Source organism: Nycticebus coucang, chromosome 12 (assembly GCF_027406575.1).
Source record: "Nycticebus coucang isolate mNycCou1 chromosome 12, mNycCou1.pri, whole genome shotgun sequence".
Classification (NCBI taxonomy): Eukaryota; Metazoa; Chordata; class Mammalia; order Primates; family Lorisidae; genus Nycticebus; species Nycticebus coucang.
Genome location: NC_069791.1, coordinates 48703858 through 48992215, shown reverse-complemented (window position 1 = coordinate 48992215; position 288358 = coordinate 48703858). Strand labels below are relative to the sequence as shown.

The 288358-nt window shown below is 36.4% G+C and overlaps 9 protein-coding genes and 1 non-coding gene across 19 annotated transcripts in view; 3 read left to right on the top strand and 7 right to left on the bottom strand.

The window, feature by feature from the left end:
• Positions 1-5053: 5053 nt before the first annotated feature.
• Positions 5054-11735, bottom strand: LOC128561945 (NKG2-A/NKG2-B type II integral membrane protein-like). Its single transcript, XM_053556600.1, has 7 exons — positions 11602-11735; positions 9728-9959; positions 9263-9361; positions 8711-8764; positions 8177-8328; positions 6473-6573; positions 5054-5461 (listed from the first exon to the last, which is right to left on the bottom strand). Exons 2-7 carry the CDS (start codon positions 9912-9914, stop codon positions 5350-5352), a joined length of 705 nt encoding a protein of 234 aa, XP_053412575.1. The 5' UTR covers positions 9915-9959; positions 11602-11735; the 3' UTR covers positions 5054-5349.
• Positions 11736-33810: 22075 nt separating this feature from the next.
• LOC128561944 (NKG2-E type II integral membrane protein-like) lies at positions 33811-41476 on the top strand. The gene is made up of 8 exons (XM_053556599.1): positions 33811-33916; positions 35445-35663; positions 36358-36462; positions 36590-36643; positions 37145-37296; positions 38866-38966; positions 39510-39628; positions 40528-41476. Exons 2-7 carry the CDS (start codon positions 35477-35479, stop codon positions 39544-39546), a joined length of 636 nt encoding a protein of 211 aa, XP_053412574.1. The 5' UTR covers positions 33811-33916; positions 35445-35476; the 3' UTR covers positions 39547-39628; positions 40528-41476.
• A 16996-nt stretch (positions 41477-58472) lies between these two features.
• On the top strand, positions 58473-64983 carry LOC128562318 (NKG2-A/NKG2-B type II integral membrane protein-like). Its single transcript, XM_053557166.1, has 7 exons — positions 58473-58588; positions 60199-60431; positions 61039-61134; positions 61884-61928; positions 62545-62696; positions 63776-63876; positions 64836-64983. The coding sequence occupies exons 2-7, from the start codon at positions 60245-60247 to the stop codon at positions 64942-64944; spliced, it is 690 nt and encodes a 229-aa protein (XP_053413141.1). The 5' UTR covers positions 58473-58588; positions 60199-60244; the 3' UTR covers positions 64945-64983.
• Positions 64984-91685: 26702 nt separating this feature from the next.
• Positions 91686-101991, bottom strand: LOC128562112 (C-type lectin domain family 9 member A-like). Its single transcript, XM_053556729.1, has 8 exons — positions 101871-101991; positions 101377-101496; positions 100119-100217; positions 98916-99035; positions 97248-97319; positions 96371-96522; positions 95003-95109; positions 91686-93461 (listed from the first exon to the last, which is right to left on the bottom strand). Exons 1-8 carry the CDS (start codon positions 101902-101904, stop codon positions 93317-93319), a joined length of 849 nt encoding a protein of 282 aa, XP_053412704.1. The 5' UTR covers positions 101905-101991; the 3' UTR covers positions 91686-93316.
• Positions 101992-116253: 14262 nt separating this feature from the next.
• Positions 116254-124318, top strand: LOC128562113 (natural killer cells antigen CD94-like). The gene is made up of 6 exons (XM_053556730.1): positions 116254-116344; positions 117620-117715; positions 120400-120513; positions 121167-121318; positions 123099-123205; positions 123736-124318. Exons 1-6 carry the CDS (start codon positions 116275-116277, stop codon positions 123902-123904), a joined length of 708 nt encoding a protein of 235 aa, XP_053412705.1. The 5' UTR covers positions 116254-116274; the 3' UTR covers positions 123905-124318.
• Positions 124319-146033: 21715 nt separating this feature from the next.
• LOC128561803 (killer cell lectin-like receptor 2) lies at positions 146034-211534 on the bottom strand. 4 transcript variants are annotated; one of them, XR_008373343.1, is made up of 10 exons: positions 211472-211533; positions 209176-209353; positions 207077-207157; positions 205887-206129; positions 203760-204013; positions 202194-202303; positions 194696-194797; positions 148988-149084; positions 148663-148746; positions 146034-146058 (listed from the first exon to the last, which is right to left on the bottom strand). XR_008373343.1 is itself a non-coding variant. In XM_053556400.1 (7 exons), the coding sequence occupies exons 2-7, from the start codon at positions 209288-209290 to the stop codon at positions 198562-198564; spliced, it is 972 nt and encodes a 323-aa protein (XP_053412375.1). In that variant the 5' UTR covers positions 209291-209349; positions 211472-211534; the 3' UTR covers positions 198274-198561. The 4 variants fall into 4 exon arrangements, 3 of the variants coding, with proteins under 3 accessions (XP_053412375.1, XP_053412374.1, XP_053412376.1); XM_053556400.1 differs by lacking the exons at positions 146034-146058; positions 148663-148746; positions 148988-149084; positions 194696-194797 and adding an exon at positions 198274-198730 and having other exon boundaries at positions 209176-209349; positions 211472-211534; XM_053556399.1 differs by lacking the exons at positions 146034-146058; positions 148663-148746; positions 148988-149084; positions 194696-194797 and adding an exon at positions 198274-198730.
• A 6143-nt stretch (positions 211535-217677) lies between these two features.
• On the bottom strand, positions 217678-224753 carry MAGOHB (mago homolog B, exon junction complex subunit). 2 transcript variants are annotated; one of them, XM_053555927.1, is made up of 5 exons: positions 224596-224753; positions 222380-222438; positions 221577-221687; positions 219617-219699; positions 217678-218038 (listed from the first exon to the last, which is right to left on the bottom strand). In XM_053555927.1, exons 1-5 carry the CDS (start codon positions 224687-224689, stop codon positions 217939-217941), a joined length of 447 nt encoding a protein of 148 aa, XP_053411902.1. In that variant the 5' UTR covers positions 224690-224753; the 3' UTR covers positions 217678-217938. The 2 variants fall into 2 exon arrangements, with proteins under 2 accessions (XP_053411902.1, XP_053411903.1); XM_053555928.1 differs by lacking the exon at positions 224596-224753 and adding an exon at positions 224313-224330.
• A 2736-nt stretch (positions 224754-227489) lies between these two features.
• STYK1 (serine/threonine/tyrosine kinase 1) lies at positions 227490-267485 on the bottom strand. 4 transcript variants are annotated; one of them, XM_053557659.1, is made up of 12 exons: positions 267128-267227; positions 260188-260332; positions 243251-243295; positions 242466-242614; positions 241851-241988; positions 239253-239519; positions 238387-238568; positions 236692-236775; positions 234388-234596; positions 232395-232435; positions 231670-231766; positions 227490-230273 (listed from the first exon to the last, which is right to left on the bottom strand). In XM_053557659.1, exons 4-12 carry the CDS (start codon positions 242527-242529, stop codon positions 230069-230071), a joined length of 1287 nt encoding a protein of 428 aa, XP_053413634.1. In that variant the 5' UTR covers positions 242530-242614; positions 243251-243295; positions 260188-260332; positions 267128-267227; the 3' UTR covers positions 227490-230068. The 4 variants fall into 4 exon arrangements, with proteins under 4 accessions (XP_053413634.1, XP_053413632.1, XP_053413631.1 ...); XM_053557657.1 differs by lacking the exons at positions 243251-243295; positions 267128-267227 and adding an exon at positions 267356-267485; XM_053557656.1 differs by lacking the exon at positions 243251-243295.
• Positions 257898-258061, bottom strand: LOC128563029 (U1 spliceosomal RNA). Its single transcript, XR_008373702.1, has one exon. It is a non-coding gene; the product is annotated as a U1 spliceosomal RNA (small nuclear RNA).
• Positions 267486-281357: 13872 nt separating the features above from the next.
• The window catches only part of YBX3 (Y-box binding protein 3), a 23729-nt gene continuing 16728 nt past the window's right edge, over positions 281358-288358 (bottom strand). For 2 of the 3 annotated variants that reach the window (XM_053555764.1, XM_053555766.1), the window contains 4 exons: positions 286353-286450; positions 284707-284878; positions 284115-284214; positions 281358-281927 (listed from right to left, as the gene is read on the bottom strand). In XM_053555764.1, the coding sequence (XP_053411739.1) occupies positions 284149-284214; positions 284707-284878; positions 286353-286450 (336 nt within the window). In that variant the 3' untranslated portion in view covers positions 281358-281927; positions 284115-284148. The remainder of the gene's footprint in view (positions 281928-284114; positions 284215-284706; positions 284879-286352; positions 286451-288358) is intronic. The other variant, XM_053555765.1, reaches the window with a different exon arrangement.

The window sequence follows — 288358 nt, the reverse complement described above, 5'->3', positions numbered from 1 at the left end:
ACTTATGCAAATTAGCAATAAAGGGAAAAAACTGTTAAAATTGGGCCAAAGACATGAAGAGAATCTTCTCAAAAGAAGAAAGACAAATGGCCAATAAATGTATAAAAAAATGATAAGTGTCATTAATCATTAGGAAAATGCAAATTAAAAAACACAATGAGATAATACCTTAGTCCATAGAATGGCTTTTATTAAAAAGTGAAAAACAATACATGCTGACATAAATGCAGGGAGAACATAATACTTATACACTATTAATGATGTGGTAAATGTATGGAAAGCTGGAGATAACTCAAAGAAACTAAAAGTTGATGTACCATTCAATCCAGAATCTCATTATTGTGCACTTAACAAAAAGAATAGAAGATTTTTCATAAGAAAGACACTTGCACTGAATGTTTATTGAAGCAAAATTAACAATTGCAAGAGTGCAAAGCAAACCCAAGGGCCTATCAATTTATGAGCAGATTAATAAAATGTGACATATGTATACCATGGAGTACTACTCAGTCACAAAAAAAAAGATGAATTAATACCTTCTGCAGCAATCTGAATGGAACCGGAGACCATTTTCCTAAATGAAGTATCTCAAGAATGGTTAAAGAAACACCACATGTAGTTGATACTAAATTGGAACTAATAACCACACATGTACACAGAGTAAAGTAAAACTCAGTGAAAATCCACCAGGAGGGAAGAGGAAGTAGAGGAGAAAGAAAAACCTACCTAATTTGGTACAGTGAATACTATTTGGATGATGGGCACACCTAAAGCCAGGACTCAAGCATTATACGAGCAATCCATTTTACCTAAAACATTTGTACCCACTTAATATTTTGATGTTTTAAAAAAGAAGATAGACAAATGACTAAGAAATATGTGAAAAATACCAAATACCATTAATTCTCAGAGAAATGCAAATTAAAACTACAAGGAGATACCACCAAATCTTTGTCACTGTGGCAGCCTGGGTTCCCCCAACCATTGCAGAGTCTTCAGTAAGGGCAGCTGACACAAGAAAAGACTCAGATCTATTTATCTCAGATGAAATAACTGATGGGAGACTGTGAGAGGCGTAAATTATAGCCAGTAGCATCTAGCAAGTGCAACCTCAGCCCATTCTCTCAAAGGTATACTTATTCAGTCAAAAACCATAAATCATGTTGATAATGTAAAGCACAAAGTGAATTTTACTTATTCAAAGCACAGTGCCCAGAGTAATTATCAACAGAAGAGAAACGAAAGGAAATCATGCAAGCAAATCATGTGATTACAACATGCACTTTACAAATTGTGGGTAATCTTTAACTTGCCTAAATTGCTTTGGAGATTCCCCTGGATACCTGGGCAGGACTCAGGCAATAGTGATCTTCACTTGCCAAGCATTCCTTTCTCAGCCACTTGATGTCAATCAGGCCATTTGCAGCACCTGAAGGGGCAGGGTTCTGGACTCTGGTCAAACAGGACTGACAGAATGCTAGCCCAGAGCCACTGAGTACCAGACTTCCTGTGTAAATCACCAAGTACTGCTAACCTCAAGTGTGATGTGTGAGCACTTATGAAGTATGAGGAACCTGGACTCTGGTCAACGACCCTCCAGAAATGCCTGTCCTAAACTACACTACAAACCTAACTCCCACATGTCACGATGGCCTTTATTCAAAAGTAAAAATAGTTATAGAAGCATGCAGAAGATAGGATGCTTATACATACCTGGTGGGACTGTAAATAGTATAAACTCTACAGAAAACAGTATGGAGATTCCCCAAATAAATAAATATAAAGAGAAGTTATTTTATAAAAAGGCGTATGCACTCAAATGTTTATTGCAGCACAATTCACAATTGCAAAGATGTGGAATCAACCTAAGTGCCTATCAATTCATTTCTGCATACAAAAATACTATTATTCTAAGTGAAGTATCTTAGAAATGGAAACCCAAACACTGTGTGTTCTCATTAATCATTCAAAACCATGGATGGGGAAGGGTGAGAGGCTGAAGAAAGGACATGCCTGTGGAGTGCGATGAATATTATACTGGTTACAGTCACACCAAAAGGCCTGACTCAAGCATGATACAAGGTATCCAGATAACAAAAACATTTGTACCTCCTTAATAATTTCATTTTTTAATTTTAAACATTAAAAAATCAGAAAATATATACTGTGCAACAAAATGAAGTAAAAAACTGGTTAATGTAGTGTCATTATGTAAGGCAAAAGTAATTATTGGGAATGCAGTTTAATAATGATTATTTTTCAAAAGTTATATTCCTTTAAAATATATATGTACCTAATAATACTATTTCAACATAAAACTTAGAAGAAGTGAATGAATAAATAATCACCATGTAATAAACAATTCTGACTCACTGTTTGTTAGACAGGTACAACAGTGAGCTTGTAGAAGGATTTAAACTAGATAATTAATCATTACAAACATGCACTATGGGCACGCACACACACACACACACACACTCTATACTCATACAGAACACTTACATTTGTAAGTTTTCATGGAAAATTTTCCAAAATATACTTGATCTCATAATTCCAAGCAAGCTAATATGAAATACAGTACTGTGCTCCCAATATAGTGCCGCTAGCTACTTGGCCAGTGGACACGTGTAATATAGCCTTTCACATTCAATTATAATTAATTTAAAATAAATAACACTTAAAACTAGTTCCTCTATCACACCACCGCATTAGAACAAACATGTAGAACATTTTAAGCTTTGCAGAAAATATTCTAATTACAGTCTATTTAAATGGAAGTCTGTAACTAAACATTTTTAAATCTACATGATTTTTAATTGTCAAATTACTAAAGAAAGAGAGGGAAGGAGGGAGGAGTGTGGGGGAAGGGAAGAGCAGAGAGAGGGAAGGAGGAGGGGCATGAGGGGTCACGGTGTGTGACACACCTTTTAGGGGTGGGACACAGTTATAAAAGGGACTTCACCTAACAAATGCAATCAGTGTAAACTGGTTCTTTGTACCCTCAATGAATCCTCAACAATAAAAAAGAAAAAGAAAGAAAGAGGCAAAAAGTTAAGACAATGTACAGTCACCATTTCCATTATATGAATTATGAGTAAAGTACAGCAAAGTTCTTTCTTGTGAAAAATCGATTGCCTTAAATACATATACTATAAAAACTAAATTCACAAATGGAATTATCTGAACATGCATAATTTTTTTTTTTTTTTTTTTTTTTGCAGTTTTTGGCTGTGGCCCTGTTTGAACCCACAACCTCTGGATACGGGGCTGGTGCCCTACTCTTTTGAGCCACCGGCACCACCCCATAAAAAATTTTTTTAAGTTGAAATTACATTAAGTCAAGTGGAAGTGAAATAGAAGAAAGGAAATAACAAATAGTATAAAATAATAAGACACAATTAATAGAGAGGGTCAAGAAAACCAGTGATATTTTCATTGAAAACACTTAATAAAATGGATAAAAGATGAATTATTTAAGAAAGTACCTGATAAGGCACAATATAAATATAAATATAATGTAATATTTTTATAAATATAAAAAATATTTATAAATATTTTATTTATAAATTAATTGTGGGTATATATTTTGGATATTACAGATAAAAGCAAGTAATGATTCTTCTTATAAATATAATTTACTATACTTTTGAAATAAAAATTCCTAAAAATTCCTAAATTCCACAAATGACCAAAATATAGTAATAAAAGATAACCTGAGTAAGCAATACATGTACTAAACAAATTGAGTTTGTTAAACAAGCATTCCTATAAATATAGTCTACACACTCATGTCACATCACTAATGAGTAACATTTTAAAATGAAACTCTTACACAAAGGCTTCTAGGACATCAAAAAAGAAATGCTTCCCACCATAGTCTCAATACCAAGAACTTTCAATTGTATAGCAATGAATAAAAGCATAATACAATCTCCCTGTGAGCATGAATGAAGAAATAAGTCTTACTTCTAATATAATATATGCACTGATCTTTTTAAAAGGATTAAAAAGATCCCAGAATACAGATTCCCAGGAAAGGATTCCGTATTCTTATAATACAGAATAACCAGGATGAGTTTATCTCAGAAACACAAGACTGGTTTAACATTTAAAAGAAATAAAAATAATATAGCTTTTACACATTATACATAGAAAACAAATATAAATGCTGCAAAATGGTAAAAATACAACATTGATTCAATGCAAAATATATTAGAAAATGGAAATATAAATTACTGAAATATGAGAAAGTTATGATAAAAAAATTTAAATGATTGAAGTGTTGAAATATTCTCATCAAAAACAGGAAATAATACATGTATAATATACATAGAACCATCATTGTACTTTCTGCTCATCATTGAAAATAATTTTTTTGTTGTTTTTTTCCTCCTTTTTCTTTTTTTGAGACAGAGTCTCACTTTGTCACTCTGGATAGAGTGCTGCAGCTTTAAAAATATTATGGCACCAGGGGAAAAAGTGTGATTATAACAGATAAAAATAGTAGTTTACATCAAAAATCCAGAAAACTCTACACTTGAATTCTAGGATTTAATACACAAAACCAATGAAGTAACTGTATATAAGATCAACATGCAAACCTCAATTGTATTTCTATTTACAGCAACAAAATAAAGAAAATTTTAAAATAAGGATGCTATTTACAAAAGCATAAATGTGAAATAGCTATATTTCTACATGACTTCAATACCAAAAATACAAAATATGACAGAGAGAAATTAAAGAAAACCTAATAGATTCCCGGAAATAGCACAATATTGCTTTGAAAAGTCAACTTTATAAAGAGGCAGTATTTAAATATGACAGCCCCAAACATAATCCCAGGAGAGTTACTTTCAAATATTTTTTATTGAGATGTCATGAAGACTGTATTCATTTAATCCAGTTGGGTATACAAATATGTAAACTTTTAGTACATTTGCAGAATTGCAAAAAAAAAAATCACCTCTGAAGGTCGCAAAATTTTCCTCACCCCAAAAGGAAAAATGTAATTTATGGTCACATCTTATTCCAGTCTCCCCTTAGCCTTTAGCAACCACTATTTCACTTTCTCTATGGGTTTTCCTAGTCTTGCTATTTCACATAAACAGACGCTCATAACATGCAACTTTAACAAGGTGACATTCCACACACGCAATGTTTAGCAAAAGAGCCAGACACAAAGGAGATGATATCCTGTTCTTCGTGGTGTGTGTATTATACTGCAAATATTTTTTAATCTTTTCATTTATAAACAAATAATTCATGTTGAATTATTCAATAACTATATTATTTCCATTTCACAAAATATAAAATTGTACAGCAAATCCAAACTCAGGTGCTTTCCTTCTAAAGCTTGTGCTTACAGACATAAAATTTTGAAGTTCCACATCCGTCTGATCGAAGTCTACGTGAATGTAACTCAGCACAGTTACGTTTACCAGGGTTTTTTCCAACTATTCTGCAAAGGAGAAAAATACATATTTCTGTCATACTTTACGGGAACGATCCATGAAATTAGAGCATTTTCCATATAATTTAAGAAAAAAAAATTATGAATACAATTAATAACATTTCAATGCAATGTTAGAAAGAGTTGCTACTATGAAAACTGAACACAGTAGTCTCCCATATCCATAGGAGATGTGCTTCAAGGCCACCAGTAGATACCTGAAACCACCTATTTTACTGAATTGTACCATGTACTATGTTTATTCTATACATATATACATGTATGATAGTGTTTTATTTATAAATTAGGTGCTGCCGGGCATGGCTCATGCCTGTAACCCTCACACTTGGGAGGCTAAGGTGGGTGGATTGCCTGAGCACATGGCTTCAAGACCATCCTGAGCCAGAGCTAGACCTCATCTCTAAAATTAGCTGGGCGTTGTGGTGGGCGCCTGAGGTCCCAGCAGCTTGGGAGGCTGAGACATGAGGATCACTTGAGCCCAAGAGTTTGAGGTTGCCGTGACCTATGCCACGGCATACTACCAAGGGTGACAAAGTGAGACTTTGTCTCAAAAAATATATATATATATATATGTGTATGTATGTATATATAAATTAGGCACAGGAAAGGATTAAAAACAACTAATAGAACAAAACAACATTCCAGCATCACTAATCTTTGCCTTTGGGTGATTATTAAGTAAAATAGGAGGTACTTGCATGAAAGCACGGCAATATTACTACAACTGGTCTGCTCAACGGAAGAACGATGTGAAATTTCATCCTGCTACTTACTCAGAACAGTGAGCTCATAAAATGATTTTTTTTCTAGAATTTTCATTTCAAAATATTTTGACCATGTTTGACTACATTTACCTCAAACTACAGAAAATGAAACCATCAATAAGGGAAGAATACTATGGTCCATTCTGTAATTCAATTTAAAATTACTTATATCAGTCTTCTATTTTTCTCCTGTTTGTAATTTTCCTACTATATAGCACCAATAAAGAAAACTTACTTCAGTATGAAAGTTGAGCCATTGATTGACACCCACGGATGACCACTACTCTGACGAAAGACTCCAATCCATGACCAAAGTGACAGGGAGTCCAGAAATTTCTACAGGATCATAAATGTTCTATATTTATATAATTATTAAAGATTTTACCAATTTTTAAAAGTGCAAATATGTGTTCTTTCATTAGATCTACAATTGTCAAAACAAAATTAATATTTTAAGTGATATTGAAGTTGAAAACCACTTTATATATTACTAAAAACTTTCACAAATGTGTGTAATTTTAGCTTAAAATGAACTCTTAAAGACTTACACTTAGTACTTTCATTATTCTTCTTACATTTATTTTGAAAATTACAACCCATGTAATTTAATAGGAACCCATGTTGCAAAACAAATATAGCATGAATTAAAATAAATTTCCAGACTCTGCACATAAATTTCTCCTGATGCTAATATTAACTCAATGTATATTTCTACTATGTTTCTTTGAGTTTAGGGTTTTGAAGGGAATTGAAAGGGCTGCCATTAAGGAAATAAGAGACATAGAAGCCAAAAATACAGGTTGGTGCACAGCACACCATTCTTTAACTAAGTAAGCCCCCACTGTTGTCTGTTCTGGTGTTGGTGGAACACCTATGGCTCCCAAACCGGTGCTACTCTCTACTAAATACACCTGTGAACTTTGAAATTTATGAAAGACTCAGGCAAAGGAGTCTTTGAAAGGAGGAAAGAAAAGGTGGAATGGTTTGAGATCCCAGGATCAAAGGTCAACAAAGTGTCTTGGCATCTTAAGTTCCCTACCCAACAGAAGAATGTGCCCCTGGCCTGCTGTTTCCCAGCAACCAGCCCAGCAATGAAATGCGCCTTACCCGGTGCCTCAGTGAGCTAAGCTCATTTCTGGAAGGGAGGTCTACCAGGAGACCCTTCACAATAAAAAGCTAGAGGAAGAGCTTCTGCTCTGCCACCAAGAGACACCAGGGTAGGTGTAGTCGAAGGGAGCAACAAATGAATCCCATGACCACAAGTTCCCCATCCAGGAATCCTCTGTGTCCTTGGGGGCAGGAGACTCACATCCCCTGTCCAGACACACCAGGTAGAATGGATTTTAAAATGTTCTATGTGCATAATACTGTAGTGAAAGTTAACAAACTACAGTCACTGCATTACACAGGGTAGTGAAGTGCATGAACATCACACAGGGTAAAGGAGACAGGAAAGTGCATACTGTCACTATGAAAATTCAAAACTGGTAAAGTTTGTAATGTTAACATTCAGGACAGTGGTTTGAGAAGGAGGGAGAAGTGATGAGATCGTTCACAAGAGCAGGGCTACTGGGGCTAGAAACCCCTATTTTGGTATCTGATGTGTATGATGTGTAGGATCTGAGTCCATTCACTTTAGGATAAATTTGCCCATTCATGGTGTGTTTATATGCAGTACAATTAAATTGCAAAATTTAATTTAGAATAAAAGCATTTATAGAAGCATCACTTTTCATGAGTAGCAAGAATTGGTAATATTTAAATATACATTAGATTATAAATAGAAATAAACAGTGCCTGGTGAAGTCACACAACAGAATAATGTACAGACCTGTAAATAATTAATCTAAAATATGTACAAGAGTATGATGACTTCTATAAATATACTAGTGACTGAAATAAACTTCTACTAAAATCTTTAAAATGTTTAACATCTTACCATTTCTTCTTCATCATCTACATAAAGCAGAGTGGAGTTCTTAGAAGCACAGGCCATCGAACTCTCATTCCAAGTTTTTAATTCCTTACCAGTGTAATAACAATTGCTGGAATATGTGAACCACTCCTCTGGACAATGACCACACTGATATGCTGAGGAAAAATTATGAATTACTTTCTAGAAACAATATGCCTCTCATCCCCGAATCATATTATTGTAAAAAAAAAACACATCAAACAAAAATCCACCCTTCTAATGTCTGAAAAACCACTGACAAAACTACTTTTCTTGGAAAATCAAAATTATTTAACTGTTTCCAAATGGTAGCAGTAGCATTTGAATTAAATAGCAAAAAGAGGGTGTAGTGATCTCAAATTAGTATTTATACCTATTATTGAAGATAAGAGAATGCCCCCTTACTACCTTTATCTCTGGATATTTATTGTTCATTATTTTATTACCCTTAAAAATATTTATGATCATTTTTGCACAGCCAACGATCAAAACAAAATATAAAATGACTAATATCAGTACCTTTCTGAGTTCCTACAGTCTCCGAAGAATTGCTCTGCCTCTGGGCTATTGTAGCTAGAAAAATTAGAGTAATCCTTATTAAAAACTAGCATCTAAGTAAGTCACAATAATTTTAGTGTTTGAAATATGCTATATCACTTAAATATATCTGTGGTAAAATTGATTATAGCCAGAAAAAAAAAATAAAGTTAAAGATGGTTTGAAGAGAAAAATCTTTTCAAAGCCTATAAAACCAAATTACCACTTCTGTGTACTTCATATATTGTAATACTGGAATTATTTGATTTAACCACTTTCAAAAATTAATTTCTCTTTCTCAGTAAACTTTTCAGACTTCTAAAATATATTTGTGTTCTAAAATTTTAATATGTACATATAATTAAAAGCAAAAACTTTCTACAATTACTCTTCTTTATTTATACTTTTGGAAAATTCTGAATAATCATTCCTCATTTAGTCCAAAACATGCTTTAAAATGAGAATTCTATGGCTTGATCTTATGAAGTGTTAAGAGGTACTTTCAACAATTCTTCCAAAACAAAACTTACTTACAGGGAATGACAAGTCTGTTTACCACAATGAACAACAGCAAGACAAAAGAGATGATTCCCAGGATCCCAGCAATGAGCTTCTCTGGAGGGAATGGTAAACCTGCGGGGAGAGAAACGGAAACACTGAGACAGGAGAGATGGAGGCAGTCTGTTAGAATACGTACAAGAGACTCCAGATACCCAGAGAATCACCAAACCCACACCTACCACAGGAATCTTCCTCTGAGGATATACCACTGCATTCTCAGTAAATGTCGTGCCCCATGAGTTGTTGGACAAAGACTACAGATTTCAACAACATGTGAGTAAAATTGTCTGCCTATTATATCATATTAAAATATACATGTCAACTTAGAACTCTGATCTTTATGAATAAAACTAGATGAGCATGCTCTGCTCTTTCTCCACACCCCTGGAAACTGTCCATCCTGTAACAGTTACATGGAAGAGCTCTTAAGAGCTTTACCTTTGCAGTGGTAAGCTTTGCCATCCCCTTGAAAATCCTGAGCTGCTCTTTGAAGGTTTAATTCCACATAGGTTATTTCTTGTTCACATTCTGAAACGGGGCTTTTAGTGCACTTAGGTTTCCTTTGCTGCTTCTTTGGGGTTTGAACCTGATTTATATCAGCGTAGATCACTCTTTGGTTATCCATTCCTGCAGCTGTGAGATATCAGGACTGTGCTTTACGATACCTGGTCTTAAGAAAGTAATAAATGGTTTAGATAAGGACAAGATCCCTAGTGCAGTCAGAAAGGATGAGGCAGAGAGTGGATATTGGTTTACATTTTGCATTGAAGAATCTAAAGTTCTCACTCTAATTCCTTTAAAGCTTACCCCATTGTCTTAAAATAAAATATTTTTTAGAAAACTGTCTACATTTTTCAAAACATTGCTGTTGGAATAATGAAAAGCAAAAGTAGCAAATAATAAAGAATTCCATAAATGTATACATATTTTTAAAAGTCTGATTTAAAAGTCTCACACATTTTTACATTAATACAATACCTGTATCAAAAATTTTAATGTTATATTAAAAAATACATGCACTGATTGAAAATTGAATTTTGAAAGGCTATAATGGTTAAAGACTGAGTGATCTTAAAATGATCTTAATAGAAAAGCTGGCATGTCTTTTAGCCTGTGAACTAAATTACTTTTATTTTGTACTTTACACTTCTTTATTTAAATGGACTCAGTGTTATTAAGTGGTCTTTCTTTGAATAACAGAAGGGTTTCGAGAAATCATTAACTTAAACAGTATTAGAAACACTACAAAATATCTTTAAGTCTTGTTTACAGAAGATTTGGCAATTAATTTTATTGCTAAAGTTAAAAACATAAAATTATAAATAAAAAAATGTAAACCATCTATGGAAGAACACTTTTATTTCAAACTTCCAGAAAGTAATTATTAGTCAGTGTCAATAAAGGCCACATTAGTGGTTTGAGTATTTTCTTTAATTCATATAATGTAATGTAATAATTTAGTCACTGGGCTCTGGAGTCCCTGAGATCTAGAATTAATTTTGGCTTTGCAATTCACACAAAGTGGCCTTGAAAAGTTACTTAGCATCTAAAAACCTGACCTCTTAATCTAAAATGTGAATAAGATCCTACAAAATGTAATGTATGAAAATATCTACCACTCAAACCGGTATCTGGAGTTCTCTATAAAATTAGTTATTTTATTCATAATTGTTATTTTATTGTTTCTGATTCATGGCCGTAAACACATGGAAAATAAATCATTACACAAATTGCTTATATCGGCATGGAAAATATTTCATTTTCCTGCAATATTTGATTAATTTTTTAAAGTCTTTTACTTGTAGATAACTAAGTTCAGCATTTCATGTAATTTACCTTATCCTTATTTTCATTAAAAATAAAAAGTACTTTCATTTAATAAAAGAAAGAACACTTGTATTGAGGAATTATGTTTGACTTTCATTATTATGTATTTCCTTTCAATAATCTCTTACAGTGGGCAAGCTAAATATAAATTATGTTATTATTCAATGTCAAACAATGTAGTGATGGCTAATTCAAAGTTAACTGTTTACTGTGATGATGTTAAGGGGTATCCCTTAAATTATGTTTACTAACTAACCCACATATATGTCTTGATGATGTCTCCACAGGCAACAATCTGCAAACTTGGGAAAACTTCCAAAATTTTCCATATTTTAAATTTTTTATCTGAATTATTCAAATAAGGAAATTGGTTTCTACTCTGATTTTATTGCATATTAATTGCCTCAGATGTATCACACCTGGTACTTGGAATATTGTACTAAATGAGGAAGGCCAGTTGAGAGACAGAGGGTAGCAGCACATACCTTCCACATCCATAAGGTCACACATCCGTTAGTGCAGAGCCCACGTTGCTCTCAGAGAAAGGCCCAAGGCAGCTGAGAAATAAAAGATGAAATGTAAAGGCATCAGTTCTGGACAAGAACAAACAATGCCTGTGATCTTCACAGAGTGCCCTGCAGAGGCTCAGAGTGCCGCAAGAGTGGAAAAAGTAGATTTCTCATCATTGTGTCACTGAAGGTCTGCACAGGAAATTCTCACATACGGGCTAATTTGAAATCAGTTTATCTCATCAGACACCTCCCCAAACAGGAGACACTGGGCTCTTACTGTAAGGACAAAGTAGAATTCTAAAGTGTGTCCTTTAGTTTGTCCATTGTAAGTGACTCTGGGAAGCTGTGTTCATATTCTACAAGATATGGTGAATATGATGAAACAACTTCATCAGCCATGAGGGTCACTTTTTTTCACTTTTTTTTCTCAATCACAAATATGCCAACTTAAGCTTTAAGTGTGCCTCAGATGGCTAAGACTCCCTTGTAGACTAGGTTGTTAAAACTTAACATTGTATCTCTTTTCATGTTCTTGTCATGTCACTTCCATTAAGATGGAAAAAACTCAAAACCTCATAGTAACATTATCAACAGATAGTTACTGATATTGGTCATTAATTATTTGAGAAATTACTATAGTTTCAATTCATTATATATGTCCCAAAATCCATCATTGCCAACTTTATCTTCATTTCTCTGCCTTAATTGCTGCATTTTTCATTTAATTTTATTTTTTAAATATGACAAAAATAAATGTTTCTAAGAAAAATAAAACATTACTCAATTTTTAAATACATCAACAGGCCAGAGTATAAAATTATTAAATACCTATTAATTATAGGGTTCATTGATTCATTCTCTAGCATGACTAATTATCTCTCTTTTACTAGGACTATTTGATGTGAGTAAAGACTAAGTCAAACTAAGTGGGGGGAGGGAAGTAATTTCAAAATATGAGGCTGGTTGAAAAGTATCTAGCCACATACTATGAAAGATAGTATTAACAATGGCTGGATACTTTGTAGACCTTGTGTTTCCCCTACTTAAAAAATAGGACATTTAATATATATAGACTTGCTTTATCCTGATCTGAAAAACAAGACAAGGATACCACACAAAAGGAAACTACTGACCAATATCTACAATGAATATTGGTGTAAACATACCCCCCCCCAAAAAAACTAGAAAATAGAATTCAATGGCATATTTAAAGAATAATACACCATGACCTACTGGGATTTATTTCTGAAACACCAGGACATTACGATATATGAAAGTCAGTAAATGCAATGCACCCTTAATAAAATAAAAGATAAAACTACATGATTATCTCAAGTAATGTAGAAAAAAGCATTGAAAAAAATTCAGAACTCTTTTGATATACAGAATAAAGAATGTGAATGTGGAGAAGAGACAGATTCAAAGATATTGGACTTGAAAATTAAAGTGACTCCCCCTCAACCCAGGAATGGATTGGCAAGCTGTGGTATATGTAGACCATGGAACACCATTCAGCCATTTTTAGAAAATGGAGATTTTGCAGCATTTGTATTAACCTGGATGGAGGTGGAACACATTATTCTTAGTGAAGCACCACAGGAATGGAGAAGCATGAATCCTATGTATTCAAATTTTATATGAGGACAATTAATGACAATTAATGACATGGTGGGGGGCTGGGGAAAGGGGAGAACAGACAGAAAGAGAAGGAGGGAGGGAGTGGGGGAAAGGAAAAGAAAAAAAAGAAAATAGTACTTCTCCCATAAATTGGATTTAATTTTTACCAAAGTACATTATTTGAACAATAATTTTTAATTCAACTTGTTAATACATTGTTTAAGATATTACATCCTCATTGATAAGTGAAATATGTTTGCAATTTCCCTTTATAATAATATATTTTTTCCAATTTTAATATCAGGTATATCCAGATGAAGTAGAATGAATTTGAAGTATTTCTTCTCTTCTATAAGATTTGGTATAATCTGTTTTTTTTTTAATTATCTTCTATTTTTATTTATAAATATTAGTTGGGTTTTTTTGAGACTTTGGGGGAAAAAGATACATTTGGGTGACAGTGTGTACTTCATGGTATTTCTTATGGTTTCCTGAGGGCTCTATTTTCTCTCTTCTGTGTTCTTGACCAAGATTTATTCAGATAAGGACATAAGTGAATATGAGAATCCTGTATGTTTGGGGTATTAATGTATTATTTTCTCATGACAGAATACTAAAGAAATATATCTGATAAAATATTAGAAATTAAAAAAAAAATTGAAGTGACTTACCCACAAGCCAAAGAATGCTACAGCAGGGGTTGGAAGAAACAAGGACAGGATTCTCCCCTAGACCTTCTGAAAGGAGTATGATCATTACGAACCTTCATTTCAGTCCAGTGATAATTTATTTTGTACTTCCAACTATCAGAATCATGAAAGAATAATCTATCATACTCCCAGAGTGTCATGGACCATGAGGTAATTCTCAGAAAAAAGACTGGCTCACTTGCCTGGGACAAGTTAGGATGATAGAAAAAAATCTTGATCTGGTTTGCAGATAGATCTGTACAAATTACTGACTCTGTTTCCAGATGTTCCTCTGCTGTGCTAGAGATGACCTTGCAAGAAAGTGGGGGGAAAAAAGTAAAAGTGAAGCCAGTGGCCAGAACTCCAAGCAGCCCATCTGATTTTCACTGTGTTTAATGCCAGGGTCTAATAGGTTGCAAGCTAATCAGTCTGTGTAAAATGGCATTAAGTTGACTAAACTTCTCAGAATAAGAAAAAAAAAAGTATAAATATTTATATCCTACACAAATATCCAGCGGAGTATATGCACTGCAAGAAGAAAAAGAATAATCAAGCGACAGGATGACCATGCAGTCTTTTGGAGTCTGCCATGGAACAAGAGTTTGCTGACTCTTTTGAAGTCTGCAAGGGAACAAGATGGTGACTTTCACTGTCGTTAGAAAAAGGTTTTATTATATAAAAGCATAAAATTTCAAATCTAAGAGGCTGTTTTTTTTTTTTTAAACATGAACATTATAAAACATCAGCAAAGGACTAGGTTAAAGGGGGACTTACATACCAATGATTCAAGCCAAATATAGCTGTGGTGTAACACAAAAGTAGAAGTGACTACAGTTGTACCAATTCTTTCTCAGTATCTATCTTCAGAGGATGAGAATTCAGTTTCACACAGGTAGCATGGGTTTTTGGCCAGGGTTTGGCTTGTTTGCAAAGGTGATTGCAACTACTTCCAAATCCAATCTAATTATTTCAAACAAGACTCACAGGCTTATTGTAGAAAAATGTAAGCATACTAGGTAAACCTACTATCTAGGTTGAAATAAAGCTTATTTTATGACTGAAACAATCTATTATTAGATGAATTCTTTCATAAAATAGGGGAAAACTCATCCTGTTCAGGAATTAAAAATATAATCTATATTTAAAAATAACCAGGTATCTCTAAATCTGCCTGCCTACCATCTTCTTTTTAACCTAACCAGAGCATATTCCCTTCTACACACACACACAAACATATGTACAGAGGCACACACATATTGAATATCTGTATTTATGAGAAAATACCAATAAGCAACTAAAAAGGAAGAAGGAAGATAAACAAGTATTCACAAAGTCCAATAAAAATATGAAATCTTGACTTAGAAATTCATAAGTGAAAATTAAAATAATGAAACAATTTTTAGTTATGACAACACTAAATATTTTAAATGGTTGATAACCTTTCAAATTGGCAAATTAACGTTCATAGAAAATTACTTTCCATTTTAAATAATTTCTCCTGTGTGAGTTCTAAGAACATATTCAAAGTTATGCAGTATGGGGGTTTGTCTTCTTTTACTTTTCTCTAATGGATATATTGGAGAAACAAAACAAAGAGATTAACAACAAAAATAATCATGATTAAGAAATACAGTGACGCAGGAGAAGGTGGCGCCACAACCTGCCCCCTTAGCCCTGGCGGTGTTGATGCTCCTGGGGCTGGAGGAACCAGCTTAATGGAAGGGCTAGATACCTGCTGGCGGGAGACCCTGGCGCCTGCTGTCTCTTCCACCTGCACTTCTGGCTGGTCAATTTCATGTAAGTTTCCAAGGCCTGAGAATTCACTGGATAGCTGGCTTCAACTGAGGAAGACCCATGCCCTAAAAGTCAACAATGAGTTCTGCAAAACAACCCCCTGCAACTATATAAACCCCTGAGCAGAGAGCCGGGAGACAGACCTCCAAGAGGGAACAGGAGAGCTTGTTCCCGTCCTGGCTTTTCTCTGCTAGGAGGTTTGGTTTTTTGTAGTTGTTGTAATTTTTGTTTCTGTGAATAAATCCTGACTTACCACTGATCCTGTGGTCCATCCATTCGTTCTTCGAATAACGGAGAGCAAGAACCTGAAACTCCAGTAAATTAAAATTATTTATTTAGGCAGCGCCTGTGGCTCAGTGAGTAGGGCGCCGGCCCCATATGCCGAGGGTGGCGGGTTCAAACCCAGCCCCAGCCAAGCTGCAACAAAAAAATAGCCAGGCCTTGTGGCAGGCGCCTGTAGTCCCAGCTGCTCGGGAGGCTGAGGCAAGAGAATCGCTTTAGCCCAATAGTTGGAGGTTGCTGTGAGCCGTGTGACACCACGGCACTCTACCAAGGGCGGTACAGTGAGACTCTTGTCTCTACAAAAAAAAAAAAAAAAGTTATTTATTTAATTTCACAAATATTCTTAATATGTACAATAAAACAATGGATTGTGATATTCTGTGTCTGATTTGTTATATGTGGATGGAGTTTCAAATGGTTTGTATTAGTTTCTATTTTATTAAAAATTAAAGCCTATGTCAAAAGCTTCTAAAAGGTAAAATTTTAGATGTTTAAAAATATTTAACGATAACTAAATTTGTATCTAACACCTTTTCTATATACATAATTAATTCCAAAGAGTTAATTTCCAAGAAAAAGTTAAAACAAAATATGAAAAGAATTAAGGATTTTTATATTTTTAGAATTATTTTTTGAAAGTGGCCAATTCATAAATCCACCAGTACATATGTTGGCTAATTTAATGTCATGGTGGAATCATCATTTTTTGCAGTCCAATTATTTAGGTGATTAAATTCTTTTTGTAACAGAGGATGAATGAAAATTACCATTGTTATCAAGAATGCAAAACAGAATTAGCCTGGTGATTGAATCACATGGGAAACCAATTCAAAATTGCAACATTACATTTCAGTTAGACCAAAATGTTAACTTTAAACAATAGGACAATGAAGGAGCTAAAAGAAAGTACAGGTAAATAATTACAACTTTCTAACTACACACAGATGAGGAAAAGTTTAGGTTGAACTCTAGATATATCATTATCATTGATACTAAAAATAATTTTACCACCATGTTGTATATAAGCATGTTAAATAACTTCGTTTCATCACTAATCAAAGAAATAAAAACAAAAATATTTATATTTTACCTATAAAATCAGTAAATATTAAGTAAAATGTAATTATATCTAAAAACAAAATTTTACTTATAAGTAAATATTTGAAAACCAAATGTAATTGCACATATTTGGACAATGTTTAGGGAAGGAAACCAGCCATCATTCACAGAAGCTTCTCCTAATCTATGACTCTGCACCACTTTACTGGATAGAAATTTTAAATATGTATTAAAATCCAAAACATGTATGAACCTACTGCTCTCACAGTTCAAGATGGTGAAAAAATAATTCTGTTTTAAATAGATTGATTTGGAAAAAGATACTAGATAGTGGGAAAAATAAAACAAGAAGATATCAGAATCTCCCCGCAAAAGCAGAAGGAATAGCTGGAATCAAGCCTCATGTCCCATTTATAAAAGGGTATCTCATATTTTTAAAGAAATTGCTTTCTCTCTACGCAATGATTAAGTATATTCTGGATTGAGAGTTGAAAGTCATTTCTGTAATAACATTTGAAAGAAGCAAATAAGTGAGAGCAATTATACTCACCTAATTGAAAAAATAATTGAAAATCTCATAGAAGAATCCTAATTGTAAAACACTTAAAATTATTTCAGAAGATTAATTTATTGCAGAGATGAATATCTGAGAACCTACAGGAGAAAATTTTAGAAAATCTAGTAATGACATAAAATACCTTGTGAGAGTCTGTGAAAAACTACAAAGGAAGCTCTCACGTAATTGCTGATTTGTAGTTTTTCTTCTCCACAAAATACCTATCAGGGCTGAAAGTGTTGCCTTGACTTTTGGTACTTTGAAATATATTTCACAAATCATAGGTATTTCAACTGAAAATGAGAAGGATATTAAATTTACATATTGCGTAATGAGAACCTCCCAATATTAAGCCTGAGGCTTTAAAGAAAAAAGAAAATGAACAAAATTGGGTGTTGTATTAAAGATTACATAGAAAAACATAGAAAAGCATGTTGCTTTCTTAGAATAGAAATTATATTTTTAGCCTTACTAGTAAATTATAAGTAATAATTCTTACCGGTAACCTATATCAGAACCCACTGTATGGTGTTTCCGTTTTGTTTAGTATAGCATAATGTAGTCTAATGTAGTCTGGTTGACACAGTAATAAATTGTATAATTTATATAATTTGAGAGACTTCACTGGACATCAGCTTGTGAGTAGTAAGGAAACTTCCTTATGATCTAATATAAACTTCTGATGACTCAGAACCTTACTACTGACTTCGTTCTCCTCTAGCCTCTTCACTTATTTTTCTTATAAATCAAGTTTATTGTCCCATTGCAGTTCATTTCCCCTCTTCTCATTGTTGTAGTGAACACCCAGAAGCCTCTCCATTCATCAGGTGACCAAACCTTCCCCCCATCATGTCCCTCCCCCAGATCCCTGCCCCCTGGCTGCTCAGTCTCTGCCTCCCACCTCAGATCTTTTCCACTCTGCCTTGGCCAATCACTCCTACAGGAAACCTAGGTCTTTGTCACAAACTTTAAGGTAGTTTTTACTTTTCTTTGAAAAATACTAAGAAAAATACATAATGGAAACAAACACTAAAAACAATGGATTTGGCTAGAAAAAAAATTTGTTACTAATATAAAGTCAAGTATAAGAACACATAGAGATCAGTAAGGAAAGACTGGCTGGGCGAGGCGGCTCACTGTAATCCTAGCACCCTGGGAGGCCAAGGTTGGTGGATTGCTTGAGCTTATGAGCCTGAGCAAGAATGAAACGCCTATCTCTACAAAAAAAAAAAAAAGAAAGAAAATTGGCTGGTCTTTGTGGCTGGCGCATGTAGTCTCAGCTACAGGACTGTCCCAGCTAGTGGAGGCTAAGCAAGAGGATCATTTGAGCCCAGGAGTTTAAGGTTGCTGTAGCTATGATGCTAGGACACTCTACCCAGGGTGACAGAGTGAGCTTCTGTATGAAAAAAATAGTGATAAATAAATAAATAAGAAAAGACAACCTTCATCTCTTCACCAGTGGGCAAAAAGAGTGAAGAAATGTGAAATATGAATAAAAAATCACAAATCAATTAAAAATGTGAAAAAAATGCTATTCTTACTTTTAGCAAGTGAGTAAATTAAATTAAAAAAATTGAAGATTATTCTTTTAGACTATCACCTTGGTAAAGTTAATGCCCATTTATATAAAAAGAAAAAGACCCATGCTAAGTTTGGCAAATGTGTTTTACTGATTATTTACAAAGATTTGGGGTATACTAGTCTGTAGATTTTGTTCTATATCTCAATCTCTTATATTAAATGCTGAAGTAATACTTCAGGGGAGTTAATATATATAAGAAGCTTTTGAGATGTGACTGACTGATCTCCATCAAAAGGGGAAGGCTTAGTATATTATGTGTTACATGCTAGAAAATATTATAGTCTTTAAAAGCAGAAAAGATAATGTACATACAATGACATTGAGCAAATTTAAATATTTATATTCTTAAGAAAGCGTCATTTGTTTGACAATATACTTCATTTTGTGTTAGTGAGAGAGATGTGATCAAGTTTATGGGGGAAAATCCTTCATTTATTAAAATCTTTAAAATAAGAAAAATGTATATCCTGCATAATATAATTTTATAATATTTAATATATACAATATGTTTGTTATATGTAACACAGGATGAAGTCTGATAGCAATAGCATCGATTTCACCTGCAAGGTTAATTAGGAATCTTTCCTATTAAAGACATCTCTGGTTCAGTGTTTATTCTGTATTAGTTATTATTTTTTATTTTAAAATGCCATTTGATTTATAATTTTTGTATACTACATAAATTATTTTACCCTGATTTTATAACATATAAATTATTATAGCCTACTGAGATGGTTAATTTTAGGTGATAACCTGCATGAACTGGAACATCTAGAAACCTGATAAAGCCTTGTTAGGGGTGTGTCTATGAGAGCATTTCCAGAGGAGTTTAGTGTGTGAGTCTGAGTGGACCAGGTGTGGAGAACTACCTTTATTGTGGATGGGCACCATCCAGTCTACCAGGGCCCAGACACAACGAAAACAGAGTAAGGCAAATGTGTCCGTCGTCCCTCTCCTGGAGCTGGGATGCTCTCCTCCTTCCTTGAACATTGGAATGCGGGCTCTACAGGACTTTGGACTCCAGGACTTACTCCAGCTCCACTCCAGTTCGCAGGACTTTGGCCTTGAACTGAGAATTATCCCATCAGCTTTCCTGTTCCTTTCCTTTCTTTTTCTTTTCTTTTGTTTTGAGACAGAATCTCACTTTGTGCCCTCAGTAGGGTGCCATCGTGTCACAGCTCACAACAACCTCAAACTCTTGGGCTCAAATGAATCTCTTGCTTCAGCCTCTCAAGTACTGGGACTACAAGCATCTGACACAACGCCCAGTTATTTTTAGAGATGGGGTCTGGCTCTTTTTCAGGCTGGTCTTGAACTGGTGAGCTCAGGCAATCCACCTGCCTCGGCCTCCCAGAGTGCTAGGATTATAGGTGTGAGCCACGGAGCCTGGCCTTAGCTTTCCTGTTTCTAAGGCCTTGGGACTTGGACTCAACGACACTACCAGCCTCCCAGGGTCTCCATCTTGCAAATGGCCTGCCCTGGGACTTTTCGGTCTTCAAAAATGCCTTAAAAAATTCCCCTAACAAGCCCTCTCATATACAGTGTTTCTACAAACAATATACAGAGGCTGCCAAAAATGTTTATACACATTTCATGCAAGGAAAAAAAGCTGCATTAAAATTGTAATACTTGGGAGGTGCCTGTGGCTCAGTCGGTAAGGCGCCAGCCCCATATACCGAGGGTGGCGGGTTCAAACCCGGCCCCGGCCAAACTGCAATCAAAAAATAGCCGGGCGTTGTGGCGGGCGCCTGTAGTCCCAGCTACTCGGGAGGCTGAGGCAAGAGAATCGCTTAAGCCCAGGAGTTGGAGGTTGCTGTGAGCTGTATGATGCCATGGCACTCTACCAAGGGCCATAAAGTGAAACTCTCTCTACAAAAAAAAATAAAAATATAAATAATAAAATAATAAAAAAATAAATAAAATTGTAATACTCAAACCATGTTTGACTTCTGCAATTATAAAAGAAACAAGATGCAATATACAAGATAACAAATGTTATCAGTATAATCCGAGTACCATGATTGTAATACAGTTTTTCCTTGCATAAAATCCATAGACATTTTTTTGGTACCCTCTGTATCTATCCTGTTGCTTCTGTATCTCTGGAGAACCCTAACTAGTGCCCTCACTTATGTCTGTATTGTCAAAGTTTAACAGTAGCAGATTCAAATATGTTTTCAAAAACAAATTATGAATGGAGATTTCAAATACGAAATTTCTGAACCTTGTAGTATCTTATACATATTCAACAGCTCCCTCTATACCAGAATATCATGATTATGTACATTAATATTCTTTATAAATAGGATATTTTATTTTAAAATAGAATGGTTTTTAGAGATGTTTATTATTATTTTACTTTTATAAACAAAGGCTGTACATAATAAATGCATACCACTTGATCACTACCCCCTGTCATGAACCTATTCATTACCTCTCAAAGTGGCTTAACTGCCCTATTTTTATTTATTGTTATTACTTTTTCTGATTAAAAACACGTAACATAAGGCTTATCCACTTAGAAAGTTTTTAACACCAAATACAGTATTGTAAATTGTAAGCACTTGCTTTACAATAGATATCTGGGACCAATTAATCTTATATAAAAGAAATTTTGCACCCTTTGACTAAAAACTCCCTGTCTTTACTCCTCCTAGTTCCTGTCAACCACCCTCCCACTGGCTGTTTCTAGAAGTTTGACTGTTGTAAATTTATCGTGGAAATGGTATCCTGCCATGGTTTTCCTTCTTGCCTCTAGCTTATTACACATAGCGTAATGTCCTCTGGGTTCTTCTACTTGTTTGTAAAGGTCAGGATTTATGTTTTATTATCGCTGAATAAATAATACTGGACTGCAGGTAAAGACCATCTTTTCTTTATCCATTCTTCCATCAGTTGTTTCCAGATCTTAGCTACTGTGAATAATGCTGCAATGAGCATAGGAGTGCAGGTCTCTTTGAGATCTTGATTTCAGTTCCTTTAGAACTAAAGGAGGACTTTAGTCTGATGAAATGATAGTTGTATATTTAGTTTTTCAAGAATCTCCACTCTGTTTTTCATTCCAGAAGCTTCACGAATTTACATTCACTCCTAAAAAAGTTTACAAGTGCTTTTTTTTTTTTCACCACATCCTTGCCAACATTTGTTGTCATATTTTTTTTTTTGAGGTTGTTTGGGCGTGGGGAATATTTTAATAATAGACCACCTAGCATTGTGACATTGCCATGTAATGACCTTTTTATTTTTGTGATTGTTATTGCCTTAAAGTCTGTTTTGTCTGATATAAATGTAGCCATCTTTGCTCTCTTTTGGTTGATATTTGCATGGAATACCTTTTTCAACCCTTTCACTTTCAACATATGTGTGTCAAATCTAAAGTGCCTCTCTTGTAGATATCATGTAGTTGAATCTTTTTGTTTTACTTTATTCTTTCGGCCATTCAGTGTATAATCTATTTACATTTAAAATAACTATTGATAGTTAAGGACTTACTATAGCCATTCTGCTCATTGTTCAGGGGTATTATTACTCTTTTTGTATTTCTGTGTTCCTCTCTTTCTGTCCTGCTGACTTTTTGTCATTTGATGATTGGTACTAATATGTTTTGATTATATTTTCTGTTTTTGGTATGTGTTTACCATAGGTTTCCCCTGGCTTTTTAATGAGACTAAATAAAAGTTATTGTAATAACAGTGTATTTAGACCTGATAACATCTAGACATCAATTTCATACAAATCTCTACATTTTAGTCCCCTCTCCAATTTTATTGTATTGACTTAGAAATTACTTTGGGTTTATTTATTTATTTATTTATTTATTTTTGGCATCTCTTAACTAATTTTTCACATTATAGTTATTCTTAATACTTTTTTCTTATATTTATAATAGCTGCTTTAAATTCCTTGACTGTGTCCTGGTGCGATGGCTCACACCTGTAATCCTAGCACTCTGGGAGCCTGAGGCTAGTGTACCGCTTGACCTCAGGAGTTTGAAATCAGCCTGAGCAAGACCAAGACCCTGTCTCTATTGAAAATAGAAACACTATCCAGGCATGGCACATGCCTGTAGTCCCAAGTACTTGGGAAGCTGAGGCAGGAGTATCCCTTGAGGCCAAGAGTTTGAGGCTGCTATGTGCTACAGTGATGCCATGGCACTCTACCCCGGGTGACAGAGTGAGACTCTGTCTCAACAACAATCATATTAATAATAATTTAGATTATGATATTAGGTATAACATGTTTTAGAAACTCTGTTTTCTGTGATGTTCCTCTCTAAATAATGATTTTTCTTCTAATCTCAGTTCACATGACTGGACACAAACTCCAGATTCTCCACTGACCTGGGCAGCCATTGAAGTCCCACTCACTTCTTTCAGCTTCCAGGGTCCCTCCCCAAACCCTTTTCACTGGAGCTCCTCTGCACACTTGCAGTCATGTACTTAGAGAAGAAGTTGAATAGATTTAATTAGCATATTTGGGGGCTAACCCCTTCCATGACATTTTCCTATTCCAAATTACCTCCCTAAATTTCTATTTTTTCTTTCAAGCTCAGAGGCACTGACTCCTTAGCTAATAAACTTACAGATTTCTACCACCCAAACTTCTAAGTATCAAGGAGAACTCTCAGACAAACATCTGAAAACTTGAAAATCCTCCAGTTTTAGTCTAACGAGTATTTCTAATATGAGTTTTTCTTTAGTATTTTAATTGATTTATCTAATTTTTGTTATGGGAGAGTGCTTGAATGGTAAATTACTTCATTTTTACCTTGAAGAGAAAGTTCTTCCAAACAATTTTGTCACAAATGTTATATTAATATATTAACTAATTCAACAGAATAGATAACATAAATTATGTTCTAAAATTATATAACAAACATTCTAATACTTATCTTAATTATGAAAAGTGAACTTAGTAAAGATTAATAAAGATTTAAAGTGAAAGTGATACTGAAAGTTACTAAAATGTGGGATCTTTATTGGAAGAAGCTTGTAGCTATACAGGAGTCCTCTAACTTTTTAAACAGGGGGCCAGTTCACTGTCCCTCAAACAATTGGAGGGCCGGAATATAGTTTAAAAAAAAAAACCTATAAACAAATTCCTGTGCACACTGTACATATCTTATTTTAAAGTAAAAAAACAAAACGGGAACAAATACAATCACACCGTCTCGTGTGGCCCACGGGCTGCAGTTTGAGGACCCCTGCTTTAGAAGAACAGCTTTTATAATAATAGGTGAGTAAAAATGGAAAATGAAAGGATTATTGCATTTATTTGTACTTTTCGGTTTGGTTCTTATAAATTTTTGGTCCAACTTTTGTTGTTTTAGGATATTTAAGTGTTGTATTACATTTTTCTTGTTTTCATGGCTGTTTTTAGGGGAGATTTTTATGACCTAAAACATTTGATTCCCATTTTCTATGTTCTTTTCTGTGCAGCATATAGATGAAAAAATGTTTCTGTGGACTGTGACAGCTGAAGCCCTTTGTTGGATTCCTGTGTCAGGAGGGTCCTCTTCTGTCAAGACAGTGTAATGCAGCCTCTTAAGTGGATGGACTTTGAAGAGAGGAGGCAAGGGGTTTTTTGGTGGGTGTATGTGGGTGTGTTTTAAATATCATTTTGTTTAAGACTACCCTAACACCCTCCCTCATACACAACACACATTTCTTTTTCCATTGCAAATGTGCTGCTTCTTTGCCTTTTACCCTCTTTCCCCGAGAAGTGTTGTTTTTCCAAGACTGACTCATAGAGTCTAGAACTGATTTTTGAGTCTTTCATCTCTACTCAGAAATCTGATCTATTGGGACTCTTTTGTGGAATTTTAACTATTAGTGTGGTCTTCCTTTTCCAAAACCCTAGAACTCTTTGAATAGTGATGGTATCTAGATAAGTCCACTACAAATTGGTTACTATCTTTCTGTTTACAAGTATAGTATTTTGAATTTTTAATATTCTCTGACCCGTATTCATGAAAAAGGCATGAATTTGTGTGTGTGTGTGTGTGTGTGTTTTTTTTTGCATTTTATTGGTGTTAATTTTAAAGCTATTTGAGAAGATTTCAGTTTAGGAAACTGCCATTATCCCTCTTTATACCAATTTTATTTAAATGAGTTTCTAAGTATTCCAGAACTCTGCTGTCTACTTGTTTCTAAAATTATGAGGGAGTAACTTTTCCTGCTCTGACTTTCCTTATTCTCGGCCTACGTTGCCATAAAAGAATGACAATAATAAAAAGGCAGAATGTTAAAAACCCGACTCCTTAAGCACTCACAGCTGCTCTCAGAAATCCCATGTTGGGACATGGAGGCAGTCATCGGCTGGCTCTTTAATAAGGACTCTGCTGTAAAGTTGGCTTGCTTGGCAGTGTGGTCTTTGTGGAAGTCCCTGGGCACAACAATTTTATCGTGAAATCCAGGAGGGTTAATTGCATCGTTAAGGAGGCATTTTATAACAGCAAAGATAGAGAATTGCAGTTATCCAAGAGAATTTTAGATTAATTGATTATCAAAGCAAAAATGGAGTGATACATGGATCAACCAAAGGCTTTTCTAACTGGTTTATCTGAACATGCATCTTTTCTTTGATACTGCAACATACCCTTCACTGCTTGATGTTTTTCACTAGCACTTATGATCACTTAGTATGTATATAATTTACTCATTCAATGTCCATGTTCTTTCTGCTATGTCATTCATGTCACCAATGACTTTTCTTTGTTTTTTCCTCTTTGGATCCTTGTAGACATGTGCTTGGCATGAAAGAGAAACCCCATACGTATTTGGTGAATTAATAATTCACCAAAAAATTTTGTTTTTAACACAATGTAAACATGTTTTAATTGACTCTAAGAATGTTTATTACAACCCCGGGCCCCATACAACTATATATACCCCTTGAAAAAAGCCTGGAGAGAGACAGACAGACAGACGGAGAGCTTTTCTCTCCCAACTTGGGTTTTCTCTCTCTGTCAGGAGCTCTGGCGTTTCTGTATTCTTTTCTGTAAATTAATAAAAGTAAAACAAAATAAAAATCTCAAGTAAAAAGGTTGTGAGAAAGAAATATAGTCAGCACAGTTAGGACATTGTAAGCTGTGTCTGTGTAATATTACTATGTAAGCTTTTCCCTTCTCTAAGAGTTTAACAGTTTCAGGTTTTTTAAAACTTTATTTTGGTAAGAGCTGTGCCACACCCCGCGATCAGTGCCCACCCAGACCTCCAGAAGAGCTGCGCCATGATGCAAAATCGATGCCCGCCAAGACCTCTGTAAGAGCTGTGCCGCAACCCGTGATCAGTGCCCACCAGGACCTCCGCAAGACCTGTGCTGCAACCCTTGACCGGCGCCCGCTCAGACCTCCGTAAGAGCAGCACTGTGACCCGAGATTGCCGTGACCTGTGACCTGTGCCCACTGGGCCTCCAAACGCCCTGACCAAGAACTCCTAGAGCCACGCAACCCCACGTCCTCCCTCCCGAACCCTCCCTGCTTCCACACTGGCCCACTCATCTGGCCAGGGACTCTGGTAGCCGCGTGCCCACAGGAAACCTACTTGCCACTGCATGGAGCCCTTCTCCTGGCCGGAGACAGCTGGAACCTTGGGACCTCTATGCCAAAGTCACTGGGAATCAGGCACTTCCAGAACCATGTGCACTACCCCCCTCCCTGTTGCTGGATCTGGGTATGTCACATTCCAGAGCTGCTCCCACAACCAGAACTCCCTGGCTGGTCCAACCCCAGAGGAGCTACACAGGGTCATTCCCTACAAAAATCCAGCAACAATAGAGTGATACCACTGGGGTCTAATCTTGAAGAGACAAATCCCCAACTCTAAGGATGGACAAAGGCAACAGTGAAAAACAATCATGAGGAGAAATCAATGGAAATACTCTGGCAATATGAATAATCAGAATAGATCAACTCCCCCAAGGATAAATGGGGCAGGCACAACACAAGATCCCATGCACAAGCAAATAGCTGAGATGTCAGAAATCGAATTCAGAATCTGGATAGCAATAAGATTGAATTAGAATTCCAAGCAGTAACCCAAAAGATGTCTTAAGAATTCAATGAATTCAAAGACTAAATGACCAAAGATTTTGACACATTGAGACAAGATGTTGCAGCCCTCAAAGATCTGAGAAATACAGTAGAATCCCCCAGTAACAGAATGGAGCAAGCAGAAGAAAGGATTTCTGACATGGAAGACAAAGCTTTCAAACACTGCCAAACTCTCAAAGAGGCAAAAACAAATCACTCTCTCAGAGTGCTCTGGGATAATTCGAAGAAAACCGATATTCATCTTATAGGGATACCCAAAAGCAATGAAGTAGCTTCACAAGGCACAGAGTCTCTTCTTCATGAGATTATGAAAGAGAACTTTCTAGATATGTCAAGAGATTCTGAAATTCAGATAGCAGATAGTTTCAGAACTCCAGCATGACTCAACCCACATAAGACATCCCCCAGACACATCATAATCAATTTCACTAAGGTTAATATGAAGGAGAAAATTCTGAAAGCAGCCAGATGAAAGAAAGCCATTACCTACAAGAGGAAGAATATCAGAATAACTGCAGATCTCTCTCTGCTGAAACCTTTCAAGCTAGAGGAGGATGGTCATCAACTTTTAATCTCCTAAAACAAAATAACTTTCAACCCAGGATTCTGTACCCAGCTAAACTGATTTTCACTTATGATGGAAAAATTAAATACTCTAATGACATTCACATGTTGAAGAAATTTGCTATAACTAAACCAGCTCTCCAGGATATTCTCAGACCTATCCTCCATAAAGACCAACATAATCCTCCACCACAAAAGTAAACCCACCCAGAAAATTTTGATAAAATTCCAACTTTCACAGTCGCAAAAGGATTCAAAAAGTCCACTGGACTCTAAAAAGCCTTATCAATATACTCAATTAATGTGAATTGTTTAAATTGTCCTCTAGAGAGGCACAGGTTGGCTGACTGGATACAAAAACTTAAGCCAGATATCTGCTGCATACAAGAATTGCATCTTATATTAAAAGACAAATATAGACCACATACTAGGCCACAAATCTAACCTCAGCAAATTTTGAAAAATAGAAATTATTCCTTGTATCTTCTCAGACCATCATGAAATAAAAGTTAAACTCAATAACAACAGCACCTGCATACCCATACAAAAACATGGAAGCTAAGCAGCCTTATGCTGAAGGATAGATGGGTTATAGAGGAGATTAAGAAGGAAATCACCAAATTTTTGGAACAAAAGAACAATCAAGACACAAATTACCAGAACCTCTGGGATACTGCAAAGGCAGTCCTAAGAGGGAAATTTATAGCACTGCAAGCCTTCCTCAAGAAAATGGAAAGAGAAGAAGTTAATAACTTAATGGGACATCTCAAGCAACTGGAGAAGAAAGAACACTCCAACCCTAAACCCAGCAGAAGATAAGAAATAACTAAAATCAGAGCAGAATTAAATGAAATTGACAACAAAAGAATTATACAACAGATCAATAAATCCAAAAGATGCTTTTTGAAAAGCTCAATAAAATAGATAAACCTTTGGCCAACCTAACCAGGAATAAAAGACTAAAATCTCTAATTTCATCAGAGATTAAATTATTAATAACAACAGACCCCTCAGAAATTCAAAAAATCCTTAATGAATATAACAAGAAACTTTACTCTCAGAAATATGAAAATCTGAAAGAAATCAACCAATACCTGGAAGTACGCCACCTACCAAGACTTAGCCAGAATGAAGTGGAAATGTTGAACAGGCCTATTTCAAGTTCTGAAATAGCATCAACTATACAAAATCTCCCTAAAAAGAAAAGCCCAGGAGCATGTGGCTTTACGTCAGAATTCTACTAAACCTTTAAGAACTAGTACTTATATTACTAAACCTCTTCCAAAATATAGAAAAGGAAGGAATATTCAAAACATTCTATGAAGGAAACATCACCTTGATCCCTAAACCAGGGAAACACACAACAAGAAAAGAAAATTATAGACCAATATCACTAATGAATATTGATGCTAAAATACTCAATAAGATCCTAACAAACAGAATCCAACAACACATCAAAAAAATTATACATCATGACCAAGTGGGATTTATCCCAGGGTCTCAAGGCTGGTTCAATATACATAAATCTAAAAATTTAATTCAGCACATAAACAAACTAAAAAATAAAGACCATATGATTCTCTCAATTGACGCAGAAAAAGCTTTTAATAATATCTAGCATCCCTTCATGATCAGAACACTTAACAAAATCGGTATAGAAGGGACATTTCTTAAACTAATAGAGGCTATCTACAGCAAACCCAGAGCCAATATCATAGTGAATGGAGTTAAATTGAAATCATTTCCACTTAGATCAGGAACCAGGCAAGATTGCCCATTGTCTCCATTGCTCTTTAACATTGTAATGGAAGTTTTAGGCATTGCAATTAGGTAAGAAAAAGCAATCAAGGGTATCCACATAGGGTCAGAAGAGATCAAACTTTCACTCTTTGCAGATGATATGATTGTATATCTGGAAAACACTAGGGATTCTACTACAAAACTTTTAGAAGTGATCAAGGAATACACCAATGTCTCAAGCTACAAAATCAACACCCATAAATCTGTAGACTTTATATATACCAGCAATAACCAAGTTGAAAAAACAGTCAAGGACTCTATTCCTGTCAGAGTAGTGCCAAAGAAGATGAAGTATCTGGGAGTATACCTAACAAAGGACTTGAAAGATCTCTATAAAGAGAACTATGACACTTTAAGAAAAGAAATAGCTGAGGATGTTAACGAATGGAAAAACATACCATGCTCATGGCTGGGAAGAATCAACATTGTTAAAATGTCTATAATACCCAATGCAATATATAATTTTAATGCAATTCCTATCAAAACTCCATTGTCATATTTAAAAGATCTTGAAAAAATAATACTTCATTTTATATGGAATCAGAAAAACCTCGAATAGCCAAAACATTACTTAGCAATAAAAACACAGCAGGAGGAATCACGCTACCTGCTGAGACTGTACTATAAATCGATAGTGATCAAAACAGCATGGTACTGGTACAAAAGCAGAGAAATAGATGTCTGGAACAGAATAGAGAACCAAGAGATGAGTCCACCTACCTACCATTATTTGATCTTTGACAAGCCAATTAAAAACATTCAGTGGTGAAAAGATTCCCTATTTAACAAATGGTGCTGGGTGAACTGGCTGGCGATCTGTAAAAGACTGAAACTGGACCCACATTTTTCACCATTAACTAAGATAGACTCTCACTGGATAAAAGATTTAAACTTAAGACATGAAGTTATAAAAATACTTGAAGAAAGTGTAGGGAAACTCTTGAAGGAATTGGCCTGGGTGAATATTTTATGAGGACGACTCCCCAGGCAAATGAAGTAGTATCAAAAATACATTACTGGGACCTGATCAAACTAAAAAGCTTCTGCACAGCCAAGAACATAATAAGTAAAGCAAGCAGACAGCCCTCAGAATGAGAGAAAATATTTGCAGGTTATACCTCCGATAAAGGTTTAATAACCAGAATGCACAAAGAAGTCAAACGTATTAGCAAGAAAAGAACATGTGACCCCATCTCAGGGTGGGAAAGGGACTTGAAGAGAAACTTCTCTAAAGAAGATAGATGCACGATCTACAAACACATGAAAAAAAGCTCATCGTCCTTAATCATCAGAGAAATGCAAATCAAAACTACTTTGAGATATCACCTAACCCCAGTAAGAGTAGCCCACATAACAAAATCCCAAAACCAGAGATGTTGGCATGGATGTGGAGGAAAGGGCACATTCTACACTGCTGCTGGGAATGTACACTAATATGTTCCTTTTGGAAGGATGTTTGGAGAACACTTAGAGATCTAAAAATAGACCTGCCATTTGATCCTATATCCTTTACTAGGTATATACCCAGAAGACCAAAATTCACAATATAACAAAGACATCTGTACCAGAATGTTTATTGCAGCCCAATTCATAATTGCTAAATCATGGAAGAAGCCCAAGTACCTATCGACCCACGAATGGACTAGCAAATTGTGGAACATGTATACCATGGAATATTATACAGCCTTAAAGAAAGATGGAGACTTTACCTCTTTCATGTTTACATGGATGGAGCTGGAACATATTCTTCTTAGCCAAGTATCTCAGGAATGGAAGAAAAAGTATCCAATGTACTCAGCCCTACTATGAAGCTAATTTATAGCTGTCACATGAATGCTATAATGCAACTATAGCACAAGAATACGGGGAAAGGGCCAAGGGAGGGGAAGAGAGGGTGGATGTTAGGGTGGAGGGAGGGTAATGGGTGGGATCAAACCTATGGTGCATCTTAGAATGGGTACAGGCGAAACTTACTAAATGCAGAATACAAATGTCTACATACAATAACTAAGAAAATGCTATGAAGGCTACATTGAACAGTTTGATGAGAATATTTCAGATTGTATATGAAACCAGCACATTGTACCCCTTGATTGCACTAATGTATACAGCTATGATTTAACAATAAAAATAAATAAATAAAAACTAAAAAAAAAAGAATTATTGAAATTGAATTCATTTTGTCATCATATTAAAAGAATTATTTCTCTTAATATTGACTTCCAGTTTACCAGAGCTCTTAGGACACTAGTTTTCATAATTATTAGAAATAGTCACAGGAACACATATTTAGGTTTTATTATATTTATGTGCATATGTATTTATATCAGATAAGTCAATTCTAGCTACTTCTAATATTTTAAGTAATTTTTGTTATCTTTATGTGCCTTTGTATAAGCCTAGACTCTCTGCTAAGGTTAAATGTTAGAACAGTAAAACACCATATTATTACACGTAAGAAAAGACTCAACATAGTCATTCACTTATATACCATAATGGCGTGTGAGAGTATATAATACGTAATTATATATATTATAATGGAGTTGAAAACTTCCTATCTCCTTACAACATACTAATTATGTCACAATGCAATATTCAGGTATCTGTGGTGATGTTGCTATATACAAAATTACCGTGCTGACGGTCACATAAAAGTATACATACACTATGTACAGTGCACACTACGGGATAATAATAAAAACAACTATGTTCCTTCAGACTGGTATATGTGTTTATGACACTATATTTATTATCATTAATTAATAGGGCATTCTGTCTACTTATAAAACAGAGTAAACTGTCAAAAAAACACAGGGAGATATTTCAGGAGATGTCCCAGAAGAATGCATTGTTGTCATGGGAGATGGCAGTTCCATACACGGTGTTGGCCTGAGGACGTTCCATGGGACTAGACGTGGAGGTGGAAGGCAGTGAGACCCATCATTCTGACTCTGTGTAACCTAGGCTAGTGTGTTTTTGTTTGTCTAGTTTTTAACAAAAAAATTTAAAAGTAGAAAAATGTTTATAGAATAGGGATATAAAGAACATATATTTGTACAGTTGTACAATATGTTTGTGTTTTAAGCTAATTATTATTACAAAGCATCAAAAACTTTGAACAATCAAAACCTTTTTTTTCCTTTTTTTATTATTAAATCATAGCTGTGTACATTAATGCAATTGTGGGGTACAATGTGCTGGTTTTGTATACAATTTGAAATATTTTCATCTAACTGGTTAAGATAGCCTTCACGATATTTTCTTATTGTGTTAAGACATTTATATTCTACATTTAGTAAATTTCACATGTACCCTTGTAAGATGCACCATAGGTGTGATCCCACCAGTTACCCTCCCTTCACCAGCCCCCCTCTCCCCTCCCCTCCCTCTCCCCTTTCCCCATATTCTGGGGCTATAAATCAAAAAGCTTTTGAAATAAAAAGTTGTGTTAAACTAAGATTAACTTATTACTGCAGAAAGAACAATCTTTTTATAAATTTAGTGTAGTTGATGTTTGCAGTGTCTATAAAGACTGTAACAGTACATGGTAATCTTCCAGACCTTCACAGCACTCACTATTCACTCACTGACTCACCCAGTGAGACTTCTGTTCATGCAAGCTCCATTCATTATAAATGCCCTGCACAGGTATAGCAGTTTTTATCTGTTATGCCATATTTTTGCTGGCCTTTTTATGTTTAAATATGTATAACACATAAATACATGTATTAATTAAACATTGTGTTACAATTTGTAATGCTATTCAGAATCGTGGCATGTATCCCTGCCCCCCAGTGACACATGTATATATAAAGTTATGTACTTGAAAGTATCAAGTGGATGTTGGTAGAAATAATAGACATCAGTACCTCGAATTTAAAAAGAAGACATTAGTTCATATTATATTATTTGGAGTTTTAATGAGGATATTGCTTTAGTTCTATAATGTGACTGATAGAAAGAATTATTAATTCAGTTATTGAAAATTTAAAAAGTAAAAATCATTTCCACAGGCACTTGAAAATGGTCAAACTATATTACACCAGGACAAATTAAATGTCGCCCGTAGTTGGAGGTGTGTGATGAGATAAAGTGATTTGAGAATAGCCCAAGGCTGAGGATTTCCTGTTCAAACTTGGAGTGACACATTGATTAGAAACCCTCCTTCTTTACTCTTGCATCACTCTGAGGCTTCTCAGGGCACTCTGTGAAGATCACAGCTATTTCTTCTTTCTTACTAAGAGTAACCAGGTCTCTCCGCTGAAGGATGCAGGGCGTTCTGGTTACAGAAGGTATGTGTTGATGGTTTTTGTCTTGCAGCCCTTTTCACTTAGGGGGGAATTATAAACACTAGATGTGTTTCAGTCGAGATAAAATTAATATAGAATGATATCAGAGTAGAACACTGGTGTTTGTACTTAAATAATTCAGGGTGCCAAAGAAGCCTAAAGTATAAAATATGCCAGAGGATTTCCTAAAGTATTCAAATTATTGCCTGTAGAGAATTAGTCAAGATCTCACACACGATAGCATTGCTAATCAGTATTACTTACAGTAATATCCACAACAATTGGAGCAATTAATTTTGGATTTTTTGATCACAATGGGTACAATAATATTTTCTATTTAGCTCTGCCTTTAAAAGCAAATGTTTAAAATAAATATTTCAAATTATGGATGTCAAATATAGTTTCTCATTTATGATTTTCGATTGAATGTCGGCAGTTTTACTTTTAGCAGAAATAAACGTGAGATAACTAGGATAATCAAACCATAAACTGCTATTAAACCATAAATTGCTATTTTAGCAATTGAAAGACTTAAAAATGAGCAAAACATTGCAACAAAAATATGTCCCTCAGTGATAGAGAAGACTCCTACTTAATGAATTCTTTTACATGAACTAATGTGAATCAGATATGATAATATAACCATGGTATCATAGTTGAAATATGAAACATTTTTGAGGTGTTAACCTGCCACATGCATGTAAAGTGTTTTACATACATTATATCTTATAAATTATTTTTTCCATTAGAGACTAGTAAACTAGGTTTCTAGACACTAAGTAACCTTTTGAAGGTCACACATTATAATTTTCAATGGCAATAATTCTTATGTTATCTGAAATACTATTACTCATGTTTACACATTGAAAGTGACCCTTAGGATATTAATACCATACAATCTTTCTGAACTTTTGAACGTATAAATCAGTAATTGGAAGTATTTAGTGTAGAAAGTTACTATATGGTCTAATATTATTTCTCCTCCATCCAAACACACTGATTGTTTATTGATTAATGCATTTTAAAATAAGTGCCTTATTATTTCCAATACTAATTTTTAATTTTTAACACATATATTCTAATGGTGTTAAAATATATCTGTAGAATCCAATGTTATATTAATGAAGACATTTTGACTTATGAACGTCTGTTCCACACTAATTTATTGTTTTTATGGTTCTAACTAATAATATATGTCCAGTGTAAAATATGTTTTGTAAATTTACCTGTTCAATTATAAGAATTTTATTTATAGCTTTAAGGAAATTAGCATCAGACTTTAACATTGTAATACAGTTACTTTGACTACACCATAGAACATTGTATTAAATAAATCAGTTATTAAATGCGGTGAATGCTATGTTAACCAGTTTGATGAAAATATTTCAAATTGTATATAAAACCAGTACATTGTACCCTATGATTGCACTAATGTACACAGCTATAATTTAATTAGAAAAAAGGTTAGTTGCAATATAGAAAAAATCAATAAATATATCAGTTATTAACTTCTTAATTGTGCTTCTCATAGAGCACAGTCTCTGATACCACACAGCTGCAGGGATGAAAGACCAAAGAGTCACCTTCTCAAGACTGAATCTGGCCAAGGACACTAAGTGGCATCAAACAAAACCTAGGGGTGGGAAAAACTCCGTTTCAGTGACTGAACAAGAAATAACCCACGAGGAATTAAACCTTCAAAATGCTACTCTGAATCTCCAAGGGGAAGACATGCCGGGCTCCCACACATGTAAGCATTTAATAGATCTTCAGTATAGCTGTCCTGGGATGTACAGATGGGGGAAGAGGTGTGAGAAAGATGAGGGTTTGTTTTTTGGTTTGTTTGTTTGTTTGTTTGTTTGAGACAGAGTGTTCCTCTCTGCCCTGAGTAGAGTTCCTGGCTTTCTACATAGCAACCTCAAACTCTTGGGCTCAAGCAATCCCCTTGCCTCAGCCTCACAAGTAGCTGGGACTACACGGGTGTGCTACCATGCCCTAGTTTTTCTGTTTCTAGTAGAGATGGGGTCTCACTTTGCTCAGACAGGACTCAACCTCCTGAGCTTAGGCAATCCGCCTGCCTCAGCCCCCCAGAGTGCTGGGAGTTAAGCGTGAGCCATCATTTCTAGCCCAGTGAGGGATGTTTTTCATTGTAAGGATCAGAGCTCAAAGTTTGGATATAATTTCTAATATGAAGCCGGAAGACTAATTTTATTCATGCATTGTTAAATTTGTAGGCCTTGATTTCAACAAATCATGGAGTATTATACTTAAGATAACGCAACAGTATATTTTAAGAGAAAGATTCCTATGGTAGAAGTGGGTTTAGCAACAAGAGCTTATTCTTTTGATTCCCTGTACATGTAATGTAGGTTGTCTTCTCTGTAAACCCTCTAAACCACTGTCTCCACCTTCCCTCCTCAGTGTCTCTGTCTCTCTCCCTGCAGTCTTACCGTTACCTCCAGACAGGCACCAGCTCACGGCTGAGATCCTGGGAGTCATCTGCATTGTCCTGCTGGCCTCTGTGTTAAAAATGATAGCTTTTAGTCCCTGTAAGTGTATTTATGTAAGATTATAATAGAACTTTTCACTTTAATGACTAAAAGTGCCTCTAACCATTTCATAGGAGGTGAAATATTATATTTAGATATTAATTAGTTAAAACTTTATATTTTCCAGTTATATTAAAACAGGAGCAGAATAGTTCCTTCATGGATGTCAGAACTGAGAAAGGTACTGATATTAGTCATGTTTTATTTTGTCTCAGTCTTTGGGTTTGCACAACTTATAATCAATATTTTTGGCAGAAAAAAAACATTGGGCAATAAACATTCATAAATAAAGATTACAGGAGGGTATTCCCTTTTCTTTAAAAGAAAGTAGAAATACTCATTGAAAGTCACTATACCTCCTTCCTGTTTTACTCAAATTACTAATGTCATCATATGATAACAGTTAAATAATTTTGCTTTCTTAGAAAATATGGTTTTGTTCAGTGATTTTTTATACATGTACTGGGTGCATTTCTGTTTGATGTTTTCCTTTATGTGGCAGTATAATTATGGGATGAGAGGAGGAGCCTCAGGTCCATGTGTGTGTGGTTTTTCTTTTATAATTACCAATCTCTGAGAATGCAAAGAAACATACATATGTTGTATATTGAAAATATGTAAATTAATATTCATTTAAAAAATTTATATTGTTTCCAGAAAGTAATTCATAGTTTTTCTTCAGGATATCCTTGTGGTCGTTGTCCAGAGGAGTGGTTCACATATTCCAGCAATTGTTATTACACTAGTAAGGAATTAAGACCTTGGAATGAGAGTTTGATGGCCTGTGCTTCTAAGAACTCCACTCTGCTTTATGTAGACAATGAAGAAGAAATGGTAAGATGTTAAACATTTTAAAGATTTTAGTAGAAGCTTATTTCAGTCACTAGTATATTTATAGAAGTCATCATACTCTTGTACATATTTTAGATTAATTATTTAAGGTCTGTACACTGTTCTGTTGTGTGTCTTCACCAGGCACTGTTTATTTCTATTCATAAGCTAATGTATATTTAAGTATTACCAATTCTTGCTACTCATGGAAAGTGATGCTTCTATAAATGCTTTTATTTTAAATTAAATTTTGCAGTTTAATTGTACTGTATATAAACACACCAGGAATGGGTAAATTTATCCTACAGTGAATGGACTCAGATCCTACACATCATACACATCAGATACCAAAATAGGGGTTTCTAGCCCCAGTAGCCCTGCTCGTGTGAATGATCTCATCCCTTCTCCCTCCTTCTCAAACCACTGCCCTGAATGTTAACATTACAAACTTTACCAGTTTTGAATTTTCATAAGTGACAGTATGAACTTTCCTGTCTGTCTCCTTTACCCTGTGTGATGTTCGTGCACTTCACCCATATTAATGCAGTGACTGTAGTTTGTTAACTTTCACTACAGTATTATGCACATAGAACATTTTAAAATCCATTCTATTTGATGTGTCTGCATGGGGGATGTGAGTCTCACGTCTTCAGGGACACAGAGCCTTCTTGGATGGGGAACTTGTGGTCATGGGATTCATTTGTTGGTCCCTTCAACTACACCTACCCTGGTGTCTCTTGGTGGCAGAGCAGAAGCTCTTCCTCTAGCTTCTTATTGTGAGGGGGTCTCCTGCTAGATATCCCTTCCAGAAATGAGCTTAGCTCACTGAGGCACATTTCATTGTCAAGCTGGGTTCTGGGAAACTGCAGGCCGGGGTCACTTTCTTCTGTTGGGTAGGGAACTTAAGATGCCCAGATACTTTGTTGATCCTTGATCGTGGGGTCTCAAACCATTCCACCTTCTATTTCTTCCTTTCAAAGACTCCTTTTCTTGAGTCTTTCATCAATTTCAGAATTTGTAGTGGTATTTAGTAAAGAGTAGCACCTGTTTGGGAGCCACTGGTGTTCCACCTACACCAAAACAGACAACAGTGGGGGCTTACTTAGTTAAAGAATGGTGTGCTGTGCACCAACCAGTATTTTTGGCTTCTATGTCTCTTAATTCCTTAATGGCAGCCCTTTCAATTCCCTTCAAAACCCTAAACTAAAAGAAACATAGTAGAAATATACATTGAGTTAATATTAGCATCAGGAGAAATTTATGTACAGAGTCTGGAAATTTATTATAATTCATGCTATATTTGTTTTGCAACATGGGTTTCTATTAAATTACATGGGTTGTAATTTTAAAAATAAATATAAGAAGAAAAATGAGTTCATTTTAAGCCAGAATTACACACATTTGTGAAAGTTTTTAGTAATATATAAAGTGGTTTTCAACTTTAATATTGCTTCAAATATTAATTTTGTTTTGACAATTGTAGATCTAATGAAAGAACACAGTACTTGCACATTTAAAAATTGGCAAAATCTTTAATAATTATTTAAATGAACAATATTTATTTTGCTATAGCAATTTCTGGACTCCTTGTCACTTTGGTCATGGATTGGAGTCTTTCGTCAGAGCAGTGATCATCCATGGGTGTCAAGAAATGGCTCAACTTTCAAACTTAAGTAAGTTTTTTGTTTTTTATTTTTTTGTAGAGACAGTGTTTCACTTTATAGCCCTCGGTAGAGTGCCTTGGCGTCACACGGCTCACAGCAACCTCCAACTCCTGGGCCTTGGCGATTCTCCTGCCTCAGCCTCCCGAGTAGCTGGGACTACAGGCGCCCGCCACAACGCCCGGCTATTTTTTTGTTGCAGTTTGGCCGGGGCGGGGCTTGAACCCGCCACCCTCAGTATATGGGGCCGGCGCCCTGCTCACTGAGCCACAGGCACCGTCCAAGTAAGTTTTTTTTTAATGGTGCTATTTAGTAGGAAAATTATAAACAGAAGAAAAACAGAAGACTGATATAAGTAAGTTTAAATTGAATTACAGATATGAAGAAGATGTTGGAAGTTAGGGAAATGTTGATGTAAATATTAAAGAATGGACCACAGTAGGCTCCCCTTACCGATGGTTTCATTTTTTATAGTTTGAGGTAAATGTAGTCAACCATGGTCAGAATGTTTTGAAATGAAAATTTGAGAAAAAAACTTTTTTTTTTTTTTTGCAGTTTTTGGCCGGGGCTGGGTTTGAACCCATACCTCTGACATATGGGGCCGGCACCCTACTCCTTTGAGCCACAGATGCTGCCCCCGAGAAAAAAAAATTTTATCAGCTCACTTGTTTTGAGTAAGTAGCAGGATGAAATTTCACATGAGTCCACTCTGTCTTGCCTTGGCCCTGAACCATCTGTTTGACCAGCAGATCTGCACTCTAGAGGTGACCCACGTTATCAATCACGTAGAAGCCCTCTGGGGAGCAGACCAGTTGTAATAATATTGCAGTACTTGCATTCAAGCACCTCCTATTTTACTTAGTAATCACCCAAAGGCAAAAAGTAGTGATGCTGGCGTGTTGTTGTACTTAGTCTTAGTTGTTTTCAGTCCCTTCTTGTACCTAATTTGTGTGTGTGTGTGTATATACATATATATATATATTTTTTTTTTTTTTTTTTTTTGGAGACAGAGTCTCACTTTGTCACCCTTGGCAGAGTGCCATGGCATTATAGCTCATAGCAACCTCAAACTCTTGGGCTCATGTGACTCTCTTGCCTCAGCCTCCCGAGTAGCTGGGTCTATAGGTGCCTGCCACAATTCCCAGCTATTTTTAGAGATAAGGTCTAGCTCTGGCTCAGGCTGGTCTTGAACCCATGAGCTCAAGCAGTCCATGGGCCTGGGCCTCCCAAATGTGGCGATTACTGGCATGAGCCACCTTGCCTAGCAGTACCTAATTTATAAATAAAACTTTATCACAGGTGTGTATGTGTATAGAATAAAGATAGATAGTATACGGTAGAATTCAGTAAAATGGGTGGTTTCAGGAATCTACTGGTGACCTTGAAGCACATCCTCTATAGATATGGGAGACTATTTTGTTCAGTTTTCATAATAGCAACTCTTACTAACATTGCATTGAAATGTCATTAATTGTAGTCATAAAATTATTTTCTTAAATTGCATGGAAAATGCTCTCATTTCATGGATTGTCCCATAAAGTATGACAGAAATACATATTTTTATCCATTGCAGAATAGTTGAAAAAAACCGTGGTAAACGTAACTGTGCTGTACTAACCTCACTTAGACTTCAATCAGATGAATGTGGATCTCCAAAGATTTATACCTGTAAGCAGAAGCTTTAGAAGGAAAGCACCTGAGTTTGGATTCGGCTCTGCAATTTTATAATTTGTGAAATGGAAATAATATTTTTATTGAATAAATCAACATAAATTTTTATTTGTTTATAAATGAAAAGATTAAAAAATGTTTGCAGTATAACACACACCACAAAGAACAGGATATCATCACTTTTGTGTCTGGCTCTTTTTGCTGAGCATTGCGTGTGCGGCATGTCACCTTGTTAAAGTTACATGTTATGTGCGTCTGTTTATATAAAATATCAAGAATAGGCAAACCCATAGAGAAAGTGGAGTAGTGGTTGCCGAAAGCTAAGGGGAGAATGGAATAAGATGCGACCATAAATTACATTTTTTCATTTTGGAGTGATGAAAATTTTGCAACCTTCAGAGGTGATTTTAGTTATGAATCTGCAAATATACTAAAAGTTTATGTATCTGTATACCTAAATGGATCAAATGTATACATGACATTTGCATAAAAAATATTTGAAAACAACTCTCCTGGGATTATGTTTGGGGCTGTCACATTTAAATATTCTGCCTCTTTTTGAAGTTGACTTTCCCAAGTAATATCGTGCTATATCTGAAAATCTATCAGGTTTTCTTTGATTTCTCTCTGTCATATTTTGTATTTTTTGTATTGAAGTTATGTATAAATATAGCTATTTTCCATTTATGCTTTTGTAAACAGCATCCTTATTTTAAAATTTTCTTTATTTTGTTGTAGAAATATAACTGAGGTTTGCATGTTGATCTTATATCCAGTTACTTCATTGATTTTGTGTATTAAATCCTGTAATTCAGGTATAGAGTTTTCTGAATTTTTGATGTAAACTACTATTTTATCTGTTATAATCACACTATTTTCCCCTGGTGCCATAAAAAAGTGAGACACTTTCTCAAAAAAAGAAAAGTTAAAAAAATAATTTATTTTCAATGATGAAGACAAAGTACAATAATGGTTCTATGCATATTATACATGTATTATTTCCTGTTTTTGATGAGAAGATTTCAACATTTCAATCATATTTTAAAAATTTTTTATCATAACTTTCTCATAGTTCAGTAATATTACAATATTCCCATTTTTATAATATATTTTGCATTAAATCAATGTATTTTTACAGAATTTTAAATTAAATTTGTTTTCTCTATATAATGTGTACAAGTTATATTACTTTTATTCCTTGTAAATGTTAAACCAGTCTTGTGTTTCTGAGGTAAATTCGTCCTGGTTTTTCAGTATCATCACTTTAAAAAGATCAGTGCATATATTTTAATAGAAGTAAGATTTATTTCTTCATCCATGCTCACTGAGAGATTGTATTATGCTTTTATTCATTGCTATGCACTTGAAAGTTCTTGCTACTGAGACCATACTGGGAAGCGCTTATTTTTTGATGCCCTGCAAGCCTTTGTGTAAGAGTTTTATTATGAAATGTTATTCATTAGTGATGTGATATGAGTTTGTAGAATATATTTATAGGAATGTTTGTTTAACAAAGTCAATTTGTTTAGTACATATCGTGCTTACTCAGGTATCTTTTATTACTACATTTTGGTCATTCGTGTATTTTGGGAATTTTTATTTCAAACAAATATTAAATTGTATTTATAAGATGGATCATTCCTTGTTTTTTATCTGTGTATCCAAAAGATATATCTACAATTAATCTAGAAATAAAATATTTGTGCCTCATCAGGTACTTTCTTAAATAATTAATCTTTTATCAATTTTATTAAGTATTTTCAATAAAAATATCATTGGCTTTGTTGACCCTCTAATTGTGTCTTATGATTTTATACTATGTGTTGTTTTCTTTCTTCTATTTCACTTCACCTTAACTAAATGTAATTTCAACTTAAAAAAATTTGTATGCATGCTCAGATAATTCCATTCCTGAATTTAGATTTTATAGCATATGAATTTAAGGCAATCGATTTTTCACAAGAAACTTGTTCTACTTTACTCATAATTCATATAATAGAAATGGTGACTGTACATTGTCTTAATTTTTTGCCTCTTTCTTTAATAATATATGAGAATTAAAAGTCATATAGACTTCCATTTAAATAAACTATAATAAGAGGATTTACTGTGAAGCTGAAAATGTTCTACATGTTTCTTCTAATGTGGTGGTGGGATAGAGGAACTGATTTTAAGTGTTAGTTATTTTTCATTAATTATTATTGAAAATGAAAGGCTGTATTACACATGTCCACTGGCCAAGCAGTTAGTAGTACTATATTGGGAGCACAGTACTGTATTTCATATTAACTTGCTTGGAATTATGAGATTATAGAATATTCTTGGAAAGCTTTCCATGAGAACTTAAAAAAGGTGAGTATTTAGTACTAGGGTAGTGTGAGAGTGTGCATTTTATAATGGTTAATTATTTAGTTTAAATCTTCCTATATGCTCTTTGTTGTACCTATGTAATAAACAGTGAATCAGAATTGTTTATTACATGGTGATTATTTATTCATTTACTTCTTTTGAGTTCTATGTTGAAATAGTATTATTAGGTACATACATTTTTTAAAAGAATGTAACTAATGGTTTGAAAAATAAATCATTATTAAATTGCATTTCCAATAATTATTTTTGCCATACTACATTAACCCCAGCAGCTTTCTACTTTATTTTGTTGTACAGTGTGTATTTTCCTTTTTCTTTTAATTTTTAAAATTAAAAAAGTCAAATTATTAAGGAGGTACAAATGTTTTTGTTACCTGGACTCCTTGGTTGAGTCTGGCCTTTTGGTGTGCCTGGAACCAGAATAATATTCATTGCACTCCACAGGCATGTGTTTTTTCTTCAGTCTTCCACTCTTCCCCATTCCTGGTTTTGAATGATTAATGAGAACACACAGTGTTTGGTTTCTATTTCTAAAATACTTAGAATAATAGTCTCCAGTCCATGTAGGCGGGTGGAAAAGACATTATTTCATTCACTTTTATAACTGCATAGTCATCCATGGTATATATTCAATTTACCATATTTTCTTTATGAACAAATGAATTGATAGGCACTTAGGTTGATTCCACATCTTTGCAATTGTGCATTGTGCTGCAATAAACATTTGAGTGTATGTGGTTTTTATAAAACGACTTCTCTTTACATTTATTTATTTGGGGAATCTCCATACTGTTTTCTATAGAGTTTATACTTATTTGCAGTCCCACTATGTTTAAGCATCCTGTTCTCTGCATGCATGCCAGCATCTATCACTTTTTAAAACTTTTGAATAATGGCCATTGTGACATGTGGAAGTTAGGTTTACAGTGTAGTTTAGCCCAGGCATTTCTGGAGAACTTATTGACCAGAATCCAGGTTCCTCAAACCCCATAGGTTCTGACACATCTCACTGAAGACTAGGGATAGCCTGGTGGTTTACACAGGACGTTTGGCACTGGGCAGCTCTAGGCTAGCATTCCTTAGGTCCTGTTTGACCAGAGTCCAGAACCCTGCCCCTCCAAGTGCCACAAATGGCTTGATTGATATTTTGTGGCTGAGAAGGGAATGCTTATTAGCAACTAAAAATGACTATGCGTAAGTCTTGCCCAGGTATACATGGGAATCACAGAAGTGAGTTAGGCAAGTTAAAGTTTACCCACCAAGTTGCAAAGCGTATGTTGTAATCACATGATGTGCTTGCATGATTTCCCTCCTTTTGTTTCTCTTTCAGACGGTTAATGTTTACTTAGGACACTGTGCTTTGAATAACTTAAATATAACTTTATGCTTTATGTTGTCAGTGTGATTTATGGTTTTGGACTGAGTAAAGAGAACTTTCAGACAATGTGCCAAGGCTGCACTTGCTAGATGCTACCAACTATGCTATATGCCTCTCACAGGCTCCCATCTTTTATTTCACCTGAGCTAACTGAGTCTGAGTCTTTTCTCACAGTGACTGCCCTCAGTGCAGATTCCCAGCAATGATTGTGGGGACCTGGGTCACCACAGTGACAGGGATTTGGGGGTATCACCTTATAGTTTTAATTTGCATCTCTCTGTGGATTAATGGTGTTGGACGTTGGACGTTTTTCACATATTTCTTAGCCATTTGTCTGTCTTCTTTTTTGAAACATCAAAATGGGTATAAACGTTTTAGGCGAAATGGATTGTTCTTATAATGTTTCAGTCCTGTTTCTAGGTGTGCACATCATCCAAATAGCATTCACTGTACCAAAATAGGTAGGTTTTCTGTTTCCTCCTGCTTTCCTCCCAGTGGATTTTCACTGAGGTTTACTTTCCTTTGTGTACATGTGTGGTTATCAGTTCCAATTTAATAGCAAGTACTTGTTGTGTTTGTTTTACCATTCTTGAGATACTTCACTTAGGAAAATGGAACTTTCTGCAGTTCCCATTCAGATTGTTGCAAAAGGTATTAATTCATCTTTTTTGCAACTGAGTATTCATGCAATTCCACGTATACATATGTCACATTTTATTAATCTGCCCATAAATTGATAGGCACTTGGCTTCATACCACACCCTTGCAATTGTTAATTGTGCTACAATAAACATTCAAGTGGAAGTGTCTTTCTGATGAAAAATCTTCTTTTCTTTTTGGTAAATACACAATAGTGATATTCTGAATTGAATGGTACATCAACTTTTAGTTTCTTTGGGCTATCTCTGTACAGTTTTCCATAGATTTGCCACCCCACCAGTGTGTATAAGTACTATGTTCTCTCTGTATCTATGTCAGCATGTATTGTTTGTTGACTTTTTAATAACACCTTCTATGGACTAAGGTATAATCTTATTGTGTTTTTAATTTGCATTTCCCTGATGATTAATGACATTGACCGTTTTTTATATGATTATTGGCCATTTGTCTTTCCTCTTTTGAGAAGCTTCTCTCCATGTCTTTGTCCCAATTTGAACAGTTTTTTTCCTTTATTGCTAATTTGTATAAGTTCTCTATAAATTCTGAATATTAAGTATGTATCATATAGGTAGCTTGTGAACATTTTTCACCTTGATAACAGAGCCAGAAAAAGATAGAACATCAAAGAAAACTATAGACATTTCTCATAAACATGGATACAAAAACCTCAATAAAATACTAGCAAACTGAATTCAACAGAACATCAAAAGAAAAAAAAAATTCCACCAGAATGAAGTGGACTTCTTTCCAAGGAAACAGAACAATCAAGATATGTAAACAAATAAATGTGATTCACCACATAAACAGAAACAAAAATGGAGACGATTAGATTACCTTAAAAGATGTGGAAAAAGTATTCAACAAAATTCACATCCTTTTCATGATAAAAACCCACAACAAACTAGGCAAACTTGGAAAAACTTGAAAGCATTCCTCCTAAGAAACGGAACATGACAAGGATGCCCACTCTTACAATTTCTATTCAACAGAGTGCTTGAGTCCTAGCCAGAGTAGTCAGGGTCGAGAAGGAAATTAAGAGTTTCCAAATCAGGAAAAAGGATATCTAACTATCAGTCTTTCCTGATGATATGATGTTATATGTAGAAAATCCCATAGAATCCATGTAGAGTTTGCTGTAGTGTTACCAGAAATTCTTTCTGTAGTAGATCTTTGGTCTCAGACATTTGAAGAATGAACCCACAGACCACAGAGATTAATGATAGCATAGGATTTATTAAATGGAATGAACTAGAAGAAAGGAAAGGCACCAGAGCCTCTGGAAGAGGTGAGGAGGCCCAAGTTGGAAACCACCTCATTGGGTCTTTCATCTAGGAGCTCAATACCATTTGCAGAATTACACTAAGTTAGGATGTGACAGACTTCAATGTTGATTAGCAACTAAATGAGGGTATTAACAAATGAATGTAATTCCTCTGGCTCTGGAAAAAAGTGACAAGGAGTATTCAGAGAGTCCCCTTGGAGAGAAAAAGTCTGTTTGTTCAGACCTGGAAATGAGGATCCTTGTGCAGCCTTAATTGGGAGAACTCTGCATGGGTAATGGGTAAATAAGTTCAGCAAAGTATCACAATACAAAATCAATGTACATAAATTAGTATAATTCCTATACACTAATAATAGTCAAGAGTTAAATTGAAGACTCAATGTCACTCACAATAGCTACAAAAAAGTACCAAGAATATACTTAAACAACAGGTAAAAGATCTCAACAAAGAGAACTATGGAAGCCTGAGGAAAAAAAAATCAGAGGATATAAACAAATCCCCGTTTGTTTCCAGACCCCGTTTCCAGGTCTGGAAAAATATATCATGCTCATGAATAGGAGGAAACAATATTTTTAGATGGCCGTACTACCCAAAGTTATGTACAAATTCAATGACATTCCCATCAAATTACCAACATCATAACAAATTTAGAGAAGATAATCCTACACTTCATTTGGAACCAGAGAAGAGTCTGAATAGACTAAGCAATCTTAAGAAAAAAGAACAAATCTGGATACATTACATTACCAGACTTCAAAATATACAACAAGGTTATAGTAACCACAACAGCATGGCATTTGTACCAAATAGAGACAAAGAACAATGCAACAGAAAACCCAGATATAAAACCATTTACCTACAACCAACTGATATTTGACAAGGCAAAAAAACAACATACAATGGGGAAAAGATACCTTATACAATAAACAGTGGTGGGAAAATTGGAGAGCCATTCACAAAGGAGTGAAACAGGACTACTACCTCTCACTACTCACAAAAATTAATTCAAGATAGATACAAGACTTAGATCCAAGAAATGAAATTATAAAAATTCTAGAGGATAATGTAGAAAAAACTTTTCTAGATATGCACCTAGGGAAAAATATTATGACCAAGACCCCAATGATAATCATGTCAACAATAAATATTAATAAATGTGATTTTTTAATTTTCTTTTGAAAAACCTCTGATGGGATTATTTGTTTTTTTTTTTCTTTTTGAATTTCTTGAATATTTTGTGTAGATTCCATGTATTAGCCCTCTTTCATAAATATGCTTGGGAAATATTTTCTCCCATTCTGTAGGTTATCTATTCACTTTGGTAATTATTTCCTTTGCTGGGAAGCACCTTTTTTAATTGATTATTTCCCATTTATTTATTTTATTGCTAGTATTTCATTGAGGATTTTTGTATCTGTGTTTATAAGAGATATTGTCAGGGTGAGGGTAAACAGATGGCAGGAAAGAGTGGAGAACAGGAACTGAATTGTACCCAGGAACTAAGTAGAAGCTTTGAACTGTTCCCTGGTGGGAACCCACACAGTATGGAGCTCCTAGAGACCTTTACCTACATAAGGCTCATTATCATCTAATTAGCACAGCATAAGTGGAGTTTTCATGAAGGGTATGAGAAGAGGCTTGTGCACTAAGGCAACTTTTATGTAACCTAAACTCGATATAACCTGTTAAGTAATTCATTATATAAACCCAATGTGTCAGTCACTCCAAAGGCACGAAATAGCAACCAATCCTGCAATAAGAGAGGCAGGACAAACTATGGAGCACATAAAAGACAGTGTGTGCTCAGACTTCAGAGCCTTTCTCCATCCAAGGCGCATGAATGTCATGTGTGTGATTGCTCTGTATCTGTGATCACTCTGTCATGGGCTCAGTTCAGTACCGGTGCTCATTCTTGGCACTGAGAACTGAGGGAACAGGAAACACCACACAGACCTAACATTTGATGCCCAAACTTGGGAGCTGCTACTGACTTTGGGAACCCCTTTTAGCTCAAATAAAGTAAGATGACAAAGTGATGTGAGTTTGTTAGTGGCATTTTTGTGTGTTGGAGGCTGCTTTGTGTATCCATTGGAGGCTGCTTGACAGTGTGACAAAGTAGCATTGTCTTCTATTTCACCTTCTCCTGTTTCAGAACCTCTGCTTCTGTCCCCTATCTCCCCCCTCAGAGTGGTAGATAAATTACAAGCTTCTATACATGACACAGCTACTCTGATCAAGTCTTTCCTCACTCCTTTTCTGGGGCTTCCCTGTCACCCTTGCTCCTACTGGAAAAAGCTCTAATATGTATGGTACACATCTGTTTTGCTTTGCTCTACCTTTTCTCTGCTAGCCTTTGTGCTATCTCAGCTACACCAGCCTTACTTAACATTGCAAGATTTGGCCACCATGCCTTGTTGATTTTCTTAGAGAAAAAGGGAGAGTGGGAACCTTGTCCTTATTACTTCTCTGCCAGACTTACAGGGACTTCTGTAAACCCTAACAGAAAGCCTGTCAGGATTGGGATGGTAGTAGACCTCATAGGGGACTCCCAGCTGGGATGCCTCCTAAGTAACTAGAATGAATAAGCTAATGGATCCAAAAGAAAAAATGGCTTATTTTCTTTTGTGTCTCATGACTAGAATTTTTAGTAAAAAAATTCAATCTGTGTTTGTGTTTTTTGAAAGAAGTACCAAACTGGGGAGTTGTAGTAATGATTTGAGGCAATGCTCATATTATTATTATTATTTTCTTTCTCCTCTTTCCTTCCTCAATTGTTTGCAGAGATTGAGTACATCAGGCTATCTAAGCGTTGTTTTTTTTTTAATTTATCTTGTTTTAATGTGCTTTGCTTTTTGCTAAGTTGTATGGTTGGATCTTCTCCTATCTTCCATTTTTACATTCATCATTCTGTAGTTTTTCTTTTTTTTTTTTTTTGGTTGCAGAATTTTAGCTTAAATTATTCTCTCACCCTAGTACACTTCTCTGCATTCTCTCAGTTGATAGAGACTCTTCTACTCATCTAATCTCTCCCACATAAAGTGCTTTGGCATCAGCTATGATACTCCCCTCAGCCTGTTTCTTGATTTTTCTTTCTCTTTTTCTTGGATTGTTGCCTTTATTCTTTCTTTTTTTTAAATCCCTTTTCCCTCCCTCTCCTTAACATGATTCGATGGTATGTTTAAATTTCCTTTGTCTATGCTTACATATATATTTTTCTTTTCTTTCCGTTCTTTTTCCACTCTTTCTTTGCTGAGGGTGGGTGTGACAAAGCGGTGGTCTGGCAGGTAGACCACAGCAGTAACCTGGCTCAAAGAGGCCAAAAGAATTTTCTACTCTTGACCCCAGGAAGAATGTAGTAGGATGATCATGCTGCAAAACTTTTCGACTTTTCTTCCTTTCTTTTTTTTTCTTTTTTTTTTCCTTATTCAATTTTGCCTTCTAGTTCTTTGTGTTTGTTCTTTTTCTTCTCTTCCTGTTTTTTGGCAGAGGAAGAGTCTGGATGTGGACAGACAAGTAAGGAATGCCAAATTTTGAGGAAATAACCCAGCTCAGATTTTCACCCTTCAGCTATAGACATGGCCTTAGCACTGTGCTGAACAATAACATCTCTTCTATCACTCTCAACCTCTCTTCTTGTCCTCCATCTCACCTGTTCTTCTGTTAGTCCCCCTTCTTCCCCCACTTTTGTCTTTCTTTTGATTTCCTCCTAACTCTTCCCCCTTTTAATTTTTTTCTCTTCTTCTTTTTCTCCTTTCCTCTTACTTCTCTTTGCTTGCTGTAACCCTTTTCCACCTTCTGACCTTCTGATCCCATACCAAGTGGTCTCTTCCTCACCTAAACTCTTTGACAAAGTAACTTGAATCAAAAAAGGAAGTGAGAAGAAAAGAGGTGCACAATGAAGTGAACAAGAAGAAAGCAAACATGAGGAGGAACCAAAAGAAAAATTCAGGTACCATGAATAACCAAATTAGAGAAACTACTCCAAGGGACCACAAAACAATTTTTTAAAGAAGACTCCTCCTATAAAGAATTAATGGATTTAACAGAAAAGGGGTTTAAAATATGGATGATTAAGACAATAAAGGGATTGGAAAGGAAAATGGAAAGACCGAACCTAAAGTCTGATGAGAGATTTGTAGAATATAGAAAAGATATAGATGACCTTAAAGAAATGAAGGAAACATTCAGGAAATATAAAGAAGCAGTAGAAAGTATCAAAAATAGATTAGCCCATGGAGAAAAAAGAATATCAGAGTTACAGGATAAAGTCTTTGAGTTAAAATGGGTAGTAACACAGTCAGAAAAGAAGAGAGAGAAAGCAGTGTAGGCGCTTAGAGAACTAAGAAATGCCATGAAGCATTCAAACGTACAGATAATAGGAATCCCTGAAGGGGGAGAAGATTGTCCCAAAGGTATGAAAGCTCTCCCTACTGTAGACTATCATAAATGAAAACTTCCCAAGATTTACTAAAGATCCTGACACACTCCTTTCACAAGGGTACTGAACCCTGGGTCATCTCAGCTCTAACAGAACCTCTCTGGGACACACTGTAATGAACCTGTCCAGAGTCAAGATGAAGGAGAAAATCTTGCAAGCAGCTAGGAATAAGCACCAACTGACCTACAAGAGCAGAACCATTAGATGGACAGCTGACTTTTCAACTGAAACTTTCCAAGCCAAGAGAGCATGGTCATCCAACTTCAACATCCTTAAACAAAATAATTTTCATCCTAGAATCCTATATCCTGCCAAACTTAGCTTCAAAATTGATGGAGAAATCAAATTGTTTGCAGATTATACAACTGAGGAAATTCATCACAATAAGACCAGCTCTACAGGAAATACTTAGACCTATTCTCAATACCGAACACCACAATAAACCACCACCAAAGTAACCATCTAGAAGCCAGAGGTCAGAATTTACCTTCCACAATGGCACAAAGGATTAACTACACAACAAACTACCTCACAATAAGATGAACAGAATTCTACCACAACTATTGTTACTTTCAGTAAATGTCAATGGATTCCCCACTGGAGAATGACATAGGCTGTAAAGAGGCACAGGCTGTCTGATTGGATGAAAAAAAACAAGCCATCCATATACTGTCTCCAGGAGACACACCTAGCCCTAAAGGACAAATCAAGATTCAGGGTTAAGGGATGAAAAACAGTGTATCCAACAAATGGAAATGAGAAGAAAGGAGGGGTTGCAATCTTACTCTCAGGTACAATCAGATTCAAAGCTACTTTAGTCAAGAAAGACAAAGATGGACACTTCATACTTGTCAAAGGAACAATACAATAAGAAGAGATCTCAATACTAAACATTTACACACCTAAACTAAATGCTCCCAGATTTATTAAACAGACCATGGGGAGGTCTGAGCAATATGATATCCCACCTAAATAGTCGGGGACTTCAACACCTCTCTGACAGAACTGGACAGATCCTCTAAACTGATACTAAACAAGGATACAAAGGACTTAAACGTGACCCTAAATAAAATGGGATTAATAGACATATTATCCTAGACATACCATATTAATAGACATACCATCCTAAACTAAAAGAATATTTTTTTCTCATCATCTCATAGCACATACTCCCAAATAAATCACGTCCTAGGATACAAATCAAACCTCAGCAAAATTAAAGGAATAGAAATTATACCATCTCTCTTTTCAGACCATAAGGCCAAAACAGTGAAGCTCAATTCCAACAAAATTGTTCACCCCCACACAGTCTTGGCAACTAGACAATCTTATGCTGATTGATAGTTTGGTTCAGGAAGAGATTAAAGAGGAAATTGTTAATTTCATCTTTAAACAACAACAATGAAGACAAAAATTCTCAATAAATCCTAGCAAATAGGTTATAGCTTATTATTTAAAAAGTCATATAACATGATGAAGTATGATTCATCCCAGGGATGCAAAGTTGGTTCAACATATGCAAAACCACAAGCATAATTCACCATATCAACGGGAACAAAAGCAAAGACTATATGATCCTCTGAGTAGAAGCAGAAGAAGTATTCGATAAAATACAACATCCTTTCCTAATTAGAATGCTGAAGTATATAGGCTTTAGTGGCACATTCTTTAAACGGATCGAAGCCATCTATGACAAACCCACAGCTAATATTATACTGAATGGAGTAAAACTGAAAGCTTTTCTACTCAGGACTGGAACAAGACAAGGGTGTCCTCTATCACCGCTACTATTCAACATAGTGCTGGAAGTTCAAGCCAATACAATCAGGCAAGAGAAGGAAATTAAAGGCATCCAAATGGGGGGCAGAAGAAGTGAAACTCTCCCTCTTTGCTGATGATACGATCTTATACTTACTAAACCCCAAAGACTCAACCACAACACTCCTGGAAGTGATCCAAAAATACAGTAACATCTCAGGATATAAAATCAATATCTAGAAATCAGTTGGCTTTGTGTATGCCAAGAACAGCCAAGAATAGAAGGAAATCAAGGACACGATACCTGTCTCAGTAGCTCCAAAGAAAATTAAATACCTAAGAATACACTTCACAAAAGAGGTGAAGGACTTTTGTAAGAAAAACAATGAACCTAAGAAAAGAAATAGCAGAAGATATTAACAATTGGAAGAACATACCATGCTCATGGCTGGGAAGAATCAACATTGTTAAGATGTATGTACTTCCCAAAGCAATCTACAGATTCAATGCTATCCCTATTAAAATACCAACATCATACTTCAAGACTTGGAAAAAATAATTCTTCATTTTGTATGGAACCAGAAAAACCCCCGTGTAGCCAAGGCAATTCTTAGTAATAAAAACAGAGCAGGGGGCATCAGCTTACCAGACTTTAAGCTGTATTAAAAGGCCATAGTGACCAAAACAGCATAGTATTGGCACAAAAATAGACATAGACATTGGAACTAAATGGAAAAACAGGAGATGAAACAAACATCTTACAGCCACCTAATCTTTGATAAATCAAACAAGAAAATACATTGGGGGAAAGGATCCCTGTTCAATAAGTGGTGCTGGGAGAATTAGATATCTACATGTAAAAGACTGAAACTGGACCCGCACATTTCTTCACTCACAAAAACTGATTCAAAATGGTTAAAAACCCTACACCTAAGGCATAAAACAATTAAAATCCTCAAAGAAAGTATGGGGGGCGGTGCCTGTGGCTCAAGGAGTAGAGCACCGGTCCCACATGCCGGAAGTGGCGGGTTCAAACCTAGCCCCGGCCAAAAACCAAAAAAAAAAAAAAAAAAAAGATTAATAAATTCAGTGTTTAAAAAAATGTTTAAAAAAAAAAAAAAAGAAAGTATGGGGAAAACACTGGAAGCTATCAGCCTGGGGAAGGACTTTATTAGGAAGACTTCCTAGGCAATTGCAACAACAACAAAAATAAACAAGTGGGACTTGATGAAACTGAAAAGCTTCTGTACAGTTAAGGTGACAACAACCAAAGCAAACAGACAATCTACACATTGGAAAACAATATTTGCATATTTTGAATCAGACCAAAGCTTGATAACTAGGATCTACAGAGAACTCAAATTAATAAACATAAAAAGAGCCAACAATCCCTCAGATCACTGGGCAAGAGAGATGAATAGAACCTTCTCTAAAGAAGACAGATAAATGGCTAGCAAACATGAAAAAATACTCATCATCCCTAATTATTAGAGAACTGCAAGTCAAAACAACCCTGAGATACCATCTAAACCAGTGAGAGTGGCCCACATCACAAAGTCTCAAAACTGCAGATGCTGGCATGGATGTGGAGAGAAGGGAACACTTTTACACTGCTGGTGGGACTGCAAACTAATACAACCATTTTGGAAGGAAGTGTGAAGAACCCTCAAAGAACTCAAGCTAGACCTCCCATTTGATCCTGCAATCCCATTACTGGGCATCTACCCAGAAGGAAAACAATCCTTTTATCATAAGAACACTTGCACTACAGTTTATTCCAGCTCAATTTACAATCGCCAAAATGTGGAAACAGCCTAAATGCCCACCAACCCAGGAATGGATTAAAAAGTGTGGTATATGTATACCATGGAATACTATTCAGCCATTAAAAAAGATGGAGACTTTACATCTTTTGAATTAACCAGGATGGATATGGAACACATTATTCTTAATAAAGCATCACAAGAATAGAGAAACAAGAATCCTATGTACTCAATTCTGATATGAGGACAATTAATAACCTCATACACAGTGGGGGGTTGGGGATGGGGAGAGCTAAGAAAGGGAAGGAGGCAGGGGGTGTGGTACAAGGGGTATGGTTCACCTTTGGGGGACAGGACACAATTACAGGAGGGTTCTTATCTAACAAGAGCAATCAATGTAACCTGGTTCTCTGTACCCTCAATGAATCCTCAACAATAAAAAATAATGATAATAAGGACCAATTTTGGGTATTGTTGGTATTGTGAGAACAGCTAGGTCTTCTGAGGTATTGGCAAAGTGTTCATTTATTTACCTTTAGGGTATTACTAGAGTGAATGTCTGGTTTTTATAGGCTATAGAATAATGATTTGGATAAATATAAATAAAATAGATGTCTGTAAAGGACAATTTAAAGTTTCTAGCTTCTTAGATTTTTTGCTGAGGTTTACAATTAGGGATGGAAATTGTAATCGATGTACGTGGTTCATTATATCGGGTATGTAGATGTGTAGTGTGCATTGTGAAAGAGGCACAAAATGTCTTCTTATTGAGAAAATATAGATATAATGTTTTTCTAATTCAGAGATTATTTTAAAGTTTATTAGAAGTAAGGTATTGGAAGAAGAAGGCAAGATAAAAGGCACGTAATGTGTGGAAATGAGATATAAAAAGTCTATGAGGTTTTTTTTTGGTAAATGATTAATCAGAGAGGAATGGTTTTGTGTGAGAAAGAAAACAGTAAGCAGAAGAGAGATCAAGATGTGAAAAAAGATATAAAGATGGATTTTTGATAAGGAAAATAAAAAGAAAAGAATAATATTGCATAGAAAAGAACTTGTCTGGACGACTTTTTGTCCTAAAGTAACTGCTGGTTTAAAGGAAGGAAAATTTGGGATAAAAACAGGAAGTCTAAGTTTGCTATTGACGGTCTATGTAAATTCAGAGAATGTTTGTCAAAGAGATTTACAAAAAACTTTGTATTAAAGGTGCAGCTACTAAGTTACTGTCTGTAAAAAAGGGGGAATCTCAACATCTTCTCATGCCGAATCAGTAGGGAGCCTTTGTACTGTATTTACGAGGATAGGATAGATTGCAAGGCCATTTAAGATATGAGAGCTGAATGCTGTGGGGTGGCATTGAGGGACAAATGAAAACCAGGTTTGCAAAGACAAGGATAGACAGGGATGACGAGCATGTGCTTGGATCCAGTAAGGGTGAGTCATGCTGTCTCCAGACCCTGAAATCCAGTCACTGTTTCAGAGGGAGCTATGGGTCAGGAAGCTTCAGCCATGTGAGATGGTACATATCTCCACAGGACATCTTTCACTATCTGTGGTTGGGACACCTTCTTGGGTCACACTAAATTCTCACTGTTGATAGGAAACAAGCCTATGTAGACACACTGGGCCAATGCAAGGAGGCCAGCCTGCTGGAACAGGGGACCCCTGTCCCAACAGATAGTCTATCCCTCTTTTTTTCTCAAAGAAAAGCTTTGGATATGGAGCTTCAATTCCCACAAATTCGCTCCTAGAATGCTACTGAAAAACTAGAAAGCCTTTGACCTTGTCAGCCTTTCAAAATGTATACTCCTACAGCCCGGCCTCAACATGAACGATGGATAAAGAATCCTGGCCCATGAACGGGAGTCTTAACCACAACACGATTTTACAGTTAGACCTCTTTTGTAGAGAGGAGAGAAAGTAGTCAGAGGTTCCCTACAATCAGACTTTTATTTATCTGAGGTAAAAGATTAACTAATACATTTGTAAGATGCCCAACAGAGTGAGAGTTAATGCTATTAATAGTTAAATGCATCTTCTACATGAGTCTGAAAGAGGAAGACCTTAATGGCATGTACACTTTCTGGGTTTCTGGGGATATATTATGGAGGAACATGCAGAGTCATAGAAAGATGTTCTCACATAAGATTGCTTTAATCTTTCTTTAAACATTCAACAAAACTATGTAACATCAGAAATAGTGAAATAATGAAGTCTAAGTAGCAGATAGATGCGTACTGTAAGTGTGGCATCTTCTGGTCAAGACTGAAAAAGCAAGAGAAGATCCACGTGTATCCGTAAGAGGAACCCCCCTTAGGTGATTTGGAGAGTGTTTCTGTTACTCGCCAACTAAAATAAGTGCTGGACAGTGATTAAATTGTCCTTACAATTTTGTGTGTGTGTTTTGCAGCAACGAAAGGATAAATATCTGTTTCAATTTGGATATTTATATACAAATGAGGTGTGATTTCAGCAATGGTATAAGAAGAGATTCCTTACTGCCTTCAACACTGGCTTTACTTTTGCTTTTTTTTTTTTTTTCCCTCTTTCTTACAAGGTCATCTCTAGCACAGCAGAGGAACATCTGGAAACAGAGTCAGTAATTTGTACAGATCTACAAACCAGTTCAAGATTTTTTCTAACTTGTTCTAGGCAAGTGAGCCAGTCTTGTCTCTGAGAGTTACCCCAGGGTCCATGACACCCTGGGAGTATGATATATTATTCTTTTACAATTCTGATGGTTGGAAGTCAAAAATAAATATCACTAGACTGAAGTGAAGGTGTCCTAATGCCATACTCCTTTCAGAAGGTCTAGAGGAGAATCCGATGCCTGGTGGCTGTAGCATTTTTTGGCTTGTGGGTGAGTCACTTTAATTTTCAAGTCGAATATCTTTGAATCTCTCTCTTCTCCATCTTCACATTCTTTATTCCGTATATCATAAAAGACTTTTCATTATTTTTTCAAGTTTTTATACATTACTTGAGATAATCATGTAGTTTTTATCTTTCATTTTATTAAGGGTGCATTGCATTAACTGAGTTTCATATATCTCAATGTCGTGGTATTTCAGAAATAAATCCCACTAGGTATGGGGTATTATTCTTTAAATATACTATTGAATTCTATTTTCTAGTATTTTGGGGGGATGTTTACACCAACATTCTTTACAGATGTTGGTCCGTAGTTTCCTTGAATGTAGTATCCTTGTCTTGTTTTTGAGATCAGGGTAAAGCTATTCTACATATGTTAAATGTCCTACTTTTTAAGTAGAGAAAATACAAGGCAAACCAGGATAGCATCCAGCCTTTATTAACACTATGTTTCAAAGTATGTGGCTAGATACTTTTCAAATAGCCCTCATAATTTGAAATTACATCCCTCCCCCACTTAGTTTGACTTAGGTTTTAATCACTTAACAGCAGACAGTCCTATTAAAATAGAGAGAATTAGTCATGCTAGAAAATGAATCAATGAACACTATAATGAATAGTTATTAATAATTTTATACTCTGGCCTGCTGATGTATTTAAAAATTGAGTAATGTTTTATTTTTGGCAGAAACATTTTTGTCATATTTTAAAATAAAATTAAATGAAAATGGAGGAACTAAGGCAGAGAAATGACAATGATAAGATTGGCAATGATGGATTTTTATGTCATCTACAATAAATCGAGTAATTTCTCAGAATAATTAATGAAAAATATCACTAATTATCTGTTGATAATGTTACTATGAGTTTTAGGGTTTTTTCCATCTTAATAGAACATGACAAGAACATGAAAAAAGATATAATGTTAAGATTTAGCAAACTAGTATAAAAGGGAGTCTTAGCTATTTAAGCACACTTAAAGCTAAGTTGGCATATTTCTCACGGAAATGAAAAAGTGACCCAGATGGGTGGTGAAGTCGTTTCCCCCACATCGTGTAGAATTATGAACACAGCTTCTCAGAGTCACTTACAACGGACAAACTAAATGACACACTTTAGAATTCTGCTTTGTCCTTGCAGTAAGCGCCCAGTGTCTCCTGTTTTGGGAGGTATCTGATGAGATAAACTGATTTCAAATTAGCCCATATGTGAGAATTTCCTGTGCAGACCTTCAGTGACGCAATGATGAGAAATCTACTTTTTCCACTCTTGAAGCACTCTGAGCCTCTGCAGGGCACTCTGTGAAGATCACAGACATTGTTTGTTCTTGTCCAGAATTGATGCCTTTACATTTCACCTTTTATTTCTCAGCTGCCTTGGGCCTTTCCTGAGAGCAACGTGAGCTCTGCACTAACGGATGCGTGACCTTATGGATGTGGAAGGTATGTGCTGCTACCCTCTGTCTCTCAACTGGCCTTCCTCATTTAGTGGAAGATTCCAAATACTAGGGGTGATGCATCTGAGGAAATTAATATGCAATAAAATCAGAGTAGAAACCAATTTTCTTATTTGAATGATTCAGGTTAAAGATCTATAATATGAAACATATTGGAGGATTTCCCAAGTTTGCAGATCGCTGCCTCTGGAGACATGGTCAACACATATATGTGGCTTGGTTAGCAAACATAATTTAAGGGAATCCCCTAAACATTATCACAGTGAGCCATTAACTGCAAATTAGCCATCATTTCATTGTTTGACACTGAATAATAACATAATTTATACTTAGCTTGCCCACCATAAAAGATTATTAAAAGGGAATACATTATTGATGAAAGCTGAACATAATTCCTCACACACTTGTATTAAAAGAAAGAACATTTTATTTTTAATTAAAATAAGGATAATGTAAATTACATAAAATGCTGAACTTACTTAATATATAATCGAAAGACATGAAAAACATTAATCAGATATTGCAGAAAAATGCACCAAACTGATATAAGCAATTTGTGTAATGATTATTTTCCATGGTTTTACTGCCATGAATCAGAAACAATAAAATAGCAATTGTGAATAAAATAACTAGTTTTATAGAGAACTCTAGGTATCAGCTTGAGTGGTAGGTATTTTCGTACATTACATTTTGTATGCTCTTATTTGCATTTTAGATTAAGAGGTCAGGTTTTTAGATGCTAAGTAACTTTTTCAAGGTCACTTTGTGTGAATTGCAAAGCCAAAATTAATTCTTATGGACTCTAGAGACCATTGACTAAAGTATTATATTACATTATATAAATTACAGAAAATAATCAAATCACTAATGTGGCCTTTGTTGACACTGACTAACATAATAACTTTCTGGAAGTTTGAAATAAAAGTGTTCTTCCATAGACGGCATACATTTCTTATTTATACTTTTATACTTTTATTTGTTAACAATAAAATTAATTGCCAAATCATCTGTAAATAACAATTAATGATTTTTTGTAGCATTTCTAATACTATTTAAGTTAATGATTTCTCAAAACCCTTCTGTTATTCAAAGAAAGACCACTTAATAACGCCGAGTCCATTTTAATAAACAAGTATAAAGTACAAAACAAAAGTGATTTAGTGCACAGGCTAAAAGACATGTCAATTTTCCTATTCCCCATTTTAAGATCACTCAGTCTTTAACCATTATAGCCTTTCAAAATTTGATTTTCAATCAGTACTGTTGCATTTAAATGCAACATTTTAATTTTTGATACGGTTATTTTTTAATGTAAACATGTATCTTTCAATCAGACTTTTAAAAACATATATATGTTTATGGAGTTCTTTATTACTTGCTACTTTTGCTTTTCATTATTCTAACAGCAATGTTTTGAACAATGTAGAAAATCTTATAAAAATATTTTATTTTAAGACAGTTGGGTAAGCTTTAAGGAAATTAGAGTGAGAACTTAGAATGTTCAATGCAAAATGAGAACCAATACCTACTCTCCACCTCACCCTTTCCGACTGCACTCAGGTTCTTGTCATTAGATAAACCATTTACTATCTTAAGACCAGGTATCATAGAGCACAGTCCCTGACATCCCACAGCTGCAAAGATGGATAACCAAAGAGTGATCTACGCTGATATAAATCAGGCTCAAACCCCAAAGAAGCAACAAAGGAAACCTAAGTGCACTAAAAGCCCCTTTTCAAAATGTGAACAAGAAATAACGTATGCGGAATTAAACCTTCAAAGAGCAGCTCAGGATTTTCAAGGGGATGGCAAAGCTTACCACTGCAAAGGTAAAGCTCTTTTTTTTCTTTTTCCTTTTTTTTTTTTTTTTGTTGAGACAGTCTCATTATGTCGCCCACAGTAGAGTACTCTGGCATCACAGTTCACAGCAACCTCAAACTCTTGGGCTTAAGTCATTCTCTCGCCTCAGCCTCCCGAGTAGCTGAGATTATAGGCAGCTATTTTCTGGTGGCGGTTGTCATTTAGGAGGCCCAGGCCAGGCTCAAATCCACCGTCTTGGTGTATGCGGCCAGCCCCCTAAGCTCTTAATAGCTCCTCAATATAACTGTTCCAGGATGGGCAGTCGTAGTGCAGGGATGTGGGGAAAGAGCAGGCAGTGCTCACATAGTTTTAATCATGAAGATCAGAGTCGTTCTAATTTGACATATGTATTTTAATATGAAATAGGCAAATTTTACTCACATGTTGTTGAAATCTGTAGTCTTTTCCCAACAACTCATGGGGCACGACATTTACTGAGAATGCAGTGCTGTATTCTCAGAGGAAGATTCCTGTGGTAGGTGTGGGTTTGGTGATTCTCTGGGTATGCGGGGTCTCTTATATGTATTCTAACTGTCTCCTTCTCTCCTTTCTCAATGATTCCATTTCTCCCCACAGGTTTACCATTCCCTCCAGAGAAGCTCATTGCTGGGATCCTGGGAATCATCTCTCTTGTCTTACTGTTCACTGTGGTAACCAGTCTTGTCATTGCCTGTAAGTATGTTTTGTTTTGGAAGAATTTTGAAAGTACCTCTAAACATTGCATAAGATCAAGCCATAGAATTCTCATTTTAAAGTATGTTTTAGACTAAATGAGAAAGGATTATTCAGAATTTTACTAAAAGAGTAATTGTAAAAAGTCTTTGCTTTTAAATATATGTATATATTAAAATTTCATGGCGAGTGCCTGGACCTCAGTGGTTAGGGTGCCAGCCTCATGCTCCGTAGCTGATGGGTTTGAACCCACCAGGGCCTGCTAAACAATAAACAAACAAACAAAAATAGCCAGGTGTTTTGGCAGGCACCTGTAGTCCCAACTACTAGGGAGGCTGAGGCAAGAGGATGGCTTAGCCCAAGTCTTGGAGGTTGCTGTAAGCTATGACACCACTGCACTCTACTGACAGTGACAGGGGGAGACTTTGTCTCAAAAAAAAAAAATTCATAGCACAGACAAATTTTAGGAGTCTGAAATGCTTACTGAGAAATAGGAATTAACTTTTAAAAGTGGTTAAATCAAATAATTCCAGTATTACAATATATGAAGTACACAGAACTGGTAATTTGGTTTGGTAGGCTCTGAAAAGATTTTTTCCCCTCAAACCTTCTTTAACTTCATTTACTTTTTAAGGCTAAAATCAGTTTTATCACAGATAATACTAAGTAATATACCATATTTCAAAGACAAAAATTAATGTGACTTTTTAGATACTAATTTTTAATAAGGATTACTTAAACTTTTCTAGCACAGAAGCAGAGCAATTCTTCGCAGAACATAGGAACTCAGAAAGGTAACGATATTAGTCATTTTACATTTTATTTTGATCTTTAGCTGTACAAAAATGATAATAGATATTTTTTAAGGGTGATAAACTATTGAAGAATAAATATCCAGAGAAAACATAATGGGGGGCATTCTCTTATCTTCAATAATTAGTATAAATACTTATTTGAAATCACTACCCCCTCTTTTTGCTATTTGACACAAATTTCTACTGGTACCATTCGGAAACAGTTAAATCACTTTGATTTTCCAAGAAAAGTAGTTTCATCAGTGATTTTTTTTGGACATTGGAAGGGTGGAATTTTGTTTAATGTGTTGATTTTTATGACAATATGATTAGGGGATGAGAGGCTGATGCTTTTCTATGCATATGTTTGATTGCTTTTCTTTAAAATATTAATTAGTCTATGAGGATACAAAAACATGTACACATATTTTTTTACCTTTGAAATTGTGTAAACTAATCATCATTTAAGAAATTCATATTGTGGAGATGGTAAATTTTCCTCAGCATATCAATGTGGTCACACACACTGATGGGGTGGCAAATCTATGGAAAACTGTACAGAGATAGCTTTTACAGAAAGTACTTTTACAGAAAGTAATTCATAGTTTTTCTTTAGGATATCCTTGTGGTCATTGTCCAGAGGAGTGGTTCACATATTCCAACCATTGTTATTACACTGGTAAGGAACTAAAAACTTGGACTGAGAGTTCGATGGCCTGTGCTTCTAAGAACTCCACTCTGCTTTATGTAGATGATGAAGAAGAAAGGGTAAGATGTTAAATGTTTCAAACATTTTAGTAGAAGCTTATTTCAGTCAATATTCTATTTGTAGAATTCATCATATTCTTGTACATATTTTAGATTAATTATTTACAGGTCTGTACATTATTCTGTGTGTGACTTCACCATTGTTTATTTCTATTCATAAGCTAATGTGTATTTAAGTATTACCTATTCTTGTTGCTCATGGAAAACGAAGCTTCTATAAATGCTTTTATTCTAAATTAAATTTTGTAATTTAATGTACAAAGTATAAACACATCGTGAATGTGCAAATTTATCACAGAATGAATGGATGCCTACAATACACATCAGAAAATCAAATAGGAGTTTCTAGCCCCAGTAGCCCTGCTTGTATGAATGAGCTCATCCCTTCTCCTCCCTCCTTCTCAAACCACCGTCCTGAATTTCGATATTACAAACTTTACCAGTTTTTGAATTTTCATATGTGACAATACTCACTTTCCTGTCTGTCTCCTTTTATCCTTTGTGATACTCCTGCACTTCACCCCTAGTGATGCAGTCAGCTTAGTTTGTTAAGCTTCACTACAGTTTTATCCACATGCCCTCAGGGACACAGAGGCTTCCCACATGGAACACAAACCAGTATTTTTGGCTTCTATGTCTCTTATTTCCTTAATGGCAGTCCTTCCCATTCCTTTCAAAATGCCAACTCTGAGAAACATAGTAGAAATATACTTTGAGTTTATATTAGCATCAGGAGAAATGTATGTAGTGTCTGGACATGTATTTAAATTCCTGCTATATTAGTTTTGCCAATATGAGTTCCTATTAAATTACATGGATCATAATTTTCAAAACTAATGTAAGAAGAAGAATGAAATGACTAAGTATTAAACGTTGAAGAGTTCATTTTAAGCCAAAGTTACACATGCTTGTGAAAGCTTTTACTAATATATAAAGCAGTTTTCAACTTTAATATTGTTTAAAATATTAATTTTATTTTGACAATTATAGATCCAGTTAAAGAACACGGTATTTGCCCTTTTAAACATTTGTAAAATCTTCAATAATTATTTAAATATAGAATATTTATGTTTCTGTAGAAATTTCTGGGCTCGCTGTCATTTTGGTCATGGATTGGAGTCTTTCGTCAGAGGAGTGGTCGTCCATGGGTGTCAATAGATGGCTCAACTTTCAAACTTAAGTAAGTTATTTTCAATGGTGCTATCTAGTAGAAAAACAATAAAATGTGAAGAACAACAGAAGACTAATATAAGTTTAAGTTGAATTATAGGCATTTAGAAGATGTTGAAATTTAGGGAAATGTTGACATAAATATTAAAGAATGGACCACAGTAGTCTCCCCTTATCAATGGTTTCACTTTCTGTAGTTTGAGGTAAATGTAGTCAACTATGCTCAGAATATTTTGAAATGAAAATCTGAGAAAAAAGCATTTTATGAGCTCACTGTTCTGAGTAAGTAGCAGTATGAAATTTCACGTTGGTCCACTCTGTCTTGCCTGGGGCCTGAACCATCTGTTTGACCAGCAGATCTACACTCTAGAGGTGACCCACCTATCAATCACATAGAGGCCCTCTGGGGAGCAGACCAGTTGTAATAATAGCGCAGTGCTCACATTCAAGCACCTCCTATTTTACTTAATAATCACCCAAAGGCAAAGAGTAGAAGAGTAGTGATGCTGGCGTGTTGTTGTACTTCCTCTTAGTTGATTTCAATCCCTTCTTGTACTATACATATATAGTAAACATTTGTAACATATATAGTACAAGAAGGGATTGAAATATATATATATGTTTGTTGTACTTACTGTTTTGTTCTATTAGTTGTTTTTAATTGCTTTTATACATAATTTCTAATAAAATATTATCACAGGTGTGTTTATGTATAGAGTAAACACAGTATATAGTAGAGTTCAGTATAATAGGTGGTTTTAGGAATCTACTGGTGGTCTTGAAGCACATCCCCTATAGATATGGGGGATTACTGTGTTGTCTTCCTAATAGCCAACTCTTACTAACATTGCATTGAAAACTCATAATTGTATTCATAAAATTCTTTTCTTAAATTACATGGAAAATGCTCTTGTTTCATGGATTGTCCCCATAAAATATGACAGAAATATGTATTTTTCTTCATTGCAGCATAGTAGAAACAGAACCTGGTGAACTTAATTGTGCTTTCCTACTCAATAAACTTCAATCAGATGTATGTGGATCTTCAAAAAGTTATATCTGTAAGCACAAGCTTTAGAAGTAAAACACACGAGTTTGGATTTGCTTATGCAGTTTTTTTTTTGGCAGTTTTTGGCCAGGGCTGGGTTTGAACCCACCACCTCTGCTATATGGGGCTGGCACCCTACTCCGTTGAGCCATGGGCACCACCCTCAGCTATGCAGTTTTATATTGTGTGAAATGTAAATAATATTTTTATTGAATAAGTCAAAATGAATTGTTGTTTATAAATAAAAATATTAAAAAAGTATTTGTAGTAGTGTATAAATGTGTTAACACAATAACTAAGTAAACGAGCTGAGGTATATATTAACCAGTGTGATGTAAGCATTCCTAATTCTACATGAAATCAGCACATTGTATCCCATAAAAGCATTAATGTATACCTGATCTATGTGTTTATGATTTAATAAAAAAAATTTGCAGTATAATACACACACAACCAAAAACAGGATATCATTTCTTTTATGTGGGGTCTGGCTCTTTTGCTAAACATTGCATGTGTGGCATGTCACCTTTTAAAAGTTGCATGTTGTGTGCATCAGTTTATATGAAACACCAAGAATGGAAAACCCATAGAGAAAGCGGAATAATGGTTGCCAAAGGCTAAGGGAGATTGGAATAGGATGTGACCACAAATGACTACATTTTTTCATTTGGGGGTAATGAACATTTTATAACCTTCCGAGGTGATTTTTGTTGTAAATCTGCAAATATACTAAAAGTTTACTTATTTTTATACTTAAATGGATGGAAAGTATACAATCTATATGACATCTCTATAAAAAATATTTGAAAATAACTCTCCTGGAATTGTTTGGGTCTGTCCTACTTAAATATTCTGCCTCTTTATAAAGTTGACTTCTCCGAGCAATACCATGCTATGTCTGGCAATCTATTAGGTTTTCTTTAATTTTTCTCTGTCATATTTTGTATTTTTGATTTTGAAGTCATTTAGAAATACAGTTATTTCATGTATATGCTTTTGTAAATAGCATCCTTATTTTAAAATTTTCTTTAATTATTTTGTTGCTGTAAATAAAAACACAGGTTAGGTTTGCATGTTGATCTTATATTCAGTTACTTCATTCATTTTGTGTATTAATCCTACAATTCAAGTAGAGAATTTTCTGGATTTTTGTTGTAAATATTATTTTATCTGTAATAATCATATTTGTTTCCCAGGTGTCATAATTTTTTTAAAATTTATTTTCAGTGAAGAAGAGAATGTATAATAATGGTTCTGTGCATATGATATGTATTATTTCCTATTTTTGATGAAAAGATTTCAATATTTCAATCATATTTAAGAAGTTTTTATCATAACTGTCTCATATTTCAGTAATTTTATAATCTCAATTTTCTAATATCTTTTGCTTTGAATAAATGTTGCACTTTTACTATTTTTGCAGCTTTTGAAACTACCTATATTTTCTCTGTATTGTTTGTATAAGTTATATTACTTTTAAATGTTAAATCAGTCTTGTGTTTCTGAGATAAACTCATCCTGGTTAGTCTGTATTACCTCTCTAAAAATATCAGAGCATATATTATATTAGAAGTGAGATTTATTTCTTCATCCATGTTCACAGGCAGATTGTATTATGCTTTTATTCATTGCTATGTGCTTGAACATTCTTGCTATCAAGCCTACATTGGGAAGCATTTCTTTTTGAATACCATGGAAGCCTTTGTATAAGAGTTTTATTTTGAAATATTATTATTCACTAGTGAGTGAGATGATCTGAGTTTGTAGCATATATTTGGAGGAATGTTTACACAACAAACTCTATTTATTTAGTTCATGTAGATTTACTCAGTTATCTGTTTTCTTAACTATAATTTGGTCAATTTGTCTATTTTAGGAATGTTTTATTTAAAATGGATATTAAATTATGTTTATAAATGGATCATTACTTCTTTTTCATCTGTAATATCCAAAAGATATTCCCACAAACAATCTAGAAATAAAACATTTGTGTCTTATCAGGTACTTTCTTAAATAATGTTTTTATCAATTTTTTAATGCACTTTCAGTGAAAATGCAATTGGCTTTGTTGATCCTGGTTAATTGTGTGGTATGATTTAATACTCTTTGTTATTTTTTTCTTCTACTTTACTTATACTTAATTTAAAGTAATTTCAACTTTACAGTTTTTTTTGATGCATGTTCAGATAATTCTGTTTCTGAATTTAGTTTTTATAGCATCTAAATTTAAGGCAATCAATTTTTCACAAGAAAGAAATTTACTCTATTTTATTTATTCATATAACTGAAATGGCTACTATACATTGTTTTAATTTCTTTGCCTCTTATTTTCTTTAGTAATATATGACAATCAAAATCATGTAGATTTTTTAATTTTTGTTATACACTTCTATTTAAATAAACTGTAATTAGAGTATTTATTGTGAAGCTTAAAATAGTCTATATGTTTCTTCTAATGTTGTGGTCTGATAGAAGAACTGGTTTTAAGTTCTATTTATTTTTCATTAATTATTTTTGAAAGTGACAGTCTAAATTACACGTGTCCACTGGCCAACCAGCTAGTGGCAGTGTATTTGGAGCATAGTACTATATTTCATATTAACTTGCTTGGAATTATGAAGTTACAGAATATTCTTGGAAAATTTTCCATGAAAACTTAAAAATGTGAATATTCTGTATTAGTGTAGTGTGTTTGTGCACATGCATGTTTGTAATGGTTATTTGTCTAGTTTTAATCTTTCTACTAAAAATAGAAAAACTATCCAGGCATGGCACATACCTGTTGTCCCAAGTACTTGGGAAGCTGAGGCAGGAGGATCCCTTGAGCCCAAGAATTTGGGTTACTGTGTGCTACAATGATGCTACGGCACTCCACCCAGGGTGACAGAGTGAGACTCTGTAATAATAATAATAAAGCTCTGTTTTCTGCAATGTTCCCCTCTAATTGATAAATTTTCTTCTAAACTCACTTCACATGACTGGACACAAACTTCAGATTCTCCACTGAGCTGGGAAACCATTGAAATCCCACTCAGTTCTTTCAGCTTCCAGAGTCATCCCCTCCCAAACCTTTTCACTGGGGCTTCTCTGCACACTTGTAGTCATGTGCTTAGAGAAGACGTTGAATGTATTTTATTAGCATATTTGGCGGCTAACCCCTTCCATAACACTTTTTTGTTCCAAATTACCTTCCTAAATTTCTGCTTTTTTCAATTTCAGATGCACTGACTCCTCAGCTAATAAACTTGCAGATTTCTACACCCAAACTCCTAAGTATTAAGGAGAACTCTCAGACAAAAATCTGAAAACTTGAAAATCTTCCAGTTTTAGTCTGACTGGTATTTCTGATGCGAGTTTTTCTTTAGTGTTTTACTTGATTTATCTAATTTTTATCATGAGTGTGCTTGAGTTGCAAGTTGCTCCTTTTATACTTTGAAGTACAAATGTTTGGAAAGTTCTTCATACAATATTTCACAAATTTGAATATATTAACTACTCCCCAGAGTAGATAACATCAATTATATTCCAAAAATTATATTACAAACATTTTAACAGTTATCTTGATTATGAAAAGTGAACTTATTAAAGATTAATAAAGTAAAATTGGTACTGAAAGTAACTAAAATAGAGAATATTTCCAGGGAGAAGCTTGTAGCTATAAAATGTATTCTTTAGGAGAAAATTTTTATAATAATAGGTGAGTAAAAATGGAGAATAAAAGAATTATTGCATTTATTTGTACATTGCAGTTTGGTTCTTGTTAATTTTTGGTCAATTAATGTAAGGGTCAAACAACCAGGATACAATGTTTGTATTTGTTAGGTAAAATCCCTCTTGTAGTTGTGTCCTGAACCCAAGAGGTGTTCCAGATACCCTTACATTGTGCCCATTAAGTAGGAAGATACCAATGTTCCTCTTTTCTCCCCTTTTTCTCCTCTGTCATTCATCCTCCCCCCAACTTAAATTGAATAAAGTTTTTCTCTTATGTGTGTGCATATTAAATTGCCTGCTGGTTTCATATTAGTATTACGTACATTGGATAATTGCTTTTCCATTCTCCTAATACTTTGCTAAGAAGAAAGTGTTCCAACTCCATCCAGGTTAATACAAAAGATGTAAAGTATTGATGTCTAGATGTTATCAGGTCAAAATTGACCATTATTATAAGAAGTTTTATTTAGCCTTTTTAAAAAGCAAAGGGAAAACTTATAATAAACACATACCAAAAAAATATAATCAAAGTATATCTTTACCAATCATGAAATCACAAAGAAGACAGCAGGACAGAAAGAGAGGAACCAAGAAATATACAAAGAGCAACAAAACCCCTCAACAATTAGCAGAATCACTGTAGTTACTTTAAAAGTAAATGGATTATACCCACTCATCAAAAGACATCGGATGACTGAAAGAATAAAGTAAAACAAAAAAGATTCAACTACATGATATCTACAGGATAGGCACTTTAGATTGAATGACACACATATGTTGTAAGTGAAAGGGTTGACAAAGTTATTTCATGCAAATATCAACCAAAAGAGAGCAAGGATGGTTATATTTATATCAGACAAAGTAGACTTTAAGTCAATCACAGTCACAAAAATAAAGAAGGTCATTACATAGTAATAAAATGTTCAATTAATCAGGATGATATAACAACTATAAATTCATGTGCACCCAACATTAGAACACTTAAATATATAAAACAAACATTGACAGATACAAAGGAAGAAATAGATCAAATTACAATCATAGCAGGAGACTTCAACATCCCACTTTCAACAATAGATAGATGAACTAGACAGAAAATGAATAGGGAAACAAAGACTTAACACTATGTAACAAATGGACCGAAGAGACATGCATAGAATCTTCTCCCAATGGTAGCGAAACACTTATGCTTCTGAAGTGCAGATGTGGCATTTTCTAAGATAAATCACATGCTGGGTCACAAAAGAAGTCTTAATAAAATTAAGAAGATTGAAATCATTTCGATATCTTTTATGACAATAATAGGATGAAACTAGAATTCAATTAAAAAAAGGAAAATGAAAAAATTCACAAACACATGGAAATTAGACATCATACTGTGGAATAAACACTGGGAAAGAGGAAGTCAAAAGGGAACTCAGAGAATATTTCCAAATAATAAAGCACAATATGTCAAAACTTATGGGATACAGGCAGATCAGTACTAGGAGGGAACTGTGTAGCCCTAAATGAAGCAAGAAAAAAATTCACATAAACAGGTAAACATTACACAAAAGTAAGTAAAAAAGCAGAAAAAACTTAAGCTAAAAGTTAGGTAAAGTAAAGAAATAAGATTAAGATAGAAATAAATGAAATAGAGGTGAGAAAACAACAGGGAAAAAACACTGACAAAACTGAGCTGGTTCTGCCAGTTCAATCTCTCTCAAAATCCTAATGCCCTTTTTACAGAAATAGAAAATATATCTACAAAGATACTAAATAGCCAAAGTAATTTTGAGCAAGAATTACAAAGCTGGAGGCATCGTATTTTCTGATTTGAAAATATATTACAAAGCTAGAATAATGGAAATAGTTTGATACAGGATTAAGACATATGGACTAATGGAACAGTAGAAAGCCCAGGAAAAAGTACACATTTCTGGTCAACTTATCCTCAATGACAGTGCCAAGAGTATACAATTAGGAAAAAATGTAAAGCCTCTTTAATAAATGGTGATGGGAAAGCTGGATACCCACATGCAAAAGAACAGAATAGAATTGGATAATCATCTAAAGTCCTCCTTTAGTTCTAAAGGAACTAAAATCAAGATCTGAAAGAGACCTGCACTCCTATGCTCATTGCAGCATTATTCACAGTAGCTAAGATCTGGAAACAATTGAGGGAAGAATGGATAAAGAAACCATGGTCTTTACCTGCAGTCCAGTACTATTTATTCATCCATAACAAACACAAATCCTGTCCTTTGCAAACAAGTAGGTGAACCTAGAGGTCATCATGCTATGTGTAATAAGCTAGAGGCAGAAGGACAAATACTGCAGGATACCATTTCCATGATGAATTTACAACAAACTTACAGAAGCAGCAAGTGGGAGGGTGGTTGACAGGGACTAGGAGGAGTGAAAACAGGGAACTTTTAGTCAAAGTGTACAAAGTTTCTTTTATACAGATTAATAGGTCCCAGAAATCTACTGTAAAGCATAGTGCTTATACTTTAGAATACTGTATTTGATGTTAAAAAGTTACTAAGAGGGTTAGCCTTATTTTAAATGTTTTTCATCAGAAAAAGTAATAATAATAAAAACAAGGCCATTAAGCCACTTTGAGAGGTGATGGTTATGTTTGTGACAGGTTGTAGTGATCAATTTGTATGCTTTTAACATGTACAGCTTTTGTTTATAAAAATAAAATAATAATAATAATAATGATACTTAAAACCCCTAAAAACCCATTTTGACTATTTAAAAACAAAGTATCTTTGTTGTAAAGGATATTAATTTACATAATCATGATATTCTGACATAGAGGGAACTATAAATGGGGATGGGGAATGTCTCATGTTAGATATTTTTAAAAACTTGAATTTATTAAACTTGTAAAAAATGCTACAAGGTTCAGAACTTTCATATTTGAAATCTCTATTCATAATAGAGAATTTTGAAAACATGTTTTTGAAAACATGTTTGAAAACATGTTTGAATCCTTTACTGTTATATTTTGACAACACAGACATAAGTGAATGCACTACTTAAGGTTCTCCAGACATACAGAAGCAACAGGATATATACAGAGGGTGCCAAAAAATTTATACGTACTTTAAGCAAGGAACAAACTGTATTGTAATTGTAATACTCAGCATATATTGATAACATTTGTTGTCTTGTATATTGTATCTTGTATCTCTTATAATTGCAGAAGTCAAACATGACTTGAGTATTACAATTTTAATACAGCATTTTTCCTTGCTTAAAATGTGTATTAAAATTTTTGGCACCCTCTGTATAGTGCATGTAGAATTACTGTATATGAAAGAGGGCCTGTAAGGGGAATTTTTACAGGCAATTATGAAGACTGAAAAGTCCCAGGCCAGGCCATTTGCAAGATGGAGACCCTGGGTGGCAGGTAGTGTGGTTCAGTCCAAGTCACAAAGCCTTAGAAACTGGAAAGCTAAGGCCAGGCTCAGTGGCTCATGCCTATAATCCCAGCACTCAGGGAGGCCCAGGAGGGTGGACTTCCTGAGTTCCCAAGTTCAAGACCCAGTTTGAGGAAGAGTGAGACCCTATCTCTAAAAATAACAGACGTTGTGGCAGGCGCCTGTAGTCCCAGCTAGTGGAGAGTCTGAGGCAAGAGATTCACTTGAGCCCAAGAAATTGAGGTTGCTGTCACTTGAGCTGAGACGTGATACACTCTACCCAGGGTGACGAAGTGAGATTCTTTCAGAAAGAAAGAAAGAAAGAGAGAGAGAGAGAGAGAGAGAGAGAGAGAGAGAGAGAGAGAGAGAGAGAGAGAGACAGAAAGAAAGAAAGAAAGAAAGAAAGAAAGAAAGAAAGAAAGAAAGAAAGAAAGAAAGAAAGAAAGAAAGAAAGAAAGAAAGAAAGAAAGAAAGAAAGAAAGAAAGAAAGAAAGAAAATAACTGATGGAGTAACTCTCAGTCCAACGCCAAAGGCCTGAGAACTGGAGTGGAGCTGGAGTAAGTCCGGGAGTCCAAAGCCTATAGAGCCTGGCATTCCAATGTCCAAGGGAGGAGGAGAGCATCCCAGCTCCAGGAGAGGGATGGACACATTTGCCTTTTTCTCTTTTCGTTGTGCCTTGGCTCTGGTAGACTGGATGGTGCCCACCCACAAAAAGGGCAGATCTCCCCACCTGGTCCAATGAGACTCATGCACTAAACTCCTCTGAAAATGTTCTCACAGACACACCCCAAACAAGGCTTCATCAGGTTTCTAGACGCTCCACTTCATGCAGATTAACGCCTAAAATTAACCATCTCAGTAGGCTATAATAATTTATATGTTATAAAATTAGGCTACAGTAATTTGTATAAGTTACAAATAATGGTATAATAATTAAAATCATTTATAAAAATTATAAAGGGGCATATTAAAATCAATAATAATAACTAATACAGAATAAACACTGAACCAGAGATGCCTTTAATAGGAAAGATTCCTAATTAGCCTTGCAGGTAGAAATCAAGGCTATTATTATTAGACTTCATCCTGTGTTACATATAACAAACATATTGTATATATTAAATATTATAAAATTAAATTATGCAGGATATACATTTTTGTTATTTTAAAGGTTTTATTAAATGAAAGATTTTTCCCCATAAACTTGATCTTATCTATCTCACTAACACAGAATGAAACATATTGTGAAAAAGATTATGCTTTCTTAAGAATATAAATATTTAAATTTGCTCAATGTCATTGCATGTACATTATCTTTTCTGCTTTTAATGATTATAATATTTTCTAGCATGTAACACATGATATAGTAAGCCTCCCCCTTTTGATGGAGATCAGTCAGTCACATCTCAAAAGCTTCTGATATATTTTAACTCTCCTGAAGCATTACTTCAGTATTTAGTATAAGAGACTGAAGTATAGAACAAATCTACAGACGTATACACCCCAAATCTTTGTAAATAACCACTAAAACACATTTGCCAAACTTAGTATGGGTCTTATATAGATGTTCATTAACAATATCATGGTCAAAAAAATTAATCTTCAGTTCTTAAAATTTAATTTGCTCACTTATTATCAGTAAGAATTAGCATTTTTTCCCTTTTTAATTGATTTGAGATTTTTTTGTTCATATATCACAGTTTTGCCCATTGGTGAAGGGGTGAACATTGTCAGTATTTATTTATTATTTATTTTTGAGACAGAATCTCACTCTGTCATCCTGGGTAGAGTGCCCTAGGATCATAGCTATAGCAACCTCAAACTCATGGGCTCAAAATATCCTCTTGCTTCAGCCTCCCCTAACTGGGACAGTCCTCCTGTAGGTGGGACTATAGGCACCAGCCACAAGGACCTGCTATTTTTTTTCTTTTTTTGTAGAGATGGCAGTCTCACTCTTGCTCAGGCTTCTGAGCTCAAACAATTCACCCACCTTGGTCTCCCAGGGTGCTTGGATTCTAGGCATGAGCCACCACACCCAGCCAGTCTTTCCTTATTGATCTTTATGTGTTCTTATATTTGACTTTATACTAGTAACACATTTTTTTCTGACCAAATACATTGTTTTTAGTGTTAGTTTCCACTATGTATTTTTCTTAGTATTTGTCAAAGAAAAGTAAAATATACCTTAATGTTCGTGACAAAAATGGAGGTTTCCTATGGCAGTGATTGGCCAAGGCAGAGTGGAAAGGTGGGAGGCAGAGACTGAGGAGCCAGGGGGCAGGGGGCAGGAGCCGGTGTGAGTGACAGTGATGGAGGGAAGGTTTGTGGTTCGCAGTCTTTGATGAATGGAGAGGCTTCTGGGTGTCCACTGCAACAATGAGCAGAGGGAAAATGAACTGCAATGGAACAATAAAGTTAATCTATAAGAAAAATAAGTGGGGGGAGGTGGAGCAAGATGGCGGCCGAGTAATACCTTCCTTGCATCTGGGCACCGTGAGTCTGGGGAGATAGGACTCCAGGCATCTCTGGCTGCTGGGATCTGCCTATCATCACCCCTGAGAGGATACAGGGAGTCAGCGAGAGACTTCTGGACCCCAAGAGGAGGACTAAAACAGTGGAAATCGGCAAGTGGCCGTGTGTGTTCAATCCATCTAAACCCGTCCACAACTGTAAGTTCAGTAGCAGCGAGACTGCAAACCAGAAAGGCCTTACCTGTGAACTGTTTTGGTGTCTTTGGACTTGGCACTCAGTTGAACTGCCTTGGGGAGAGCCTGAGCGGGAGTGCCGCGAACTTTGACCATTGTCTAGGGCCCCAGTCTGAGCCTCTGAGCCAGACGGAGCTAATAGTGTTTGGCTGTAGGTCACAGGGAGCCATTGTGAGCGATCTGCCCCGGCAAGCTCTGCCCTCAGGGTCGCAGAGCTAGAATTGGGTGGGAGCTGGTAACCCAGCGACGAAGTAGCCTAAGGGCGGGGTCTGAGCCGTCTTGCAGCCCTAACCCTCAGGGGCAGAGTGAGACCAGTTTTGGCACACTGGGTAAGTGGATAGCCACTTCAGCAGTGATTCCAGTGACAAGCACTTTCCTGGGAAAGCTTCTGCTCAGCAAGTGAACAAGTTCAAAGTGCCTTTTAAGTGGGCTGAAGAGAGATTTAGGGTGTCTACCTACTGGGGTTTGAGAAATCAGCACCCTCCAGTCATATCAGAACTGTGATTAACATCTCATACCCCAGAAGACCACATGTTGCCCAGACAATATTCAATAACATATACATACTGCTTAGTTTTGGGTTGTGTTTTTTTTTTTTTGGTTTGGTTGTTTTTTTAGTTTATTTTGATGTTCTTGATGTTGTTTTGTTTTTTAAGTTCAACCTTTTCCATACAGATCCTTTATCTTTCTCAATTTTTCTAGTTTAATTATAATTTCCCATTGCTCCCTTTTTCAATAATTAGAACTTCCTTTTTACTAGTGTTTCTACTGCTATTATTTGGTTTTCCACCCAATTTTATCCCCGTAAAGTTTTCTGTTTGCTTGTTTTGGTTTGATTTATAGCATTTTTGTCTTTCCTCTCTACTTGGTGGAGGTGGGGTACTGTGTCTGATCAGGTTAGCAAAGAGCTGCTGACCTCAAGGGAACCACCCAACTGGGCACCCCCAGAAGGTGGGTTTTTTTAAGGTTGTGTCAAAGTACCCTACTGTACACCTACATTGTTCTGTCTCCCTCTTTCTGTGCCTCTCTTCTTTTTGTCAATATTCCTTTTACCCACCCCCTCTCCTTTCTCTATTTTTCTTTTTTTTCTTATCACTTGGTCCTCCTTTCTTTCATCCCTTTTTTGCTCTTCAACCTTCTTACCCCTCTGGTCCTGTAACCCTTAGTCCACAGGCACGAGAACTTAAAGAGCAAGAGGAAGTAAAAGGAAAATTAGGGCAATGAAACAGATAAAATAAACCACTCATGAGGAAGAATCAGCAGAAAACTCCAGGCAACATGAAGAACCAGTCCAGAACAACCCCGCCAAGGGACCATGAGGTAGCTACTGCAGATGATTCCACCTATGAAGAAATGCTAGGAATGACAGGGAATTTAGAATGCACATGTTGAAAACAATGAAAGAAATGATGGAAACAATGAAGGAAACTGCTAATAAAGTGGAAAATAACCAAAAGGAAATCCAAGAACAGAATCAAATAAGAGATGAACGATATGAAGAATATAAAAAGGATATAGCAGAGCTGAAGGAACTGAAACAGTCAATTAGGGAACTTAAAGATGCAATGGAATGTATCAGCAACAAGTTAGACCATGCAGAAGAAAGAATTTCAGAGGTAGAAGACAAAGTTCTTGAGATAACTCAGATAGTAAAAGAGGCAGAAAAGAAGAGAGAGAAAGCAGAACGTTCACTGTCAGAATTATGGGACTTTATGAAGCGTTCCAACATACGAGTTCTAGGAATTCCAGAAGGGGAAGAAGAATGCCCCAGAGGAATGGAAGCCATACTAGAGAATATTATAAAAGAAAATTTCCCAAATATCACCAAAGATTCTGACACACTGCTTTCAGAGGGATATCGGACCCCAGGTCACCTCAACTCTAACCGAGCTTTTCCAAGACACATTGTGATGAAACTGTCCAAAGTCAAGACCAAAGAAAAGATTCTGCAAGCTGGCAGGAGTAAGCGCCAGTTGACCTACAGGGGCAAATCCATCAGAGAGACCACAGACTTCTCTAATAAAACTTTCCAAGCCAGAAGACAATGGTCATCTACCTTTAATCTACTTAAACAGAACAATTTCCAGCCCAGAATTCTGTACCCTGCTAAGCTAAGCTTCAAAATTGACGGAGAAATCAAATCATTTACGGATATATAAACATTGAGGAAATTCGCCACAACAAGACCAGCTCTACAGGAATTACTTCAACCTGTTCTGCACACTGACCACCACAATGGATCAGCAGCAAAGTAAGAACTCAGAAATTAAAGGACAGAACCTAACCTCCACACTGATGCAAAAGATAAAACTAAGCAATGGACTCTCACCAAATAAGACGAATAGAATACTACCACACTTATCAATTATCTCAATAAATGTTAATGGCTTGAATTCCCCACTGAAGAGACATAGATTGGCTGACTGGATTAAAAAACACAAGCCATCCATTTGTTGTCTGCAAGAAACACACCTGGCTTCAAAAGACAGGAGCTTCAAATTAAAGCTCCGAGTCAAGGGTTGGAAGATAATTTTTCAGGCAAATGGAATTCAGAAGAAAAGAGGAGTTGCAATCTTATTTTCAGATACATGTGGATTTAAAGCAACTAAAGTCAAAAAGGACAAAGATGGTCACTTTATATTGGTCAAGGAAAAAATACAACAAGAAGACATTTCAATTCTAAATATTTATGCACCCAATTTAAATGCTCCCAGATTCTTGAAACAGACCTTACTCAGTCTGAGCAATATGATATCTGATAATACCATCATAACAGGGGATTTTAACACTCCTCTTACAGAGCTGGACAGATCCTCTAAACAGAAATTAAACAAAGATATAAGAGATTTAAATGAGACCCTAGAACAACGGTGCTTGATAGATGCATATAGAACACTCCATCCCAAAGATAAAGAATATACATTCTTCTCATCACCCCATGGAACATTCTCCAAAATTGATCATATCCTGGGACACAAAACAAATATCAACAGAATCAAAAGAATTGAAATTTTACCTTGTATCTTCTCAGACCATAAGGCACTAAAGGTGGAACTCAACTCTAACAAAAATGCTCGACCCCACCCAAAGGCATGGAAATTAAACAATCTTCTGTTGAATAACAGATGGGTGAAGGAAGAAATAAAACAGGAAATCATTAACTTCCTTGAGCATAACAACAATGAAGACACAAGCTACCAAAACCTGTGGGATACTGCAAAAGCAGTTTTGAGAGGAAAATTCATCGCTTTAGATGCCTACATTTGAAAAACAGAAAAAGAGCACATCAACAATCTCACAAGAGATCTTATGGAATTGGAAAAAGAAGAACAATCTAAGCCTAAACTCAGTAGAAGAAAAGAAATATCCAAAATCAAATCAGAGATCAATGAAATTGAAAACAAAAGAATCATTCAGAAAATTAATGAAACAAGGAGCTGTTTTTTTGGAAAAATATATAAAATAGATAAACCATTGGCCAGACTAATGAGGAATAGAAAAGTAAAATCTCTAGTAACCTCAATCAGAAATGATAAAGGGGAAATAACAACTGATCCCACAGAGATACAAGAGATCATCTCTGAATACTACCAGAAACTCTATGCCCCGAAATTTGACAATGTGAAGGAAATGGATCAATATTTGGAATCACACCTTCTCCCTAGACTTAGCCAGGAAGAAATAGAGCCCCTGGACAGACCAATTTCAAGCACTGAGATCAAAGAAACAATAAAAAAATCTTCCAACCAAAAAAAGCCAGATGGCTTCACACCAGAATTCCATCAAACCTTCAAGGAAGAGCTTATTTCTGTACTGCAGAAATTATTCCAAAGAATTGAGGAAGAAAGAATCTTCCCCAACACATTCTATGAAGCAAACATCACCCCGATACCAAAACCAGGAAAAGACCCAAACAGAAAGGAGAATTTCAGACCGATCTCACTCACGAATATAGATGCAAAAATTCTCAACAAAATCCTAGCCAATATATTACAGCTTATCATCAAAAAAGTCATTCATCATGATCAAGTAGGCTTCATCCCAGGGATGCAAGGCTGGTTTAACATACGCAAGTGCATAAATGTTATCCACCATATTAACAGAGGCAAAAATAAAGATCACATGATCCTCTCAATAGATGCAGAAAAAGCATTTGATAAAATCCAGCATCCTTTTCTAATTAGAACACTGAAGAGTATAGGCATAGGTGGCACATTTCTGTTTTGTTGTTTTTTTTTTTTGTAGAGACAGAGTCTCACTTTATGGCCCTCGGTAGGGTGCCATGGCATCACACAGCTCACAGCAACCTCCAACTCCTGGGCTTACGCGATTCTCTTGCCTCAGCCTCCCGAGTAGCTGGGACTACAGGCGCCCAACACAACGCCCAGCTATTTTTTGGTTGCAGTTCAGCTGGGGCCGGGTTTGAACCCGCCACGCTCAGTATATGGGGCCAGCGCCTTACCGACTGAGCCACAGGCGCCACCCAGGTGGTACATTTCTAAAACTGATTGAAGCTATCTATGACAAACCCACAGCTAACATTTTACTGAAAGGAGTAAAACTGAAAGCTTTTCCTCTTAGAACTGGAACCAGACAAGGTTGTCCTCTGTCACCTTTATTATTCAACATAGTGCTGGAAGTTCTAGCCAATACAATTAGGCAAGACAAGGAAATAAAGAGAATCCACATGGGAGCAGAGGAGGTCAAACTCTCCCTCTTTGCTGACGACATGATCTTATACTTAGAGAACCCCAAAGACTCAACCACAAGACTCCTAGAAGTCATCAAAAAAACAGTAATGTTTCAGGATATAAAATCAATGTCCACAAGTCAGTAGTCTTTGTATACACCAATAACAGTCAAGATGAGAAGCTAATTAAGGACACAACTCCCTTCACCATAGTTTCAAAGAAAATGAAATACCTAGGAATATACCTAACGAAGGAGGTGAAGGACCTCTATAAAGAAAACTATGAAATCCTCAGAAAGGAAATAGCAGAGGGTATTAACAAATGGAAGAACATACCATGCTCATGGACGGGAAGAATCAACATTGTTAAAATGTCTATACTTCCCAAAGCCATCTACCTATTCAATGCCATTCCTATCAAAATACCAACATCATACTTTGAAGATTTGGAGAAAATGATTCTGCATTTTGTATGGAACCAGAAAAAAACCCGTATAGCTAAGGCAGTTCTTAGTAATAAAAATAAAGCTGGGGGCATCAGCATACCAGATTTTAGTCTGTACTACAAAGCCATAGTGCTGAAGACAGCATGGTACTGGCACAAAAACAGAGACATAGACACTTGGAATAAAATTGAAAACCAAGAAATGAAACTAACATCTTACAACCACCTAATCTTTGATAAACCAAACAAGAACATACCTTGGGGGAAAGACTCCCTATTCAATAAATGGTGTTGGGAGAACTGGATGTCTACATGTAAAAGACTGAAACTGGATCCACACCTTTCCCCACTCACAAAAATTGATTCAAGATGGATAAAGGACTTAAATTTAAGGCATGAAACAATAAAAATCCTCAAAGAAAGCATAGGAAAAACACTGGAAGATATTGGCCTGGGGAAAGACTTCATGAAGAAGACTGCCATGGCAATTGCAACAACGACAAAAATAAACAAATGGGACTTCATTAAACTGAAAAGCTTCTGTACAGCTAAGGAGACAACAACCAAAGCAAAGAGACAACCTACACAATGGGAAAGGATATTTGCATATTTTCAATCAGACAAAAGCTTGATAACTAGGATCTACACAGAACTCAAATTAATCCACATGAAAAAAGCCAACAAACCCATATATCAATGGGCAAGAGACATGAATAGAACCTTCTCTAAAGATGACAGACGAATGGCTAACAAACACATGAAAAAATGTTCATCATCTCTATATATTAGAGAAATGCAAATCAAAACAACCCTGAAATATCATCTAACCCCAGTGAGAATGACCCACATCACAAAATCTCAAAACTGCAGATGCTGGCATGGATGTGGAGAGAAGGGAACACTTTTACACTGCTGGTGGGACTGCAAACTAAACAACCTTTCTGGAAGGAAGTATGGAGAAACCTCAAAGCACTCAAGTTAGACCTCCCATTTGATCCTGCAATCCCATTACTGGGCATCTACCCAGAAGGAAAGAAATCCTTTTATCATAAGGACACTTGTACTAGACTGTTTATTGCAGCTCAATTTATAATCGCCAAAATGTGGAAACAGCCTAAATGCCCACCAACCCAGGAATGGATTAACAAGCTGTGGTATATGTATACCATGGAATACTATTCAGCTATTAAAAAAAAATGGAGACTTTACATCCTTCGTATTAACCTGGATGGAAGTGGAAGACATTATTCTTAGTAACGCATCACAAGAATGGAGAAGCATGAATCCTATGTACTCAATTTTGATATGAGGACAATTAATGTCAATTAAGGTTATGGGGGGGAGGGAAAGCAGAAAGAGGGACGGAGGGAGAGGGGTGGGGCCTTGGTGTGTGTCACACTTTATGGGGGCAAGACATGATTGCAAGAGGGACTTTACCTAACAATTGCAATCAGTGTAACCTGGCTTATTGTACCCTCAATGAATCCCCAACAATAAAAAAAAAAAAAAAAAACACTACTGGGATCTAATCAAACTAAAAAGCTTCTGCACAGAAAAGAACTTAGTAAGTAAAGCAAGCAGACAGCCCTCAGAATTGGAGAAAATATTTGCAGGTTATACCTCTGATAAAGGTCTAATAACAAGAATCCACAGAGAACTCAAACCATTTGCAAGAAAAGAACACGTGATCCCATCTCAGGGTGGGCAAGGGACTTGAAAAGAAACTTCACTAAACACATGAAAAAAAGCTCATCATCCTTAATCATCAGAGAAATGCAAATCAAACTACTTTGAGATATCACCTAACTCCAGTAAGAGTAGCCCACATAACAAAATCTCAAAACCAGAGATGTTGGCGTGAATGTAGAGGAAAGGGCACACTTCTACCCTGCTGGTGGGAATGCACGCTAATACATTCCTTCTGGAAGGATGTTTGGAGAATACTTAGAAATCTCAAAATAGACCTGCCATTCCATCCTATAATTCCTTTACTAGGTTTATACCCAGAAGTCCAAAAATCACAATATAACAAAGACATCTGTACCAGAATGTTTATTGCAGCCCAATTCATAATTGCTAAGTCATGGAAGAAGCCCAAGTGCCCATCGACCCAGGAATGGACTAGCAAATTGTAGTACATGTATACCATGGAATATTATGCAGCCTTAAGGAAAGGTGGAGACTTTACCTCTTTCATGTTTACATGGATGGAGCTGGAACATATTCTTCTTAGCCAAGTATCTCAGGAATGGAAGAAAAAGTATCCAATGTACTCAGCCCTACTATGAAGCTAATTTATAGCTTTCATATGAAGGCTATAACCCAACTAAAGCACAAGAATATGGGGAAAGGGCCAAGGGAGGGGAAGGGAGGTGCGAGGTTAGGGTGGAGGGAAAGTAATGAGTGGGGTCACATGTTCAGTGCATCTTAGAATGGGTACAGGTGAAACCTACTAAATGCAGAATACAAATGTCTACATACAATAACTAAGAAAATGCCATGAATGCTACATTGAACAGTTTGATGAGAATATTTCAGATTGTATATGAAACCAGCACATGTACCCCTTGATTGTATTAATGTACACAGCTGTGATCTAACAATAAAAAAAATAAAGAAATAAAAATAAAAATTTTTCATCAAAAACAAAACAGAAATAAGCCAAAAAATAGTGATGACCACATAATAAACCTTCTATCATGAAAAAAAAACAAAAAAACTTTACTTGATTTTTAGTTGTTTTTGTGCATTGTGCATATTTTTCTGCTTTTGAACATGGAATTTTTTGAACACCTTTTGTCAGAGACTATCCTTTCCCCATTGTGTATTCTTGGCCCTCTTCTCGAGAACCATTTAAAGTGTGGGTTTATTTTTGAGTTTTCTATTCCATTCCTTTGATCTGTACGTCTCTTTTAATGCCAGTACTATCCTGTTCTAATGACTATACCTTTGTAATAATATTTTGAAATCATGGAGTGTGATGCCTCTGGCTTTGTTCTTCTTTGTAAAGGTTGTTTGGATGTTTGGGGTCTTTTTTGGTTCCACGTTAGCTTTAGGGATTGTTTTTTCCTAATTCTGTATAAACTTCCATTGTGATTTTTATAAGGGTTGCTTTGAAACTTTCAATAAATTTGGGTAATATGGATATTTTAACAACATGAAATCTTCACAGAAGCATTTACATAGAAACAAAATTAAACAAGTGGAACCACACCATGTGGTCTGTACATCCATCCTTTTCTCTCGTGAAAATGTATTGTCTTTTCTCTGTGCTTGGGTTGCTGTCCTGGGATGCTAACCAATGAAATATGGTGCGATCCATCCCTCATGATTTCTCACTCTGAGATATGAAACACCTGCAGCTTCTACTCTCACCTACTTGGAATTTCTCCTTGTTGAAATTCAGCCAGAAAACTCTGAAACTAGGAAGGAAAAAATTGGTTATCAGTTTCCTGATTATTTCCTAAAGCAATTAATACAACTAGCACAGTAATCTTAGTTTAGGAGTTTATTACATAGAAATGATAAGATGGAATTTAAGGACATGGTTGAGGAAATAACAATACTAAGAAATTAAGCAGGTTATATAGATAACAGGAACTGCTAACTGGTAATAAATTTATTTTATTGACAGAATAAAGTTAAATTTTTTTCTGAATTCATATGTTGTACAAATTTTCTGCCAAAAAAATAAAGGTAATGGAACTGTGTAACTGTGTATTTGTTGTATATCCTCATTATGACTCAGTTTCTTGATCTGTGAAACGAGAAGTGGGATAGACAACTAGGCAATGTGTCTATACCAAAAAGTGCCTTCCAGGTATGAGAAAGAAAACATATTGCTCTTGTTCTCTTTCATATGATCGTTCCAGCCAGCACTGTCTTAACCTCAAGCATCCTTACATTCAAATCATATCATTTCATTGCCTATTTTGGTGGGTGCAACAAAATTGAAATAATATAATTTCAATTATCTTAACAATTTATTTCTTTATATTTCCTTATGATCAATGCCAATTACCAATTTATTAAATTGAATAAAACTACTGGTTTATCAGAGATAATTCTATTTATGAGCCACCAAATAAATGCATCGGTGTCTACTTATCAAAAAACATGTTGCCTGAATGTATGTCTTCTTAAATAGAGAACCATGGTAAATTTGGAAGGAAAAAGTATCAGTAAAATAATTGAGGCTGATTTGCCATCAAGTCATTCCCCTTTACATATCTATATCAATTCATTCTCATTCTAAACCAGCAGAAGAGTCAAAGAATAGGCAACACTCTGTGTGAATCTGTGAATCTGTTTATCAACGCATGTGTATTGCTATACAGTCTTGTTAAATATTTAAAGAAATTTTAAATTTTGCAGTATTGTGGAATTCTTATCTTTGTTAGAACATCATTCTATTACTCTGCCTGTTCCTCACCATATTACCCGAGTACCCCAGGAAATGTCTATGCCACCTTAAGGTCCTCATCTTTTAAATTAATGTATAAGGTTCATTTAAATATTAAGAATATTAACACACGATGTAAGATAGTTTTCAAACATAATTTCTAAATTGATCTTATTTTTTATTTTTAAAAATCAATGGTCTTTGTCAAAGTTAGAATTTGAAGCCATCACAAATTTCCAAACAGTATTTACTATAATCTTTACCTTAAAAAGACTTTCACAGTCTAAATTTAATTACTATATTTTAATCAAGGTTATACACAATTCATATCTCTCATTCAATTTTCATAATTTTTAATATGTTGGGCACATAGCATAATGTACACTTCTATAATCTTAATTGTGCAACCATATTTCATGCAACTAAGTGTCCTTTCTTACATTATTTGAACTATCATTTGAGTAAGAACTGGTACCAGAATTTCTTCTTCAGTAGGTCTCTGGTCTCGGGAGAGTCAAAGAATGACCCACAGAGCACAGATCAGATGTAAGATGGGATTTATTTTACAGAAAGGAATACAGAGAAAGCATTAGAGCTTCTGAAAGAGGGAAAAACTCAAGTCAGAAAAATTCTTCTCTCTCTGCCTGGGTTCTTTGTCTAGGGGTATATATAGTAGTATAGGTTCTTTGGTAACAAATGACTGGATACAGTCCCTTCCGCTGGGGTAACATGAATGAACGCATAAGGAATGGATACAGACCCTTCCACTAGGGGCAAGGTGAATGAACACATGCAGGAATGGATACAGTCCATTCATGAAATTGGCCGGAACTAGGAAACTTACATGAAATTGACCAAGGAAAGTAGGATCCTCTGAGCGGGGGAACCCTGTATCACTTCTAGGACCGTGCAATGCTCCCAGGGGAGTACTGCAGCCAGAGAAGGGCTCTCTAGGTTCAAGGGCGGTTCTGAGTAGCCATTGGCTGTATCGTGGTCTCCCTCAACTAACAGGGACCCACAAGTTTCCGCCCTGCTTGCCCTCTCTGCTGCACTTGGTTCTCCCCCTCGGCCTCCCCTCGTTGCTGCACCAACATCCCCAGGGTAGAGTTGCAGAAAGCGCAGCAGGTCCTCCTGGGTGAGTGGTGCTGACCAAGCTGGGGTGCACCCTCCCTGTATCAGAACCACCATGTTTATATTTTATAGATTTGTATTTCATTTTAAAACCTAAGGAAAAAAGTTATTACTCTCAAGACATAGCACTACTAGAAACATTTAAAAGGCCATAACTCAGATAAATATTAATCATTACTATTAATTTTCAAAAACTTTTGGCCACATTTACATCCAACTGAAGTCTAAATAACACTCCTAATTAATTTTTAGTTATTTGTTTGTTGTTTATTTATTTAGACTGAGTCTCACAGCAACATCAAATTCTTTTTAAAATTTTTTTTTATTTTTACACACACACACACACACACATATATATATATATATATTTTTTTTTTTTCTTTTTTCAGTTTTGGCTGGGGCCAGGCTGGAACCTGCCACCCCTAGTATATGGAGCTAGCACCCTACTTCTTGAGCCACAGGTGCCACCTGCAACATTAAATTCTTGGGCTCAAATGATCCTTTTACCTCAGCCTCCTAAGTTGATGGGACTACAAGATCCTTGGCTACCACCACACTTGGCTACTTTCTCTATTTTTAGTAGAGATGAGTTCTCGCTCTTGCTCAGACTAGTCATGAATAATGAAGGTAAGGCAATCCACCTGCCTCAACCTCCTAGAGTGCTAGAATTACTTACAGGCTTGAGAACTGTGCCCGCACCCTCATTAATTTTAATAAATTGATATTTAAGACATGAAATTCAAGTGTTGCCTTTTTATAACCATAAAAGTCCTCATTTTCCCCTAAATTTGGGGGTAATATAATATAATAAAAGAAGTATTTTAACAACAAAATTAAGGTGGGTTACCTGCATAACCAAGAGACCACAGGAGAATGTAAAATGGCACTGTCCGATACATTGCTCATGATGCCCTATGTCACATTATGGCTATGCATAATCAACTGTCAGAAATGTCTTACCAGAAGGTTTTCAAGCGGTTTGATGCAGTATATAATGAGTAGTAAGATAAATATCCCTAATTATCATTAAACTAATGTTGTTTGAACTATTTACTTGTGCACTGGCTCCCCATCTTTTACTTTTGCTTCCCTCTTTAATTCCCTTCCTTATTGAAAGATCAAATATGAGTTTAAAGAAAATGTCTTTCAAATATTAAACATCTGTTTGCAGTATAATGAGCTGAAATTATTCAATCAGTGACATTACCAGAACAATCATTTCTAGGATTTCTTGCCTATTCACATAGAACACCATGAATGTTCCATCAATTAGACAAACATACAGAAGATAATAAAAAAATCATAGTTTCGAATCACTGAGGCATAATTAATCCAAAAGAAAGAAGAAATTATCTAGGTACAAATGCTTTCTTTTGTCATGGTATGGGTTTAAGTTATTAGGTATAACTGTTATACTTACTCATTTTCACATAGAAAGTATAAGGGATGTGGTGGGAAATGAATAACAGTATAAGGTAATAATCATAACTTTGACCTCCATTTGCTCAGTGTTTAAAGGCAGACATGCTCTAAGCCCTTATGATAGTAAAGATAGATAGGAAATAGATATATGATTGATGAAACATCTATAGATAATAAATGATAGATAATAGATGAAAATAGATAACAGATGATAAGTACATAGACAAAAGATGACAGATAAGTACATAGGTGATACTGAAAGTATAAAGTTTCCTTAGAAAATCACATGCTGAAAGGTCTAAACTTGGAACTGTTCCCACTTAGTACCATTTTAGCCTCAATTTCTGACTAAGACTGATCCTTTTGATACAGGACAGGTTGCGTCCAGCCAGCTGAGCTGAGCTGAGCTGAGTTGAGCTGAGCTGGAGGACCTGCTGCCTTAGCCCTGATGGTGTTGGTGCAACAGAACCAGCAGGCTGTGGGGACGAGGGAGCATAGGAGGCTCCAGTAACCAGAGGGGCCAGACAACTGGTGGGGGGAGACACCAGCACCTTAGGTCTCCCTCCCCTTGCACTTCTGGCTGAATGGGGAACCCCACCTTTTCTAGGCCTGGTCAATTTCATGTAAGTTTCCTAGGCCTGAGTGAAAGGGATTGTAGCCTTTCATTAACTGAGTTCCTGCCCCATGCAGCTAAATGTAACAACTGAGTTGGCTAAAGGTAACTTTAGAGGACCCACTGAGGCTAAATGTAACAATTGAGTTCCTGTAAATAACCCCATGCAACTGTATATACCGCTGAGCAGAGATCCTGGGGAAAGACAGACAGAGGGAGCCAGAGAGCTCTTTCCCTCACCTGTGTTCCTTTGCCAGGAGCTTTGGCATTCTTGTATTTTTTTCCTTTTCTGTAAATAAAGCCTGTCGTGCCACTGATCTGTGGTCCGTGGATTCATTCTTCAAATCACCGGGACCAAGAACACGTGAAGACGAAATTCCGGTATCAATTTGGGAAGGACTGTGCATGTTCTATGTCCACTAATTTTTTTTTATTTCAAAATTGTGTCTACTCCCTGTAGTAATTAAAATAGCTTTTTCCCATTCCCCACTTTCTAACTGAGATTCCTCAGTCTTCAGTATTTTTTGAAAGTCACAGAGAAGACCCCTAAAGCTTTCTCCTTGTTTATTCACAATCAGCTTGTCCAGTCTCATAACCATTGTTCCTTGTCACCGTTGCCCACATGTCTCTGTGAAATGAAGGCAAACAGAACAGAGGTTAAGAGAATCACTGACTTGGACCCTCTTTTTGAAATTAAATTTTTCTAGTTTTAGTGAGTTAACCTTATACATAACCAAAAATAGATAAAGAAGAGATGATATTCATGTAGATACATTCATAGATACTCAAAAGCTAATGCTCACTACATAGCCTAGGGTTATAAAATTCTTGGTATTGTTTATCTCCAACAAATTGGTCTACCATGAAGTTTCCTTGGACAATTTGACTGTATGATAATTTCTTGACATTTATGAATTTTAAAAAATGTAATTGCCTTTCTTGACTCCATATACCAGTCAGGAAATAAATGTGCTGTGTGAGCCACAACTTTAGTTCTTCTTCTAGGAGAAAATGAGGAACAGTAAGGGGAGCTTGATGTATGGGTTAATGAAATAGGAGCAAATAAAACAGTTTGACTGGATAGGATATCAAAGTACAGGATATCAAAAGGCCTAGAGTTCACACCTAGGTTTCCAATACTATTCATTAAATATTACTTTGGTTAAACTAATGCAAGCACAAGTCCAATGTCCTTGTGTAATATTATAGCTAAACATCTAAGGGAGAACTAACATTTTACTGTTGCCTCAAATGTTTTTCAGGTGAATACTTTACTCACCTCCCAGCAGCCTGAAAACTGCTCTTTCCAGTTACAACAGCCTATTTTTGTTCATACACTTTATAACCTCAACGATATTATCTCCTTACCAAACTGTTAAAACTATTTAAAGTCTTGACCTATTTAAAGACACCACTGTGACCATATTGGTTTAAATGTCCCCTGACTAGAGGACGTGTTAGGTGACCAAAGGATCAACCCATACACAAGTCTATTTTCTTCTCATGTTGTTGCCCTAATACTTCCATACAGCTGAACATCTTGGGGGGAAAAAAGGAATCTAAACTTCCTTTCTCCATTTTCTCAATGCTTGCTTACTTCATGAGCCATTGCAATCTAACTTGGTTCTTTTACAGAGCAATTAAACTGTTAAAATCTAAGTCACTAATAATGTCTTTGCAGATAAATCTAATACACATTTTCTAGTCTTAGCCCTTGGCATTGTATTATTTATTATATTTCTAATAAGGTTAAAGGAAAAGAATCACCATCATGATAGAAGCTAGAGATAGGGTGCCTAACTATTGTTTAGGTTTCACATTATAGAAGAAAGAAATCAATCTGCATGAAAAAAAGTAATAAAATCTTTACTGAGAGAGGCAAAGGAGAAATACAAAGTGCTGGTAGGGCACACATTCCTTGCTCTTTTTCTGTGGCTCAGCTATATCATTACCTTTGTAATTTACTTATTTAAACTTTCCTTCAAAGGCCAGGTGCAGTGGCTCACAACCGTAATCCAGCACTCTATGAGGCCGAGGCAGGTGGATTGCTTGAGCTCAGGAATTCAAGACCAGCCCGAGGAAGAGGGAGAGACCTGGTCTCCACTAAAAATAGAAAAACTAGCTGGGCATAGTGGTACATGCCTGTAGTCCCAGCTACTTGGCAAGCTGAGCCAAGAATATTGCTCAAGGCCAAGAGTTTCAGGTTGTTATGAGCTATAATGCAATGGCACTCTAGTCAGGGGCAACAGAGTGAGATTCTGTCTCAAAAATAAAAAAATAAAATTTCCTGTCAGTATATTTAATATATAAGAATCAATACATTTTCAAATGTTTCCCCATTTTACCCAATCTAGATAAAATCTCGTTTCTGTTATTTATTATCAATAAAGATGGTCTTACTTGTAAAACAGGTAAAAGGAAAGGTATATAGTAAAGAAAGAAAAGTGAGGCTAATGTGATATGTACACATAGCATACACTTCAATAAACAAAGTTTCTACATTGCATTATCATCAATTATAATAAGAATATTTTTTAGAGTTATGGAGAGCTTCACTGTTTACAAGGAACTTTTTTCCTGCTCCATAAAAAAACAATGCTGAATAACTTTCAAGCTCTTACACCTACTGTGGCATTTGAAGAGCACTCTTCTGAATGCTTCAAACATGGGGTGTTATTTAATCCTCAAACAGCTGAGAATCATAGCTATTATCATCCTAAACTTAGAAAAAAAAATCCATAAAGGAGACTAAGACTAGAGGACCAGAGTAGTAGAGAGGAAAAAAAGAAAATGAAAAAGAAAGAACAAAACGGTTGAATCCTGTAGAATATGAAGGTCCAAAGATAATAATAATAATTATAAAGAAGAATGGAACAGTATATAATAAAATCCTGTTGATAGAGCATAAAACATAAGGCATGAAATAAATTGGATTTATGAATCAAACTTATTGCTACAGCGCAGAGGCACTGAAAAAGTGCATAACTGAATGGTGGTGGTGGTGCCAGGCCTCCATGGCTCAACTGCAGTCTGCATGGCGGGCTGGGACCTTGAGATTCTCTCCTTTATCCCTTCTCCTTTATCTCTACCCCAGGTACCTTCTGAACTTGGCCAGTGGAACTCCCCATTTCTGCGTCCTTCACTCTGAGTGTCTCCTGTTAGTAGGAATAACATGATATTGTGTTATAATTGATAATATCATATTGTGAAGATTTACAATGCTCTTTCCAAGAGGGCATAGGTAGGCATCGATTCATGCAGTTTTTGACCCTCACCTAGAGAGCAGCCTAGGTGAGCTTCTTCTAGTTTGCCATTTTAATGCCTAGCTCCAGTTTTCTTTTCTTATGTCTTCTAATTGCCCCTTGATAGGTAAATGTACTTGAGCAAAGAATCCATACACTGATTATATACTTAATTCACTTTCCCATCATTATTAAGAACATTGTTATTTGGTTCCACTTTTATCCTCTTATTTGAGATTGCTTTTGTTTAAAACACTAATAATGTATTTGTTATTCATTCATTCATTCACTATGGATTGTTCTCTAATTGCTCCCTAGTGCTTCTTAGCTCCAAGGCATTAGGGAACCTTTGTGTCTTCACGTCATTTTAGATGACATTTGACCTATTGACACAGGTACAGTAGAAAGAACTTGGGTGTAGTAGGTAAGAGACCAGGTGTGAGGTCAAATACCTTCTATTACACTTCTTATTTATTTCTGCAAGTTGTTCTACATCTGTGAGTCATAATTTCCCAATTCATAAGATTAGGATGATAATAGCTGTTACAGCTATTTGAGGATTAACTAGGACCACATATTTGAAGCAGTCATAAGATATTTGCAACTCAAATGTTTATTGCAGCACAATAATTGCAATAATAATTGCAATAACAATTGCAGAGATGGGAAATCAACCTAAGGGCCCATCAATTCACAAGTAAATAAAGAAAATGTGCTATATAACCATCATGAAATACTATTCAGTCATAAAAAGGAATGAAAAGTATTGTTTGCAGCAAGGTGCATGAAATTGAAGGCCACTATCCTAAATACAGTATCTCAGCAATGGAAAACCTAACACCATATGTTTTCACCCCTAAGTGGGAGCTAAATGATGGTTGGGCACAGACACAAAGAGATATAAAGGACATGGAAAATCAAAAAGGGGGAGGGATAAAAGATGAAAATTTACCTGTTGGGTACAAAGAGCATGATTCTAGTGTTGGCACACCAAAAGCTTGTATTATATTAATATAAGATATTCATGTAACAAAAACACTTGTACTCTCCTAATATTTTGAAATTTAAAAAGAAGAAATATATAAAATAGTGGTAAGAATTTCATTGCAATATCCACATATTATTTTTATTATTACCTAGTATATTTTTATATCCATCTTATTTTTAACAGCCTTTCAAGTTAGTCATTGTTATTGTCATTTTATATAAATGATACTTAGGAAATCTATACATCATTTTTAAAAACTATTAAAAATTTCCAGCTATTTTAACAGGGTATTCTGGTGCCACTATGTTATAAAACCCAGAAAATATCAACATTTTTAATTGGTTAAAGTAGTCCATCAATGAACAAATGAGTTAACAAAATGTGCAATATACAAACAACAGAATATTATTTGGCCATAAAAAGAAAGAAGTTCTATAACAGAATTGAATCTTGAAAACATTATGGTAAGAGAAAGAAGCTATATTGTATGATATAGACCACATATTGTATGATTCTACTCATGTGACATAAGTCCAAAATAGGGGAATTTAGAGACAGAAAGTAGACAATAGCTTAGGGTTAGGGTTAGGGATACCATTTGCTAAGAGGGTGATAGTAAAGAATTTAGGCTTCCTTTTTGAAGTGAGGAAAATGTTCTAAAATCGCTTATTGTAGTGGTTGGGCATAATTGTGAATACACTAAAAAATTATTCACATTAATGGGTAAAATGTACAGTGTGTGAATTATATCTTAATAAAGTTGTTTTAAAAATATAAAAAAGAAGACACAAGTTTAAGAATATTGAGGGATGGGAGGCGCCTGTGGCTCAAAGGAGTAGGGCGCCGGCCCCATATGCCGGAGGTGGCGGGTTCAAACTCAGCCCCGGCCAAAACAAACTGCAAAAAAACCCCCAGAATATTGAGGGAGATATATGGACATAATTATGTCTTAAAGGCAATATATTTCAAAAGGAAGTGGTTTCCAGTGAAGGAGGTAATTAATAGAATAAAAACTTGAAATAATTTAGGGGTAGGGAAGAATAGATCCAGAGCATTTGGATAGATAGGTAGCCTTTATAGGGAATTATCTATCTTTTTCGCTAAAACAGGCAGCAAGGGATTAAAAATGTAAATGAACTGAATGTGTTTAAATCTACTAGGAAGACTTTTTCAAGCAACTTGAAAAATAGATGACTTCTGAGATTTGTCTTAATTTTATTTTTGATTGCTTCTTGTTAGTATTAATATGCCTTTGTATTTTTGCCAATCTTTGTACATTATATGTTACACATTTGTTACATTATTTCTCATTGTATTTGTTCTGAAGGTTTCCATTTTGTCCCAATTTCAAATGAATAAATCCATTTTTTAAATTTAAGAAAGACCCTATAAGACTAAGTATTCATGATATGTGATATATTTACTACATCAATTATATAATTGTCACAAAATCAACTAGGTTCTGAAGTCTTCTGAACTACCCTGATATTTTCCCTTTAATCCTATACCTTATCTCTTTCCATCACAAAGTCATTTCTCAGTTTCTACCACAGGGAAAGAAAAGTAGCAATTTACATGACATAACAATAGCAGCCAAGGCAGGCAGGTCACGAATCCGGAATAGTACTGAGGTGACTTTTTATCAAGCTGCTGCTTCTGCATTTGTGGCACAGACAGGCTTCTCACACATGCACGAGTAGGATGTTGTGCAGTCATTAGTATCCACGGTGTCTGCGTTTATATACACACATTTCCCCTGGAAATCCACATTTGGTTCTGGTAAACCCCTAAGAAAGTTAGAAAACAAAAGTCACTGCTCATATTCAATGTATTCAAGTAAAACATTACTTAAGAACTTAACTATGTAAAATGCATTGAACCAGGAGCTGTGGAGAACATAAAGGTGTTAGGACACTCTCCTTCTCTTCAAAAAATTTATACATTTAAAATATGATACTTGTATCATACTCATACATGATAAGTAATCATATAAGTAATAATATAAAATGTGATAAAAGAGAGTTATAAATGAGAAAAACGTATACCTATACGGAGGGGAAGAGAACAATCTGACTGTAAAATTACAGCAATAACATGAAACATGGGACATATGACTTGGATATAAAGTCATGTGTAAGTACAGATCAGCATCATAGAAACCGTTCAACTAAGCATGGATAGCTATAGTTCGGAGAGAATATTGCATGTGTAAAGACTTGTACAAGGTTAGAAGTCTAGGAGAATTATCAAATAATGAAATTCTAGTAAGCAAAACAATTACCATGAAAGTTAGAACAGACTCACAATTTGATGCAATAATATAGGCTAAGTCTAAGAGAAAACCCAAGTATGTTTATACTTAAAATATTTACACAAATTATGAAATATTTAAATTATATATTAAATGGCTTAAATTTAAATATTAAATTTGTATATGATAAATATAACATTAAAATCAGTGATCAAAGAATAATTATTTATGCAAAACTCTGGTAATCAATTAACTAATTGAAATATATATAGAGAGAGAATTATAAGTATATGTGAACACACACATGTACATGCTTCAGCTTATATTCCAAAATAAATTTTAAATGAATAAAGACAATTTCAGTCTGCTTAAATGTTAAGCATTTGTTCACATAATAAAAACAAATAAAATTCAAAGGCAAATTAGTAAAGAAGAAGAAAGTAATAAGACATGCCTGAAAGAAAGGTTATAAACTTAACATATAAGAAACTCACACCAAGAAGTAAAAGATAAATTAGATAAAATAAGCAAAAAAATTCATAGAAGTTATAGGAAAATCAGCCTCAGTAAATATCAAAAGAATATAACTTAAAAGAAGAAAATAAAAATGACCAGCTATCAAAATTATCAAAATTTTAAAATATAATCTTACATTAGCATTTAAAGATGAAATAGTTTGCTAGTGTGTTTTTTTGTCATTATTGTCTAAATTAGTGTTTCTTTAGGGTAATCTAATAATATGTATTTTAAACCCTAAAAAAGGCTCAAACTCTTTGATGAATTCTGTATTTCTTCCCAATAAATCCCAAAACTCATATATAATCATTTCCCCATATTATATTTATTACCAAAAGTTGCAATCAATCAAATCACCTAATGATAGTCATATTTGCTCAAATTATGAAATACACAAACGATTTCATACTTTATAAAATTGACAGCTTAATAGGAAATAATACAACAAAAAATAAAATGGACTAAGTTCCGTTCCCAGGAATCTTTTCTATTCCCTCCAGCTCTTTAAGCAAAAGATACTGAGAAAGAAATAAGGAATTGGATTATGTACTAGAAACTTACAGGCTGGGAGATGGAGAGGAGCCATCCTCCCACTTCCATTCGTTATTGTCTTTCTTATAATACAGGCCAATCCAAGTCCGCCTTACTAAGAGTAACTTCGTGATATTCTGCATGAAAACAAAAAGCACAAAAGTTATTCTTTAATAATAAAAGTATGTAAAGAAATGAAAAATATGGAATTTATTTGGAAGAAGAATCACAATAATAATGCAGTATGTATTTATCCACTAATAAGTAAAATATAAAAAAAAGTTAGTACTGTAACATTTGTGCCTTTTTCAAAGCATAAATTAAATGCAAAGAAGAGCACCCTACATCACAATATAAATTCCTTCTCTCAACTCATGTTACCATTTATCCAACTCTGTACCTAGGCTTTGAGCTTGAGGTACATCAATAAGCAAAATAATAAAAATCCCTACTTCAAGGAGATTTGGGGCAAATACAAATAAATGACATACCTAGAAATTGTATGGTGTGCAAGAAGGTAACATGTGCTATTAAAATATTAGAGCAGAGTAAAAGGACAGAGAGCCCATAGGAGGGTGCCTGGTGGGGACACTGATAACACAGGTTGAAATTCTAACAAGAGATTTCAGGGCAAGTCTCATGGAAGGGGTGACAACTTGATGGAGGTGTAGTAGTTAGCAATGGTTATACCTGAGAGAACATTGAATGCAGAATAAACAGAGAATGCAAAGGTCCTACAGTGAAGGCATGTCCAGTGTGCTGAGAAAAAGAAAGCTGTACTCAAGTAAAAAGACATGAAATCAACCTAAGTGCCTACAAACCAATGAGTGGAAAAGAAAATGTGATACACACACACACACACACACACACACACACCAGAAAGTACTTAGCCATAATAAGGAATGAAACGTCTTTTGCAGATACTTGGATGGAACTGGAGGCCATTATCCTAAGTCAAATATCTCAGGAATGGAAACACAGATAACCCATAGTTTCACTTGTAAATGGGAGCTAAATGAAAGCTATTTGTGGTCTAAAGATCTGTAACAGACATTGAAATTCAGAATGAGTGAGGCTAGGAAATTGAGGGATAAAAATCTACCAATCAAGTGCGATGTACACTATTCTGGTGACGAGCATAATGAAAGCCCTGAATTCAGAATGATACAACTCATCCATGTAAAAATAAAAAAAGAAAACCTCTTGTTCCCCCTAAAGTTTGTGAAACTCAGAAAAAATAAAGTAGTGTTGAAGTAGGGGACACCAAGGAAAGATTAGTAAAAAGAGTACAAAGACAGCGTCCCCTTCCCTTGTTTTAAAGCTACAGCTGAGTCCCTCCTGTGACAGGTTCCTACTCTGTATTCATATCTTCAAAGAAAGAATGAAATTCAACCTCACCACCAAGCTGCTCCTTTCTGTCTTAAAAAATGATGACTTCAAAGAAACACAAAGGTCAGAACAGTTCAACCAAGGAACTGTTTTCACGGTTTGGTAGTAGCAGTGGCCCATGTATTGTACCCAGTTGTTCAGAGGAGGTCCACACCTATCTCCTAGGAAAGAACACGTAACTCAGTGCCCACAATGGAGACCTCATTGCTTCATACCTTTCCCTCTTATTTTTATTTATTTATTTAGAGACAGAAGTCTCACTTTGTCGCCCTTAGTAGAATACTGTGGTGTCACAGCTCACAGCAACCTCCAGCTCTTGGGCTTAAGAGATTCTCTTGCCTCCACCTCTTGAGTAGCTGGGACCACAAGCACCCGCCACAACATCTGGCTATTATTTGTTGCAGTTTGGCTGGGGCCAGGTTTGAACCTGCCACCCTCAGTATATGGGGCCAGTGCCCTACTCACTGAACCACAGGCGCAGCCCTACCTTTCCCTCTTAAAAGAATGAGTCTGGTATTAAGAATTCTGCTTCTGAGCCAGGCACAATGGCTTGAGTCTGTAATCCTAGCACTCTGGGAGGCGTAGGCCAGTGAATTGCTTGAGCTCAGGAGTGGGAAACCAGCTTGAGCAAGAATGAGACCCTGTCTCTAAAAATGGCCTGGCATTGTGGCAGATGCGTGTAGTTCCAGCTACTTGGGAGGCTGAAGCAAGAGCATCCCTTGAGCCCAAGAGTTTGAGGTTGCTGTGAGCTGTGACACCGCAGCACTCTACCGAGGATGACAAACTGAGACTACTTCAAAAACATAAATAAATAAATAAAAATAAAAAATAAGAATTCTACTTCCGTGCTCCCTTGAATTCCCAGTTCAGAATTCTATCAAATTACCCTGTGGGGCCTTAAGGTCTTGTAGAGCCTCCATAACACGAACATTCTGGTTTTGGAGCCACTGAAGGGTTTCTATATGGAAAAACAAGACTTAATATTAAATGAGAATACACATTGCACCTGTTTATTTATTTATTTTTTTGGAGGGTACTATTTGAGAAAGCACAAAATGGTAGTGATTAAAAGCCTAAATATATCAGTAATTTGAATCTAGTCCTTTTCCCGACTGAACTAGTATCTCTGGCTGAAACAATCAATTATACACAATCCCTGCCTTAATGGTGGTTCTGTTTTACAATGGGGAGAAAGTGATATGCCTTCAGTAGAAAACGTATTTTGAATTCTGAGTTTTTATCTTTCCTTGGGCTAGTGATGATCGTACTAAACTCTCTCACCATATTTGGCCACAGGCATGGCATCAGCTCCCAGTCAGCCATGTGACCACAAGGGTAAAAATCCAGTAATGTACAGTGCACTGTGTTACCAAATGATTTTTGCCCAACTATGGTCTAATGTAAATGTTCTGAGCATACTGAAGTGGTCCATGTATTGTACCCAGTAGTTCAGAAGAGGTCCCATAAGCTAGATTGTATTAAATGCATTTTGCTAGGTTCAGTAAGCTAGGTTGTAGTAAATGCATTTTTTATTTACAGTACTTTCAACTTACAATGGGTTTATTGGACCCCTTCTGAAGTCAAGAAGCATCTGCATGTAGAAACTTCGCTTTCAACATAACCAACCACTAAAGAGCTCTGAATGGTTGATTTAATTATTCACCATAGGCTCGGTAACTTGCAAGCAAAAAAAAAAAAAATTAAAAAGAAGAAGACTGAGGGCAGCACGTCACCCTGGAATCCTAGCACTTGAGGAGGCTGGGGTGGATGGATGACTTGAGCTCATGAGTTTGAGACCAGTTTGAGCAAGAGTGAGACTCCCGGTCTCTACTAGAAAAAGAAAAACTAGCGGGGCATGGCTGCAAACACCTGTAGTCCCAGCCATTCAGGAGGCTGAGGCAAGAGGATTCCTTGAGGCCATAAGTTTGAGCTTGCTGTGAGTTACAATGCCACGCACTCTACCCAAGGCAACAGAGTGAAACTATCTCAAAACAAAAATAGGAAAAGAGAAAAAACACATGCACATCTTAATATAAAGCCTTTCTAAAATATTCATCTTGAACATACACTATTTTCACACTATAATTGAATGGGTGAATTGGCACAAAATAAGCTTTGTTTACTTGAGGATTATTAACTCCTCTTCTTAAAGAATAACTTAGAAACAACCAGAACACCATTACTTATATATGTAAGTTCTATTTCTGTGCTCCCTGCATACTTTGACATTTGGGGTGGTTTTTGGTTTCTGTATTTATAAGCCCCTTTGAACGTAGAGTTCACGCTGTATTTTTTCATTGTTCTCTAGCCTACAGGCTGGCATATAATGTGAATATATGCGTGAATGAGCACAGGAGACTGTGTATGACAGACGGTAGAGTCATTCCATTCCAGAAGCTGACGTGAGGAGCTACAAGACACAAAAGCCTTCAAAGCCACTGTGCTGCTGCAGGAGAGTCCTCCCTGTGCATTACACAACCGTGCATTTTAGGGCTGCAACAAGGAAAACCATCTAGCATGCACTGGGGATGGCTTGTTTCAGCTCTAACATTACCTTTATTTTGGTCAAGAACTTTTTCAACCTGTAAAAAGTTTTCTGCTTTGTTTTGGAAAAACTCAATCCATCGCTTAAGGTCATTCCTCTTGCTCTCCGATGCCTGAACGCTTTGAAAATCTAAGAGCAAGAATTTAAAACATGTATAAAACACATGCTCAATTATGAAACTGTAAGTAGTTTATTAGAATGTTACGTTTAATTTTTATAGCATACTTAACAATATTTTTTGAAACTGTAAAAAGATATTTCAATTCACAGTACTCCCCCTTTCCAGAGGAGGATATATCCCAAGACCCCTCGTATACACCATGTTTTTTCCTGTATGGTAATGGATGGGTGCGTAGACAGCATGGAAACATGCACAGAGAGATGATGTGTATCCAATGGGATAGAATGAGATTTCATCAGACCACTCAGAATGGCACACAATGTAAGTTTTCTAAATTATTTCTAAGATTTTCCATTTTAGAGTGCAGCAGACCACTGGTAACTGAAACCACAAAGCAAAACTATGGATAGAGGGTAAATACTATACCCATTTTTACTCCTAAAATCTGTCTAAAACTTAAATTTCATCTCAATTTGCTATAAAACTGAATGTGTATGTTTATATTAATAGAATAATGGTTCAACTCAATTACGACAGAAAACAGCAGTAAAAACAAGTCCTCGGATAAATTTCATGGCACCATGATTGGTTAACTTAATGTGTACAATTTCACTTCCTAATCAAAATTTTAAAATTTTGAGTTTCAAAATAATGTTATCACTAAGAAACTTCTATTTTTAAATAAAATTTTAATAATGCAAAAATGTTCTATTGATTTAATTTAAACAATTGGACACATTGGGCAATTTGAACAAAGATTTTAAAGGTATTTTCTAAATTCAAAACAAAGACAGTTGAAAATTCATTAAGGTAAATTTCTTAACAAGTTATAATTTTATGCTCTTTTTTTCAGTATCTTTTCAGAAATTGCAATAATATCATCTCCTTTGATACATTGTATAGTTATTGAGAGCTCACAAGTTCAAGTTCATCCATATAGAAAACTGTGATGTTTTTAGTTATTTTTTCCTTTTCTCTGTTCAATAAATAAGACCTTTATGAAAAAAAGTTATTTGCAGTAGGTTTAAAGAAATACAAAATCTGACAATGAATCTATCTCCTCCCCCCACGCCATAATTGGGAGGACTTACACTGATAAGCAAAGAATCCACAGAACATCAAGAGCAGCAAGCTGAAGATCCCCAGGATCACAGACATTGCTCCATGTAGAGAACAGGAGTGGGAGGAAGCTAAGAAACAAAGAAATGATATCAAAAACAACGTAAGCTCCTGTTATTTACAAGAGTAATATCATTATCTTCCATTTTATATTGTTCTCAAAAGTTTCTGAATTTTCTAGACATTAATATCCAGTATGTGAATTACTATGAACTATTAGGCTGAAAGAGAAAATCAGAACTGTCTTAAGAGGATGTGTACAAAAAAGTTAACATAGCCATCCTGACTGCTCTTCTGAAAGACCTGCTTATGAGCTTGGCCTTGGCTGGCATCTGGAAACTCAGATTTGGAGAAGGTTCCCACCACTATTAACGGGGAAGAGTTCTCACTCTGCCTACATGCTTTGTACAAACAATATAGTTTATGTCGAATACCTGCTTTCCTCTGGAAGACGGAATTATTATACCCCAGGCTTCTGCCTGCCTATGGAATCAGGGCCTGGTAAAGACACGACCTGATCAGCCTCTAATGAGTTTCCTCAATGGGCAATATTTCACAATTGTGATTAAAAGACAATTTGATGATCAACAGATATCAGATATTTAAGTGGGAAATATCTGGACATATTTGGTGTCATAACTGAGGAGCAGGAGCTACTGGCATCTAGTGGGTAGAGGGTGGTGGTGCCCATAAACATCCTACAATCACCGGGAAGTTTCCCACAGCAAAGGATTATCCAGCCAGGAATGTCAGTAGTGCTGAAGAAATCCTGCTCTAACTCACTGGTGTTAAGTTTATCATCAAAAGGAGACAAACAAATAGTAGTGTTTTCCCTGGTTGTTTTTTGTTTGTTTTTTACAAACTTGCTGAATTTTAAACTTTAATTGCCTTGTTTAAGACTTTTTAGTTTCATATAAGGAAACAAGTCCCACATTGGGCAAATAAATTCTTCATGGTCTTTAAATATACTCCTTAACATATATATATATATTTTTTTTCCCAAACATCTATGAGAGCACATAAGCCTTTGTTATGTCTATATGCATTTCAAAATATTTCAATGTCTATATTTGAAATTTATATATTTGTGTAAATATAAAAATTACAAATAGCAACAACTAGGTAATAGTAGAATCAGGGGAAAATGTGCCTTAATATTAACAAAGAGAGAATATGAATGAATAAAATCTGATACACACACACACACACACACACATATACACACTTTACCCTTGACATTGGTGTTTTCAGGAATCGGTTCCCACTCATCCTCTAAAGGAGGAGGAAGAGAATGGTCAGGTGCTGGTACCATCTCCACAATAGGGATCGTCTCTGTGTCGTCTGTAATTTCTTTAAGCACATAAAATGTAGCATTAATGTGTAACTTCAATAAAACAAACAAGATTAAAATTTTATTTAAGGGATTTATTCTATTTTCAAAGATCACTGTAAGTACAAATATAATATTAGTAGAAAAGTCACAAAATACAAATATATCACATTTCAGCCCAATAGCTCTTTTAAAACTTAATTAAATGATTGCTTATACTTTTTATCCAGTCTAAAACAGATACTTTTTTCTGTTAATTATGTTTGAAAGCACTCTTTCTCATATTTCTGTGAAAATATAAGACATTAGACCCCTGTTATAGTCAAGCAAAATAACTAAAATGTTTGCTTTCAGTAAAATGACAAAGAATATTTAGGTTAAAAAATATATATACCTGGAGGTTGTTCACAGTCTAAAGCAGTTGACATTATGGAGATTTTTTTTTTTATTTCTTTGTCTGCAAGAAGGAGAAGAGTCCACAAGGATGCTGGCAGGTGAATGAAGCGTTATTTCACCCCTATCCTCCTAGAGTACTAAGTACAGAGCTAGTCTATGTTGAGGCAGCCACTTAAGGCTGTATAATATGAACTTGCTTTGTAAAAACCACAGACGAAATTGGCTGCTGTGACTCACAGCTATAATCCCAGCACTGGGAGGCTGAGGCAGAAGGATCCCTTGAACTGAGGATTTTGAGACCAGCCTGAGTAAGAGTGAGACCCCTTCCCTACTAAAACTAGAAAAATAAGCAGGGCATTGTGGCAGATACCTATAGTCACAGACACTTGGGAGGCTGAGGCAGGAGGATAGCTTGAAACCAGGAGTTGAGATTGTTGCAAGCTAGGGTGAAATCATGGCACTCTAGACTGGGCAACAGAGTGAGACTCTCTCAAAAACAAAACTAAACAAAACAAACAAAAGCAACACAGAGGAAATGTGAATTGGTAACTCAAATATATATTAATAGACTTTCAAAAATAAAAACTGTCCTTATTTTATTAAGTTTTGTACAACAAGCCTTTGACTAGCACCTATTTTATACAAAGTGTACTCTATCTCTCTGGAAATAAGAACCTTAATTAGAAAAATCCCTTGTGGTCAAAAAAAATTATAATTAAGTCATTTAGAGTAACAATTTCCAAAAATTAGTATGTAGTAAAGGAAGACATAAAAACATATAAGGAAAACAAGGGACTTGGCAATCAGAGGAACTAGAGAAGAAATAATCTTGGAAATAACAGATAATTTGTTAACCAAAGGTGGATTTAGGTGATAGACTATGAAACAGCATTTGATAGAAATTTATCTATGCAGATATTTGACAGCCTGGCTTAATGTTACTTGGTGTTTTCTCCACCAAAAAATCCCTCTTGTCTATTAATGTCACTCATATCAACAAAGTTTATATTTTAAAGGGTAGAAATAGATATGGCACATAAATAAAAATAGACGTAAGATTCTTGTTCATTGCAGTTATAACCTCAAAGAAACTAATATATATTTGAGCCAGTCTGGTTGAAACCACATATCTTACTTCAGATATAGGCAGCTATAAATCTTCTATTTTTCTATGTCTAATTTAGATCACACAGTCTTAAAAGAAATCCTAAAAACATATCACATCCTTTAATGTAATAAAGACAAGGCTTATTGACTAATATGAATGTTATAACTTTACTACTCACTCAAAGAATTCAGTGAGGAGAGCAAGAGACTTACTCAAAAATATATCATTGATTTCCTGCTCATATTTTTTGTTTAAGACTCAAATTTCTAAAATCTGACTTAGCTGCAGAAACAAATTGTCATGCATCAGGACTCAGATGACTATAAGAGAGGAGGAAAAAATATTAATCACTAGTATTTCGGAATTATTTAAGAAAATATGAAAATTTATTATGTGGACATATGCATTACCCATTTATAGATACATTGATGCCGTTAGAATAAACTGTTCTTACTATGATATAATTAACCACCTCTCCACTTGGGTAGTTACATATTCATGAGTTTTAAAGAAAGAATCCTTTAAAGAATGAGCTGGAAGAAAGATACTGTATGTTTTTTTACTTAAGAGCAAAAAGCAAGTTGCACAGTAATGGGGACTTATAATACCATATAAAAAAAGAAACACAAAGGGAAGACAAGGAGGAGGAAGAGAAGGAGAAGAAAAACGACATGAAGAAACAATAAATGCAAATGTTTAATTGATATGAGAATAGAAAGTTATTCACACTGATCATTGCAGGAAAGTAGGACGTGAGGGAACAGAAAAAGTGTATTAATGTTTTCTTTATTGTTCAGCCTCATATTTTATGTATGTATTGCACATCATGTTTTTAGTTACATTCAAATGGAGTGACAGAAGTCAAAAGCAAAGAGAATGATTCAACATAAAGAAAAATTCATGTTGTGGGCAAATGTTTATCTTCAAGAATGTTCATAGTAGTGTTATATCTCAGGAACAGAATTATTAGAAATGCTGCATGTTCATCAATGGGGAACTGGTTAATTCTCTACTAATATTATGAAATACTATACATTTGATAAATTTATCAAAATTTACTTTATTACATAGAGATGTGGTCATGTCATGTCAATAAATTGATTGAACAAAAGGACTAGTAAACTAAAGAAATGTGTAGCTTAGAATTCCAAGAGGTAGCCGGGTGTTGTGGCAGGCGCCTGTAGTCCCAGCTACTCTGGAAGGCTGAGGCAAGAGAATCGCTCAAGCCCAAAAGTTGGGAGATTGCTGTGAGCTGTGAGGCCAGAGCACTCTACCAAGGATGACATAGTGAGAGTCTGTCTCAAAAAAAAAAAAAAAAATTCCAAGAGGATGGAAAGGAGATAAAAGTCTACATTTTAAAATGTTCCCAGTCGTTGCTTCTGGGCAGTGTATCATAGCTGCTGCTTATACTCTTTGTATTCTTAAATTTGTAAGAACATAAAACAGCAAATAATACTTAAACTTATTAAATAAAGTATAAAATCAGCAATACCATTTCTTCATCATCCTTCTTTTCTCATATTACTATAGGCATTAATTTGCAATTTTTCTTCTCTTAAGGCATTTTTCACTTTTCATTAGAATTCAAAGTTGCATAAAAAAATTAGTGTTTGCTCATTTACCATCTTACATTTAATAATTCCCTATATTCAATTAAGAACCTCATCTCTTAGAACTCATTATTTCTACGGTGTAATATATAAATACTCCTAAATTCCTACAGTAAAATTCTTTCACTTTCTGGCTGATAATCTCAAGGCTCCCTGACTACATTGAGTGAAAGAATGCATAGTATAATGGAAAAAGCATGGAGATAATTTCAGAAAACTCATTGAAGACAACACACCTGAATTCTCATCTAAGCTTTGTAGCTTTGATTGATCAGTTTTATAATTGCCTTTTGCTATGCCTCACCATCTCAAATACGACAAAATTGAAATAAATGACCCATAATATATTTGAACTTAAGTACATATGGCTCTTCTATAGCAACTTCACTTTAAATTATTTTTCTATTCCAACTTTATCTCAAATAAATTCCAAATTTGAGTCATACGAAATTATATCTCTTAAAAACTTTCTGAGATGACTAGAAATATCATGTTTCTGTGATGATTTCTTGAATAACTTTAATAATCATGTAGTCCTCTTTTAATACAATTTCTCTGATATTCAAATTATGCCATTTTCATGTTTTCCAAAAAACAAAACATGAATAATGTACAGTTAAGGTAATATTTCTTTCCTGAATTTACTAGATATTCATAAAATATTTTATATATAATTTTAAAAATTTCTTTTCAGCAGAAAATATTTTAAATTATAAACCAGTTGAGGACAGACGATAATCTCCCACATATCTCTACATGACCCTTATCACACACAATTATGGTATAATAACCCTCTTCAGGGAAAACATTGTAACATTTCATAATAATATCCATGGTGACCAGCACAAGATCAGTACAGAGTTGTCAACTTTAGCAAACAAAAATATAGAACATTGAACCCAGACACTTATCATCATCTGATCTTTGAAAAAACCTATCAAAAATATAAATTGGGGGAAAGATTCCCTATTTAACAAATGGTGCTGGGTGAATTGGCTGACGACTTATAGAAGACTGAAACTGGACCCACACCTTTCTCCTCTAACAAAAATTGACTGTCACTGGTTAAAGAACTTAAACTTAAGACATGAAACCATAAAAATTTTTGGAGACAGTGCAGGGGAAACACTTGAAAAAATTGGCCTGGGAGAATACTTTATGAGGAGGACCCCCCAGGCAATTGAAGCAACATCAAAAATACATTACTGGGATCTGATCAAACTAAAAAGCTTCTGCACTGCCAAGAACACAGTAAGTAAAGCAAGTAGACAGGCTTCAGAATGGGAGAGGATTTTTGCAGGTTATATTTCTGACAAAGGTCTAATAACCAGAACCCACAGAGAACTCAAACTTATTAATAAGAAAAGAACAAGTGATCCCATTTCATTGTGGGCAAGAGACATGAACAGAAGCGTCTCTGAAGAAGATAGGCACATGGCCTACAGACACAGGAAAAAGTGCTCATTATCTTTAATCATCAGAGAAATGCAAACCAAATCCACTTTGAGATATCTTCTAACTCCTGTAAGAGTAGTCTGCATCACAAAATCCCAAAACAACAGATGTTGGCATGGATGTGGAAAAAAGGGAACACTTCTGCACTGCTGGTGGGAATGCAAGCTAGTATGTTCCTTTTGGAAAGAAGTTTGGAGAATACTCAGGGATCTAAATGTAGACCTGCCATTTTATCCTGCAATTCCTCTATTAGGTGTATATCCAAAAGACCAAAAAGCAATTGGCAACAAAAATATATGCACCAAATTGTTCATTGCAGCTCAATTCATAATTGCTAAGTCTTAGAAGAAGTCCATGTGCCCATCAACCCATGAATGGATCGATAAATTGTGGTATATGTATACCATAGAATACTATGTAGCACTAAAAAAAGATGGAGACTTTACTTCTTTTTTGTTTACATGCATGGAACTGGAAAATATTCTTGGTAAAGTATCTCAGGAACTACTATAAAACCAATTTATAATCACTCATGTTTTCATATAAGAGATGAATCACAACTATAGCCCAGGATAAAGGAGGGAAGGAGAAAGGGATGGGAAGGAAGGGCGGTGGTTCGATAGAGGGAGGGTTAATAGTGGGACCACACCTACAGATCATATTGCAAGGGTACAAGTCAAATCTATCAAGTACTGAACACAAATGTCTTAACACTGTGATTAAGTAAATAAGGTGAAAGCTATGTTAATTAGTAGGATATAAGCACTCCAATTTGTACAAATAATCAACACATTGAATCCCACAAAGGCATAAATGTATTCATGATCTATGTATATATGACTTGATTAAAAAATTAAAAAATAAGAAAAAATATATAGAACATCTAGCTGAATCTGAATTTTACGTAAGCAACAGTAACTTTCACAGGAAAACTTTTATAAAATGAAAGTAGTTTTATATAAACTTGCCTACCTCCCAAACATTAAAGATTAAAGATCAATGTTTATCTAATATTCAAATTTAACTGAGCATCCTATCTTTTACTTGGCATCTTTACCCTAATCTCAATAGTGTTCTTGAAAGGAATTATTTAATGTTGATAAAAACAGAACAAATGGAACAAATTTATTGCTTCTTCTAAATTGTATACTCTCCATCATGTTAACATTTATTTACCAAGGTTTTATAACTGTGTGGAGCTTAAGTAATGGTATATTACAATAGAAATAAATAAAAATAGGAAGGATTAACAATGTTATTCTCACCGTAAAATAAAAGTAGTATCATACTACCAGAAATCTACATCAATGTTTAAATGTGTACCTATCCCTTGAGTGCCCTTGAGTTGATCTGGAAAGCTCCTGAGGGATTGAAAAGAATACTTTCAAATATGATATAAATATTTTAAAATTACCATATTTATATTAGTTGCTTCTAAATCTGAATGAGACACAAATGTCATAATTGACTAGTGTTCTGGTTCACATTTCCTTTCTATCAAAAGCATAAAGCAGGTGCTTTATAGATGGTTTAGGGAAATGTAAACGGCTTGGAATAGATCACAAGACATGAAGAAATACATACAAGGGAAGTCTGAGACTATTTATTTAATAAAATACGTTCATCCTGAACACTTAAAATGACATGTATTATTGTGTTTTATAAAAGCTGCCATTCAGAGTAAATATAGCGTTGTTTCCCTTGCCTACCTCCCAAACTCCACCCTCTTATACCAGCACTTTCTTCCCTATCTGAATCAAAACTCCAGGGAAGATTCTGTGCTTTTTTTCCCCTCAAACTTCCTAAGAACACCAGACAAAGTAACCTTTAACTATTTCATTTGACAACCCAACCCAGTGATAGAATTCTATGAGAAAGATTAAATTCTGAAGGCAATTAAGACCACACCAAAGTCTGTGTTCATTAAATGGTAACAGAATGAATATAATTGCTGTTTGCCTTAGATTCTGTGTAATACTACCTGGGTGTTCCTTTTAGGACTGAATGATCAATTTATCCACCCAGCTACAAGGAAGGCAATCCAATAAGAAGACCTGGTTAGGGTGGCGCCTGTGGCTCAAGGGGTAGGGCGCCAGTCCCATATGCCAGAGGTGGTGGGTTTAAACCCAGCCCCGGCCAAACACTGAAAAAAAAAAAAAAAAAAAAAAGAAGACCTGGTTAGATTTCAGCCCTGTTTGTAAATGGCCTCAATAGAGGAGGACCACTTCACTAAAGGTTGTGCCTCCTTCCTTCCTGGGGACAAATCTAATGTCAGCATTTTGTTGCTGTTATGCTACCTGGCCATCTCCTTGCTTTATTTGTTTGTTTTATTGCTGAGGACTAAGATCTGTGCAATAGAACAGAGTTAACTCTAAGAACCAAGCCATTGAGTTTTGGGCCCAATGGTCAATCTCTAAGAGATTCAGGTTTTCTCTATAGGTCTCTTCTTCTGAGCCCTCATCATAAATCACCCTTAAAGCTACATTCACAACAATATAGGCTTTCTCTAGAATTCACTTTCAGCTCAGGGGATTCTTGAATGTTAAACAATTATATGGAGAGAGAAAGGGAGGGAGAAAGAGAGAGTGTGAAACTCTTAAAAATCAAGATAAAAAATACAATCAAATTAGAAATGGGGAAATATCAGAACTGATGTTTTACCGAGGATATATGAAGATGACAAATGATCTTCAACATGATTCATCATAGGGAAGTGCGAATTAAAAGTACAGGGGACACATCCATTAAAATGGCTAAAATTCATGCATAATTTGGAGGATATTTTGGCAGTTACTTATAAAATTGAACATAGACATACCAAATGATCTAGCAATAGTATTTCTGGATATTTATGTAGTGAATTGAAAACTTATGCCAACACAAAACCCTACACGTGAGTGCTTATACCACCTTTGTTCATAGTCATTAAAAACTGGTGCATCCAAGATGTTCTTCAACAGAGGAATGAATAAACAATCATACACGTGCACGAGGGAATACAATTCAACATTAAAAAGAAATGCATTGAAGTGACATTAGCAAAATGGTAAACTAAAAAGACTCAAACTCTCATGCCCCACAAAAACAAAAAAAGAAGCAGAAACTAGTACATCCAATTTGGGTGGAGCTTTGTAAATCAGCCAAATGTTTACAGTACTGAAGAAAATAATCAACTAAAAAATCTGCAAACAGAAAAATTTTGTGCTATTTTTACTCACTCAGACCCATACTTCTGGAGCAGTGGCAGTCCTGGTTTTAAAGTAGTGGCAGCCCACTTCCCTCTTTCAAACCAGAGAGAGAAGAGCAGACCTCATTTGCAAAATACTGTGGACATTTGTATAAACTGACTACTGAGGAATACCAAAGGACTGAAGAAAAGCAGGCGTCTCTGTATCACCTAATTTAGAATTCAGGCAAGAAAAGAAGTGGGTACTACTAGTAAAAGCTGCAAGGTAGACCGAAATCTGCAGATATGCACTGGGGCAAGATATTTCAGGTCAGGGCATATATTGGAATACTTAAGGCTTGGAGAAGAATATGAAGCAATATTCTTTGGAAAATTATATTCAAAAGCAGCTATATATACAAGGGAACTCAGAAAGCCTGTGCATGCCCAAGCAAAATATATACTCAAAAAGATCCAGAGAAGATCTCGAGCATTCACCTCATGCTGATATCTAGGCTCAGAGCAAGACTTGCTAAATATCTTGAGTGTCAAGTCACAAAGCCAATCTGCAAAGACTTTGTTTTTAGTGTGTGTGTGTGTGTGCTCAGCTTGCAGCACTGAGGGAAAACTTCAGTGACCACACACAAGAAAGTAAATATATTTTTTGCTAAAATAGTTTGAAAATGGACTGCTTCAGCCTTCAGTAATAAAAAACAACCCAACCAACCAACCCCTGGAGAAAGGAAAGAAAATTACTTTACTTCTGATTATCAGAGTTATCACACTATAAGTTAAATACCCAATTTTCAATAAGAAATCAGAGGGCATATGAAGAAACTAGAAAATACAACTCACTGTCAAGGAACTAAATACCTATACCTGAGAGACCCCAGACATTGACCTAAATAGGCAAAGACTTTAAGCCATTACATTAAAAATGCCCAACAACCAAAGGAAAAAAAACTAAGGGAAAGCAAAAAATTATGTGTGACAAAATCAGAATATCAATAAAGAGATAAAAATTATAAAAAGAAAACAAAGAAACTGAAAGTAGAATAAATGAAAAGAAAAATGTGTTAGAGAGTTTCAACAGCAGATATGAGGAGGCAGAAGAAAGAAAAAGAAAACTAAATAGGACTACTGATTAGAGAGTCTGAGGATTAGAAAAAGGAAAGAATAAAGAAAAGTGAGCAGGGCAGCACATGTGGCTCAGTGAGTAGGGCACTGGCCCGATATACCGAGGGCAGGGGGTTCAAACCCAGCCCTGGCCAAACTGCTACAAAAATAGCTGGGCGTTGTGGCAGGTGCCTGTAGTCCCAGCTACTCAGGAAGCTGAGGCAAGAGACTCACCTAAGCCCAAGAGCTGGAGGTTGCTGTGAGCTCTGACACTACAGCACTCTATCAAGGGTGACAAAGGAAACTCTGTCTCTAAAAAAAAAAGAAGAAGAAAGAAAAGTGAACAGAGCTTATTGAATATGTGGAGCACCATCAAGTGGCTGGAAATATGCATTGTGGAAGTCTACAAAGAGGAGAGAGAGAAAAGGGGAAGAGAGGTACAAAAAGAGTGCTAAAAGAGAAAATGGCTGAAAACTTCCCAGATTTGATGAAAGGTATTAATCTATTAATCCATGAAGCTCTATAAATTCTAAGTTGAATACATTCAAAGAAACTCACTAAAAAATATTTTATAAGCAAATTTATTAAAGCCAAAGTGAAGACGGAAATCTTGAAAGCAGCAACAGACACAGGATTCCTCATGTACAAGAGATTTTTAATAAGATTATGAACTGATTTTTATCAGAAACCAGAAGCCAGACACAGCAGTTTATTTAATGTGCTAAAAAGAAAATTAAATCCCTATAAACCTACAACTATATATCTGGCAAAATTATCCTTTAAAAAACGAGGAAGAACTTAACACATTCCCAGCCAAACAGAAGCTGAAAGAGTTTGTCACTGTTAGTTCTATAACAAATGCTAACAGTCTTTTGTTGTGAAATGAAAGGGCATGATAGACAGTCACTCAAAACCTTATGAAGTAATAGAGATCTCTCACAAAAATAAATATCCAGGGCAAATATAAAAGCTAATCATTTTAATTTTGGTTTATAACTTCCCTTTTTATGTTCGACGTGATTTAAAAAACAAATGCCTTTTTAAGATATTTAGAAATCTACACAGGAGCTGACCTGATAGAGCTCCCAATGACTGAAACTGGCACAATTTAAGTAACAAAAAAAAAAAAAAATAGTATTGCATTATAACTCAACATATCAAATTCATAACTATGATGCTATACAACTATAAATAATTGAAAAATTAAGTAAATGGGAGAAAAAAAGTCAAATTTGACAAATTTCAACTACTCCCATTCCAGAAAAAAAGAGCTTAATCCATTCAAGGTGGGCTGGACTTCGTGATAGACTTCCAAAGAAAACACGGTATGGATAGCAGAAAGTGATAACTTTACAGGAGAGACCAAGCAAACTCTAAGTTACCCAAAGGAAAGGTTGATATCGCTGGTGACGCCAGGTGGATTACATGGAACCCTGATGTGGTGTGGTGAGCAGGTGACTTCAACACAGAGAAGCACAAACACATGAAACTCACAGTCCATTGAACAGCCTGTTATTTAATGGGAGCCCCAGTCATTAGTTAGCGCTAGTCATAAATAAGAGTGATCGCTTTAAACAGCTGCAGAAAAACTAGTTTTTTAAAAACCCATAACTTCAGTCTAATTATGGAAAAATAGATGAATAAAAATTGAAAGACATTCTACTAAAATCCTTACTTCCACTCTTGAAGAATAACATGTGAATCCAGAAAAGACTGAAAGGGTCACAGAGTGAACAAGACAGGGTTACATGTCACATTGAAGCCTAGATTGAACCTTAGAACAGAAAAAAAATACATTAATGGGAAAAATAATGAAATCTTACTGCAGTGGCATCTACAGTAACATACCACTGTTCAGTTGTTGGTTTGATAATGATGATATAAGATAATAATATTAAGGAAAACTCTGAGGTGAGGAAACTCTCTGAGGTATTTTACAACTTTTTTGTAAATTGAAAATTATTCAAAAATAAAAAATGTATATTTTAAAAATTATATTTAAGGACTACTCTTTTATCGTGCATTTAATACTTAGCCCCATTTCTCCTATGAAGAAAATAAAATCTATCAACAACTTTGCCGAAGTTAACTCATAACAAAGACCTTTCTGTTTGCCTAATCACTTATCAACTACTGCTTTGTTGAGTGAGTAAAACTTGGTTTGTTTTAACTCTGCTTGCGTAGCAAAAATGCAAAATATTCAATACTAACAGTTTTGACCTATTAGTTCACATTATTAAAATATTAAATGAGATAGAAAGTAAAATATAAACTTCATTGAGTTTCATGTATAAGGGAAGTCGGTAAATTTAAACCCATTTTTAATTGTTATAATCAGAAAAACAGGGCACAAAGAATATTTTAGAAAATGTAATACCACCAAGGTTGTTGTAAAGGAAAAGTTATGCTTCATAGATGGTAAACATTATATTCCCAGTAGTAATATTTTCTAAACAGTCTTCTCTTTTCCATATTTCAAATTTTGAGCATTTAAATTGATTTCTCTCATTTACTCTTCGTGCTACTGACTAAGCCTTAACTAAATAATAGGCTCTGCAATGTACTGTGACTGTTGTGTTTATGTTTATCTACATTTGTGTATTCATGAAATTAAGACAGAAAGACCAACAAAGTGAACAATGCCCATTCTGTTTTAATACCATCCTCTAAAAAACAATTTTAATTTTTTGATTCCAACTTATTTAAGTATCAATGAGATAATACCCATAAGTGCTCAGCACAGTGCTGGTATCTTTTAAAGTATTCAATAATCTGAGTGAACTACTATTAAAAATTGGAAAAGGTAATTTCTAAGATGAAATATCAGATTACAAGTAAAAGAATCACACAGAATAGGAAAGATTAAAGAATTATTGAACTACTTAGAAATAAGAGAGTATGTGAATTTCATGCTAATGAAATGATAATTATTACAAAATGTCCATGGTTAAAAATGATGAGTTGCTTTAAAATGGCTTAATAGGGAAGAGAAAGCGATAAAAAAACAGAGCATTGTTATTTTATTTAATTTTTTTGCATTGTTATTTTATTAGATAGATAGAAGCAGTGACCAGAAAGGCATAGAAACACCTGATGGACTTGCAGAGGTGAGACGCGCCCAAGTGTGCAGGGGTGCATGGCTCCTGAGTCTCATGCAGATTATTTGGAGTCTACTTTACTTATCTGTGGTGTCAGATAAAAATCCAAAATGTTTGGACACCCTGGCAGCAAATGATTTCAGGGTTTGATATTGCAATAACAATGTGGTTGAGCCTTGAGCTTGCCAAATGCCCTTTTCAGAGAAGGTCTATCATAGCTGGAGAGAGCAGGATGAAAATGAGAAATTATCATTACCAGATCAATAAGAATATATAGCTGTATGATAAATAAGATTATCCTCTTTCACCTACTCCCTAAGTTGTCCTTTGATTACATTCACTCTGTTTGAAAACTTGTGTAAAACTTTGTTTTTACATCAAAATGGGTTTTCCTGTAGTCAGAATTTCTCCCATCAGTGGAAATTTTTGGCAAATGTATCATTCTCAAATGTTTTCCTACAATAATGAAAACACACAATTGAAATATGTTTTACTAATCATGTTTTTTAAATTGTTGAAAGATAAAAACTATTTCAACCTCTTTCTAGTGAGCTGAAACCTATAAAATTAATTACATTGTCATTGTTTATCCATTACTCCATAGGAGATGCTACCTCAGACTTGAAGAGGAAGCTGACATGCTTCTGTTGTTTATAATGGGGTGGGGAGAGGGAATAAAATATCATCAAAGCCTAAAGTTCAGATTATGTATAATCAATATTCATGCTAGAATGACTTGAAAAACAGATTTTTAAATGATCATTATATGGGACAAAACAATAAAGCAATTGATTTTAGATATACATTATTTTAAATGAACTAGAGTTTGCTAGTAAACCAGAGAAAGCTAATAAACCTTAACAATCTCTTTTTTCAGAGCCCTCTTCTAATAAATGTGGGGAATGACTGCCTATCAGTATTTTTACCTAGCCAATATTATAGTAGTTCAGAACACGGATTTAAATATCTCAATAGGTACAGTTTCTATTTAGAGCCCCAAACATTGGTGTCTATTGAATTATATTTAGAATCTCAGTGTTTGCTGGTGGTAGTGGTGACAGTGGTCTTTATTTATTTTTAATGTACAGTGTTTGCTTGGATTCTGTGCAAAACGAGAATGGCCCTTCGAATTATCTTGCTCATTCATCTCCTCTGTTAAAAAACTGCACATTTCTCAGTAATAAAGAGTGCAAATGGGTAAAGTCTGAAGCTCAAATGTGAATTGTTTTCTCACACCTTTACAAGTAGCGGAAAAAATACTGAAGCCTACCAGGGGCTAGGTAAGTAGAGCAGGCAGATAAGATGTAGAAGAATCCAGATCAAACACATCTGTTCCACTTGCCCACTGGGGCTTACATCTTCTATTTGGACCAAAGACCCTGGCCAGAAGAAACGCCACTGCGTTGACTCAGGTATCCATATCTACAGCTATTATTCTTAGCATATCTTATTGTTACCAAAACACAAAGAATGGACATTTTTTTAAAAATCCAGTCAATGTAATCTTGCAGGCTAATGAACTGATCAATTCAAACTTTAAAAATACTTTAAAAGGTGAATTGTTGCTTCTGTTTCATGACTTAATTGAATATAACAGTTCTGTTAAAAAATATTTCAGTGTATCTCTCGGATTGAACAAATGTGTTAATAGAGCAAAATGGTCACATCAATGATGGTAGGATTACAGTATTTAAATAATGATTTAATTAAGTTTGTATTTTTCTTATCCATAGAATAATATGATTCTCTATTGCAAATCTATACCTAGATTTAGCTTATTTATGTGTTATGGCTCCCAAATTTCTGAGGCAGACATGATAAAGAATTTTTAAAGGAATTATTTTTCTGCACAATCATGCTTTCTTATGGGATATTTTTGACAAGAAATTATTGAATGTTTTAAGGTTAATGTTTATGTACATACAGAGACCTATATATTTTAATTACATTATAAAATATATCAATTTAGGTAATTGCCTGAGGAATAAATATATGTAGAAAGTGTTTAATGTGATGACACACTGGCAAACCAGTGAGTGTAGAAATTATTAAAATTTTATGTAGTTGGAATCCTATTCCATATAAAATTCTTTGATCATAAAAAATTTAAAATGCTTGTCACAAGTTAATTATCTTTTCAAAGTATTTGCAAGAAAATTAATGCTTCCAAAAAAATTGGTTGCCGTTTGTGTATGTTTTCATATATTATGCACTTAATATATGGACATAATACATAACCCATAGGACATCTTCATCAATTTTGTTCCTAGGTGTAGGGCATTTATTTCTAACATATTGGAGGAGGCAGCAGCAGTCAATTAGAAAGTTATGGGAAGCTAATTGTCCTAAAGAAAATACTAATAACAAGGCTGATGACAAATAGAAAAAAAAATAGCAGAAACCATGAAAGAAAAAAATTATAATAATCGATTATATAACGTTATTTATCTTTACAATACAACTGAGTTATAAAACTTTTTGTTATTTTCTGGATGGGGCAATTTTTCAGTGACATGTTTCACATATCACAACATTTCTATCATTTTTAGTTGAAGTAAATAACATTTAATAAACTCCAAGTACTACTTGAAATGATAATAGTCAAAGACCTATAGAAAGATGTTGAGAACTGGAATTTTTAGAATAGTAAAATATTAATTATGTGGGGTGAAACATCTCAGTTAGAATAAAACTTCAAATGAAAAAAATTCAGGCATCAGTAGCTGAATGGCATGGAATACTGAACTCAATGATGTGCAGAGAATCCAGAGAGGCTAAAACATGAAAACTTTTTTTTAATAAACTGCTAATTTGTGTCTTCTAGAATCTTACCTCAAAAGCTTTTAGATATGAGTGAAAACTGCCCAACATATACAGAACTAAAGCATCTTCCTGCCGTGAGGAAGATGCCAAAGAATAGTAAGTACTTTTTCTCTCCTATCCTTACTGAAAGAGTCCTCATGTCATTTTCTGTTCTCTGTTAAACAATTTCCCTAAAGAGTTTCATTCCAATTTAACATATATGCTATGTCTAACTTACTCCTAAAATGTTGTTATCTGTAAGAAATTTACTTAATAAACTTTACATTGTAAAAAGAAAAGAACTGCATAGATTTCATTTATTAGGAAAGAATTGCATTATCTTTCTTACATGTATTAATAGCTTACATGTTTTTGGAGAAATAGTGTGAATATAAAGCAGTATTTAAATCCCTATTTTAATCTCCAGAGAAAAAAAAGCAGGAAGAGCAGCATATTTACTCAAAAGTGAAATCATATCCTTCACACTCCAATCTTAGAAGATCTGAATTATCCCAAAATAAAGGTAAAGTGATATAGAGGACAGACCTTCACCATCCTCCAATGTCTTGGCCTGTGTGTATGTGATTAAAGTAACAAGACAGAAACCACTGTCTTGCATCACTGAGTTAGCTTTCGCAGTTTCATGAGTTTGTTTAAACTATATCTAAAAAACGTTTTTTTTTAATTATTTATTTATTTTGCAGTTTTTGGCCAGGGCTGGGTTTGAACCCACCACCTCCGGCATATGGGGCCAGCACCCTACCCCTTTGAGCCACAGGCGCCGCCCATCTAAAAAACTTTTAATGAAAAAATTTTAATGAAAAGGAAATGCAGACAACCAAATATCCAAGCTTAGATGTTCCAGAGAATGAATGTGGTTTGGTTGCTACAAACGTATATTCATTACTAATCAAGTCAAATAGGAAAATTATTTCTTTTCCATTTATTTAGAAGCAGTTGTGAATCTCATGTTACCATGGACTCATTCTGAGCAATTTCTAGAAATTATACTTGATTAGCACTTTGTGATTAGAATTTCTTCTGTGCATAACTGTAGCTATTCCTCTTAATGAAGAACAGTAGGAGACAGCAATGAGAAAACCGTGGGTGTTTACACAAGTACGATAGCATCTGATATTTATATAATAATGACTATCTTCTGATGGGGAGTCAAGACAAGTCATATATTGATTATTCTGGTAAGGGACTAGGAGCACAGCCCAGAGATCAGTTCAATGTTGCTTCAACCAGCCGGTATCTCTTTCCATTTACAATGTTTGAAGACATTGAAGAGTCAGGGTCATAAATTTATGAGAACGTCTCCCTCTAATCCCTGCCAGCAATTCCGTTTTGGCCCATCTGTTCCCCTCAGCTTCTCTCTCTCTCTGGCAGGGTCTTCAGTTCCATTTGCCTGGCGTCTCACTGTAGTGATTCTTGGTGTCTCCTGTTTCTGCCTCCTTTTAACAACTGGAGTCTTGGGATACATGGGTAAGTTACTGCATGTACATTTGTGGTATAAACCACAGCTCTCCTTCTTAAGGAACTATTGTTTTCCCTAGTCTTTTTTTCCTGCTAGGTTCACATCTCTATCTCCATTTGTACCCAGGCAACCCTCCCACCTTCACTGCTAATGTAGTCACTTGACCATTTATAAAGTTCCTCCAAGTATCCAATGTCCATTAGTTACAAGGCACAGATCATATACAGGCAATTACCAGAAAAAGCAATACTCAGGGTTGTATTCATGATAGATCATGCTGTGTACACATCAATTTTCTCCTTCCTTGGCACCTTCTTTTGAAAATTCTATTGGTTGTCCTTCCATACTGCCATTCTGCTGCTCAAATTCATCCTTAAATTTTTTATTCTCATAAACAACTGATATAAGCCAGTAATGCCTGTACTCTCTACTATTACTGTACTCTCTCTAAAGACTTTCAAAATCTTAATTAAACTACCAAGCAATTTTTTCAATGTTTCAATTTTTTCAAATGATAGCATCATTCAAATGGCCAGAAGCCACGATATTCGTTCTATATTGAATGGAGTGAATATATTCACAATATATTCATACTATACTGAATAATGTTCAAACTCTTTTTACTTACATTTGACTTATGCATTATAATTTTATTCAAATAATTCTAAGATTTACTCAATATATTCAACTGGCTTCAAATAATTCTAAATCACTTGCTTTTCCTCTCATGTTCTCTACATTTCTCTCTCCTAACACATTTGTTTATGTGGTTCCTTCATCTGGACAGTCTTCCTCATGCACATCTTTCTGTGGAAATCATGCCCAATCCTTAAGACACATCTTACAGGACATTGAGGACTTGTCTAAGTTTTCTGATTATTTAGATTATAGTGCTCTTTCTAAAATTCCAACTTTGCCTATTAGGAATTCTTTTACTTGATGCCTATATTCCTTTGACTCATCCCCATCATTTGAAGCATGGTCCTCTTTTCTGACACTGCCATATGCTTCCATGACCACATGAACTCACCTTGTGTATTTCCTACCCATCTTAGAATCAACCATTTTCAACATTCTCCATGTTCCTTTTATTGCTGAATGGAATTATGCAAGATTTGATCAATGGCTGTAGTTTTTCTTTTTGAAAGAAAAAAGTCAAAATAACCATGAAAGAGGCTAAAGAACTTGCATTATTTACTTTGAGACTTACCATAATGTCATAATAGTTGATATATTGTGGCATTGTTGAAAAAAGATACTCAAATGGAATAGAGAATATAGACATTAATACATACATAAATTGTCAATGTATTTTTGACAAAAGTCTTATTATTTCTTTCTTTCTTTTTTTTTTTTTTTTGTTGGAGACAAAGAGTTTCACTATGTTTCCCTGGGTGTTATGCTGTGGCATCACAGCTCACGGCAATCTCAAACTCTTGGGTTTAAGCGATTCTCTTGCCTCAGCCTCCCAAGTAGCTGGGACTACAGGCACCCACCACAATGCCCAGATATTTTTTGGTTGCAGTTGTTATTGTTGTTTGGCAGGCCTGCACTGGATTCGAACCCACCAGCTCCAATGTATGTGGCTGGTGCCCTAGCTGCTGAGCTATAGGCAATGAGCCATCTTATTATGTTTCAATAGAAGAATATTGCTTTCAAAAAGTGGTACTAAAATAATTAGATATGTAAAGAGAAAAAAAGGCTCAACCCTTACCTTGCACCATATACAAATTAACTTGATATGGAATATACAATTCAGTGTAAAGTTAAAACTTCTAGAAGAAAATATAGGATGAAATATATCAGCCTTCGGACAATTGAAGATTTCTTGGGAGATCTAAATAAAAACTCCTCTATGTGGAGAGCCATGGTAGATCTATAGATACAACATAATTCTAATGAAAAAAGTCTGGAGTTGTGTAACAGACTTCATAATGATTGAGGGAATTAGTTGCTGTAGCAGAATATTGATATTTACTGGTATTTCTCAAGGGTATTGGTATGAAAAATAAAAATGTGCAGACTACTGCATGCTTTAGCTGAAATTCAATTAGTGTTCATATAAAATTCTTTGCATGAAAGTGAAAACTTGGTTTTCATTTCAAGCCTTTACAACTCCCCCCCTAAAATCCCTTATACACACCATATCTTCTGGATCTATGGACTAACTTTAGACTGTCCTAATATATCACATCTTCCTCCATTTCTCTAATTTTGAAAATTGGCTCCAGCAATCTGAAATTCTATAGTCTTTCCTCTTCATTTTTCTACATCTTTCCCATCATGAGCCAAAAGAAAATTTAGATCATCCTTAATTCTGTGAAGTGTTACTGAGTTGTCACCTATTTCAGAAGCTAATTCTAGTCAGTCGACTCTTCTAAGAACCAATGTGTGATTCCCTCTTTTACATCACTCATAAGATATGCTAATTACATAGTCTCCATAGTATGACAAGTGGGCTATTTGAGGATAAAAGCTTTGCATCGTTACATTATTCTGTCATCAGGTTGAGTAAGATGTCTTGTCATTAATGTCTTTTCATAAGGGTGTAAATCATATGGAAAGATGCCTTAAACAACAGAAATAAAAATGGTCCTCATCCCTAAAAATTAAATGACATATTAAAGTTAAAATTGTGCCCTTCATTCATTCCCATGTTACGTTTTCCCCAAGCTAACAATGTAGAGTAAAGTTTTCCAGGTTTGTCCGGCTGCCCAATCACAGGAGGCTCCTTTGAAAAATGTAACAACAGTTCCCAATTCCATACTGGAAAACATGGCTTTCACAGAGATACCATACACCCCAGGTATGTGAGTGTGCTTTCAAGGCAGAGACCAACATGACTCTCACTGGTTTCCCTCAGCCCCCCCATATCCTACCCCAACTGGGTTTCCTTATCCAGTGAACTGCTTGTGCAGTCCAGTTTTCATTCTCATTTTGTTGAAAAAGTAACTAATTCCCAGAGGTTAGAGTTTTCTGCATGCAAGATAATTGTATTCTTTTACTTTATGGTTGCCCTAAGTAATAATTTTGCTACCAGAAAACCCCCCTAAAATCCACACTTTCTATTCTCAAATCATTGCTATACCCTATAGTGTGGGTATGTAGACCAGGTACTAAGCGGAGAGCTGCTCTGTACTCAGGGTTTACACAGTAGCTGTTTCTCACTAGGAAGTCCTTCAGGCAGACATTGTACAGGAAAACGCTATCTTTGTTAGAAAGATAACAAAGAAAATTGTTAGAAAATTTTAACAATACTGTGCATAGACTTGGAGAAATATAAGTTATGTGATGATCTCCACAGAGCAAGGCTCTTTCAAAAGGCACAGATGAAGTCCATCAGTCTCACAAAATAAATGTTTATTAGAAGGACTGGAAAGACACCTCCATCTCTCATCCCCAGAGGTCCTCCCAGAACTCACACTCAGTGGTCTCTGGGGAACTTATTTTGTTTTCTAGGAAGTGAGTGCATCACATGTAAACATAAGTGGTCGTGTTGTGGAGAGGACTGCTATTATTTTTCATGTGATCTGAAGGACTTTCAAGAAAGCAGGAAATTCTGCAACCAAATGAACTCTACACTTCTTAAGATAGAAGATGAAAAAGAGCTGGTGATGCATTTAAAATTAAAGATTCTACTTTATATTAACTTTGAACTCAGACTAGTTTTCTATGTAAAATGAATGAAATATTGTATAGTCTTATAATTGTGTCTTGTTTGGAATTATAGAATTAAAGTAGACAAGGTATTTGTCATTATTCTTGCACAAAAAATGTATTTCAACATTTCAGGTTAAATATAATCTTTTGATATCCTCTCAAAAATAAGTTCATACACACTAAGTATCACTCGACTCTCTGTGCCTTTCCAATCATCCATGTACTTTACCTTCAACAACTCAGAAATAGCTATAAAAACATGAACTAAAAATACATCAAGAAAACAAAGGAAAATTTGAGAACAAAAGGAAGATATTGGTAGTTTTAATTAATTTCCTTTTTACTCCATTAAAATTGCAATTGTTCATGTCATGAAGAAACATGCTTTAGAAAACAAGAGAAAGGGCTTATATGAAAATGTGGCATTTTGTAAATTTGCCAGGTAGGAGTATGAATGTGCAATTTATCTCTGCTTAACATAAATAACAATCTCATTTACTCAGAATACTTATTGGAATCTCTTAGGTAAGAAATATGGAATTTATATAGACAGTAGAGGATTTCAGAAACACTTCTGTAAGTATCAGCATACTGCCAAAAACTGTTAAGGAAACATTAAAGAAGTAAGAGATTCTGACCCATAGAACTATTGGCTTTTTATGGAAGTGTCTTACCCTAACTTACTCACTGTCATCCTCTTTATAGACTTATAGATTATCAGAAAAATGTTGTAAAAGGCATTGTATTTATTAAGCCACTGATAATGTATCCTTTAACTTCTGACATCCTAAATTGGGGTCTGTGGAATATAGAGGATATAAGAATAAGTTTGAGTCTACAATCCTTAACATTTTCTAAAGAGTATCATCATTGAGAAATAAAATCATCTGTGAAAACCCTGAAATTGAATGTCAAATGTCTGTCTAAACTGATGGTATATTTGGGAGGCATAGATAGTCAAAGCTTTCATTATGTTGTCAAAGCAGTAGGAATCAAAATTAAAATTGAAATTGAAAATAAAAACACAATAGAGAAAATAGGATTCACAATCACAAACTTCATTTTAACTCCTTTTTCACGTTACTTGTGTAAATAGATCAACTACGGCATCAGTTTCCTCATTTGGAAAAAGTGGGGATCAGGTAGAAAAACTGGCTACTTTAACTTCCTAATATATTTGGGAAGAGCAAGTGAGACAATATGTGGACAAGCTTTGTAAAACTAAAATTTGGATGAATATTGCTTGTTTTTATACCTGTCAAGAAATTATTCATCCAGCTTTGTAAAACACTCCATCTAATGAAGAAAAATTATTTTCTCGGGATGCTCATGTCACAAGAAATAATCACAGAATTTGTAGAAACAAAATATAAAACAACATTGTTAGAAATATCATAGCTATCACACCTGGACCCTAAGAGTCAAACCAAACTGCTCAGACCTCATCTTTGAGCCACAAAAATAAGTTTCAAAGGAAAAATAAGATTTCAGCCTGAGTTTAAATAAACATAGGTAAATTGAGTATCATTTTAGTCTTTTTTATAACTCTCCATTTAATAAAAGATCAGTAACTGAGATGTCATTATTTTATAACTTAAAGAGAATCTGGGTGAAGTTGGTCTTAACACTTTTTGATATTCACATTAATTAAAGTTAATATTAATAAGATTATTACTTCATTTGAGAACATAAAAAAATTCTTACTCATAAATAATTCTCCATTTATCACAGAACTTCATCCAAAACCAAGTATCTTCTCTCTGGTGGACTGGATTGTCCCGTAAAGGAGCGAGCAGTTCCTGGACATGGGAGGATAACTCAACGCCCCTTCCCAAACTGTAAGTATCTGACGTAGATAATAGCTAATAAATTTTATAATCACTGATGCCATTTTATAGTCCTGAAGACATAGGAAAGAAATATACATATATGGGCAGCACCTGTGGCTCAAAGGAGTAGGGCGCTGGCCCCATATACCGGAGGTGGCGGGTTCAAACCCAGCCCCGGCCAAAAACTGCAAAAAAAAAAAAAAAGAAGAAATATACATATACGTATTTATACATACATACATATACACATGGACAGACATATAAATGTACATGCACATATACAGCCTTGTGCACACACAGTCACACTTCCAAAGGACCGAAGCTCAATATCTCCATACAAGTACACCAAGAAGGAGTGGAGACTTCTCCGTGTCAATCCCATGTCGAGATTCCCTGTAAGGTGCTCTAGGAATGCTTATGGCGCCAAAAGGCAATCCCTCTAAGAAAACAAAAATGCACCACCTTAACTTTGCACCAATACCTCCTATGTCTGCATTAATAAATGTATGTTTTACAGTATGTAATTGCTTTTATTTTAGTTTCACTGATTGGGATGAGTCAAAACATGGAAACTGTGGCATTATAAGAGGAACAAGCATGGCCGTTTCTGATTGTTTCCGACACATGCACTTTATCTGTGAGAAGAAAATTACTTGTCTTGCTATCTCAGATGAAAACAACATCAACAACGGAAGACAGATACAATGATGTTTCCTTACGAAAATTCAGACCCAGGTGGCACCTGTGGGTCAAAGGAGTAGGGCGCCAGCCCCATATGCCAGAGGTGGCAGGTTCAAACCCAGCCCTGGCCAAAAACTACAAACAAAAAAAGAAACTCAGACCCTTTGAAGTTCTAGAGTCTTCATTCACAATCATGTACATGTTGGCCAGTCATTAATGAAATAGTAAGTGGTAATTAAAGGCATCATTCTTACAAAATTTTGTATACATTTCTATTTTATATCTTACCTTTTTTGTGAGAGCTGCACCACACCTAATAACCATGTCTTTGCTGGTAAGTCAAAATGTCCAGAGTCTTAGTTTCCCAAACAGTAAATGAACTTTCAAACTGTTTTCCAGAGGAACCCATACCATTTTGCATTCCCGCCAACAGTATATGAAAATTCCATTTGCTTGCATCCTTCCACCCTTATATATTGTCAGCTTACAAAACCATTTTAATAAAATGTAGTACAAATTAGCTATGACTTTAACTTGTATTTTCCTGCCAAATAATGATATTAAGCATCTTTTCATATATGATTTTGTCAACCATAACTACTAAGTAGGATATGATAGACACCCTTAGAGTACAGGGAGTGGACAGTGACTGGGAAGAACAGGAGGGCGTCTGGGTGGCGGGCACTCTGTAATGATCTCTTCAGCTATGCAGTTACGTTTTTTTGTACATTTCTCTTTGTACATTTTATGTCACATCTTTAAAAGGCTTAATGAAGGGAGAGAGAGCCTGCCCCAGATTCCTACTGCTTGGGCACACATACCAGCTTTCCAGCTTTTGCAACTTCAGGGAATTTACCTAATAGCTGTGGTCCTCAACTTCTTATCTGTAAAGTGGAGACAGCAATCCAATGTATTTCATAAGAATTGTTGTAACGATTAGAGTAATATTGGAATCTTGCTCAGACGCCAAGCACTTTCTAACATCTGGAACACAGTAGATGCTAACCAACGGCTAAATCCTGCTATTGTTTTTATTAGTGGTATCATTGCTGGTTTATTTGTTCAGAGGCATTGTAAACTGCCATTAGATTTCTGCTGTGTTTATAAATCCACTGTGGATCTCCATACAGAGGAGTTTTTATTTAGGTCTCCCAAGAAATCTTTAAATATCCTGAGGCGGACATATTTCCTTCTAGAAGTTTCAAGTTCATATTGAATTCTATACTCAATAGCAAGTTAATTTGTGTATGGTGCAAGGTAAGGATTTAGCCTTTTTTTCTCTTTACATATAGATATCTATTTTGGCACCACTTTTTGAAAATAATATTCTTCTATCATAATACAATAAGACTTTTGTTGAAAATAGACAATTTAGTCCAGTGTTGCTGTAAGTGGTTGGCCGGAGTCGCAGAGATAAGACCAGCAGTCAGAATGTACAGAGAAGCAGAGGACTGCAGCTCGCTCAGGCCTGCAGCCCTTAACTTTATTTCTTGCAAGGTTATATTCTCTTAACAACCCTACGTTCAGCGCGCGTAGGCATTCTAATAATAGAACCAGATGGCTACAAATGATTTTTATGATAAAAGTACAAAGAAGCCAGATAGAGCAACCACAAAAACTTATTCAGCCATTCATCTGTAAACAACAAGTGCAAACTTGAATTGAGATGCACATTAACTTATCTTGTTTTCCACTCTCAAAGTCCCTTCCAGGACATTCCAGAGACAGCCAGATTCTGCCTTCAGGGTCTGCCTACATGGTTAGCTTTCTAATCACTTTGGAAGATCTTAAAGGAACATCCCTTCATATGGACTCTGAGAAAGCTTCTTCAAGCATAAGTCAATGGCACTCGAAGTTACATTGAGGTTACAGTCCAGAACAATTTCTATGTTCTCTATTCTATTCCATTCAAGTACCTAGCTTTTTTCAACAATGTCACAATATATTGACTATTGTTGCTTTATAATAAATCGTGAAGCCCTTTTCATAGTTATTTTGACTTCTATTTTTTTCCAAAAAGAAAAATTACAGATAGTGATCAGATCTTGCATAAATCTACTGTTTAATAAAAAGAACAAAGGCTCCTTGGAGAATGGTTGATTCCAAGTCAGGGGTAGAAAATATGCAAGATGGGCTCCTGTGCTCATGGGAGCATATGGCAGTGTCAGAAAGGAGGGAAGGGCTTCAAATGATGGGGATAGTCAAGGGATACAGGCATTAAGGAAAAGAGTTCCCCAAAGCCAAAGGTGGAACACTGTGAGCAATAAAATAAATGTAGCAGTATTGGATTATATCCTAATGTTGTGTAAAATAAATATCTATGAGTCTATAATGTATAAAAAATATTGAATAAATAAACAGGGGTGAATAAAATAAATCTCCCTTGCAGAAGAATGTCAGATAAATTATGTATATACTCCTGACTTAAGGAAGTAAAACACGATTCTGCACTCCTTAAGGGTGTAGATGAACATCTATGTATTCCTTTTTTAATGATTGCAAATGTCATCAAAATTTTCATTTTTGTTTCCACACGTTTTTACCAGTATTTAGAAATACAATTAGTTTTTGTATGTTAAATTTTCTAGGACCTTGCTGACCTTGCTTTGTTCTAGGGGTGTGTTTGATATTTTTGTTTGTTTTTCTTTTTGCCCTTTTTAGTTCCTTGGCATTTTCTAGGTAGACAATTATGTCCCTGAAAATAGGGAAACCCTTGTTTCTTCTATTCCAAAGTGTATCTATGCTTTTTCTTTTCTTATCTTGTTCTGGCTGGGATTTTTAGTAGTATTTTAAATAAAAGTGGTGAATTCTGGTATCATTGTCCTGTTCCTGTGCTTAGGGATTAAACTTTCAGCTTTTCACATTAAGTATTATGTTGGCTATAAATTTGAAGTATTTTTATAAAGGTTGAAGAAAAGTTCTGTTTTTAATTCACAAATTTTGAAGCCCCTAAGGAGATGCAAATTGAATATTTTGATTCTTTCTGGATAGCTGACCTCTTTATCATGATGTGGTATTCATATTTACCCTGGACCTGAGTTTAGCATCTCTGGATTTCTTTTCAATAGTGTTTGCAAGGTCTATCTTGTTTTATTCCATTATTTTTGACATATGTACAGCTCTGTATTTGAAAAGCTGTATTAAACACTTACAGACTGTTGGATATAATTGGATCTTCCTTTTCATCCAATATGAGGATCTCTGTCTTTTAACTGGCATGTTTACATTTAATATGAATATCAATTATGGTTGGATTCAAATCTACCATCTTGCTAGTACTTCCTATATGTCCCATTCCATTTGTTCTTTGATTCTTTTCCACTATTTTCTGCTGCCTTTGAATTCAGTAGTTTTTACAGATCCATTTTCTGTCTTTTATTAGTGATTTTATTAGTGATATAACTTTAGTGTAGCATATTCTCTTTTAAATAATATGCCATTTCAATATAGCATATTCCAACACTTCCAATGCTCTCTTTCCATCTTTCGTACTATTGTTATTGTTGTCATTTAGTTTTATTTCTTTGTTATAAATTCTACAAAATATTTTATTTTTCTTTAAGTACTTATCTTTAAATGTGATTAAAGTGTTCAATTCCTAGTAATCATTTTTATCATTATGGAAAATCTTTATTTCATTGTGTAGGTTCAAGTTTATCATCTTTGGTAGTATTTTTCTTCTGCCTGAAGAAACTTGCTTTGATATATGTGATTATAGGTCTGCAGGCCATAAATTCTCTCAGCTTTTCTTTGTTTATTTTTGCTTTTATTTTGACTATGTTCACCCTGGTTTATAGTTGTTTTTCTCGGTACTTTAAGTAAGTCATCTAATTGTCCTTTGGCTTGCATGATTTTTAAGAGAAATCTGCTCTAATTCTTATCTTTCGTGTATACATGATTAATTCCATTTTTCTCTCCAGATGCCTTCAAGTGTTCTTTTTTTCTTTAATTGTAACAGTTTGACATGATATGATATGGCTTTGCTTATACTTTTTGCTATTCATAATGTTAGGCTTCTCTGTGATTCTTTAGACATTGATTTGGTCCCTCTTTTGGAATGATCTCAGCAGTCCTATCTTCAGATAGTCCTATGCTTTTCTTCATTCTTTGCCTTTGCATTCCAATTATACTTATGTTGGACATTTTGATGCCGTTTGGCAATTTTCAAATATTCTTTTCCTTTTTATAACTTTTTAAAGAGTTTATTTCCTCAATTGGGGTGACTATTTTGAACTATTTTTATGTTGACTTATTTCTTTTCTTTACCTTTGTCAAGTCTACTGATAAGCCCACTGAAGGAATTTTTCAGCTATGATACCATTATTTTATTGCTATCAGTTCCATTTAATTCTTTCTCATAGTTTTCATTTTTTTAACATGCTCTATACCTTTGCTAGTTCCTTTAAAATATTCATTATAGTTATTTAATATTTCTATCTAATAGCTTCAACAACTGGATCATCTCTGAGTATGGTCTGTAGACTGCATTTTTCTTGAAAATGCATTTTTCTCTTGCTTGGTCATTTTATTTTTTCATATAAAATCCTTTACATTTTGTTTTTAATTTGAAAGACAGAGGTGAAAAGTGTTTATATCTGAGTATGGGCATACCCTCTCAGGAAATTAGCATGTGTGATTAATTCAATATAATCAGGAATTGAGTCACTTTGGATTTTGTTTTTTGCTATGCTTCAGCACACCATGGTATTTGAGTTTTTCTAAAGATGGCTTTATCTTACACTGGGGCTGACCTCTTTTCATCATCTCTGCAGGCCTGAATCACAGAGGCAGTCTCTCTCTGTGCTCTTGACCCTACCCTAGTAGAAGATAAATATTGTTGGTTTTTACTTGATTCTTGGTAAACTAGAAAGTAGGAAGCAGGGATGATCACCTATTTCTCTGGTCCAGCTACAGACTTGTGTTTAGATTATTTGCTTAGTCTTGTAGGAGGGAATTTGTCAGTATTCTCTCCTTTTTCCTTATGTCAGGCAAACAATATCCTTGTGAAGCCTATGGTACAGGATTGTATTTCTCACTCAGGGCTTTAGTATAAAGTTAGTCAGCCTTCAGAGTTCTGTAGCTTTATTCTTTACCAAGGATAGATAAGGCCTTACTAAACCCATAAATCATTAGCCTAGAAAAAGTGTAAAAAGTAGGTTCCAAACAAGTGAACTTCTTGGGGATCCTAAAGAAAGTCATGAAACCATCCAGTACAGATGCTTCCATCACCTAGCTGGTTGCCCCCTAAAAGAGAATTGCCATCAAAAATAAGCTTACTAGAAAGAATCCCCATAAAAGAGGGCTTTTATCATCTATTGAAGATAAAATTACAAACAGAAATTACTAGGTATAAAAGAAAATTCCATGCTTTAACTGTGAAAAATGGTTTTTAAAGTATTGACAGATCATCAAATCTTAAATTGATACATAAGCATGAGGTTTTTTCCTCTCCAAAACTCAACAAAAGCAACCTGGTGAATGTAAGTTAAGAGTACGTGTGACTTAGAGTGATATGTATTTAAAATTTTTTTTTCTGTACCCACTTACATCCTATTAGCATTTATCAGGCTCACTACTATTAGGCCTTTCCAACATTTCATGGCACAAAATTTCTTATTTTTTCCAACTGAAAAATCACAAAATGTCTACTCTTATAATTTTTATTTTCTTGATGAAACTTAGATGCACATATTAGGCTTTTGGCTATAAGTGTTTCTTCTATGAAATGCCTGTGGATGTATGTTTTTCTGTTTTTCTCAAATTTTCTGTTAGCCTTTTTCTCTAAATTTATAAGAATGTCTTATAAATTACTTATTAATCTTTTGTTGGTTACATTTGTAGCAAATATTTTGTTCACTTTGTCACTTTTTCCCCTTTTAAGATATTTTATGATAAGCATATAGATTTAATGTTAAGGTAGTTTTTTTAATTATCATGTTTTGATTTGTGATAAATGTTTTTACTGTTTTTATAATCTTTTTTCTAAATAGTTTAAAGTTTGATTGACATTTGAGTTTCTAATCTTTTTTAATATAATGTGAATACGAATTTCACAACTCATTTTGTTGAATAGAACATAACACCTATGTCTGATTTAATGGTTTTACAAATACATGGATATTGCCTATGTTGAACTGCCAAAACCATATGTAACTACACACCTCATGATCTGTTCCCTAAATAATTTGTAGACAACTCATTATTGACAGTCAAAAAGGTGTCACAGTAGAGAGAAGATAGCCTTTCAACAAATGGGGCTGGAACAATTGGATATCCATATTTAAAAAACAAAACTTGGACTTATACTTTGTACCATATACAAAAATTAACAAAAACTGGTCAGAGGCCTAAATATAAAATTTAATACTATAAAACTGTTAGAAGAAAATATAGGAGAGTATCTTCCTGACAACGGAAGGTAGTCAACAATTTCTTAGATGTGACATCAAAAGCACAGTCAATAAAGAACTAACGAATGAATTGGACTTCATCAAGATTAAAAATAGCTCTTCAAAATACTTTGTTTAGAGAATGAAAAGACATATCACAGGACACCTTTTGGGGACAAGACACAATTATAAGAGGGACTTTACATAATAAATGCAATCAGTGTAACCAAGTTTATTGTACCCTCATGAATCCCCAACAATAAAAAAAAAATGAAAAAAAAAAAGATAAGAAAAGACATGTCATGGGAAGGGAAGAAAATCTTCCCAAAGATTTGTACCCAGAATAATAATTTGTAAAACTCAACAGTAAGAAACTAACCAATCTACAAATAGTCAGATATGAAGAAAAACTCACCAAAAAGTATATATAAATAGCAAAGCAGCAAATGAAAAGACAACTCAACATCATTAGGCATTAGATAAATGCAAGTTATAACAATAAGATGCCGCTACATAGTAGAATGGCTAAAACTTTAAAAACTGATTCTAGGGATTGTTGGAAAGGATGAAACTAGTACATTCATATGCTGCTGGTGGAATGCAAAATATCACAGCCACATATGGCTCCCATATGGCTCAATTATTCCTGTCTTGGATATTTACCCCAAAGAAAAGGAATATGGATCCATACAAAGAATAGCACACACATGATCAGAGCACCTTTATTTGTAATAGTAAAAAACTAAAATAACTCAGATCTCCATGAACAGATAGATGGATTAAAATAAATGGTGGTAAAGTCATACAATGGAATATTACTCAGGAATAGAAAGGAGTAAACTACTGATATACTATAATATGGATGAATATCAAAATAATTATTCTGACTGAATGAAGCCAGAAATAAAAAGTTCCTACTGTGTATTTCTATTTATATAAAATTCCAGTAAATGGAAAACAATCTGTAGTGACAAAAAGCAGATCAGTGGTTAATGGGGATGGGTGCAAGGGGTGCATAGAAGGGATTACCAAAGGGCACAACCAAACTTTTGGTGGTCATATATGTATACATGTTGACTATATTTACTGTAAAAATAGTTTCACAAGCATGTACATATGTTAAAACTTGCCAAATTGTGTATTTTAAATGTGTAATTATATGCCAGTTATTCCTCCATAAAGTTTTTCTTTTTAAAGTAAGCCTGCCCAGAGGAGTCTAGTTATGTCTAGTGCAATGTTACTTGGGGTTACCAATCTCTACTAATTTTATTTGGTAGATACCTGTTATGCTCTGGCCTGCTTCTTTGCTGTTTCACTGGTCAAGTTGTCTGTACCTGTTTCAATATCAAACTGTCTAGATTAATCCTACTTTTATAATAGTTAACTTTATATTTATTACACTTAATTCTCTCTTATTATTCTGTTTTTTTTTATTAATATTAAATCATAGCTGTGTACATTAATGTGATCATGGAGCACCATACACTGGTTTTATAAACAGTTTGACACATTTTCATCACACTGGTTAACATAGCCTTCCTGGCATTTTCTTAGTTATTGTGTTAAGACAATTATATTCTACATTTACTAAGTTTCACATGTACCCTTAATAAGATGCACCGCAGGTGTAATCCCACCAATCACCCTCCCTTATTATTCTGTTTTAGAAGTATCATGCTGCTCTTGGCTCTTAATTCCACCACAAAAATTTTAAATTTACTGATTAAGTTTCAATAATGTTAGGATTTTTGTTGGACTTGCAATAAATCTGAAGAACATTTTAGAGAGAGTCAACATAATTATAATATTATTAAGTCTTTCTATCCATTAGTATACTCTCTCTAGTAATTAAAATCTTCAATATCTCTTGGAAAGTTTCATAATTTTCTACAGTCATCAACTTTACCTTGTGTTAGCTATATTTACTCCTAGATATTTTAAATTTTTTCTTAATGTAAATGGCTTATTCTATTAAGTCAATTATTTATAGAAGTATAGTACTCATACAGACCTCTGAACAAGCCATTAATGTAAAACTCAATAAATGTTCACAAAGTGAACACACCATGTGGGTTGAATTGTGTTTCCCAAATAAACGTTGAAATCCTAACCCTCAATACCTTGGAAATACGGTCTTTGCAAACATGTTCAGGTTAAGAGGAAGGCATTAGGATGGGCCTTATACCTATAAGGGCTCACTTCCTGATAAAAACAGAAAAATTTGGACAGAGGCACAGAGGAAGAAGAGCACGTGATTACAGAGACATTGATTGGAGCGATGCCTTTGAATTCAGTCTGTTGCCCAGACTGGAGTGCAGAGACCCAATCATAGTTCACTCCAGCCTCCAACTCCTGAACTCAACTGATCCTCTTCTGCCCCAGCCTTCCCACGTAGCTGAGACTGCAGAGCTCTTACATTCACCCCTTTCCTGTTGATTCTTTTGGGACAGTTTACATAAAAGAAATGCCGGAAGAAGATACTCAGTTCCACAAACATGGTGAATTGTACACTTAAATGACACAAGATATCCCTTTATGGTAAAGATTTTATGGGCAAAATCAAACAGATTATTAACCAACCATGATGGTAAAAATATAAGGAAGGAGACACTCATGAACATTGCTTTGCGGAGATGACAGGTAGGCAATTATTGAGGGCAGTTACTAAAATATCAAAATCAAAGTATGCATAATTTTGGCACAGAAAATACAATACTAGAGATTTATCATAGGGCTATTCTCTATGCCAAATGAAACTGAATAGCATATTCATTACAAAAATTCTGGAACAAACCTTACCATCCATTGAAATAAAACTGGGTAAAGAAATTTCAGTGTATCTATTTAGTGTAATCTCCCAAATGCTTGTAAGAAGTGAGGCAACTTCTTACGTATTGATATGGAACAATCTGCAAGATAGTTTACATTAGAAATAATAAAGGAAGAGTATTATTTATAGTTATATTTAGTTTAGCAAGTGTTATATGTATGTTTTTTACTTCCACAGAATATATCCGGAATAATACCTTAGAACTTTTTTCTGTTTGCCTCTGAGGAGGGGACTAGATGAGGAGAAGACAACATGAAAAAGGAGCAATTTTGTTTTACAGTTCATCATTATGTTCCTTTTGTATTTTGAACAATATGAATTTATTACTCACCTATTCAAACAATATGAATTTATTACTCACCTATTCAAAAAAAATCATTTAAGAAAATGATTAAGAAAAAATAAATATAGCCTCAGTACCCACAGCTCAGTGAGTAGTGCACTGGCCACATACACCAAATCTGGAGGGTTCAAGCCCAACCCGGGCCTGCTAAACAACAATGACAACTACAACCAAAAAATAGCCAGGTGTTGTGGTGGGCAGCTGTAGTCCCAGCTACTTGGGAGGCTGAGGCAAAAGAATCACTTAAGCCCAAGAGTTTGTGGTTGCTGTGAGCTGGGACACCATGGCACTCTACCGAGGGTGACATAGTGAGACTGTCTAAAAAAAAGAAATTAAAAACTTTCACCCAGTTAAAATCTATTTTTTCCTCTCATTTGTTGATTCTGATATTTCAAAAAAAATCAACTTATTTCATGGATTTACTCTTTATCTTTGCTTAGGAATGTCTGAGAGATAATAATCCTTCATAAGTCACACATAGTTGAATGATATGAGCAAATACTTTTACGTTGTTATTGCTGCTGTTGATTTTATTAATAGTAATTAAGAGTGAAAAGATTAAAGCTTCTATTTTAATAATTATTTGAGTGATCAAGGTTTATAAACATTTCTCTTTTCACAAATGTAATGAAAATATTTGTTACAAACAGCACTGTTAATATTTGCTGGCTTGACAAGTCCACATTTTGCATCAGCTGTCGGCTTTGGTCAAAAATCCCTGTATCAGAGAACGTATTTATTTTAAGAGTTATTCCTTAGGCAAAATTCCATTATCACAATTTTAAAGCATGTATATATGGTTATTTCAGTGACAAAAACATCTTATGACAAATATATAGCAGTTAAATGGCAAAGTATTATTGTTTCTAAAACAAATAAATAGAATATTGCTAATAAATGACTGATAAGAGGGAAGAGGTAGAAAGGGCCATGTAGGGTGAGATGTAGACATGAATTAGAAGAGAGTATCTGGGAAATACTCGTGAGGCTTCTGGAACTTCTAGGAAGTCACTAACTACAGTAAATTTATTATATGACACATTGTAACTAGATCTAAAGTATTCATAGTTCTACAGCTCAGATTAAGGTGCAAAGAGTGTGAATTTCTAATGCTAACTTCACATTTGGCATACAAGGAGGTGGTTAGCCTTTCAAACATGATTGTACACCACTTTCTACTCCTCGTTTCTTACACACCAAGTGAAGCCCTCCCATTTTGTGAATATGAACAATGAAAATAGGAAACATGAATTTTAAATTATAGGCTAGAGTACGATATATGGAAGAAAATCTTATGTGATTTTAATTTTTCCTCCAAATAGGCATGAATTTGATAAGTAATAATTTTAAGTAACAAAGATTATTATTGGTCAGAAGTCAACAAATCCTTTAAATTCTGCCAGTTATTTCAGTAATACTCTTTTAGTCATATCCTAATTTTAAACTGCTCTTTCATGATTTTCCTCCAATCACTTTAGTAGCTTTTTTCAAAAACATTTTCTGATTATCCTCGTCATCCTCATTGGGGTGTCCAAGGGCTCCTGCCTTAGGTCTCCTGCTGGTCACATCCCTCCTAGTATTCCTTCACAGTATTAACACCACTCATGAACTCATGCGTAATAAATTTGCATCCCCAGAAAAGACCTCACATCTAAACTTCACAATCATGTACAAAATGCATTTGTGACATTTTCATCTGTTTCTCAAGGTTTAACACATTTGTCAAACATGTGTCTAAAACTAAACTCTTGATATTCCCAGTCAGAGGCAATGGCAACATTTTTTCAATTGCTAGGTGAAGAACTTTGAAATCATCCCTGACTTCTACTTCACACATTTTTAAGTCCAGGATCTGGCCCCATTTCATCAGCACCAACCATATTAACCTTGACCAAACCACTAGTATCTCTCAGCTAGAGACAGACTCTTTAAACAGACTCTCTATATCTCAACTTAAAGTTCCTTTTAAGTCCCTTTCCATACCCTTATACACTCTCAGGTCAACAGAGTATCCAGAGTGACTTCTTAAAATTGGAAGATTACTTTTAAGTCCCCTGCTAGGAACCCTCCAAGTTTATCATTATACTCACCTAAAAGCAAAGTTCTTACAATGGCCTCTGATTCCTATAAGCTTTCACTCTTTTTTTTTTCTCTTTTTTTTTAGACAGAGAGTCAAGCTGTCACCCTGGGTAGAGTGCCATGGAGGCACAGCTCACGGCAACCTCAAACTCTTGGGCTTTAGCGATTCTCTTGCCTCAGCCTCCCAAGTAGGTGAGACTACAGGCACCTGCCACAACGCACAGCTATTTTTTTTGTTTGTTTTGGTTGTAGTTGTCATTGTTGTTTGGCAGTCCCAGGCTGGATTCGAATCCACCAGCTCCGGTGTATGTGGCTGGTGCCTTTGCCCCTGAGCTGCAGGTGCCAAGCCAAGCTTTCACTCTTGTGACCTCTCTAACCTACATCTCTCCCCCTTCCTCACTGCTCCAGCATCATAGGCCCTCTTGCTATGTCCTCAAGTGTGCTAAATACTCTCCCATCTCAGGGTTGTTAACCCATCTGTTTTTCCCTCTAGGATGCTATTCCATTAGGTAACCCATATAGCTTATTCATTCATCTCGTTCAAGTCTCTATACAAATGTCATTCATTATCTATTTAAAACAGCTAAATCTCATCCTCTCACCCTCATACAAAAACAGGTATGTGATAGGAGGGAGTAAGGAACTGCATAGCACTCCCTAGCATCTATCATCTTCCGATATACAATGTAACTACCTTTCCTTATTATTAACCACCTTCTCAATCCCTATCGCCACTACTATCCTTGCTTTAGAAATGAAAGATTCATCAGAACGGGATAATTGTGTATCTTTCATTAATTTCTATATCTTCAGTGCATAAAACAAAACAGTACATAGTGGGCAGTCAACAAACACTGTGTTAATTAGGGCAATTGCTTTCATATTGTCCTCCATGGTACTTAGATATAATTATAACAGATTTGGGGGGTCATTTTTTAGACTATCTTCCTATACATCAACCAAAAAAAAAGTGTATGCTGATTTACTAATTAAAAATGACTGCCAGGAACTAGACATACCTGTGAAAATCAATAGCATAAGAAAAATTCAATGATCATATTAGAGATTTCAAAATCACAGAACAATTTATTTAAAAATTCATCATTAAGTTAGTTCTTAAGGACCACCGAATAAATGCCTAAAATCTTACTGAGAGGGAAGGCTGAGTTTAAATGCAACATTTTTTTCATCCTTGTATTTTCTTTTTTCCTCCAACTACACTTAGTATCACAACTAATATAAGAGAATAAACAAAAGAAAGACAGAAAAGGAAATTGTTATTTTACTATTTAGAAAGACACTCCATTAAACAACATGGAGAGAAATAATGCCCTTATCATCTAATTACTTGGGGCTCTGAAATTTGTAGTTGGTTGCCTGTCTGATAAGTGAAATAAAATGGAATTAAAGGCATTTTCTATGTCCCCAAAATCTTTTTTTTTCTATTATTGGTATAATCTATGAATAAATTACTGAGAAAGAAACTGAGGGCAAAGAATACGAAATATAAACTTACAGGTTCTGAGAAAGTTTTGAGCCATCCTGCCATGTCCACTGATATTTAGCTCTGTTTTGATATAATCCAACCCAAAAGTTATAACTTATTTGTGATTGAATGAATTCCTGTTGGAAAATTAGAATTACAAGTATTATTCACAATATCAACGATAATATGTTATTTACAGAGGACTCGTATAAAGTACTGGTCACATCTTTCCTGAAACATTCTGACAAATAGAGCAGGCACTAACTTTTCCACTGTACTGAGAAAAGACAGAAGTGAAAGGTCTTAGCAACTGAATCACCAATGCCTTTGGGACAGTATGAAACATATCAAGAAAGGGTTATGGTAGACATTTGTAAAAACATACAAAAATCTAGAATGATCTGTTCTACACTTGACAGATTTGACTTGTACCCCTACAATATGCTCCATAGGTGTGGTCCCGCTTTTTACCCTCCCTATCTTTTAACACCTAGGAAAAATATCTGGGTATAACAAAAGCAGATGAGGTAATGATGGCTGCACTAAATTTAGAACTTCTCTTTTTTCAAAACACACCTTAAAGAACATGAAAATACAAGTTTAAAATCTAAAGATGATATCCATAGCAATTTAGTATAAAGAACAAATAAAGTATTCTTATAAATCAATAAGAAAGGAAAATTATCCAACAGGAAAAAATGGGCAAAAATCAAGAACAGTTATTTACCATAAAAAGAAACATATATGGTCAATAAACATAGAACAATATGGTCAATATTGGTCAATAAACATAGAACAATGCCATACTCTCTAGAGATCATGGAAATTCAAGTCAAGGTTATAGAGACATTTTCCATCTAGTCACTTGGCAAAAATAAAGAAAAATGGCAGCACCAAGTTTGTGGGATGGTAGGGATCAAAGGGACATATCTGTTGCTAAAATCATATTGCAAACTAATTTGGGAGGGAGCAACATTACCAAAATGCCAGTGTAAAACCAATCTGGCTTCAGTTTCCCCAACAGAAACCCAAAACCAAGTATCCAGCACCAAGACTAGCAGCAGCAATTCCCAGAACTCAAATCTAAGAGTGAGACAGTACCCAGAGCTGCACAAAAGTGAAAAAAGTCCAGGAAGATGGAAAGAAAATCTGATTCTGTATTGCGACACATCTCCCCCAATCTGCCAGGCATGGAGGGTGGAAAATTTCCCCCAGACTTACAGCTTCAACCCTACAAAAAGTGAGATTGACCTGAACGACCATGTTCCCCACCATTTGGGCTTCCTTTGCACAAGAACCATTTGTTCTTCAACCCATAGGAAACATCATGATTGCCTATAGGGAGAAATACCCTGATGGAAGAGAAAGACAAAGTGGGGAGGCAGGGGTAGCAACCCCAGCCCATGACACTCTGCTGTATTTCATTCAAAGGAAATCCCAGATCAGCTTGGCTACTCAGCAGCACCATGGTTGTAAGGGCATGATCCACAGCTCCCCTGGGCACACACCCCGAGCCAGCCGTCCCACACAGCCAGAGTGTCTTTATGGGATTTCCCACATCTGGACAGGCAGCATTTAAAAACAGTTGCAAGAGCCAAAGGAAACCTGGGAAAAAGGCACCATCTCTTGGTGAAAAGGAGACAGTGCCAGTAGTAAATATATATGCAACCAACATGAACACCCAAACACACAGAGGGTGCTGAAAAAACGTATACACATTTTAAGAAAGGAAAAAAACTGTATTAAAATTATAATACTTAATATATACTAATAATATTTGTTATCTTATATTTTGTATCTGATATCTCTTGTAAATTCAGAAGTCAAACGATATGAGTATTAGACAATGGAATATTACTTAGCCTTAAAAAATAATTAAATCCTGTCATTTTTCAGCAAAATGGATAGAACTGAGGATCATTATGTTAAGGGAAATAGACCAGACACGGAAAGACAGATACTGCATATTCTCACCCATATGTAAGAGCTGAAGGAGAGTAGACTGGTGGCGATAAGGCTGGAAATAGTGGAGAGAAGGAGGAAATGAAGAGAGGTGGATTAATAGCTACAAAAATACACCTAGAAGAAATAATATCTAGTAAGCACTAGTTCAATAGAGTGACTATACTTAACAAAAATCTAGCATATATTTCAAAATAGCTAGAAGAAAAGAACGAGAATGTTCTTAACATAAAGAAGAGATAAGTGTTTGAGGTGATGGTATCCCAACTACATCTGATTTCATTACTACCCATTACATGCATACATAAAAATGTCTCATGTACCCTGAAAACATGTCTAATTATTATGCATAGATAAAAAATAAAATATAGTAGAGAGGAAATAACATAAGTGCTCAGTGAACATTAGCAGGTTGCTGTTGTTATTGGAGTGATGATGATGACAATGACCTTACTTTCTCTTGCAACTCATTCCAAGACATCTTCTGTAATCATTTTCTTTCTTCATTATTACTAGATTAAAAATGTTACTTTTAGATTGTGAATTCTTAGGACTATTTATTCCTCTATACTCCAAAATTATATATAGGAAGTTAAGACCTGCATATAAATAGAAAGCACTATAATAAAATGTGTACACTACAACAAGGAAAGAAAAATGATTTTTGAATTATTTTGTAAAGTTAAACTTTTACATAACCTATTATACAAAAATCATAACCTGATATCCAACAATATCCAATTATACAGAATTATTGTATTTAAATATGAAGCAATAAAATAATTTAATTGCCTAAAAGTAAAGTATGCAATGTATTTATTATCTCTCTCACACACACACACACACAGTTTTATTGTCATTAATTTCTACAAGAGGAAAATTATAGAAGTCTACCTTTTTTTTAAGTAAGTCATGTGCACAAAGACCATGAATACTTTTATGCATATGTGGGGTACAATGTGTTGATTTTTTTTTTATACAATCTGACAATTGTGGTTACATCAAACCAATCAACATAGCTTTCACCTCGTTTACTTGATTATTGTGTTAAGACCTTTATGTTCTACACTTGACAGATTTGACTTGTACCTTTGCAATAAGCTCCATAGGTGTGGTCCTGCCTTTTACCCTCCCTATCTTTTAACACCTAGAAAAAATATCTGGGTATAACAAAGTCAGATTAAAATATATTTTATTATGTCTAGGCCTCTATAGAAGCACTACAATTACATGTTCACTAATTCATTCAGATATTACTGGTAGAGTAATATCTAAAAGGCAATTTTTGTTTTGAAATCGCAGTGGATCTAAGTCACTGCTTTCCCTAACCTCTGAGGCTTTGGAGAGCAACGAAAGACAGAAATCCCTAAACAGTCAACACGAAAGCAATGCTGTTCTAAAATAACGTCTGTCACAGAGTTTGTAATGTGCATCTTTATTCAAATTTTGAATCCTACAAGAATTTAAAATCAAATGAGATAATAGAGTATAAAGGCTAGCTTTACCTCTAATAAAGAACAGATGTATAAGAAATATCAAAGGAACTATAATGTTATCATTGATATAAACAAAGAGATCACTTAGATGTAAGCAATTCCCTATAAATGCTAAAGTCCAGAAACTTCAACGGCAAACAAAATTAGAAATCATAAGGAAAAACGTGAAATTATACACAAATTAAGTAAACTTCCTGATAGCATAACAAAATCAAAATTTTTTAAGAATTGGTTAATTAAGGTTTAAATTTACCAAAGTATTTGTAAATTTTATCTTGATTTTTTATTTCTTTGACTCCATTTTCTATTATTTTATACAATGTAAAGTTTAATGAAATAAAGATTTTACAAATAGGCAACAAAATGATCTCTCGCTTTTTCTTCACAAGACACTATTAGAAACAACAGGGCGAGAACCAAATTTAAAAGGAATCCTGTGCCTAACTTGAATCACTAGAAGTAAATATACAAACTGTGTAAGATCGACTTTATTATTTCCAAACCTGTTAAGTAGTGGCAGTATGTGATGATCTAAAGAAGAGATACTTCCTCTGCCATTCTGGGTTGTAAGTAAAACAAAATTTGATTTGTGAAGAATCATTTCAATATCATATCAAATATTATGTTATTTGACATAATACACATTAAATGGAAATATTACAGCAATAATATTAATGTGATTATAATATTACAAATTTTATATTTATAATAAATTGTGAAGAAGGAGGCATATTATTGGTGGGCATTTTTATCTTCTTTATTTCATAACCTATTTTTCCCATGAACATGACAACAAGGGACTCATCTTCCTCTAGAAGTCTGTGATCTTTCCCAAACACTGATGATAGAAAAATACAACTCAGTAGAATAAGTCATCTCTTTTAGACTACGCATATCATCAAAGGCAATTTATCTTTTGCCTTACGCTACCACTGAGAGGCTCAATACTGAACAGTCTGATGTATTCCAAAATGTATTCCAAACTTCATATTCTAAAATATGAAGATATAATACATAATAAAAAGACTAAAAATTATTACATGGCACCCATATCCGGGCAATTCTTCTTGTTTTACTACAAAAACAATATTTCTTCTAGATCTCTTTAATACCATTCTCCCTCTTCTGCAGACAAATTTGCACCAGCACTTACAAGTGCTTCCACCAAATGGGCCAGATAAGATTGGAGAAAAACCTAAACAGTCATCCTAACCCAGGCCGTACAAATTTCTCAAAGCTCTAAATTTAATAAAATGAATGTACCTGCTCCTCTCTGTCATCAAGCTTAAGGAGACTGGAACCCAGGACTTGACACGACTTCATACTCTCATTCCAAGTTGTCTTTTCTTTTGAGAAGTAGTAACACATTACTCCAGAGCAGAACCACCTTCTTTGATACTGGATTGAGGCACAGGCTTTTCCTTGAAAACAAAAACCCAACCCCACCCCAGCCCCAAGATCATTTAGAGATTTCTTATGTATTAGGTACTTTTTTTTATATTTCATTGCTTGTTTCAGACTGAAAGACCAGAAAACAGGTGATTATCCCAAAGTCTGTCTGTTGGGAAGAGCTCTTCTGTCAAATTCTGCAGAAAAAAATACTGTTGAACCAGAGATGATCTCTAAAAGACCCAAGGTCATTATTTGGATTGCACTAAGAAATCTTGCCTTCTTGGGTGTAAACAAACTACACCAATGTGGAATGATTCTTTCTGCAGCAAGAAATTCATTAAAGTGAATATATGGAAATGATGTTAATCCCAAGAAATTTATATTAGGAGATTACAGATTAATATTAGTAAAATAAATAAAATGAATTAGAGATTTATATTAGTAAAATACTCAATTCAATATGACAATATGATAAGGGTTTCTTTAGTGAAATCAAGTGTTCAATTAACTGTAATAAAAAAGTAGACTTGATGATGTGAGCAAAATTAAAAGTCCTGCCAAAGATCAATATAAAATTTAAAAATTACATATTTGAAATAAGACAGAAGGGGGTAATTTTTTGAAAAACAAAATCTGTCAGCTATTAGTTTAAATATTCAGGACATACCTATAGTAGGCGGTAAAACTGAGCGATGTTTAATTTCTAGGGAAGAAATATTTTTCTCTTTTGTGTCTTCTGTATCTCGTGGTTTGTCTTTACAGGACTTCTGTAAAACTTTACATGATAAAGTTGAGATCATGAACGGCTTTAATGGAAGATCCTTTGTTATCATAATGGACTGAAATTCTAACTAATAATGTAAAAGATGTGGATGAAATGGAAGTACAATCAGGAAAAAACTTGGATAAAATATTTTGAAGTATCAAAATTTAAAATAAGTTTTTATTTTTATTTTATTTTTTAGAGTCAAGTCTTACTCTGTTGCCCAGGCTGGAGTGCAGTGGCATGATTATAATTTACTGCAGTGTCAAACTCCTGGGCTCAAACAATCCTCCTGCTTTAGCCTCCCTAGTAGCTGGGACTTCAAGCTACCTAACTTTTTTTTATCACGCCTGCCTAAATTTTCTTTTCTTTCTTTCTTTCTTTTTTTCTTCTTCTTCTTCTTTTTTTTTTTTTTTGTCATTTTTTTTGTTGTTGTTGTTGTTGCAAGAGCATCTCATTATATTGCCCAGATTAGTCGCAAAGCCTGCCCTCAAGCAATCCTCCCACCTCAGCCTTTCAGAGTGCTGGGATTACAAGGGTGAGCCACAGTATCGGGTTTCAAAATGTATTCTTAAATAAAACTATTTGTAACTTATAGTATTTAAAACAGTAATAAACATTTACAAAACAGAAGACATAATCTGGAAATAAAATTTTAGCTGATTTTTATGTCACCTATATTTAAAGTACTATTTCAAAGTTGTGATTTCATTGAGTGTTTGTATTTAGAGTTAACGGGACTTGCCTCTGTCTTTGTGCAGGTTTATCAGGGATTCACTGGATACACATGAGAAAAGAGCTCACACAGCTACTCCTAATGTGCAAAGAGAAAGCTAAAATTCTTCGAGAGCAATAGCAATCTTTTCAAAAAGTCAAGGACCAAAAAAAGTAAAATGCAAAATGTATGGCTGTTTTAAAAAAGATTCATCAAAAATGTGTTACACAACTGAGTCTCCTCATTTTCAATTCTGCTCCTCCCCACCATTGTGCAGTCAAATTCAGCATCTACTTGTAAAAACCTACCAACATCCATTGCATGATCTCTTAATATACTCAATTATTATAAATGTAAGTATTGCTCCAATTCAGCAATCCACTCCAATGTCCATGTTCTGGACCTGAGATAAAAAGACACACCAGAGACATCTGGTTTCTAAATATTAATATTGCCATTTCTCTGTGATTAATCAATTCCCTTCTCCTTTCTTATTGCCCATCGAAGCCCACGAAGTGCAGCACATTAAACGTAATTTTGTCAGGATAGCCAACATTTTTGCACCATAAACTTCATGTACATCTATCATCTAGAGATGTAGCCAGCTCTGGGACATTCTATCACTCACCATCTTATCTTCAGGAAAGGATCTGAAAGCCAGATGACAAAAAGTAACAAAACTATTACTTGTGAGTTGCAGATCAGTGCTGCTCACAATTTACAGTTTCCATCAGCATTTGGCCCCTCAACAATACACAGCATACTTACTGAGTCATACCCTTTTCTCATTGAAATACTATTCCAGTTGTTTAATCTGTTCCCTAAATGGTGCACTGCTCCTCTTGGACTCCCTGTCTCCGAGGGCAGCCTCACCGGCTTCACAGAAATAGTGACACAGGCACAAATCCCCTCACCTTCTGGCTTGTCCTCCCAGAAACACACAGGGTCCATCCACTACAGAAAAAAATTTTCTCTTCCCACTGAACAAATCTGAAACTCACACCTCTAGTGTAGATTTCATCCCCTGTTACAGTCTAAGAAATTGTTATCTCTAGCTATCCCCTTTCTCTTCTTTATCCTCAACATTTTCCCTCCACTGTTTCTCTTCTCCCGCATGTGATAATCTCAGGTCACTTTTTGCTCCAAATTCCTATTATGTTTTCCGACCCTTTACAAAAGAGCTCTTTTCAAACTTTAGACCTCAGGTGCCCAGGACATTATGAACATTGCTCCAAGAAACTTCATTTGCTTATTTAGTTATTCTGTTAGTTATTCCCCAAACCTGTAGCTAAGACTTTAACCATTACATTAACCTATTTCTATATTTGACTGTACCAATCTTTCTAGCCCTTCCCAAAATTTGACTATAATACTAAATCCTATAGTAATTGTTCTCTTGATTTACCATATAATACGTTATATATTATCTGTCAATAATCTTTAGATATCACAATCTGGCATTGACCATACCCACCATTGCATTGATCTACTCTAGCAAATATGACTAGTGACCTTTTCAATACCAAATTTAATAAGCATATTCTTGGCCATTATGATACTTTGTTGGCTATCTTTTTTTTTTTTCTTTAGACAGAGTCTCACTGTGTTGCCTTTGGGAGAGTGCTGTGGCGTCACAGCTTGCAGCAACCTCAAACACCTGGGCTTAAATGATTCTCTTGCCTCAGCCTCCCAAGTAGTGGGACTACAGGCACCCGCCACAACACCTATTGTGTTGCTATTCTTTTGTTGTAGTCGTCATTGTTGTTTAGCAGGACCAAGCTGGGTTCAAGCCCACCAGCCCTGGTGTATGTGGCTGGCATCGTAACCACTAAGCTATTTTGTTGACTATCTTCAGCCTATTCTCTGTAATGTTGTATTGTTTTCGATTCCCTCCTACTTGTCTAATCAAAACATTAGTTTTTTTCACTCTTTACTCATATTCCATCTACTTCTAAATGTTGATTCATCCCACAGATCATCATTCTAATCTCTTCTAATATATTAACTCCTCCCTGATTTTATAAGCTTTTTACAAGATCTGGCTTCTGCGTTCCTCTAACATGTTTTCAAATATTTGCTATATTAATTGATAAATCCACAATTCATATCTCCAACCTAGAGATATGTCTTGATCCCCACATTTAATCCTAATCCTGCTGTATTCATACTGATGGCCTATGTATATTACTATCAGGTTTGAAGGTGGCTTCTTTTCTCTTAAAAAGTCAGAGTTTTCTTGCCATCCTAAGGAGTCCGTCCACCTGTCAACAAAAGTCAATCAAAGGAGAATTGGATGAGAGATCAGCAGTTTCACTTTTATTTACAGAAAAGCCAGCAATTGTGGAGAGCAGTGGGGCTATCTCCCCAATAAACTGCTCTGCTTCCTCTTTCTCTTTGTTATTTTTATTCTCACAGTAAAAGTAAATACTAGCATGTTATTACCCATCACAGTATGTGTTAAACAGATTCCTCTTCATAGGTTACAAAGTTATACAATATCTTTCTATCTTAAAGTGGTTATATCTTCAAAGCATTTCTAGTCTAGACTAAATTTATAGTTAGTCAATAGATCACTGGGTTAACAGAGTGCCCTGAGTCCTTGACCAGTGCCATGGAGCCCAGTTTCCCAACTTATCTATGACAGCTGGCCTTGGAAGTGAATAAACAATCTTCAGATGTCAGCATGTAGGCTCACCCTGCCTTGTTAAGCCCTGACCAGCAGTGCCCTGCAAGAAATGGAAATTCAGGTTAACAGTGGCTGGTTAACAGTTTCAGGCAGTTGCCTTCATCCTCCATTCTTATAATGCTCTTGGTCAAAGAAAGTCCATGACATCCCAAAGTAAGGCAAGTATGAAACAAAGTTTATTGGGGAAGAGAAAGAGGTTTACAGAGTAAGAAAATTTACAGAGCAAGATACGTTTTGCCACAAGCAGCAAAGGGGCCTCCACTGTTATGAGAAGAAAAGCAAAGAGGCCTGAATTATAGGAGATTTTGGTGGGGTGGAGGGGTGGTAGTTGGCAGTTTTTGGCTGGGGCCAGATTTGAACTTGCCACCTCTGGTATATGGGGCCAGCGCCCTACTCCTTGAGCCACAGGCACCACCCTAACAGATGGTCCTCTTTTACATCCTGGGCTGGGCCTACCTCATAGTTCACCTTGGAACAAGAGTCATACTGCGCATGTAGACCTCCCAGGAGCCTCTCTGAGAATCCATGGGAGATGCAATGTAGATTTAAGCTAATGACATGCTGATTAGTCTTAAGGTTGTTCTAGGTCACCTTTAAGATTCTATTGCACCTGTTGCTGGGCCCACAGTCTTCTACATTCTCTCACAGTTGGCACATTAAGTTCTGATTGACAGCTTGGTAGGTTGTTCCGTCCACCCCAGGTGTGAGCAATCACTCCAGACAAAATTAAGGTGAGACGTGGCTATAGGGGCCCATCCTTGTCCTTTTTCTTTAGGAAAGCCAGAATTCTAGCTATCTACCTAATATTTCCAAAAGGTCTCTCTGCAGATGCAAACCAATCCAGTCCTTTGGGTCATCTTTACTGATATGCCATGAGCACCTCAGTCTTCACCAGTGTCAGCACAAATAAACCACAGCCTAATGTTCTTCTTGTGTTTTCTATAACATTTTATAGAATCATATCCACCAAGGTGTATAAGTTTGATACAAAATGGAATGAATCACCAATCCCTGCCTCTCCCTGACTGCATCTTAAATACTTCCCATTTGTTTGACTATCCTTCCTTCCTTCTTTCATGACATCAATCTGGACAGTTATTGTCACTAACCCTGACTCCAAAAACAATCTCCTCTCACATACCCCCATTCACTTTCCAGGATGCTGAGAATGATCTTTCCAAAATCCATATCTTCTCACATTTTTTCCCTTACTTAAAATTGTCAGTTTCCTTAGTTTTTAGAGGAAATCTGAAAATACTTAACATAGTATAAAAGACCTTCAGAAAGCTACATAAATGTCCAAACTCATTTCTAGCCACCTTTATCTTTACCCGGAAACTGCTTGCAATACTCACAACAACTAATCTGTCCTTTATTGGTGTTATTTATTCCCCCTAGATGAGTCTTCTCTACCCTCAACCTCCCGATTAATTCCTACCTGTCCTACTTCCCATTAACTATTATCTCCTGCAGGGAAGCTTTCTTGACCTTGGGAAGTTATGAACCCTTCATCTGCTCTCTTCATGCCATTATCACAGCCCCTATATTTCATTTTTAAGTCTGCTTCACTTTTTTACAAGAAGATCCCTTTCAACTGAGTTCATTGAAAGCTGTTTTTTTTTTAATTTTTTTATCTTTGATGCCAGATATAATTCTAACTCATAAAAGATGAGTTGCTTATTGACTGAATGAACCAAATAATAAATAACAATCATGAAAATGCAGGACATGGTGGTGGGCATGTGGTCCCAGCTACTTGGGAGGCTGAGACAGGAGGATTGCTTGAGTATAGGAGTTCTGGGCTATAGTGTACTATGCTGATTGGGTGTCCACACTAATTTTGGCATTAATATGATGACACCCCCCCCCCCAAGAGCAGGGACCACCAGCCACCAGGTTGCCTAAGGAGGAGTGAACTATATCAGGTCAGAAATGGAACAGTTCAAAATTCCTATGCTGATCAGTAAGGGAATCACATCTGTAAATAGCCACTGCATTCCAGTCTGAGCAATATCGTGAGATCCTGTCTCTTTAAAAATTAAAATTAAAATTAAATAAAAAATAATAATCATGAAAGAGAAAAAATTATACAGATGTGAAATATATCAAAAGTGATGGATAACATTTGATTCATACAGAAAACAGATATGTTTATTCTCTTTTGTATTTTATGCATAATTTCAACTATATTCAAATAAAGATCCTCCCAATTCACTGGTCATATGAAAACTGCATTTAACACTAAAACTAAGTTATAATAAGTCATATTGTACTTATCAGTGAAATGTTTGTGTAATCCATGGCTATACACTACCGTAGAACCACCCTAGGTGACCGTCTGCCTACGCTGGCCACCCCCTTAAGTTGTCCTAATTTTCATAAACCCAACATGCCCCACATCTGCTCAAAGCTTCTTGTACTGACTCTACAGTATTTTCTCTGGAATAAGAACTAAATTATAGAAAAAAAAAACAACGGAATAATCATCATTATCAATATCATCATCATTATTGTCATGATTGCTAATATGTCTACAGAACTTCACAGTTTACAAAGGTTCAGTAGACATTTGGCAGTTATATAGCGTCTCATTTTTCATTCTGGATAATTGTTCTCCAAAGAAATACATGTAGCTGACACTCACACATATATCCTAAGCCTCCAGTTTCCAGCAAGAGGAAAAAACACATTATTCCCAGGATGACTGCAACAATATGCCACGGAAATCCTGTACAAAATCAAAGGTAGAATATATAGTGAACATGCCCTCAAAGTTAGAGCAAAATGAATATTCTGGAGTTTAAGACAAAAATCTCTATTTACTCTGATCACAAATCACGTTGAATAGTACACAAACACACTTCTCAATATATAAAGAACCAGATATATGATATCATATACTTATGAAGGCAATTATTGTGATTTCATTCTTTTCCTACTTGACATTAGGTTTTCAGAAAACACTTTACCTCTCCTTTTGTGAGCTGGATGTCTTCTGTTCTGTTTCTTTGAAATGGGGAATTTTAGGTCAGTGTATGTCACCCTCTCCTCCTTCATTTCTCAGGGCTGTAGTCAAAAAAACACGGCAATAATCCTTAGCAATGTTTTCAAAGGCATAATTACTTCAGTAAAAATGGGAACATTCATCATAACAAAATGGGAAAACAAAATGAATTATACACATGATTTTCTAGAAAAATGAATTAAAATAACTATTTAATTAGGAATATCAGGAAAAAATATTTTTTAAATTTCTCTTTGTGGTGTTTTAGAATAGAGAGCCTATGTGGCTAAATAATGTCTGTAACAGCTTATGGACATATTCTAGTGAGCTTCTAGGCTATTTTTAAAGAAATTTACTTAGTTGCCAAAATTTAGAAATTGACGTATTTTGCACATAAATACACAGATTTGTATCTTCTCTTGAATAATTATATCTGATCACTTAGTGCCTGTTTTAGGCCCAAATTACACTGTAACATGATGTTGGATAGAGTCATCTCATTTAGGAAGAACACACACTTCAATTAGACAAAGTCCCCAACTTGCCATATTGTTTTATACCAACCTTATTGTTCATTTATCTTATCCCTTTAATCTTATTGTCACTAAAGTTTATGACTCCTATTTAGAGTGTGAGGAAAATGAAGAAATCATCTGATTCAAAGAAAGGAGATTTACGAAAGTAATATTAGCCTAGTGAGGCATCACTTGTAATTCTAACAACCCTGCAGTGATGTTTTTGTTTTTTTTTTTTTTTTCAATTTATAGATGAGGAAAATTGATCCTCAAAGAATATATGGTATTTAACCAGCACATTGTACCTCATGATTGCATTATTGTACACAGCTAAGATTTAATTTTTTAAAAAAAGAATATACGGTATTTAATACTCCCAATGTCAGCTAATAAGCAATAGTCTTTAGTTCAAATCCATGTGTATTTATTTGCATGTGTGTGTATCTCCAAACATAAAATTCTTTGCCTACATTTAATTCATATAAATAACATTTCTGCAAAAAACATAAAATCACTTCTGTCCGCTGGAAAACCATAAGTAAAAAGAAGAAAAACAATTCTGAATCAATTAAAAAAAATTCTCGTCTGAATTAACTAGTGATGCTAAGGAAAGATAAATATATTCTCTTTAGCAAGATATGATTGGGTTTTTAAAGAATGTAATGACAAATCTACTCTGAAACAAGGTAGACAGTGAGAGTTAGCTATTTTAGGAAAGTGTGAACAATCAAAAAGTCATAATCTTTTCTTTTCTTATCTTCTTTTTCTTTGTTGTTGTTGAGAAAAAGTCTCACTCTGTTGCTAGAGATGAAGTTCAGTGGCATGATAATAACTCACTGCAATCTCAAACTTCTGAGCTCAATCTCAAATTCCAAGCATCCTCCTGCCTCAGCCTCCTCAGTAGCTGGGAGTAGAAGTGCCGCTGCAATGTTCAGCCAATTTTTCTATTTTTACTGGAGATGAGGGTCTCTCTCTTGCTCAGGCCACAAGGGAATCTCTCACTTTGGCCTCTTGGAATGCTAGGATTACAGGCACAAGCCACTGCACCAGGTCCATAATCTTTGATGCTCAGCATTCCATAAAACAAATCGAGCTCCAGATTTTCTGAAGTAACTTTGAGCTTGCATCTAGGAGATAGAGTTCTAAACTTTGTTATGCCACAAATTTGGCCTTAAGAAAATGACTTCTCCAATTTTCACAAGTTAATAAAGGTTAGACTAAACAACGTCAAGTTTATAATTTTGTGTCAAAAAGTTGATGTTAATATAATACTAAAGCAAAACCAAGATGGATAAATTGATTTTTAGTGTAAAACATTTCATACTGTACAAATGTGTTTGTATTTTAATTTTTTATCCAACTTTTTTGTCCTTTTATTAATAATTATTAGGTATTATATAATACATGTATCTATGACTCTATTCTGTGATTAATTAGATAATGCCTATGGTTGTTCTAAAAAAAAAAGTATAAATTTGCCATCAAATCAGGGTCCAAATAGAAAGATCATTCAATTAATAGAAGTGGAAATTTTAACTATCTTAAAAAAATTAGTCTTTTCTTATAAGTAGATTTGTTAGTGTAGTTGCCAAATTTATCGATTTCCCAACATCCACTCTCTTCCAGTTATTTAGCTGAAGTCATCCATGACCATCCTCTTTACCTTGTTACTGACTTGGTTCAGAAATTAGAATAAGACCCAGATCTTATCAGTAAGACATAGGGGAAGTCTGCAGAAGAATTCTGTGAAAATTCTTTGTCTTTTACAAAAGACAGAAGAAGAGATGGTCCCCTCTGTGGTCTGGGTATTCTGTGTAGACTTCGATGCTGGACCTATGACAGCCTTATCACAGTTACGAGTAGTAGAATCAGCATAGGGATGAAATAGATGTTGAGTATGGTAGGGCAGAGAGATTAAACACAATTTAGGTTCCTGATATTCTTATTGCACCATGTTCACAGCCAGCCTACCTCTGGACTTTGTGTTTATTATTTATTTCAGTTCAAGTTTCTAAAATAATGCTAATTTTATCCAAAATGCATGAACAAATAAAACATATATATATATGTACACACATAATTGCATGTGTATGTATTTTTGTATAGTAGTAGAATCTTGCTTTTTTTCTAAATATACGTAAATATGAGATAAATTTATCTCTTATTAATTATGATGTGGACTCTCCTCAATTTAATGACATAAAAAATTCTGAGGTTCAAAAAATAAAAATTCAAGTTGTATTGCATTAATACATCCTTTCTAATTTCTAATCTATCTCGGGTGCTTTATCAGAAAACTCTTTACCTCTACCACACTAGTAAAAATAAAGATAAAACCTTTTTCTGAAATTATCTATCAGTCCCCATTCAATAATTTCTGGGTATTTGGATAAATTACATTATACCTAGGGACTACTGTTTATATAGAGAGAAAAGAATCAAAATGCCTAAACCTAAAACCCAAAATTGGACACTAGTCATTCTTTTTAAAATCTTCATGAACAGCAAACATTATAGAAAATAAAAAAGACAGGCAAATTCTTTCAGTGAAAATAAATTTTAAGGACATTATTGAAGAGCATCATGTCAAATGGCAAAAAGAAATTAACAAAAATAATCAGCAAAAGCTTATATAATAGCATGAGGTTTTCATATTATACAATTATTCTATGCATGTTGAAAATGTATTAGATACTCATAATTCTGTAACATAAGGATGATGACTTTTAACATTTCCAAACATTTCTTCTATGTATTCTTATAGTATAAATATATTACAATTGGTTTTCAATAAATATTCTTTCTAACAATGCCAAATTATAAGCTAAATCTTATTTTAAGGTTATGTATTTTCCTAGCTAACTGGTTTGTTTTTTATTTTTTCTGTGGACTGTATGTAAATGTTATATGTAAATAACAAGAAAACAAATTTTTAAATATAAAACTGTATTTCTGACCAGCACTGTGGCTCATACCTATAATTCTAGCCTTCTTGGGAGGCTGAGGCAGGTGTAATGCTTGAGCTCAGGAGTTTAAGACCAGCCTGAGCAAGAGTGAGATTCTGTCTCTATTCAAAATAGAAAAACTAGCCTGTCATGATGACACATGTCTGGAGTCCCTACTACTTGGGAAGCTGAGGAAGAAGATCACTTGAATTCAGGAGTTTGAGGTTGCTGTGAACTATGATGATGCCATGGTACTCTACCCTGGGCAACAGAGTGAGACTCGGTCTCAGAACAAAACAAAACAAAACTGCATTTGTTTTGATTATGCAGACATAATCACATCAACAAACCATTTAAACTTTTCCTATTACATTTAACTTCATCATAGGGAATTTGAGCTTTGGGTAATTCATCGATAAACAGATTGCACCCATCATGGCAAAAAAATAAAAATAAAAAAAGAAAGAGAAAAATCCTAGAGTTATAATGTCTAGAAAAGAAATAAGTATTCACCCAAACATCTGAGAGTTTGAAAAATCATATTAACAGAAATGTATTTAATAATATCTTTATAGGTTATGAACCAAGTGGCAAGTTGACTATAAAAATTAGCATGTATTTATTGAAATGCACTGCTTCTTCTCTTTTGAAGAGTTGTATAGGCTAATATTTATCATTGTGTAATATTAACAGATCAGATGACATATACATATCCCTAAAGATTTGAGGCAACTACTAAAGAGAAGCAATTATTAGCAATTTTAGCTCTTGAGGCTTTAATAGTAAGCTCCCAGGCTTATTAAATAAAACAAATAAACAGGTTCTAGAAAATCTAGCAAAGCTACACAGGTTTAAATGTTTTATAAACAATATTTACAAGTGAAAATATAAAATATTGTTGTCAGAGTATAGATATACCACATCTGATTGTTTGTGAGTACTTCAATTTTATAATTATTTTTATGTAAAGAATGAGAATATTGTTAAGTGGTTGATTATAAAGACATTTTCCCCAAAGCTCTTTCCTGTCCTTCAAATATCCACACACTTTTGCACCCAAAGCTGTCAATGTACTTTTAATGTTTCTTAAAATGTTTCCTATAGCTCTTTTCTTCTTCAGTTTTTATTTACGTTTTAAGGTCCATGGATATATTACTCATTTTTCACTATTTTACATCCACTCTACCTAGCTATTTTAAATTTAAAAAGAAACTGAAGGATATTCAATGAAAAAATGATCAGGTTAGCAAAAACCAAGACACAATCCCACAATGAAATAAATGAATAAGTACATAAAATAGGAGAGAGAGAAAAAAGGTCACAATAGCATAAACAGAACATAACAGAAAGATATCAGGACACACCTTAATTAATGTGGACTTTAAAGCAAGGAGGGTGCATAAAATTTTGAAATAATTTTCTGAAAACAAAGGTCCAAGAGAAAAATGTATTAAGTTTTTTAAATTTTTTATATTATTCATTTCTTATATACTTCGATTTTCACCTATGTTTTATCTTTAAATTGGTAGAAGTTAAATGATTATAAAGAAATCATTAACCTAAAAATTTTGGTTGTATTATAATGTAAAAAGAGGAACAAATGGCTTAGGAAATAAATAGGAACTTGTGTGAACTAGGAATGAAAGAGATGAAGAGAAGTATTTTGCTTTATTTCCAGTCCTTAGACTATTTCCATGTGTAATCTTAGTTCAGTAACTATTGTATTAGTGTATTAATCTCAAATTAGTTGGGAGCATTTCTGTTATAGTTTTGCCTTAGTGATTATCCCAGTTTCTTCCTCTATCTCCTTTTTCAAGCCAATAGCTCTTGGATTTGCCCTTTGGAAGCTATTTTCTACAGCAGGTAGGTGTGATTCATTCTTTTCTATTATTTTTTCTTTTTTCTCTCGGACTATCTTTTCAAATAGCCTACTTCAGACCCTCTGCGTGGTCATTTTTCTACCAAGAGACTCTGATGCATTTCTTTGTCAATTGAATCCTTAACCTCCAGAATTTCTGCTTGATGTGCTTTTTATTATTTCAATCTCTTTTTTAAATTTCTCTGATAAGCTTCTGAGTTCCTTACCTGTGGTCTTGTTCATTGAGCTTCTTCAGGACAGCTATTCTGAATTCTTTTTCTGAAAGGTCACCTAAACCTAGCCCTCCAGAATTGGTCACTGACACCTTAGTTTGTTTGCTGAAGTCCTATCTTCCTGGGTGTTCTTGATTTCCTATAGATGTTCATCCATGTCTGGGCATTGAAGGATAGGTATTTATTTTAAACTTTGCATTTAGGGGGTTTATTTGGATCTGTCCTTCTTGAGAACACTTTCCAGGTATTCAAAGAGAATTGAGTGTTATGGTCTAAGTCCTTGGTCACTGCAGTCATAGCAGCACTAGGAGTGCCTCAAAACCAGTAATGCTGCGACCCTTGCAGACTTCTGGTGGTACCACCTTAGGGACGTGGTAGGTAAGATATGGAAGAATTGCTTGGATTATCAGGCAAAGCCTCTCACTCTCTTCCCTTACTCTTTGTGCTGGGATGCTGGAATGGAAGAAGGAATGACATGAGCACTCCCTTGTCATCAGCACCAGGTCACACCTGATGTCAACACAGTCTCAACCAAAGCCTGTGGTGACTGTTGGTTAGTTAGCAGGTGGTGGATTCATCCAGGGCTGAGTCCTTCCTTTTAGGTCAACATGTTTCTTTCTGGCCCAGGGAAAGTCCAGAACTGACATCTGAAAACTAAGGCTTGGATTCAGGGACTTCAGGGGTTTGCTTGGTACTTCATTTTACTGTGGCTGAGCTGGCAATGCAAGATTGTCTTTTCTGCCCTCTTCAGCACCTATTTTCTTGATACAGTCTTAAAACCAGGTAGTATGAGCACTCATCTAATTTTTGGTTCTTCTGAAGGTGAATGCTTGTGTAGATAGTTGTTGAATTTGGTGTTTTTGTGGAGGAATCATCACTGAAGGTTTCTATTTGGCCATCTTTCTCTTCCCCCACCAAACTTTTTTTATTAAGTTAACTCTGAGAATTTATCTTTCAAGAAATTCATTGTTTATATTTTACTAAATTTATTAGGATAAAAAATCTTTGTAATATTTATTATTCTTCAGATTTCTGCTGCATCTATACTGCTGTCTGTCCTTTCTGGTACTGCTCATTGTTGCCTTCTCACATTTTTGAAGAATTATGGTAATATATTAAAAGGATCAGCTTTTGGCTTATTTTTCTCTATTGCTTTTCTGTTTCCTATTTCAGACATTTCTGCTACCTTCCTTACTTCCTTTTTTCTGCTTACTTTGGGACTTATTTGTTCTTATTTTTAATTCTAAAGGTGTAATTTTGGATAATTGATTTCTTATCTCTTTTTTTTTCCTGAAGAGCATTTTCTGATTTCCTTCTGAGCGCAGCTCAGCTAGTGACACAAATTTGCTATATTTCACTTTTATTTTCATTCAACTCAAAATATTTTCTAATTTATATTATAATTTATTTTTACATAGGTATTATTTATAAATACATTATTTTTTATGTATTTGGGGATTTTCAGATATCTTTCTGTTGTTGATTTTTTAATTAATTCTAATATGGTCAGAGAACATGCTACACACGATTTAATTATTTTAACTTTGTGGACCTTTTCTGTCCCAAAATTTAGTCTATTTTAGTGACTATTCCATATCAATTTGAAAAGAATGTTTTCTCCTATTGTTGAATGGAATACTCTATCTATGTTAGTCATTTCTACTTGGTGGAGACTGCTCTTCCAGATTTTCTATATCCTTGATGATTTTTTTGTCTAAATACTCTGATAATTATTGACAGAGATATGTTTTGTTTAACTATAATTGAGGATTTTCCTAATTTTCCTTTCAGGTCTGTCAGTTTGGACTTTACGTATCTTCAGATCTTTTATCTCAGAGAGAGAGAAGTGTCATCTTACTGCCTTGATCCCTGCAACATTATGCAATATTCTTCATTATCTCTATAGTAGTAATTACCAGAATTTTCTTCTCATGTCACAAAGGTGTCACTTTATCATCTTCTGGTTTGCATAGCTTCAGATGAAAAATTATAATCCTTTTTATCCCCAAAATCTTGGATGACATGTTATTTTTCGCTCTGTTTTAAAAAATCTTCGTGGTTTATTTGAGATCATTTCTATTGATCTATCTTTGAATTCAGTTGTTGTTTGTATCCTGTGTCCAGTTTTCTGATAAGTCCATTGAAAGACTTTTTTATTTCTGATATCATAGTTCTATCCCTGGCATTTTCATTTGGCTACACACACACATATACAGTTTTCATCTATTTGAAAAATGTCACCATATGTTCATACGTTATTTTAAATTTTCCATTAGTTTTTTTGACACATTATTTTATTTATTTGACATATGATTTTAAGTTTCTTGTGATAATTCCAACATCTTGGACATACCTGAGTTTGTTTCAGCTACTTTATCTTCTGACAATTGGTCATTTTCTTGCTTTCCATGTATTTGTGTCTAATAATGGTTTTTATTGAATGGCATACATTGCATGTCAGGCCAGATTTGGAAACAGCTCTTTTTCTGTAAGTCTATTTGCATAAGGCCTTGAGCTGGTTTACGTTTCATTGTTTCTGTGGTCACCTGCAGCACACAACAGATTTGAAATTCTTCCAGCAATGTGCTGCTGCTACCCCGTGCTTAGTGCAGGGTCTGGGGACAGGAGGTTCTTCTTAGTGTCCTCCTGGTTTCAGAAAGCCTTGCGCACCTGCACCCTGAATGGCTGCTTCTCTCTCTAAACTCCTGCTCCTCCCCCCAGTGGTTGTTTCTTGTGGCTTGTGTTGGGAGGAAGGAGAAATTCTAGATGCTTCTGGTCAAGCCTCAGTCTCCGGCAGACCCTGTGTGCCTTGGCCTCAGGAGTGTGGATTTCTCACCACTTCTGATTTTCCTTCTTAGCAGTCAAGCCCCTCCTTGTGTCTGTGGAAAGTCTTGGGTGGAACAGAATTTCTTTTCCACAGGCATAGCAGGTCTCTGTCTGTGTCACTGTGGAATCTTTGACACAGAGGGCTTCCTGCCCCTTTCTCAGGGTTGAACATCTTTATCTTTTACTCTTCTCTCAACAGAATGTTTCTGTCTAGGACTAATAATGGAAGAGTTTCCTGCCCTTCCTCAAGCGGTAATTGCTGTTGTGTGTTAAAGCTGTGGGTGCAAGGTTTGTGGTCGGAGCAAGGGTGGTTTCCTTCCCTTTTCTCAGCTACAAAGAGATTTTACTTCTAGTCCTTTCTGTGCATCACTTTATTTTTTTCCACAGCCAGGAGAATCAGAGAGGTTTATCCTACCTACTCCACCAAGGGAAGAAAGCTTTTAGCTTCTGCCTCTTCCTCAGAGCAGTCATACTTTGCCTGGTCCCTGGGAACAAGTTGTTGGTCCTCTCTTGGTCTTTTATAGCTCTTGCTTGCTTTATGTGAGAAAAGGCTCTGAGAAATGACAAGGTTTCATCCTTCTGCATTACTGAGGGGCTTCTCCCCAGCTTCGTCGTGTCCCAGGCATTCCTATAGTCTCCCTGGAGAGTGAGCATGGACTTCCCTTTCAGCCATGACTCTCAGTGGCACATGAAAGTTCACATTGAGTCTTGCAGAGTCTGTTAATTTCACGACAGCCATCTCTTCCTCATACTCTGCCAAAATAAAATCATACGAGAGCCACATCTGCCCTCAGAGGTGTATGTCCCTTTAGAATTCGGTTGTCTTGTGACCTCAGTTATCTGATGCACTCAAAGCTATGTATGATTTTGTAAATTATCTATATTTTTGTCTTGTTGTCAGATGAGAACAACCTTTTGGCTTTCTATTTTCTAGATCATGCAAAATGATTTTTTTTTAATTCAAATGGTTCAGTTTCTTTTAAAACATTTCTGAATTAGCATTATAATCTTGCTCTGGTAGAATAAAATCTTTAATATTTATGAAATATTAAGCATTAGTGGCCACCTTGCTAAACCAATGTGGTTTCTTAATTTAAAAAATTGAATCAAAATAAAGAAATCGGGCATAGAAAATTAATCCTGGTGGTCCTAAATCAGCTTAAATATTGAACTATACAAATCTGAAAATTATGATTATAAAACTCAGTGTGAATTTTATTCATTTAATAACAATAAAAAATAATTTTATAATTTAAGAATTTGATAATTGAGGAAAGAGATATAAAAATGTTAAAGTTCTCACATTTTTCTCAGAGGGAAACAATAAATACTAAAATTAAAACATAAAAGAATAAAAGCCAAAGATTTCAATATCTTTTGTAAAATATTGGCAATATTTTGTCTTAATCTTAAGAGATAAAATCGAGGAATAACATATTAATAAAATGTTAAATTGATGCATTAAATCATGCGGTTTAATTTTGTGTCTTATTTTCTACTAGATCCTGCTAAAATAAAGCAATACCTTTTTACAATGAAAGCATAGCATATATAGTATAATCCTACTTTACCAAGGAGACAGAAGACACTTCTGTCTTCTCTGTACCTATTTATCTTTCTCTTATTTCCTACTGATATACATTCATAGACTATAGCTGGTATATAACATTTTCAGTTTTTAAAAACCTTAAGAGCTAGAGGTTGCTGTGAGTCCTGTGACATCATGGCACTCTACTGAAGGTGGTAAAGTGAGACTCTTCTCTACAAAAAAAAAACCTTCTTTGTACTTACAAAAGATAAAATGCAACTTTATCTTTTCATAAATAATCTATAATGTATTTTTAAAAACAATTCATTTCATTGAACAAGAAAACAAAAATGACTCGTAGAGTTTTTAGTGAATTTTTAAGTGATTTTCTTAGTCCTCATATAGAATACAATTTTTAATTATAATCTTTAATTTAGACATCCAGATGTTGAATCTGCACATTGTTATGATTTCAGAATGATGAACACATTCTTTTCATTTCATGTGTCATATTTGTCATCAGCTAAATACAGCGGGGAAGAGCACATGGCAACTCGAGAACATGATTAAGAAACTCCAGTAATGTGTTCCATGATGTTTAGCAACTCAGGCAAAAAAAAAAAAAAAAGGTATTTTAATTTTTGGTGATTCTAAGGTAAGGAACAACTGTACATTTGAATCATAGATCAATTCTAATACCTTTGATTAGAACTTAAAAATATAGCCTAAAACACATATATGCTAAATGACCCCCATACATGTATGTTAAGTTCAGGGACTTCTGTCACTACCAGAGAAAGAAGAGGAGAACCTTAAAAGAGCAAATTCTAGGCAGGGTGGTGGGGCGTGAGGGGCGGGGTGGGTAATCAGAAAATGTGACTCTGAAAAGGAAAGGCCAATTGGGACTTCATCTAAGAAATGAATGGCAACTTTTCCCTACCAGAGAAAGCAGCTCCAAGGAAGGAATTCTCAGGTGACCAAAGGGTTCTGGTAACATAATTAGGACTTTGTAAGCACAATTATCACTGTGAGATAACTGAATATATATACTAGAGGAAAAGTTTTCCAAGTGTATTCCCAGGACCAGCAATATACACATCACCTGGAAACTGTTAAAAATGCAAAATCTTGGGCTCCATCCTAAAATCACTGATTCAGAAACTCTGAAGCGTGGCTCAATAACCTATAGTTTAACAAGCTTTTCAGGTGCTTCAAATGCAAAGGCAAGTTTGAAATCCCCTGGTGCTAGCCCTGGAATCCAATGAGTCACAGCAGTGAAGAATCACTCACCTCGAATTCCTGGGTGGCATAAATAAAAATGAGAAAATAAAAAGTTTAACAGTCAGAGGTTAAATGTTCATAAGTAAGAGCATACCTGAATATGAAATTCTTCCTTAACCTAGATACAAAATGGGAATATGTTGGATCTTGTATTTGGTGTCTTACTGGATTTTTTCTCAGCTTTGTTGAAGTATCATTGACAAATAAAAAATCGTATATATTTAAAGTGTTCAACATGATGTTTTGATAGACGTATATTATGAAATAACTACTATAATCAAGCTAACATAACAATCACCTCAACTAGCTAGCATTTCAGGTGTGTGTGTGGTGAGAACACTTGAGGTCCACTGTCTTGGCAGGTTTCAAGTATACTATACATTGTTATTATTACCCTACAGTGGCCATGTTGTACATTAGGCTCGGTTCCAGAACCTATTCATCCCCTAAATGAAAGTTTGTACCCTTTGACCAATGTGTCTCCCCCTCAACCCTGAACACCTGGTAATTACCACTCTACTCTCTGTCACTATGAGTTCAACATTTTGGGATTCCATATAAGTGAGATTATGCTGGTCTTTCGGTGTCTAATTTCACTTAACATAATGTCCTCCAGTTTTATCAGTGTTATCACAAATAACAGGATTTCTTTATATTTCCATAGAATAAGAAACACACCACTGGGAGCAATGGCTCACACCTGTAATCCTAGCACTCTGGAAGGCCAACGCGGAAAAATAGCTTGATCTCAGGAGTTTCAGACCAGCCTAGCAAGAACGAGGCCCAGAAAAAATAGCTGGGCATTTTGGCAAACACCTGTAGTCCCAGCTACTGAGGAGGCTGAGCAGGATGATCACTTGAACCCAGGAAGTTGAGGTCACTGTGAGCTAGGCAGATGCCACACACTCTAGCCTGAGCGTCAGAGTAAAACTGTCTCCAAAACCAAGAAATAAAATAAGAAACAGATGATTATACTTTGTTTTTTCTCTCATCTCTCATCAATTTTTGATACCTGAAAAAGGTTATCTAACAGAGTGCCGCCCTTCCCTGGATGGTAATAACTCCAAGAGCCGGCACAGTACCTAGAAAGGGGTCAATTTACAGCCTGGAGATACAGCCCTGAACTCACTTTCAGTGATGCGTTCCAATTACTTCACCCAGAGGATTTGCACAGGCATTTTCATCACGTCCACCTAGTTTCCTGCCAGCACATCACCCTTCTTGGCCCACTTAGTTAAAATCTAGCCAGTGTCATCATGTGATATTGCATTGTCAAAGCATATTTAAACCAATGGTTAAATACAAAATAAATAACATGTGAGTGAGTTCTAGATCACTATGCCTACTCAACCCTCCACCATCATCCTAAAAAACAAAAAAAAACTCTGAAAGTAAAACATAAAATTAGACTCAGATACTTCCTGAGAGGCGAAAAACATATCTAGCCCTCCAGAAGAAGAGAAGCAGCTGGAGCTACCTGGGGTATTTCAGCTAAAACCACACAGGAAGTCTCAAACACAGGCACTCACTCACTGTACACCACAAGGCCCGGAGTGGAGAACATTCCTCTGTGCGACCCTGACAAGGACATCCTTTCTTTTCTACCTTTCATCCAAAGCCTAGGAACACGGAAAAAATAACAATAATAATTCTTAAAGTAACATTGACTCAAGATATACCTTTAAATGCTTGGCTTACTTTAAATTTGGCATTTTCGGCAGGAATTCCCCCAGCATATTGAGAATATGATACTGTATTAAAGTGTTGTATGATTGAAAATAGAGTAGCACCAGAGCTTGAATTTATTTTCTTTGGGTGTTTTAAAAATTTTATTATTATTTTCTTTTTTTGCAATTCTTTAGTCATAGAGACTTCACATTAGATTCTGTATTTTTGAAAACTATTTACTTGGTTGGTTTTATTTACTGAAAGTGAGAAAATAACTGATTCCTTTCATTATTTAAAATGTTTCTTTTTTTTTTAAGACAGTCTCACTATGTTGCCCTCAGTACAGTGCTGCGGCGTCACATCTCTCAGCAACCTCAAACTCTTGGGCTTAAGACATTCTCTTGCCTCAGCCTCCCAAGTAACTGGGACTACAGGCATCCACCCCCAAGCCCAGCTATTTTTTGTTGCAATTGTCATTGTTGTTTAGCTGGCCCAGGTTGGGTTCGAACCCCCCACCCTCAGTGTATGTGGCTGGCACTGTAACCACCATGCTATGGATACTGAGCCTGATTCCTTTCATTATTAATGACTTTCTTAAAAAATGAGGGGGGGGGCAGCACCTATAACTCAGTGGGTAGAGCGTCGACTGCATACACCAGGCTGGTGGGTTCAAACCCAGCCCAGGCCTGCCAAACAACAATGACAACTGCAACAACAACAACAACAAAAATGGTCAGGCACCTGCAGTCCCAGCTGCTTGGGAGGCTGAGGCAAGAGAATCCCTTGAGCCTGGGAGTTTGGGGTTGCTGTGAGCTATGACACCACAGCACTCTACCCAGGCAACATAGTGAGACTCTGTCTCAAAAAAAAAAAAAAGAAGAATATGGGATAATTCTTTGTGCTGTCATCAGAAGTCGTGCCAAGGACAGATTTGGGGGGGTTGGTGTTTTTTTGTTTATTTTTGTTGCTGCTCAACATATATTGCCTCACCTAATCCTCCAAAATGATATCCTCATTTTATAAATGAAGAAATTGAGATTTAGGGGCTCAAAACAGGACACTCAATTAATGAATGCATGTCTATGTATTTGTGTAGTATATTTTACTCTTTGCTTATATTATACTTTCATAGGTACAGATAAGAGGACAAAATTGTGTGTCCATTTTTCTCCTCCTTTCCTGTAATTAATAACAGGAAATATTTTGTCAAATTAAAAAAAAATGGCCTTTCCACAAAATCACTGTTTTTTTTACATTTGAGGGATATCATGTTTAAAATTTAATCGTGAGAGACAGGGACAAAACTGGTACAAGCTAGATTTTTTTTTTCTCTAGATGGCAAACATGAGCTCACAGTGAGACCAGGAAATAGATACAAGAGCTGAAAAGCAGGCAGACAGGAGTTTGGGGAGAGAGTCACTAAGCTCGCAGCATCATTTTGGAGCCTAAGGGAGGAAAGATGTTCACTCTCACGGCCCTGTTGAAACATGTCCAATCAACTTTCAGCTTTCAAAATGACTGCCCAGTGTCTCCCTCACAGGATTGCTTTTTTTTCAGTGTTTAGCAAGCTGAGGGCCCTAGACCACTCCTTCAGCACAAACCCTGAGGAAGATAGATTTTATTATCTCCCTACCAGGCCTTTAAATCCAAGTTCAATGTCAGAACCACAACTTACCTGTCTATGTGGCTCATAACTCTTCAAACCTCGGTGCTTGTTGCCCATACTAATTCAATCATCTGCTTCTGGAAAGAGGAAAACCATCTCAATAAACACCTTTCCTTAGCTAATTCCTCCTCTCCAGAAAAAGCTGCCTGTACATGCTCTCTCTCTTCACATAGTCGCTCTGTGTTCTAATAACTGAGTTCTAGGTAACAGGGGAAATCTTACAAAAATCCGTATTATTAAAAATTATCAACTGGGCACAGGGGCTCACACCTAGCCCTTTGGAAGGCTACAGTGGATGGATTACTGAGCTCAGGAGTTCATGACCAGACTTAGCAAGGGTGAGACCCCGGGCACCGGGGCAGACATCTGTAGTCCTCTCAGTCCTGAAAGGCTGAGGCAAGAGGATTTCTTGAGCCTAAGAGCTTGAGGTTGCTGTGAACTATGACACCATGGCTCTCTACCCAAGGTGACAAAGTGAGACTCTGTCTCAAAAAAAAAAAAATTATCTCAGCCTCACAATCCAAGTGTTGGAAAAATCAAACAACCACGTTATTTTATTAACAATCTATTATACTCTACCTTAATAAGAGGATCAATAATCCTTTCTCGCAAGTAGATAATGTCTTTTTCAACAGAAAAATACTTGCATCCAATGCAAACATTTTTTAGCTGTGTACCATGTTTGCTCTTGCAAATCCTTAAATGATGAAAAGGATGTACAAAGCTCAGCATATCACCGTCATAAAACAAACATTATAAAAGAGTTCAAATTTGGAAAGTTGAGACTATTAAATAAAATAAATTTATTATATTATTATTAGTCTTTAGCATTGCATTTGTTACGTGATTTTACAAAATATCTGCTGATGTATCTCTCTTTCCAAGTTGACCATACATTCAATAAAGGCTGATATTGTGTCTTACGCACTTTTAAATCATCAACACCCAGTGCAATGTCTGGTATATAAAAATCACTAGATAAGTAATTATTGAATGAATGTTTTTATGGTTTAATGTAGCAGAGTACAATAATATAAATTATAAAAAGTATTAATCAGGCCAGGAGTAGTGGCTCACACCTGTAATCACGGCACTTGGGAGACAGAGGCAGGTGGTTTGTCTGAGCTCACAGGTTTGAGACCAGCCTGAATCAGAGCAAGAACCCATCTCTAAAAATAGCCCAGCATTGTGGGTAGCAGTAGTCTCTGCTACTTGGGAGGCTGAGGCAAGAGAATCACTTAAGCCCAAGAGTTTGAGGTTGCTGTGAGCTGTGATGCCATGGCACTCTAGCAAGGGTGACCAAGTGAGACTCTGTCTCAAAAAAAAGCACTAATCAACATCTATCCCTTTGCTATATTGCTTTAAACTTGATTTATTTTTATTAATAACATTTCTAGTGAGTTTTTTTGAAAATTTAAAAAACAAGGACAAATATTAAGAGAAAAAAACTTAAGCTCTCCTTATAAAATTACATTAACATGTTTCCTTCTAATATTTCCTATAGAACAAACGAGGAATTACACATTATTTTGCTGGAATCCAGTTTTTGAGTTAGCAACATATCAGAAGCATTTTTCATGTGATTGAATACTTTATATAAGTCATGTTAAAGTTTTCATATTTTTCAAGTGTACAATTCTACCACATACACTTAAGCATTCCACTATTGTTAGAAAAAATATTTTTCCTAATATTAGCAATTTAAATAATGCCAGGGTAAAAATCTTTGTGTAGCATTTTGTCCACATATATTATTTTCTGAAAATGGAGTTCTAGAAGTAGTCTTTGGCTCAAAAAAGAACTACTGTTTTTTTGGGCTACCAATATATTTTTCTAAATTTGTGCATGATATTTGTCTATTAACATTTTCAATAGCCATTTATGAGAATATATTTATTACTTTATTCTGACCAGCCAGACATTTTCAAATTTAAGAGCCTTTATTTGGGAGTTCGGTTGGTGCAATAGTGCCATCTGGTGCCCACAGCACCAAATTACAAAATCGCAAGTGAAATCTTTGGAAAATGAAGTGAGCAAAATATAAAAGTAATAGCAAAAGCACAAGTCTTAGAAGTTTTCACAAAGCATTCTTGATATTTGGATTTCTAAAAACTGTTCAGCAGCAATATAAAATGAAGCATACAAACTGTTTCAAATGATGCTTATTAATTTATCTATTCAATCTGAATCTCAGCAGCACTTTTCAGAGGTAGATATTCTAGGGGTTCCATTTGATGCTGAAGATATGGTTTAATGCAGATACATAAAATTGAACTCATCATTACAAACTTTACCAAAGGTTTTTTCTAAATTACAAATAATGCTTACTAATATTTGTAATTTGAATCATCTGTCTTTTGTAAAATAAATGTACAGTATCTAATTACAGTTGACAACCCCTAAAGTGGCTCCCAATCATCATTCCGCCTCTTAGTAGTCTTGCCGGTGTATAATCATCTTCCCAGAAGTATTATCTCATAGTTTAACACTGTCTCTATCCCCGTCTCTCTCTCTCTCTCCCCCCACCCCGCTCAGCCCCACAGAAAACAAACTGCCATGATTTGAGTAGCCCTATGGAGAGGTCCCCAAGGCAAGGAATTATTGTCTCATATCAACCCAATTTGAGGACCTGAAACCAATCAGCTGTATGTGAGTAAGGTTGGAGGTGAGTTCTCCCCTAGTTGAGCCACATCCTAATGGTGGTGGTAATTTGTTACATAGAAATAACTAGTTTGCGAATAAAAAGAATTTGAAACCTATTCACACACTTGAACATTAATTCAACATAATTACTAAAATTGAGACCTAAACAAAAATTTAAACTACAATTATAGATTTAGTTCAGCTAACTCTTTCTGAACCTCTCAAACACCTAAGTAGCAAATGCACACAAATAAAATCATTACAAACGCTATTGCTATTTTTATACTTAAACCGATTTTAAAATATAACAGTAATTTTTAAACTTTTTGTTATTATTATACTTTTTTATTCTTCTCTAAGGCTATAATTATACGTTATACCTTCTATTAGTTGCATCAATATAACCTTTTATACTTTTTTGAGCCTTCAGTAATCTCCCTAGACAAAAAGCAAAATATTTCAGGAAATGGCTGATTAAACAACTAATTTTTAGTCAAGGTTTGGGACCTGTTTGCTTGCCTTGCTGTAATTGAATTCAAGCTGCAGGCCATTAAGTTAGCTCTTGTTTTAGAATTAAGTTTCATTTGTCACAAAAAAATATAACATTTTAAATTCTCACATTTCACATAGGTTTTGGATTTTTACAAACTAATATTTTCATCATAAATGATACATATATATATCATAAGTCTCTCTTAGACAACGTTTCATATATTCCAGCTCTATTATGTATTGATATTATCTGTTAGCCTTATTAAAACTTATATTTAATTTGTTGTATTATTTAAATTTAAAGGCCATTTAGAAATTCTGTATTTTAGGAAAAGAGAAATAGAAATTTTGCAGTAATTCATCTGCAATATTCATCTTAAAAAGAAAAACAATGTTTTGCAGTAAACTCCTTTTTTAAGACATTTGGCTAAATCATCACTTTTAAACATGATATTGAACTCCCCTGGCCTTTTTATACTTTCTCATGTAAATAAATATCCTGGTTTTTGGTTCTGTTTTTTCTGGACTATTTGACTTATAACTCCCAATATTTTTTCACTTTACTTACATAACTAAAACAAATACCTCTCTATAAACACACATATATTTAAAAGAAGACACAGAATGATTTAAGATATGGTAAAACACTTAATTTATTAAATATTTTATTAACTTATTGAAATACATTTTAAATGTAATCTATTGTCCTCCTCCTTTTAGATTATAACTACCCCTACCCATCTCTACAAACTTTTCTCTTTTAAGTTTTGTTATGAACACATGGCCTTGTCAAAAGCTAGATTACTTTAATTCATTATTTCATTATTGTTGTTGTTATTAAAGCTCAGACTGTTACAATTTGGCCAAAAGGAGGCTTATCAAAGTGATACCTATGTTTTTTGTTTTAAATGTTTCCTTGTTTGCTGACAAGAGTAAGATATTCCCAATGCAACCTTAATTTTTCCTCTTTAACACATTAAAGCAACGAAATTCCAAAGAGCCCACGTTCTCTGATGAGGCTAGTAGTGTTCAAAGGCTTGGCACTAGAGTTCGTAAGTGCGAGATAAGCAAAAATACCAGGTCTACAATTTTGCCCTTTTTTTGAAGTGAGAACCCTGGGATATAGTGTTGTTTTATAATTATGGATTTATCTGGGGGGGAGGGGTTGTTTGTTTGGGGGGGGGTTTGCAGTTTTTGGCTGGGGCTGGGTTTGAACCCACCAATTCTGGTATATGGGGCTGGCGCCCTACTTCTTTGAGCCACAGGCACTGCCTGATTTATTTGTGTTTTAAAAATTTAGTTAATGTACATGTTGTCATCTCCTACTTTTATTTTAGTATGAGATTCATAAATTACAAAGACTTTACACAAAAATGAAATTTCAAACTGTATCCACTCACCCATCAAATATATCCTCCACTCTACAGCCTATCCTCTTAAACTTCAATTTTTAACCTTTCTCTCCTCCACTATAATAATGATTTATCTTTGAACGTGAGATAAATATCCAAAATTATTACATTATCTGGCCTCTGACCACTTCTTCATCATGTTTTTCTGTGACTGTCACTAATTCCAGAGTCTCCACCCACACTGGCCTCCTATTAGATCTCAAATGCACCATGGCAGGTATTTGGGAGTAATGTCTGTTCTTGAGTTTTCAGACTAGTGGAAGTAAGTAAGGCAGTAAACAGCAATAACAAAACAATATCTTCTCAGCATCACTGACACCTAGCTCAGCACCTGGAGCATGGTGGACCTGTGGTTTGTGGGTGTGTGATTATATTAAAGCAAAAGCATATTGGGGTGATAAACCAGATGAAAGAAATTAACATATAAATTAAAAGTATTATTGCAGCTGCATTTCAAACAACAAATATTAATCATCTCGGTCAAAACAAAATTACAGAAGCATAAAATGATTGAGGTTGACAGTAGCATGAGTTGCAACACTGCCCAGTAAAAGACACAGAAAAAGATGAGTTTAAGAAACTCTGCCCGTCAAAACATGCTATGCATCTACTTTAGCTTTATAGCTACAGGTAGTAAGTCCAGAATTTTTCTGATTTCTTCATCGTCCTTTTCCTATACATCCATTTCTACTTGTCAGATAATCTGCTTAAATTTTAATTCTGCCTCAAGTTGCCTAATGGGGGTGTCTGTACACACACACAGAGTTATATTTACACCTACAAATAGTGGCTTTCTATATTGTGTAGAATAAATAACTCACGTGCAGAACTTTAACATTTAACAAATCATTAAAGTGAAATAATATGATTCATGAGTTCCTCACGTCACTCACTAAAATTGCACCATGTTTTCATTGTCTTTGATTTTCTTTTGCAACTGCTATAACTACAAGAGCAAAAATAATTACAAATCACACTTTTATATGCAAAGTATTTCCTGAAGTTTTTCAAAGCCATAAAAAACAAGAGAGTTTCTTTTAGCTCTTCCACTGGTATGGCCACCTGTGGTTGGAGGAAACAAAGCCGGGCACGAAGGACAGGAAGTCCCGGAGTTTAAAACATCCAACTTACATACAACTTGTGCTTGCACATCCCACTGGCATACAACTCAACTTACCTTTCCAGGTAACAGGTAAATAAATGTACCTGTTCTAACTTACATACAAGTTCAACTTAAGAACAAACCTACAGAACCTATCTCATTCAGAATCTGGGGACTACCTGTATTCACTTGAATTACTGAGAGGGACAGTCAAAGAAAATTAAAAGAACAGTGATAAGGCCCAGACATTACCATGTAGTACATACATGTGTACATATACAATTCCCTGACTTCAGTTTTGTTTCCCTAAATAACAGACGAGTCTTAAATCACAAACATACATTGAGTCTAAGTCACCTGAAACAAGATGGTCTTTCCTTCACTTTCTGCACTGTACCTAATTCACAGATCTGGGAGGAGATAAGCAGCTACTGCCCTGACATGTTGGACTCAGCTTCAGAAGTCAGTAGAGATGTAATAAGGATTACTTCTTTACCACTGAAAGTCTTATAAACAGAATTTTGGCATACCAAATGCAAGAAGAAATGTTTTGATTCAGAATAAAGAAAAATATACTAGGAGCAGTTAAAGTCCATGATTGACTACATTGGGAAAAAAATGAATTACATTCCCTAGAGGGGTTGTGCAATTCCTCCTTAATAGTTCAAGAAAACAATCATTATAATTTACATATATTAGTTGTGAATAAAAATATTATTTGAGTGGATTTTCTTCATTTACAAGAATTCCCTTGATAGGCCTTCTCAAGTAGGGTGTACATTGGAGTTACCTACCATTTAAGACCTTTCATGGGCTCAACACAAGGTCTGATGCAAGGTCTCATAGGTCTGACGCAAGACCATTGTGTCAGTAATGAGTGGAAAATATTTTGATTTGAAGGGAACAAAACTAAGATGTTATCATGGCTATCCTCCTACTATGAGCACAAGAAAATTAAAATAATAAGTCGGAATACCTATAAGCAGAGCTGTCAGGAAAAAGGCAGGTTGAGAAGGTGCAGCTTTGGCTGCCTATGTTTGTTTTTAAACCACAAATCACAAGGGTTTCATGTTCAGGTTTGGTCTTATTTTGTTTTGTTTTTAATCTCATCTTGTTTTGTAACACAGCATGCCTTTTGTATACTGTAATGCACAAATTATACGTGTACAGTTTATAGCTACAGGTAATAAGTCCTGAATTATTCTGACTTTCACACTGTGCATTTCCATTAATCCATTCTACTCATCAGATAATCTGCTTGTATTTTTAATTGAGTGTGAGTCCTCTCTTCTATATAATAAGGGGCCCATTGAAATCCATAGAAATATATGTGGTTCTTACACATATATTTGGACATATATAAGAAAAAGCCCAGTGGCTAAACATCATCAGTACCATTGGCTCCTAAATCTTTTTAATCTTTAGCCTCTGGGCATGTTAACAGCCTCGTGGTCACAACACAGCAGCCACAGCTCCAGGTCAGTGTTCAAGACAAGAGGAGAATCCAGGCAGAGTAAGCCATTCCAGAAATCCTCTAGCTAACTTTGTGTAATGGCCAGAGGTGAGTCATATGGACAGTCTGGCAGCAAGGGTTGCTGGGAAAGTGAATAATTTATGACAATGACAGAAGAAAAGGTAATTCAGAATGGTTCACAAATTAGCCAACACTCTCTTCCACTTTTGGCTAAGTGTTATACAAGATTAAATCAGACATTCACAAATTTGGGGGGGTCTACTATTTATACCTCAAAATAAATGTGAAAGTCAGGTCTCCAAGAGATCTCTTTCACTTCTCAGAAAGGGAAGGGTGGGTGTGTGTGTGTGTGTGTGTGTGTAAATGTAATTCCATACTACATAGTGGATAAAGAAAAACCTTATGCTACATTATTTTATGTGATGTTGTTATCTTCTGCTAGTTTACATATGGCAATTATCATCTAAAAAAAATTAAAAGGGTATCAGTTTGAAAGTTTCCAACACCTAGGCAACTTCATCAGTCTTCAGAAGGAGCTTACTCCAAATAGGAAAAAGGGTGTGTGTGCTCTCTGCATGAACAGTGTCTGCTGTCTGGTGGTGCCAAGAGGGCAACTAAGAGGAGAAAGGTGAAGCAAGATGGCAGACTAGAGACATAGCCTTACCAGCCACTTGCGGTGAGACAGAGGAGAAAAGACTTCAGCCACCTCTGGTTGGGAGAACCTACCCAGAAACATTACTCTGAGGGAACAGTGAACCAGACCTCTAGGAACCAATAAGGAAGTCTAGAGATGATGAAGACCAGCACAAAAAGCAAGTGCCTGGATATGGGCGGAGGCTGGCTGGCTGGCCTGCCCACAGAAGACTGGGACAGGAAAGGTTTATCCTGCAGTTTTTTTATTTTGAACTGAGCTGCTCACTGGAGCTGCTCACTGACAGGCTTAAGCAAGCAAGTGAACTTGAACGGCATCTGGTGGCCAGGATTGAATACAGGGTGGGGTAGATCTCCGTTCGGCTTGACTGCTATCAGAGTGCTGCCATTGTGTGGAATGCTGAACCAAACAGCCAGGCCAAGACTGAGGGCAAATGAGTGAGGAAAACAGGACTTGGTCTCCTCTGTGATTGAAGAGTGACTTCTAGCCCCCATCTTATACAGCAAAACCAGCATGTGTGTTCTTCATCTCCTAACACCACAGTGCCACAGTGCTACCTAGTTTCCAGGCAATATATGAGTCTCTCTCTCTCTATATATATATATATATTATATATAATATATATTATATATATTATATTATATATATATATAATATATATTATATATATTAATTATATATATCTATATATCAATGTATATATTAAAATATATTTTTAATATAGAGAGATATATATTTTATAAATATAAGAGACAGATATAATATATATTATATATAAAATTATATTAATATATATTTATATATTATAGGAAATATATAAATATATATCTCTATATATAAAAAATCTCTATATATAATCTATAGAGAGATTTTTTATATAATATTTTTTAATTATATTTTTATTAATAATTATCTTATTAATAATTATCTAATTATTTAAAAATAATAATTTTATATAATGAATTTATATAAAATATAAATTATATTTTTATGTATAAATTTTATACATATGTATATAATTTTGTATCCTACTAAACTAAGCTTTGAAATTCATGGAAGAAGCAAATCTTTTATTGATATGCAAACACTGAGGAAATTTGCCACAATAAGACCAGCTCTACAGAAAATACTTAGACCTAGTCTCCACACCGATCACAATCACCACAATCACTGATCACCAGGAAAGTAAACACCCAGAAACTAATGGACAAAATCTAGCTTTCACAATGGTGAAAGGATAAAACTAAGCAACAAATGTTCACAAAATAAGATAAATATAGCTCCATTACACTTATCAATTCTCTCAATAAATGTAAATGGTTTGAATTCCCTAATGCAGAGGCACAGGCTAGCTGATTGGATAAAAAAAAACACAAGCCATCTATATGTTGTCACTAGGAACACACCTAACCTTGAAGGACAAAATAAGACTCAGGGTGAAGGGTTGGAAAACAATATTTCAGGCAAATGGAAATCAGAAGAAAGAAGGAGTTGCAATCTTATTTTCAGATATAAGTGGATATAAAGCAAGTAAAATTAAGAAAGACAAAGATGGTCACTTCATACTCATCCAGGTAACAATACAACAAGAGGACTTGTTCTAAATATTCAACTTTAAATATTTATGCACTCAAATACTTCCAGATTTATGAAACATACATTGATTGGTCAAGCATATGATATACTATAACACCATAATATCTAGGAACTTTAACACTCCTCTGACAGAAATGGAGAGATCCTCTAAACAGAAACTAAACAAAGATACAAGGAACTTAAATGCAACCCTAGAACAAATGGGCTTAATAGACATATATAGAATACACCATTCCAAAGCTAAAGAATATACATTCTTCTCATCAGCCCATGGAACATACTCCAAAATAGATCATATCCTAGGACACAAATCAAACCTTGAAAAAATTAAAAGAATTTAAATCATACCTTGTATCTTCTGAGACAACAAGGCAATAAAAGTGCAACTCAACTCCATCAAAAATTTTCATCCCAACACAAAGGCATAGAAATTAAACTACCTTATGCTAAATAATAATTAGGTCAAGGAAGAGATGAAGGAGGAAATTATTAAATTCCTCAAACATGACAACAATGAAGCTACAAGTTATGAAAACCTGTAGGATATTGCAAAAACAGTCCTATGAGGAAAATTTATCTCATTAGATGTCTACTTCCAAAAAACAGAAAGAGAGGACATCAATAACCCAATGAATCATCTTAAGAAAATGGAAAAGGAAAAGCAATCCAATCCCAAACCTAGCAGAAGAAAATAAATAACCAAAATTAAATCAGAAATAAGTGAAATTAAAAACAAATGAATCATTCAGAAAATTAATGAAACAAAAAGTTGGTTCTTCAAAAAGATAAATAAAATCAATAAATCTTTGGCCAGATTAACTAGAAGCAGAAAAGTAAAATATTTAATAAACTCAATCAGAAACAAAAAAGGGGGGGGGAATAACAACAGATACCAGAGATATTGAAGAGATTATCTCTGACTACTACAAAAAACTCTATTCCCAGAAATTTGACAATGCGAAGGAAATGGACCAATAACTGGAATCACATCTTCTCCCTAGATTTAACCAGCAAGACTTAACCTCCCTAGACTTAACCAGCCCTGAGATTGAAGAAACAATAAAAAATCTTCCAACATAAAGGAGCCCTGGACCAGATGGCTTCACACCAGAATTCTAACAAACCTCAAAGATGAGCTTGTACCTATGCTGCAGAACCTATTCCAAACATTGAAAAGGTTTCCTGAAAGGAGGAAACCTTCTTCAATACTTCTATGAAACAATCACCCTGACACAAAACCAGGAAATGACCCAACTAAAAAGGAGAACTACAGATCAATTTCACTAATGAATATTGCTGCAAAAATACTCAATAGAATCTTAGCTAATAGATTGCAGCTACCTTAAAAAAATTATACATCACAATCAAGTGGGCTTCATCTCAGGGATTAAGGCTGGCTTAACATACATAAATCCAAATATGTAATTCACCTTATCAATAGAAGCAAAAACAAAGACCATGCAATTCTCTCAATAGATATGGACAAACCATTTGATAAAATTCAGCATCCTTTTCTAACAAGAACATCAACAAATAATGGCATAGCTGGCACATTTCTTAAACTGATTGAACCCACAGATAATATCACACTGAATGGAGTAAAATTAAAAGCTTTTCCACTTAGAACTAGAACCAGACAAGCATGTCCTATATCACCAGTACTATGCAACATAGTGCTAGAAGTTCTAGCCAATGCAATTAGGCAAAAGAAGGATATTGAGGACTTTCCTGAGTCAGTGCAAAGAGAAAACAAATCAGTGTGGGAATGATGGGGAATGAGGAAATAAGACACATAAGAGAAAAAGATCACACAAGAGATGAAAATGATGGGGTGGGGAGGTCTGGTCCAGCTGATGACTATGATGCCATAGCACTCTACCAACGGTGACACACTGAGACTCTGTCTCAAAAAAAGAAAAAAAATAATGTCTCAGAGTATAAAATTGATGCCCACAATTGTTATGATGTCCAATTCGTATGACTCTGACAAAGGCTTGATAACTAGAATCCACAGAGAAGTCAAATTAATCAACAAAAAAAGAGCAAACAATCCTATCTATCACTGGGCAAGAGATATGAACAGAACCTTTTCTGAGGAAGACAGATGAATGGCTAACAAACATATGAAAAAAATGCTCATCATCCCTTATCATCAGAGAAATGCAAATCAAAACCACCCTGACATATCACCTAAACCCAGTGAAAACAGCCCATATCACAAAGTTCCAAAGTTGCAGATGCTGTTGTAAGGACACACTGCAAACTAATGTAGTCTCTTTTGAAAGAAGGATGGAGAATCCTCAAAGAACTCAAATTTGATCTCCCTTTTGATCCCCAAATCCCACTACTAGGCATCAACCCAGAAGAAAAAACCTTTTATCATTAAGACATTTGTGGTAGATTGTTTATCGCAGCTCAATTTACAATCGCCAAGATATGGAAACAACCTAAATGCCCTTCGACCCAAGAATCCATTAACAACCTCTTGCATATGTATACCATAGAATATTATTCAGCAAAAAAAGGTGAAGACTTTACATTTTTTGTATTAAGGAATTTGGAGTTGACACACATTCTTCTTAGTAAAGTATCAGGGGAATGGAAACACAAATAACCAATGTACTCAATACTAATACAAAGCCAGTAGACTACTTAATACATGCCCACATAAGAGTAAAACTAATTCAAGTTGGAGGAGAGGGGAATTGAGGGGAGAAGGAAAGAGGTGCAGGTGGGGGGAGAGGACTGGTATCCTTCTACTTAATGGGCACAATGTGGGAATATGTGGCATGCATTCTGGGTGTGATGGCTGCAAGGTAGTCTCTACCTAATAAATGCAAATATTATAACTTGGTTGTTTGTACCCTCACATTAACCTAAAATTTTGAAAAATTAATAAAAAATGGAAACCCTAGTAATTGCTTTTGAGTAAGTAAAAACAGTAGAGTTAGAAAAATTCTACCTGAGGTATATGGGGGGTTCATGGTGATTTTAAGGGGTGCCGTAGGTACTAACAATTTTTTTTTATTGTTAAATCATAGTTATGTACATTTGTGCAATCAAGGGGTACAATGTGCTGGTTTCATATACAATCTGAAATATTCTCATCAAACTTTTCTTTTGGCCGGCGCTGGGTTTGAACCCGCCACCTCCGGCATATGGGACCGGCGCCCTACTCCTTGAGCCACAGGCGCCGCCCCTCATCAAACTTTTCAACATAGCCTTCATGGCATTTCTTTTAGTTATTTTATGTAGACATTTGTATGCTGCATTTAGAAGGTTTCGCCTGTACCCCTTCTAAGATGCACCATAGGTGTGGCCCCACCAGTTACCCTCCCTTCCCCTCCCTTGGCCCTTTACCCCTATTCTTGTGCTATAGTTGGATTATAGCCATCATATGAAAGCTATAAATTAGCTTCATAGTAGGGCTGAGTACATTGGATACTTTTTCTTCCATTCCTGAGATACTTTGCAAAGAAGAATATGTTCCAGCTCCATCCATGTAAACATGAAAGAGGTAAAGTCTCCATCTTTCTTTAAGGCTGCATAATATTCCATGGTATACATGTACCACAATTTGCTAGTCCATTCCTGGGTCGATGGGCACTTGGGCTTCTTCCATGACTTAGCAATCATGAATTGGGCTGCAATAAACATTCTGGTACAGATGTCTTTGTTATATTGTGATTTTTGGTCTTCTGGGTATATACCTAGTAAAAGAATTATAGGATCAAATGGCAGGTTTATTTGTAGATCTGTAAGTGTTTTCCAAACATCCTTCCAGTAGGAACGTATTAGTGTGCATTCCCACCAGCAGTGTAGAAGTGTGCCCTTTTCTCCACATCCACGCCAACATCTCTGGTCTTGGGATATTGTTATGTGGGCTACTCTTACTGGGGTTAGGTGATATCTCAAAGTAGTTTTGATTTGCATTTCTCTGATGATTAAGGATGATGAGCTTTTTTCATGTGTTTGTAGATCGTGCATCTATCTTCTTTAGAGAAGTTTCTCTTCAAGTCCTTTGCCCACCCTGAGATGGGATTACTTGTTCTTTTCTTGCTAATACGTTTGAGTTCTCTGTATTCTGGTTATTAAACCTTTATCGGAGGTATAAACTGCAAATATTTTCTCCCATTCTGAGGGATGTCTGCTTGCTTTAGTTACTATGTTCTTGGCTGTGCAGAAGCTTTTTAGTTTGATCAAGTCCCAGTAGTGTATTTTTGATACTGCTTCAATTGCCTGGGGAGTCCTCTTTATAAAATATTCACCCAGGCCGATTCCTTCAAGAGTTTTCCCTGCACTTTCTGCAAGTATTTTTATAGTTTCATGTCTTAAGTTTAAATCTTTTATCCAGTGAGAGTCTATCTTACTTAATGGTGAAAGGTGTGAATCCAATTTCAGTCTTTTAGAGATCACCAGCCAGTTCACCCAGCACCATTTGATAAATAGGGAATCTTTTCCCCACTGAATGTTCTTAATTGGCTTGTCAAAGATCAAATAACGGTAAGTAGCTGGGTTCATCTCTTGGTTCGCTATTCTGTTCCAGACATCTACTTCTTTGTTTTTGTGTCAGTACCATGCTGTTTTGATCACTATCAATTTATAATACAGTCTTAGATCTGGTAACGTGATTCCTCCTGCTTTGTTTTTATTGCTGAGTAATGTTTTGGCTATTCGAGGTTTTTTCTGATTCCATATAAAACTAAGTATTATTTTTTTCAAGATCTTTAAAATATGACAATGGAGCTTTAATAGGAATTGCATTAAAATTATATATTGCTTTGGGTAGTATACACATTTTAACAATGTTGATTCTTCCCAGCCATGACCATGGTATGTTTCTCCATTCGTTAACATCTTCAGCTATTTCTTTTCTTAAAGTCTCATAGTTTTCTTTGTAGAGATCTTTCACGTCCTTTGTTAGGTATACTCCCAAATATTTCATCTTCTTTGCCACTACTGTGAAAGGAATAGAGTCCTTGACTGTTTTTTCAGCTTGGTTATTGTTGGTATATATAAAGGCTACAGATTTATGGGTGTTGATTTTGTAGCCTGAGACATTGCTGTATTCCTTGATCACATCTAAAAGTTTTGTAGTAGAATCCCTAGTGTTTTCCAGATATACGATCATATCATCTGCGAAGAGTGAAAGTTTGATCTCTTCTGACCCTATGTGGATACACTTGATCACCTTTTCTTCCCTAATTGCAATGGCTAAGACTTCCATTACAATGTTAAAGAGCAATGGAGACAATAGGCAACCTTGCCTGGTTCCCGATCTAAGTGGAAACGATTTCAATTTAACTCCATTCAATACGATATTGGCTGTGGGTTTGCTATAGATGGCTTCTATTAGTTTAAGAAATGTCCCTTCTATACTGATTTTCTTAAGTGTTCTGATCATGAAGGGATGATAAACATTGTCAAAAGCTTTTTCTGCATCAATTGCAAGAGTCATATGGTCTTTATCTTTTAGTTTGTTTATGTGCTGAATTACATTTATAGATTTACACATACTGAAACAGGCTTGAGACCCTGGGATGAGTCCCACTTGGTCATGGTGTATAATTTTTTTGATGCGTTGTTAGATTTTGTTTGTTAGGATCTTATTGAGTATTTTTGCATCGGTATTCATTACTGATATTGGTTTATAATTTTCTTTTCTTTTTGGGTATTTCCCTGGTTTAGGGATCAAGGTGATGTTTACTTCATAGAATGTGTTGGGTAGCATTCCTTCTTTTTCTATATTTTGGAAGAGGTTTAGTAATATGGGTATTAGTTCTTCTTTAAAGGTTTGGTAGAATTCTGATGTAAAGCCATCTGGTCCTGGGCTTTTCTTTTTAGGGAGATTTTGTATAGTTGATGCTATTTCAGAACTTGATGTAAGCCTGTTCAACATTTCCACCTCGTTCTGGCTAAGTCTTGGTAGGTGGCATACTTCCAACTATTGGTCGATTTCTTTCAAATTTTCACATTTCTGAGAGTAAAGTTTCTTGTAATATTCATTAAGGATTTTTTGAATTTCTGAGGGGTCTGTTGTTATTTCATCTTTACCATTTCTGATTGATGAAATTTGAGATTTTACTCTTTTTTTCCTGGTTAGGTTGGCCAAAGGTTTATCTACTTTATTGATCTTTTCAAAAAACCAACTTTTGGATTTATTGATCTGTTGTATAATTCTTTTGTTTTCAATTTCATTTAATTCTGCTCTGATTTTGGTATTTCTTTTGTTCTTCTGGGTTTGGATTGGAATGTTCTTCCTTCTCCACTTGCTTGACATGTCCCATGAAGTCAATAACTTCCTCTCTTTCCGTTTTTTTGAGGAAGGCTTGCAGTGCTATACATTTCCCTCTTAGGACTGCCTTTGCAGAATCCCAGAGGTTCTGATAGTTCATGTCTTCATTGTTGTTTTGTTCCAAAAATTTGGTGATTTCCTTCTTAATCTCATCTATAACTCATCTACCCTTCAGCATAAGGTTATTCGGTTCCATGTTTTTGTATGGATATGCAGATTCCTGTTGTTATTGGGTTCAACTTTTATTCCATGATGGTCTGAGAAGATGCAAGGAATAATTTCTATTTTTTTACATTAGCTGAGGTTAGATTTGCGGCCTAGGATGTGGTTGATTTTGGAGTATATTCTGTCAGCTGATGAGAAGAATGTGTATTCAATTTTGTTGGGATGAAATGTTCTATAGATGTCTGTTAAGTCCAGATGTTGAATGGTTAAGTTTAAATCTAAAATTTCTTTGCTTAGCTTCTTTTTGGAGGATCTATCCAGCACTGCTAAAGGGGTGTTAAAATCTCCAACTACTAGGGAACTGGAGGAAATCAAGTTGCTCATGTCTGTTAGAGTTTCTCTTATAAATTGAGGTGCTTTCTGGTTGGGTGCATAAATGTTAATAATTGAAATCTCATCATATTGAGTATTACCTTTAACAAATATGAAGTGTCCATCCTTATCCTTCCTTATTTTGGTTGGTTTAAAGCTATTGCATCTGCGAATAGGATTGAAAAACCTGCTTTTTTCTGCTTTCCATTTGCCTGGAGTATAGATGACCATCCCTTCAGCTTGAGTCTATATTTGTCTTTTAATGTAAGGTGAGATTCTTGTATGCAGTAGATATCTGGCTTGAGGCTCCAGTCAGCCAACCTGTGCCTCTTTAGAGGACAGTTTAAACCATTCACATTAATTGAGAATATTGATAAGCCTTTCGAGAGTCCAGTGGACATTTTTAATTGTTTTGCAACTGTGGAAGTTGGAATTTGCTCAAAATTTTCTGGGTGGGTTTACCTTTGTGGTGGAGGATTACGCTGGTCTTTATGGAGGATAGATCTGAGAATATCCTGGAGAGCTGGTTTAGTTATGGCAAATTTCTTCAACATGTGAATGTCATTAGAGTATTTAATTTCTCCACCATAAATGAAACTCGCTTTGCTGGGTACAGGATCCTGGGTTGAAAGTTATTTTGTTTTAGGAGATTAAAAGTCGATGACCATCCTCTTCTAGCTTGAAAGGTTTCAGAAGAGAGATCTGCAGTTATTCTAATATTCTTCCCCTTGTAGGTAATGGTTTTCTTTCATCTGGCTGCTTTCAGAATTTTCTCCTTCATATTAACTGTAGTGAAATTGATTATGATGTGTCTGGAGGGTGTCTTATTTGGGTTGAGTCATGCTAGAGTTCTGAAACTATCTGCTATCTGAATTTCAGAATCTTTTGACATGTCTGGAAAGTTCTCTTTCATAATCTGATGGAAAAAAGACTCTGTGCTTTGTGAAGCCACTTCATCCCTATAAGACGAATATTGATTTTCTTTGAATTATCCCAGAGCTCTCTGAGAGACTGATCTGTTTTTGCCCTGTACTTCTCTTCTTCTTTGAGAGTTCAAAACTTTTGTCTTCAATGTCAGAAATCCTTTCTTCTGCTTGCTCCATTCTGTTACTGAGGGATTCTACTGTGTTTCTCAGATCTTTGAGGGCTGCAACTTCTTGTCTCAATGTGTCAAAATCTTTGGGCATTTGGTCTTTGAATTCATTGAATTCTTTAGACATCTTTTGGGTTACTGCTTGGGATTCTAATTTGATCTAATGTGCTATCCAGATTCTGAATTCGATTTCTGACATCTCAGCTATTTGTGCATGGGATCTTGTGCTGTGTCTGCCTCATTGTTCCTTGGGGGACTTGATGTACTGTGATTACTCATATTGCCAAGGTATTTTCATTGATTTCGCCTCATGACTGTTTTTCACCGTTGCCTCTGGCCGTCCTCAAAGTTGGAGAGGTGTCTGTCCAAGATTAGACCCCAGCAGGATCACTCTGTTGTTGCTGGATCTTTGTAGGGAGTGACCCTACAAAGTGTAGCTCCTCTGGGGCTGCCCTAGCCAGGGAGTTCTGGTTGTGGGAGCAGCTCCGGAGTGTGACACACCCAGTAACAGGGCGGGAGGTGGTGCACACGATTCTGGGAGTGCCTGGTGCCCAATGACTTTGGCACAGAGGCCCCAAGGCTCCAGGAGTCTCTGGCCAGGAGAAGTGCTCACACTGAGGCAGAGAGGACTCCAGAGGGCATGTGGGTACCAGAGTCCCTGGCAAGATGTTTGGGCCAGTGTGGAGGCAGGGAGGGTACAGGTGGGAGGATGTGGGGTTGCGCGGCTCCCAGAGTTCCTGGTCAGGGCGTGAGGAGACCCGGCAGGTGCGGGTCGCGGGTCATGGGTTGTGGCGCCACTGGTACAGAGGTCCAGGCAGATGCAGGTCACAGTGCGGCTCTTACCAGGGTCCGGGAAGGTGCTAATCGCGGGTTGCAGTGCAGCTCTTCTGGAGGTCCTGGAAGGTGTCCATCACATGTCATGGCGCAGCTCTTCCAGAAGTCTGGGTGGGCACCAATCATGTGTCATGGCCCAGCTCTTTACTATAGTAAAAATTTTAAATGGAAAAGGAAAGAGGAATGATTTTCTGGAGCCTGCTTCAAACAAGAAAAGAAAAATAGTTGGGACCTAAACAGAAATCTTTGTGGGTTTTTTTTTTTCCTATCTCTCTACAGTGTACATTCTCATCTCTCTTGTTTAACTCTTTATTAGCTAAACACTGCTGGTTTTCCCTATCCATAACCTCTACAAGAGTAACCAATATCCTACTATCCAACAGGGATCATAGTCCATGGTAAGTTATGCATTTGTGCTATCATCACTGTGAATGAAAGGCCATTTTTTATTTTTCCAGTTGGCAAAATGCATACTCTTCCTCCAAACCCAATTGACTATATTTCTTTGAAAAGACTTCCCTGACAACATGCTTTGCCTTACAAGAGTTAACTCCATTGCTTCCCTGAGTTCTTTGAACACCTTAATTATGGCTCAGTCACTTACATCCTCACATGCATTTCAATTGTTTGTCAATATTTCTGCCCTCTGAAATGTAAGCTTCCTGAAGAAAAGGCTATGGCTCATTTTCCTTTATAATTTCAGTAGAAAGTATATGACCTTACACATAGTGAGTTAAATAAAGAACTGTTGAACAAATGAATAAAAGTACAAATGAATGTTCTAATAAGAAGATAATTATTTGGCTAGGCACCATGGCTCAAGTGTGCAATCCCATCATTTTGGGAGTCTGAGACAGGAGGATTGTTTGACACCAGGAACTTGAAAACAGCCTGTGCAACACAGGCACATACTGAAACCTCATCTCTACCCCTGCCACCCCCCCAAAAAAAAAGAAAAGAAAGAAAGAAAATGATAAATAAGGGAAAATGAAAGGAAGGAGCAACTAATTCTATTTCAAGTCATCTGAAAAAGAACAATACAGTTTCCTTGAATGCCTTTGTTTTTAAACTAAAACACAAATTATCTTTGAAAAGTTTTCAGCCTTTAAAAAAAGCTCTTACAGTAGCTTGTATAACTCCAGAGAATAAAAAATTCCTTATCTAGATTATTATAGTTTATAAACTAACAATAAAGGCTAATTTAAAAGGATGATATAAAACATACAAGAAAATAATATTATTTCTAAAGAAAGGGAAAGGTAAACTTACATCTTCTCCACTTTTCTCAATCTATGTAAATCACTGTATTCAGTTCCAAAAGGAAAAATATGTTGGAGGGGTCAGCATTATTCCATTAGCAGAACAGAAATTCTTCCATTAGATGACCTGCTTTCAATCTAACTCAATTCTACTTGACAATATTGCTTCCGTTCCCTAAAGTTGTAGTGTTCTGTGTTTATTGTCCCTGAATTTCAAATTTCAATCCCCATTAGATAGAATTAAGAGTGTTGGGCCAGGCAAAGTGGCTCACACCTGTAATCCTAACACTCTGGGCAGCCAAGGTGGGTGGGTTGCTTGAGCTCTGGAGTTTGAGACCAAACTGAGCAAGAGCAATAACCCCATCTCTACTAAAAATAGAAAAACTAGCCAGTGTTGTGATAGGTACCTGTAGTCCAAGCTATGCAGAAGGCTGAGGGAAAAGAAACTCGAGTCCAAGAGTCTGAGGTTGCTGTGTGCTATGATGACACTATGGCACTCTATCCAGGGCACAGAGAGAGACTCTGTCTCCAGAAAAAAAAAAAAGAATTAAGAGCTTTAACAACATCTCTGAAAACAGTAGCTGATGACAACTTTATCCTTCCCTGAAGTTTCCACAATTTGGTCAGAAATAGAGGTGATAGTAGTAGCTCCCTTCTTCCTGATAAATACTGAAACAGAAGAGAATACCTCATGTCTACAATAGCAGCAAACATTTTCTCCAGTGGAACAGGAAATCGGGACATTTGAGAGGCATTCTGGCAGTTTCTGTTCTGGTCTAATTCGTGCAGATGTGTACTTTTTATTTTTTTTTTAAGGATTTTTGGGCTTGACGCCTGTAGCATAGGGGTTATGGCACCAGCCACATACACCAAGGCTGGCGGGTTCGAACCCACCCCAGGCCAGCTAAGCAATAATGACAACTGCAACAGAAAAATAGCCAGGTGTTGTGGCAGGCACCTATAGTCCCAGGTACTTGGGAGGCTGAGGCAAGAGAATTGCTTAAGCCCAAGAGTTTGAGGTTGCTGTGAGCTGTGATGCCACAGCACCGAGGGTGACATAATGAGACTCTGTCTCAAAAAGGGGGGGGATGGGGGCTTTTGCTCCTCTTTTCACCAAGGAAATGGACCCAAAACAAGTCTTTGAAATAAATATCTTTGACTAATAAATAGAGGGAAAAATAATACCTTAGGAGGCTAGATAAAGAAAAAAGGAAAACATGAAAGGAGAAAAGAAAAACAGGGAAAAGCAGAAAGAAGGGAGAAAAGAAGGGAAGTGAGAATTAATCTAGTCAAAACTGCAAATCAGTCAGTAAAGAATCTCTGTCATCATTTTGCATGTAGTTTGCATACAGAGAGCTCATCTTTCCTTGATGTTTGCATGACAGAGGAAGTTCAAGCACAGACTAAAAGGAGATTAGAGTGTCCTGGCAGCACCTCCCACCCTGTGACAGAGTCAAAGAAGGAAATACACACCAGAGCTCTCTGGCAGGAAAAAATGACAAGGCCAAACTAAGAAAATGGGGGAGAAGAAAAATTCTTTGTTAATTAGTCAGAGAAAAGATTATAGATACTAAAAATCGTGTTTTTTTGTTTGTTTGTTTGTTTGTTTTTTTAGAGACAGAGTCTCATTTTGTCACCCTCAGTAGAGTGCTGTGGTATCATAGTTCACAGCAACCTCCAGCTCTTGGGCTTAGGCAATTCTCTTGCCTCAGCCATCCAAGTAGCTGGGACTACAGGCGCCTGTCACAAACCCAGCTATTTGTTGTTGTTGTTGCAATTTGACTGAGGCCGGGTTCGAACCCGCCACCCCCAGTATATGGGGCCAGTGCCCTACTCACTGAGCCACAGGTGCCACCCTGAAAATTGTGATTTTTGTAAGTACCATTGCTCTTATGTTTTACTTTGCATATTATTGGTAAAAAAGCAATACAACTTAACTTCTCTTTCAATAAAAAAGCAAACGAATAATGACCAAAATGTTTAAATTATATTATAATATATATAAAATATGACCACCAAGTCTGGAGCCATAAAGTTCTATAATGGAAAGCTCAAATTCCATAAGTGGTTTATTGCTATCATTTTATGATACAATGACTTTACTTGTTCAATGCTTTATGCCTCATTAGCAATGAATTATGCACAACAGAAATAAGTACGGTACATGAACGCAGCATTTCCATCAACTCCTGCACAGGCTTCTGTGATACGTTGCCTCCAGTGGTTTTGTCTCTGATTTTTACAATAAAACCTGCACCTTTAGGTTATTCCAGAAGAAGCAATTGAGTGGATTAATCTCTTAAAAGTAAAAGAAAATATTATTATCCATATTTCCCAACTTTGTGGTCACCCTATAGTTAATATATATTATATGTATTCTGAACCTCTCCATAATTGGAATGTTCATCTCTTATTAATAAGTTACTTACTATTATGGGTATTTACCATCTAGCTAATGATTCCTCTGCCAGTTAGCTTACATCTTAGGCAATGACCAGTATGTCATATTCATTTTGATTTCCCAGTACTCACTGCAACTTTCTAAGTAACACAGTGGTTGCTTAATAAATATTTCTTGAACACAAATAAAGTGTAATTTTTTTTATTATTTAGCTTTCAAGTACTATTTGTATGTTTGACACTTGAAGTGCATACTATCCAGATCTTTATTCTGACAGTTTTATAATGATGACCCTGAGAGATTTTTCAAATGGAGTCTTAGACTTCCCACTCGTCTGCTTATTTTTTTCACTATGAGACGATAGCTTTCTTCATATTCAACCAAAGAAATGTCTTATCTTTTTAAAATGTTCACTTTTCTTCCAAGATGTCTTTGATTTGAGGGGGTTTGATCTGTACGGCATTAATGACAAAAGCTAAACTACTACTCAGTGAGGAAATGAACTTGGTCACAATGTATACACATGAGTGTGTGAAAAACTATTTTTCAGTGTAATTCAAATGGAAAATATTTCCTAAATGCAATCCAAAGTGGCATAATAAAAGACAAAGAGTTTCACAGAGCAGAGAAATGAGCAGTTAATTCTAACTGAGCTGAAATGTGAGCAACTAACTGTACAAGAATGTGCTACTTAAGCTGATTCTTGAGAGAAAAATAATTTTAGCTATAGTAAAGAGAAGGGCAAAAGTACATGAGCCAAATGAAACTCGTGCCGGGAGCCAGCAAAGGGTCAGACAAACAGCATCTAATAGAGAGAATTCAAAGCACACAAGGACATCTAAAACTAAATTTTCTTGTAGATTTTTGTGGAAAGTATCTGGATTCTACTTTGAGATTCTTACAAAGACATGGCAGATAAAATCAAAGAAAAAAATGAACTGAAAATAACCCTATTTCACATTATTGATTTTTCAACATCCTCTTTGCATCATAAGGTAGCATCTCCCCGCCCAGGAAAAACTAAATATGAGGTTTAACGTCTGTTCCTTTATTGAGTACAATCTGTACCTCCAAGAGGAGGTACTCAATCTCCTGCTACTGTAAGAGACTGAAAGGACTGTTTTAAATAACCAGGATAATGATTTGTATGAAAGCATAACACTTGCCTTTTCCAAATGTCTGTGACAACATACATATTTGCATTTGTCCTCAGAAAAATTATTCTCCATGTAGTAAGAAAAACATATCTTAGCGAAAGATAAAGAATAGAGATATATGATTATCAGACAAGAGTCAGGCAGCCAGTGTTCAAACCCCAACTCTGTCTCTTACTTGAATAATCTTACTAAAACTCAGCTTTCTCATCTACAAAACAAGGATAATGATATGATCTCATAGGTCTGTCATAATAATAAAACGAGAAAATATGCATGTATCAGTCAGCGTCAACAAGTAAAACAGAAATCTGTTTTGAAGAAAGGGAAATTAATTAAGGGAACTGACTAAACAGGTGACAAAGATACTAAGAAACCACCCAGGAGTCCTTGAGGAAACTCAGCTTAACACTGACAGAAAGCCTCCTCTACCACCCTTCAACTGGGGGGAAAGAAGAAGGTGGTTTCTCCAGAGCCAGGATCACTGGCAGAACCTAGGAACCGCGGACTGTCCAATGAGAAGCAGGACAGAAGAAATGCTAGGGCTGTTGCTAGAGATGCCCCCTAGAGCAGACAGGTGTATAAAATAACATGGTTTATCCCTTTCTCCCACCCTCCAGTTTCCTGCTAGCACCCCATATTGATAAAACCCACATTGGATCTGGGAACCCTGCTTTACAGAACATATTTTATATATCTTCTCAGCGTCCTAGCTTCCTTATCATATGCCAGGTTCTTAACCATTTGATTTTACACATCTGCCCCTGCAGTGGTCACCTCTGCGTGAGCCTGAGTTATTCCACTGTCTGGAGTCTACAAATGAAGTCTCTAGCTCTGCACACCATTCCCAGACTCTTGGAAGAAATACACCACAGGAGATGAGATCTGAGTTCACCAGGGACTATACACGTTGGAAGCGCAGTCTAAGTGTTTTCACGTGGGGTGAATTGTCACTATAACTAATGGAAAATGAGAGAAAGGCAGGAATTGGCAGGGGTATGTCTTCTCCAGTCTTCCCTTCCAAGGACTGTTTACAGATGTAGTGTTTCTGTACAGCTGCCCTCCCTGTCATCAAGTAGCCAGCTCAAAATGCACCACCTTATACTCACATTCATTCTCCATTCTTTCTTGCCTCATTTTCCTTTCCCTCCTTTTCACTGCCCTGGGATTGCACCTTCCTGTAAAGCACTGAGAGCCTCAAGCTTTATTTGGTTAAGACCTGGGGAAATGCAGCCTGGAAGGGTTAGCCCCACTATAATGCAAAACTGGGCAAGGCAAGAGAACTAGGAACAGATCTGAACATAAGTGGGCCCCAAGTGGCAGATTCTAACTTCAATATTCATTATCATCCTTATATCCTTATATGTATTTAAATCTTAAATGACAACCTTAAGCTTCCACCTAACATAAGGCAACTGCCTGCTAACCCCAAAACAAAGTTCTCACATGCTTCCCAATAAGAAAAAACACAACATCCCAGTTGTCATCGTAACTACCTCAAATATGGGGCCTCCTGATGATATGCAGTCCTCATTCATTTTCCTCACCTAATGCGTCAGCTAATTTATACCCTTGACCTAGTGCAATGACACCTCCCACTGTTCCTTTTCTAATTTACATACAATTTTTATTTTATTGGACCATTTCCATTATGTCCTCCTTTACCTCGGGCTCTCTGGACCACTGCACTGATGTACCTACCCAGTAAGTAATCCTGTCGTACTAGGCCTACTCGGGAGCTAGGGCACAGCTACCCTGAGGACCCTCCCCCAGGCAGGAGGCCTCCATCTTATGCCTTCTGTGCTCCACACTGAAGTGTGGGGAGTCACTTACGTGTCTCAGCTTTGCAGCTTCAGATAGTGGGCAATATCCAGCCTCCTCAACGTGGCCTTTCCTTTACCTCTTTCCTTTATATAAAAACACAATAATTTATACCCTCAAGACAAGTCACAATACAGATGATCTGCTTTCTATGTATATCTGATGGTCACATGTTATTAGCACTCCTACATTCAACAGGTTTTTCACTAATATCATTAATAATTGGTGATTAAATGTAAACTCCCTAAATGACTTGACAACACGATGGGAGCAAGACAAATAATTAAATGTTTTATATGAAAGAGATTTGAGTTCTCATTTTCTTTTTTTTTTTTTTTTTTTGAGACAGAGTCTCACTATGTTGCCCTTGGTAGAGTGCCGTAGTGTTTAGCTCACAGCAACCTCCAACTCTTGAGCTTAAGTGATTCTCTTCCCTCAGCCTCCCGAGTAGCTGGGACTACAGGTGCCCACCACAACGCCTGGCTATTTTTCCTGTTGGAGTTGTCACTGTCATTCAGCCGGCCTGGGCCAAGTTACAACCCACCTAGGTGTATGTGGCCGGCGCCCTACTCACTGAGCTATGGGTGCCACCAGAGTTCTCATTTCTAAATCAGGTATAAGATAGCATGAAGCCACCTATTCATATGTCCCCTCTCTCATGTGACTTGGATCCTAACGAAGGGACTGAAGATAGTATAGAATTCTCCTTGCTGTTATGTTGCAAATATTATTATATGATGTGGAACCATCCTCATGGAAAATTCCCCTGGATGACTACAAACTTGTCTTTCACCAGAGAACACCATTTTAGCCCAGGGTTCCACTGAAAACAGAGGCTCAGGCAAATATTATGTAAAAACACCTAATGGGGAGAGGGAGTGAAATCCAAAAGAGACAAGAATTAAAGCCACCAGGAAAGGAAAATGAGTCAGAAAAGGAAAAAGGAAGTACAAGACACATGTTTTCAAACAGGCCAAAGCTTCAAAAGAAAACAGAGATTTTACTCATTCACATAGACCATCTCTGGGGAAACCATAAAATGAACATGATATTTCCAAATAGGCCACTAAGTTGGAGGAAGGAGCCAGCAATTTATTAGCAGCCACTGTCCTGCCTCTTGTCTTTTACAGGTAGAAACTTGCCATACGGTAAACCCCATGTCCCTGCATTCTTAGTGTGTATAAACTGAGCCCTTCAGGCAGCCTCTGCAAAGCCACAGCCTGTGAGGGATCTGACCAGCTTGGGCACGAGATCTGCTATAGCTCTGGACAAGATGGACACGTGGGGAGCATGTCAAAGACTGGCTGCGTCAAGGTGGTGACAGCCTAGTATTGCAGCTGGGGCTGCTCTGGCCAGAAGCTAAGTGATCATCCAGAGGGGTGAAGCAGCTTGACTGAGCAGGAGAAGCCCATAAACTAGGGCGAGCATACTCCCGAGGCAGGACCTCTGCCTTCTAATTTACTGTTAACCTTTGTCCCTGGTGCTGATTGCACTTTCTTGTCCTTTCCTCTTACTCTTCTCCCCCTACAATGCTGGCTGTGTAGTAAGAAATCACCCTCTTAGTGATAGGCATAATGTAATAGTCTATGAATCCCATAGCCTTACAGAAACATGAGAGTTGTCACATCTAAACACCAGTCTCAATGAGTATATACCACAAAAATCCTTTTCTCACCTGTTGTAGAATTTTTATAAGCCTCTCATCTCAAGATAAGAAAAAAAGGGATACTATTATATCTTCACTCTAAATTCTGGGGAGATTGTTCCATGAAGGTGATTTAGCAATTCTATCTTGTGTGCATACGACATCTACCTATACGGGCCATGAAAGTCGTGCAAGTCACAGATGGATTTGAATATTCCTACTATCACGGCAGAAGAAATGTTGTGTGGAATTAAATATGATTTTAACGTCCAAATAAAAAGGTAAAATGCCAATTTTCATACATTAGATAAATTATATAAAATTCTATTTGCCAAGTAGAGGAAAGACCATGGCAAGATTTCTAAGGAAATTAAGAAGATAAAAAGCCAAGCCATAGACTGGGAGAAAATATTTGCAAAATATATATTTGATAAAGGACTGGTACCCAAAATATATAACAAACTCTTAAAACTCAACCATAAGAAAATAAGCAACTCAAAGCATGGTCAAAAGATTACCTATTGGGGACATTTTTCTAGGAGTTTTTCTTTTCTATTATAAATAAAAGCTGGTACAGAGACACACCACCCAAGAAACAAATAAGCAGATGGGAAGACATGAAACATCCTATACCCTTAGGAAATTGCAAATTAAAATGACAATGAGATGTGATTACACACCTGTTAGACGGTGAAAATCCAAAATACTAACAACACTAAATGTTGACAAGAATGTAAGGCAACAGCAAGGCTCATGCATTGCTGGTAGGGTACACAATGGTACAGCCTCTGGAAGACAGTTTGTCATTTGCTTAAAAATCTAAACACAAACCATCTGTAAATCATACTCCTTGGTATTTATCCAGATAAGTTGAAAACTTAAATCCACACAAAACTCACATATGAATGTTTATAGCGGCTTCATTCCAAGTTGGCAGAACTTGGAAGCAAACAAGATGTCCTTCCACAGGTGAACTGATAAACTGTGGTACGTCCTGACAGTGAAAAACCATTGAGCTTTATGAAGAAATGAGCTGTCAAGGTACAAGGCACCATGGAGGAAGTTTAAATGCATATTCTTAGTAAAAAGAAGCAATGTGAAAAATTCTGTCTACTATATGGTTCCAATTATGACATTCTGAAAAAGGCATAACTACGAAGACGGTAAAAAGGTCAGTGTTTGACGAGCCCCAGAGAGAGGGCACAAGAGAGAAATGGACAGAGCATTAGAGATTTTTAGGGCAGTGAAACTATTCTGTATGATACTGTAATGGTAGACACATCATGCATTTGTCAAAACCCATAGAATGTAAAACACAAAGAGTGAAACCAATGTAAATGACGGACTTTAGTTAGTAATAACTTATCACTATTGGCTCATCAACAGTAACAATTTCCCACACTAATGCTGGATTTTATTAACAGGGGAATGGGAAGGAGGGACGAGGGTGTACATAGGCACTCTGTGTACTTTCCACTCTACCAATCTGTAAGACTAAAACTGCTCAAAAATAGTCTATTAATTATTAAAAATATTTTTAAGGACGTCAACTACATACCTATCAGGAGGGATCAATTTTTTTGTAATGACAATACCAAATGATGGCTAAGATGCAGGGAAAAAATGGGTCATTCATACCTTGTTGGTCAGTGTGCAAAGTGTTACAGCCTCTCTGGAAAACAGTTTCTCATTTTCCTCTAAATCTAAACAGGTCATTACCACAGGACTCTGTAATTGCACTCCTGGGCATTTATCTCAGGGAAAAGAAATGTGTTGTCCACATAAAAATTTCTCTACTTGTGCATAATAACTTTTGTAACACCAAAACAACAAGAAAACCCCCACTGGAAACAACCAAAATATTCCTCAATAGGTGAATGGGTAATCAAACGGTGTGTATCCATATCTACACAGCAATAAAAAGGAACTATTGACATTTGTAATAGCTTGTAAATTTTCAGTGAATTATGCCAAGATTATATGTTGTATGATTTCATTTACATACAGTCTTTTTATGAAAAAAAGAGAACAGAGAAGGACTCAAGCACACAGAATGGAGCAACGGAAGCAGGTGTGGCAAAGGGCAGGAGGAGAGATCCTCGTGGTGATGGAAGGATTCTATAGCAATGTCAGTATCTAGGTTGTGAAATTATACTAGTTTTACAGATGTTACCATTCGGGGTGGTGTGATTTAAATGTCCCCTCTGAAACTTGTTTTGAAACTTGACAGCCACTGTGACAGTATTGAGAGGCAGAGAGTAGGTTAGTCATCACAGGAGTGGCTTTGTTAGAGAAGCAAGCTCTCCCACACTTTCTCACCATGTGACGCCTCCCACCTTGGGATGGATGACCCTTGCCAGATGCCAGCCCCGTGTCCTTGGACTTCCTTGGCTTAGAGGTGCAGAACTATAGTCTCTGCCTCTCTGTTCACAGGACTTTCCCCTCTGTGTCTCTGTGTGTTCTTTTGTCTCTTATAAGGACACAGTCATTGGCTTTAAGGCCCACCATAATGAGCATTATCTCTAGATCCTTACCTTAATCACATACACAAAGACCCTTTTCCCAAATAAGGTCACATTCGCAGGAACTGGGGTGAGGATTTGGGCCTATCTTTTGGGGGGATACAATTCAATCTATTACACTACTGAATTAAAAACTCTGGAAGTGAGTCCATCAAGCTGTACTTTGCTAAACCATCCACATGAATCTGATGTTTACTGCTATTTGAGCCACTGACATTGATCAGTAGATACCCCTGATGTAGTCACTGGCCTGCCGGATTGCACCACCAGAACTGGCCCTGGCAACCAGGCCACCATCCCTATAGCATGTTACACTTCTGTATAGGTTTTTTTTTTTTTTTAATTTTATTTGATTTTAATTGACACATAATAATTGTATACATTATGGGGCACAGTGCAATGTTTCTATACATGTATACATTTAGTAAGGATTAAATCAGAGTAATTAGCTGATATATCACCTCAAATATTTATCATTTCTTTGTGATAAGAACATTCAAAATCCTTTATAGTTATTGTGAAATATACAATACAATATTCTTCAGTATAATACAATTACCTTACTGTGCAATAGAAACCACAATTTATTTCTCCTATCTGTAATTTTGTGCCCATTGATCAATCTCTCCCTCCTTTTACCCTGTCTAGCCTGTAGTAACCCCTATTTAACTCTGTACTTCCATGAGATCAGCTTTGTAAACAAGTAAATTCACCAATAAATGAAATCATGCAGTATTTGTCTCTCTGTGCCTGGCTTATTTCATTAACATAATGTCCTCCATCCATTGGTGAACACTGAGGTTGATCCCATATTTTGATTAGTGTGAATAGTGCTACAATATCTCTTCAACATACTAATGTTATTCCCTTAGGATAAATAACCAATAGTGGGATTGCTAAATCACACGGTAGTTCTATTTTTAATTTTTTAAGGCACCTCCATACTGTTTTTCATAATGTCTGTACTAATTTACATTCCCACTAACAGTGTATTAGGGTTCCCATTTCTCCTCATCCATGCCAGCATTTGTTATTTTTTTGTCCTTTTGATAAGAGTCATTCTAATATGTGTGACATAATATCTCATTGTAGTTTAAATTTGTGTTTCCGTGATGATTAATGATGATGAGCGTGTCTTCTTTTCAGACATGACTTCTTTCTTCCATTTTTAATTGGATTTTCTAAAATTGGGTTGTTTGAGTTGCTTATATATTTTGAATATTAACCCATCATCAGATGTATAGTTTGAAAATATTTTCTTCCATTTTGTGGGTTCACTCTGTTGATTGTTCCCTTTGCTGTGCAGAGGTTTCTAGTTTGATGTAATCCCATATGTAAATTTTTGCTTTTGTTCCCTGTGCTTTGAGGTCTTATTCAAGAAACTCTTGCCAGACTATGTTTTCTTATATATTTTTGTAGTTTTGGTCTTTCATTGAGGTCTCTAGCTCATTTTGAGTTTATTTTTGTCTATGGTGAAATACCGGAGTTCAGTTTCATTCTTCTATATGTGGATAACCACTTTCCCAACTACAATTTATTGAAGAGATGTTTTCCCCAAGATTCTTGGCACCTTTATCAAAATTTGGTTGGCTATAAGTTTGTAGATTTATTTACATGGTATCTATTCTTTTCCAATTGTCCATGTGCCTATTTTTATGAAAATACTAAGCTGTTTTGAGTACTATAAACTTGGGGTTTACTTTAAATCAGATAATGTGATGCCCCCTGCAAAATTAAGTGCAGGTGACAAGTGGGCACATAGGGGGATGCTCAGCATTACCGATCATTAAAGAGATGGGAATGAGAGCCCCAAGTGTGATGCAACTTCAGACACATTAGAATGGCTATAATTAAAAAAAAATGAAAACAGAACATAAACGACACTGGTGAAGAGGTGAAGAAACTAAGGCCTATGTGTATTGCTGTTGGGAATGAAGAGTGCTGCAGCCACTGTCCAGAGGTTTGGTAGTACCTCAAGAAAAGTTGAACACAGAATCTCCATATGGCCTAGAAGTTCTACTCCTGGGTGTATACCCCAAAGAATTGAAAACAAGTATTCAAACAAGTACTTGTATAAAAATGTTCATAGCAGCACTATTCACAGCAGGTAGAGATCATTCAAATATCCATCAACAGATAAATGACTAACAGAGTGTGATATATTCATACAATGGAATATTATTCAGCTACAAAAGGTTATAAAAAGAATACAGATACATACCACGCTGTAGAGGAAACTTGGAGACATTGTGTTAGGTGGGACAGGCCAGATGCAGGGGCTCACATTTGTACAATTCCATTTGTATAATATATCCAGATAGATCTATAGAGATAGAAAGTGTATTAATAGCATCCAGGGGCTGAAGTGGTAGGAAATGGGAAGTGACCACTCAATTGATTGGGAGTCTCTTTTGGGAGTGATGAAAATAATTTGGAACTAGAAAGAAGTGATGGTTATACAATATTGTCAATGTACTAAATACCACTGAATTGTTTGGTTTAAAATGGTTAATTGTGTGTTATATGGCTTTCACTGAACATAAAAAAATGAATCTCTTAATAATCAGATTTAATATATGATTTTATACAAACACTCACAAAGGTAAGTAAGAAAAATATTAATAAATGAAATTATTCTAAAATACATAACATCTATCCTAGAAAACATAAACAGAAGAAACATAGTGTTATTTAACATATGTAAAAATATGTTTCCTCATTACCTCAGTGCTTCAAGAAAGAGTTACTTAGCTAGACAAACCACTTTTATTCCCATTGCTAAATTAGTCTATAAGTTATTATCATGTTTCTTATTACAGATTAACTGTAGAATATTTTAAAAATAAGGTAAGCAAACTTTTTAAAAAAAGATTACTATCAGGAAAATACATGAAAGTATAAAACTCCCTGATAAAGAAAAATTCACAATCAAACTCAGAATACTCTAATACTATAATTGTGTTTATGGAAATCAGTCAAATCTTTAGTACAAAGGCTAAAAGTCAAAATGGTCAAGAATAACAAGATAAATTAAGGCAACAAAAATATAAATTAGGACGGGGAGGTGAAAAGACTAGTATGTTTTTACATAGCTAAAGCTGTCATTATGAGCTTAAAATCCCCTTTATTAACCATAAGACTCTATGTTAGCCCCACGGTAACCACAAAGAAAAACATTACAGATACATAAAGGAGAAAGAAAAAGGAATCAAAACTTAGCACCACAGAAAACCACAAAATCACAAAGTAAACAAAAAGAGCGGAAGAAAAGACCAAAGTATCTGCAAAACAACCAGAAAACGGTAACAGAATGGCAAAAATAAGTGCCCGCCTATCAATAATAACCTTGAATGTGAATGGATTCAGTTCTCCAATTAAAAGGTGGCTGATGGATTAAAAAAACAAGGGCAGGGCTCATAGGCTCAGGCCTGTAATACTAGCACTTTGGGAGGCTGAGGGGAGTGGATCTCCTGAGCTCGAGTTCCAGCTTAGCTTGAGCAAGAGGAAGACCCAGTCTCTAAAAATAGCCAGGCATTGTGACAGGCATTTGTAGTCCCAGCTACTTGGGAGGCTAAGACAAGAGGATTGCTTGAGCCCAGAGTTTGAAGTTGCAATGAGCTATGAAGCCACACACTCTGCTGAGAGTGACCAAGTGAGACTATGTCTCAAAACACACAAACAAACAAACAAGACCCAAATATATGCTGCCTGTAAGAGAATCACTTCACCTGTAAGAATATACAGAGACTGAAAGTGAAGGGATGGAAAATGATATTCCATGCAAATGTAAACCAAAAGAGAACAAGGGTAGCTATGCTCATGCCAGATAAAAATTGTAAAAAGAGACAAACATGGTCATTATAAAAAGATAACTGGGTCAGTTCAGCAAGAGGATACAACAATGGAAAATACAGTCATCCTTCTGTATCTATGGGTTTCACATCTGTGGATTCAAGCCCTGAGGAAAATGCAAATAAAAAATAACAATGGGATACCACTGCACATTCACCATAATGGCTAAAATTAAAAAGGCTGAAAATATCAAGTGTTGACAATGATGAGGGGCAAGGGGGACTCTTGTATGTTTCTACTGGGAAAGTAAAATGACGCAAACAGACTGGAAAATAGTTTACAGGTTTCTTGTAAAAGAAAACATGTACCATGGGACCCAGCAAGCAGACTTCTGGGTATTTACTAAAAACAAATGAAAAGACATATCCACATAGAGACATGCACACAAATGTTCACGGCAGCTTTACTGATAATAGCCAAAAATTATAAACACATCAGGTGTCCGTAGGTGAATGAATAAATTGTGTAATATATCTGTACAATAAAATACTATCTAGAAACAAAAAGAATAAACTACTTGTACACACACAAAAATGGATTAATTTCAAAAACATGTTGAGCAAAAAGAAGCCAAATATTAAAGAGTGCATTAGGCACAAAATTCTAGAATAAATGAAAATAATTTATAGTGATAGAAAGCATGTTCTTGGTTGCCTGGGGCCAAGTGAATGATGAGGAAAAGAAAGGAACTTCTTGGAGGCGATGGAAATGTTCTGTATAAGCATTTGATAGCATGTAAGAGGTGTCTGTACCTGTTAAAACTCATACTACTCATGACTTATACCAGGCGCATTTTATTGGACACAAGTATAACTCAATAAAGTTAATTTTTCAAATGTCAAGGTCAAGAAAAAGAAAGACTTAAGAACTGTTCCAGATTAAATGAAACTAAAGAGATACCAAAATTAAATGCATTTCATGATCCTGAACGTGGGAAAAAAATATCTATAAAGGATATTAGTGGGGCAATTGACAAAATTTGAACATGAATATAGATTAGATTATAGTATTATATCAATGCTAAATTCTTGATTTTGAAAATTGTGGTATGATTATATAAGAAAAAGCCCTTGTTCTTGGAAAATATCCAGACAAAGAGACACAACATCCTTAATTTATTATCAAATACCTCAGCAAGGGGAGGGGGAGAAAGAGAGAGACAAAGGGAAAGAGAGAGAAATTATAAAGCTGATAGAGCAAAATTTAAATAACTGGCTACTAAGGGTAAAGATTATAAGGGCTTCCTTATATCATTCTGGCAACTTCCAGTAAGTTCGAAATTATATTTCATAGCAAAATAATTTTTTAAAAAAGTAGTGTCTCTTGCCTGCAGCCTAGCACTCTAGGGGACCAATGCAAAAGGATCAGGGGTTCAAGACCAGCCTGAGCAAGAGCAAGATACCACAGCCTCACCAAGGGCTCTATTAAAAAAATTGAAAAATCAGCTGGGCAGTGTCATCCAACTATAGTTCTAGCTACTCTAGAGGCTGAGGCAGGAGGATTGCTTGAGCCTACGTGTTTGAGGTTATAGTGAGCTATGATGACCCCACTGTACTCTAGCTAGGGTGACAGAGCAAGACTCTGCCTCATTAAAAAAAAAAAAAAATGAAAAAAAGAAAAAGAAGCAAGTGCCTAGATGAGAAGAAAGAAACCCTATATTATAGTTTTTAATTGTGCTATCTATCAAAGCCAGAAGATTTTAAAATCACTGAGATGATTTTATCCTATTGATAAAGAAAAGACTGAGGTTATTTACTAGAGTTCTCTACTTGGTTCTGTGGGCGACTCAGGGAAACAGAAGGAATGAATAACTCCTCAGAGCTATTAAAGAAACAGGCAACTGTTCTCCAGAGACAAAATCTTCCCATTTCAAGGAAGAAAGACGACATCTGATTTCTTTTTTTTTTTTTTAATTAAATCATAGCTGTGTACATTAATGGGATCATGGGGCACCATACACTGGTTTTATATACCATTTGACATATTTTATCACACTGGTTAACATAGCCTTCCTGGCATTTTCTTAGTTATTGTGTTAAGACATTTACATTCTACATTTACTAAGTTTCACATATACCCTTGTAAAATGCACGCAAAAGCACATTTTCTTTCTCTTTCAGCTCATCTTCATCTATTTCAACCGCAGACTAAGTTCTGCAGGCAAAAACATTTATTTGAAAGTAACCACAAATTATTATCGGAAGCAAACAAACAAAAAAAGACAACATTTCATTTTCAGCTTTTCTTCTTAGTGCACGTTGAAGCAGAGAAAATAGAGCCAAAGTCAATTCTCTTTTCACAGATACAAGGGTAAGTTTTAATACAATCAGCAGTTGCCATTCTTGTTGAAGATAAAAACGCACATTGTCCCCTGCTGGAAGGTGAACTCATTACCGTAGAATTACTGTGGAACAAAAAACATACATGGCCAATTGTTCAATTCCGAAGCTTACGATTACATAAATAATGGTTTTGATTTTTTTAATTATGTTGCCTAAGTATCTGGAGTATGGAAATGTTAACCATAACTTCATCATTGGAAGATTTTCTTTTGCTCTTAGTCCATTAAAGAAAATCATGGCATCTGAATCTGATACATAATTTCCCATATTATTCCACACTGACAGTTGTTGGTGAGGAGGTGAAATTACCTTGAAATATTGCAATGGGATTATGATATTCCAAATCTGATTTCTTAGGTTAATTTTTTTTATAAAAGTGAGAAATTAAAAAGAATAGCTAAATTTCTGTGACACAGATAACCACATCTCATGTATATATATTTTAAGAAGAAAGAAAGGTAGAATTAGAATATACTCAGAGATGAGGTTGTTTGATGGTTTTGTTTATTTCATTTCCTTTCCTACCAACCTCATAGTTATCACAAGGCAATCCATTGAAAAATATCTAAAGTAGGATTTCTACGTCAGCAAAATGGCAGAGTAGGTACCCAAACAAGCTTCCTATTGAACAATTAAAAATGCTGAATAAAATATTAAACCCTCTAAAATAAATTTAATTCTAAAACTCTCCAAGCTGCCTAGAGCTGCGATCCCAAAGTATAAACCACTGCCTATTTTGAACTTTGGACTTAAGTAGAAGAGAAAAAGAATAATCCCACCTAAGAATTCAAACTGACAAAGTATCCCTCATGTAATTTGCATTTGCTGCTATTACTTAAGAATATTCAGATCTGCTACAGGAAAAAAAGAAAAAAAAATAAGGAAGAAATGAAACCAAGTAGCTTGCAAGGCAACAGCAGAACACATAAAATGTGATATCTATGGACAGGTAAATTAGTAACCTAGGAGACATGTCAGGTAGAGACGCAGTAAGGAGAATATGTGTGTGCTGAACACAGACAAAGGAGGAAGAAAGGATGAAGCAGACACCAAACATACACAAAATATACATGGGGCACATACACACTCAACATCATGAGGTCTTCAGCTCACTCCCCATTGGTAACACCCATCTGGCCTCTGCCCCAAAAAGCACAAATTAAATCCATAGCTTCTCATCAGGTTAATAGGAAAGCTGCACGCTGCGGCCAAGCTCACATGCATCCTCATCTCCCCATTAGAGGAAATGTGTGTGCTAGAAATAGAAACTTTCTATCTATTGGGCCTTCTTACTCACACCTCAAGTCTGGCCCAGAAACCACAACCACATCACCAGGCCAGGGTTTTGTGACAGAGAGAGGCCATCTGGAGATGGCAGAGCCGAGAATTCAGGCGATCCTTTCATCCTCTTGTATCTTATCCAAGTACAACAACCTAGCCTACTGCTGTCCTTTCACATGCCGGGGGGTACCGTAAAAAGGCCACAACATCAACAATGTGGTATTTAATGCAAAAATATAAAACTTAAGCATGAGAACATATCAGACAAGCACAACATGAGTGACTTTACATTTAAACAAGGTAAGAGGAAAATTATCTGCTTCAAAGATATCAATGTTATGAAAGACAAAGTTCATGGAACTGTTCTAGATTAAAGAAACTAAAGAGACAACTACAAAATGAAGTACCTGACCCTAGGCCGCATACTAGGAGGGGAAAAATGCATACAGCATACAGACAGCATTGGGTCAACTGACAGGTCAGAATATGGATAGAGTGGAAAATATCATACCAATGCAAAATTTACTGATAACTTTACTTTGTTAAGTAATGTTCCCATTTTTAGACCATACATGCTAAAGTATTTAGAGTTAAAGGGTCATTGTGTATGTCACTGAACCCTCAGCTGGTTAAGAAAAAAATAAGAGGGCGGCGCCTGTGGCTCAGTGAGTAGGGCGCCGGCCCCATATGCCGAGGGTGGCGGGTTCAAACCCAGCCCCGGCCAAACTGCAACAAAAAAATAGCCGGGTGCTGTGGTGGGCACCTGTAGTCCCAGCTACTCGGGAGGCTGAGACAAGAGAATCGCTTAAGCCCAGGAGCTGGAGGTTGCTGTGAGCTGTGTGAGGCCATGGCATTCTGCCAAGGGCCATAAAGTGAGACTCTGTCTCTACAAAAAAAAAAAAAAAAAAGAAAAAAATAAGAAATAGAAGAAAGAGTGAAAGAGTGCCAATGTCAAAACCAATGTGATACAATGTTCACAGCAGTAAACGTGCACCCATTGTCTTTGGATTATTTTTACTTTTGAATTTTTTTGTAAATTTGAAATTATTTCTAAATAAATTTTTTAAAGTAAAAAAAATTAAGTGATTTAATTAACTTTGTGATTTGAGCATTTAATTTGGCCTCTGAGCCATTCCATTTAATAACCTCTGGGATAGGGTGCCTGGAAGTGTGCTTGGAGGGTACAATTACCTCAGTGTAATTTCCTACATGACATCTTTTGTAAGTTTGAAGCCTGAAACACAATACTAGCAAGGCTTAAATTTAGAATTAAAAGTGGCCCAGACTCATAATGCTCCAAGGCATTCAACAAAAGCAATTCTTTTCTGAGAAAGCTACCACCTTTATATCAAGCCTCAGATAGTGTCAGTAGGAGCTCAGAAAGAAAAATAAATCACTAAACACTACAAAGAAAATGGCATCATGAGCAAAAGTCAGCAGAAATGACAGATTTGACCCGCAAAATTTCAAATATTAAAATTGTCAGATATCTTGTGTAAAATAAGTATGTTTAATGTCTTTCAAGAAATAAAAGACAGCTCAGAAATATGAGTAACTAGCAAGAATATTTGAAAACACAAAATAAAATTCCTAGAGATTAAAAAAATAACTAAGACTTGTTTAAAAATTTAATAACCATTAACCAGCAGATTAGTACTAAATATAAACCCAAAAGTTAACATAATACTGTACTTTAAAATAGAACAATAGCTGGCTTATTGTACCTTCAATGAATCCCCAACAATAAAAAAAAAAGAAAAAAATAAAATAAAATAGAACAATAGAAAATAGGTACGCATATATATTTATAAATAATATATAAAAATATGTACATGTATAAACTAATTATATAAAGGAGTTTCCAGTGAATTTTTGCAATGCTCAGGTTACCAATTTGTGGTTGTGGGAGGGATCCTTATAGCTAAGTCAGGATGGTTCAATCACTTCGTATCGTATCATCTTGCTTTATGATTTTGTTTTATTTTTGTGTAGCTCATAACACATACTTCTGGGCATTTGTGTAACATCCTACTCTTTTTATTATTAATAACTCTCTATGACTTCTTTTTAGCTATCCTTCCTGAAAGTACAGCTAAATGAGGACTTTCTTACCAGTGACCTCTATTTGAAATGAATCAAGCTTTGTGAAATGAGAAAAGACTCATTTCAGACATAATCCTCATTTCACAAAACTCATTTCACTCCCACTCCAAGTTAGGGTTTGAATGCACTCCGGAAACTTACATTCCGGAAGAAGACAAACCATCATCAACCCATTTCCATTTCCTTTCCCTGTGATCATACGATAATCCAATCCAGTAATAATTTTTGTGAGTCTGGGGTTGAAGGAAGGCCTAGGAAGGAAACAAAACATATCATGTGACTTAACTCCCACTTGTTAGAGGAGCTCAGAGAGGGCAGGCTGAAGGGCCAGCTGTTTCTATGGCCAGTACGCTGCTACTCTGAACATCACCCTTCATTCCTCCTTCCTCGAGAAACCTCTCTCCCCTCAATCCCTGCTTTTTCATTTCCCAAAGTAATTTCCTCCTAATACGTTATTTATATATGTTAAAAATGACTGCTGCTTTTATGGATTATTTAAAACAGGGAAAATTTAAAATCTAAATATCTAGCAATAGGATACTTTTAAATCAATTTATGATGCTTTCTGAAACTATTCAAAATCATGCTCCCAAAGTATATATAAGATGTAGAAAATTGATCATCACCTAATTGTAAGTGCAAGATAAAAATCATTAAAACAACTTTATTAAATTAAAACATATTTGGTTGTGGGCAGTCAATGCCTTAAAGTTTTAGCCTCTTGCTGTAATTCAATAGTTAGAAGGAGGGAAGGGACAGGAGACCGTATATGGAAGAATTTACCATATTTAAAATGTAATATATCAAGTGACATGTTACAAGATGCCTGATTAAATAACTAAATATTATTTTAAAATGTAGATTTAAATTTAACTATGTTTTACTGCTTGAACAAACAATTATTTCATGACTTGATACCATAAATTCTTTTTGCTGTAATTTTAAACATTTATTAGATTTGGATATAAATTTTGTGTTTTTTCCTAAAAGCTAAGCAGAGGTTACAGGTTAATCTTTGTAAACATATCTGTATAAAATATATGAAATGTAAAATTATATATTTTGTGTATCTGGATAAATTTTATTAGAAATAAATTTTTTAAAATTCAACATTATCATTATATTTTTCTTTTTATATTGTCTTAAAGAGATACATCTTTAAAATACTGTATAAGAATGTTGATCAAGTATATGTTACCTATAGATGCAATAAAAACACTATGAGGTTAATTTTTAAAACTTACCACTTTTATGTTCCTCATTATTATATCCATTTTGCACATTGGTTCAGAGAGGATAAGTAATGTACTGACAGTCACCCAGATAATAAGTGGTAGCAATGGATGTGATCCCAGGCAGCCTGACTCCCGGGTTCGCAAAGTAACTGCTAGACTATGCTGTGTCCCAATTCTTAGTTATCACTATTTAGGGATAAATAACTGTTAGTTGCAAAGTGCAATTTACCAAAGGTTAAGTACTTCATAGAAAAAACAAAAAGGCATACTTCTTTGTGAGTGATTCTCCTGTGGACTCTTTAGAAAGGGAGATGACTTCAAAAACCCAAACTGCATCCTTAATAATAATGGTCATCCTGCTAAAATATGTACTGTCTACTTAGTCAGTAGCAGGATCACATATCTATTAGCAGCCAGCAGTCTCCTACGAGACTCTTAGCTGTACACTTTTGCTCACCCAACAGACACTAACCGAACAATAGGTGAAGTTCTCTCTCTCTGGATTCCTGCCTATCCTCAGTATCTTAGGTTCCAGGGTAAAAGAGTCCAAGAGAATAAAAATGAATGTAAGAGTCCATGATACCAGTTCAAGTTCATCATTTATCTTCAAAAGGAATGATCTCTGACTTCGGCAAGTCTGTTTACATCCGTTCCAGTCTTTATTTTCCATGGCAAAATAATAACAGCTCAATCCATAACAGGAACAGTGGTCTTCACAGTGTATGCCTACAACATACAAGGTGAATCATGACACTTCTTGTCACCTGAAATTGGTTAACCAGAGCAAGATACTTATCAATTACACTTATCCCAGTAATGATACTGTGAAGCTCATCCAGGTTCTGGATGCCAACAAATACCTGCACTCCCATGTTTAATGCAGCTTTATTCATAATAGCCAAGATCTGGAAGCAACCTAAATGTCCACAGATGGATAAACATAAAAAAAAAAATGTGGTATATGCATACAAAAGTGGTATATTATTCCACTTTTAAAAAGATGTAAATCCTGCCAAATCCAACAACACGGATAAACCTTGAAGATGTTACACTAAATGAAATAAGGCAACCACAGAAGGACACACACTTCATGATGCCACTTATATGAGGTATGAGTCACATTCATAAAAGCAGAGAATAGAATAAATGGTTGCCTGGGGCTGGAGAGAGGTGAAGAGTTGCTCCTCCATAAGTATAAAGTTTCAGTTATGAAAATGAGTAAGTTCTAGAGATCTGCCGTACAGTGTAGTGCCAATAGTTAACAATACTGTACACTTAAAAATGTGTTAAGAAGGCAGATGTCATGCTAAGTGCTCCTATAAATAGATAAATAAATAAATAATCGGACATGAAGAACCTTTTAGAGATAATGAAAACGTCTATGACCCTGAGTATGGTGATGAATTCGTGGCTGTACACATATGTTCAAATTCATCCAATTGACTGCATTAAATAAGTGCAGTTCTTTTTGGTATATCAATAATACTTCAATAAAGCTGTCTAAAAAATAATAAAATTCAATTTTAAAAAACTGTGGGCTCGGCGCCTGTACTTAGTGGTTAGGGCGCCAGCCACATACATTGGAGCTGACAGGTTTGAACCCAGCCCACGCCTGCTAAACAACACTGACAACTGCAACCAAAAAATAGCTGGGCATTGTGGCCGACGCCTATAGTCCCAGCTACTTGGGAGGCAGAGGCAAGAGAATCACTTAGTGAGAGTCTGTATAAAAACAAAAAAAAAAAAAAATTGTGGAATGTCTTCTAAGTAATAGAAATATTACTTTTTGCAACTTTTTCTTTTCCTTTTATATATTTGTATTTAACATTGCACCTTACTTTTAAAAATATCATTGATCCTTTAAGAATAGAGACAGTAAATTTTTATCATACTCAAATGAAATTAAATACACAAAAGCCTTTTGTGAATTCTAAATCCTAAACAAATATTCACCAGTTGTTGATTAACAAGGTTAATTCATTCTCTCATTATGCAAGATAAGAGAATCTACTGTGTTTTTAAAGGCATCATCACACAGAGTTGTACAAACATCAACACTGTAGCAACTTTTGCCAACCTACTGCAGATACCTTGGTCACAAATAAACCAAATGCCTGAAATGTCTGAAGTGAGGCAGAATGAAAACATACACATGCAATTTTCTTTATCACAGCATCCATCTAAACCCTCTTTTGCCCCTTTTAACCTAAAAACACTCTGACAGAAGGCCTGCTCTCCGTAATCTGTGTCAGTAAAAAGTGGGAGTCTTTCATTTGCCACAGGACCAAAATAATCTGAATTTTCAGAGCTGACATGTTATTTTACATTATTAGAGCGGTAAGAATTTTAAAAACTGCCACTGAGTTTGGGAAACTATAGGATTCCACTAATCCAAACATGGCTCCTTGAGTCCCAATCCACATGAAATAAGCAACCCAAATACCTACATTAACTCTAAAGGCATAGATGAAAAGCTGTGCCTCAGATCCCATAGATCACTACCACATATCATAAACCTGTTTATTAGGCTTCAAAGCTTTTGGACAGAAAGGAAATAAAGAAAAATTGTGCAACATTTCATTCAAGATTTCCTCCATACCTGTATTTTGCAAAGATTTTGAAGAGATCTCATTTTTGCCAAAACATCTGTTGTTTTCTATAAAAAATGAGGCCAGTTCCTTTTTCTGCTGAACACTTTTATGTTTTAAAATGTCACATTCTAAAGTCTTATTTGTCAAAAGCTGCTCCTTTAAGTCTTTGTCATTTTGCATAATGTGGTACTTTTGCCTAAGGTTTTCTAGAATTTCCTGCTGATGATGTTTCTCTGGAACGTCCTGAAAAACTAAAATCAGTAACATAGATATAATGCAAAAAATACTCATAACAATCAAATACTGAAATCTAAGACAAGAGAAAAAAAAATCTTACTTTGGCAACCAACCCATACCATTACTTTAATTAGTAATTTGACATTTCAAAAGTAACACCACAATGAACTGACCATAGAAATGGAAACATACATTTCTCACTATTAGCAAGGTAATTGTAAGATAAATAAAATATCTGAAGAAAATTTTGATGGCAACACCTATCTTTCAGTTTAGATCATTTTTAATAACACATCATTTACAAATAAGCACCAACATGAAACTCAGTCAACATTTAATGACATATCCTTTGTGTATGAAAATCTGAACTAAGAAACATGAAGAGATGGCACAATTAGGACTGGAACAGATAGAATATCCATATGAGGAAAGAGTAAAATCTGGATATGTAACTTAGTATCTGAGTATAACATATCAGCGCTTTTCTGAAAAGTTGTGAAGCAGTTCAAATAAAAATGAAGTTTTAATTCAAGATCTAATATCCATGTACAGATTGATTCTTTTACTAAACCAGTCTTTGTTACACACTTTGTAAAAGTTAATAGGAAGTCATAACTCCTTCTGAACAGCCCTTTCTCATTGATGTTTATTTTAGATTGATGATGATCTAAACTCAGATGGCAGAATACGTGCATATTATTAAACCATCTACCAGAAGAAATATTACCATGGATTAATATCATACCGAACGAGACCGCTCATTACACTTTCAGAGTCAAGGTTAAGTAAAATGAAAATGACAGTGTGATAGGACCAGAAAGAAAATCACCAACACAGTCCAGAGCCACGTGGGACATTCCCTGGTTACAGACAGAAAACAATGGAGGGAGCATGGTTATAGCTGCACAATTAGTCGTTATTGCTATTACTCAGACAAGAAAGATGTATTTCAATTACTCACTCTTTACCACTAACACTGTGACTGTCATCAGCAGAAGTAAACAGAGGATCCCAAGTGTCACTGCAATGAGACGCCAGGACACTGAAAGGGAGAAAATCGTTATCAGTGAAAAGCCTGGCTCACTACTAACCTTATATCAAGTGAAACAAAAGGACATTCTACTCTAAAAATTTCACAGAATATATTATGCAAATTGATTTAAATTTGTAACCTAAGCCAGGTGCAGTGGCTCGCACTTTTAATCCTAGCACTCTGGGAGGAAGATGCAGGAGAATTGCTTGAGCTCAGAAGTTCAAGACCAACCTGAGCAAGAATAAGACCCATCTGTACTAAAAATAGAAAAATTATCAGGGTGTGGTGATGTGTGCCTATAGGCTCAGCAACTCGGAGGCTGAGATAGGAAGATTGCTTAAGCTTAGAAGTTTGAGGTTGCTGTGAGCTAGGCCAAGGCCATGGCACTCTAACTAGGGGAAGATAAGGAGACACTGTCTAAAAAAAAAAAAATTGTAACCTACAGCTCCAGGCATGGTGGGTCACTCCTATAATCCCAGCACTTTGGAAGGCTGAAGTGGGAAGATTATTTGAGGCCAAGAGTTCAAGACCAGCCTAAGAAAGAACAAGACCCTATCTGTACAAAAAATAGAAAAATTAGCCACTTGTGGTGGTATATACCTATAGTCCCAGCTACATGGGAGGCTGAGACAGCAGAATCCCTTGAACCCAGGAATTTTAGTTTGCAGTGAGTGTGATACTGCCACTGCACTCTAGCCTGAGCAACAGCCTGTCTCAAAAGTAAATAAATAAGAAAATAAAATTTCACTTGATCTTAACCAAAAGGCTGAGAAGCAATTAGTAAATAAAATTTGTAACCCATAAATTACAGTTTTAAAGTTTCAGATTTCTGGCTGACATGCACACACACATTCACACACACCCATTGTAGACATCCTAATATGGCAACAATTTATAGGATTTAAAAAGAACATCCTCTACAAGAGCATTGACAGCAATAGACACATGTGCAAGGGTATCCCAACCGCTACATGTGTTCCTTACTGTGGTCACAAGTGATCATGAAGAAGAAAAATCAGTCAATATTCTTGAGAAATTGGTAACCGATAATGGATATTCTGAAGCTGCAAATGTGATTGGGGTCTATCTTTTTTTTTTGTGACAGTTGCTCTTTGTCGCCCTAGGTAGAGTATGGTGGCATCTGTCTAACTCATAGCAACCCAGAAATCTTGGACTCAAACAATCCTCTTGCCTCAGCCTCCCAAGCAGCTGTGATAATAGGCGCCTGCCACAACACCCAGCTAGTTTTTTTCTATTTTTAGTAAAGATGGGGTCTTACTCTTGCTCATGCTGTTGTCGAACTTCTGAGCTCAAGTAATCCACCCGCCTCAGTTTCCCAAAGTGTTAGGATTACAGGCGTGAGCCACCGCACCTGGCTTGGTCTATCCTTAAAAGAGTTTCTAGGAATCAACTTTCCTTCATTTTTCACCAACTCTATTTTTCTCTAGACATACAACAGTTACGCTTTTGCTTTTGAGGTCCTCAGTATCTGTAAGTTGTAACTCTTATTATTATATTATTACATTAAAGCAATAAATGATTATTCTCAATTTAGGATTTAACTGAGATAGTATTTTAAGGGAGAGAGAGAGAGGGAGGATAGAAAAATTAGAACATACCTTTTAATTGGAATATTTTTGCTGCTTCATTGCCACTGAGGTTTACTAAATATTTAAGACACCTATAATATCTTTTTGTCTGAATAAAAATATTGTTTTTAACACAGATTTTTCATTTCTTAAACATCCCCTAAGATTTTTATTTTTCTAAGAAATGCTATGTTTCTTTTCAAACTCTATTATGTTCTTACAAATAAAAATATTTTATCAACTTCTTAAATTTAAAAGAATTCATTAATTTTTCTGTACAACATTTTTGTCTTTATAAAAAAAGGACATGTTCTATTTTCCTTGCCCGTTACTGTTTTTTTACCAGATAGGAAACAAAGTACAGACAAAAATGGTTCTCAAACATCAAGACTTTGGCAATGCATGAGGCAGGTGAATTTAGACGCTTAAAACACACACCTTTGTCATCGGTTTTCCCAGGTCTCTGAGTGACACCTGGCCTTTGTCTGCTCTGTGATTCTGAAGGAGGCTGCAGAAATCTCAGGGTAGAATAAATCACTCTCTGATCACTCATCTTCAGAGTAAGAAGACAAATATATTTTGCCCTACAACCTTGTAACAGGAGGATGAATTCTGTCTGAAGAAAAGTTAAAATGCCAGTCAATTGAAACATGCTAAGATTTGCTGCTGAGAGGTGCGTGTTTTCTAACTCCTTTAGTGCCTAAAGCAAGACTGAGACTGATTTTTTAAGAAACAGAAAACCTTTCAACATTTTTTTATTAATATTAATCATAGCTGTGTACATTAATGCGATCATGGGGCACCATACACTGGTTTTATAAACAGTTTGACACATTTTCTTCACACTGGTTAACATAGCCTTCCTGGCATTTTCTTAGTTATTGCGTTAAGACATTTATATTCTACATTTACTAAGTTTCACCTGTACCCTTGTAAGATGCACCACAGGTGTAATCCCACCAATCACCCTCCCTGTACCCATCCTTCCCCTCCCTCCCCTCCCTCTCCCCCTTCCCCATATTCTTAGGCTATAACTGGGTTATAGCTTTCATATGAAAGCCATAAATTAGTTTCATAGTAAGGCTGAGTACACTGGATACTTTTTCTTCCATTCTTGAGATACTTTACTTATAAAGTCATTTATATAAAACTACATTAGAAAATACAGAAAAAAATTAAAAACCTATCAATAAATTATTTCATATACACAGCCAATTTTGCTTAAAATGTTCAATATACATATAAAAATGTTGTATGTATGTATAAAAAATATATATAATAAAAATTGGTACTTCCTCAAATCATTGAAACACTTTTAAGCTATCAATTAAAAAACCATAAATCCTATATTCTAAAAAGAATAGTTGTCTTAGTTTGAAGATGACTTATACATGTTCTGTTCCAATACACATATAAGTATTTAAAAGTGTTTGCGTTGTTTGCAAGTACATGTGAATCTACCAGACTGTTTCACAAAGTACATCCCCTATACCATCTGCAAAAGAATTATTTGAGGGTTCATTTTGCAGATTGGTTAATAATCCAGATTCCAGTTCCCTGTTCAATATGTGCTGAATAAAAATCTCTTGGATTAGAGTCCAGATACCTGTATTTTAAAGCTCAAATGATTCCGTGTACATCAGAATTTTAGAAATACTCTTCTAGCATAGGATGTTGCCAAAGAAGCCTATGTGAAAATAAAATTTGTCACTAGGTGGTCATTGGTTAGTGTCCTTAATGGATTTAATCTATTAGTGGACACATGAGTTGTTATGAAACTTCTGAGATACACAAAAATCAAGAAGCATAATGAAGCTCTCCCAGCAACCCAATAAGCCGAGCTAGGAAAGGACAATGTCTACAGTGTTTCTTAACATGAAATAATGGATCGTGACACTGTGTGTCACAAAACTTGGGGAGTGTCCCATGTACCAACATAGAAAAAAATTGCTAAGTAAGTAAATATTTAAAATTTGCCTTTTATCTTATATAAATCAGTATGAAAAGATGACATCCAGAGACAAGAAATGTAGAAAACAAATTGCACATGTAAGTATATTCTTTTCTAAATTTTTTAATTAAAAAAATGTTCGGGGCGGTGCCTGTGGCTCAGTGAGCAGGGCGCTGGCCCCATATACCGAGGGTGGTGGGTTCAAACCCAGCCCCGGCCAAACTGCAACAAAAAAATAGCCAGGCGTTGTGTGGGCACCTGTAGTCCCAGCTACTTGGGAGGCTGAGGCAGGAGAATTGCCTAAGCCCAGGAGTTGGAGGTTGCTGTGAGCCGTGTGATGCCACGGCACTCTACCGAGGGCAATAAAGTGAAACTCTGTCTCTACAAAAAAAAAAAAATGTTTGAAATTCATTTACATTTTCACAAATTTCCTAAGAGTTTTTCTATTATAGAATCAATCCTTCAAAATGGATCAGATAATCTGTAAATCTTTAGACCCAAGAAAAAGTAATTATCTCCCCAAATCTCTTTCTTATTTTGATAACACAAAGCAAAAATCATAGAATTTTGAGAAAGAAAATAACTTTATGTGAATGTTGAACAACAAATTTTACATCCTTTAGAGTTATTACAGTTCTAACTCAATCACTAGAGAATGATTTCTTATCAATCCCATTCTCATGTCAAGACATTTACAGTTAAATGCCTTTCTCCTAGAATAAATAAGCAGGACTAATAACATAATCAAGAAAAAAGATCTGAAGGAATAAAAGCAGACAATACCTGTATAGTACCGTGAAGAAATACAGATGGAAAAGATTGACCCTAAAATGAGGAAGAAGTTGGCCTTTCCAGTCCTGGATCCCTTAACGGCTGTAAAATGAAAAGCAGAAATAAATCGTCTCTGAATGATACTCCAACTCAAAATTTTCTGCCCCTCCTCTTGACCAAAGTGATAAAAGGAAATTGTATGATGAAGCCTGATGTTGACGGTAAAGGAAAAACATCATGAACTACATTTCTCCATTTCAATTCAGCAACCACTTAGTACTTTTTGCAAAATAACATTAGCCATTAGATGTTTGAGGATTGAAAAGATAAAGAAAGACAACTTTGAAGAAAACAAGACTAGTGTCTTTAGCAAAAAATACATATATATACACTTGAGAGAAACTACTAGTAAAAAGAAATAACTGAAACATCTATGCATAAATAAATATACAGAGAATATATATTATAAATATATAATAAAAATATATATATTAATATAAATAAATATATATATACATACTTGGAAGTATCATGACTAAATTCTTCAGCTCTTAGTTTAAATAATAGCCTGTTTGAAATGCTCTGTTACATTTTATTATTTGAAAAAGTCCTTTTTTCTGTGTGTCCATTACAAGTAAGTATACTTTAGAAATGATTTTAAAACATCCATAATTCTACTATAAAAGTTGCTATCATTCCATACACAGTGTTTTTACATACTGTTTTTTAATATGAAATGAACATTTTCCTCACTTTCAATAGTTATTACCACATGGATTTACCATCATTTATTTTGGCAATTCCCCTAATGTTTGTCAGTTAGCTTGCTTCCAAATTTTTGCCAGTATAAAAAGCATTTAGCCCGTACTTTTGAATATTTTCTTTGGAGAACTTTTTAAGCATGAAATTACAGGGTCAAAGGGCATAGATGGCGGGACAACGAGAGAGGTAGTGAATAGAAAGGCGTTTAACTGTTGGCTTTCACAGAGACCGCCTCCACCTGTTCCACTAAATACCAGGCTTAGTCTTCCCATACCAATCTCCAGCATTCTCCAGAAGGCCTCCCTCGTCAGTTCCTTCCTGCCTCCCACTTTTCCTCCAACTGCATGTTCTGACCTCTAAGGGCTGGTCCCGTTATGCTGCCTGGTGTTTGAGATTCATCTGTCCTACTTCAGCCTCCTGACACAATCCACAATCTCTGAATCACTACTGGGTCTGCCACCTGTCATCACATGCAGGCAGGCTGTCAGCTGAAATGTCTCACAGAGACTGATTTAACTCAATCTTGTGAGCAAAGTTCCATGAGCCTCTGGAGTCTGGATATGTTAGGAATACCTGATCCTTGCTGTTGGGCATTTTCATGTCTCTTTTTCCTCATCCTGGATTGGCTTTGTTAATCCCAATCAGAGAGTGATGGTTTTCACCCTGCTAGGTCAGTGCCAAAATAATAAAGGAAGTTAGTTCCGCTGAGAGGAGACAGAGAGTGGTGGTCAGGGGCAGGAATAGTGGATGGCAAAAAGGTGGCAGAGAGAGCTGCCATCATTTACTGGAATACCCACTGTGTATAAAACCATACTGAAGCCACCCAACAAAGGCAGGCATTTATTACCAGGAAGAAACTAATGAGAAAAGGTTCACTGACTTGCCTAAGGAACTTTACTGTTAATTCTTGACCCATGTTTAAAATCCGGCCTGACCGAAGGTGCAGAGTGTGGACAGATTATAAATTCAGCAGGGCCCGGGCTTTTAACAAAGCTCCTGCCACAAAGTGTGAGTTCTGGAAACGGGCAGATGTGGCTTGAAACATAAGTCAGCAGGTCCTGCATGTGACTTCAGGTAAGTCATTTCACTTCTCTAAATCTCAGACTCACCATAGGAAAATGGTGATACTGTGTAGATTAAACGAATGAGATAAATAAAGTGCCCAACCAGAACCTGTTATAGGCAGAGTGCGGTAGCTCATGCCTGAAATCCTAGCTCTCTGGGAGGCTGAGGAGAGTGGATCACCTGAGCTCAGGGGTTCAGGATCAGCCTGAGCAAGAGAGGAACCCTGTCTCTACTAAAAATAGAAAATGTACATAATATCCAGGTGTTGCAGTGGGCACCTGTAGTCCCAGATGCTCAAGAGGCTGAGCCAAGAGGATCATTTAAGTCCAGGGGTTTGAGATTGCTGAGAGCTAGGCAGATGCCAAGGCACTCTAGCTGGGGAATAGAATGAGTCTCTTCTCATCATGCCCCAAAAAACTTGTTATACAAACAGTAGGCTCCTATTAAATGTTAAATATTATTATTTGAAGTCTAAGATTTAAATACTTCTATATGTACAAATTTGAACAAGTCAGACTCTTCAAGCCTTGGTTTCTTCAGATGTTCAATAAGAACATCACCCCCTTCACAGAGTTGGAAGCATTAAATGAGGTTAGCACTACTGGGTTTCTTAGACTTCAAAATAAGTCCATGTTTTCTTGGTTGTTTATTTCTCCTAAAGTTCTGAAGTACCAGGACTACAACCCAGAAATCTTCAAACACAGAGGCTAGGTTCTCCATCCTACCACCGGAGTCTGAGAGGGCAGGTGTTGGAAGAATGGGCTGGGGACAGAACACAGCCAATTTAGGAGCTGGGAAACATGACAGTGTGTCACCACTGCCCTAGGAAGACTATTCTGTAGCCTCAGCTCACTGCCCATGGAGGCAGTATTGCTGATGAGGCTTTTTTTCTATTTTGATATCCTTACAGCTGCTGAGAGAGCAAGTAGTTCTCAGGGTGGAAGCTAGACAAGTGCAGGGCACACTCTTTTATACTTCTCAAGTAATTTGCCTCTTCTATCATAATACAAAGTCCTTATCTTTCTTGTTCATTAATTTAACTGCCACACAAGCTATTGATATGATGCCTACAAGTGCATCATATCTTGATGAACAAAGTGGACAAAGAGGGGCTGACTATAAAATCTCGTTTTGAAAAGAGACAGAACGAGACTACAGATTGGAAAGCCAAATTGTATAGCTGCTCACTCTAAGTTCTATTTTCTCTTTATGACCAAGCTGTGAATTTCTGGAAAAGGAAAAGTTCCTCAAAGAAGACAATCAGCACCAGAAGATAACTATAACTTCAGATGGGATTGACTAAAACTCCTAACGGCCCTTTGAACAAAGCAGAGTATTGAAGTACCACACTTTACCACACTCACTGTTAACAAAAGTTAAGTTTGAAGCGTTTTGAACGTTCTTGTCTTTCAAATTCACTTTTGTGCAAAACATACACACAAACACATACAAACATATAAATATATATAAAGCACTCATTTATTCTGGTTGCTTTGCTACAAAAGTCTTTTTTATTTGCGAAATCACACATTTTACCCATTTCTTTCTGACAATTGTGTTAGCTAGAAGCTTAGCACCCGACTTCTAATCACACATTCAAACCTCCTGGTCACACCTTCTAACCTCAATGGTTTATAATTTTACAGCAGCTACTGTTCTTCCTGCCCTACACTGAAGGAAGAATGACTGGAATCACCACTAGCACATAGACGATGGCCTGAGTCACTTTACTGGGAAGAGTAACCTCACTTGGCCAGGTGCCACCTAATGCCTATTTCTTACACCACCAAATGATAGAAAAATTTCTTGGCTCTTAAAGTAAAAATCAGAACAATCCCTAGTTTGAGATATCCTTTTTCTCTCCACAAGAAGAGCTATTCTGATGCTCTAGATTTAAAATACTCTCTATCCCAACTGGGCCTCCACCTGTCAGTCAAACTGTAACCATCCTTCCACCAATTTCTAAGTAACCAAATGAGAAGGCCACCTGAGGAAGTAAGAAGGCATGCTAACTAATGGCTAAAAAGCTATTTAGACTCTATGCCACTAAGGGGTAAGGTCTACTCACACGTTGAAAGAGAAAACAGTTAAGTACTAATCCACAGTTAGGCTTTTCGTTCTTAAATCAGTGCTTCCTCCACCTTACCACACGGTTCAGATTGAGACAACATAGATGCCAGAGCTCTCCAACTACTGTTCATCATTTGGGGAGTCTACCAAGGCAGACACTGAGCTTACCCTCGAATCATTCATTTACCTTTATTGTTCAACTTCAGTAAATTTTTTGTATTTTGTTTTCTAGCTCATTGGTAGGAATGGAATCCAATTATTAAAATAATCATGTGGATCGCAGGTTAAAACTTAACAGCACAACTTATATTCACAGGTCTCACACATTTCAAATCAAAACATCACCTAACAATAGAATATACAAAATAATCTCTTACCCTTTATATTTATATTTAAAATGTCCACTAAATAGACTCCACCTTTTATCAATGAAATATCAAACAATATGAGGGCAATAAAGACAAAAGACAACCAATTCAACAAACTCCCCAAACACCTACTATAATGGAAAAAGTTGTACTATGTTCTGGGTAAGAGACATACCATCCCATGAAAGGGGAAAGGAGAGATGAGGTTCAGAACAAGAACTGGGAAAAGAAATATGATGACGAGAGGTCTCTCTATTAAAGGAAGCAAGGGGGAACATGTAATCTGTTGACCTGAGTATAGTGAAAAATCTGCTTTCATGTAAAACTAGTGCTATGCAAAATTTAGTTTCTAAAGACATGTGTCCATCAGTAACTTACAAATGAGTAAAAGCCAATTCAAAGTGTAAGAAAATCATGGACAACAGTATCAAGGATTTTCCAAATGACCTATTCTCCAATTTTGGTTTGGTATGAGAAATCTTAATAGATACTGAGGATAGAGCAAAATAAGGAAATTAGTATTACAGGGAAGTCAGAGAATGGGCAAAAAGAGGTAATAGGTTGTTTTGTTTATTCTAAGGACTACTCCTTAATCTTGCTCAGTCTTAATTGGACCATCTTATTTAGCAAAAGCCACAGAATGAAGGTTATTTTTGAGGAAAAAACAAAAATGGTATGCTGCCTAGAGGTTCAAAGCCAGTTGTTCCTTTTCCCCTGGGGTTGATGTCTACAGTGTAAGAGGATTTTCTACTGCACATTCATCAAGTTCACCAACTTGCACAGAAATAACTGATTTCCACAGGAGACTTAAAGAGGATAGCGTAATCTTGCACAATGAAGTAGAGACCACTTAGTTGACTTTCCATAGTCAAGTGAAGACATTGGCCAGGCATTTTTGAGCAGTGAAAAGGAACATGGCAAACAGGTTATCAAGCCAGCTCTAAAGTTACACTGTCTAAAGGGCGGCCACTACACACAGGTGATTATCTGAATTTAATCAAAATTAAATACCACTACAAAAAAAAGTAATCTATTGGTAACAATTCCCCAGTTAAGTGAAAAGTCAAAATGAAAAGATAAGTATATAAGAATCTAGATCGATATACGGGTGTTCATTTTCAGTTCTGTTTTAGATTTTCTTTGTAATGTTAGAAAATAATTGTTTAAATAGCAGTATAAATTAAATTACACTAAGCACATTTTGAGTAATCAGTAGCCACCCACAGCTAGTGACTACTCTATTGGGCTGCACAGATACAGAACATTTCCATTATTGCAAGTTATTGGACAGTGCTGCTCTAAAGCCGAACTGCTCACGAGTCCTGGCAAGCCTTCAGTCAGTACTAACATCCCTGGGGTGAGTGGATTATAACCACCAGGACAACACAACTTTTAAAAAATGGGGTTACAGATGGAGAAGCAGCAAAACCAGGGACATAGTTACTAAGTAATGAAAGATGCAATCTATCATAGTTGAAGGGAACTAAGAAAACATTGGTGAGATCTGTGTTCATTAAAAATTACAATATATCTGCATTCACACACACATAGGTATATGTTTACATTTCTAAACAATTTGTGAAGTTGAGAACTCATTTAGTTCCCACATACATATAAAATATATATATTGTGAATGTACCTAACTTTACTCTTACAGTACTTTAAGAAATCACTGCTTATACCAAAAATATTTGAACATAAATATTCCCTGAGTTCATGATAACTGTAAGAAAAACAGAACCTTCTATAAACAATTTCTGCAAGCATCAAAAAATGAAATCCAATTATGTGTGAAAGAAATAAGGGAAAATCTGGAATTGTCTTTACTGGATGGGAATCTGCCTACATATTTCTACCTAAAACATCTTCTGCCAAACTAGAACAATTTCTTAAGAGACATAGGCTTCCAGAAGCAAAACAAAATAAAACAAACACCATTCTCCATCTAGGCTTTGATATGTTTTATTAGAATAACTTTTCAACAAAAGGTGGCTTTTATTTACAGAATTGAATGTGTGTGGGGACTGTCCAACCCACTTGGACCCAAGGAAAGATGATCATTAAGCTTGTCTATGTATTTTCCTATTTCAGTTTATATACAAAAAAATTTATTTGCTTCACATTCGTAAAATTCCCAGTATTGTATATGACAAAATAACCCCCCCCTTACCCATCCCTTAATCAAATATACAAACAGCTTCAGAAACATAAAATTTAAATTGGTTTAATTTTGAAGTGTAATCCAATGAGACTGAAAACTAAACATTTTAGGTCTTGTACCAAGTAGTAAAATACTCGAAGGCCTTCAGGATCCCTAAAATTTAAAAAGGTAAAAGTTACTTTTTTGTGCCTAGAATGAAACAATTTTATAAATTACTAAAATAAAATCAAAAGTTTATAACAATTATGTTAATGGAATTTAGAAGGAAGAATGTTGCTGGCAAATGAATAAACTGATTAACACCTTTAACTTTTCTGTAGCAAAAAAATATATAGTTTCTTCATCAATATTCATTCAATGTTTAAAGTCTTTATCTTCACCCTGTTTTTTTGTTTTGTTTTGTTTTTTTGAGACAGAGTCTCGCCTTATTGCCCTCAGTAGACTGCCCTAGCATCATAGCTCACAGCAACCTCAAACTCTTGGGCTCAAACGATTCCCTTACCTCAGCCTCCCAAGTAGCTGGGACTACAGGTGCCTGCTACAACGCCCGGCTATTTTTTAGAGGGGGGGTATTGCTCTTGCTCAGGTTGGTCTCAAACCCGTGAGCTTTGGCAATCCACCTACCTTGGCTTCCCAGAGTGCTAGGATTACAGACGTGAGCCACCATGCCCAGATACTCTGACCTTTTCTATATCATTTTTTCCACAGCATTAAAAAAAATAAATAAATAAATACTTTCAGTTAATTTAATAATTCCTTCCTTGTTGGATATTTGAATTATTTCCTATTATATTGCTTCAATGAGCATCTTCATGCATAATAAAGTTTTTCTTTATTATAATAATAATAAGAGTATTTCCGTAGAACAGATGTTCAGAAACAAAATTATTATATCAAAGATGAATAAAATGTTAACAGTTTTTGATGTATATTACCAATTTGCTTTCCAGAAAACACTACCAATTTATAATCCCAGTAGGGAATGAATGACACAACCTCATCAACTATAGGAAAATAAATTTGACAATTTAAAAGCAGCTAGTTTGTGTTTCTGAACACAACCTTTTGTATCCAATAGTTGTATGTTTGTATAAAGAATCTATTATGTGTCAGACACCATGCTAACTCTGGAGATACAGCAAGGTTCTCAGGAAGCTTATATTTCAGACCAATAAAGCAGAAAAATAAATTATAATTTAAAGTGATAGTGAAAAGTGAAGAGTATTATGGGGACATTTTGAGAGGAGGGGTGAGAAGAAATGTCCTGGATCAGATCAAAACAATGGGATATGCTATAATGGCCCAGAAACACAGAAATTGGGGAAACATAGGTAGGTAAAAGAATTTTTAAGCTATATATTGAATGTATTCAATTTTTTTCAAGTATTGAACCCAAGGAGGAAAGAATATGATATGAGGCTAATGAGGCTGATAGAACCAATTAAGGATTTATTTTTTTTTAATTTTCTGACACTATACCCAGATTTTTACACAAAATAGCTAATAAAATTTGAGCATTATATATAGCCGTTAGAGTAAGATATTCTTTGACAATTGGTTAAGTTCTCTGAGAGACAAGATAACAAGTACTTAACAACATAAAAATCAAAGTTTCATCCACATAATAAACCAATAGGATGTCACTGAAATAATGTGGGCTAGCAAACTTTAAATTTTAAAATGTGCCTCTCTAGTAATGTCAACTTAGCCAAAATGCTCTAACATACTTACTTTGACTGATTTACATCAATAAGAGAACCTATTTTTGATGTAGTAAAAGAAATGTGCTCATCTCCAATAACAATTTCCAGCTCCTAAAAAAAATAGCAAAGAAGTAGTTAACATAAATATCTATCCCAGAAATATCTATATTCTGCTTCCATGGGTCCCAATTTTAGTTGATTGGGTGAGGGGTTAGAAACTTAAATCTTTTAGACTTAAACTATACCCTTAAAATAAAAACTTTATCAATTGCTTATCACGCACACCCAATTTTAGTACCAAGGATTGCTTTCCTGTGACAACACGGAGAAGACATTATAAAAGAAAATGACACAGAAATGTTTCTTATCATGTCAGTAAAAACTAAGGACATGTCTTTGGGGCCCATGGAAAAAATAATGACATGGGTATAAACCTATTTTTAATATAATACGAACATATTTTCCGTTTCTACAAGATTGTAAAAATAAAATACATAATAATAACAGCCATCGCTTTAGCACCTACTATGTGTCAGGTCTTACTTCGAGACTTTATAAACATTCTCTGTAATCCCTAAAATAACCTTGTAAGGCAGGTTTTATTAGCCTATTTTACAAATGTGTAATTCAAAATTCATAAAGCAGAGGAAGACACCTGCTGATATTTATCACCACTAATCAGTGATGGTACTGACAGCTGATTTTAGGACTATCAGACTTAGAGGCTAATACTCCACAAAAGAATTAAAATTAAGAATTAGTAAAACAAACACAACATAATTTTGGATGCTCCCAGCATGCCATAATTACGGTACAGTTTTCTCTATATTGTTTATCTGCAAACATAAAATTAGTAATTAAGAGGCTATGTTTGCAATGTGTTTTCAAGTTAAATTAATAAACACGCCATTAAAGATAATCCTAGCTATATAGGAAATCAAAAGACCTAATTATGCAGTTTATGGAACACTACAAATAGACAATTAACCAAGATTCTGTAACAATCACAAAATCTTTGACTTAGTGATCCAACAGGCAATTTTGGGGGCATGCCTACTCTTCCCCACTAACCAAAATCTATGAACACATCAAGTGAGTAGATGAAATACTAGGCTCTCTCTGAGTGTAAAGGATATAAAAGGCTAGCTGCTATTATTATTTGGTACATAAGTATGAATGCATAAAACAAACCTAGGTCTAAATTTACTTTTTAAAAGTGATACAATGTATAAAATAAATACTGTTAACTATTACCTTTGCTTTCCTAAATAATGTTTCTTTAAATAGAAGAGTTAAGTTACTGCTACACAGTGTCAGCATGTTAGATTTCTCCACATTTTCTTGTAAAAGTATAATCCGCAGGAATATACAACAGTGAAATTAAGTATTTCTTCCTTCCAGGGGTCATATCTCATTTCTCCAAGAGTTGAAAAGACCCAATTCAGAAACCAAACTTTCTTTCTACAGAGTGAAATTAGGCCTTTACAGCTCTTCAGAAGCCTTTTGAGAAACATCAATTGTTCTGAAGAAAATATGAGAGGCAAACGCAAGCGTCAGTTTGAACAAAGAAACCACCAACCAAGTGTCTCTCTGGGACAAAAGGATGCAGATAAGAATTTTGAAGGTTATAATTTGGATAAAGTGAATTTCATAGAGTCAATGAGAATCTGAAGTCTCGAATTTAATAAACATTTGTACTAATCCCCAATAAAAATGACTAATGTACTATAGAAAATATTCATAATAGCATGAGAATATCCTAAATTTGGCTGGGATCTACAGAGAAGATTGTTCAGAAAGATATCTAAATTTAGAGCCAAGTGTTAGCTCCTTTACTAGTAAGAGTTAGCACAAAAAATGAAGCTAAGTGCCTACTAAGTAGAAAACCAAAGAATCAATGGGAATTCATTCTAAATAAATGAAGGGAAACATAATTAATATTATCAATTTTTAATGTAAATGCATTTAAAGAATCACTAAATACAAACCTGTCGGCCAACCCTGTCAGGGGGAGGCCACAAAGCATCATCTTCTTTTGTAATTTCACTGTCATCAATAATTCTCTTCAATTCTTCCATTACACTCTTGTGTACGTAAGCCTGAAAATGAATTATAATAAAATTTCATAATACATGCTTATGTCATCCTACAATGCAAAAGGAAATAAAACAGTTATAAACCTCAAATATTCATAGAATATCACAGGAAAATTTAATTCTGATTCCAAAAGTATAGAATAACAGAATCAATCATCTTTCTTATTTTTCATCTCTTGCTCTTTCCTTTAGTACACATTTTTCCTCTCTTCTCATCCCTAGCCCTCCCCCCCTTTAAAACCCTGTATCCTGCCTTTGTAACATGGAGATTCAAGTATCTCCAAGTGGTTATTGGTGACAACACAAGATTTATAAGGTAAACAGCCACAACTGCAAGTACATATCACAGTTAGTGCTCTAAATTTTCTTCTCCCTATCTTTTGCGCATTTCATTTAAAAATTATACTATGCTGATTATCAATTAGGTTTAAAAAGTGAATAGGTTAGAAAGACAATAGTAAATTAAAAATGAACTAAATGAATATTGAAATGTGAGACTACAATTTAACACATTCACATTGCTACTTTTGTTGTAAACAGATGCTATAATTATATCTAATTTAAATGAAAACACTTTTCAATCTATAAATTGGCTTCTTCTTTATATTATAGCCTTAGATGTACTTTTATACATTTAACAGACTCAAGGAAAATGGGCTAAAATGTAAAAAATTACACATTCAGAAAGGACTTACCTCTTTTCTGATCATCACATCATTTTTGTAATTACTGTTGTTGGCGTATCTAAGCTTTCCTGTAGAGAATGGAAAAAAATTCAATCTGTAACACAAAAAACTACTAAAATAAATAAATGTCATTGTAAGCGATTTTTAATGTAAAAGCCCATTATGCACTACTTTCATTAGTATTTCCTCCTCCCTAGTACCAATGCTACACACAATAGACACACAATTTGCCATTTGATGGCAAATTGGCAGAAGTTGAAACCAGTCAAATTTTTAAATATTCCATTCTTTCAATATATAATAGGTCATCTTAAGGCCTATTTTTACGTAAGCTGTGCCATGAACTATAAAGGAGATCTGAGAAAAAAAATAAAATGCATTTTCAAGTTTTTTATATCCCTCTATTGGTGCTAAGTGCCTTATCCAGAGTGTTTAATGTAATCTGTAAAACAACCCTATAAAAGCAGGTTTTATTCTCTCACTTATTTAACAAAGTTAAATGAGTTGCCCAGGATTACATAAGATTCAGATCTAGATCAATTTTATTCCAATACTCATGCTTTCTCCATTATGCCAAAATGTTCTCTTTTAAAATTGTTTTTCTTCAAATTAATATATGATGTATGTATATAATTATGGTAATGTTAATTTTATAGTTATGACTAGGAAGCATACAAAGCAAACTCTGTGCTACTTCTGGATGAAACTTGACCAGTTTGTTGGCTGATTTATATTTAATTTTAGTCCATCATGACTACTGTAATGCCTGATGCACAATTCCCTTTATGGCTGGTCAGTAGCCCAGATAAAGCTACAATGTGACAGGTTATACTAACGGGGTGGCATCCCTTAGAAATCAGCCTTTTCAACTCCCTATACCAATAGAAGTATACAGAATGGTGTGGTGGCAGATAAAGGGCTAAGAACCACTGTTTTAGCATAAAATTCCCCTGATAATATTATATTTGGGTAAATATATTGGCTAAAAGTGACAAGGACAAGTTGCATGATGTTCACAGGTAAGAGGACTGAAAACAATGCCACATAAAAGCACAGATGAATTCAATTAAATATGGCTCCTTTCATGTTCGGGCTAAATTCAAAAGAGACACAGGGAGTAAGAATGAATAAGATGATTAAGGTCTCTAAATAATTGCAGGGCTCTAGTTCTCTTGAATTTTGAGTGAAATGCTTGGTACCCTTTCCCTTTCCTATAATGATCTTCTAATTTTGCATTCATGTTCTTACAGAACTTTGTCCAAAGCATGCATATAGCACTTAATATGCATACTTGCTTTATGGTTACCTATGCATCTCTGTCTCCCACCAAGACATAACTCCTTAAGGAAAATTAAAATTTCACTCATTCCTATACTCTCAATTTCTGTATTTCATGTTGCCCGGCACATAATATGCATTAAAAAAAAAAACCATCCAATTGAACTTCCTCGTTGTTCAGTGTACAGTAACACTTTCTAAAGAAAATCAGAGCTGTCAAAGGAGAACTGTCACACACTACATAGGTAGCAGTTTCACCTAGCCCTCTGCTTATTCTGCTTTCACAACTTTTTTCCCTCAGATCAACAAAATACCTACTCTCATTTCAAGATTCATCTTAAGAGTCTCATGCTCTATGAAGCTTTTCCTGACTCCCTCTGGTGGAATTAGTCTCTTCACCTTTTCTCTGTACTTTTAGTGCATCCTACAGTGATCTATTGTATTTAAGGATCTAAAGCATATCATTAAGACCCATTTGTTTATACGTTCGGCTCCTCCTACTGAAAGCAGCCTTAACACACACAACCTGAATGGATAAAATGAATGAATGGGTAGGCTGAAAGTTACTGGTCACCGAAAGATTTTAAGTACCCATTGGACCACCGTTTGGTGGGGATGTTTTTAAATGTTCGGACATTTAAATTTAGGGTGATAACCTACCAACCTTTAAAGTCCCTTGCGGCGCGCTGATCCTAGGGTTCTGATTACTGTAGGTTCAATTTTTCACCATGTGACGGGATTGATTTTTCTAAATTAATTTATAGCAATTAATCCTCGATTATTCACAAAACCAACGTAAGCCTCTTATCTACACACTTCGGCTGTAGCGGGGCCTCCGCCCACACCGTACACTCCCAAGCCCACCGAGGCTGCTCCCCTCACCCGCCTCCCCTCCTCCGCGACCTCTCGCTCTCGCACTGCGCGCCAGAGTCCCCTGTTCCGCTCACCGTCCGGCCGAAACTCGAATTCTAGAAACTCGTGTCCAAACTTGCCCTTGTGCCCTACATAGTAGCGCAGGTAGAAATCGCTAGCCATAGACATTTTTGTCTCGGGAAGCCCGCCTAAATCCCGGCCAACGTGCCGCCCGGCGCCCGACAGTGGCGTCACGCGCAGCATAACTGCGTCACTGAGGGCGCGGCCTCTCCGCTTCCCGGTCTCCCCGAGTAAGGCGTGGAAGCGGTGGCTTGCGGTGAGGCCCGGCAGCCCTGGAGGGAGGGTCGCAGGGGAGTGACCTTCACATTATATTCAAAATTAAGTAGATTACATTATTTTTAGCAAGGAATATAAGTGTGATAGCATTTTTGTGGATGTAGTAGTAGATTTGCAAGTCGCTTTTACTCTTCGGGTTTCCAGTTTTCTCGCAGCATCCGAGGTGGGTGTGGCTTTATTCCCCTTTAGCTGGTGACGTAGGTAAAAATAAAGGCCAGAACCAGAACGGCTGACGTGGAACATAACCTGTTTCTTCTTGAGCTCACAGGGGGCTTTCTCCTTACATAGTGATATAAGTTCTCGGGCAGCTAGAAGCCTGTAATAATACGGACAAATTAAAGGGAATCCATCAGATGAGTGCTCTGAAGTTTTTAAAAGCACACGAACTGAAAAGCTGTAACAGTCATGGTATTTAAATGTTCCTTTAGCAGGGCAGTGCCTGTGGCTCAGTGGGTAGGACGCCGGCCCCGTACACCAAGGGGTTCAAACCCAGCCCCGGCCAAACTGCCACAAAAAGTCGGGCGTTGTGGCGGGCGCCTGTAGTCCCAGCCACCTGGGAGGCTGAGGCAAGAGAATTGCCTAAGCCCAAGAACTGGAGGTTGCTGTGAGCTGTGATGTCACATGGCTCTACCAAGGGTGACAAAGAGACTGTCTCTAAAAAAAAAAAAAAAAAGTTTCTTTAGCAGCAGAACGTCTGAGGTGCTTTATCCTGTACTGCTTACTAACCTGTTAAGTGGGGCAGTTTGACTTCAGATCAAATGATGGGTTAGCCCATGTTTCTCACCTGATAGAATTAAATTGGGAAAGTGAAAGAATGGTGCACTGTGGGATGATTTAGAAGGACAGGGAATGACAGAGTGAGCTTTTACGTGGTCAGCTTGTCAAATATTATCTATCACCCTTTTGTTACCAACACATAGAGTAATCCTGTTTGTTGGATGACAATTTTAAGTGAGATTTAGTATAAAGTGGTAGTCAGAAGATGTGGGATTCAGTACCAAAACTATCTTTTCTAACACTGGTCAAGCCACTATCTTTAAGCCTGTTTATTCATCAACTAAATGGATATAGAGCAATCAGCTTTGTAAAGTTTACAGAATTTTTGAGAGGATCAAATGAAGTAACATATGCAAAATAAGCTTTAAAATATATTAAACGTCTTAAGTTAAACAAGTGTTGCCTATGTGGGAGAAACAGTTGGACACTAGTAATAAAAAGATAGAACCACTTGCACTTGTAATCTAGAAAAGAAAGCAACATGTAAGGCAAATAGCACAAGGATCAGTTGCTATAATATGTGTAAAACGTGCTGTACAACAGAAGCAAGTCATCCTATTGTAAGCATTTGTAGAGTAAGAACATTTGTAAAAGGGAGTATATGGGAGAAAGTATGTGAAAAGAGGTGTTATTTGAACTGGACCCTTGATGGGTAAGTTCTGTATATGTTCAGTGGAATGTAAAAGCATTCCAGACAGACAAGGGCCAAAGCAAAAAGAGTGGTATGAAAATAACATACTTGGGGAAGACCAAAAAATTGGGCATAGCTAGAACATAAGGTTCATGAAAGTGACTAGAAAGGCAATTGAGCCAGGTTATCTCGAGTTTACATTAACAGTTGTATAATTATTAAGAGAGAAAAATTAATCAGTCCCTATTGTAGGCTGCCATTTTGAAAATATATAAGAAACATAAAGTACTGTGCCTTACCGGTGACTAGCCATTCCACTGTATCCAGGACTGTATAGTTTCCTGGGATGTGGGACTTTTGAGTCCCACATAACTGGAATGGAAACTACAAAGTCAAAGGAAAACTGGAATGAGGGGGTCGCCATACTTAACAAGAATAATTCACAGAAAGTTGAGCACAATGTTCCATAATATCTCTGAAATCGGCTGTAATTCATTTTGATGAATTATGAGGAAAGCCTCATTCAATATCTCTAGATTCCCTAATGTAGTTCTGTCAGATTTTTGGCCCATGTGCCTGTGTTCATCTTCATGTTTACTCAATTAGAACCATGTATTCCAGAATTTGTGACTATGAAAATAGAGACTATGTATACACAAAGTGAGCCACTTACTATCTTGATCCCCTAAAAAGACTTGTGAGTTCAATACTAATTCTCTATAACCCTACTTGTTTTTAGGATAAAATATGAAACCATATTTACTTAGCTATCCATATTTTAAGCCAAAAATGTACCTCATGTATTGTGAAGAAGATTACAAAGTGATAAAGCATTTTTTTGTGTGATTTTCTCAGATACTACACAGCAGTGATATGGAAATGATATTGTATATGGCTAGTGGGCACTTGAAATGTGGCTAGTGTGGCTGTGGAACTAAATTCTAAATTTTGATTAATTACATTAACATTTAAATAGCCACACAGGGATAGTGGCTACTATGTGTTGGTCATCACAGTTACATAAGAACCTTTTTCATACTCTTTTAGGTGAGCTGGAAATAATGAAAACATTTTGTGAACATTTTTTGATCTCAGTTGCTATAGGCTCCAAATTATGGAATACTTACTGATTATCACCTCATGAAAATAAACGTTTCAGCTGCTTAAATTAAGCCAAAGTACTGTTTCTGCTTTTGCTAAAACAGTGGTCAACTTCAAAACTTTAAGTGAAGTAGGTAAGAAATAAACATTTTCTTTCTAATTCCAATTGAAATTGAGACTTAATGATTTATTCATAATATTCATTGATAAAACAGTGATTTCCCACTAGTGTTTTTTTCTTTCAATTTTGCTGTGATGAAACAAGTCAGGGAGCTATGTTCACAGATGTTTCTTTCTTATATTTGTTAATTTAATCTTTAAAATCGGTACAGGACCAGTCGCTTCCCAGCCAGTGGAGCTGAGGGGCGGACCTGCTGCCTCCACCTGGAGGGTAGGCAAGGGGAGGGCCCCTCCTCCCGTGGCTCAGTGGCCAGAGGGGACCTAACATCTGCCCGGCAGACAACAGTGCCTTGGTGTCTCCTTCCGCTTGCACTTAACTGCTGAAGAGGGAACCCGCATTTCCCATGCCCAGGTCAATTTCATGTAAATTTCCCAGTCATCAATTCCATGAATGGACTGTGTCCATTCACGAATATATTCATTCACCTTGCCCCAGCGGAAGTGACTGTATCCATTCATTAATGCCCTCATTCAGCTTGCCTCAGCGGAAAGGACTTATCCATTTATTTGTTACCTATACTTTTCTTCACAGTACTTAACACAATTTGTAATGCGCTGACACCCATGCAAATAAATATATCATGCCTCTTACCTCCTAGGCTATAATTCAAAGCTCCCTGTTTTTTGTTTTTGTTTTTGTTTTAATCCTCTGGCAAAGTGAGCCTTAACACTCATTTTTTTTAAATAGTCAAATAAGTAAATACTTGGTAAATTTGACTTAAATGAACAGTTGAGAGGCAACACTGGGGTTCCAAAGGACTTCACGGTTTTGTGGGAAGCCACTCTACCTCCCTTCTTCCTACTCCCACTTAATACCCCTTTAAATCCTGACTCATCATTGTGGAATTCCCACAGCAGCAGGAAGTATTGTTCATTCAGCTGATTCATCATGACTCCCAACAGGATTCCAACTTATGCAGCCTTTTCAGCTGCCAGTCATCATTCTCACAGCAGCCTCAGATGTCCCTTCAGCAGTAACCAGAGGGTTCTTTAAAACGACAGAGTACTGTAATCAACAAGAGTTTTCCTCATCAAGATATTTTCCATACTTTGAAATAGTACCAGTTACTGTCAGCATCCAGAAGCTCACACAAAAACGATGACTTTACTGTTTTGGGTATGTAATACTCATACCACACCATCATCTGAGGTATGTCCTGCCTTGCAATGTCACAGACTGAGCTTCACTTCTTGGCCACGGTAGATTTTTTGTTTGTTTGTTTTGCTGTTTTTGGCCAGGGCTGGGTTTGAACCTGCCACCTCCTGTATATGGGGCCAGTGCCCTACTCCTTTGAGCTACAGGTGCTGCCCTTGGCCACAGTAGATTTTAAATGAAAAATATATTAAAAGGTCCCAGGTTATGAAGGGGAAAAGAAAAAAAAAACCTAACATTTATTTAGTACATATTATGTGCCAGATGCCATACAAATACATACTCTCATTCAATCCTCACAACAACCCTGTGAGGTAGGAATTATCTTCATTTAACCCATAAAGAAATCACCTTTCTGGCAATTTGGATTGTCTCTTAAATTGTTCTATTGACATTAATCTCCAATTATTTACTTTTAGCTTCTCTGTAGTAGAGATTTTTGCTAACTGTATACCAGAAAAACCTATTTCCACTCAATAAATATTAATGAGGTAAGTTTCACAGTACATGAATGCATGATTGAAAATTAGAAGCTACCATCCTTCTGTATCAGATTCCGTTCTTCTCTGGCCCATGTTAAAAATCATTTGAGTGTGTAAGCCTTTTTGCTTTGTTTCACATTTCCTAATTGTACACACATACATGCATGTGTGCACACAGATTTTTGTTGTTGATTGACTCTCTAGACTTTGTCTTATTCGTCTAATAGGGATTGAGAAGCTTTGACTGTTTTTAATCATGAAATAACTCCTCCAGCTTCTAATTAAAAGTAGTACCAAGCAAAGTTTATCTGTCTCGTAATTAGCCCTCTTTCTCTCACCTGTATCCAAGGGGCAATGCAGAATTTTTCCTTCATAGTTCTCCTCTGACTCTACATGGAAGTACCAGGACTGAAGAACTTTATGTTCTTCTGCCTTCTCTTTGAAGGGGATCTTGGTCCATACCTAAATCCTGAGCAAGTAGAACCTCGAATTTTCTCTCTCTTCAATGCCTTTCTTGGATGTCTATTCCCTCATTTCATCCCAAATTATGTGGACCTTTAATAGATGAAAACATGGCTAGGCTAGGATGTGAGAGACCAGTGTATTTATACCAAGCCCCACCGAACACTGCAGATTTCTAAAACCTCCCATGCAGTGACACTGTTCACCACTTCTATCCAGGGTCTCCAGGACTGGGGCAGCAGAAATGAGATGGACAGTGTTTCTTATCTCAAGGTACATGGTCATTTGAGATTTCTAGGGAAACGAGTAAAGGAACATCCAGGGTCTATGTCCCCTTTCTGTCCTTATGTCCTACTAGAAAGTCCATCATTTGTCCTTGATTCTAAGTACATAATCATCCGTAAGTTTTTCTTGCCTGGGGATCTTCAGAGGACGCTACAGTTGTAGGAAAGGCTCTCTGCTTGGATGCCAGCTACAGTTGCATACAGTTCAGGAACCACTAACTCTGGTACTTGCAACACAGCCTTGTCATCTGCAGTTCGAGAGGCAGATTCTAGGCGCAAGTGTAGCTCTCTAGGGGATGGGCGGCTGTCCTCACTCCAGCGCCAACAGCACTTCATAATACTGTACCTGAGGAAAACAAGAAAGACTGACTTCCTTGGCAATCAAATATGGGGAAACATATCTCCTCTTGCAAAAAAAAATCTTAACAAAAAAATCCCGTAATTCTTCCTCTTCTGTTTGCTTTGTTTCTCATTTTCTTCCCAGAGACTGATACTCCTTTCATCCTCTTTATGTTGAGTCTCTTAATACCATCTCCTCAATCGCTGCTATTCTATGGTAGAAATGACTTTAGATTTTTTGAACTACAGAGTATGACCGGACAGTTTTTTCACTATATTTGTTCTATTGTGCACCGTAAACACTGAACAGTCGAGGAACAGAACTAAGACTAAGCACACTTGTCTTTTTACTCTACAACTTGAGACGGACATTTTAATCATTCTATATTGTGCATACTTTAGGTTGATTTTCATGTTGTTTCAGATATATCCTCATCAAATTGTTAAGTTCTTTAAGGTTCTGTCAGTTAAGTGTCTCCCCAGTATCAAGGACAGCCTTTAACACTTAGAAATGTTTGTCAACAATTTCATTCTGCTATTTCTAGCCACATTACTAAACTGAGTATGCATGTCTATACACACATACATAGTTAAAATATTTAAACTTTCTAATCTGCTTGATACAATAACTATTCATTGTAGGGAAAACCAAGTACTTGTAATTTACCAATTCACTGCTGAAAAAATTAAAATAGCAGCAGTTCTAAGAATTGTTAATGTACTCTTTGCTGCCTTCTTACACATAATTTAACTTTTTCTTATATTCCAGAACAGTTCCTTTTTGAATTTCATTGGTAATAAAATTCCGTATTTAATTTTTTAATTTTCTGCTGTCAGGTTAGTCCACTGTGTCTTTCTGCTGATGAAATTGGCTCCTCCTCCTGCCTTTCTTACCCATCAATTTCTGACTGGATTCTGTCATACTGAGAACTGGGAAAACAGGGGGTCAGTAATTTTTAAAAGTTAAACATTAAATAAGAACTGGTATACTCTGAGCAAGTAATTCAAATACAGTGAATGAATTTTATTACAGTTGTTTCTGAACTGAGGCTGGTGGAAGACTGGCATTTAGACAAAACACTACTGTGCTTCCATTGGGTGTGGTGCACGTCCTACCTATTTTAGAAGCTTCCTGTGGAACTGCCCTTATCAAAATTATATTCCTAATGTAGTTTTTGGGAGTTGCCTCAACATTGTGTGTATGGGGGGAGGGGTTGGGCAGGGTCTGTGTATGTGTCTATATCCTGTAAGATGTGTTTTACTGCATGGGTTTGGTTTAAAGCTTATACATTAACACATTAGGTTTGCTGAGTATCATCTGGACCACTCTGAAACAGGCATGATTAATAGGGAGCAAAAAAAGATTTGGATGAGAGAAGAATGGCCCTTTAAAAGACACTTACATGGTGTGTGTGCAGCTACTAGGTCTCTTCATGATTTTTCTTCTCTGTAGATGCTGTAGGATGCTGGTAGGAGGGACTTCAGGATACGGTGGTGCCCCTGTCGTTTATGGAAAGAATGACAGTAGCCCAAGAACTTTAGAGTCCTCCAAATATGAACTGTAACTAACACTATTGCCCATCCACTTGAGCTAATTGCCTGCAAAAGGTATAACCACAGGGAAAATGCTCTGTACAGCACAGTTGCTCCCTGGTGATCAAGTAAGGATATGGCTTAGTAAATCTGGGGGAAAGGTATTTGGGGGAAAAAGTGATCAGTTAGGAGAATTATGAGTCTTGAAGAAAGCAAGAAATAAGACCTATCCTCCACTCCTAACAACATGGAAAGGTGCTGCAGTTTCTCAATGAAATGGAGTAATACATCTGAAGAAAACATGTTTACGCAAGATCACTCTGGATCTTTGGAATTTGAAAACATCCCTTGGAATTGGAAATGTTTGCAGAAATGAAAGGACGAAGAGAAGAAAAAAAAAAAGAGAGAGAAGGAGGAGCAGGGTAGCTAAGGAAGCACCACTTGACAAGACTTATCTTAAAATCAGGCTCGGATTTCACATTAGCCCAGTTCAAACTTCAGAGGAGAACTGAAACCTTTCCTCAAAATGTGTCATCTACCACCTAAATAAACACTGTTGCATACAGGTACACACTATGTTAGGGGTCATCCTTACCTAGAGTCACCATCTCATAGAGCAGAATCCCAAAGGACCAGCTGTAAAAGAAACAAAGCCATCTTCTTAACTTCTATTCCTGCCTATTCTAAGAGAGCTCTTTTAAATATCAGAAGCCCATTTCAGTGTGTTGATTATTGGTACAAATTGGAGTGCTTACATCATACTAATCAGCATAGCTTTCATCTCATTTACCCAATTATATAGCATTAGGACATTTGTGTTCTACACATAACAGAAACAGCTTGTACTTGCAATGTGCTCCATAGTTGTGGGCATAAATGTATTTATGATCTATGTACAAAAGACTTAAATAAATAAATAAATATCAGAAGCCTTTAGCAAGAACTCCATAAGGAAGGCAATGAAGGAGCATTAAGGGTGAGTGTTTGTTAAAATAAGTAAAACAAACGTGCCATTAGAAAGCATTTGTGTTTAATTTCCATTGGTCCTCATCTCTTTGAGGACAGGACTCAGTTTGTGTCTCCTTCTGTATTTCAAATTAATAAAGCTCACTTTTATCAGTATGTGTAGGTGTGTGCAAGTGGGCGCACACACACACATACATTTACCTAAAAATAAAGAAATTTTTCCCTCTGCATCTTTTTTATCCTTTCCATCCCTCTCTGCTGAAATTCCAGCTTTTATTTGTAGCACAAGACCAAGTGACTTTTATCATTTATACACTATTTTCTCACTAGGTCTAATTGCTCAAACCTTAGAAAAAGACTAACAGAGGAAGCTTTTTACATGATTGGAAAAAGTATTTGCCCAAGTAATATGCCTTGAGAGATGTATATTTCACTATTCTATAATATCATTATTAAATGAATAATATTTTACAGTTTATTATCCCCAGATCTCTACTGAAAAGCATATGTCAGGGAGCAGCATTGGAAATCTCTTAAGTGACTCATCATGTTAACTGATGTTCTAAATTTCCTCTCCGGCACATAACTAGTAGGATTCATGCTGGGAGGATATTCCACATCACTTCTATGTGCTTCCACAAGCAGTGGAGTTATATGGCCACCAAAAATCGATTGTGTTTACTATCTTGTTTATGCTGATTTTACATGTAACTGTACTTATGTGTAATTTCATAATCAAATATATGTAAACTAATTAAATATAAATGAAGAGAAGTGTTGTCTCCCTGCAAACTAAGTCAAATGCTTTGAAAATTGTCTATAAACATACATTGTTGAAAAGAAAGTGTTGTCAAATTGTGTGGGTAACACAACTATAGGAAACTGTGAAAAACAAAAACCTGAAGTCAAATTATTTCTCAGTTATTTTCAAGCTTTTCATTCGAAATCCCAAACTGGAAAATAATAAGTCATTATGGATGCTGTTTCTATGAGAAACACAACATATAACTTCATTAAGGAGCCCCATCTTCATAAAAAGAAGACTTGCCCCTCCTTCAAACAATTGATAGATGTACATTGATATGTTTTAACTTAAATTATTGCCAGTATGTATTTTATTTTAATAATACTTGTTTAATTGGCCTTAATTAGGTAGACCCACTGTCTTCAGATAAAAGAGACTACTAGATTATGTCCTCATAGATGAATGTGAATAATCTTTCCATTTTCAGATTTCTTTCCTAATTAAGGCTGCTAATTTAATACAGAAAGAATACTTGAAAAGGCACTAAAAAGGATTGCAGACAGACAGCAAATGTGAACTCTGTCACAAAACATTCTGCTTGAGAATATGCCTGACTCTGTTACCCAGTCTGGAGCGTAGTAGCATGGTCATAGGTCACTGCAGCCACAAACTCCTGGCCTCAAGTGATCCTCCCACCTCAGCCTTCCAGAATGCTGGGATGCTGGGATTACAGATAAGAGCCACCATGACTCGCTGAGAGCATGTCTCACTTCTAAATAGAGATTTCACTTGTGGACATAATTGGCAACAGATCCTGTGCAGGGAGAACACCCAGGTCATGAAGGGAAGCGATCTGAAGGCCAGGAACAAACCGTACACATCTCCTCTGATGCTTGCAGGTCTCAGGAGAAGTCGCTCTGGGGCAAGCCACTTGAGAGGTATGGATCGAGTAGAGGAGATGGCTCCTCGGGCATGGACTTCATATGCCAGGCCCAGTCCGCAGAGCTTAGCAGTAAGATCACCTTGGAGTAGGACGTTCCTGGCTGCTATATCCCCATGAAACAGGTGCTTCTCCTGTAGGAATTCCTGTCAAAATTGAAACAAAGATGATCAGCTGTCTGAGGTCACAAATTGGGTCACAGATAAGGAGAAGCACTGCTAGAAGTCCTCAGAAAGATAAGGACCTTTCCTGCTCTAAATAAGTCTCATTAATAATGACACACTGCCTCCAAAGTATGCTAATAAATCAGATACTTTTTTGCATTATGTATTACCAAACTGCACGAATAATCCAAATGATATTAATGCTGGATATTGAAAGTTTAATCACTGATTCTGCCTCAAATCCTGAACTCTGTTTGATTTCACTTTCCTCACTGCAGCTAGACACTGGAAAAGAGAATAGGGTCCAAATTTCTAGCAGTAATCCCCTTAATAAGGTAACAAATACATAGCAAAATTGAGGGCCAAAATAATGAATTTATAGGAAGCTTTACATCATCTCATTTTGTTCCTAAAAGAACTGGATGAGGTGAGTTAGGGAAGTGTCTTTTAGATAAATCGAATGATTGTACAAGATCGCGTAGTTATTAAGTGGTGGTAACCAGAACCAAGTATTCTATTAATAGATGTACTATACAAAACTCAAGTAATAATTCTCAAGCCAGGCTGCAAATTAGAATTGCCTGAGAGCTTTTAAAAACAATTTTTGCCCCAGATTGACTAAACCAAAACCTCAGAAGAGAGACCTCATAACCTATATTTGTGAGAAATGTCAAAGTGATTCCAGTATTGCCAACAAAGCATTGGTGAGTCATTGCATCTGGTGATATTGATTTGCTGAAGTCATGTCTTTAGGCATCAAGCTATTCAAGACTTACAGAGAAGTTGAAAAGCTATAAGTGATGGAAGAGCTAGAGATTGAGGTCTAAGATTACTAAACAAGATGGTGTAAAAAATTGTAAAGATATAATTAATGATGAAGGAAACAGTGACTAGCAGTTTTCTGTCTATGGTAAAGTTTTAGAACAAAGAAATTATAATGAAAATAATTAAAGAATATACTAATTTTGAGATTTTTAAAAATAAGAAAAAATGATATGGTATTTCCTTGTTATAGGTAATAGCATGCTCTGATGAATGCATCAATATGTTCAATTCATCACTGTTTGGCCCCTGTCTGATTATGGCTCAGAACACAAGTAGGCTGTATCCTAACACTGTAACTTTATTAAGGGAACATATTCAGTTATAGGATATGATTGCTCCCTTGTCCCATGGGTGCTTCAACCACAAGTACTATTTTGAAACCACCTAAATACCTCTTTTTTCTTTTTCCTGATTCTATTTAAAACTCTGCTATATTTCACAGCTCATAGTGGCAAGATATACCAAATACTTGAAATAGTAGCTTCACAGAGGCTTGATTTTTCTATAGAAAATGCTAATTTTAAACAATTCCCTAAGTAATTTCATGAGTAAATTTCCTGAGTATTTCTGGTAAAAGTCAATTTTTTCTCTTAAAACCTGAGTTTTTTCTCTTACCTCTTTATTTGAGTTGGTTTAAAATAAAGGAATGATCCCCCTTCTTACCTCTGCTCATTCTTCCTTTTCCACTAGGTCCTTGATTTTTGTAAGTATATGTACTTCCTATCACATTCCATATCAAAGCAAATCTCTAGCCAAACATGTTCTGAACTAGTTTTTCTTGTTTTCCAGGCAGAAAATTGTATACTTCTGGTTCCGTGGCCTTTCACCCATTCATTTCCTCTTTCCATATCTTCTCCCTGCCTGCTTTACTATTTCCTCTTTTACCTCTGTTATTATAAGTATATTTGGGGAAGTAAGCGTGTCAACTACATGGGCATACAGCTCTTGACCCTGGCTTTTGGCCTTCAAGACTGAGAAACCTTTAAAAATCCTTCTTGTCCTTTCTACAAACTCTAAATTGACTATTTTCTTCCTGGTATTACCAATCCTGTACCATTAAATAACATTAATCATTAAATGATTCATAAATAAGGGACTAAAAATAAGTCATCAGTGCTTCAGTTTCTGCCCCCAACTTCTCCTTTTCTTTAAACCATATACCCCATTTGACTACATGAATATAAGAAATATACCATCAAATATGAGCCTAACAAAAATCCCCACCATCTCTTGTCATTTTGCCTCATCTTACCAGACCCAAAAGGACCTGCTTTCCAATATGATATACTTGTTTTTCTGTGAGATCATAGAGAAGACCATCCATGGTCATTACATCCTACAGAGATAGAGAAAAAAGGCATTATATCAAAATGGTATTAACATATTAGGGTGGATGAGTTGGGCAGAGATCCATGAAATGCAAATATAAAGCTAAGGAAAATTACAAAGATGTAAGATTCAAAAAGACTAGTGTAAGAGATTTTTAGGTATGCAGAAAAGTACAATAATTCATTGCACTGGAAAAACAATTAAGAATGTAGATAAAAAGCAAGAAAGACAAAAATATATAAAAGTATCCACTAAAGAGAACAGCAGTTTTTCTGGAGCTATATTACTTGGGCAGGTCAGTATGATTAACTTAGCACATTATCTGAACAGATCCTAATTGAATGCCTACGATGTGCCAGATTCCACGTTAGGAACTTGGAATACAGGAGTGACCAAAATAATGTGACCGTCTGTAGCTTATTGTATGGCAGACGCATGTGCATCAGAATCAAATAATTTCACATAAATAAATGGTGATGTATTTACAAGTGCCGTGAAGGAAATGTACAAAGTGCTAAGACCAATGATGGTGAGAAGAGAGCTGATTCAGTCAGAGGGACAGGAAAGCTTTTGAAGGAAATAAAAAAGCTCCTCCCTCTCTTCTTTACATAGTAAATGTTCACTGAAGGGTGAGTGGACATTAACTCTGCAAAGAAGAAAAGGGAGAAGTTTGGTGTAACAAGAAAAACACGTGACGCGAACTGGAAATAAAGATGCCTGGTATTTTTGGGAAATGGAAGCTAGTGTGGTTAGGGCACAAAACAAATTATAGAGGGGTAATCTCTTTAAAAGGTTTAAAATGCCTAAAGACTTGCAATTGTCTTGCACTGGATGGAAGGCATTATCAGGGTCCCTTTTATATATACAGTCAGTTGTACAATAGCACGTTGAGAAGGCTCAATTAATATTGAACTTGCTCATTAGTGAGTGAGAAACTAGGGAAACAGGTAGCACTTCAGAAAGGAAAAGCATTTCCATTTAAGTCTAGAAATTCCTGAACATTTTAATTTTTAAAAATATGGTTTGAGGTACAAAAACTTAACAAGCTGAATTTCTTCCTGAGACACCCCTGGCATACCACTGAGATGTTACCGAATGGAAAACAAGAATGACAAAATTACAGTCATCAGTAACAGTGGTTACACAAGCTACCATTTTCAGTGCTTACTATGTACCAACTGCTATCTTTTAACATACATAATTTCTTTTTATATAATGATTATTATTACTCCCATTTCACAGATTCAGTAAACTCAGGATCAGAAAGGTTATTTGCCCAGTGCATGCTTTAAATGTGATGGTAGCTCTTAGCCACATGTGGCTGTTTAAACTTAACAGTATCTAAAATTAAATAAAATTTAAAAATTTAGTTTTTCAGTCACACCAGCCACATTTCAAATGTTCAAAAGCCACCTGTGATTCATGGCTATCATATTGCACAGAGCTGATGTAGCACATTTCTATCATTACAAAAAATTATATCGGACAGTGATGTTTAATTACTGTTATGCTATTATAATGTCTCTCTTTTCTGTCATTTGTCATGCAAAGTTACATGTCAACAGCTAATCAAACTGGCCAAACCTTTCCTTCCTAATACCTCTACCCTACTGCTCACCCGGCGACAGGTCCAGAGAAAACTGAGCAGGTCCCCCTGGGCCATATCTTCTAGCACCATGTAGAGCGGCAGCCTCTCTGTGCAGCAGCCTTCCAGCTGCACCAGGTTCTTGTGTTTCCCCAGGTACTGATAAAATTGGATTTGCCCTATGAAATCCTGAACCTCGTGGAACTTGGCTTGCTCTGTGGAGGGTAAAAGAGCCAGGCAGTTAGTGGTCAGAATATCACCCATGAGTGGAAGATGGAGCAGAAAGCAACTGTGGATGGCAACTCTCAAGGCCACACAGAGGAGTGAGTGTAGACAGAGAAGGGGACCAAGTAGAAGATTATGCTCAGTGTCCCTGATTTTTTTTTTTTTTATCAAATGTCCCATAGAGTCATAGGTCTTAGGACTGACTGGATGGGCTTTCAGCTGCCAAAATATACAAATACTCTGTTCACTTTAAAACATCACTGTCCAAGCCTTTTGATTAGTATTTTTGCTTTCCTTGTTCTATTTTGGTATCCACCATTAGTTGCCCATATCATGAGTATCAGCAAAAAGAGAGAAATACAGTATCAGGAAAGGCTGTCAAATAGTGAAGAAAAACAAAGAGACAACTTCAGAATCCTAGTCCGAGTAATATCCAGTATAGAAAAATCAGTTCTGACGGTCTTGACATGTAAGGCTGTGCTAGGGAAAGAAAGACCCCAGAACATTTCTGTCTCAATTTTCCACCCCCTCTTCCCTTTCTCTGTACACAGTTGTGATCACAACTATCTGTTGATTGACATCTCAATGTTTGCAAACCCTAGTAACATTTAGTATTAGGAACTCACAATAGAAAAGTAAAAAGGGGAAGGGGCATCTAATACTTCTCATTTTACCTTTTAAAGCTTTGAGAACAACACTCTTTGCCTTAGCAGGGTCCCCAGTGTTCATTTTGGCTCGGTAGATGGCCCTACAACTTCCATTGTGGATCTGCTCCACAACTTCCGAGAGCTGCTCCCGGGGCACCTGCAGCTTAGCCAGGGCCAGTGTGGTAGCCTGTAGAAAGCTTTCCATTGATGTCTCCTTCAGTGGCACAAGCACATTTCCTCCACACTCTGCTGCTTCCCAGTTTTGGCCCCCATATGGAGGTATAGGGGCAGTACCTAGAACAAAGAGATGATTTTAAGCAGCTTTCCCCTGCCCTGCAGACTCCAGGAAAGCAGAGCTTGGAACAAACTGGCCTGGCAGTTCCTTCAGCAGTTTTCTGTCTGGCCAATGTGGGGTGGTTGTCTGAGGCTTCTCTATAAACTAGCATCAACACCAAGTTTATTGACCTTTTATAATAATCCACCATTACTTCCAGGACAATTCCGGGTAGATCCCTGGAAAGTGGTCATGATAATTTCCTTTCTGTCTTCCTTAGGATTGCAAATCAGTATTCTCCATGAGTGCAGTATGGAGACAATTAAGGACGTCCCTGAATAAGCGCCCACACTACAGATCCCTACAGGTAGGGATAACTTGTCAGCTCTAAGCTACAGTTTTCCTCCTCCCTCAAATTGTCTTCAAAAGTCAGATTATTCCCCATTTTCTTGAATCTTAGTCAAAAAAAGTCATCTGTTATTTTCTTTGTTCCTTGACTATCATGAACTTTCCTCTTGTTACAAAGAGAGGTCCACTCTTCTTGTTAAAACTGCATTCATCCATTAACCACCCATCCATTTATTCAATCAGTGCTATCTACTACATGTCAGGTACTATGCTAGGTGTTAGAAATGGGCAACGTTCAGATTCACCTGAAGATTACTTTCTAGTGGTAAGAGAGAGGAGGCTGATGATAATATATAGAGCAGTGATTGTTGTGGGAAAAAATAACAAAAGGAAAAGAAGCATCAATGATGTTATTTTATGTATGAAAATCCAGAAAGGCCTTTATGATGAGATGACATTTGAGAAAGACCTGGAAGCAATTAGGGAGCAAACCATGCTGTTGCCAGGAAGAGTACTGTAGGCGAAGAGAACAAGAATGCAAAGGCATTAAGCAAGGAAGCCAGGGCAGCTGGAGCCACGTGGGACCACAGGAGAGTGGTAGGAAATAGGGCCAGGGAGGCTCAGAACATGTAGGGCCATTGAAAGGATTTTGTTGTTTTTAATTCTGAGCCGTCTCTTGGGGGTTTTAAGCAGAGATCTGACAGACTGACTCTGCCTTAAAAAAGTCCTTCTAGCTTCCCTGGGAGAACAGACTATGAAGGGGTAGGGGAGAGGCAGAGAAAGCAGGAGTGTACTCTAATGATCTACGCAAGGTTAAGTGGCTTGGGTTTATTCTGAAGATAGAGTTAACAGGATTTGCTATGGATTAGATAAGGACTGTGAGAGAAAGAGGTAAGAATATCTTCAGGATTTTAGGCTAAAAATACACAAGGCTGAACTTGCCATTTACAAAGACAGGGAAGACTATGGGGGAGGACATTTATGAGAGAATCTTAGGACCTTTGTTTTGGGCATGTCACATATGTGTACTATATCCAGACTACACAGTTAGGTGTTTCAATATAAGTGAGGAGTTTGAGGGACCATCCGAAAAAGTATTTGAATCCATAAGACTGAAAAATTACACCATTGAAATTTTTACAAAATATTTCAAGAAGGAGGAAGTGCAAAATTGTTACAAATGATTGTGACAGGTCAAGTAAGACAAGGCCTAAGACTTGATCACTGGACTTGTCAACACAGCTGTCACTGATGAGCTTGGAAAGGCTTGTTTTGGGGGAGTGGTAGGGATGAAAGCGTTTTTTATAGTAGATTCTAAAGAGAATATAGTAAGTAGAAGTAGTGGGAGTGAGTTTAGACAATGTCTTTGAGAAGTTTTCTATAAAAGTGAAGTAAAAAGAGAATAGGAATGAAATTTAAAAAGGGAGTAAGGATCAGCCACTATAGAATTTCATGTCACTGTTAGGTTATTTTTTCCTTCTTTATACTCCTAGTTTCATGTATGAGATGATTTTCTCTTATCATAGGCTCAACAGAGCTCCACAACAGCCTGTTATTTCTTATTAACATGTCAATGACTACTGTAAAGGCCGCTTGTTTTCATCATATATTCTGGAGGCAACGTGTAGGGAGGGAATGTATCCTGGGGTAAAATGTCATCATTCAGGATGTTACCAAAACCCTGCACTTTATCTGTAGGTCTCTCCCCTAGGTCTTTACACATTCACATAGTCAAAAGTTTGATAGTCCAAAAGAGGAGAGAAACAGTTCACATGAGACTTCTCTTACCCACCTTTCTATCAGTCACCAGGCTTATGTTAAGTTCCAACTTGCAACTTCTTAGAGAAGAGATCACCCCCTCTCCACTCCACGTGAGCGAGCCCATGCTTCTGTCACTGCAGGTACCTAGCCTCCCAGACCTGAGCCCACTGAAACTGGGAACATAATTTTCCTAATCTCTATCTTCCCTGAGCCCAAGCCCAGCTCCACACTTTGAGCTTTACCTCGGACTCCTGGACGCTGCTGCTGTTGGGATCTCTGTTCTCTGATAAAAAGCCACAGGATGACTCCAAGAAGGATAAGAAAGGCGCCCACCAGGAGAGCTGGAATGATAATCACTTCGTACTGCTTCTCCTGAACAACTGGGTAGGCAATTAAGCAGGAAGAGAAAAAAATAAGTAAGCAGCCTCATCTGAAATCCAGAGTTTTCCCTACTCATGAGTCCTGAGCTCATCACACAAGGAAAGGTCATCTCTTCTTCCTTCCCCTCTGCTTCAATTCAGCAGAAGCAGTACTGGGAGCAACTCTAATCATAAACCCCAGTGTCTGTTTCTGACCCCATCGAGGATGCCCAGTGCCTCTTTTATCATTTTTCCTACTGAGATAGAGGAAGCTGCATCTAGTTTTTGCCACTGAGGTAGAGGGTGAGGCATCTGGATGTCCAATTGTCATTTATTCCCATCCCACCCAAAAGTCAATGGCCTCTAGTCTCCATTCTTATAGCACCACTATCTTCATTTCTACTAGAAATCAAGTAACCCTCCTTCAAGAATATATCCAGAACTTAGTCTCTGTAATCCCAAAATCAGAGCGTAGATACTTGTGGCATCTGTACTGACCACATAGCTTGTCACTGAGACTGCATTCCAGCAGCATCCGTGTCAGGCCCCTCTCTTCGCCCATTGTCACAGGGCTGGCCACTACTCTTCTAGGCCCGCAGAGGATGTGCAGAGCGTGGCTGCGAATAATTCCCAAGCACTGAGTGGCTCTGGAAACATAAAATGGAGCACTTAATTTTTAAATGCCTCTACAAATGACTAGTTAAGGAAATGGCTTAACTATTCATAACCTCTCTGAGTCATCCATTTATCTCCATCTGTCTGATATTCAGACTGGAAGAACCCTTATGCATGCACACTCCCCACCCCTCAGCATTGTTCCCTTCTCTATTATATGGCAAATATAGCCCTGATCTGATCATATCCTTTCATCTCATTGTTACTGAGATTATTTTAAAGATTGTCTTCCCACCCAAGTCTTCTACTCCCACAACCAAGTACAGAGTCACAGCATCTATATGAACAACTGTTATCTGTTGGTTATGTGGGCGAGATCTACCTCCCCTATAGTCTAAAGCACGTCTGATATGTTTTTAGCTGTGCATCATACTTTTTAAACAAAACATTTAATTTTTATACCAAGTTAATTCAGAAAATGAATAAAAAGTTGGCAGATGCCACGAGATGGGATTTATGCTTTTGTTTTCTTTCGCTAAAGTATGTACACCCTCACAAGCAACCAACTGACAGCATTTATCAATAAAACCATTTCACTCCCAAGCTCTCAGAGCTTCAAGGAGCTTTCCCAGTTCATAACAGATATAGACACAGACACTTATTCTTACCAGGATATAACGCAAGTGTCAAGACCAAGCCACCTTCTCTCTCTTCTAAACAAAAAGGAAATACATTCATGTGGTCCAAAAATGGGAAAACAAAATCTTTCTCTTCCTCTGTCCTCCATTATTACAAATATAGTTATTATACTAGTTAAGGGAGTCTTTATTTGCATTACTTTTAAGCACATAATCAGAATATACTTCAAATGATGCCTCCAGAAACTCAGTTCTTTCTTTCTAAAGAGAACTTGTGGTTAACATTCTCCATATCCACAAACTTTGTATTTTTCCCTTGATTGATAAGAGTCTCCTGTGGTTCTCTAGTCATGAAAGCCTACTTCTTTAATTCTGATTAATCTAAAAGAAAATACAGGGTGTGGCTAGGGTGCCAGCCACATACACCAGAGCTGGTGGGTTTGAATCCAGCCCGTACCTGCCAAACAACAATGACAACTACAACCAAAAAATAGCAGGCGTTGTGGCGGACACCTGTAGTCCCAGCTACTTGGGAGGCTGAGGCAAGAGAATCACTTAAGCCCAAGAATTTAGGTTGCTGTGAGCTGTGATGCCACCACACTCTACCCAGGGTGACAGCTTGAGACTCTGTTTCAAAATAAATAAATAAAAGAAAAGAAAAGAAAATATGGTGATTTTCTGCTAAATAATCCTAGATTTGTGATCTAGTTTTGCAGTGGCTTGATAAAAAGATAAAAATCAGAAGCGTGACTTGTGTGCTATGCTTCGTGTGTTACTTCAACCATGTCATACAGTCTTCTATTATGATATTACACAGTGATACTAATACCCACAATGGTACTTGAAGCAGAGTCTCTGTTGGTGCCTGAAAGACTTATGTAAAGAAGCCTGCCAGCTCCTGCCTCACCTGTTTTTCTTTCTTTATTTATTCAATTCTTTTTTTTTTTTCAGACACTTTGTCTCACTCTGTTGCCCTGGGTAGAGTGCCAGGGGATCATCGTAGCTCACAACAACAACATGCCTCAGCCTCCCAAGTAGCTGGGAGTACAGGCATGTGCACCATGCCCAGCTACTTTTCCAGCTCAATTTTCAGTAGAGATGGTGTCCTACTCTTGCTCAGGCTGGTCTTGAACTCGTGAGCTCAAGCAATCCACCCACCTCGACCTTCCAGAGTGCTAGGAATTACAGGCAGAAGCCGCTGCACCTGGCCGCCTTACCCATATTTCACTCTTCTTGGAGTTCCAAGAGCCTGTATGTGGGCTTCATAGTTAAACAATTGCCTTTCAACTCGGAAGAGAGACAGGTGTCTGGTGGATTGACAGAAGCCCAGGCAAAGGAGTAGCCAGAAGTCAGAAAATCGCAGAGGGGAGAGGGAAATTCTCGTTTGTGGGCTTGTACACAGCAAGAGATCTACGAAGTCAATGAAGAGTTAACAAAGTCCACCACATCTGGTTTGTAAAGAAGGAAGTTTCCATAGTCCACAGTTCCACAGTTACTCACACGGCAGGGGAAGCACAAACACTGGTGTTAGAGCCTCAAGAGTGGCGCGAAGGGACAGGTCTTAAACCTAAACAGCTCCGCCAGGTGAGTTCAGAGGCAATTTGAAATTTTCTTACCACTATTCTTATTCTTATTTTCCTGTCGTCTTGCTTCTTCTCCAGTGTGTTATCAGATGTAATCATTTTTATTCACAGAGCAGCCAGTTTAACGAGTTTGGCTTTCTGGGAAGTAGGTTTTGTGAGCACAATCTCTCTTAACTATAATGCAAGTGGAAAAAAGTGACCTGCCAGCAGCCAGCTCAGGCTATGAGCTCTGCCCAGAAAACAAACTACACACCCACTGGTATGAACTGAATGAAGTTATTTAAAGCCAGGTGTGCACATGCACCCCCACACAGAACTGCTTACCATGGGCAACACTCGTTTTTCTCCCACTCTGTCCTTTCCCAATTTTCCAGTTCCTAGTTCTCCAGGTAGAGTATAGTTTTTATACTAGTTTCATGTTTACTTGGCAAGACAGTCTTTATTTCCATCACTTTTAAGTCTACACAATCGGCTAAACATACCTATCACCAGTGACTCAACCAATGGCTTATTCCTTCGCACTGGGCTATCAGACCTATTACAAAGCACCGACCTTTGGTTGAAAAATGACCTTCCATTGCATTTCCTGAGCCAGCTTCTCACCCTCACTTTTATTTGCGCATAGGTAGTTCAAAGAGACTCGGCTTATTAACACCCAGCAGCCCAATGAAATTAGATGGTAGAGCAACAACAAATGTATAGGGTGACGAGGCCCACTCCACGAAATTGCTCTTTGGATGCTTGTGCATGAAGCTCTTTCCAGTGATTACAGTTTAGGTAGAGGCATATGGGATGTGCCAAAGGAGTGTGGGATTTATAAGATTTACACACGATTCATACTCACATATCCATGAAAACCTATGCAGGAAACTTAACCATAAAGCCCACCAAAGCTTGTATATCATAAGATGTTCACATTCACTTATAACAACAACATTCCTCTCTAGATCATTTTTTCCCATTACATCTCATATTATTGAATATGATCGGGCTTTGATCAGTCTGGTCAAACTGAGAAAAGGCATGCCAAAACCCTCTAGGATGACTTTTGCTATAGGGTAGTTTCTGCCCCATCTGACCATACAATATGACCCGTACTCTGTCCTCTTTAATTATATTTTTTTGCTGATTTTCACTGAAGTACTATGTCTCCTTTAATTATCTCTAAACAATTTTCCTACTGCGTTAAAAAAATATGTATGTAGACTACTGCTTCCTCTCAGATGGACTGTAAAATCCTTGTGTTATCCTACATTCCTTTCTTTAGCGCATTAGAATCAAGGGTCAAGTGAAATTACAAAACATCCTATGCTAATAACTATGGTTGGCAGTTTGCAAAATACATTTGCATGTAGCTTGTGTATAGTTTACACATACCTATATCTACAGCGCCAAATCTCTTCAGGCAGATTTCTAATCAAACAATATATTGCCTCACTTGCGGTTATCATGCTTTAATTTTTTTCTCCTCGGTTGCTTTTGACTTCCTTTTAGCATAGTAAAATGTTAAGTTCTCATCAAATTGAGAATCTGGAGGGGGAAATAGCACAATGAAGAAAGATGGACAGGGAGAAAGAGAATGAGAGTGAAATGGGGAGTGAAGTCCACTTAAATCTTTGCAGGACTAAGGTTTGGACAACCATAGAAGCTAATCAATGTAGCTAGAACTAAGTACGAACATTAACTCTCCAAACTTACTTATGCTCACAATGCATATATAAGGCCACACTGCATTGCTAGATCTGTTTTAATCTCTACAAATATAGTTTTGCAACAATAATGAAACACTTAATAGTGACATTTCTTTTCAATTAGTCCAGTATAGTCTCCCAGAGATATCAGCGATTTATACATGGCTTTAAAGAAGAAACTTTTCTTGCTAAAACACACCCATATATGGGACTCTTAAATCAGATTCATTCTATTGTACTCTGCCTGCTTATGAGTTGGAAACAATTTCTCGATTGGCTTTAGTAATAGCAACTGGCTCTGTTCCAGTAAGATGTGACTACACCTGTCGGGTCAGTCTCACCTTCAACCTTATCACTTGCTTATCAGAACATGTGGATCTGCCAGCCATGTTCTTTTTAGATAGACAAGTGATCCATCCTTTAAGGTGGAAGTTATTAATGGCTCTGGGCTATGGGGCAGAGGACTCAAAGATTTAAAGGGAGGAGAGTAAAATACGTGGTGGCAGCTGCTCCCAGACTGGAACAGTCTACCTTCCCACATAATCTTCCTTCTCTTCTTCCCTGCTTTCATCCTTACCCTTGGATTAGCCAGCAGGGGGGGAAAGGTGTTCCATGAAGGGAACATACAAAGTTAGAAGCAAGATAGAAAAGAATGCTCAAGTCTAGAGATTCCAGTATTACTTATCTCTAACATCCTGAAAAATAGGCTGTCCTTTGAGTTTTCAGATCTAATGAAATGTATTTTGCAGCTACAGTGTAACAGGCAAAGGAGGAAAGGCAGAAACTAAGGGATTAAGGTTTTTTTTTTTTTTTTTTTTTTTTTTGTGGTTTTTGGCCGGGGCTGGGTTTGAACTTGCCACCTCCGGCATATGGGACTGGTGCCCTACTCCTTGAGCCACAGGCGCCGCCCAGGGATTAAGTTTTAAATTAGTGATCAAGTTATGAACTAGGCAGGGTAAAACAGGAAAGGCAAGTAATGGGCAGAGCAAGGTTTCAAACCCAGGCCTTTTACTGACAAACCCAATGATCTTTAAACTGCTTTCTTATATATGTGTCTTTGTTATTCAATTGAAAAAGACCACCAAGGTCAAGAAAGAATTATTTCAGAATCCAAGAGAATCATGGACGCCACAATGGTGAAAACAAATTTTACCAACAGACCTACCATCTGTTCTTTTCATTTGGAAAGAACAAATGAACTGAATCTGCCTGTGTGACTAAAAGTTTTATTGGGGCACAAATGATGTCTGCATATCTGTCTTCAAAGTATAGGATGTCCAGTCCCAAGAGCTACCATATGAAGGAAAAATGGGAAATTGTAGCTAAATATACCTTTATGTACCAAATATTGATTACAAAATTTTACAAAATATTCTCTACTTGGTAGCTACCTCTCTGTAAAATTTTGTAATGAATATTTTGTAAATAAATATACATTCAGCTACAATTTCCCATTTTCCTTATGTATGGAGACTTTTGGGACACCATGTATATTCTGAAAATAAAGATAGAATCACAAAATTGTTTTCTAGTACTCACCAGATTATGGAATTTGCAGTGTGGTCTTTGTTCATTTTCCTGGGGGTGACCCCCCCAAATCCTATTTCTATCTTCTACTTTTAGAGTGAAAGGCCCAGTTCCCAGGACTGGCTATTATCTCTCAGCATGAGCACAAGGAGCAGGAAGGAGCCAGGCTAGGGAGTTAGGGTTCTCCTGCTGGATCTCTCAGCACCCCGGCCTCTACCTTCCCACTGAAACAGACCGAGGAGAGGACAAAGGGTGAATGTAGGGACGCACTGAAGAAGGTGATCCCTTTTAGATCCAGAGAAGCAGATCTAAGCAGCTGACTTGCTGCCTGCCCTGTGAAAGCTCCTAGTGTAGGTGAGGTGGAGAGATTACCTCGGTGCGGAGGTTACCTTGTCCCCCAGCTTGTCTCAGGTATTGAGGGATTGTGATTGCTCTGATCTTCACCCTCCTCCACCTTCCCAGAGAGCGGGGCTTGAAATGAACTTTGAAACCCTAGGGAAAGGGGTTCTGCCATGGTGCTTAGGATTCCTAAGCCTGTTTAAACAGATCTTTTGACAATAAGACATTATCAGCTTTTCTTGCTTCTCATTTTTGCCTATCCCTGGGGGTTCTTGTAGCACATGTGACATATAATTAAGAGGAGGATGCCTTATCTGTATCCTAGCACCTCACAAAAGTTTACTCTGTAGAAGAGTAAAGTGATTGCAGGACATCTAGGTAAGAAACACGAAACACGGTGCTCACAGACACCACAGACATCGGATTTAAATATGGTTACACTGATAAACACATTTTATTTCCTTTGAGGAGTTATACAAATTCAAAACAGTTTATTTATATTATAGTTACCATTCTGGTTTTTATGCTCCCAATTCCATTCATTTTCCACCTACAACTTTCAAACTTCAGAAGCCCAGAAATAATATATCTTATTATTACCTACCAATTATTTTCTCTTCCTGGGATTATAAATCAATAGCAATTTCCCCAGGTCCCGTTTCTCTAGCCCAGAATAAAGGTTGTCAACAAGAGTGGAAGCTGAGAACACACGGCCACCACCCCCACTTAGCACAGAATGGTCTCTGACCCATCTGTGTCTTCGTTTTCCTACCTGATCAACTCCCCAGAAGAGCCTGCGTGTGCTGCGAGAGGCTTCTTCCAAACACCTTGTTCCTACTGCTGTAAGTCACATTGCATTTCCAAGATCAGTTCCCTTCTTTGGTCTCATTCTGCTGGGTTTTTCCTTCTAAGGTTGGGGTGAGGCTATGGGTTCTTTAAAAATCACTTGGACGTTTCCCCTCATAAGTGAGGACAACTGTTTTGTTTTCCAGCCACTCCTCCGGTGTGTGCTAGTACACTGCCCTCTGGCAGAGAGGAAGGCCCCAGCCAAGGAAGACAGGGAAGAACAGTCTGCAGCAGATCCCAGGAGCGCGCGCGCACGCGCGCACACACACACACACACACACACACACACACGTGCCTACGCTTTCTCATTCTGATAAATGAGTCCCAGATCCAGGCAGCAGAGAGATGATGGACAGGAAATTTCACAATCAGAAAATCAACTCAGCTGCTATTTACCTCAGTACTGTGTCACACAGGGTGTGCCACCATATTCTATACATAGAATCCCAGGTAAACAATAACAGATGCCTGGCAATGGGAAAAGGACACCTCTGGGAACACATAACCACCTGCCTCATTCTGCACAGCAGATTTCACAGTCTGGATCAGAGCAATTCAGAACAGAGCAGCCCAGGAGCTGTGGGGCATGCAGTCAGCGCTGACTTGGTACTATGATAACAGAGTGAGAGGTTTGGGGAGTTCTAGTTCTGGTCTCGTGGGTGATTGATTCAGCATTTGGAGGCATGTCGCCCGACCTTGCTATTCCTTCTCATCATAGTTTAGGGACCAGGAAACGCCATCTCTCCTGAGGGCAGTAAAGAACTACACAGAGAAGCAGGAAATTAGTCACCCCAGAAAAGGGGCAGGTCACACAATAAGTACCCGCCGCCTCTTCCCTGCAAGGTCTCCCAAAGTCTGGAGCCTGCATCTTTCTGCCCATATCATAGCCCCAGAATCTCACAAGTGTCTATTCCTACCCTTACTCTGTCTATCATTTCTATGGTGTAATGGTTAGAAAAGGGGCTTTAGAGTTTGACTTCTATTAGAATTTCATGTCTATCATTAATTACGACTTTGTACAAGTCTTTTAGTTTTCTGAGCCTCTGTTTTCTCGTGTGTAAAGTGGTGATTATGTATCTACCTATGGGGATTTGAGTTATATGGCATAATTTATGTAAAATACCTACAACCTTACCAGGCCCATTGCAGACAAGCGTCATAGGTTAGTCTCTCTCTTCCTCCCTTCTTCATCTGCCTTTCAGGGGAGGTAGTCAAATAGCTGTACCAATCAGGTAAACATATAACCAAAAAACAAAACAAAAACTTTTATCTAAATGCCATATTTATAGTAAATATGGATTTGAGTATGTATTCCCAAGTGTAGAGAGAGAGTTAAAGGACTCTGAAGTTAATGTGAGTTTCAAAATTTCTTATATTTCACCCAGATGTCATTTGATAGCCTAAATATTACAGCTGCTAGTAGATCTCAGAACTAGACAATGATGTTGAAGAAGAAAGATTTATCGAAATGGTTCAAATGGCATAAAGCACAAACACAGAAAGAATGCTAGATAATGGTATGTAATTTACCAGGGCAAAGCTATCAGCTTCTGCCTCATTTCTGCCACCCTTAAACTTTTTCAGCCTCTTACACTGGTTCTATTGAAATCACACATGCCGGCTAATATCAACCCAATTCCTGAGCCAATCCTTGATGGAAGCAATAACGAGATGGGTCTCAGCCCTCTTCTTCCCATTCATCTGACCAAACTCCCCAATTTGGGAAGATGGAGACTTGATCCACTTTCGCATGTCTACACAGTGACTCATACTTAGTATCCAAGCCTTCCCAAACCTGGAGTCCTATGCTGGATGCCACACAGGTGGATGGGGCCATATTGTCTTCCCTTTGCCTCCATCAATCCTAATGAGATTGGAAATTTGCTCAATCCTGGGGTTGCTGAGCTCTTGATACAAATGTAAAGACCTCCCAGATAAACACAACCACTCTGGCCTGACACCTTGGTTACTGACCAACGTCTTGCTCCCCTCTATTTCATTCCCATCTACACACCCATGGACCCATTGCCTTTGTGTGCTTCTGACCACACTGAAAACCCAAGATGCTAATTCTTATCTAAACTGTACTCTATAACTGAACTATCCACCTCTCCCTAGAGTCTGCTCTGTGCTAGTTAGAGTGTCTCAAGTCATTCACTCTTAGGAGTCCAGCCTTACTCCAAGTCATTCACTCAGATGTTAAACACTTAATCCTAAAAAAATTCTTAAATGTTTCACTACAAAAAAGAAATATGACCAGGAGGTGACTTGATAACATGAGCACAGGCACAAAGGGAGAAAGGAGTTTCTAGGGCTTGAGTGAGAATAGGGCTTGACACACTCTCAGAACTGGAAGGTTGCTGGCCTGGGCAGTAGCAAGGGAGGGGAAAAGAAGAGATGATGCTGAGAAGGCAGGCAGCTGCAGATGGCAGGGAGTTCTTACTGCTTGTTTCATGGTTAGTGTTTCTGAAGTGCTTTAAGTAGATCGCAACACAGTCTGTTTTATATTTTAAAAAAGACATTATTTGGACTACTACTCAATAATAAGAAGGAATAAATTATTGATACATGCAACAATTGTATGGAGCTCAAGGGCATTACTCTGAATGGGAAAAAGCCCATCTCAAAAGGTTATATACTGGGGCGGTGCCTCTGGCTCAAAGGAATAGGGCGCTGGCCCTATATGCCCGAGGTGGCGGGTTCAAACCCAGCCCCAGCCAAAAACTGCAAAAAAAAAGAAAAAGAGAGAAAGAAAAAGGTTATATACTGCATGATTCCACTTATATAACATTTCAAAATGGCAAAATTAGAGAGACAGAAAATAGATCAGTGATCGCCAGAAGGAACAGGGAGGAGGTGTGACTATGATAGAGTAGCATGCCGGAATTCCTTTACAGCAGTGGTCCCCAACCTTTTTGGCAACAGGAACCAGTTTCATGAAAGATAGTTTTTCCATGAACTGGGGGTGGGGGATGGCTCTGATATGAGTCAGCAAGCAGTTGATTTCTTATGGTCTCTTTTCAGTCAAACCTCTCTGCTAATGAACCTCCTCAGCTCCATCTCAGATCATCAGGCATTAGATTCTCATAAAGAGTGGGCAACCCAGAGCCCTCACATGCACAGTCTGCAATAGACTGTGAGAATCTAATACTGTAGCTGATATGAAAGAAGGTGGAGCTCAGGCAGTAATGTAAGCGAGGGATGGGGAGCAGCTAAAAATACAGGCGAAGTCTCACTTGCTCACACACTCCTCCCTTCTTCTGTGCAGCCCAGTTCCTACAGGCCATGAACGGTACCAGTCGATAGCCTGGAGGTTGGAGACCACAGCTTTATAGTTACAGGCAATTCTGTATCTTGACTATAGTGTGATTGTATGTGTCTAGAAATGTGATAAAATGTCATAGAACTATGCATAGAGAAGCACAAAACAGTGAATGCAAAAATTAAAATCCCAGAAAACTCTTTAGTCTGGTTAATTATTAATATATTTGGATAATTTACTGTAGTTATGTAGATATTACCATTAGGGGAAGCTGCATAATGGGTACAACAGACTCTATACTATTTTTGCAACTACTCATAAATTTATAATTATTTTAAAATTAAAATTAAAAAGTAACATTATGGTGGCATCCATTGTATAAGAAATTACAGATGATAATACCAAATCTAATACCAACATAATAGCTTCATAATGGTTTCTCAGATTATAGTAGTGACAGTATAAAAAGAAAAGAGATATTCAGGAGATCGAACCAACAGGATGCACAGCAGTTTTAGGAGGTACAGAGGGGAAGGAGAAACCAAAGAATATAGGAAGATCATGAGTTATTTTTGACATTTTGATTTGAGATGCCAGTGTGACTTTTAAGCAGAACATTAGAAATAAACATTTGGTTGTACAGGTCTTAAGATTCTTAAGGGAAGTTTAGACTGGAGATAAATATTTGGGAGTCATTAGATAATATTTAAGGTCTTGGAAGTGGATAAGGGGGAAGAGGAAATAATGAAAAGGAAAAACAGTAAGAGGAAAAGGTCTAGTAAAGAATGCATGGAGTGCCAACATTTAAGGGCTAAGTGAAGGAAGAGAAAGTGGTGCAGAGGCAGGAACTCACAAAGAGCCTGTAAAGGACCAACTAGACACGTGGAGGGGAACCCAGAGTTCACAGTGTTGAAGAAGCACAGGAGAAAGGGAGAAGGAGACCATGCAAGACAACTAGACTAAAAGCCGATGAGAGGTCGGGGATAATAGATACAGGCAACATGGAAATCACAGAAAGAATAGTTATAGGGTATGATAGAGAGGGGGTGGTTCTGGGAATGAAAAGGTGCTGAGGATGTGGAGGAAATGTATTTAGGTAACTCTTCTAAGATATTCAAGAGACATGTGGATGAGAAGACTGAGAAGAGGAGTTCAAAGAAGGATTTTATAGTGGATTTGTTTGGAAACTCAAGGTCACAATATGATGAGAAATAGAACTGGTGTGGCCAGGCGCGGTGGCTCACACCTGTAATCCTACCACTCTGGGAGGCTGAGGCAGGTGGATAGCTTGAGCTCACAAGTTCGACACCAGCCTGAGCAAAACCGAGACCCCGTCTCTACTAAAAATAGAAAAACTAAAGCTGTGACGCCACAGCACTCTACCAAGGGCAACAAAGTGAGACTCTGTCTCTTAAAAAAAAATAGAAAAACTAAGGCAAGAGGGTCTCTTTTACTTTCTAATCTATACCATAATGGATCATAATCCTGCAGATCATAATCAGAAACATTCTGTCAAATGTGATAAAACATGAAAGTACATTAAAGTTTTAAAATATAAGTATTTTAGAAATGCAAAGTAGAATTGTCATATTTCTCCCCATCTCCCCACATACACATATATACACCCACTGCCATCTCTTCTGAGCACCCTTGCTTCCCAGGGTAAAGCTTCTGAACATTTGGGGATTTGTTAACCTGCTAACTCTTTAGTATTTCAGTGACTTTCTTGCCAACTCTACCCATTGCCCTATTATTCAACAATCATCATTTTCTCCTCTCTTATATTACTTCCTGTAATTTTTCAGGAGGCAAATATTAGTACATATAAAGATAGAGGATATGAGACACATTTTTTAAAAAATTTGAGATAAAATGAACTTTAAATAATGCTGTTGCTGTTCCACTATGGTCTCCAGTGTTGAGGCCCTGGCATTAATCTTTACTTTGGCTTCAACTACTGTCTGCCTGCAAGTTTATTATGTTTTCCTCACCTAGATTAGAACATTCTAGGAGAAATGCATTGTGAAAGGGAAGAATTCTTTTCTGAAATAGGCAAAGGAGTCATGAGATCTCAATTAAGGTCCTGGGTCAGTGATTTCCTTTGTCACCTTACGTAAACCAATTAACATCTTTTTGTACCAGGGTCACATGTGAAGCATTAGGAGATAATGGAACAGTAAAAATACAAGGTCATTTCATTACTGATTGATATCTTGTGGGCGTATCAAAGAAAGTAGAACTTTTATGAAACCTTGTAAATATATTGACATAGGAAAAGATAATTCAGAAGTGTAAATCCAAAAAAAAGGTGAACAACAGAGCCCTTCTTTTTCTTAAGAAATCTATAGAAAGAGATGACACATGGGCGGCACCTGTGGCTCAAGGAGTAGGGCGCCGGTCCCATATGCCGGAGGTGGCAGGTTCAAACCAAGCCCCTCAGCCCCGGCCAAAAACCAAAAAAAAAAAAAAAAGAGATGACACAAAGAGTAAGATCTACAGAAAAATTAAGAATTCAGAGCGTGCTCCTACAAAGATGCAGAAACAATTTAAAGCAGAGATATGACATGAATATTACTAACAACATCTGCCACCCCGTGGATTCTTGATTTGCCCAGGGAATAAAAATGTGGCAATGGTATTCATGTTTAAAGATTGGTTTGACCTTACTTTTTTGAAGTGAAAGACCAACAAACATCACAATAAAAAAGGTACCTTTTTATCAGAGGGACAAACACTATAAGTTTACTGCCACAATACCAGAGGAAAACCCTCAAAAGTTTTTGCTTTATCTTTATTGACATTGAACAAAGATACATTAAGTGCTGTTCCCCATTCCTTGCTCCTCCCCCATATGCCTTCTGTGACAGATTTCTGGACCTTTTCCTAGGACCAAGGAATACGGCTAAATTTAGGTGTCGTATCTTCAATCCATAGTAACTCTCCCTCATTTTCCACAAAATCCAGACTCTTTCCACATATCCGCATGGAGTAAAGTTCAGACAATAAATCAAGTAAAGCAATTTGCTTGGACTCCACCCTGCTCTGCTCCTCCTTGACTGGCATTTGTGTTCAGCACAGGCTTCCTGGATTCTGGTTTTGCTGCCTCATGCAGTTTAGTGCACACAGTTATAACGACAAACGTTTATAGGGTGTACTGTTCCAAGCACTTTGCACACAGTAAATCATACAGTTCTCACAGAAGAATCTTAGGGTACAGAAAGGTTAAGTAGATTTCTCCAGATCATATAGCCAGTAAGCAGTGAAGATGGGATTCCAACCCAAATCATTTGCTTTTAAAGTTCCATGTTCTTCTGTTATACTCACAATAATTCAAAAAGTAAAAAATGAACTCCATGTTCTCAAAATCCATATTACACTGCCTCTCTAAAAGATTCTCAAAAACCATTACCTTTTGGCAAAATGACAATTGCCTGTAATTACTAGAAGGTAACTACTTGAATTACCTACATTACTTTTGCTTTTAAATTGAGATATAATTCACATATCATAAAATTCACCCCTTTGAAGAGTATAATTTAGTGTTTTTTATCATATTCACAAAGTATGCAACTATCATCACCATCTTATTTTAGACTATTTTCATCACGCTCCAAAGAAACTCCTATCCAACAGCAGTCGCTCCCTACTACTTCCCCACCGCCAGCCCCTCGCAATCACTAATTTCTTTCTTTTTGGATTTGCCTATTCGGGACGTTTCCTATACATTGAATCATACTGTATGTGGCCTTTTAAGTCTGGCCTCTTTCACTCAGCCTAATGTTTTCAAAGTTCATCCCATGTTATAGCATGAATCAGCCTTGTCATTCCTTTTTGTGGCTGAATAATAATGCATTGTATAAATATCAGTTTTGTTTCTCCATCGGTGGATGTTCAAACAGTTTCCACTTTTTCTTTTTTTCTTGCTCTGTCACCCAGGATAGAGTGCTGCAGCATGATCATAGTTCACTGTAGCCTCAAACACCTGGGCTCAAGTAAATTTCTTCTCTCAGCCTCCCAAGTAGCTGGGAGTATAGGTACATGCCACAACATCCGGCTAATTGAAAAAGTTATCTTACTGACAGCATCTCATTGTGTTGCCCAGGCTCACTTTTTAGCTTTTATGAAGCCATGAACAGCCATATACAAGTTTTGTGTGACATATGTTTTCATTTGTCTTTAAATATGTATGTTGGAGTGGAAGTGGTAGTATGGTAATTGAAACGATTTTGAGGAACTGCCAACAATTTTTTTTTTTTTTTTTTGGATGCAGGGGTTCACTCTGTTGGCTGGGCTAGAGTGCAGTGGTGTCATCATAACTCACTGCAACCTCAAACTTCTAGGCTCAAGTGATCCTCCTGCCGCAGCCTCCCAAGAACTCCAGGACTATAAGTATGTGCTACCACTCACAGCTAATTTACAGGGTCTTATTAAGATGCTCAGGCTGTTCTTGAAGCTCCTGGCCTCAAGTGATCTTCCTGCCTCAGTGCCCCAAATGCTAGGATTAAAGGAGTGAACCACCACATAAGCCTACCAACATTTTTTTTTTTTTTTTCAGACAGAGTCTCACTTCGTTGCCCTGGGTATAATGCCCTGGCACTGAAGGTCACAGCAACCTCAAACTCTTGGGCTCAAGAGATCTTCTTGCCTCAGCCTCCCAAGTACTGGGACTACAGGCATCCGTCACAACACCCAGCTGTATTTAGAGACAGGGTTTCACTCTTGCTCAGGCTGGTCTCAAATTCATGAGCTCAAGCAATCCACCTGCCTCAACCTCCCAGAATGCTAGGATTACAGGTGTGAGCTACTATGCCCGGCCCCCATTTTCTTTTTTTATGAGACAAGAGTCTCACTCTGTAGCCCTGGGTAGAGTGCCTTGGCATCATCTTAGCTCATAGCAATCTCAAACCCTTGGGCTCAAAAAATGTTCTTGCCTTAACCTCCTGAGTAGCTAAGACAATTGGCATGCACCATCACACCCAGCTTTCTATTTTTAGTAGATATAGGTCTCACTCTTGCTCAGGCTGGTGCTCAAAGGACACATCTGTCTCAGCCTCTGAGTGCTAGGATTACAGGCATTAGCCACCATACCCATCCCCTACCAATATTTTTTAAAGTGACTGTATCATTTTACATTCCCACTAAGAATTTATAAGGGGTCTAGCATCTTCCCATTCTTAGCAACACTTGTTTTCTTTTTTATTATAGCTCCACTAGCTGGTGTGAAATGGTATCTTATTGTGCTTTTGATTCACATTTTCCTGATTATAAATACTTGTATGCATCTTTTAATGTGCTCATTGGCCATTTCTGTATCTTCTTTGGAGAAATATCCATTTAAATCCCACTTTTTAATTGGGTTATTTGTCTTTTTCTTGTTGAGTGTCCTCTGTCAGGGGTCCTCAAACTTTTTTTTTTTTTTTTTTTTTGTGCAGGGGATAGCATGAACGCAGTCCCCCACTACCAAAAATTATGCAGTTGAGTGTCCCGCATTTGGGGAAATCACAGGGGTCAGCACATCCAGAGTGCAATAGATGAGCCTCACCCTGGGAAAACCACCTTCATGATCATGGTATCTCCCCCACCAGGTAAGTATAGGCGGTCCTCAAACTTTTTAAACAGGGGGCCAATTCAATTGCCCTCAGACTGTTGGTGGGCCTGACTATAGTTAAAAAAAAAACAAATTCCTATGCACACTGCACATATCTTATTTTGAAGTAAAAAAACAAAACAGGAACAAAAACAATTACACCACCTCATGTGTCCCGCGGGCGGCAGTTTGAGGACCCCTATCTAGATACTAAACCCTTATTAGACATACAATATGCAGTATGTTCTTCCATTCTGCGTGCTGTCCTTGATAATTTCCTTTGCAGCGTAATAGTTTTTCATTTTGACAATTTTGTCTTTGGTTGCTTGTGCTTCTGATGCCATATCTAAGAAACTGTTGTCTAATCGATATCACAAAGATTTATATCCATGTTTTCTTTTAAAAGTTGTATAGTTTTTCTTACATTTGGGCCTTTGATCCCTTTTGAATTAGTTTTTGCATGTGGTGTGAGGTAAGGGTCTGTTCTTTTGCATGTGGATATCCAGTTGTCCCAGCACAATTTGTTAAAGAGACTTCTCCTTGTCGCAAATCAATTAATCGTAAATATAAGGGTTTATTTCAGGACTATTAACTCTGATCTGTTGGTCTAAATGTCTGTCCTTGTACCAGTACCACACAGTCTCGATGAATGTACCTTTGCAGTAAGTTTTAAATCATTGAGTGGGAGTCCACTAACTTTGTCCTTTTTTCAAGATGGTTTTGGCTATTTTGAGTTTCACATGTTCCCTTATGAATTTTAAAATCAGCTTGACAATTTCTGAAAAGAAAAAAAAGTAGCTGGAATTTCAAGAGATCATGTTGAATATGTAGACCAATTTGGGGAGCTCTGCCATTTTAACACTCTTATGTCCTCCTATTTATGGACACAAGACATCTTTCCATTTATTTAGGTCTTCTTTAGCTTCATTCAAGGACATTTTGTAGTTTTCAGTGTACAAATCTCATTTGTTGTTGATGATAACATTCATGCTACCATGGCCTCTACAGGTTAAAGCACAATTTATGTATGATTTTATGAGACCACAGAATGTTCTATTTCTGAAAGAATCAGCCTAAAGCAGGTTGGGCAATGAATGCCCCCAGAGACTGGCCAGAAATACATTCTGTGTCAAGTACCGTGGTATAATGGAAAGCCATTATTGATCCTTCTCATGTCTGGAAAAGGAGACAAAATATACAACAGTACACTTTATAGCTCTCTTGGTGCCAGAACCAATTCATTTTCACTGACATCCCTGAGGTGGTCAAAATTTCTCAAGTTGCCATAAATTAGCAGGACTAGAGAAGGTGTCCAAAGTATCCACATCCCTAACTTCCAATTGATACAAATATTTCTATTTATCCATCTCTCCTACAGATAGCACTACCCCCTAGGCACCCAAAATATGTTTGATTGAGGTTTAAATAAAGGCCACAAAGATGCAGCCCCAAATATCACTGCTAAATCCATAATTTAGGTGTAAAGATATAAGCACATCTAGCACAGAACAGAGAATTCTATCCCAGGGTTCAGTGACCTTTCAGTAAGCAATTGATTTCACACACTACATAAACCTACAACCTGTTACTAGTTATGCCTTTATTGTCTATCTGTTAGTGAATAACCGAAGGTCATATTTTTAATTTAGCCTGCCTCTATTTCCTAGTCAATGTTAACTCAGTGAATGAAAAATAATAGCCCCCCAAAAACAAACGTAGAAAGATGAATGTTGTGGGATAGAAGAAAGAACAGTTCAGTATGAATCACATTTGGCTTATCTACATTTCTTTTTTTTTTCCAGTCCTCTAAATGGAAATATTCTCCAAAATTATCTCCATTTTTATAATAGAAAACCATTCCAGAACAATTCATAACTGTTTACCAACTTCATATTGTATGTGGAAACTAAAATTTAAGTGAAAGTCTGGCTTGGTTAAAGTCAGAAAATAAATGAAAGTTCTAAGCAGATGTGGGATCTCCTTATCTTGAATTCATTATTTAAGTATGAGAAGTATAGAGAGATAATGTAAGGCCATTATCAGTCTTTCTCATGTCTGGAAAAGGAGACAAAATATACAACAGTACATTAGTATGTGAAGAAAAGAGAGAAACTGAAGGTTTCCAAGGTTACCTGGAGTTACAGGAGTTGCCTGGGCTTCAAGAAGGGATGCAAAACACAGCGGGCTCTGCTCCTCAGTGTCAGAAATCCATCCCCCTCACACACTGCAAATGAGGAAACCACTCTGTACCTTCTGTTCCATTATAATCACACTTCCCTGAAACAAAAATAATAAAATCAGCAACTGCTTTATAAAATATTATTTAATGTCATCTATTCCTTACCCCCTTGACAAATACAAGACGAAATGTAACACATCTTCCAAAAGTGCCACAGAATTCAAGTGTGTACAACAAGAGCCCTTTGAAGGTTACAAAAACAAACCAAACCTCCCAATTTATTGATGGGAAAACTAAGGCCTAGAGTTTAGATAATCTTCCAATAATTAATACTTAGGCTAAGACTAGCACTGTGTGTCTAGAATCTGTATCTGCTGCAACATCCCACCCTTCATAAGGCTGACTCAGTATTTTCTCTCTTTTATTTTTTTTGGCAATTTTTTTGCTGGAGCTGAGTTTTGAACTCACCACCTCTGGTATATGGGGCTGGCACTCTACTCCTTTGAGCCACAAGCCCTGCCCACATTTTCCCTCTTTTTAGTTGATTAAGTTTTGTAAAAATGATAATGAGGAGGAAGACTATGGTTCAGTGAAGTCATAATGTACCTATACTCTAAGTTTCTTTTGCCTGCCAGGACTTTGGGATGCACATGAGTTTGGGAGATGAAGCTCTATCAATCTCTATTCCAGAGTTAAAAGCTGGAGTATTTACATCCCAGCTGTGTTTTCATTTCTCTAATGAATACTCCTTTCTTCTCCCTGGCCAGAACTCACACTGAGATAATGACTTCAAGAAACTCTAACAGCATCAGGGCTTGCAACCTGTGGAGAAAGACCACAGAGGTAGGAAGCAGTGCAGCCATGTGGTTTCAAACCAGACTATCTTGGCTTGTCGAATCTGACTATAAATCATATGGAAAACAGGGTCATCAGGATAGAATTTCAGCACTTTCTTGGTCCTTCTCTCCATGCCTTGAACCACAACCAAGTCTGCCGCCTCTACCACTTAAGTAAGTTCCTTTCTGCACTTGTACCCTCTAACTGGCCAGATGCAGCACTAAATTTGGAACCAAGATGAAGAGGTGTCATGGCCCTTCAGATAAAGGTCAACAGGAGCTTTTCGTGTCTGGGCCAAGCCGGCCCAATCTGACGTAAAAGGGACTTTGGAGAAGTTGATCCCAAGCCTTTTTTGCTGACATAACTAGGGGTGGCTTGACATAAAATTGGTCCTGATAACTGACTACTGTCAGGAAAATAAAAAAAAAAAAAATGTTTGAGATGAACCTTTCTAAACCCCAAATTATCATCTTTGGCAAATATTTTTACCATTTAGTTGGTAGCATAACATGAATATAACATAATGCCATCTCCTGAAGTTGTTCAACATAAAACCCTTCATTTATCCAACAACATCTGAGTGTATGACTAAAGCTTGTCGTTTCAAAGTTTTTGGCAGGGAGTCATCTGACTTCAAATGTGAATATTACATGTATATTATTGAGATTTTTCTATAACCACAGTGTTTATTTTGAAACACATTTTTTCCCTTAAACTGTTATCATTTATTACTATGTGTGTGCTTACTAGAATTATAAGTTAACCTAGAATTACATATATATAATAATTTAGATCAGTATTCTAAAAATAGCACCATATTTCTATATATTCAATCAACTGACAATTTTAAGGACCATGCTTAAACATATAATAAAGACGAGGCCATTTGCCATGGCTGAAGGTATGTTAACAGCTGTAGAAGGAAAAATTAAAACAGGTTTCCTTTTCATTTATGATTTTGGCCAGTAATTTAAAGGATAAAATTATAGATGAAAAAAACACAGTCTATGCCTTCAATTTGCTTTGACCATGATGATTGTTAAGAATTAGCTATCAATATATTCCTTGCTATCACTCAGCCAAAGCTTATTATTAATGACAAAACAGATTGAGTTAGATTTCATGCAGATAACGCCTAGAAACTGAGATACAACTTAGACCTCTGGGGGGTAATAAAAGAGTGAGCACCAGGAAATTTTTCTACTCCCTGAAGGAGGTGGTATCCACAGTGTGACAGCACTGGACTTTATACTGCCCAATTCAGCAGAAGTTGTAAGGAGGAAAAACTAGTGGAGAAGGCCACCTGGGCTGAGGACGTAAAAGCAACTGTTGCAAAGGAGACTACAGGCCAGGTGGCACCTGTGGCTCAAAGGAGTATGACACTGGCCCCATATGCTGGAAGTGGCGGGTTCAAATCCAGCCCTGGCCAAAAAAAAAAAAAGGAGACTACAGGCCAAAGGGTTGGATAGAAACTCTTTCTTCTACCCTAATTGTCCTTTCATTATCCAGAGGTAAGTGTCTCCCCAGCTAAACTCTATTCCATTATTGTGTTCTGTAAGATGCCTTGTTCTTGCTGACAAAGAGAGTTTTAGGGCTCCCAACAGATGTCAGGCCCCCCAGACTCAGAGCAGGACTCCATCCACTCTACACCAATGCCTGTGTAATTAGCTGCTAATACTCGACCTACTTGTTCAGTACTTAACCAGCCTATGATTATCTGTTTCTTCTCAACCAGTAATTTCTTTGAGGGCTTAGTCTAGCTCAGCGGTTCTCAACCTGTGGGTTGTGACCCCTTTGGGGGTCGAACGACCCTTTCACAGGGGTCGCCTAAATACATCATGCATATCAGATACTTATATTACGATTCACAACAGTAGCAAAATTACAGTTGTGAAGTAGCAACGAAAATAATTTTATGGTTGAGGGCCACCACAACATGAGGAACTGTATTAAAGGGTCATGGCATTAGGAAGGTTGAGAACCACTGGTCTAGCTTCTTTAGGCCTCTCCGTAGCACAGCCCAGAAGTAGGCACAGAGCAGTAGCCACATCTAAAGTCAGAAAGCATTTTGGGAACTAGAGACCAGACAAACCTAGGCTGGTGGGGAGGACAAAAATCAAGTGACAAAGTTAGAAGGAAAAGCAGGAAACCTTTATGAGAACAGAAGTTAGGGACTTCATTGCTGTATCCCTAGTAACAACAAGATTCACATGCTTATTGGATAAAGAAATAGCTAATTCGCCTATGAAAACAGCATTGGATTTGCAAGAAATTTTAATAGAAACATAACCTATAGAAACTAATTGGACATAAAGGATTACATGTAATGCTATGATAAAAACACAAGGGCAATGGGAAATCATTTTTAACAGTATTATACAGGAATTGCATGGTACCCAGGTTTCTGCTCAATGAAAACATATTTTTAGTTTCATCATTAGGCAGGATGCTGCTTTTCTACATAATGAGATTTCAAGTTCTTTGCTATATATGGCAGGAAAATCACTTGTCCTTCAGAAAGAACATCGTGTGATATACCCAATAAAGAACACTATATAGAAAAATCAACTTAAAATGGATTTAAGACTTAAATGTAAGACCTGACACTGTGAAAATACTAGAATAAAACATAAGGGAAACTCCATGATATTGATCTAGGGAATGATTTTTTTACTTTATTTGAACCCAAAAGCACAGGCAACAGAAGTAAAAATAAACCAACGGGATTCTATCAATCTAAAAGGCTTTTGCACAGTCCGGGAAATAATCAAGAGAGTGAAGAAACAATACAGGGCAAGGGACAAAATATTTACAAACATACATCCAATAAAGGATTAATATCCAAAATCCATAACTCAATAGTAAAAAAAAATTTAAAAATGAACATAAGACCTAAATAGACATTTCTCAAAAGAAGACATGCAAATGACCAACACAAATGTGAGCAAATGCTCAACATCATTAATCATAAGTGGAATGTAAATTAAAATCATAATGAAATATTACCTCATATATGTCAGAATGGCTGCTATCAAAAAGACAACAGATTAGTGTTGGAGAGGATTTGAAAAAAGGGAACCCTTGCACACTGTTGGTGGGAAAGTAAATTAATACAGCCATTATGGAGGTTTCCTTAAAAATTAAAAATAAAACTATCACATGATCCACCAATTCCACTCTTCGGTATATATGCCAAGAAAATGATTTCAGACATACCTGCAATTCCCATGTTCACTGGAGTATTATTCACAATATCCCAGAGGTGGAATCAATCTACCTTTCCATCAATAGGTGAATATATAAAGAAAATGCGGTGTACAGTACATACACAATGAAATACTATTCAGCCTTTAAAGAAGGAAATTGACAGCAAAGAGGGAGCTAGAGGAAATTATGTTAAGTGAAATAAGTTGGGCACTGAAAGAAAAATGCTACATGATCTCATTTGTGAAATCTAAAGGTAAGTTGAACTCACAGAAGTAAAAGTATAGAATAGTGGTTTCCAGGAGCTGGGGAAAGAAGGGGTTGGGGGAAGATGTTAGCAAGGATACAAAATTTGTTAGTGAGGGGTAATAAAGTGACTGTAGTGAATAACAATGTATTGTATTTCTGAAAACTACTAAGAAAGCAGATGTTAACTGTTCTCAGCACACAGAAAATAAGTGTCTGAGGTAATGCATATGTTAATTCACTTAATCTAGCCATTCCACAATGTATACATATACCAAAACAAGATGTTGTATATGATAAATGTATATAATTTTATCTTTCAATTACAAATTTGAAAAATAAAAATAGAATAAAAGTAAAAATAAAGAACACTCAATTGGAGAAAGCTCAGGTGTGGCAGGCAGAACAATGACTCCCCAAAAATATCTATATCTCAATCTCTGGAACCTATGAATATGTCAATTTTTCATACAGTTAAAATAGCAAATGGCAATTAAGGTTATAGATACAGTTAATCAACTGACCTTAAAACACAGAGATTATCCAATGAGTTCAAGGTAATCACAAGGGTCCTTAAATGTGGAAGAGGATGGTAAAAATGTCTCAGCAGGAGGAAAGGTGAGAAATGCCAAAACCCACCATTCCTGGCTTTGAAAATGGAAGAGTGATGGTCCAAAGAATGTAGACAGCCTCTAGAAACTGGACCAGGCAAGGAAACTAATTCTCCCTTAGAACCTCCAGAAAAAGCTCAGACCTGCCCATCCATTTTTGACTTCTGACCTCCAGAACTGTAAAGTAAAAAATTGTGTCACCAAGTTTATGATAATTTGTTACAGCAGCACACTCAGGAATTACACACTCAGGTTAAAATTAAACAAAGGGAAAAATCATGTAACTCCTATAAAACTTTGGAGCACAGGCTTGTTGGGACTGGTTGTGAGGAGTTGTGACAAAGTTTCTCTCAAAGACAACTGAAATAGATGTGATGTCCAACTAACTGAGCAGGTGCATAAACAGAGACCAAGTAATTGTTATGGCTTGAATCTTACTTCCCTGCCCCTCACAGATTTATACATTGAAGTCCTAACCTCTAATATCCTACAATGGGACCTTATTGGAGATAGGATCTTTGTAGAGATAATCAATTAAAACGAGGTACTTAGGGTGGGCCCTCATCCAGTAAAACCAATATCCTTATAAAAGGGTGAAATTCTGTGGGGCATGGTGGCTCATGCTATAATCTCAGCACTCTGGGAGGCCAAGGCAGGTGGATTGCTTGAGTTCACGATTTCCAGACCAGACTATACCATAGCAAGACCTCATCTCTAAAAACAGCCCGGTGTTAGGGCAGACTCCTGTAGTCCTAGCTACTTGGGAGGCCGAGGCAAGAGGATCACTTGAGCCCAGGAGTTTGAGGTTGCTGGGAGCTATGATGCCAAAAACACTCTACCAAGGGTGACAAAGTGAGACTCTGTCTCAAAAAAAAAAAAAAGTGAAATTCAGAGACAGACACATTGCAGGGAGAACACCGTCTGACCTGAAGATAGCTATCTACAAGCCAGAGGCCTGGAATAGAGCCTTTCCTCATAGCCCTCAGAAAGAACCAGTTCTGCCAACCCCTGAATGTCAGACATCCAGCCTCTTGAACTGTGAGATGATAATTTCGCTTGTTTAACACATTCACTGCCATGTGAGTTGTATTTATTATTCAGTCTTGAGCCTGGGGCCCTGTGAATCATATACAGCTCACATGTCTGTTGACCTTGTATTTTCATAATAAAACACTGGCCCTCAGGGGAAAAAAATCAGCAATCAATGAGTTAAGTCATTCAGTTTGTGGCACTCTGTTGAGGCAGCCCTAGCAAATGTAGGGGAGGCACTGAAGAAAAAGTATGTGATTTTTATAGAAGCAAATGCTTCATGATTTGTTTGTAAGAGCTCCATGAGCCCTAGGTGGGAATATGTGGAGACTCGTGTGCCACCAGAGATAAAACAGGCAGACAGCAAAGTTCTGTTTCCAGGTGCATTCAAATGAAGACAGCTACACATCAATAAAGCCCATCAATGCCTTTATTTCCACAACTGCGGGTGGCTGTCACTAATTAGTAGGAAGAATGTTCTCATAAGGACGAGAAACTCAAATGCAGAAAGGATTCATTACAGAAGGAAGCCACCATTACAGAAATGAAGGGGAAAAAATGAGTGGAGACAAAATGGGGAGGTGATTGAGGGGCAGATAGAGACAAGGGAAAGGCAGAAAAAAAGAGTAAGGAGAAAAAAGATCAGGTCAACAGGGACAGTATGTCACACTGCAAGGTCCTTAAGCACGGTGACAGGTGACAGGTTATCTCATTTACTATCACGAGGATCCTGTGAGGCGGGCAGTTTTGTTCAGGCTTTAGGGAAGAAGCTGAAGATGAAAGCCGTGAGCCCATGACCCCATCCCAACCGCTCTGCAGTCCTCTGACAAGTAACTGCTGCACCCTCGTTCCGTGCTGCCCTCCTGCCTGTCCCCTCCCCGGGAATGCAGAGGGGACTCCCGTCACCGGGCTTTCCTGGAGCTTCTCCCTTCACCAAAATGTGCGGAGGCAGATTTAGTCTCTTACCATTTATACACGGAAGCCAAACCCCACAAGATGCTCATTCGGAAGAAACACCGAGTAATTCACTTGGTGATTTTTGTTTGTTCACATAAATACAAACGGCCAATCACAACAGCTCCGCTCCCAATCCCTTCCTTTTCTTTTCTTCTTCCCACACGTCCAAGTCCACCCCCCAGCTGTAGCCTGCAATGCCCCTCCCCCTTCCAGGCCCCCCAATTCCCCGTTCACTACCGTGTCCCTCCACTGGTCACTCCGGTTTCAGATGCAACTGGCCCAGTCAGGGGGAAAGATGACGGGTTTGGGTAGGGCAAGGTGTGCCAGCCTCAAGGAAATGCTGTCCAGCCCCTCCTGCCCAGTGTGGGGCGTGGCTGCCGGCAGAGGATGGAGTTTGGGCGGGCTCCCCACAAGGGGAAGTCTGCGGGCGCTGAGGTTTCCGGGACTCGCCGCAAACTTGCCAGCAGGAAACCTCTGCTGAAACTGCAAAAGCTGGACTTGCTGCTGACCTGAAGACTGATTTCCTACTCGAGCGACTTGCTAAGTGGTCAGGTGTAATGGAGACTCCCGGGTAGGTGCAAACCGGAGTCATCGTACAGGGCAACAGCGCCACCTCACGCCCGGCCCCATCGCAGCTGCCTTGGTCAGTGCTGAAGATGGTCTTGGTTAGTCCCCTCCCCGGACATTCTTGGCAGTTGCAAGATATAGTATGGACCGCTGCTGTGACCTAAGCGAATCTGTAAGGAATTGATAGGGATAAAAATACCAAGAGTAAGTAACTTATCATTTATTTAGCATATGTCTTTTTTAAACCCATTATATACCGAGCCCTCCCCTGGGGGAAATAGTGATAAACAAGGTGTTTATGTTACCTGCCCTCGTGGAAAATAGTGATAAACAAGGTGTTTATGTTACCTGCCCTCGTGGAGTTTACAATTATGAGAGGCACTCAAGAAGATGCATAGCTGAAAGAATTCCAAATTAGATAGTAACACATAATACAAGCTCTATGAAAGAAATGTCAGTCATCGGTAACTGGAATAGATGACCAGTTTGTTCAGCACAGTAACATACCAAACAGAAACTGGCCTTTATTAGAACAAAACGAATACTGCACTGTAAGGTGCAGGCAGCATTTAGAAATTGAGGTACTTCAGGACTCCAGATTTCTCTATTAAAATTTGCATTCTCTTCAGAGCTCTTTTAAAACAAGGTGAATTGTACTAAATGTTATTAAATCGCACTTTTTAAATGAATAATGGTTACTTTTATATTATGCAAATTTTACATTTTTTTATCTGTAGTGATAGGATTACCTCAATTTTTTTTTTTTTTTTTTTTGTGGTTTTTTGGCCGGGGCTGGGTTTGAACCCACCACCTCCGGCATATGGGACCGGCGCCCTACTCATTGAGCCACAGGCGCTGCCCAGGATTACCTCAATTTTATAAAAAGGATGAAGAAATCTCATCAGTCAACTATTTCTTCCATACTTTATGCATAACTGATTAATAAAACTCAAATGAACTGATCTGAATTTCTTATTACATAATCTCTTCTACCACTCCAATTACATTCCTTGATGGCAGTGACTATGGCTTACTCATTTTTGTAATCCCTGCAGCATATATATTTACTAGATATCCATTTTGATGCACAGAATTTGTTTAAAAACCTAGCTACCATTATAGTCATAGAAGTATAACCTCTAGGATTTAAAAAAATACTATAACAAAGAGGAGGAGGCAAAAATTTACCCTCCAGTTTTATCCAGCAATTTAAATACATTATAAGATTTTTTTTTTTTTTTTATTTCTGAAATAAGGCTGGGCCAGGTGGCTCACAGCTGTAATGCTAGCACCCTGAAAGGCAGAGTCAGGGGCATCCACTGAACTCAGGAGTGAGACCACCATCTCTACTAAAAATAGAATCATTAGCCAGGCCTTGTGGCAGGTGCCTGTAGTCCCGGCTACTCAGGAGGATGAGGCAGGAGGATCACTTGAACTCAGGAATTTGAGGTTTGCTATGAGCTAGGCTGAAGACTTGACACTCTAGCCTGGAAACAGAGTAAGACATTGTCTCCAAAAAATGGTTAGAAAATCTGTTATTTCTCTTTTTTTCTCCAACTCTTGGTTATTACCATTTCAATTGTTACCTTGATCTCAAATTTACTCCAACTCATTTTCCCCAATACTCACTCTCGGGCTCCCTTCTAGATAGTTTTCTCTGCCTCACCATTAATTCCATAGGCATTTATTGAGTGCATTTTCTACTCTTCGCAGATTAAGTACTGAACTGTAGGAGGTCACACTGAATATACACTGGAGATCTCCTCATTCTCCAGTTTACTCTACAGGAACCTTAACTACCAGTTCTTGTTCTTCTCTAAACTCCTGTTGCAGCCATGTCACTTTAGGTATTCTCTCCTGCATGATTCTGCAATTATAAGGAGGCGATTCAGCTTGAAATCTGGTGGAGTGGGCTTTCTTAGAAGCTATTTACATGAAGCATGGAGCAATCCTGGGAAATCATTCATTTAAAGAAAAACTTGAAGCATGAAGGCATTATCCATTAACAAGAACAGCTTAGGGTTCAGCATTTTATCTGCCTCTCAATGTCCTTTGGCCAACTTCCCATGACTTATAACTGAGTCCTGGTGAGAGGGAAACTCTAAGTACAACAGGGGGAGTTATTTCATAGAAAAAATATAACAACTAAAACTGTATTATCCTTTGGGTACACAAAGTAATACCACTTTGGAACTACATTCACAGGAATTTAACACAAAATCCAGGTAGGTGAATCCTTCCAACTCATCTGAACATGAGTCTGAACATCCCAACTTCACCACAAGAGGGCAAGCAGTGGCTATCAGTGGAAAGTTGGCTTCACAGGCTCCTGAGACCCAAAAGAATTATGCCAGCACAGAGGATAGAAGCAACTTTCATGGAATCCGTAAACACAGTCAACAGTAGAGTCACTACAACAATGTTTGGCAGATAAATGGGGCCTCCTAGGCATTGAGAGCATAGTGGACATCATCAGAGGGAATTTTAGCCAATGAAGAAAATGGTGGATTCTATACAGCAGCTAGGGTTTGGGTTGGTAAAAATTGATGTGATCCCCTACTCCTTGAGGACTCTTAGGGACAATTGGAGAAAGGGTCTTTTAAAACAAACCAGAAGTTCTGCAACCAACTAAATTCAGACACAAGGGAATGTGGAATAGTACTATTAGTATGACCTCATGTTTACCGCAGGTTGATGTGTCCTGGACAATGTTGATCTTGGATAAGCTTCCATTGGTAAATTGGTTCTTTTTACTATGTATACCAGCTTTCTATTGCTGATGTGACAAATTACCACCAACTTGGCAGCTTAAACAATACAAAATTTTTTACCTTACAATTCTCTAAAACAGCAGTTCAGCAAAGGTCTCCCTGGGCTAAAATGAAAGTGTTTGCAGGGCTGTATTCCTTTCTGGGGGTTCTTAAGGAGAATCTGTTTCCTTGCCTTTTCCATCTTCTAGATTATTCCATATTCTTTCATTCATAAGATCCATAGCTCCTTTTTTATTCTTTAAAGATAGCAGTAACTGGAGGGGTTCTCTCTAACACCTTGTGCACGTTTTTCTGGCCTTTCTTGCCTTCCTGTCTGTCTTGCTAACTACAGCTGGGAAAATTTCTCTACTTTTGAGGACTTGTGATGATTACAGTGTGTCTACAAAGTAACTTCCCACCTAAAGCTCCATAACTAGTTGCATCTACAATATCAACTTTAGCAGAGGAAGTGAATGCTCTGTGTGATGCAAGGTTGCTACTACACATCACGCAGGACCCCCAGTACATCAAGACTGCTTCTGCTTGGCTTCTCAATGTCTTTCAAAAACTCTAACGTATTTCCAGACCAGTGTACTTGGGATTTGCTATTCCTGGAACACTTTAGATTTCTCCTCAGCTAATCCCATCACTTCCCTCAGGTGTTGCTCAAGTGTACTCAGCAAAGCCTTTTGTGACCACCTTACCCCCTCCTGGCACACCTGTCATCACCCGTACAAGTTTTTCCCCTTTATAACTTATCATCCTCAGAGATACTCTACAATTATTTATCATCTCTCTTCCTTAATTCCATAAGGACAGGATCTTGTTTTGTTCACAGAAGTATCCCCAGAACCTAAAACAGTAGCTAAAACCTAAAACAAATCTCAGCACCAAATTTATAGTGTACCCAGCTGTTTATAGGATTTCTGGCTAACATGTTGATTGTGAACCAGCTTGAAAGAGAATGAACCAGAGTGGGAATGGTGGGAAATGAGAGAAAAGATACAAGAGACAAGGATGGGATCGGGAGGTCTGGAGCAGTCACAACTATAGCCAGCCCCAAAATACAAAGTCAGCTTTATTTTATAGTACCTGGGTAGGGTTGTTTATCATAGACAAAAAAACATAGTTTTGGCCTTACAATATGATTGAAAACATAAATAACATTATCTAGAATAATTCATTCTGTGAATGGTTTCTACTGTATAACATTGTTAACATTATGTTAAAATAAGAAATAGGGCAGTACCTGTGGCTCAAAGGAGTAGGGTGCCGTACCCATATACCGGAGGTGGCAGGTTCAAACCCCGCCCGGGCCAAAAACTGCAAAAAAAAAAAGAGAGAGAGAAAGAAATAAAAGGGAAAGTTCATATAGTTTTCTGCATAGTTTCTAAAGATTAACTGAATAAAGAAAGAGGTACGTGACTTCTGGCAAAACATCTATGAAGGAGAAAAACATGTTGTTTGAAGAAGAGGAAAACATGTTGACTCAGCAGGTGGAAAGCAGCTGGAGGTCATTCCCTGAACATCTCCCAGGCTGTGGGGGCCCTGCCCCCTCACGGCTGGCTCTCCACACGTGCTCTGTTTCAGTTATAACTCCAGCCTATTTCCCCTTTACTTCCTTCTATTATCAATTTTTCACTTCTTTTATTTTTTGGTGTCGTATATACTGTATATATAATACAGTAAATCATGTTTGATCTTTCAGAAAAGGGAAACTCAGGGAAGTTTCAATTAGTAAAATGTCATTTCTAAGAAGTCATTTTTGTAAATATCACATTAAATAATCTTTGGTGAACCAAAAAATAATGTTCATGAATGGGCAAAGTTGAGGACCAATCCTGCTTTCACCAGGTTGTGCCTTTACAAAGTGCAGCATGAGGGGGCAACAAGTCTTTCTGGGGTTCTTCCTTTTACTTTGCACTGATGATGTAACAGAAAGAGAAAAGCATGCATAGGATAGTCAGAAAGACCACGACTGAAACCTAGACCTACTTCTTACCAGTTCATGCTTTGGAATTGTGGTGGAGACTACAGTGGGTTCTGCTCAGTTCACCTATGACTGCTCCCTAGGTGATCTTAAACTGCTTTCCCAGCACCTTAAATTTAGGTACAGCCATGTAACTAGCTTGTTTCTATGGACCACAAGTTTTAGTAATGTGCCACTTCTGGTCTAAAGCAGGCTTGCTCCTTCATTTCCCCATCTGCCAGCTGCATGGCCGCATGACTAGCTGAAATTGCATACTAAACGGGACAGAGCTGCAGCATGAAGGAGACTTTTTTGAGACAGAGTCTCACTCTGCTGCAGTTTATGTAGACTTGTAGTTTATGTAGAAATGTTTTCAACATTTAAAGGCTCCCCCCCCACCCCAAGCCAGGTTTTCACTCTGTCACCCAGGTTAGAGTGCAGTGGTGTTATCATAGCTCACAGCAACCTCAAACTCCTCAGTTCACGAGATCCTCCTGCCTCAGCATCCCAAGCAGCTGGGATGACAAGGTCCTGCCACCATGCTTGGCTAATCTTTATATTTTTAGTAGAGACTGGGTTTTGCTCTTGCTTAGGCTGGTCTTGAACTCTTGAACTCCTGCCTTGGCTCCCAGAGTGCTAGCATAATAAAGGAGACTTTATTCTAAACAGCTACTGGGAGGATACATGCCCAGGGAGAGCCATCATACCAAAGAGTTTACAAAAGAAAAAAAAAATGTATGATACATAGTATTAGCCAGTTGAATTTAAGACTGCTGGTTGCAGCAGCTAGCATTAGTTATCCTGAGGAATACAGGCATATTAATTTCTCAGAGCCACTGTTTTCCTTATCAGTAAAAGGGAAACAGTATGTGTTGCAGTAAAGACAAAAGATAGTAGTGTCTTTACAACGCTTGGTACTTATGTTACTTCAGTGGGATATATGTAAATTGGGAAGAAATACAAAGATTTGCTTGTATTTTTATCATGAAATATAAAAACAGAAGCTTTCATTAAAATTCATGATTATTTCATAAAATAGAGTGACAGTAGCACCCTCACTGGATCTACACATCAGGGGGGTCATATGCCATGTATGGAAGATGAGGTATCCTGAAAAAAGAACAGCAGTTAGGTGAAATGAAGGGTTGACAATTTGTAAGTTGCATTTGTTCATGCACATTTTACGTACTACAATCTATGATATCAATGTGGTTTGGTTCACATGATAAAAGCTAATAAGCAGTACAATCTGTTTGAGGATACCTTGAGCTCAGGAGTTCAAGACCAGCCTGAGCAAGAGCAGACCCAGTCTCTACAATAGTGGTAGGAGTCCCTCCTAGAGGGGACCTGGACACTCCTTCAAAGGGTTCTGGGTCTGTAAATTGGCTCAAGTCTGATAAATGACTGAGGAACCATAACTATGCTTTATGATTCAGATGAGACTTTTGTTCACTTGACCTAGAATTTTCTGTTTATAAAGTAAGACTTTAGTAGGATTCTCATCTGCTTAACTCCTAAGAACACCATTAACAATTATCCAGTGCCGTATGTCTGTACAAGTCAGGCTATTCTGATTGATGCTTTGACTCCTGTCTGTAATTGTAACCATGCCCACCTTGACTTTGGTGGTTGTGCCACACCTGGCCCCTGATACCCTGATACCCAACTACTCCGATTGCATTTTGGTTTCCCAAATCAGTGATAGCAATTGCCACTGTGAGGTCTGGCTTATGAAGAAGAGCAATCACAGAGCTTTTCAAGGATGCCAGAGTTCCCCTTACAAATTCATTTCTTACAGTATTGGTGAAAGGTACATCTTCTGGGCTCTGATAGTCTGGGTATCTCATAAATGACTAATCCATTCTGACATTCCAATATCCTCAAATCTCTGAATTCCTTCCTCTACATTAAACGAGGCATGTTCTATATATCTAATTCACTCATGGTGAGCCACTTGAGTCAAGTAATAAAACTATTAAAGCTCCTTTTGGAGTATAATATACCCCCCATCATGGGCCACATATTTTGTATCTCATGGTTAAGGGCCTGCTGGGACTTAAGTCTTCCAGATCTAGGAGCAAGGAGCAGTGGTGGGGGTGGGTTCTGAGAATCAGCATTGTTTTTCTCGGCAACTGACTCAGGGCAGGTCATTAAATTTTTTTGAGGCAATGCAGGTTTTAATACCACTTGGTAGGGTCACTTCCTCTGGAGTTCAGGACACACATATTCTGCTGGGGGTATGATGACCTCTTTCACTGTTAAGGAAGATTCATCAGAATTCTGGGGCTCAATGTGCTCAGCTTCATCAGGGTCTTCCCATACATTATAGGATCCAATTTGTTTCTGGTCAATGTGCTCACTTTAACAGTAGACGCCCTGGGAGGCAGGAAGTTTTACCTGCTTTGTAATTCAGCCAGTCGTAGGATGAGGTTCTGCAATTGATTTTCAGCCATTTCAGTCCTGTAGCTACAGGAGAAAGGGTCTTTCAGGTTATACATAGAAGCTCCTAAGTCATTTATGCACTGCTTGAGCTGGCATTTCATATCCTTGAGTTCATCTTTTTCTTTCACCACTTCGTCTAGTCTCATAGGAACCAATCAAAAATGTTTGAAAGTATCATATGCAGTCACCTACCTCCTTGCTTCCCCTAAGTGGTTGACAAGGAGTAACCAATGCAGATATTTTACATATCTCCATAAACAGTTCATGGCATGGACTTAGCAATGCTCCCTTTACTACTGGAAATAGTCTAAATATCTTAGGGTCAGAAGCCCCAGAATCAATTCAGAAACCCATCCTCAAAATTCTGCTCCTCTAAAAGCACTCTCAGCACTAAAATCTGTATCGCCAGGCTTTTCCAGAGAACAGAATCAGTAGGATATAGGTATGTAATATACATAAAAGATTGAGGAATTTACTCATTATGGAGGCTGAGAAGTCTCATCACCTGCTGTCTGCAAGCTGGGGGTCGAGGAATACCACGGGTATATTTTAACCTGAGTCTAAAAGCCTGAGAACTGAATCTCAGTGGTGTAAAGCCCAGTATCAGGCAGAAGATGGGACATTCCCCTTGAAGCAGTGAGGCAGGGAAAAGGGGGCAAATTATTCCTTCCTTGGCCTTTTGACCTATTCAAACCCTCAGTAAATTAGTTGGTGCCCACTCACACTAAGGAAGGTAATCACTTTACTAAATTCAAATGGTCAAATGCTAATTGCTTCCAGAAACACCCCAAATGTTTAACCTGCTTTCATATTCATTAAGGAAGGAGTCATTGATGTACTTAACAACCACTATCTCAGTTCTCATTCACTGGTTGCTACTAATCAGGGAGGATGATTAATTGCGTGTGACACTAGCAGTTATTTAAACCTGCTAGAAAGATATTTTACTACTATCCCCACAGGCACAAAGGGAAAATAAAGGAATTACTATGAATAACTTTCATGTACAAATGTGATAATGACTTAGATGTAATGAACTAACTTCTTAAAAAGCACAAACTACCAAAATTCACACAATATGAAATGTATCAAGGGTCCTACGGTTATTAAATTTAGTTTACAAATTCTCAAAAAAGAAATCTCTATGCTCAAATGGGTTCACTAAAAAACCCTACCAAACATTTAAAGAAAATTTAATGTCAATTATACACAATTTCTTCTATAAGAGGAAGGAGCTTCTCATCTCATTTTATGAGACCAGTATGATACCAAACCCAGAAAGACAGTACCAAAGAAAAAGAAAAAAAGAAAAGAGAAAAACTAAACTACATACCAATATCCCTCATGCACAGAGTGTGAAAATCTTTAGTAAAATATTAGCAAATTAAATCAAAAATAAATTAAATTCTACAACATGATCAAGTACATTTACTCCAGGGAAACTAGATTGGTTCAATCAATCAACGTAATCCACCATAGAAACAGGCTGAAGAGGAAAATCATATGATCACATCAATTGATACAGAAAAAGCATTTGCCAAAATTCAACACCCATCTGTGATAAAAACTCCTAGCAAACTAGAACTAGATTTTCATCAACTTGATAAAGAGCATCTACAAAAAACACACTACTAACCTGATACTTAATGGTGAAAGACTGAGTAGAGTTCTCCCTAATACTGGGAACAAAGCAATAGCCACTGTTAGATTTCTTAATGTAGCAATCAAAGCCCTACCTAGCCAGCACAGTAAGACCAAAAAAAAAAGAAAAAAGAAAAAGGAAACAAATAGCATACTGATCAGAAAGGAAGAAATTAAACTGTCCCTATTTGCAGATAACATTGTTAACTACAGAGAAAATCCCAAAGAACTTACTAGAAAAATTCCTAGAACTGTTGAGTTCACCAAATTTACAGGATAAAAGGTCAATGAACAAGTGAAGGCTGAAATTAAAACACAATTTGCAACCACTAAGAACACAATGAAACATTTTTATATAAGTCTAAATATGTCTAATAAAACATGTACAGGATTTATAGGCTCAGCCTGAAAATTAAAATTCAGATGAAAGAGATCAAAGATTTATCTGAAGAAATGGAGAGAGGTACTGTGTTCATGGGCTGTCAATTCTCTCCAAACTCATCATGGGCTTAACACATTCCCTACTGAAATCCCAGCAAGATTTTTTACAGAAATAGGCAAACTTACAGAATGTACATGGAAAGGGAAAATAACTAGAATAGCTAAAATAATTTTGAAAAAGAATAAAGTGGGAGGAATCATTCTGTCTGATTTTAGGGTTTTTGATAATAATGGCACTGCATTATTGGTGGAGGGACAGAGACCAGTGGAACACAACATAGACCCCAGAGACAGACCCACACAAGTAAGGCCAATTGTATTTTGGCAATGATATAAAAGCAATTGAACTAAGTTAGAAAAGCGTTTTCAACAAATGTTACAGGGACAACTGGACAGCCATAGGCAAAAAAATTGAACCTCAACTTAAATTTCATCTTTTACACAAATATTTTATCAGAGGAAAATCTTTAAGATCTAGGCTAAGGTCTAAGACACGACACCAAAAGCACAATCAATAAAGAAAAAAAATGATAAATTGGATTTATCAAAATAAACTTTTGTTTTGCAAAAAGTACTATTAAGAGGGTGAAAAAACAAGCTACAAAGTGGGAGAACAATTATTTACAAACCACATGTCCTAGCTATTGAGTCCTTTGTCAAGGACTGAAATACATAAGGGACTCTCAAAATTCAAACAATAAAAAACCCCAAATAGCCCAATCAGAAAATTCATTAGAGACATGAACAGACATTTTACCAAAGAGGACATACTGATGGCAAATAGGCACATCAAAATATATTCAACATCATTAAGTAAACACAAATTAAAACCACAATAAATACCACCACAAACATAAAAGGAAAATTTTATTTTATTTTTTATTTATTTATTTTTTTCTTGCTCTGGAGAGAGAAATTACATTTATTGGAGAGCAAACAAATTTATCCTTTACCCCCAACAAAGTCTCTATCTTTCAAGTCTGTTAAGTATACAAACATCTTTTTTGAAAAAGGAGAATTTTAAAAAGTGGTAATACCAAGTGCTGATAAAGACGAGGAGAAACTGGGTGTCACATATTGTTGCTGTGTATGTAAAATGACATAGCCTCTGTTATTAGTTTGCTAGGGCTGCTGAAACAAAATACCAGACTGGTGGCTTAAGCAACAGAAATTTACTTTATAGCATTTGTGGAGACTGGAAGTCCAAGGTCAGAGCCCTGGCAGGTTTGGTTTCCCAAGGCCTCAATCCTTGGCTTGCAGATGGCTGCCTTCCTGCAGCCTTTTCCCTGTCATCTCTCTGCATTTGGGCGCTCCTCCTGATACCAGTCACGCTAGATTAGGCCTCACCCTAAAATGAACTCACTTTAACTTCATCATCTCTTAAAAGAACTTCTCTCTAAATAAAGTTACATTCTGAGGTACCAGATTAGAACTTCAATATAAAAACTTTGTAGGGACACAATTCAGCCTATAGCAGCCACTCTGGAAAATTATTTAGGAATGTCTTACAATAATACACACACATACCCACCAATTACAGGAGAACCTCTGTACTTGATCACCTTCTTATCCTGACCACCACCTTAAATTGACCTAATTTTGACACACCACATGTAGTTTCAGTATAGCAGGCTTAGTTCCTTATGTTGACCACCTCCATATGCTGAACCATTTGTTGCCATCCCTTGAGTGGTCCACTTACAGAGGTTCTACTGTACTTCAAATATTGTTATTGCTCAGGAAGTTCTGTTTTCAACCAAGAAGGACTTTTTACCCATGGTGCTGCATCCACACAGCAGGCACAGTAGTTTCCTGGAACCCCTTCTGTGCAAGCCTTCAGGAATTAAACAATGAGAAGATTAATGCATGAAAGAAAGATGTTACAGCAATAACAAAGTGGTGACTTCTAGTCTCTTTATCACATGGCTCCCATCTATCATGTCCAAACTACAGAGGTGGAGGGAGGGATCTGCAAACTAAGCTCCCTGCCATGTGACCAGCGTGGATGTGTCAACCAACAAATGGTTCAGTTTACCATCCCCATCCTGAAAATCTGGGAGATTCTGAAGCTAGCTCAACAGATCACATGAAATGCTTCCACAAAGCGTTTTGGGAAAATCACAAAGCTGATGAATTCTTACCGCTGCTACTGACAAAATCACCTAATTTTTAGACATTTCTATCTATACCTGTTTTCTTTCTAGACTTTTTCACATTAAACAAGATATTTGTGCCATAATACACAAAATCATTCCTATGAATCAGGAGGTTATGTTTTCCTCTTTTTAACTAAAACTGTCAGCTCCTAGAGCTTAAATCTGGTAGCTCTGAAAGAGCCTTATTCAAAATCTCAAATTACTAGTCTTTTCACATCTCTATCCATCCATTAAGAGCAAAAGAACTTTCAAAAATTACCATCTTTGCAATAGACTGAAGAGACTCTATAATCCTGTTGCAATTAAGATACTTGTGATAACAAAAAAAGTACTCAGCATTACTGTTGACACAGAGTTGGGACTCAAATATTCTGAGTTGTATAGCGCTGCTTTTCAGTACGTGTTATGCCATCAAATATGCACAGCTTCAGGTCTTCAGATCAATTACAACCCCAGCGAAGGTGGGATCACAGTACAACAGGCTTCCAGGTAACTGCCGGTTGTGGTCCCACCAGGTAGCCTGTATTTCTTGATAAAGCAATCCAAGTCCTTGATCCCCTGCTGTACGATAGCATACTTTAGGCCCATCCTCATATCATGTCCGGTTTGTGTTCCTTCCTCTACACCTACAACCAGTGTGCCTTAGGATTATACTGATACCCAATACCAAAGTTAAGATTTTTTTCTCTTTCTTTGTATTGCAATGTTTCATGTTTTTTTCTCTACTAATAGTTTATAACACTGAAAACAGATGAGTGATATTTAGAGGCACAGATGTTGGAATTAAGAGATAAAATATTTGCAATTGCAATTAAAAAAACCTTTCACTATCCAGTCATAAAAGATTAGCACAATTATGGGGGAAACTATACACTAGAATGTTATACAGTCAGTACAACTGATGAGAGACTCTAAACATGCTAGTAACAACAGGAAAGATACTAGGTGGAAAAAAAAAAAACAGTGCCAAAAAAGCGTATGGTACATTTTCAAAACATCTGCTAAAGTATGTTAGAAAAGTCATTAACACGAGCATGATTTAAACTCATTCTGTCTCTTGGAATTTACAGGAGTTTGCCAATCACACCCCCCCCCACACACACACACACATGCATACTCACACATACATCTGAAATGGGTATGTTTAAAAAGGTTAATTGGTTGAGGAAACTGGGATCAGGATGGTCAGCATTTTTAATAGAATACTTTTTTACGCCTTTTTAAGTTTTGCCTTGTGTTCATTACCTATTTTTAACTTTCAAGACTATAAGGCTCTTCAATAGTCTACCTGCACTTGCTTGCTATTCATTATGCTCCCTCGACCTAGACTGTTGTCCCTCCACATATTCAAATGCCTAACTGATCCGTCACTCCCAGGACACTCTTTAATAATAAAGATATGCCCTATATAGGCCAGTCTCTATTCCCTTCCCGTGTTTCCTTTTTTTGTAACAGCATTTATTGCCATCTGACAGTAAATTCCCTATTTGTTTATTTACTATATGACTCTGGTCACGGAGACAGATATTTTTGAGGGTTTGTTCTCTCCTAGTCAGTAGAATTGTGCTTAAAACAAACGTAGGTGCAGTATGTGCTTGAATTAAGGAACAAACAATTTGGAAAGTACAATAGATCAGTACAGTAACTATATAGCATTGACAGACACGACGTTTCTCAGCTTAGGAGCACCCTGCCCAGGGGAAGAAGTCTGTAGGTGTAGTCGTGAAGAGCATCCCTCCCTCTTCTCTGAAAGACACGCAGCACAGACACGTTCAACAGAGGCTTATGTTGAAAACCTGAGATCAGAAGTTCAGTGATGCGACGTCAGAACCATCTACTCCTTCATTAAACTAAACGAAATTAACATTGACTCTGAAGCTCTTCACCCATTGTCAAGTCACCTCAATCAAGATTACATAGGAAGAAAGAGTACTAAACAATTCATGCCTACTACTAAACTCAAATTTGTTAATTACCAGCTGTACATTTCAAAAGGAATCCATTTTCTATGATCTCAAACTCATATGCTTAAATTTATAAAATAGCACTAATTTACCTTTACAGTTGGCTCTGAATTTACTTCATTGTTGTTGTGAGATGGGCTCTCACTATATTGCCTGGGCTGTCCTCAAATTCCTGGGCTCAGTCTTTTCTCCTGCCTTAGCCCCCTAAGTTCCGGGATGCATTTACTATTAATCAAGCCAGGTGAATGAAGTAGGGGGGAAAACAATAAAACATACTCTAAAATAGGCAAATAAATTCCAGATAAACACTTTTTCCTTTGAAGGATAAAAATTTTATTTTTGAGGAACTTCTTACTGCACATTGTCAAAGAGAGTCACATAAGAAAGCAAAAATGTTATCCTCCCCTCATCCTAGAAATAAATAAGAAGGGCATAAAATTTCTTTTTAAATCACGACACTTCGAAGTTTAGCACCAGCATCCAAAATGAACCAAAAAAGAAAAAAAGCATTTACTATATATTTTAGATTTCTTTGGTTGGGGTTCCCCCCATGTGATATTAATATTTCTTTTCTTTCAATTCATATTACCAAAACAGTAAAAACCAGGAAAAAAATATAAACCTAGTGGTTGCTGAAACTGGGGAGGTTGCTCTCTAGTCTTTCGTGCAGGCATTCCCAGGATCTCAGCTTGCTGGAAAAATCTGCTGACATTTTCCTTTTGCAGTTGTTAGTTTCTTAAAGAATAATAATAAACATTCTAATGTCCAAATCTTGGTTAGTCTTCCACTTATTGCTTGGATGTTTCTTTGGTGTTGATAAGGTTGTAGTCTCTTTTTGCTTTATTTTACTTTTGAATGGTCATTAATTCTTTAGGTCACCTGGAAAAAATTAAAATCAAACTTATAAAGAGTGACAAAATTATCAAGAATAAAAAGGTAAAAATTACCTGTTTTTCATGACTCACAAAAAAGTATATCAAACACTGATCTAAAAATCTATACCTTGTACAGATTTGTAAACCATACATTAATTTATAACATCAAAACTTACTTTTTAATAAAGTATTTTTATAGACCAGGAAAGTCAGTATATTAATACTAAAAATTTTATAAAATTGCATAAAAGAAAATTATCACCATGGGCCAAATAATACTAGACCATCAATCACTTTAGTGGCTGTACCGTATCTGTTACTATGTCAATATAGATATACCACAATGAACTAGGTACTCCCCAATGTCAGACAGGTTATAAATAGTAGAAATGTTTTCCTCCATATTTTGGATTTTTTTTTTTTTAGAAATAATACTCAGAAATAATATTACACAGGAAAAGGCTATAGCTGTTTTTAAATGATTAATATAACTCTGTCAGTTAATGCCAAGTTTAAACAGGAAGGTATTTTTTTTTTTTTTTTTCAGACAGAGCCTCAAGCTGTCACCCTGGGTAGAGTGCTGTGGCAACAAAGCTCACAGCAACCTCCAACTCCTGGGCTCAAGCAATTCTCCTGCCTCCGCCTCCCAAGTAAAGGCGCCCAAGACAACGCCTGGCTATTTTTTTTTTGCTTGCAGCTGTCACTATTGTTTGGCGGGCCCAGCTGGATTTGAACCCCCCAGCTCAAGTATATGTGGCTGGCACCTTAGCCGCTTGAGCCACAGGCGCCGAGCCTAGAAAGGTATTTCTATAATCATCCATACTACCCACAGATAAAATACAATATAGCCAACAAAGCAAATATCTACCCAGCCAAAGGCTAATAATTTAAATCTGAAAACATTCAGTAAAAAGCAGATGGCATTAAATAACTTGTCATTTCAAAACTGTATTAATAAGGCTGGGTACAGTGACTCATGCTTGTAATCCTAGCACTTTGGAAGGCCTGAGTTAAGAGTGACCACATCTCTACAAAAAATAGAAAAATTAGCCAGGTGTGGTGGTGCACGCCTGTAATGTCAGCAACTTGGGAGACTGAGGCAAGAGGATCACTTGAGCCCAGGAGCTTGAGGTTGCAGTGAGCTGTGATGATGCCACTGCATGCTAGCCTGGGCAACTGAGTGGGACCCTATCTAAAAAAAAAAAAAAAAAAAAAAAATTATTATTAATAAAAATGAAATTTTAACAATTTTTAAAAAAACAACGAACTGAGTTTCATAGCACAGCCTCTCTTTTAACTACAAGCTAATGGAAAAGGCAACAAGCAAACAATATAAAGCAACTAAAATCTCAGTAAATAGGGCACTAGGTGAAAAACCCATAATGAAGCAACTATGGCATATGAACTCTTAAGAATGTCTCTGTAATTGGGTTCTTTCTAGCTATATTTCTACCTACATAAATAAAATTTTCAACACCTTCAATAAGACAGAAAAAAGCAAGGAACAACTGCAATAATGCAAATAACAAGCTAAGCTTTGATTCTTTACAACACCCTATCCCAAGCACTTCATTTGTGTGATTTCACTTAATCCCTGCAACAAGACTGATAACAAAGTATGCTTAGTATTCCCACGTTACCAGTGGTAGACACGGCTGAGACAGATCACCCAGCATGTGAGAGGCGCAGGGAGCGCTGCACTGCATATATAAACCTCAGCTCTTACACATCATACTGTACGGCTCAAAATAAATAATGGTGATTATCAAGGACAAAGGGGAAAGAAAAGACACTAGTTTATTCAACAGATTAAGAAATCTCCTATTAACTAAATCCAGGCCTTTTTTAGGGACACATAAATTATCAGTTTGGCCACTAGGTGCCACAAAAGTGAAACATCAGTTTTCTTAAGTGACACTAAAGGTTAAAAACTGCCTGTCTAGAAAAAAGCAGTTGACGATGATCAATTCTCAATGCATGAAGCTCCAAAGCTTATCAAAATAAGGTCAGTCCCAGAGATACTTAGCCACCACAACTACCTTTCCCCTAGAATTCCAACAGAGACAAAAGGTTGGCAGAAATGAATCCAAAAACTAGTTTACACTAATTCGCACAAATTCTCAAATGTCGTTGAGAAACCGACGACATTTAAAGAAAATATCAACTCAAGGCTGGGCTTCCCAACTCTTACCCTGTAGATGGTGAAGGTGCCCGGGAGCCTGGTGTTACTCAGCACTGCTCTGCTCGGTGGCGGGAGCAGGGTTCTCAGTTGGGACATCACCTGCCTTGGTCTAAAATAACACAAAACCACGAAGCAGAAATCTATCAGTTCAGATGACAATGGAAAGCTCAAAACTAAAAGTTCTCGAAAGTTTGAATTTCCCTGCCTACAAAGGAAAATCATGATGCAAAAAATTTAACTATTTGTGTGTACTGAGTAAAAAATTAACACCACATTTGTTCCCTGGCATGTCTACTAAAGCAAACAATCCTCACAAAACTAAAAACCAAACAACAAATTCAGTACCACAGACAGTGGCTTCCAAATGGCAACTGAACACCGTGACTCTGCCTGAAGTCAAAGAGTCATAATTGCTTTCAACTTAGGCTTAGTCTAAGGCTGCTTCCTCTCTATAATGCTGTCATATATTTGGACCCCTAAATATTTTAGCCCTGAACCCCCATTAATATGGGTAGCTCTTTCAGAGAATGTTAATTAGCTGAATCCAAGTTATTAGTTTGTGTTACAGGCAGGGCATACTCTCTCTAAAGGCTGGATTTACCTCTTTGCCATCTTGTGAAGGAGCGTTAGGAGGACGGGGGCGACGCCGATAGTTGTAGGGACGCCGGTACCCACGGTGAGCAGATGGCTGGTTTGGACCACTGGCTGCTTGCTGATTCTCTTTATCTTCAGCCTCTCCTGCAGCTGGGGCAGGTCGTGGGCGAGGAGGTCCCCTGTACGCAGAGAACACAGAACAAAAGAGAAGTGCAGCAGGACAGGGATTCCCAAGAACAAAATGTTACATTTATTTATTCGTAAAGATAAAGTCAAGTAATCTGCTAGAACTATCCACAGGCCAATACAGCAAACAGAACAAAGGTTCATTGGAAAAACAATATGTTATTTTCCCAACATTTCTCCTCTTTCATATGTGTAGTGAATAAACATACCAAACACATACTATGTTTCTACTGGGTGCTTTGATAAGAAGAGGAAAATGAAAAAGTGGTCTGCTGCCCTGCCCTCCACGAACAGAGCTTAGTGGAGACTAGGGAATAAACATGGCAAGAAAACTAACTTTACTATGTGCTAGCAGGTTTTCACATTGAGCATTTAATTTTGATGCTAATTCTATAGGTTTGATTTGTAACGAATGAGAAAACTAAGAGATTTAGGAACGATCAGTATCTGCTTGAATTCTGTGGAAGTGCTGCTTTTTATATATCAAAAAAAGTGAAATACTTTCCCAAGATCTCATAGCTAGGCGCTGACAAACCTGTCGAATACTGTCTTTCTGTTTCATTAAGACACTTCTGTGAAATCTCTTTTATTCTGAAACTCCTCAGTGCTTAATTATTCATGATTAAGCCTGAAGTTGGAATGAATGCTTTGAGGAAAAAGGACACAAACTGGTACAAATCCTCTCCCAATATAATATACTTACTCTTCCTTCAATCAACCTGTATCGACAAATTTCAAGGTCATATACACGGCACTTGGGAAGGAGGTTCTCCTTTTTCCACTTACCTCAAGGATAAGGTAAAGGAACAGACAGGCTTATAGTATAAATAGCTTTAAAAGGATCTTAGGGCGTTTAGGCCATTCAGTCTTCTCAAGGGACGAAAACACAAATAAAATAACCTGCCCTTTGGTAATATTAACATCACTGGTGGTAATTGTACCTAACATTTATCAAGGGCTTACTTTATCAGACGCCATTATCTTAGAAGCTTTAAGACATTTAATCTTACTGGCAACTGCAAAACATTTCTTTATGTCTACTTTACTGACCTAGTGACTAAGGCTTAGAGAGATTCCAGAAATTTGCCCAAAAACATACTGCTGCTGAACTGCAGACTAGTTAAATTCAGGCAAACTGACTGATTTAACCCTCCTACTGGACGGCCTCTGTGACTGCAATATTTAATATCCCAGATACCCCACTGCCACTAAACTGACCACCAAATCATTTCTGTTTACAAAGAATTTACAGCATATCAAAGTTACCTCATTTTATAAATAACGCCGTGCTAAAGAGGTAACTAAAAAATTCCAGTCATTACACAGGGGGCATGCGTCACTCTGCCACCTGAAAACCCTGGCACATACTCCAAGCAGCCACAGAACAGACCTGACTGACAGTAACCTCGTTCTCCGGTTGCTCACAAGTCCTTCAGCGGGTCATTAGTAAGTGGAACATGTACCTACCTACGGTACCTTGGGCGATAGGTTGGATTTCGATGAACTGGTCCCTGAAGCTGTGCTCCCTCTGGGACCCCGTCCTTCATCTCTCTAATCTCACCAGCCTAGAGAGGCAACAAGAGCCAAGTGAGTGTCACAGCGCTGGGTACAAGGCACGCAGAGTACACAGCTGGGTTCAGAACTTTTTTTGTAAAGTGAAAAATAAAATGCTTCTCTACAAAGCTGACAGGTTAACATTTTGAAATCTGGCAAGTTTCATTCACCTCTTGGAGGAAAATCTATTTTACAAAAGGAAATCCAGTATCATTAAGGGTTCCTAAAAAGGTGTTCCCTCAAACCAGTGTGACAAATTACAACCAAACTTTAACGGGGCTACCTTCACCTCTGATTTCTTCCATTCACTTTTTCTCCTTTTATCCACTTGCATTATTTAAGCATAATATTTTAGAAAACAAAATATACCTTCTTGATGATAAAGAAGGTACATAACCTTATTTTAGGTTAGAAGAACAGAATTAATTATACAACTTTCAGGGGGAAGAAAGAACTAAGAAGTAACAAACAAACAAAAAAAACTCCATCAGCAATCTCCAAAATTCTTTACCATACGATACACAGCCATATCTCAACTTTCTTTTCTCAAAACTAACATCTCGTGTTCCTATACAGATTCAAATACCATCCTTCATATTTCACCAAGAAAAACAATCAGAAGACAACTTACACATCCTCACACCATCAAATCTACCAAACTACCTGCATTTACATTAATTTTCTTCTCTCCACTACACTGGGAAAGCAGTCCATGCTTATATCCTCCAGAAGCCCCTCTAGTCTTACAATGAGAACTCATTAACTCCATCCCTTCCTTCACTACATCTTTATTTTTTTCCTTTTCTACATCTTCACTTCCATCTAGGCATATAAACATGTTGATAATACCCATCTTCAGTTTTATATTTTGAAATAACCAAACTCACAGCAAAGCTGGAATTAGAGAATCTATTTGAGTTTCACCATTTGTCTCACTGATGCCCTTTACAGCAAAAACAAACAAACAAACAAACAAAAAAAACTTACAATCATGCACTGAATTTAGTTATCTCTTTTTGTCTGAAACAGTTCTTCAATGTTTACTTGGCTTTTATGACCCTGACCCCTTCAAAGATCACATCATGAGCCAGTTATTTTGTAAAATATTCCTCAACTTGGGCTCTCTGATGTTTAGATTTTGCATCTTTGAGAGCAAAGTGACAAAAGGATATGAGCATGGGCTACTATCCTGCATTTTTCTCAAGGCCTCCTGTCAGGTGCTGTGTAGTTCCAATGTGCACCCCTACTAACATGTCCACACTTTGATAAAGGGCTAAGGTGGCGTCTGCCAGGGGCCTCCACCATAAGCTCCTTCCTTCTTTGTAATTAATGGGTACTTTCTGAGGAAGTATTTTCAAAGTGTGTAAATATCCTGTTCCTCACCAAATTATTGAACATAGCCATTTATTTATACTGAATGGACTTTGGTTTTCAATTTCATTCAATGAGCTATAATCTGTTACTATCATTACTGGCTAATGGGAGCCGCTTTAAGCTGGCTCATGTCCTTCTGAAGTGTTTCCAACATTCTTTGAGTACTTTTTTGCTTTCTGGCCCAACAAGATGTTCTAGGCTCATATCATACTTTCTCTAATCCAGTTCTGAAATCAGCCATTCTGCAAAGGAGTTTCTTTTTATTAGAGAATGTTATTTACAAATAAGAAACTGGGGCAAGGTGTGCTCACGGCTATTAAGGTGTGACTGCTTTCAGGACCTTTCAGAGGAGAGGACTAAGAACATGTATACAAACGTTAGACGTATGTGTATAGCAAATATACATGCCTAACTTGATCTGCCCCCACCTAATGACATAGCTAAGCAGTAAGAGACTGGGATGGGATGGGGGGAGACTTATCCTTAAAAAGCAAACCAAACAAAAATCTTGTCTCATTCCCACACCTTCCTCCAGCTACTGCCCA

What these genes read in the sequence shown, in the direction of transcription:
- LOC128562113 (XM_053556730.1), top strand. Translation starts at nt 116,275, where the DNA reads ATGAGTGAAAACTGCCCAACATATACAGAACTAAAGCATCTTCCTGCC. An exon ending in GAGGAAGATGCCAAAGAATA is followed by an intron (nt 116,345 to 117,619) that starts GTAAGTACTTTT and finishes TCTCTCTGGCAG; the next exon opens with GGTCTTCAGTTCCATTTGCC. An exon ending in TCAACGCCCCTTCCCAAACT is followed by an intron (nt 123,206 to 123,735) that starts GTAAGTATCTGA and finishes CTTTTATTTTAG; the next exon opens with TTTCACTGATTGGGATGAGT.
- STYK1 (XM_053557657.1), bottom strand. Translation starts at nt 242,529, where the DNA reads ATGGGCGAAGAGAGGGGCCTGACACGGATGCTGCTGGAATGCAGTCTC. An exon ending in GCAGCGTCCAGGAGTCCGAG is followed by an intron (nt 239,520 to 241,850) that starts GTAAAGCTCAAA and finishes TCTTTGTTCTAG; the next exon opens with GTACTGCCCCTATACCTCCA. An exon ending in GCAAGCATCAGAGGAGATGT is followed by an intron (nt 232,436 to 234,387) that starts GTACGGTTTGTT and finishes TTTCTTTTACAG; the next exon opens with CTGGTCCTTTGGGATTCTGC.
- LOC128561803 (XM_053556400.1), bottom strand. Translation starts at nt 209,290, where the DNA reads ATGAGTGATCAGAGAGTGATTTATTCTACCCTGAGATTTCTGCAGCCT. An exon ending in AGAACTTCACCTATTGTTCG is followed by an intron (nt 202,304 to 203,759) that starts GTTAGTGTCTGT and finishes TTTCCTTCCTAG; the next exon opens with GCCTTCCTTCAACCCCAGAC. An exon ending in GGTTTGTCTTCTTCCGGAAT is followed by an intron (nt 198,731 to 202,193) that starts GTAAGTTTCCGG and finishes TTTGTTCCACAG; the next exon opens with TAATTCTACGGTAATGAGTT.
- LOC128562112 (XM_053556729.1), bottom strand. Translation starts at nt 101,904, where the DNA reads ATGTCAACTGCTTTAGACTGTGAACAACCTCCAG. An exon ending in TGAAAACACCAATGTCAAGG is followed by an intron (nt 100,218 to 101,376) that starts GTAAAGTGTGTA and finishes TTTGTTTCTTAG; the next exon opens with CTTCCTCCCACTCCTGTTCT. An exon ending in AGACCTTAAGGCCCCACAGG is followed by an intron (nt 96,523 to 97,247) that starts GTAATTTGATAG and finishes GTTCTTTCCTAG; the next exon opens with GAGATAGGTGTGGACCTCCT.
- LOC128562318 (XM_053557166.1), top strand. Translation starts at nt 60,245, where the DNA reads ATGGATAACCAAAGAGTGATCTACGCTGATATAAATCAGGCTCAAACC. An exon ending in CAAAGCTTACCACTGCAAAG is followed by an intron (nt 60,432 to 61,038) that starts GTAAAGCTCTTT and finishes TTCTCCCCACAG; the next exon opens with GTTTACCATTCCCTCCAGAG. An exon ending in AACCAGTCTTGTCATTGCCT is followed by an intron (nt 61,135 to 61,883) that starts GTAAGTATGTTT and finishes AAACTTTTCTAG; the next exon opens with CACAGAAGCAGAGCAATTCT.
- MAGOHB (XM_053555927.1), bottom strand. Translation starts at nt 224,689, where the DNA reads ATGTCTATGGCTAGCGATTTCTACCTGCGCTACTATGTAGGGCACAAG. An exon ending in ATTCGAGTTTCGGCCGGACG is followed by an intron (nt 222,439 to 224,595) that starts GTGAGCGGAACA and finishes CATTCTCTACAG; the next exon opens with GAAAGCTTAGATACGCCAAC. An exon ending in CTGACAGGGTTGGCCGACAG is followed by an intron (nt 219,700 to 221,576) that starts GTTTGTATTTAG and finishes TATTTTTTTTAG; the next exon opens with GAGCTGGAAATTGTTATTGG.
- LOC128561945 (XM_053556600.1), bottom strand. Translation starts at nt 9,914, where the DNA reads ATGGATAACCAAAGAGTGATCTACGCTGATATAAATCAGGTTCAAACC. An exon ending in AAACAGACTTGTCATTCCCT is followed by an intron (nt 8,765 to 9,262) that starts GTAAGTAAGTTT and finishes TAATTTTTCTAG; the next exon opens with CTACAATAGCCCAGAGGCAG. An exon ending in GGCTCAACTTTCATACTGAA is followed by an intron (nt 5,462 to 6,472) that starts GTAAGTTTTCTT and finishes TCTCCTTTGCAG; the next exon opens with AATAGTTGGAAAAAACCCTG.
- LOC128561944 (XM_053556599.1), top strand. Translation starts at nt 35,477, where the DNA reads ATGAAAGACCAAAGAGTCACCTTCTCAAGACTGAATCTGGCCAAGGAC. An exon ending in GGATGTCAGAACTGAGAAAG is followed by an intron (nt 36,644 to 37,144) that starts GTACTGATATTA and finishes GTTTTTCTTCAG; the next exon opens with GATATCCTTGTGGTCGTTGT. An exon ending in TAGACAATGAAGAAGAAATG is followed by an intron (nt 37,297 to 38,865) that starts GTAAGATGTTAA and finishes ATTTTGCTATAG; the next exon opens with CAATTTCTGGACTCCTTGTC.